Source organism: Lissotriton vulgaris, unplaced genomic scaffold, assembly GCF_964263255.1.
Source record: "Lissotriton vulgaris unplaced genomic scaffold, aLisVul1.2 SCAFFOLD_2262, whole genome shotgun sequence".
NCBI classification, from domain to species: domain Eukaryota; kingdom Metazoa; phylum Chordata; class Amphibia; order Caudata; family Salamandridae; genus Lissotriton; species Lissotriton vulgaris.
This window is the reverse complement of record NW_028252824.1, coordinates 2,605-290,962: the sequence shown is the minus strand read 5'-3', so window position 1 is coordinate 290,962 and position 288,358 is coordinate 2,605. Positions and strand designations below refer to the sequence as shown.

General features: G+C 48.6%; 1 protein-coding gene, 1 long non-coding RNA gene and 1 pseudogene across 2 annotated transcripts; 1 reads left to right on the top strand and 2 right to left on the bottom strand.

Moving 5' to 3' along the window:
- The first annotated feature begins 118,446 nt into the window (after positions 1 to 118,446).
- Positions 118,447 to 261,626, top strand: LOC147662003 (lymphocyte antigen 6E-like). The gene is made up of 3 exons (XM_086951191.1): positions 118,447 to 118,731; positions 210,868 to 210,993; positions 261,441 to 261,626. Exons 1-3 carry the CDS (start codon positions 118,683 to 118,685, stop codon positions 261,617 to 261,619), a joined length of 354 nt encoding a protein of 117 aa, XP_086807317.1. The 5' UTR covers positions 118,447 to 118,682; the 3' UTR covers positions 261,620 to 261,626.
- Positions 187,642 to 188,577, bottom strand: LOC147662005 (uncharacterized). Its single transcript, XR_015305999.1, has 3 exons — positions 188,495 to 188,577; positions 188,326 to 188,408; positions 187,642 to 187,886 (listed from the first exon to the last, which is right to left on the bottom strand). It is a non-coding gene; the product is annotated as an uncharacterized LOC147662005 (long non-coding RNA).
- LOC147662004 (uncharacterized) lies at positions 195,890 to 198,493 on the bottom strand (annotated as a pseudogene).
- Positions 261,627 to 288,358: the final 26,732 nt, after the last annotated feature.

Genomic DNA, 288,358 nt, shown 5'->3' with positions numbered 1-288,358 from the left:
ATGACCACGGTGCCTCTGCCATGAGTGTGGAGACTCCCCTCATGACTGTGGGGCCTCTGCCATGAGTGTGGAGTCTGTCCCATAACTGCGTGGCCTCTGCCATGAGTGTGGAGACTACCATCATGTCGCAACGGAGCACACTACAGCTTAAGCGCACAAAAATAGTCCTGTCGTGGGGGTTGGGCACGTACAAGAAAACTGGCCAGGCCAGGGGGCAGCTGTGGGAGCGGGGCTTTGGCAGTTACTGCTCGGGCACTTTGTTTCAGTTTCTGTAATGACTGCTCCAGCCAGAGCCAAATGCAGGCTTATCAACCCTCACTGGCAGGAAATCCGACTCACTGCAATCTTGAGACTTTAGAGCTCTTTTTTCACTCTGCAAAAACAGGAAAGGACAAACTTGTAATGTTTGTGTTTTTTCCAGTCTCCTTCAGCTGAAAAACATTGAGGGTAAACCATCCGCCCCCTGCTCTTCACATCTCATCGCCCCTTTGAAGGACTGTCAGCCATAGAATCTGCCAGAATGTGTCAAACCTGGCTTTTTTCCATGCCGCTGCTGCCCATAAATCAGTGGGGGTGCCACAAACGTCATGCTGCACACCAGCTAGGCCAACACAAAAGGTGTTTTCACATCCAACACACTTAATTAGCACTATGCAGGTGCAACTGAGATGTTTGTCTCTCCAGGGTACGCTTTCAAGCCATGAGGGCCAGACAGCTTCAGCTATGCATTCCACACTGACAACAATAGCTCAGGCATTGTCGGGACCAATTGGCTTTGCCAATGCTTATCATTAGTCTGTAACCTTAGGCTTCCTTCCTTCCTCTTCTTGCGTTTGCCCCTCTCCTGGATAATGGATCCGTCATTTGTGTCCTTCCACTGCTCTTCTTCTAGGAGCTACATAGTATATCTGGGTTTAAGCATCCTACCAGAGTGTGTCACTTGTATGCATTTAGAGATTTTTTTCTCCTCTTCGTGTTGTTGTTGGCCCCCTCCCGCCCTTCTTATTTTGATGCCCATGTTGTTTCTTATCTCCAGAATATCCCAACCACCCTCCGTTGTCTAGGTCCTTGCTCCAGCCCTTCCACCCCTCCACTGTCCATCCTGCCCTAAACCCCTGCCACCCTCCATTGGCCATTCTGCCCCTGACTCCACATCCCTCCCTCCTTGTTACCTGACAGCCCACCCTCCCTCAGTAATAAACATAATCAAGCATAGATGAAGCCAATAGGTCTCGCCTATGCAAGAGCTCTTGGCTTAGCCAATGTGTTTTAGCCACGCTGTACACAAGAGTGACTGCAGTTCAGCATGGCTAAAGGTTAGTGGTACAGAGAAGAGTGGCCTGGAGTGTCATAGAGTGGAATGGGGCAGAGTGGAGTAGAGTGTTGTAGAGGGGAGTGGAATAGAATATTGTGTATTGGAGTGGCATATAGTGGAGTGGCGCACAGTGCCATACAGTGGAGTAGAGTGGACTGGTGAAGAGTGCATTGGTGTAGAGAGTTGAGGAGTATAGTGGCATAGAGTGCAGTGGCATAGAATTCAGCTCTGTACAATGCAGCATTGTAGAATGCAGTGGCGTAGATTAAGGTGTTGCATAGTAGAGTGCAGAGGCGTATAGTACAGTTGTGTAGAGTACAGTTGTGTCGAGTGGAGTGGTGCAGAGTAGAGTGGCGTAGAGTGGTGCAGAGTAGATTAACGTGCCATAGAGTGCAGTGGCATAGACTGGAGTGCTGCAGAGTGCGGTGTTGCAGAGTAGAGTGGTGTGATGAGAGTAGAGTAGAATGATATTGAGTAGTGGTGTAGAGTGCAGTGGCATTGAGCACATTGGTGGAGAATAGAGTGCAGTGGTATAGAGTAGACTGTTGCCGAGTAGAGTAGAGTAGAGTGCAGTGGCATGGAGTGGCATAGATTGTACTGATGTAGAGTGCATTGGTTTAAAGTGTGTCAGAGTATAGTTATGTAGAGTGCAGCAGCATAGAAATTAAGTGGCATACAATTCATTGTCATAGATTGCAGTGACATAGATTTGAGTGGTGCATAGTGGCGTGCAGTGGTGCAGAGTATAGTGGCATAAAGTGAAGTGGCATAGATTGGTGCAGAGTGGAGTGATATGGAGTGCAGTGGCATAGAGTGGAGTGAGGCAGAGTGCAATGGCCTTGAGTGCAATGATGCAGAGTAGAGTTGCACAGAGTGCTCTCGCATAGAGTGCAGAAGTGCAGAGTAGAATGGTGAAGAGTTTAGTGGCAGAAAGTGCAGTGGCATAGATTGGTGCAGAGTGGAGTGATACAGAGGGCAGTGGCATAGAGTGAGGTGAGGCAGAGTGCAGTGGCCTTGAGTACAGTGATGCAGAGTAGAGTTGCACAGAGTGCACTGGCATAGAGTGCAGAAGTGCAGAGTAGAATGGTGAAGAGTTTAGTGGCAGAAAGTGCAGTTTTTCTAAGTAGGGTGTTGTAGAGTGCATAGGCATCGAGTACAGTGAAGCAGTGTAGAGTGGAGTAGCACAGAGTGCAGTGACTTAGAGTAGATTGTTTCAGACTAGAGTGAAGTGAAGTAGAGTGGAGTGTGGTAGAGTGTAATGGCATAGTGTAACGTGGTTTAGAATGCAGTGGCATATAATGCAGTAGTGTAGAGTAGATTAGAGTGGCATACAGATAATTGACGCAGAGTGCAGGGGTGTAGAGAGCAGTGTTGCAGAGTGGAGTGAAGTGGGGTAGAGTTGAGTTGAATAGAGTTGAGTTGAGCAGAGTAGATTGGGAGTGTCCTAGACTGTAGTGGTGTGGATTTTAGTGGCCAGGGGCGTAGCTTTGTCAGTAAGAGTGGGGGAGGGGAGGGAAGTTCATATTTTCTAACAATCACGTTGGCATATCATTTTTAAATACATTACGTGACGTGAAAAGGGAGAGGAACATGGATTGGTAGGGCTAGTAAGTGAGAGAAAACACAATGTTTTGTAAAATAACCAACAATCTTTAAGACTTTCAAAATATGTATATATAGACCGTGTGTGCATTTTTTCCCTGTGGGTATGTAAATATTCCTGGTGAATTCCGAAAGACCCTTCAACAAAGCAGCTGTATCCAACTATTTACTACAAAATACATTTATCAGAGGGGTGTATTACCCAAAACATCCCCCCCACTGAAACTACGCCCGTGAGAGTAGTGTGGATTGCAATGGCATAGAATTGAGTGGTGCAGAGTAGGGAAGAGAAGCGTAAAGTGCAGTGGTGCAGAGTGTAGTCGTGTAGAATGGTGCAGAGTAGAGTGGAGTGTGCATGGTGTGGTAGCACACAGCCATTACAGCCAACACATTTTCAATGGAAATGACCATTATATGTTCAAAGAAACACAGTTTTACTAATAACTCTATACAGTGTACAAATGATACTGTGTGGAAATGGCAGCACCTAGTGTATTGATATGTTTTGATCATATTAAAGTATTCGTTTCCAATACACTTCAGAATTAGAAAAAAATGTGCCTAATCTGTGTGTTGCTAATTCTAATATATTCTGTAATATTTCCACAGTTCAGTATCCAGCAAGATTGTCGCACAAATCCTCCCACTTTGAAATCAAGGAAAGAAAAGTAAACACCAATCTCCCTCAGAAGACAGAGCCTGACATTTGACCTCTCTCTTTGAATGCACAGCAAAGGAGACAAGATAAGAACAGGATTTACAAGCCTGTTTACAGAAAGGAGCAGTCGTGATGGAATAAAAGGGGTGTTGGTGTGAAAAGGCTTTGCTCCTTTGGAGGGACAAATGTACCCTTGACTGTCTAAAACAAATAAAGCCAGCAAGTAGAAAGCAAGAAAATGTGAGTTACAACACAAACCTAATGGTAAGTTACAGGTGACATGCATTCCAGGGAAGCTTTCTGAATTTCGCCAAGATGTCTTAGGCAAACCAGACAGGTGCACTGTCAGGTAGGCCCGCCCTACAATTAGAAAATAATGAAGTAATACCATCACAAAATGTGATGTGCTATGGTGCATGATTTGCTTTTCTTGCCAGATAATTTTGTCAGCACTGACACACAATATGGACCTTCCAGCCACATAATTCCAGTGGCCCTGCTCATAAGATAAAACTAGCACCAGCAGCAGCAGTGCGAGTACTGCTTACGTATAGACCTGACCCACTTCAAGCAGCAGCAAAGGTTTACTCTGCGCTTAAGTTGTGCTAGTGGTTGGTGATGGAAGGCATTGGCACCCATTTTTGGGGGAATCAGAAATTATATGTCATTAATTATCAGACTTTGAACAGTAGAAGAGAGACACAAGCAGAAAAGGGAGAACGATGAAGGAGAATAGGTATACAGTGACAAAGGGAGAAAATAGTGATGCAAAAAGAGCCTCCAACAAGCATTGGCAAGGCAAAAAGGTTGAGCTGATAAGTCACTCCACAGTCATTGTCCTTATGACCTAATAAATAAAGTACGGAAGGAGCTGTCTATAATTTGGGGCAGGGACTTAAATCAGATGCTCTGTACGCAGAGTACTAATACAGTCTGTGGCATTGTTGATGAAAACGGTGATCAGGTAACCCACTTCCCCCACACTACAGTTGGGTACTGTCTAAACGACACTTTTTGTGGTTTAGACCTTGCCAACGATTTGCTGAATCCCCCCATTCCACTCACACCTACCTTTATTGGTAGAGGCAGGCCAAGTGCAATTGATTTTATCTTTATCTCATTGATAGCGGGAAAGAATCTACTTGATTACAAAACCCATGATATCATGATTAGCGACCATTATCCAATCAGCATTACTCTAAAACTTATCAACAATCGTGTGAGCTTTAACATCAAGACGACTTTAACTCAAAATAATCTCACTTTAGATAGATTGAATGGTTATTCGCTACAGTGGGAAACGGTGGATCCCCTTGCTATTACTGCAACACTGGTCTCAAATTTGCGCCCAGTGTTTGATAAATGCCTCGATCTAGCCACTACTAGTGAGGGCGTCTTGGCCAACTTTTTGATATTGATAGCATCAATAAGAGAAATCCTATTTGTTAAGACAAAAAACGGTAAAACAAGATTCAAGGTATGGTTCGAAAACTCCTGTACGAAAGCTTATCAGAGCCTAAAACTAGCATTAAATGAAAAGGACAGATCTCCTACGGAAATCGCGGCACTTAGGAAAACCTACAAACAAGTACTAAAGATTAGGAAGAACAATCTGAAAAAAGATCTGTGGACTCAAATACACAGATCATCTTCTCTGTGGGATAGTGCCGCTTCCTGCAAGGTCGTGAAGTCCCCTTTTTTAACAAATACAACGGTTAAGCCCAGCATCGATGTTGCGATTGATGAACAGTTGTGGGTTGAGTATTTCAAGCGGATATTCATCCTTCCTCACTCTGCAACTCAATCGATTTTGCCTGACCCAAACCAGTGATCTTTCCCGCTGCTTATTAATATAACACATGAGGAGGTGGACCTGGCCCTGATGGCAAGTAAAAACGGTAAAGCGCCAGGCCCTGGCGGGGTTCCGATCGATTTATTTAAACATAACATGGAACTTTGGTCCCCAATCTTAACCAGGGTCCTTCAGGCTTCATGTGCTGTGGGTCTTATCGAATCATGGTCCCAATCAATCCTTGTGCCTATATTTAAAAAGCAGGATCACCAATTACCATCTTGCTACCGCCCTATATCCCTCCTGGATTCTTTGGGGAAAGTAGCTGGCCGTGTCATCCTAGAGCGCCTCCAGCAGTGGGCTACAGACAAAAAAGTCCTGTCTGACATGCAATTTGCATTCCGAGAGGACCTGGGAACAACAGAACAAGCCCTTAATTTATCACTGCTAATTGGTAAATATGTTAATGCGAAAGGGGAGGCCCTCTATATGGCATACGTTGACCTGTCAGCAGCATTTGACTGTGTCAACCATGGCAAGCTCTGGACCATCTTAGCTGATATGGGAATAGAGATGCCCCTCCTAACATTTCTGCGCAAATTATACACAGGCGCCACAGCGTGAGTTAGATACAGCGTGGGGGGCGAGCTAACAAAGTTGTTCAGCGTAGAGCGTGGGGTAAGGCAGGGTTGTGTCCTGGCCCCGTTTTTATTCAATCTTTATACCAACGGCCTGGAAAAAGCTATGGTCACGGGGAGCCAGGACCTTCCCGCTATAAACAAGCGCCCAATACCGATCCTGCTCCACGCAGACGACAACGTAATTTTAGCCCACACACCCATGGAGATACAGCGTGCCCTCGCAAAATACCACACTTTCATGGCTAACCTTGACCTCCACGTTAATATTAAGAAGACGTTTGTCATGTCTGTAGGGTCGAGGATTAAGAACACTTAGCCCATGTACATTGATAATCAAAAATTGGAGAGCACCATTTCTTATCCCTAACTGGGCATTGTATTCAACCATAAATGCTCCTGGAAGTTTGCCATTGAGTCTAGGAAACTCACTTTTAAGAGGACAATAGCGTCCCTGGTCAATTTTGCTAATAAATTAGGTAGGCGACCAGCCCTCGAACTTCTAGAAATCTATAGGGCAAAATGCATTTCAAGTGCAATATATGGGGCGGGTGTGTGGGGATTCGCCAAGAGAATGGTTTCCTAAGATTTCTTCTGGCTCTCCCTCAGGGTACGTTGACATATGCATGTCACTTGGAATTGGGTTCCCCATACATAACAGACCTGATAAGGATTGAACCCCTACTTCTTTGGCACCGCATATGGTCGTCTAGTGAAACCACTCTGTACCGGGAATTCATAGAAGATTGTATCTCTCCCGATAAGGCTCATAAGATCGCCTGGATTGCCTATATTAGGAAATTCCTTAGCGATCTGGGAATGCTTCAGTATTACTCTTCCCCTATTTTAATTGCTGCAATCCCAAGGAAGCAATTTAAAAAGGCATGCTTGGCTCATCTAGAATCTCTAGTGAGGTCTCTAAAACTACTGTACAACACTCACTACAAATTCAAACATCATTGACGGTCCAGCTTTACTTAACTTTTAGTCTTTCGGGTTATGGAAGATTATTGTTAACTAGGCTCAGACTAAACATTTTTCACCATCTGGTCACTTTTCCTAAAACGAACACCTGGGAGAAATATCCTCAAAATTGCTTTTGTGATGATATTTCTCCCCAAACAACGATCCATACAATAATATTTTGTAAATTCTATCAGGATCTGAGGAAGCAGTGGCGTATTCTCATTTTAAAAGTCAATGGCCTACGTAGGTGTCGCCCAGCATTTCTCACCCTCAAATTTCTAGAAACTGAACCCTTTGCCAAATCTATAGCAAATTTTCTGAAATTGGCGATTAAGCACAGGCAGAACTTGGAGTAAAACTTGTTAGCACCTCTCCCGACTAAAAAATGCCGGTTTAATGTCCCCATTTTGCTGCGTTTTTGCACCAAAGCTGGTTGATCGAATTTTTAAATTTTCTGATTTAATTTATCGGCAGCTTAATTTTATTGTATCGATTAACTGTCTAGGCACACTGCACTCTATGCCCGATCTGTAGTAGCTTTTATGCCAGGAGTCAAAAGTGCTTTTTACTCGAGTAACGGAATATTGTACATATTTTATGATATTTGTTTTTAAAATGTAATTTTTTCTAGTAATATGTAAATGCACTGTGCTTTTATGGATGTTTTTCTCTACAACCGAATAAAGCTCGATTTGATTTGATTTGATTTGTCTCCACAGGCGTTGATGGGGCGAGGTACTCAATGAGTATTCATACAAGCAGTCTGTAACCCGTCCAAATCACGCATTGTGAGGCCCAATGGCACATGGACATGCGTCACGACTTCTGCCACTTAGGAAAATGAGTTTGCTCTGCAACACCAGTAGTTTTGCTTTACCTTTTGCAATCATTGGCCTACATGTTTCAGCATGAAAAGTAAAATGCAGGAATGTGAACAGACACCTCCTATTAAGATACCTACAATCCCTAGTGTTGATGACATTTTGGGATTTTTGTTGATTTCGATACTCACTTCTCCCTTTAACTGCACACATGTCCCAAAGGTGCACGGGTGCACTTGAAGGGAGAGACCTGTGCTGACAGGTCAATGCCAAAGGGATGAAGCTCTCAAACTCAACTAATTTCTCTCTTCTTATGCCAAAAAGAGGAAACTGCTGTTATGAAATAGATTATGCAATAGCAAATGTGTGCGAATGCAATTCAGAGCGGAAGACGGACAAACGAACAGACTTTTCACAGTTGATTAGGGGCCACATGTACGACTGAAGCATTTTGCGAGTTACTAATTGCGACTTTTTGTGACTCGCCATAAGGAACTCACAAAATAGCGATGTACTAATGTGCCTCAGACACATTTAGCGATTCCCATTGGGGTCGCAATTGAGCTACCTCATCAATATTCATGAGGTCGGTCACAATTTGCGACCCATTTGGAATTGCTGGAGACATGACGCTTCACATGGTAAGGAGACCTGCTCGGCTGCTGTTGAGAGCAAGTACAGCCACTCCTGCTGGTGTAGAGGGATGCGCCATTGGAATCATAAAAAACAGAGGGATGGCGGCCTGCTGGAGACAGCAGACCACTGTGTCTATGTTTGCTTTTAGATAAAGCAATGCTTTTTTTCTTCTCAAATTCAGCTTGTTTTCCTTAAAGGAAAACGGGATGCATTTCAAAAAGAAAAATGAAATGTTTTTGTTTTATTTTTAGGTCTCGCCTACGCAACTTGCATGAGCTGCATAGGAGGATCTTCAGCCGTCGCTATGGTCATTTTCAAGCGTACACTCATGCTTGTGGCGGCATCCACCTTTCGGCAGCGAGCAGGGGCGCACCACAAGCATGTGTGCAGTGCTTGAAAATGAGCAGACTGCGTGCCCATTGCACGCAGCACTCCCGGGCTCTCTCTCTCGCTTTCTCTCTCTCTCCTCTCACTTTCTCTCAGTCTCTCCCGCTTTCTCTTTCTCTCTCTCTCCCTCTCTCTCGCTCTCTCTCTCCCCCACTCCCCCACTCCGCCTCTCTTTCTTTCTTACTCTTTCCCTTTCTCTCTCGCTCTCTCTCCCTCCCGCCCCCTGCAGGAAAAACCATGTCCATTTCTTCACTAAATAGTCCTGGAAAGTACGCAGTAATAACCGCACACAAAGGATGCAGAATTACCTTGAACTTTTATGAAGACTTACAAACTTGTGAGTGTCCTGACATTTACAGACTCCGACTTAGCCCTTTCCTACTCTGCACATGGCCAGAGTTTTACTTTGACAATTGGTTGAAGTCACTCCCAGGTTGTATGGGGGAGTGGATGGGCTCCAAAGAGGGGGCAGACGTGAAGGAGAACGGGGTTCTGTACAGGGAAAAATGTCGCAATGTTTCCCATTGGGAAGAAAAATCCAAAATGCGCAATCGCTCACCATGTTGTATGTCTCCAGAGCAGAGATGCGTGTTCCGCATAATAATGAATGAGCGAAAAGGAGATCGGTAGACGCGTCACATGACACTTCTATTAGTGCTCCTTGAAGCATGTGCCTGGTGCTTCTAATCACCCTGTGGGCTTTTCCCTTCTGTGGTTTTATCGCTGGTCCCCACGAGTGTGGAGGGACATGCATGAGCGGGTTTGTCACACATTTCGACCACATACTTTCTAACCTGCTTTGAGTGCGTAAATTGCTCTACGACACACCAGACGGAATCAATGCAGGCAAAAGATACAAGCCGTTGTAAAGTTTGTGGACAAGTTGAAATACCACATTCGGTGAAAACTCCGGCCCCTACTGGGTGATGGAGTCAAGCAGAGGTTTCTGCCCAACATAGCACCGTGGAGTAGTATCTGACAGTAGGACTTGTTTGTCTCAGAGAGGGGCGTGCGCCTTTACTTTGCATGACTGGAATGTGGATCTTAACAGAGAAAGTGTGCGTGTGACTCCATGTTACTGTAAAACTGAGGTCTGTTGGTATTCACTCACGCACAGGCTCTGGCTCAGGACACTTTTATTGCATCACACACTGTACAATAAGGTGTCTCTGCTTTGCATATTTAAGTCCCAAGAATTTTTTACAAGCACAAGAAAAATACAATTTGTTTTTTCTGCATAATTAATACAAGCATTGGCATAGCCAATAGGTCTCGCCTTTGGGACCTTATATGTATTAAGCCATGCAACAGTTGATGTTGTTGCACCAAGGATATTGTGCTGCATAACTAAATACTTATAAGGTCCCAAAGGCGAGACCTATTGGCTATGCTAATGCTTGTTTAAGAATAGGCAGTAGTCTGTAGGACTATGGCCTGCTTTGCCTGCTCTTAAAAGACGTTTTTGCTACCATTCACATAGAGGATGGGGTTCCGTGGGGACCCCTTTCTCTTTGCGACTGGCTTACCACCTACTTGAAGTATGCGGTAAACTGAAATTGTTTTGCAACTGCATTCCTGTCGCAAAACAATCGTACATTCCCCTGTGACCTGGTCTTAGGAAGGGGCGCCCTTGGCGAGCCCCTTCCTAATACTGACTAGCAAACCCTATATTGCGAGTCGATAATAGGTCACCAACTTGCAAAACAGGGTTAGTACATGCCAAAAGGGGTTTTAGCGGTCACAAATGGCCTGATTCTGTATTAGCGACCACTAAAACCGGTCGTACATGTGGCATTAGATTCCTAGTGTGTGACCAGGACCTTGGTGCCAGGGGATGGGTCTGTGCTGCGGCAGAAGGACGTCTGTCTGCCTGCAGGGTTTGGGTCTCCTTTCTTCAATAACATTAATTAAACATGCAAAACTTGGTAGGGCTGGGGGCTCTTTCTATGTCCTTTCTTATGCTCTCCCCACGTGGCTCGCCTGACATATTTTTACATTAAAAGCATAGGGTCCGATTCACAGAACTAACTTAAGACAAACAGCCTGATTCATCAAGCTGATATGCGCTCGCAAAGGGCCAGATTCTAAGAATCTGGCCCTTTGCGAGTGTGATTTTTGCATTTGGGATTCATCATCCCAAATGCAAAAATCGGTAATAGCGAATTCGCTATTTTGCGAGGAATTACATTTAAGGAATCTCTATTTGAGATTCCTTAAATGCAATTTATCATCCATTTAAAAATTGCGAATTTCTCAATTTCGGCCCGCTATTTACCGCGAGGTCAAACCTCGTGGTAAATAGCGAAAATCTCAGAAAAATGCTTTTAAAAGCATTTTTCTAAGTTGCATGTTGCACACACACATGTCCTTTGGACATGTGTGTGCGCAACACCTGTTTCAATTTGCATTTAAGGGGTGCTACAGGGTGTCCTTTGAACACCCCTGGCACCCTTTAAATCGCTATCTTATTTGCGATTAGCTAATTGCTAATCGCAAATAAGGAATACTCCCCATTCATTCCTATGGGCCTTTTGGCCCATAGAAATGAATGGGGAGTTATTCCTTATTTGCGATTAGCAATTTGCTAATCGCAAATAAGGATTGTGTAGGAATCGCAAATCTTTTTGCGATTCCTACATTATTCCCGTTTTGCGAGTCTGTAATAGCGATTCCTTATGAATCGCTAATATAGACTCGCAAAACGGGTCTATGATGAATCAGGCTGAAAATCCTAAACTTACTACCATTTTGGTATTCACAGAAGGCACTTACTCATTTCGGTATTCACAGAAGGCACTTACTCATTTCGGTATTCACAGAAGGCACTTACTCATTTTGGTATTCACAGAAGGCACTGACTCATTTCGGTATTCACAGAAGGCACTTACTCATTTTGGTATTCACAGAAGGCACTTACTCATTTTGGTATTCACAGAAGGCACTTACTCATTTTGGTATTCACAGAAGGCACTTACTCATTTCGGTATTCACAGAAGGCACTTACTCATTTTGGTATTCACAGAAGGCACTGACTCATTTCGGTATTCACAGAAGGCACTGACTCATTTCGGTATTCACAGAAGGCACTTACTCATTTTGGTATTCACAGAAGGCACTGACTCATTTTGGTATTCACAGAAGGCACTTACTCATTTTGGTATTCACAGAAGGCACTGACTCATTTCGGTATTCACAGAAGGCACTTACTCATGTTGGTATTCACAGAAGGCACTTACTCATTGTGGTATTCACAGAAGGCACTTCACAGAAGGCACTTACTCATTTCGGTATTCACAGAAGGCACTTACTCATTTTGGTATTCACAGAAGGCACTGACTCATTTCGGTATTCACAGAAGGCACTGACTCATTTCGGTATTCACAGAAGGCACTTACTCATTTTGGTATTCACAGAAGGCACTGACTCATTTTGGTATTCACAGAAGGCACTGACTCATTTTGGTATTCACAGAAGGCACTGACTCATTTCGGTATTCACAGAAGGCACTTACTCATTTTGGTATTCACAGAAGGCACTGACTCATTTCGGTATTCACAGAAGGCACTTACTCATTTTGGTATTCACAGAAGGCACTTACTCATTTTGGTATTCACAGAAGGCACTTACTCATTTCGGTATTCACAGAAGGCACTGACTCATTTCGGTATTCACAGAAGGCAATTACTCATTTTGGTATTCACAGAAGGCACTGACTCATTTTGGTATTCACAGAAGGCACTGACTCATTTCGGTATACACAGAAGTTAGGCCTCCTAAGTTTAGGACTCCTAAATGCCTTCTGTGAATACCGAAAGTCTTAAAGTTAGGATTTTTCTCAGTTTAGAAGTAGTAAAGTTAGGAGTCCTTAATGCCTTCTATGGATACCAAAATGGTAGTAAGTTTAGGATTTTGTCTTAAGTTAGTTCTGTGAATTGGGCCCATGGTTTTTAATCAAATGTGTCAGTGTCTGTTGGGTGCGTCTGAAAGTGGACATGTGTGCCAGGTTTTGGGTTTTTCTGCCCACCTGCCACCCTCATCCTCCCCCCCTGAGACTCCCAACCAGGCGGGTAGCTTGTTCTGATGTGCTGAAGGCCAGGGGCTGATTGTGCAAGAGCTGAGGCCTGCCAGGTCTCTCGGGAGCCCCTCCAGGTGAGAGCTGCCAGGACAGAAATAGCCTGAGGCCAGATGCTGTTTTTGGAACATGAGGCAGCACACAGCTCATATGACCTAGGGGGTCCTTCTGCCAGAGCAGGAGCCAACGGTTTCTGTGTCTGTCTCTCAATCCTAATACCCTTGTTATGAACCACTGACTGCAGCTGTGACAGCGAGCAGCCCCTCAAGAAGGCCTCTTTTACTGTGCATTCTGGGACATGTAGTCCCAACTTTCAATGCAGAAACATAAGGCAAAACTAAAAGCATCAGAATGCAAAGAGTAAAATCAGGTCATAGAAAGCTACTCATTGCAGACCTGGAGAAACACAGGAGCTCTGAAACCCCAACACCGCCCTTGAAGGACCAGACCCCATAAGGAGTGGGCTTTGTGGTATGTTCTACGACACACATTCAAGCTACACAAAACGGCAAACGGATGTTTTAGTCTATAACACGTCTGGCCTTATTGTCTCATTGAGGTTTGTTTTGCACAGAATTCTGGGGCTTGAAGTTTTATATTCATCATTAAAAACAAAAGGCCCGATTCACAGAACTAATTTAGGACAAAATCCTAAACTTACTACCATTTTGATATTCACAGAAGGCACGTACTCATTCCGGTATTCAGAGAAGTTAGGAGTCCTAACTTTACTACTCCTGAACTGAGAAAAATCCTAACTTTAAGACTTATGGTATTCACAGAAGGCATTTAGGAGTCCTAAAGATAGGAGTCCTAACTTTACATCTCATAAACTGAGAAAAATCCTAAATTTAAGACTTTCGGTATTCACAGAAGGCATTTAGGAGTCCTAAAGTTAGAAATCCTAACTTCTGTGAATACCGAAATGAGTAAGTGCCTTCTGTGAATACCAAAATGGTAGTAAGTTTAGGATTTTGTATTAAGTTAGTTCTGTGAATCGGGCCCAAAGGCACAAGTGCCGCCTCAAGACTATTAAAACACTGACTCACCTGTCCATGCAAGAGCTCTTGGCTTTGCCAATGTGTGTTTCTTTATAAGCAAATGACTGACATTGGCCGGTCAAATGCCAGAAACCCTTTTTGGATGTATGTTTAATTAAGTAAGGCGCAGCCCCTGCTCATGGCTGGTGATGTCATCCAGAGGCTTCTCAATTCTCAGCGCCCATTGGACAATGTCTTTAGCCATCGGCACTTTTCATCCTGTGATTTCTTTTACCCCATGCTGCTTTGGTGCAGGCGGGCCCTGCAGCCAGACCTCAGCATCTGGGCGGCCGCTGGGGGTGTACCGAGGACGAGTGAGATGGCAGGAGAGCAAAGACCCAGAGGGGAGGGTAAGGGGGAGGGGAGATGAAACAAGCAGGGATTGGTGCGTGACTGTGAGAAGAGGCAGGGCCTGACAGACGTAGAAAACTAGGGGGCATATTATCAAGAACAGCGATAAAATTATCGCCGCTTTAGAGCCAACTGCCGCTAAAGCTGCGATAATGAGCTTGATAATATGTCCTGGAGAATTCCAATAGAAGCCCATGTTACCACCAGAACCTGGGCTGCAATGGGAATTCACAAGGACATATTATCAAGCAGATTATCGCCGCTTTGGTGCAGTGGCGGCTGGTGACATTTGAAAGTGGCGGGGCGGAAACTGATAATCATACATCACCGTAGCGAGCGAGCGTAGCGAGCGAGCCCGAACCCCCTAAGGAGGGTTCGGGGGGAATTCCCCCCGAGAAAATTTTGAAAAAATAGTGGAAAAATGGTGCATTTTCAAGCAAATTTGAGAAAGTGGGAAGGTTAATAAAGCAATTGTGAAAGTGCAGGTATTACATTATTGAAGAGCTGTCATATAACATAGGTAGCTGGTTATTCAGTATAACCACAGAGCTTCATAACAGGCTATGCCAATGAAAATACTGGCTGCTACCCGCTGTTATGGCTGACAAATTTGAATAGCGGCTGCCCAAATCTATTTACAAGCCACAGGTAATAGAGCTGGAAAATTCAAATGCTTTCGACGGTGGACCAAAACATGGTTTATAGGATGTGGCCTTGCCCTAACAATGGACCACATAATTACTACTGACATATAAAAATAACTATAACAATTTGCACTGCAGGCGAATTTAAATATTGCAAATCCAAATGTGTTTACACGATACAGTTGATGCGCATTAAAATTCCACAGACCAAAAAGTAACTGTTTACTAGACCTTAAGAAGTCTTGGTCAGAACAAATTTTATTAATCAGAATTTGTAGTGTAGAAAACAGTTCCTTTCTGTGCACCTTAAATTACACAGAAAGCATTGTAAATGATAAAAGCGGAAAAATTTGCGGCTGCTGGCTAGTACTGTGTTTTTCTGATTCGAAAGTGCGTCATGGCTTGAAACACCCATCCCTGGGCAGTGCAGTGGGGCACCTCGAGGCGATTTCAGCCTGTTATCACTCCATATGAGAAAGCCTCCATACCTATCCTCCCCAATCCCCTACACCGAGATAGAGGACAGATACGGCAAAGCCTTCTGAGACACCAACAGGCCACATAAATACTCTACTGTGAGCCTAGCTCTCTGGAACACTCGTTGAATGTGGGAAATGAAATTGGAAGCAACCCAGGAGAAGCAGTGGGAGCTTTTCACGGGCAAGGCCAGGGCAGATATTAAGCATGTATTGGTCCAGTTTCTCCCAGAGGGTGTGCACTGTGTTTTGTTTTAAAACAAGACTAAAATACATACTTTAAACGTGATCACCTCGGCTTTTGCCCAGGCACACAGGCCTTTCATAGGCCATGCTTTAGATCCCCACAGTTCAGTATTTCCCAAATTTATGTTAATTGTTCGTCAACAAACGCAGTAAAATGGGATTTTGAGCCAGGAATTTGCTAACGTTCTAACCTCACATTCATTAACCCACACAGCAACCCTCCATGCATTTTAATATGTCTTACACAGTTATATTTATGTTATAAACCTCACAAGGATGAAATGTGGAGCCAGGCCACATCTAACTATCCAACTCTGCCAAGGGCCCGCACCACTTTCAGAATAAGAGTTACTCTTAGAGATGACAACACCCCCACCATCCCATCCACAGGCTAGCCCACCCCTGTCTTATTTTGCAGAGTTGTGCACACTTTAAAACAATGACGGAGGCACATGTGGGTAGAAATGTGGTGTATAACCAAAAGAGCCTCCAGGAAGCTCCGATAGCTTGGAGTTCAAATTGCTTATTCTCGCTGATGCTGTTCCTAAGGCACTCAACCCCACAACTTAAAAATTAAAAAAAAAATATTAAACAGTATTCAGGACATTTGCTCCCACCTAGATGTGCCCAAAAGCTAATTCAAAAGCATCCTACTGGGAAATTACACGTGTTTTTATAACAATATATCCTTAAAAAGAAGCGAAAATGCAGCAATAATAATAATTTTAAAAAACGCTTTGAAATCCTAATGGTGTTTTCTAGTGTTAGACGTGTCAGAACTTGTGCAAGCAGATGCCGCCTAAAAGTGATTATGGTGTTTTAACAAATTACCAGGGGACCGGTGCTTCCCGCATTGCAGGAATTATCCATTTCCCAGCGTTTCACATCAAAAAGCCTGGCGGATTCACCAGCCCTAATCCCTGCTGGGCTCTCTCCGGTAAATATATATAGAGGCACATCGGTCGAAAGAAGCAATACGGGCCACACCTCCTCATTTAAATCTCATCATACTCTGATATGCATCTGCTCTTCTATGAGCCTGTATGTAAGGTATTCTTGGATGTGTAGTCAATTAAATCCAAAGAAGGATGCTTCTTATGGTAAATGCCCAATGTAAGCTCACCTTGAGCCCCAAGGAAAGGTGCGCTTCTAAATTCGAAAAGCGCGCTCCACATTTAAGTCCATATTGAGACTCCGTGGCCCCCTGCAATCCCGGGGTGGTGTGACTTTTATTAGTTGGAATCATCACTGGTGTTTATTCTCTGAGGGTTCCACATAGGCAACAGTTAAAAAAGATGCCACATAATGCGCTAAGCTATTTGTCCAGGATGTGCCTACAATCTTTCTCTTGGGCATTACCGTAATGTTAGCCCCTCCAACAAAAAGCCTGGTCATTGTTTTTAAGTGCAGCTCGTAGAAGACGCATCTAGTACAGAGGGCAGTTCTCTACATGTGGACAAAATTAAATACATACATGAATACACACATAGACGTCACTTTTCGGATCCCACTATTGAGGTTTACCTGTTTGGGTTAGTGCAGTGGCCCAGATGTCGTGGGTTTATTGCACCAGCTCCTTTAGAGCTGCACATGAATGAATGAGGGCGATGATAATGATGTATCAGGAGCTGCGAGATTTAAAATTGTTCCCTTATAAGCTAAATGTATCATGTGATTGATTGGGGTAAGCAAGGTTCAGAGCTAACAGAGCACTATTTGTAACCTGATTAGCGTAAGGAGCCTGGGATGTCCCAGCACGTTATTGCAGTCTTTGGAGAAGGCTGGAAAGAGATCTGTCCCATGGGGGCAGGAAGAGCACTGTGCAGGACTGAACCGAGCAATCACTGCAATACATTATCAAAACAGCGAGCAGACACAGCGGTGCAAGCATCATGAAAAAAACACACAGCTCTGTCTGACAAATTTCTCTCTATAAAATCTACTTTGCACAAGTCATTTAAATAAAAAAGGGAAAACCAATTTTCTTTTAAAGGAACAAAAAAACATTTGCAATTAATTTTTTTCGGAGCCCAAACTGAACAGTTATGTCCAAGGTGGGGTGATGAGTCCAACTTAATCGTAATTGATCCGTGAAGGTGTGCGTGGCCCGTGCTGGGTTTGGTAAAATTACCTCACCCTGAGGGTTGTAGACTAGAGACAGCAGACACATACTTGTGCTGTGATTTGCCAGTAGGCCTGCTGTTAAGCGGTTCTATGAAAGAGAACAGAATGACAGCCCCGGGCACCATGCCTTTTTTTTACCTGTCAAATGCAGACAATGGCAGGTACAATACTGGGTATGCACCTCATGTGCCCACTCTTCACTAGATGTTCGGAATTACTAGTGGCACGCATTTTCTGTAAAAAATGCAGGCCAACAGGGACACAGAATAGTTTCATTACTAAAATAAAGTCTTTGTTAAAACACAGTAATGGATAGCATTTTGACTTCCAGCCACACTAGTCCAGAGAAGTCCAACTATCAGTGCCATTCACTTTGGGGCTCTGATTGGAAAGAGGATAGTCCCTGCATAGAGAAAGAAATACTCTAGACTCACGACAGAACCCGGAGCCATGAGATGAGCAGCCACTTCTGAGTATATGTTTAGTTATGGAAATAAATCATATTCTATAAAATACGAGCGAAATAAATAGTAAACCAGAACAACAAGCCCCACGTCTGAGTACAGAAAGGAAAGATTTGTGTACTAACACAAGCATACATGCAAACATGAAAAGCAATGCCACCAGCTCTTCAATTAACGTGGTAATCCATGCAAACTGCTATGAAGAACTGGCTGTATGATTTATCACATTAAAGGCAGACCTTTTGGCTTTCGCAAAGCTTTTTTTGCCACTAGCACAATCCGAATTTTAAGAGTGAAGCCAAGCAAAACAGTGCTGGGGAATTAATCAATGGCGTTCTTTGAAGTAACCTAGTATTAAATCACAGTATACCTTTTCCGTTTCACCTACTTACATGTAAATAAGAAAGAAGAAGAGATTCAGATAGGCACAGGGAGATTAAAGCGCCAGACTTTTAGTTCATGCCAAAATGTAACCGGCATGACCACCTTATAGTAAATGCAACAGTCTCTCTCTTTGCAGTATTATCACTGAGCTTGCAGCCAGTCTGTGAACACAGTTATAGAACCCTAAAGCAGCCCAAGCACGGCACAACAAATGATTCCCAGAAGTCTTTTCAGTCTTGAAACAAAGAGGAAGTTGCGGGGAAATATTGTACTGCCCTGCCTCTGAAACTGCATGTTAGATCAATGAGTATGCCTACAAATCAGTTATACACAGCTAAAAGGGCATACTCCCAAATTGGCCATATGGCAATTTTCCCAACGGCTTCTACTGACCAGCCTGTGGGTACATGACTCCACACCCATCTGGAAGAACTAGGGGATACACATCGGCGGCCGCACCATCTCCTGGCCTCCCTGGAGTTCGGCAGGAATACTGAGGGTTGATCAGTTGAGTGAAAGTGAGAGCGCGCGCTGTAACCTGAAGGATCCGTCCTGTTAGGTATTTCAGAAATCACAAAATTAACTCCTTGGTGGGGAAGAAAGCTTTAAAAAACTGTGTACAGAAACAAAAAGAATTAGATGATGTGGCGGGGTCCACAAGCCACCACTCAAACACTAGAATAATGCAAAACCAGTATTTATTTATATATTCATCCCAATAGCTAATCATCATTCAAGAATAGAAACATTAACATACAATTTCATTAGTACTCCCAAGAGTGTTATTGTTCTATCTATCTGGTTGAGAGGCTGCCTGTACTTTGTGTGAATAAGCCAATTATGGCCGCCGCACGCCCTCTAAAGTCTATAGGTATGACATGTTGCAGTAACATGGATGGTTATATGCTACAAAGCAACCTGCTTTAAAATACAATTCCTAACCACCCAACTCTTTCTAAAACATTGATTTTTTTGGCATATCAAAGCCAAGCCTGCAATTCCAAGGTACTTTGCGAACCTCATGGTTAATCATTATTTTCTTCAGGAGGCTTTCCTGCAATGACGTTCCAGTGCTCCCCCAGAGAAGCAAAAGTTTTCCATGCACCTCAGATAAATCCAGGTACGCTGGAACGATATGACTGAAAACACATTTAAATGTGTGAATGTCATTTTTGTATTTACTGTTTAGTGCAGTTTCACTATGCAGTACTCTATGTGCTATGCACTGTGTATGGTTGTAGGTTTAAAGGCACTCTCGTTGGTGTCTGGAAAGTGCTTGTTGAGGGGGGGTCCCCTGTGTCACCAATGATAGGATAAGACGTGTGTCGGTCGGAGATGCTTTCCTCTGACCTTTCTTAAAATCTGCGCTGCACCAGAAGCTCACGCTGAGTGCCGCACAGGTTTTTGGGCATGTTCCTGTACATCAAATTTTTTAGCAATCTCACTATTAAAACGATGCCACGAGCGGAGTCTGTAGGGACCTTGGAGGGCACCCTCACCCTGTAGGAATGCCCATTTGTGGTAGAAAGATAGACACACGCCGCGTATTGCAGGTCTGTGCTGAGCACGTGTTGTTCAGCTACCGGAAAAGGGCAGTTGTGAATTTGGGTCTTAAAATTTCCGGTAGTTCTGGGAAGATGTATCAGCAAAGTGGAAAGAGCATTGGTAATGCAGCCAGCAGAATTTGCTTCATATTGAAGTGTGTGTCGTTCTCTTCCCTGGCATTATTCCGGTCTCCTCACTGCTATTCAGTGTCGTGCTATCCAGCACCTGTGAGAATACTAAGGAAACGCCGTTTACATGCACACAATTTGGACGCACATGCGCTCCACAATGCACTTAGCATACACTCTGCCGTCTGCCACATTGCATAATTACAGTTCCTTACCTTGTAAACTGCCTGCCTAGCTGTGCAGCCGACTCCTTCCCATATGGGGTCTTGCTCACAAGCTGCCAGCGATGCAGTAAACCATTCTTGTGTCCGACTGTCTGAACACTAACGAAATAAACAAAAAACCCAATTAAGTCATCTCTTTCTGCTATCCTGCAAGGCCTCCCAGATGCAGAGCTGTACGAGTCGCCTTGACTTGATAAACTGCAGAATGAATGACTTCTAATTTAGGCCAAATCAAACAAAATGCACAGAACAGTTTTTTCTGTGAAATGCTGGCTGGAGTGAGGAATGGCTCGCTTTCTCCTTGGCACTTTCTTTAACGCAGATTGCACTCCAGCATTTTGCGCTTGTGTTTTGTTCTCGTGTGTGCCCCGTGTTTAATGTGTTATAAAAGAATAACTTTATTTTTACAGAAAGACAGACAGACATCTTGCCATTTGCCCACTGAACTGGGCTGCCCGCGTGCCCACGTAAGAAACAATCTTAAATCCTTCTGTGCAGCCATGAACAAGCTGCACGCCTCTGCCTAATCAATCGTGCCAGGCCCCATTTGAGCAATTCCTTGGGGGGCACTAAGAACTCATGCTGAGGTGAGGTTTATTAATGCAGCCCTCCCTGAAAGCGCAGTATATGGTGGTTGCTGTGACCTTAGTCCCGGCCCCCGGGGCACAATTTTAGACAGGAGGCAGCATTATCATGTAAGTGCCAGAGCGAGCGAGCGGTAGCAAGGAGGGGGGAGTTGTGTGTCTATGAGCACGCACGCGCAATATGCACTTGTAGGTCTTGAGGAAAGTGGCTAATAGCCTTAGACAACATTAGACTAAAAGTAAATTACCGCACAATCCGACTCTTATTCTCTTCCAATGGCGCCAACGCCACAATGAACAAACTTGTGTAGGAAGCGAAGCTGTCGACTCACTCTCAGACACACAACACGTCGTATCTGCGCAGACTCGATTCCTGGTCTGCCTCTTCCCGTCTGCCACACCTTTTCCAATTCGTCACAGGGTATGGTCCCACCCACACCCTGTAACGAATTAGGGAAGGGAGGGGTGACAATGCTCTCACTCCCTGATTGACGTGGAAGCTTGGCAAAACCGGGCTTGTTTTTAAAACGCCCGGGGCCAAGTTTACCTGCACGTCATCAGGGGGTGGAGACTGGGCGGTAATGCTTGGTCTTTGCCGAGCTGATGACCTCACAGGCCTCAGGGCTGAGAGATCGTCAGCCCGGCAAATACCCACCTGCCCAGGGCCAGGGGAGCAAGCAGTTAAAAGGCTGTCACGTGTCTGCATTTTGGAGCACAGCAACAACGCCGATGTCCGTGAATAGGGCAGACAGTGCCCTCATTCTAGAAACTTAAATGGAAAATTGTTTTTTAATGACAAAACATATTTTAACCATTCCTATAATTGCTTCATTTGTCTGTGAAAGTAAAGGGGGCGGAGCCCCGACGCCCGTGCACAGAAACCGCCACTGCTTTGGTGGCAGTGTCCTGGCACTAAAGCATATGCCCCTAGATTCAAAGCTATGGGAGGGCAGAGCAGACAAATCACATTATACTGATCGCTCAATCCACTGCTATAGGAAACAGTTACAGCACGCTGTCTGTGCGAAGGTGCGACGTGTAATGGCTCCTGGAAGCCCAGCCCTGGGGCCCCAGCACTGGCGCCTCCCGCCGCCTCCAGGCGCTCGATAGAGGCCTTCGAGGGCCCTTGGTGGAAACTCCTACAGAGCCGAGAGCTGACCCTACAAAGAGAGGCCTCTGCCCCAGTGCACGCTGCTGCTGTGGGAGCTGAACGGGCCCCTGACCAGGCCTGCAGACCCCCCTCTCGCCCGGAGCTGGTCCATTGACCGGTGCATCGCTCCCTGCTGCCGAGTGCGGTCAGAGCGGCTGCACATGAGGGCTCCTGGGCTCAGCTATTCCAGGGCCTTATGCTCCTGCTCTGTGGACAGCACACTCACAGGAAGAAGGCTGACTCTGTACAGACAGACCGACAGGAAAACAAGCAAACAAGCATTGGCAGAGCCAACAGGTCTAGCCTTTGGGGCCTTGTAAGTGTCTAGATCTGCAGCAAATTTTCAGAAGGCCGACTTTGTACAGACAAACTGACAGGAAGACAAGCAAACAAGCATTGGCAGAGCCAACAGGTCTTGCCTTGGGGGTCTGGTAAGTGTCTAGATCTGCAGCACAGTATCAGAAGGCCGACTCTACAGACAAACTGACAGGAAAACAAGCAAACAAGCATTGGCAGAGCCAACAGGTCTCGCCTTGGGGGTCTTGTAAGTGCATAGATCTGCAGCACATTATCAGAAGGATTACTCTGTACAGACAAACCGGCAGGTAAACAAGCAAACAAGCATTGGCAGAGCCAACAGGTCTAGCCTTTGGGGCCTTGTAAGTGTCTAGATCTGCAGCAAATTTTCAGAAGGCCGACTTTGTACAGACAAACTGACAGGAAGACAAGCAAACAAGCATTGGCAGAGCCAACAGGTCTTGCCTTGGGGGTCTGGTAAGTGTCTAGATCTGCAGCACAGTATCAGAAGGCCGACTCTACAGACAAACTGACAGGAAAACAAGCAAACAAGCATTGGCAGAGCCAACAGGTCTCGCCTTGGGGGTCTTGTAAGTGCATAGATCTGCAGCACATTATCAGAAGGATTACTCTGTACAGACAAACCGGCAGGTAAACAAGCAAACAAGCATTGGCAGAGCCAACAGGTCTCGCCTTTGGGGCATTGTAAGCGCCTAGATCTGCAGCACAGTATCAGAAGGCTTGCTCTGTACAGACAAACTGACAGGTAAACAAGCAAACAAGCATTGGCAGAGCCAACAGGTCTAGCCTTTGGGGCCTTGTAAGTGCCTAGATCTGCAGCACATTATCAGAAGGCTCACTCTGTACAGACAAACCGACAGGAAAACAAACAAACAAGCATTGGCAAAGCCAACATATGTCGCCTTTGGGGTCTTGTAAGTGTGTAGATCTGCAGCACATTATCAGAAGGCTTACTCTGTACAGACAAACCTATAGGAAAACAAACAAACAAGCATTGGCAAAGCCAACATGTGTCACCTTTGGGGTCTTGTAAGTGTGTAGATATGCAACCCATTATCAGAAGGCTCACTCTGTACAGACAGATCGACAGGAAAACAAACAAACAAGCATTGGCAAAGCCAACATGTGTCGCCTTTGGGGCCTTGTAAGAGCCTAGATCTGCAGCACAGCATCAGAAGGCTCACTCTGTACAGACAAACCTATAGGAAAACAAACAAACAAGCATTGGCAAAGCCAACATGTGTCGCCTTTGGGGCCTTGTAAGTGTGTAGATATGCAACCCATTATCAGAAGGCTCACTCTGTACAGACAAACCTATAGGAAAACAAACAAACAAGCATTGGCAAAGCCAACATGTGTCGCCTTTGGGGCCTTGTAAGGGTGTAGATATGCAACCCATTATCAGAAGGCTCACTCTGTACAGACAAACCTATAGGAAAACAAACAAACAAGCATTGGCAAAGCCAACATGTGTCGCCTTTGGGGCCTTGTAAGTGTGTAGATATGCAACCCATTATCAGAAGGCTTACTCTGTACAGACAAACCGACAGGTAAACACGCAAACAAGCATTGACAGAGCCAACAGGTCTAGCCTTTGGGGCCTTGTAAGCGCCTAGATCTGCAGCACAGTATCAGAAGGCTTACTCTGTACAGACAAACCGGCAGGAAAACAAACAAACAAGCATTGGCAAAGCCAACAGGTCTCACCTTGAAGGTCTTGTAAGAGCCTAGATCTGCAGCACATTATCAGAAGGCTTACTCTGTACAGACAAACCGACAGGAAAACAAACAAACAAGCATTGGCAAAGTCAACAGGTCTCACCTTGAAGGTCTTGTAAGAGCCTAGATCTGCAGCACAGCATCAGAAGGCTTACTCTGTACAGACAAACCTACAGGAAAACAAACAAACAAGCATTGGCAAAGCCAACATATGTCGCCTTTGGGGTCTTGTAAGTGCCTAGATCTCCAGCACATTATCAGAAGGCTCACTCTGTACAGACAAACCGACAGGAAAACAAACAAACAAGCATTGGCAAAGCCAACATATGTCGCCTTTGGGGTCTTGTAAGTGTGTAGATATGCAACCCATTATCAGAAGTCTTACTCTGTACAGACAAACCTACAGGAAAACAAACAAACAAGCATTGGCAAAGCCAACATATGTCGCCTTTGGGGTCTTGTAAGTGCCTAGATCTCCAGCACATTATCAGAAGGCTCACTCTGTACAGACAAACCTATAGGAAAACAAACAAACAAGCATTGGCAAAGCCAACATGTGTCGCCTTTGGGGCCTTGTAAGTGTGTAGATATGCAACCCATTATCAGAAGGCTCACTCTGTACAGACAAACCTATAGGAAAACAAACAAACAAGCATTGGCAGAGCCAATAGGTCTAGCCTTTGGGGCCTTGTAAGTGTCTAGATATGCAACCCATTATCAGAAGGCTCACTCTGTACAGACAAACCGACAGGAAAACAAACAAACAAGCATTGGCAGAGCCAATAGGTCTAGCCTTTGGGGCCTTGTAAGTGTCTAGATCTGCAGCACAGCATCAGAAGGCTTACTCTGTACAGACAAACCTACAGGAAAACAAACAAACAAGCATTGGCAAAGCCAACATATGTCGCCTTTGGGGTCTTGTAAGTGTGTAGATATGCAACCCATTATCAGAAGTCTTACTCTGTACAGACAAACCTACAGGAAAACAAACAAACAAGCATTGGCAAAGCCAACATATGTCGCCTTTGGGGTCTTGTAAGTGTGTAGATATGCAACCCATTATCAGAAGTCTTACTCTGTACAGACAAACCTACAGGAAAAAAAACAAACAAGCATTGGCAAAGCCAACATGTGTCGCCTTTGGTGCCTTGTGAGTGTCTAGATCTGCAGCACAGCATCAGAAGGCTTACTCTGTACAGACAAACCGACAGGAAAACAAACAAACAAGCATTGGCAAAGCCAACATATGTCGCCTTTGGGGTCTTGTAAGTGTGTAGATATGCAACCCATTATCAGAAGGCCGACTCTGTACAGACAAACCGACAGGAAAACAAACAAGCAAGCATTGGCAGAGCCAACAGGTCTAGCCTTTGGGGCCTTGTAAGTGCCTAGATCTGCAGCACAGCATCAGAAGGCTCACTCTGTACAGACAAACCGACAGGAAAACAAGCAAACAAGCATTGGCAGAGCCAACAGGTCTAGCCTTTGGGGCCTTGTGAGTGTCTAGATCTGCAGCACAGCATCAGAAGGCTTACTCTGTACAGACAAACCGACAGGAAAACAAACAAACAAGCATTGGCAAAGCCAACATATGTCGCCTTTGGGGTCTTGTAAGTGCCTAGATCTCCAGCACATTATCAGAAGGCTCACTCTGTACAGACAAACCGACAGGAAAACAAACAAACAAGCATTGGCAAAGCCAACAGGTCTAGCCTTTGGGGCCTTGTGAGTGTCTAGATCTGCAGCACAGCATCAGAAGGCTTACTCTGTACAGACAAACCTATAGGAAAACAAACAAACAAGCATTGGCAAAGCCAACATGTGTCACCTTTGGGGTCTTGTAAGTGTGTAGATATGCAACCCATTATCAGAAGTCTTACTCTGTACAGACAAACCGACAGGAAAACAAACAAACAAGCATTGGCAAAGCCAACATGTGTCGCCTTTGGGGCCTTGTAAGTGTGTAGATATGCAACCCATTATCAGAAGGCTCACTCTGTACAGACAAACCTATAGGAAAACAAACAAACAAGCATTGGCAAAGCCAACATGTGTCGCCTTTGGGGCCTTGTAAGCGCCTAGATCTGCAGCACAGTATCAGAAGGCTTACTCTGTACAGACAAACCGACAGGAAAACAAACAAACAAGCATTGGCAAAGCCAACATATGTCGCCTTTGGGTTCTTGTAAGTGTGTAGATATGCAACCCATTATCAGAAGTCTTACTCTGTACAGACAAACCGACAGGAAAACAAACAAACAAGCATTGGCAAAGCCAACCTGTGTCGCTTTTGGGGTCTTGTAAGTGTGTAGATCTGCAGCACAGTATCAGAAGTCTTACTCTGTACAGACAAACCGACAGGTAAACAAGCATTGGCTGAGCCAATAGGCCTAGCCTTGGGGCCTTGTAAGCGTCTAGATCTGCAGCACATTATCAGAAGGCTCACTCTGTACAGACAAACTGACAGGTAAACAAGCAAACAAGCATTGGCAGAGCCAATAGGTCTAGCCTTTCGAGTCTTGTAAGTGTGTAGATCTGCAGCACATTGTCAGAAGGCTTACTTTGTACAGATAAACCGACAGGTAAACACGCAAACAAGCATTGGCAGAGCCAATAGGTCTAGCATTTGGGGCCTTGTAAGTATGTAGATATGCACACATTATCCTGGGGGCTACAACAGCTGCTGTTACTCCTGGGATTGAATAGCTATACAATTGCTACACAGTGGGGCTTGCAGTCTGATACTACTGGGAAGTGTGTGTAAAAAGCAACTTTTACAATGCCCTGGGTCCCTCTTTTGATTGAGACATCGGTCTTTAATAAGTACGTCCTTAAAACCACCACAAATCACGATTCTGGGCTATAAATTGTTTGTTTTCCCACAAGAGTATGTGCCACTGAGAGATGAAAGGAGTGCAGAAATTAAACTTGGTGCGGAAAAGAGAATGTGCTTGATTTGAAATTTGATCTTTGTGGGTAGGGCAAATGTGCGTTTTATTAAGGATGTGCAAGTCCGTGTTTATTTTACGATATTCTATGATGCAGGAGTGAGGCCGGGAATCTTTCTAAACTACTGTACATGGACATCACCACAAGCTAGGAAAATCTTGGTGTTTGGGTAAGTTTTGAAGGGTAGAGTCTCACAATGCGTTTAGTGTTGTCACAGCCTGCTTTGTTAGATGCACAAGCAGGCATGGGCTGTGTAGACCCAAAACAAACGCAATCCAAGACAGATTTGCCGAATGACCCTTTACTAGATTAATTTGGTTCATGTAAATGCAAACACGTGAAGTTACCCCTCTGCTGGGGGCATCTGCCGCCCGCCTACTCATCCAGGTGGACATTAGGCTTTGACATCTTTTGCGTCAATCATTTACCAATAACTGCAATCCTTTTCTCTAATTCCTGCCAATTTAAATACCCAAAGCTTTCAGTGCTGTTGGAAAACTGTTCATGCTTCGACATAAAAATGTTAACGTTTAAAACAAGAAATGTAAACATTTGAAATTACGCTGCTATGCGAGATTCTCTTATAACAGACAACTATATTTTAAAACAATGAACATGGACCATGTAATTTAACATGAACTATTTATTCATTGGTTCGATCAACATTGCACTTGAAGATAAAAAAAATCAATTGCTGAGCACAATTCATTTAATGCTTAACTTTTACCTGATCCTCGGGAAGTACACGATTGCTCGCCCAGGTACGATCTACCTGGACTTCTTGGACCTTTCTTACGCGTTTCACTGCGTCAATCGGGCCAAGCTGCGGCAGTCCATGAGGGTCATGGGGGTGGAGGACAACATCGTCAACTTTCTAGAGGATCTACACAGGGACACCAAGGCGAATGTCAGATATGCTCAGAATCTCCGTGATACCAGGGATTTTAAGGTCGGGAGAGGGGTTCTGCAGGGTTGCATTATGGCCCCTTTTCTGTTCAACCTCTATATAAATTATCTGGATAGGGCCTTGGTCGGTACAGGGGAGATTTCTCGTATGTAGGAGGACGATGCGGTCTTCATAGCCAGACTTCAGGGGACTACAAACTCTGCTTCACGCCTTTCCAAATTTCATGGGTTCCCGAGATTTGGCTATTAATAACACCAAATCCTACATACTGCAGGCAGGGACGCGGCCAAAGGAAAAGTATCCTTTTAGTATAGGTCCTGAGAAGGTTCCCCTGACAACTGTTTTTTCGTACTTGGGAGTTTTACTGGATGACCGTCTGAAGTGGGGGCCCCTTATCCCAAAAAAAAGGGGGAGTTTACTAGGATAATCGCTGCTATTTTTAACCTAGCTGCAAAGATGGGTAAGCGCCCAATTGCAACTATGTTGAAAATCTACTAGGCTAAAGGCGTAGCAACCGTCTGCTATGGCAGTGTAATCTGGGGACATACCACCACAGATGTATTGCAGGTGGTTGAGAATAATTTCTTAAAGCGCTTGCTGGGTGTGCCAAGTGGTATATCAAACCTGGTGGTCCGCGAAGAACTGGGGGTACCTTTTTTATGTGACACCCTGGCCATGCGCCCCTTAGCGTTCTGGCTTAAGTGTTGGCTGAATAAGGATTTAGCTCTCGGTCAGCAGATTATAGCTGATTGTATGAGCTTTGACCACATGCCACGTATTCGATGGCCGAAATATATCAGAGGTTGTTTTGTAGAGCTGGGCCGTCCTGAACTTTTTTTTAAAGCCTGACACATTGATGTAAAAAAGGAAGTTCGACTTTTTAAAGAAAGCCTTTAGCTGTATAAGGAAGCTAGAAGAAGATGAGTTGGAAGTGCGAAAACCTAGCGTACATAAATTCCTGGCACTAAAGACAAACTTGTTGATAGAGCCTTATCTCCTGGGGTCACTGTCCACTTACGAACAGTTTTTATTGTCTAGGTTTTGTCTGGACCTTTTCCACTTGTTACTTGCCGTCCCAAAAGGGTGCTGCCGTGGACAGGTGTTAGCACCCTGCGGCTGCGACGGCGTGTCTCCACAGGATCTGCTACACTTTATGTTACTCTGTAAATTTGCGAGATACCCCGGAGATAATTTTTACTTCCCCTTTTAAAGAGTCTAAATTTTAATCAGGTTCCCCCGCGCTTTTGTATCTGACACTGTGTAAAGCAGATTGTATCTTTTTTATCGTGGGCCAAATACAAATCTAGGGTGAGAACCAGGGCTTGTTGGGAAACTTAGCTATTTTATTGTTAGAAAGCACTTCTTGTTTTAATATGTGGTATATATGTCTTTTTACTAATGGATCCATTTTCTCTTTTAATACTGATATGAACTGTAATTTTTTTAACTTCATGTTTTAAATGATATTTGGATATGTGTTATAAGCATTTTTGTTTGTTACCTTATATATAACCAAAAAGACATTATATACATCTGAATGACTAATAAAAAAAAGAATTAACATAAACAATAATTTCTTCAAATTTTTTTGTCCTTGCAATGCTAACAACTTCTTTCTGCCTGTTCCGATGACTGTTTGTATTAGCTTCCTTTTTTTTTTGTTATGGGGGGTTGGGACATAATCAACGGAAGGGGGGAAATTGGGAAATAGTACCTGAATTACAACACGAGCAGTGGACGTACACTAGGGGAGAATCATCAGGTGCCTGATAGATTGCAAGGGCAGACTCAACTTATGGCACTGGGCCACACTAAAAACTATGTGGGCAGAGTCTGAAATCAGTATAATATATATAGAAGCATTGAGGCCAGAGATAGAACATTTGAAACAGATGTAACAGGGTGTGTGTAGGGGTGACAAATAAACATAAGAGAAACAAAGGCTGTCTAAACATGACGTGGCGTCCGTGAAACGGGTGCCGTGCTAATACACAAGCAGAGAGAAATGAATATAAATGGAGTCCAAGGGAGCAAACATATATTTTTAAAAATATAATACCACACGTAACAGGGACAATCACCTGGGAGTGTCCAAAACGCCAAAAGGCGGGCCAAATTCAGCATATCCACCAAATAAAAGTGGGCATTTAAGAAGGGAAATAACAGCAGCCTATTGAAAAGATGGGAGGTCCTTGCACTCCATATACCAGCTACACCATGCCTCGCAGAGCAGGGCATGCGTGCTGTGCCAGGCTCAACCTAAACAACTATGGGTCCGGCGTTGGCCACCATCCTTTTGGCTTTGTCAAAGTTTGTTTTGTTTTGTCATGGTTATTGCTAAATATTATTGCTGCATAAGCTACCGTGACCTAATCAGACTATGAAAAAACTTTGGCGAAAAGCAAAAATATTTTTGGGTCGCAAAAAATACACATTGCCATAGATTTCCCTGGCATTTCACAGGAACTATTTTGTATGTGGCTGTGCTCCTTGTGAAGGGTGGAATGCCGTCATGCTCAGTGAAGTTAACAAATGACGCAAGTGGACGGACCCACCGTCCTATGTTGTATACTGGAGTGAAAGGAAGAAAAATGTGAATGACACATTAATGGGCCAATGGTTGAAGAGCCTTGGCTGAAAGCCATGATAAGTTTATAAGTAGGCATATTATTGATATAATGTTAGTAAAATAAAAAGGTCTTAACTATCGTCACTCATAAAAATAATTTAATAATAAAAAACAATTTTTTTGCCTCAAAAGCACATGTTGGCATGGTAATCTCTAACTCTGAAGGGAACAATTTTGTCCCTGAATGTGCTCCTAGTGAAAATAAGAACAGCATTGCTCACAGGATGAAGTGGGCTGATCCAATGCCACGTGCTGGAAGCTGTAAGAGTGGAAGAAAACTATGAATGAGGTAACAAAAGACCAATGAATGAAGTGAGCGTGCTTATGCATCCATTTAGGAATCAAAAGGTCTTGGCTAACTCCAGGCCAAATAAAGCAATAATAAATGGGCAAAGTCAAGAAGATTATCACACCACTTTTTTTCTCTAAGCGGCATATTATCAAGCAGGGTGTTAAAAATGATCGCCGTTTTAGCGCCAGAAAACTGCAGCTAAAGCGGCGATAATGCGCTTGATATTATGGCCTTCTGAATTCCCATAGAAGCCTATGTTCTGGTGTGAACCTGGGCTTCTATTGGAATTCTCCACCGCATATTATCAAGCCCATTATCGCCGCTTTAGTGGCAGTTTTCTGCCGCTAAAAACAGCTGTAATTTTAACGACCTGCTTGATAATATGCCCTCAAATTCTTAAAAGTGTAGGAAGAGATGAACTAGCCAGCAGCTCGTGTGCGGGTCTGCCGTGTGTTTCTGTGCATGTCTTTAGAATGGGCTATTCGTTTTAACATGACGCGCAGGCCCGTCATCTCAGCAGGGAACAGGCAGCACCTGCCTGCATAAAGACGAGTTTTCCGATCACTGACATCACAAATGCGGTAGAATGCACACAGCTGCCTTCTCGCTAGTACACTCACGTAGTAGGTCAAATCATAAAAATGGAATGCTTAGTATCTATGAATAATAATAATAATAATAATACTGACAAAATAATTAATAATGTAAATTTATAATATTGACAATAATAATAATAATTTCAATAAATGAATATTTATTGTGATATTATTAGCAATGTGATTCTTATTTTTTTACAGAATTTTATATAGTGCAAACTTGACACAAATCGGGTATCAGAGCGCTTTACATAGAACCAGTTGCGTTACACCAGGACACATTCATTTTTGTTAGGCGCGGGAAGGTTAAGGGGCAGATTATCAAGATAATGCGATAAACATCGCAAATCACGCTTACCATTATCACCGTCTATCGCTGGTTTTCACATCGCTGTTTTAGCGGCGTATCAGCAACGCTTTGCTAAAAGGCGATGTGAAAACCAGCAATAGACGGCGATAATCGGCAATAGCGTGTGAAATCAAGCGATGATTTCACAGCGCTAAGGGAATGTGTAGTGAGCTGGTCGCACGTGTTCAGGAGTCATAAGTAGGCGCTGTAGACGTGGCCAGGTAAAAGTAGATGATATTAATTGAGTTCTTAGGAAGTAGTTATAACAAGCCCCGCCAGGAGCAGCCCATTGGCAGCTCAGCCCATCTCCCAACTGACAACACTCACACCAGGCACCCAAACATTTCACTCACACTAACATTCTAACTGGAACACTCACACTGGCTGAGCAGCTAGGTACAGAGAACATAATGGCATGACCTGAGGATATTACAGAATGCTTGATAATATGGGAGTGTGGATGTAACCTGTAAATTCACCTCCCATATTACAGATAGCTTAGTCAGGATTCTACCAGGCGTTAGATTCTAGCAAAAAATGCGGTTAGCGCGGCTTTTTTCATCGCTTTGCGAATCTGCCCCATGCTTGTAAATATCGCAAAGCCTTGTTAGCGATTATTTACATGGAGTAATGGTCAGGAACGCCTTCTATGCATCTCATTAGTCATGTATATCGCTAAGATGCGCTGCGTTAAAAAACAGCAGCTAACATGCGCTAATTGATTTGATTTGATTTACAGACTTATAAAGCGCAGCGTATGCCCAAGGGCATCTTGGCGCTAGGACTAACGGAAAAGCTAGAATTCTGTGGTGGGATAATACCTGAAAACCTATTAGTTCATGTTTTCAGCAGACTTCTAAATGACAACAGCGACTTGTTATTTTTTATCTCCAAGGGGAGAGAGTTCCACACCTTCGCAGTTCCTACAATGAAACTCCTTCCCCCCCAGCGTAACTGCTTGTACCTTTGGACTGACAATTGTTGTGCCTGTGCCGATGTTAGATTTCTGGATGGCATGTACTTCTTGAGGTGTGATCTCAAATACAATGGCCCTTTCCCTTTAATGCATGTTAGCGCTGCGTTGTTGATAGGGAGATAGTATTATCGCATCTTTTGTGCCCGAAAAAGCATCGAGATGGCCCCTGATAATATGCCTCATAGTGATTTGCCCAGAATCACAGGATGTTCAGCGCCATTGCCGAGACTCGAAACCGGTTACCTACGTTCGAGGTCGACCGCCCTAGCCCTTAGGCCAACTCTTCTCCCCCTATTATTAGTGACAGTAATAATATGACTGTTGTTACTGAACCTGTATTATATTACTAATATTATAATGTAGTAATAACAACTGTCATTAAAATGTTATTATATCATAATTACATTATTAACATAAATGGTAAAAATAACAGTGATATAGTCATGGTGTTATTATTTGTATTACTCTCATTAATAGTAGAAGTAGTGGTATTAATATACTGAGTCATCCAAAGTGCTTCATTAAAAAAGTTTGTGTCTACAGTTACTATTACCCCATAGAGCGTGACACTCGTCTCACTCATTGGGACCTTAAATGTCATTTAGTGCTCGGAACCTGCAAATCTGGAAACCAAAAGTGATTTGAGGCCCCATTTGCTTGCAATGAGAGACATCTTAAAGTAAATCCAGGGCATATATCCCATGTTTCCGAGTAAAAGATGGATGCCGGGCTCCCAAAAGTCGGCCATTTTCAACCAGACACAAAATGATTGCTAGGTCAGAAAGGTATTCAATAAAGTGGGTACCTATCCACCTGAGATCGGTGTACCCTCCTAAAAGAGATGTCTGTAGACAGAGGTCGCAGATGCTGGCAAACCACACGATGAGACAGAAGATAAGGATACAGGATGGGCAAGTGTGGTCTGTTAAATGTCGTTTATATTATAGCGGCCCCTATAGAGGTGGCCTGCTTCACGGCCCTTGCTGGAGGAAGATGACGGATGAATGTAAACCAACCGAATACTGCCCTAGGTGTTAAGCGCATCATGAAGGGGCCATGTAAAGAGGAAGTACTCTTCTTCCAAGAGAACAAGCGCTTCACTTAACTGTGCGAATTGGGTGATTTTGAAATTTGTCGCCTTCGGTGTTACCACAAGTGTTGCTTTAATAATCTGAGACCAGAGAGGGTCTCTGTCAATAAGCAAGACTTCGAAATACCTCTATGCGTTAGCCTGGAGCGCAGGAAAAACACACTCCCCCACCACCCATTCCCGGCTGTTGCCCTACAGTTAACCAGTAGCAGTGAACAGATTATCTTTACTCCGTGTCAGTGTATGCTGCACTGGGAGGAAGGGGTGGACTCCTGTCTCCCTGCCAGCCTTTGCACCGGGAGCAGCACAGGCCCTTTTCTATGCCAGCTGTTGGGCAAGCTGTGCACCGTTACTTGCAGCCTCAATGAAATCCCAGCACCTCTCGCAAATACCTCAATCGGACTTTTGTGTCCACCACAGAATCACTAAATGTAATGAGGTAGTCCCTTCTAGCCTGTGCTCTCGGGAAGCCCCGGGCAGGACAGTAAGTTAGCATCTGGATTCCGGGAGCCACTGAGGGGCGATTGGGGAAGGAAGGATCACGAGGAAGGGAGGACGGTGGCAGAGAAAAGGAGGAAGTCGAGAAAGGGCTGCAAGAATTTCTCAAAATCAGGGAAAGTCCTTCTAGTTACTGCTCTCTGCAGATTCTGTGCTGAAGAAAGTGAAAATGACAGCGACTGCGAGCAGGCAAATGTAAACAAGTACGGCCGCGCAGCCACGCTAATGACAAACAGATGGCCCCTGTGCGCCGCTGCTCGCTCCCGCAAGGTGGATGCCGCCACATGCACGAGTGTGTGTAAAAGAGCTGACCAATTTCTAAAAGTCATCTCCCAGAGCAGCGCATGCGTTCTGTGCTAGGCTCGACCTAAAAAGTAGTACACTAATAGAAAACATAGTGGCACTAGTGAAAAGGAGCCAAGTAGCAAAGGCAATCACCAGGGCAGTAACAAAACAAGCTCAAGGAGGGACAAGTGAACACTGTTCACCAACAAAAGCATTGCACTTTGTAAAGGCAGACCAAGCATCCTACCAAAAAGAGGGTGTGTGTTGAAACTCTACAAGAAGGATTACCGAAAGACTTGCAGAGCAGAACAGGCTTGACTTAAAAACTCAGAGAATGGCATGCCCTGCCCGAGCCTGGCCTGCAGCTTCACATGGCATAGAGAACTGCCCTGCTGCTCTCTGGGAACAAGGACATCCACTCCTGCTGGTGTAAAGGGACGCACATGAGGCTTCACATGGTATGGAGACCTGCTCTGCTGCTGTCCGGGGGGCAAGGACAGCCGCTTGTGCTGGTGTACAGTGGTGCATATGAGGCTTCAAGTCCTGCTCTGCTTCCATTCAGGGGTAAGGACAAGCCGCTCCTCCTGGTGTAGAGAGATGCACATGACACTTCACATGGTATGGAGACCTGCTCTGCTGCTGTCCGGGGACAAGGACGGACTGCGCTCCTGCTGGTGTAGAGGGATGCACATGGCGCTTCACATGGTACAGAGACCTGCTCTGCTGCTGTCCGGGGACAGGAACGGGCCGCTCCTGCTGGTGTAGAGGGATGCACATGGCGCTTCACATGGTACAGAGACCTGCTCTTCTGCTGTCCGGGGGGAAAGACGGCTGCTCCTTCAGGTGTCGAGGGATGCACATTACGCTTCACATGGTACGGAGACCTGCTCTGCTGCTCTCTGGGGACAAGGATGGGCCGCTTCTGCTTTGCACATGATGCTTTTGCTTTCTCGCAGTGCAAGAAGCAGAAACATAAAATGGTAAAACTACCACTTTATGTCTCTGCTTCTCGCACTGCGAGAAAGCAGAAATGCCTGGTTTGGCGGGTCCTGCTCAAGGGCAGGGGGGAGTGGCTTACCCACTGTTGTGGGTACTGACTGTTTGGTCGGCCCCAGGGCTGACTAAAGCAGTCATGCACACTCTACATTTTCTCTAAGTAGGCTTCATGCCACCTAGAAGTGTGGAGTGTGGCTCAATGATTAGAGCGGCAGACCCTGATGCAGAGATCTAGCCCGGGACCAGGGTTCAATTCCCCGCCTTGGCGGGTCTTGGGCTCAAAATTTCCACGGACCTGACAATTCTCGCCTCGGTGCCTATTCCAATCATGGAGTCCCACTCTGCAACTCTGGGCAATAGCTTGCTTAATCTCCACAACGGCCCCCACAACGCTAAGGATGCCTGGCCTCCACCTTGGGGTGCCCAGGAGTGGATGCCTCACAGGGAAATCCAGGATGGGTTCCACAGCGGTATTCGTACAAGCGCCTTGAGACCCTTGCGGGTGAGTAGTGCGCTATACAAGTATAAATTTACATTTACATTTACACTTACATAGAGAAAATGGCCTCACAACAGCTGCCTGCTGCATAGCACCAATCACAACGCTGCCATTACAGTGTTTTGATTGGCTTAGGGGAGGGGAGTGAGGCTGCCTAGGTCAAACACGGCCACAAACTGCAAGAGCAGAGGTGGCGGGGCGTGATCCTGATGAAGGTTAGTTTTTCATTTGAATTACCGTTCCCCACCCCACTCCTTCACTTCCCTGTCACGCCCATCTTGCCAGCCAAGAGGATGGAAAACATTACAAAAGTCCTGATTTTTCACGTGGCCAATCCTCATGTGTGATGCGTAAAGCTCTTAGTAATGGCATGTATTATGCACGCTGTGCAAGCACAAATTTATTCCGCTGAAATCCCAGTGGGACTTTCTTTCAGGATTTGTCGTGAGTGATGGACTGAACATAAACAATAGTAAAATGTTCAAAGGGCCATGACCGTGTGGGGTATCCTGCCTCCCCATTAGTCTTGTGTAGCTGCTCTTTTGGGGGTCCTAATCCGAAGGGGAAAAAGTGCCCTGTGGTGGCAGCCCCCTTTCTCAGAGCTGACATGGTCTCTGAGCAGGACTTGTGAAAGTTGGGGCAAAGTCAAATTTTCTGTGACAGGCAACTGGTGACTTTAGCACTTGATTTACAGAAAGTTGGATTTCTGTGCAATGAATATTAGGCCTCTGCATGGGTGCAGATTTCTGACGCTTAGGGAAATTCAGAATGGTTCGCAAGGATACGCCTGGGCCTGCAGCAGTGCACAGGTTTCCGAAGTTAGCTCTTTTCTGAATTTATATGTACAACCACGCATTTGTATTTCTTAATGTTGTGGGGGGATATTATCTAATAATGGAGATAATGATCGCCAACCCCAAGTATTGGCATTTTTTATATCGCATCCTTTTCCGGATACTGGGACATATTAGCAAGAACCTCGTTAAAATTATCGCCATTTTAGAGGCAGGAAACTGCCGCTAAAACTGCGATAATGGGCTTGCTAATATGCACTATAGAATTCCAATAGAAGCCTAGGTTAGATGTGCAGGTCATATAACCTGTGCTTCTATTGGAATTCTATAACGCATATTAGCAAGCCCATTATCACCGTTTTAGCAGCAGTTTCCTGCTGCTTAAACGGCGATAATTTTAACGAGGTTCTTGCTAATGTGCCCCACTTTTTGCATTGTTATCAAAGTATTTTCAACACATGGGTAACATGCGATAGTGTCCGGGAAAGGACACGAAAACTCCCACTAAGAGGCAATAAGTATTAATCGATGCCTTGCCTTCAGCGGAAATAGATGCCTTAGCGGCATTTATATTGCAGCTAATGCCCATGGAGTGCCTGCAAACCCCCTTCTCCTGGCCCATTGAGCGATATCCGCCTCGCCCTCTGCAAAAGGCACACACCAGTGAATACAGTACAGTATACAGTACAAAGTACAAAGTACAGATTACAGTTCAGTGAATGTTGGACACCAGCATCTTCTGGGACATGAGCAAAAATAATTGCACTTTCCACATGCTAAGAGGCTAAGGGGCAAATGCTAAGGGGCTATTAATGCAGCATGAGGATTAACTCTTTAGTGTCCGTGGCTCTTCAGAATGAGAGCAGGGCTATTCTCCCTTATCTTCCGCCATGTAAGTCAAGTTTTTTACAGGTGTTAAATTCCTGCGTTGATGGGGGCGTAGCGTGAGTTTTTTTTATCACTGGACATCTTTGGTAATAGTGTGAAGCGGGGTTAGCGACTTTTTCCGTGTAATATTCATAAGGAACGCCTACCTTACATGTCATTAGCGATAAATATCGCTGGCATGCAAAGCAATAGAAAAACCAATTGCTATCGCACGAAAACTACCGCAGCATCGGTTTGCACGAGCTTGATAATAGTGTGATTAAAAAAACGCGTTAGCAGCATAAAAGTGTAGCAAGCACGGCGGTAACTGGCTTGATAATATGCCCCTCCATGTTTTACTGCGCATGAAGAATGCCTTCCCAACGGGAAAATGCACTTTTTTTTCTTCACAGGAAAAGCCTTCCTGTGGTGAAACCCCTCCTCATTTCCCCAATTTGGGGGTGTTACTTTCCCATTCACACCATAAAAAGGTGCTACTCCTGCTTCACACCATGAAAATTGATGTACTCCTGCCCTAGAAGGGAAAGAATCTTCAACGGTTTCCAGGGAGGGAATGTGTCAGAAGGAAGTTAAACACTCTTGTGTCTGGGTACGTCTGTTCTCACATGGCGTTCACCCTTAGAGCTTTTAGTCCCCTCACTCTTCTGAAAACAGTCTGCTAGTGAATAGTTTTGAAAATGTCAAGCCAGTGTGAGTATTGTATAACTTGGTGAATTGTTTCCAGTGTTTACTCACCTGCCTCTGTATTTAACAAACGTCATCCTGGCAGAGCCATAAACTTTCAAGGAATTCCCTTTACGGCTTTCTTGGCGGCCTAGGTGGCCCACGCCTTGTGCAGAATCAAACATGCATTTTGTTTTCCATTTTAAATTCAGTTTGCTGAGCTTAAGTGGAGTGGAGTTAGTCTCCTAAGCTGACGACACCCAACTGCTGATTTCCCTGTCCCAAGCCCCCGAAACAGCAGCTTCCAACTTCAAGGCCTGTATGCAGGCTTTAGCAGGATGGGTGAATTTGCACTGTCTAAAACTCAATGGCTCCAAGACGGAGGTCATGGTGATTGGAGGAAGCAACTCTAGCTGGACAGTGGACTGGTGGCCAACATGTCTAGGCCCCACGCCCAATCCCTGTAAGGAGGAAAAGAACCTGGGAATATGGGTTGATCCCAAAGTGTCCTATGAGAGCCACGTCAACCGTCTAGTGGGAAAGAGCTTTGGGATATTGAAAACCCTCAATCACACATTGGACTTACTCCCGCTGGAGGCTCGACGCACCATGGTACAAGCCCTGGTCACGTCCCGTATGGACTACGGTAATGTGCAGCTCTTAGGCACCACGGAAAAAAACCTAGGGCGACTGCAAGTCCTTCAAAATACTGCCGCCCGTCTAGTGTTGAGACTTCCTAAAAGAGCAGCATCTAAACCTGCTCTGGCAGCGCTACACTGGCTACCGGTCAGAAAGAGAGTGCTGTGTAAAGCACTCCTAATATGTCACAGGATTGTATGGCATAAAGCACCATCCAATCTTCATGACCTGATACACATGTACGAGCCAGCTAGAGCACTTCGCTCAGTAGGAGCGGGTCTACTAAAAATCACCCTTGTCAAAAGAGCTAAATTGGGTGGTCGCTCTTTCAGACTGCTGGCAGCCAGCAACTGGAACAGACTCCCGATCAGCCTAAGACTAGAAGGATCTGAAGTTAAGTTCAGAAAACTTCTAAAGACCCATCTGTATAATGTCTAACTTCACAGTCTGAACAGAGGAGCTCCCTGTCTCTGAGTGTCTTTCTTTTATCCATAGCGCGGGACACGCCGAGATGGCGTCACCAGGCGCTTTATAAATTTCTTTATTATTATTATTATTTTATTATTATTCAAGGTCCATTTGTCTGGATTCAGAGTGAAAGAATGTAAAGTGCCAACTGGGCGGCATGGTGACACTGCGTTGTGCTGCAGCTTCTGGTATTGGAATGTACTTTGGTTCCCATGCCCTCGAAGTACCCCTACAGCCCTTATACTTTAGATGATGCAGAGTATTAGCAAGGCTGGAGCCAAGCAGCAAGTGTTTCCCAGCCATGTGCCATCATGAAAGAATCTCAAAGAAATCTAGTAACTTGATAAAGAAAATGCAGAGAAAGGAGAAATGAATTTAAATAATTTCTCTAATATTCACTAACCCCGCGGCTGTTTTTGTACGCCGCCATTGCTGCTTTGCTAATGGGCAATGAGAAATGTTATGTCCTTTTTCCTAAATTTGCTTGAAAATGCAACATTTGCCCTCTCTTTTTTCAAAATTGCCTCAGGGGAGAACTCCCCCGAACCTCTCCGTAGGTGGTTCAGGCTCGTTTGCTAAGCTCGCTCGCCACAGTGCAGTACGACAATTGTTTTGCATTGCACCACCTTCAAATGTCACCAGCCGCCACTGAACGGTGGGTGGAGAATGAAAGGGCAGTAATAACCAGAGGATTGGGTCATTGAGCACAGTTGGAGGCATGGCCAGAAAGAGCAAAACATTCCAATTTTTAGGATTCGTATGGCCTTTCACTGAACAATTTATTACGTAATTTAAACCAATGAATATACATGTTCATTTAAGATTTAATGTGAGTTAGGGGCGCTAGAGGGCGCGCTTGTGGAATGGCTGCCTAACTACGCAGCTCCCGTTCCTTGGTGAATGATCCTCCATTGATCCTGCGCCACGGGGTGCTGTATCGCCCCCAAAGATCGGATCCTGCACCGAGACATCGCCCTTCACACTCGGTCCAAGTCTGGGAACTCTGCGTGCTTCAGAACCGGAGCTGCGAGCTGTTGAAATCTGCCCGACTCTCGCTCTGGAGCTGCTGTGAGCGGATGCCCGGCCGCTGCTATTCACGCGACCCCGGGGACTGCCACGAGGTTCCAGGCCACATCACACAGCGGCCACCACAATCCTGTTGGGCCGTCGTGTGGGGGCTGCCACGCTGGTAGGCGACTACTGGTGACCTCGCCTCGAGACCCCCCCCCTCCTCCAACCACCGCTGGCCCTTTTCACTGGCATTGAGGGGGGGCTGCTCCACACACGGCGGGTAGAGCTGCGGATCCCCCGGACTACTGTATCAGCCATCCGCCTCGCTGCTGATCCTGACCTGGGCAGCGCTGACCGTCGGAACTGCCGGCCAGAAGTCGGGCCGGCCCCCCTGCAACGGACACCACCTTCGCGAGCTACATTTGCCTACTATGGACCCCTGCATCAATCAGGAGTCGGAAACACTGTCGGGCATGCTGTTGCTGCGTGGCTGCCCTGCACAAGGGCCCTGGACTGCTCCCCAGTGCGGCGCTATTCTGTGAGGCGTGTAGCCTCGTTGATCATCTCCATTATCTGCCCTGCTGGTCTGGACCCTGCCGCTTGCTGGAGACACTGATACCCGGGCTTCTCCCCAGCCGGCCCTGAGCGGTGAGTGGCCACCACTAAGACAACGTGCATCTGGCTGAACAACCCCCTACACTTTCTTAGCGCTTGGAGGGCACATAGCGCTATTCCCTGACGGCGCCCCTACTGCACTCTACTGGGCCACGCCACGATCACGTTCTCCTGCCCGCTGCCGGCTGTGCCATCTATGCCCATACGGAGCCGCCCTGCCATTATATATCTTGGTTCAAAACATAAGGTGCTACAAGGGACTTGTTTCAAAGACGTTGACTCTTAGTTAGCGAGTGGTTTAACAATTTCCACCCTATTGTATCCCCAGGATATCAGGTTTGTTTCAGAGCAACATGAATGCAAGGAAGGTAAAGATAAAAAAGAGCTAGAGAAAGTGGGTTTGTTCTGAAATAAATCTTTACTTAGTAAAAATGACAAGGGATGGAAACATAAGTCAATTCAAGCAAAAAGAGTCATGAACTAAGAAAGACAATCAATTTCTCTATAATTCATAACCCTGAGTATCAGCTCCAAATAGTTCAAGCAAACAACCCAGATTAAACAATAAAACGTGGTTGTGAGATGGCGTCAGACGACAGCATTAAAGGAGATGATAACTAGATGTCGACGTTTCGGTCTTGGTTGTGTTCATCAATAAGACCATCATCAGGACGATGTTATGTTTCAATGCTGTAAACAACTCCCTATATAAAAATAAATCAATTATTATTATGAACCTATTAAAAAATAAATCAATTAACAATTTTGTCAACCCTACAAAAGCTCTGTATACATATAACAAGAAAATTGTAAAAAATATAAAGAAGAGTATCAACCCCTTCCCGGTGATACCTCTATACAGTCTAAAAATCAAATAAACAGTCAATATGACTGAGTGCAAGGTAATGCGGATATTTAGGTATAACAACCTGGATAAAACATTCAATCCAACATTGATGAATAATTTCAGTTTTAAAAACAATCTATAATCTTTACTTGGAGAATCATAAGCAAAGAATTTGTGAAAGACTTAACCTTAATGAATCTCATGATGAAAACCCTTTAACATGTATATTCTTCCATTTGTATCAGGACATCATTTTCAGGGCATTTACACAGATGATCAGAAGACATACTTCTTAAAATGCACCTAATATTGGGTACCTCATATAGGCAAAACAACAATGTCTTGAATAGGCAACAATTAGAGGATCGCGCTAAAAAATAATTCAGAACAGATATTATATACTTATGGGCAAAATTACATTTTTATATTTATAAACAGTGGACAGGTTAATGACACTTAACAAAATTTATATTTACACTCGAGTTTGTCATCATAAATCATATTCTTATGTCACAACATTGAGCATTCAACTCACGCTCTAGGCATAAATAATTGTCCATGTCATACCGGAGAGTGTTTAGACAGGGCCGCATTAAAGTGTTCAGGCGGTCTGTGGGGCAATCTACAGGGAAAAAAAGGACCCAATCAGTCTATATGACAGAGACCGATTGTACCCCGAATTCAACTGAATTAAATAAAAAATTACCTTTTAACTAGGCGGAGGTAAGCCCACGTTTTTCAAATGTATTGGTAAGTCCAGGCCAAATAGTGCACTGTATTATCTGGAACCAATGGAATTGATTCATATTAGGACAGTAGAGACGCGTAGGAATGCTAAATATAACTCGTCTACATTTTCGAAAAAATCGCTGTTAGAAAAAGGAGACTTTGCGCAATGGTTAAAGATTCGAGTGCTAAGTGAGTAAAAATAGTAACGGGGCTCAACGAATTTTAAGGACTAAGAGCATAAAAAATCCACGAATTGATTTAAACGAAAAATAATTCGATGTAACTAGCAATACTGATCTAAAGCGCAAAGCCTCGCATCTAGCTTCTGGGTGTACTTACTTTCGCAAAAACTCCAGCAACACGGAGAAATCACCTTCGGTTCGTCGCAATACACAGACTGAACCAATGGCCGGGGTTGTTTATACTGGCCGACCCGGAAGTGATTCAAATGTGAAAAAATACGAGAAAATTGCTCACTGACGCTTAAATGTTAAATTTTAAGAGCAAGCAAGATGATTCAAGGTCTAGTCAAATAACGGACATGTAAAAATAGATAAATAGCGAGAAAATCGGGTGTTATTCGCGTTCAAACAGGCCGCCATTTTGGAACTGGTAACCATGCCAGAAACTAACAGTGGACAATTCGTGAGGTAAAAAGATGGGGGCCATATTGGAATGGGAATGAATCTAAATTAGTCCGAAAAACGAGGAGGGGTGATGTTACAATGGAATTCTGATTTAAGGATGACAAAAACGATCACAAGAGGTACATATTCAGCCCTAGACAAACATTAATTAAACAAACATTCCTAATCTTCATACGGAGGACATATCCAGCAGTTCCAGTTTGCTTACTACTTATATTTTTAGCAAAGACACGCAAGCGCGTGCCATTCTGTGTAGGAATTGAGGCCCCTTTTAACCGAGTCGGCTAGGCAAATCCAGCGTTGCTCTTTAATGGTTAATAGGTGCTCTACATTCGGTTGACGAATGTTGGGTTTAATGACTTCTACAACCCACCAATGAAAATCATTCTCAGTGTGGTTTGCAAGAGAAAAGTGCTCAACCAGTGGAGCATTTTCCGTATGACAGCGAATCCTCGATTGGTGTTGTAGGATTCTTTTCTTAATAGGTTGAGTTGTCTTACCGAAATACCTCATGCCACATGGGCATTCAATGCAGTACACGACATTTGTCGTATTGCAATTCGAAAAATTCCTAAGTTTATAGCATTTGTTGTTAAGCTCAAATTGCTTGATGTTGAAAGTAGTATTGCATGCCAGACAATGATTACATTTGTAATGTCCCTGCAAGGGACTCAGTTGTCGCATATTATCAACAAGGTTAGAGTCTTTTTTGTACTTGTACGCATGGACTAGTCGATCCCTAAGATTTTTGGCTCTCTTGAAGGCAAAAAGTGGCTTCTCAGTCAATTCAGGTAAGTCTGAGAGCAGAGACCAGTTCTTGGAAATCACTTTTTTGATGGAGTTCGTGGAAGTCCCAAAAGTTGTAACACAAACTAGTTTTGGTTCTGTAGCTTTGGCTTTCACTTGTAATAGTGATTCCCGATTATTATACCAGGCCCGTTTTAAAGAATGTTTCAAAAGCCTGTTGGGATAGCCACGGGCAAGTAGTTTCTGTTTCAATATACCTGCTTCCTTGAAATAATCAATTCTTCTTGTGCAGTTTCTGCGAAGACGCAAAAACTGCCCAAAGGGCAAACCATCCCGCAAGGCCTTAGGATGGCAGCTGTCATATTTCAGCAGCGTATTTTTAGCCGTAGGTTTGGTAAACAAGGTCGTATACAGGGTGTTCTCTTCAGTCACTTTAATGGTGATATCTAGGAAATCTATACTCAATTTATCCGAAACTAGAGTGAACTTTAGATTGGGGTTCTGAATGTTGATCCAATCATGAAATTTCTTCAATTCTGGAGGGGTTCCATGCCAAATGAAAAAAATATCATCTATATAACGTAACCAACATCTAAGGTTGGTTACGAATGGGTTGTTAAAGCCATACACGAATGTGTCTTCAAAATTGGAAACATAAATGTTTGCTATATCGGGCGCAAAAACTGCGCCCATGGCTACTCCCTTCTGTTGCTGGTAGAAGGTTTTTTTGTGAATGAAGACATTTTCACAGAGAGGTATTCGCAGGCAGTCAATTATAAAGGCAGAGGGAACCTGATGCGGTCTTTCCCTGTTCTCCAGAAGTGAAAGTAAGATGTTTAACACTTCCTCTTGAGGGATGTTTGTGTACAAACTTTCAATGTCCATACTTACTAGAAGTTCATTGTCACTGTCAAAGGGGATGCCTTCAACTTTATTAATAACCGCCATAGTGTCCCTTATATAGTTCTCTTTCTCTGTAGCAAAAGGGCGGATGAAAAAATCTGCATATTGTGCCAGGGGCTTAAGAATAGAATTGCACCCTGACACAATAGGACGCCCAGGGGGACTGGTTATGCTCTTATGAATTTTAGGCAGTATGTATATTGCCGGGACTGTGGGAGCTTTGTTAATTAAAAAAGCTGCCTCCTTTTCACTTAACCAACCACTGTTGACTCCTGTAGCTGATAGATTTCTGATTTTAACTTCCAGTTGTGATGTTGGATTACCTGGTAGTTTTTTATAATTGGCCGCCACTGAAAGTTGTGTTTCTAGTTCTGAGTCGTATGCTTTCTCATCCCACAGTACAATCCCACCCCCTTTATCAGCAGGTTTAAAGATGGTATCTGGGAGGGATTGTAGATGTAATAGGGCTTGCTGTTGTGCTTTATTAAGATTAAACGGAACCCATTTAGGATGTTTAAAAAGATGTTCAATCTCAGTCAAAACAACATTTTCGAATGTTATGATTTCTTTAGCGATTTGATTGTTGGTCGGGAAGAAGTTGGAAGCCGGGCGTAGCCCAGTCACATCGGCCGTTTGAGTTGAATCCCTGTTCGCAAAGAAATTTTTAAGGCGCACAGTTCTGAAGAACTTGTAAAGTTCTAATTTGGTAATGAACAGTTCATTTTTATACGTGGGGACAAAAGATAATCCTTGTGAAAGAACAAATATTTCATCAGTAGAGAGGGAGTGAGAGGATAGGTTAAATATTGGTACACTTACATTCTCTCCTACCACTCGTAATACTGGTTCCGGGTCCGTCTGTACCCTGGGGTATAGTTGTTGCGACCCCATCCTCTGCGCGATTGTCTCAGTTGGCCTCGGACTGGTTGGCCTTGTCCTCTCTGGCCCTGTCCTAAAAAAGGTTGTCTTGACGTAGATGGTTGTTCTTGCGCCCCTCTTTGTTGGTATTCAGGTCCACCCTCGTTTTCAGACTCCGAATCAGTGCCTGAGAAGGTGACCCTTTTGAGGTGGCCACGAAAGGAACCTTGCTGTTGTCCTTGTGGTTGATAGAAATCTTTGTTGAGATAAGGATAGGTCCTTTCTTTATTATATCTTTTTATGTCTAGTTGTAGTTTAGACGTCTTTTTTTGTTGGTTAAAGATTTCAAAGTCCTTAATGGTCTGTGAGATTTTATCTAACAATGCTTTAGCATTCACAATGCTGGAATCTGAGTTGATTTTTAACTCAAGTGCTTCAATATCTTTGACCAGATTTTTAATGTGTTTGAGAGCTGTCTCTATGCTCAGCACCATCCAGGTGCGTGAGCATTTATTCGAAGCAAAACTGAAGTGTAATTTGAAGTCTTCGTCTTCAGTGAAAATGATTGGGATGTTTCTAATCTGAAGGCCAGTAGGTATAATATTGGCGTTAAGGCAATCAGTTAAAAACTTAGCATGTAGCTCTGTGCGAACTAGTTTTTTGCGTAATCTTTCCAACTGATTCAGATCGGATTCACACGGTAATGGGACTGAGGGTCCTTTGTTACCTAGTAGTGATGGACCCGAAGAGATTTTCTGGATGTATTCATCTGTGTAGGAAAGTGTCTCGGCTTCAGACATGTACGTTGCCGACTAACACAAAATCTAAGGACTATGGAGACAGCAGTCTCACTGTTTGGAAAACCACTTAAAAAAGTGACCCGCAGCAGAAAATGATCTGCGCCAAAACAAGTTTTCTCACAGGGGAGACCCAATAAACCCTTGTAGGCTTGGGCAGTTTATAGTTCAAAACATAAGGTGCTACAAGGGACTTGTTTCAAAGACGTTGACTCTTAGTTAGCGAGTGGTTTAACAATTTCCACCCTATTGTATCCACAGGATATCAGGTTTGTTTCAGAGCAACATGAATGCAAGGAAGGTAAAGATAAAAAAGAGCTAGAGAAAGTGGGTTTGTTCTGAAATAAATCTTTACTTAGTAAAAATGACAAGGGATGGAAACATAAGTCAATTCAAGCAAAAAGAGTCATGAACTAAGAAAGACAATCAATTTCTCTATAATTCATAACCCTGAGTATCAGCTCCAAATGGTTCAAGCAAACAACCCAGATTAAACAATAAAACGTGGTTGTGAGATGGCGTCAGACGACAGCATTAAAGGAGATGATAACTAGATGTCGACGTTTCGGTCTTGGTTGTGTTCATCAATAAGACCATCATCAGGACGATGTTATGTTTCAATGCTGTAAACAACTCCCTATATAAAAATAAATCAATTAATATTATGAACCTATTAAAAAATAAATCAATTAACAATTTTGTCAACCCTACAAAAGCTCTGTATACATATAACAAGAAAATTGTAAAAAATATAAAGAAGAGTATCAACCCCTTCCCGGTGATACCTCTATACAGTCTAAAAATCAAATAAACAGTCAATATGACTGAGTGCAAGGTAATGCGGATATTTAGGTATAACAACCTGGATAAAACATTCAATCCAACATTGATGAATAATTTCAGTTTTAAAAACAATCTATAATCTTTACTTGGAGAATCATAAGCAAAGAATTTGTGAAAGACTTAACCTTAATGAATCTCATGATGAAAACCCTTTAACATGTATATTCTTCCATTTGTATCAGGACATCATTTTCAGGGCATTTACACAGATGATCAGAAGACATACTTCTTAAAATGCACCTAATATTGGGTACCTCATATAGGCAAAACAACAATGTCTTGAATAGGCAACAATTAGAGGATCGCGCTAAAAAATAATTCAGAACAGATATTATATACTTATGGGCAAAATTACATTTTTATATTTATAAACAGTGGACAGGTTAATGACACTTAACAAAATTTATATTTACACTCGAGTTTGTCATCATAAATCATATTCTTATGTCACAACATTGAGCATTCAACTCACGCTCTAGGCATAAATAATTGTCCATGTCATACCGGAGAGTGTTTAGACAGGGCCGCATTAAAGTGTTCAGGCGGTCTGTGGGGCAATCTACAGGGAAAAAAAGGACCCAATCAGTCTATATGACAGAGACCGATTGTACCTCGAATTCAACTGAATTAAATAAAAAATTACCTTTTAACTAGGCGGAGGTAAGCCCACGTTTTTCCAATGTATTGGTAAGTCCAGGCCAAATAGTGCACTTCAAATTACACTTCAGTTTTGCTTCGAATAAATGCTCACGCACCTGGATGGTGCTGAGCATAGAGACAGCTCTCAAACACATTAAAAATCTGGTCAAAGATATTGAAGCACTTGAGTTAAAAATCAACTCAGATTCCAGCATTGTGAATGCTAAAGCATTGTTAGATAAAATCTCACAGACCATTAAGGACTTTGAAATCTTTAACCAACAAAAAAAGACGTCTAAACTACAACTAGACATAAAAAGATATAATAAAGAAAGGACCTATCCTTATCTCAACAAAGATTTCTATCAACCACAAGGACAACAGCAAGGTTCCTTTCGTGGCCACCCCAAAAGGGTCACCTTCTCAGGCACTGATTCGGAGTCTGAAAACGAGGGTGGACCTGAATACCAACAAAGAGGGGCGCAAGAACAACCATCTACGTCAAGACAACCTTTTTTAGGACAGGGCCAGAGAGGACAAGGCCAACCAGTCCGAGGCCAACTGAGACAATCGCGCAGAGGATGGGGTCGCAACAACTATACCCCAGGGTACAGACGGACCCGGAACCAGTATTACGAGTGGTAGGAGAGAATGTAAGTGTACCAATATTTAACCTATCCTCTCACTCCCTCTCTACTGATGAAATATTTGTTCTTTCACAAGGATTATCTTTTGTCCCCACGTATAAAAATGAACTGTTCATTACCAAATTAGAACTTTACAAGTTCTTCAGAACTGTGCGCCTTAAAAATTTCTTTGCGAACAGGGATTCAACTCAAACGGCCGATGTGACTGGGCTACGCCCGGCTTCCAACTTCTTCCCGACCAACAATCAAATCGCTAAAGAAATCATAACATTCGAAAATGTTGTTTTGACTGAGATTGAACATCTTTTTAAACATCCTAAATGGGTTCCGTTTAATCTTAATAAAGCACAACAGCAAGCCCTATTACATCTACAATCCCTCCCAGATACCATCTTTAAACCTGCTGATAAAGGGGGTGGGATTGTACTGTGGGATGAGAAAGCATACGACTCAGAACTAGAAACACAACTTTCAGTGGCGGCCAATTATAAAAAACTACCAGGTAATCCAACATCACAACTGGAAGTTAAAATCAGAAATCTATCAGCTACAGGAGTCAACAGTGGTTGGTTAAGTGAAAAGGAGGCAGCTTTTTTAATTAACAAAGCTCCCACAGTCCCGGCAATATACATACTGCCTAAAATTCATAAGAGCATAACCAGTCCCCCTGGGCGTCCTATTGTGTCAGGGTGCAATTCTATTCTTAAGCCCCTGGCACAATATGCAGATTTTTTCATCCGCCCTTTTGCTACAGAGAAAGAGAACTATATAAGGGACACTATGGCGGTTATTAATAAAGTTGAAGGCATCCCCTTTGACAGTGACAATGAACTTCTAGTAAGTATGGACATTGAAAGTTTGTACACAAACATCCCTCAAGAGGAAGTGTTAAACATCTTACTTTCACTTCTGGAGAACAGGGAAAGACCGCATCAGGTTCCCTCTGCCTTTATAATTGACTGCCTGCGAATACCTCTCTGTGAAAATGTCTTCATTCACAAAAAAACCTTCTACCAGCAACAGAAGGGAGTAGCCATGGGCGCAGTTTTTGCGCCCGATATAGCAAACATTTATGTTTCCAATTTTGAAGACACATTCGTGTATGGCTTTAACAACCCATTCGTAACCAACCTTAGATGTTGGTTACGTTATATAGATGATATTTTTTTCATTTGGCATGGAACCCCTCCAGAATTGAAGAAATTTCATGATTGGATCAACATTCAGAACCCCAATCTAAAGTTCACTCTAGTTTCGGATAAATTGAGTATAGATTTCCTAGATATCACCATTAAAGTGACTGAAGAGAACACCCTGTATACGACCTTGTTTACCAAACCTACGGCTAAAAATACGCTGCTGAAATATGACAGCTGCCATCCTAAGGCCTTGCGGGATGGTTTGCCCTTTGGGCAGTTTTTGCGTCTTCGCAGAAACTGCACAAGAAGAATTGATTATTTCAAGGAAGCAGGTATATTGAAACAGAAACTACTTGCCCGTGGCTATCCCAACAGGCTTTTGAAACATTCTTTAAAACGGGCCTGGTATAATAATCGGGAATCACTATTACAAGTGAAAGCCAAAGCTACAGAACCAAAACTAGTTTGTGTTACAACTTTTGGGACTTCCACGAACTCCATCAAAAAAGTGATTTCCAAGAACTGGTCTCTGCTCTCAGACTTACCTGAATTGACTGAGAAGCCACTTTTTGCCTTCAAGAGAGCCAAAAATCTTAGGGATCGACTAGTCCATGCGTACAAGTACAAAAAAGACTCTAACCTTGTTGATAATATGCGACAACTGAGTCCCTTGCAGGGACATTACAAATGTAATCATTGTCTGGCATGCAATACTACTTTCAACATCAAGCAATTTGAGCTTAACAACAAATGCTATAAACTTAGGAATTTTTCGAATTGCAATACGACAAATGTCGTGTACTGCATTGAATGCCCATGTGGCATGAGGTATTTCGGTAAGACAACTCAACCTATTAAGAAAAGAATCCTACAACACCAATCGAGGATTCGCTGTCATACGGAAAATGCTCCACTGGTTGAGCACTTTTCTCTTGCAAACCACACTGAGAATGATTTTCATTGGTGGGTTGTAGAAGTCATTAAACCCAACATTCGTCAACCGAATGTAGAGCACCTATTAACCATTAAAGAGCAACGCTGGATTTGCCTAGCCGACTCGGTTAAAAGGGGCCTCAATTCCTACACAGAATGGCACGCGCTTGCGTGTCTTTGCTAAAAATATAAGTAGTAAGCAAACTGGAACTGCTGGATATGTCCTCCGTATGAAGATTAGGAATGTTTGTTTAATTAATGTTTGTCTAGGGCTGAATATGTACCTCTTGTGATCGTTTTTGTCATCCTTAAATCAGAATTCCATTGTAACATCACCCCTCCTCGTTTTTCCGACTAATTTAGATTCATTCCCATTCCAATATGGCCCCCATCTTTTTACCTCACGAATTGTCCACTGTTAGTTTCTGGCATGGTTACCAGTTCCAAAATGGCGGCCTGTTTGAACGCGAATAACACCCGATTTTCTCGCTATTTATCTATTTTTACATGTCCGTTATTTGACTAGACCTTGAATCATCTTGCTTGCTCTTAAAATTTAACATTTAAGCGTCAGTGAGCAATTTTCTCGTATTTTTTCACATTTGAATCACTTCCGGGTCGGCCAGTATAAACAACCCCGGCCATTGGTTCAGTCTGTGTATTGCGACGAACCGAAGGTGATTTCTCCGTGTTGCTGGAGTTTTTGCGAAAGTAAGTACACCCAGAAGCTAGATGCGAGGCTTTGCGCTTTAGATCAGTATTGCTAGTTACATCGAATTATTTTTCGTTTAAATCAATTCGTGGATTTTTTATGCTCTTAGTCCTTAAAATTCGTTGAGCCCCGTTACTATTTTTACTCACTTAGCACTCGAATCTTTAACCATTGCGCAAAGTCTCCTTTTTCTAACAGCGATTTTTTCGAAAATGTAGACGAGTTATATTTAGCATTCCTACGCGTCTCTACTGTCCTAATATGAATCAATTCCATTGGTTCCAGATAATACAGTGCACTATTTGGCCTGGACTTACCAATACATTTGAAAAACGTGGGCTTACCTCCGCCTAGTTAAAAGGTAATTTTTTATTTAATTCAGTTGAATTCGAGGTACAATCGGTCTCTGTCATATAGACTGATTGGGTCCTTTTTTTCCCTGTAGATTGCCCCACAGACCGCCTGAACACTTTAATGCGGCCCTGTCTAAACACTCTCCGGTATGACATGGACAATTATTTATGCCTAGAGCGTGAGTTGAATGCTCAATGTTGTGACATAAGAATATGATTTATGATGACAAACTCGAGTGTAAATATAAATTTTGTTAAGTGTCATTAACCTGTCCACTGTTTATAAATATAAAAATGTAATTTTGCCCATAAGTATATAATATCTGTTCTGAATTATTTTTTAGCGCGATCCTCTAATTGTTGCCTATTCAAGACATTGTTGTTTTGCCTATATGAGGTACCCAATATTAGGTGCATTTTAAGAAGTATGTCTTCTGATCATCTGTGTAAATGCCCTGAAAATGATAACCTGATACAAATGGAAGAATATACATGTTAAAGGGTTTTCATCATGAGATTCATTAAGGTTAAGTCTTTCACAAATTCTTTGCTTATGATTCTCCAAGTAAAGATTATAGATTGTTTTTAAAACTGAAATTATTCATCAATGTTGGATTGAATGTTTTATCCAGGTTGTTATACCTAAATATCCGCATTACCTTGCACTCAGTCATATTGACTGTTTATTTGATTTTTAGACTGTATAGAGGTATCACCGGGAAGGGGTTGATACTCTTCTTTATATTTTTTACAATTTTCTTGTTATATGTATACAGAGCTTTTGTAGGGTTGACAAAATTGTTAATTGATTTATTTTTTAATAGGTTCATAATAATAATTGATTTATTTTTATATAGGGAGTTGTTTACAGCATTGAAACATAACATCGTCCTGATGATGGTCTTATTGATGAACACAACCAAGACCGAAACGTCGACATCTAGTTATCATCTCCTTTAATGCTGTTGTCTGACGCCATCTCACAACCACGTTTTATTGTTTAATCTGGGTTGTTTGCTTGAACCATTTGGAGCTGATACTCAGGGTTATGAATTATAGAGAAATTGATTGTCTTTCTTAGTTCATGACTCTTTTTGCTTGAATTGACTTATGTTTCCATCCCTTGTCATTTTTACTAAGTAAAGATTTATTTCAGAACAAACCCACTTTCTCTAGCTCTTTTTTATCTTTACCTTCCTTGCATTCATGTTGCTCTGAAACAAACCTGATATCCTGTGGATACAATAGGGTGGAAATTGTTAAACCACTCGCTAACTAAGAGTCAACGTCTTTGAAACAAGTCCCTTGTAGCACCTTATGTTTTGAACTATAAACTGCTCAAGCCTACAAGGGTTTATTGGGTCTCCCCTGTGAGAAAACTAATTATATATCTTGGCCTGTAGGTCGTCTCCGGACTCTGCCATGGGGCGGACCGAGAATCGCCAGCCCAAGCTGAGTTTCGACAGCGTCCGAAAAAGGCGCCAAATTGACACAGATAAACCCGGGGCCTAGCGTGTCTTCTCCGCCTCCAACCGCTGATGTGGACCTTACCAGCCTGATTCAAGAGATGCGACAGGGCTTCGCCACTGTCGTCGAAAAGGTGGATGGAGTCACGGCCCGACTGGACGCCTTGGTACACAAGGTTGACCGCCATGAGGAGCGCATCACGACCGCGGAGCAGCGAATATCCGATAACACCGATGTCACCACGACCCATACGGCGCAGCTGGCCAGAATGGACAATTTACTCCGTATTATAGCGGCAAAGAACGAGGACTTGGAAGCCCGCAGCCGCCGGAACAACATACGCATAACGAATGTGCCGGAGTCCACAAACACGGGTAGGATGGAACTGTACGTAGAGAAATTGCTCAGAGGCTCAATCGGAGAGGAGGCCTTTTCGCCTCAGTTTATTGTGGAGAGGGCCCACCGCTCCCTAGCGCCTATGCCCCAGCCTGGCCTGCCTCCTAGGCCCATAATTGCTCGGCTCTTGAACTATCGCGATCGTGACACTGCCCTCAGAGCAGCCCGGACTCACAGGTCACTACAGTATAACAGTATTAATTTCTCCATCTACCCTGACTTCACGCCGATGGTTCAGGATGAACGACGCAAGTTTCTGCCAGTGAAGAAAAAGCTGCGGGAGGCCCAAATAGACTATGCTCTCTCATATCCTGCGAAGCTCCGAGTTACCCATCAGGGCAAGCAACGCTTTTTTACCAACCCGCAAAAAGCAGAGGACTTCCTGAAGACGATACGACGGGCGCGCAGGGACGATAATGCTGCTGCAGATGAACAGGAGAATGCTGACCTACCTCCAGCGCCACACGATGACTAACTGTCCCTGTGCGCTTTGGGTAGAATCTTATCCGTGCCGACTGGCTCTCACGCAGCGGCTCGGACTTTGGAAGCTGGGGTGATACGAGAACGATGGACCTGCAGGGACCCTGCACCCCAGTGGTAACGTACACCAAGGACCACTTTCTCGGCCCTAGTCTCCACCGAGGGCGGTACAGTTCTGGAGCTAGGAACCGGGTAGTGGCAGTGCGCGCTCTATGCTATACCCCTACTGGGTGTTCCCCATTGCCTTGTTGCCGTTTTTGCTGTTTGTGCTACTACAGTTGGGGGGAGAGGGTGGAGGGGGGACTGCGTGGGGGGGTTTAGTGGCTTCTGGCATGATTAGGATGCTGGGGTGGGTGGGGGGGGATGGGGTTCAAGAGGCTTACATTGCTTAGACTGTGTGTATATGTGCTGAACTGGTGTATGTCCTGGCGCTGGTGGGGCGGGTGTGGATTCGTTGGGCGACCCCCTTGGGCGCCATCGCGTTTATTGTTGCTATGTCCATAGCTGTTTTGAACGCTACTGCGTGACTGACATGCTTATCTTGGAATGTCCGGGGATTGAATAATGCTAAGAAATGCAGAAGTGTTATTGCCTACCTGGATAGACATCATGTGCAGGTTGCCATGTTGCAGGAGACGCATCTACCCGCACAGGGCAGTGCCTCCTTTGCGAATAAATGGGCTGGTACCAGTGTTTTTTCCTCATATTCGACTTATGCAAGGGGTGTGGCAGTGCTCATTGCCCGCGGGGTGCCTTTTGAACGATTTGGGGAGGCGGTGGACAGGGAGGGCCGTTATGCTTTATTGTGGGGCAGGGTGGGCCACGATGTCTACTTATTTGTATCCATGTATGCACCAAATGTTGATTCACCTGCCTTTTTTTCCACTCTATGGAGCAAGATTGTGGCTGTCGGGGCGCGACACATAGTCTGGGGTGGAGATTTCAACTTAGCGCTGGCTCCCTCCCTAGACAGAGCGGATGGCATTAGCTCCTACAAGCCCAGGGCCAGAGAGGCATTAGAGGGAGTCGTAGCGGAGGGCGGACTATTAGATGCCCGGAGACACCTACATCCCCATGGACGGGAGGGTACACACTTCACCTCTCATACCGGGACATGGGCACGCTTAGACTATTTTTTAGTTAACAGGGGAATTGCTGTAGAGCTCCTGAGAGTGGACCATCTGCCAAGAACCTATTCTGATCACAGCCCTGTGTTTTTGCAATTCCGCACTCCTGGGTGGGACAATCCGCGACCGCAGTGGAGACTGCGCCCTGATGTGCTTCTCGACAACCTGTTTCGCACTGAGCTGGGGGAGGAGATAGCAGATTTTTTTCCCAGAAATAAGGGCTCGGTTGACTCAGTTGAACATATTTGGGAGGCTTTCAAGGTCACTATCAGGGGTTTCTGCATATCTAAGAGCCACGGAGTACTGCGTGATATCCTGCAGTCCATTACCACACTGGAAAGGGACCTGCGGGCTCTGGAACTCCGCATGACATTAGATGCTGACCCAAACTTGCACGCCACCTTTAGGGAGACACTATCAAAATATGAGGAGGAGGCTGCAAGGGAGGCGAAATATCGGGGCAAACACTGGGTAGCCCGAAAGTACTGTGAAGGGGACAGGCCCGGAAAAGTGCTTGCTGCGCTCACACGACCTTCACGGGTGCATAACACTATACTGGAGCTTACAGATACATCCAGTACCACTATCAGAGACTCGGATGCGATACTATCCACCTTCACGACACACTATTCCTCACTTTATACTTCCACGGCAGAGGCGGACGCGCCATATACTGCGTACCTCAATGACGTGGCGTTATGTTGGCTTAGCGATGGGGACAGGGAATTTCTTGCAGCACCTTTTGAGCTCGACGAGGTTCGCGAGGCCATCATGTCCCTTAACAATGGCAAGGCTCCGGGACTCGACGGCATACCGGCCGAGTTTTACAAGGCCTACATCGACATTATGGCGCCCGTGCTCCGTGAGGTCTTTACAGAGTCCCTTGCTGATGGGATTCTTCCCTGCTCTATGCGTGAGGTGGTGATCACTTCCCTTTTGAAACCGGATAAGGATCCCACCTCCTGTGATTGTTACCGTCCACTTTCCCTCCTAAACTGCGATGTCAAAATACTCGCCAAAGTTCTGGCCACTCGACTATCGCTGTTAATGACCAGACTCGTCCTGCCTGATCAATCTGGCTTCGTAGCGGGCAGATCCACGTCCCATAATCTTCGCACCCTCTTCTCCCTGCTTCGCACGGTTCACCCCGACACCCCTGTAGCGGCTGTGTTCCTAGACGCCACCTCTTTTCGGTCCTGGCTAGCATGGGCTTCCCTAAACTGTTCCTATCTTGGGTCCGCCTCCTATACACGGACCCCACGGCGAGGGTGCTAATTAATGGACGATTGTCGCATCCTATCACACTCACGAGAGGCACCCGCCAGGGGTGCCCACTCTCTCCCCTGTTATTTGCCATCGCGGTATAGCCATTCGCCTGTCGCTTACGACAGTTACACCGAGCGGGAGCAGTGCAATGCCTGCAACGGCAAATTGATGTATCCCTCTACGCGGATGACATCACGCTGTACGTCAAATATCCTGAGACGCATCTTAATCCCCTACTTTGGGAATTTATCCTGTTCGGCGGGGTGTCGGGTGTTCACATCAACTGGACCAAGTCACAGTTTTTTCCCCTTACAGATGCGGTACATGATTTCCCTCTCGATTACCCTTTGGAGTGGTGTCGCGATGATCTTCGTTATTTGGGAATCCGCATTTCTCGCGATAAAGACGAGACGCAACGATCCAATTATGGAGTAGCCATAACTAAATTGACTGCCTCTGTCGATAGATAGATCACGCTGCTACTCTCCATGGCTGGGAGGGCCTCAGTCATAAAAATGGTGATACTACCCCGCTTTCTGTATCTTTTTCTCAATATCCCCTACTTCCCTGGTGCTTTTTTCTTCAAGACACTCCGTACGGAGCTGCGCAGGCTGTTTTGGGGTGGCAAGTCCCCCCGATTAAAATGGTCGACGCTGACTCTTCCCTATGACAGAGGAGGCTTCGATGTCCCCGATTTCGAAACATACTACCAGTGCGCGCAGGCGCACTTTGCCTACCACTGGATGGCTCCTACTCCTTTCATGCCGCACATAGCGGTGGAAGACTGGATCGTGCACCTACTCCCGCTTAACGGCCTACTACACTGTCCTGAGGTGTCCATTACCACACTGAATACCTCAGTCTCCTGCACATTGGATGCATGGCGCCGCATCGCTAGGCGGCTGTTGTGCCCACTGCCCTACTCCCCCAGGTTGCCGCTCACCTATCACCCACAACTTACCCTCTTATCGGAACTGGGTCTCCGTCAACTCTGTGATAAACTGCTTGTCACTTGCTGGGGTGATTTGTTCCTTGAGAGTCATTTCAAGTCAGCAGACCTATTCTTTAAAACGCATGAACGTACCCCCCTTGAGCTCTTTTACTACATTCGGTTGCGTGCAGGGATGCGTGACATCCTACCTGACTACCCTGATGAGCCTGAGATCCTGTCACCACTACACTTCCTCTTAGGATCGCAAGACGGGACCCACTTGGTCTCTGGGCTCTACCGTCAAGTCCGCACTGCTGCTCCAGAACCGGCATCCACTGCTCGGCTACGCTGGTCTGCTGAACTTGCCATTGATATCTCAGATGACCAGTGGAAACACTGCTGCACACTCACTTCCCGCATCTCTGCCAGCAGCAGATTGAAAATTATCCATTACAAATTCCTTCAGCGGATGTATTACACGCCGGTACGGAAGCATAGATTCGGGCTGGCGGATCATGACCGCTGTGAGCGTTGTCGTGCTGACCATGCTGATTTTCTTCACCTGGCGTGGGACTGTCCCCAGAATGCTCACTACTGGCGACAGGTGCTGGAGGCTCTTGCGGAGATGGTGGGGGAGACGATCCCTGCGGACCCTTTGATGGCCATCCTCGGGCACACAATGCAAATGCCCAGGGATTGCAGGAAATTCGTTGACACTGCCCTACTCTTGGCCAAGCGACGTGTCGCGTGCCGTTGGGGCAGGGGAAGGGCGCCCAAGTTTAAGGACTGGCTTACTGATTTGCTATATTGCCAAGATCAGCATGCTACTTTTGCTGAACTGTTACCTCCCTCGTGCCGACCCAGGGATATTTGGGATCCTTTGGTGCACTACCTGCTCAAGCGCTCGGTTGGCGATGCACAGTCAGGCGACCAACCTGTCACACCTCAGCATCCTGAGCTCTCTCCTAGATCTTAACTTATAGCTCCTGCTGCGACATTTGGGTCTCCTCGTTTTTTTATGCGCCCTCATACCCCTAAACACTCCTCGACGTTCTAGGCTGCCCTGCCCTGATTGACCTGTCCCTCCCCCCTCTCTGAGCAAGTACACCCTATCTCGCACCCATAGCGCGCTTTCATATCTCCGACGGGCGGCACCCCCCTGGGGCATCCTGCACCTACCTGAGACGGACCACTGCTGACTTTTATGGCACTGAGATGGGAGCTCTGGACACGAGACCTCCTACACACCTCTGCCTGCCCGAATTGTCACACTGCACCACTATTGCTTGCTCCTACTACACAGTCATGCACTGCCTCTTTGTTGCTACCTAGTTGGGGTGTTTTGGTTATGGTTCAACAAAAACGGAGAGAATCTTCTCTCAATAAAAAACTCTGTTCAACTGCTGCTCATCCTTGCTTGTCCTACATCACCGGCTGCGGAACCAGTATCACATATGACTATGATGTGCCGCCGGGCCTCCGGGATGCCGGCTTCAAGGCTGTGTACTGTCCATCCTCTCATGCTGCCGGCCTCCGGGTTGTAGGCGAACCAAGCCGTGTACTATACTCTGTTTACTCCAATAAAGCAGATTTGAACCCCAAAAAAAAAAAAAAAAAAAGATTTAATGTGAGTTATTGACATTAAAATGCATTTGCAATGTTAGATATGTTTCCAATCACGGAATGCCCTAAATATGCTCCAAAATGAAATCCAAGCCGTTTGTATCCAAATCATTCATATTTTGTCAGGAACACTTCTCCTCCCTTTTTCCACAAGAGCAGTTCAAACACAAATGGCAAAATATACTAGATTTGCAAAATATACTAGATTGCAAATGTTTTCCACATAATTATGACTAGGCCATATTTGCAATATATCGAACAAGGAGGGAGTCAGATGACAGACTGGGTTTATCCTCCAAACCTAATTTATGTCACAAAATGGGAACCCAGCTTTGAGAAGAAAGGGAAATAACTCTCCTCTTGAAGAAAAAATTATATATTTTTTCTTTGAAAACCTTCACCCACCACGGTTATACCTTGGTGGCGTGTTTCATCATTGAGTCAATGCTGTTCTGCGGCGTAGCAGGCGTGGTGCGTCGTATGGACTACATGGGAACATTTTTGGTTGAATATACAATAATAAAGGAAGTGGTGTTAAGAACGGAGTGAGAGTTTGTTGTGCTGCAGAGTATCAACATGCCGGGCCCCTACTGCCTTTTTATTACTCCTATAATATTACAATGGATGCATAATCATTGCATGCTTGTGGAAGGGTATATATACAGTTACCACCTGTCTGGAAATCATTGTCTCTGTTTATGTGAGATGTTTTGATTTTGCATCATGGTTCCTCCAGAGGAGAGGGAAAACGGTAAGCACACTCATTTCAACTTCTCTTCTTTGCGGGGTCACCTACTTGGTATGGCCATCGGGGACCGCAATGATTATGCGTCCATTGAAATACTATAGGAGTGGTACCAGGGAGTTTAGTTCCACATTCTACATTATTTGCAGCATAGTCTGATGAGTATAACAATAAAATTGTTTGTAGCTCAAACATATCACAATGTACAAAAAAATGTGACTTGTATTGCTGCGAAGTGGAGGGCTGGCCACCTTTCTCACTGTTGCATTTGTATGTTACACTGGCACTAATGAGAGAATGTCTTTGGAGAGACTGTTAGCATGTGTAAACATGTCAAAATAATAAAGAGTACCGCATTACACTGCAGCCTTTTTTTGGCTGCATAATTTAGTCAACACTGCAGCATAATTGTGTCCTCAATTGCAGTGGAATTCCAATGGCTTCAAAGCAGACAACACATGTTAAAAATGCTTGTGCAAGAAGCAGAGAGACTGTGAAGTTTACAAACTTAGGGCCTTATCTACAGGACAGTGACTCTGCAAGCCATTTGGCTGCACTTCACTGAGTCACTTCCAAAGCACAGGGATGTGACATATTTACAATAATATGTTGCATCTCCATGCTTTCTCCTGCGCTGGCACACAATTGGCTGCCATGCGCCAACGCAAGTACCCTTGCACAATGGTGCAAGGGTGTCTGCGTTTCAGGGGAGATTATTTTGTGCAGGAAGGGACACCTTCCTTCACAGGAACAATCATGAGAGGTGATTTTCTCTTTCTATGTGTGCTGCAGAATGTATTTACAAGGACTCAAAATGTCACACAGGGCGGCGTGTGCTTGTAAAAATGGGACAGCAAAATGCGCCACCAGTCCGTCACAAAAATGACGTACCAGCTGCGCATGGGGCTGTTTGGTGTTTAGTTTGGTGTGCGTGCAAATCCTCCATTGCCAATCCCTGTTGAGATGCACTACTTCTTCTTAAAAAAGGCCAATGGAAGTACCAATGGGTGAGGCGGACTTGCCTCAAGGGTCCTGTTGCCTTAGTGACAGAGTCACTGCTGCTCTAAGGTGTGCTGTTTTGTAGGCCTGCCTGAAAGACTGGAGGTGAACTTCAGTATGGATTGTGGTGGACAGGCCTTCAACGTTAACCCTCACTTGCCACCGCTAGGGTCCACCTGCTGGTGATAAGAATCCAGGGCTTCTAAGGTCTAGCGGGGTCCTCTAGGGTCGAGCATGGGACTGTGCGCTCAGGAGAGTGGTCTGGTGGACTGGTCATGAAGGCTGAACCTGGTTATCCAGTTCCAATTTCAGCAGCTCTGACCATAGTGCCACATCCTCTACCCCACTGAATGCCATACTGCCTCACTGGGAGAAACTCGTCCTGCCTTCAGCTGCAGCCCAATTGTGCCTGCTATAAACACTAGGCAAGAGTAATTTGCTGCCTGAAAAAAGTAACAACATCCTGGATAAAGCAAACACTCTTAATGAATACAAGATTAGGTAAATCATGTGAAATGTAAGCAGAAACCACATGGATACCCTAATGCTTTCACGCTCATAAAATAAAGCTAACAGCTGACAAGGATCACATGAGACATTTTTCACTCCATGCATCAACCAGGTATTGCAGTATCTCCGGGAATGGTGCACTTCCCCACCCGGGGAAAACAATGTTGTTCAAAGAAAGACAAGAAAATGAAAGTAGACTTTCTCTGGCAATTTTTGTAAAGTGGCGCTAATGTATTTGGGTGTGAATAAAACCAGTGTGGCCACTTTGAAACCACTCTGCCTTGCTTCATTCAGTTATTTGGTATTCATATTTTTTACTTTTTTGCCCCTTCATCCTGAGGCTGCACTGCACAGCAAAAGTGTTTCTTTCTTTTTTGGATCCATTTCACAGGGGAACAAATGAAGAAAAGGAGAGGAAAGAGAGGGTAAGAGCCGTTTCTTGAAATCAGGGGTTTCTGCAAGGGAGGGGGGGTGAGACAGAGACAGAAAGAGAGGGAATAAGAAGAAGAAAACGAGAGAGAGAGAGATAGACAGATGGTGTTGGGGGCAGCTCCTAGCAGCAGAGCAGGAGAGGTGGACGCTGTCCTTGTCTTCTCTGGGCAAGAAGGCAAAGACAGAGTCCTTTTCCTTCTCTGCCCCACCCCCGCCCATCCCCCACCCATCCCCTTTAGCCTGGGCACTTTCTATAGGCTTTGGCTATTTCTGCTGCCCTGGACGCATTTTAAAATTTAACAAGCATTTACAATGCAATGGTTTTTCCTTTGTTAAAGTTAGAGCGATTGGCATTGCTCTTGACATTATGTTTATTTATGTTTTTTTTAAACATAAATAAATGGCATTGTCATTTACAATGCCAATAGCTTATTCTCTCGCAAATGACACACACCAACACCCACAGAGAGCCCCCACACACACAGATCCCCCCCCACACACACACCCACACAGAGCCCCCCACACACAGAGCCCCCCACACACACACCCACACAGAGCCCCCCACACACACAGCCACACAGAGCCCCCCACACACACCCACCCAGAGCCACACACACACCCAGAGCCACACACACACACCCAGATCCACACACACGCCCACACACCCAGAGCGACACACACACCCAGAGCCACACACACCCACACACCCAGAGCCACACACCCAGAGCCACACACACCAAGAGCCACACACACCCAGAGCCACACACACCCACACACCCAGAATAACCAAGGTCAGCCTCTTGTGCTAAAGAAATTGCCAGGAAGGACACAATTTCAGATTCTCACATTTGTAACTCATTTACAGAGGTCCCAGCACTTCTAGACATCTGCGTGCTTCGTGCCATGACTTTAAGTGGCCTTCTGGTTTCTGTTTTCTATACCATCTGTGCAGGTTACACACACAGAATGAGCACAATCCTATCAGAAGTAGAGCAAGTTTCCGGTACTGATACTTAACTTCTAAAGCAAATGCAACACCACTACTTCCCACAAATACAGAGAAAAGCCTTTCCGAGCAGGGTACGATGAAGCACTTGTGCGTGCCCTTCAGCCTTCCTAGCTACAATGAACAGTGTCCACCCCTCCCAGAAGTGTGTCCTGAAGCACCTTCACCCTTCCCCAGAAAAGACAATACGTGGCATTCACCCTGTTCCCAGCAGGACACAATGAGGTGCCTTCACTCTTCCCAGCACCATCGAAGGGAGCGGAGGGAGGCAGCTCACAGTATGAGCACGTCCACTGGAGAAGCATCTCAATAGAAAGGCCACAGTGCGGTTCAATCCTCACGGGAGGAGCACTGAGCTCCCACACCAACCAGGACGAACAGCGACTTCTTTCAGCCCCACATCCAAAAGCAGCTTCGAGTTCATTCTTCCTCAATAATCTGCGAGACGGAACTACCCTTTAGCTCCCACTCCCACTCTCTTCTACGGGAAATGTGTGCTGATTTACTTATCCCTTGCTCGCTTCCCCCTCGGATCAGCTTTTCATCACAGTTGAAGTGGTAGCTGCTGAAAATCAATTTGTATTTTTTCAAAACTCACAAAGAATTTCAGTCCATTTCAATGGAAATATCTGGCTTTCCTGTTGCGGATGAAAACCAGATGTCCCACTGCGGGCTGGTTACGTCAGGCCACGGAACTGCAAGTAAAAAAGCTGAGACCGCCACGTCACACCCAGACTGAATATGTAAATACCCGCCTCAACAAACCACACTGCTATTCATACAGTGCAAAGGCTTGGCAGGCGGCCACTCCCAACATGACACTCGAGTAACTAGTATAAAAGCAGCAAGGACACCCGAGATTCGAAACTGACGGCTGCATGTCCGAGTCAGATGAAGATTATTCAGAAGCTATGTCAGTGAGACTCATCACAGGGTTAACTAGTCGTGTGCTGCTGAGATCCGCGTGCAGCTGGCTAGCAATATTCTATCCCTGGCAGGTACTTGAATTGCGGACAAAGCCGGCTCCCAGCTAATTACAGTGTCACGAAGACTGGATAACAAAAATTAAGTTAGCTTGGACAAGAGCACGTCACTTCGATTCTATTCTGGGATTGATGTGAGGGAGGGAGGATTTTCTACAGGAGAGAGGACTGCAAGTCTCTAAATATTTGGTGAGGCAGCTGGGATGGGGATTTTTGAGATCTGATTGCCAGACAAGGGTAAGCTCTACGATGACCAACAATCGAAGTAAAGGCCGTCCTAACATGAAACATAACTCCTAGTGCATGCACCAGCCGATCCTTAAACAAATCACAGATAATGCCCCTGCAGAGGAATGGGAAGTGCCATGAGAACTAAAAGAAGCGGATTTGGACACAGACATTAATGAACTCTGCCCGTCAAGCCCAAAGAGGATAAACAAGCATTTACAATGCAACGGAGGGGGGGCGGAAAGGCACGGAGAGCGGGAGGGGGGCGGGAACGGCCACACACTGACAGCGGAGGGGGAGGGAGGGGGGGCGCGAACAGACACACACGGACATAAGGCAAAAAAAAAAAACACTCACCTGGACTTCTTCCGGCGGCCGTGGTCGGCATGGAAGAGGAGCGGGAGAGGGAGCGGGAAAGGCGACCACGCCCACGCGAGCAGGAAGGCGGGTGCCGGCTCAATGCCGGACCAGATTCTAGGGCGTTCCCGAGGGCTTTTGACTGAAGTAGCGTGATGTCGCCAAAAGCCAAAAATTCTCGGGAACGCCCCCGAATCTGGTCCGAGATTTACGGACAGAGCCCTCTCCCAATGGCTAGCCTCCATTTATGGAGCTAGCCAATGGGAGGAGGGGGCTGTTACGTGTTACCCGACTCCACACACAGATCATAAGATTTTTCCTAGCGCATGCGTACTTCGTACGCATGCATTTGCTAGTCAAAACCTAAAAAGTAGGGGCACACCATGCCCTGCTGATCCTGCCCACTTTGGGCACTGGAAGAGGGATGAAAAGCAGTGGGTGGGCTGTAATCCAATAAAGTCTACTGAATATGTCTCAAAAGACAGCACAAGCGCTGTCCAGGCTCGAACTAAAAAGTGATATGATGTGTATCACAGCGCTTTAAAAAATATATATGCATCAGCCGCGCTGCAGAGAACAGTCTGAATTGTTATCTGCTCGGGCAAGGAGCAGTGAGTTCACAGCCGGAGCTGCATTCCTGTGATTTAACAGGTGTTTATTAATTCCCTTTTTTCAGAAATGTGCACTCTCTGAGTGGTTCAAAAATATTTTTGGCTGCTTATCCATTGCAGAAATATGATTTCAGTCTGTGTTACTAGGAAAGTGCTCCTAACGTGCATACTTTTATCTCAAAGAGTTACCTGGCCACCAGTTTATGCACTGCTAATTTATTCAGCAGATGCCCTGGGGGACACCATGTGGGTAGCTGAGCGCATTATAAGTGTAATTACAAATACAAATACAAAGGATGCAAAATACAAAGCTTTGAGTCATTGCACTGCGCTTTAGCAATTGTATTAGATTCAAATTATTTTAAAGCAACAATTCATCATTTTTGATGCATTAGAGGAATATACATCTCATTCAACATTGTATACCTTTACAAACTCATGACAAATATATATTCATAAATTCATGACATAAAGCAAAAGACATTAAAATCAAATCATTCAATTACACCAGTCAGTAATGTAAGATGCCTGCAAGCGCTAAGACAATTTTCAATATGCAATTTTATAAGGCACTGTAGGAGAGTAGGGTCTGCTATCCTATGGTCACCCCAATTTTTGCTTTTTTGCTTCACTGGTTTTTGACTTACTGAGGCTGTGGGCCTGCTAATCAGACCCCCAGCCTGCTGTTCTCTCTCTAAATTTATAATACATGTGCTATAGGTACATACCACAATTGGAAATGGACTCCTTGTCAGCCCCTGTACCATGCACTATAGGTGCTCAGGGCATAGGTGCCACCAAGGCCTACCAGGGGCTGAAGCATAGCTTTTGCCACCCCTGGCTGGTTCTTAAATTGACACAGCTGGCTGATCACTCAGCTGGGGCAAGTGGGTGTAATCACCCCTTGCTTAGATATAGTATACCTATATCTAAACCTATATCTGGACACATATATATCCTGTAAGCCACTCCTATGGAAGGCCTCATCAATCCTGGAGGCAGAGTGCGTGGTTTTATGTGAGATGGAGCTCTGGCATGAGCTGAGCCTGTCTGCAGCTGTCGGGAACAACTCCCTAAGCTGATCCGGAATAATGCCATACCATATACTCTTAAGCGCCTTATAATCCTCGCGGTTATATAGCAACTTTGGTTTGGCTTTATCAAAACATGTCGTGTAAGGTGTCATACGATTTGGAAAACTACCCCCTCGCCAGTTCTGGCGACGGGGGTAGCATTTCACCCTTCTAGAGGGATAAGACATGTTACTTTACTAAATCGCGGTTGATTTAAAATGAGCCTCAGATCCACAAAATGGATGCCTCTGCCACAGACACGGGTCTGGCCTCCTGCTGCTGACCGAAACTCAGCATATGGTGGCCTGGACAAAGGGTTTCCTGTCGCAGGGCGGTGTCAAACCACCCCAGACAGGAGATAGTGGATTGTAGTAGGGAGGTTTCAAAGAAACCAGACACTGCCTGGGGAGCACAAGGCTGCCCCTTGCATAATCCGGCCAAACCGGTTCTGGGGCCTTCCAGCCCCAGTCCCAGCGCGGCCTGGATCAAAGGAAAGGGGTGTAACCACCCCCTTCCTGGGTCCCACCCATAGGAGGGGACCTAGCAGGATGTCCAGCCCACCAGATTCGAATAAGAGTGGGAGCAGTGCCAATGCAACTCAGATCATCCTGAAGAAACATAAGAAACGAATTCTGGACCCTTCGACATTCTATTCAACATAGAAGACGGAAGAATCTCCCTTGTGGTCAAGGAGTGACCACCCTGTGCAAACAGGTACCAACCAGCCCTCGACCCTTGCTTTGTTGCAGTTCCCGCCGGAACTCGAGCGACAGAGATCGACGAGATCAAGCTTGCCTGCCTTCTTCCAGCCCGATCCACAGTCCCTGCAGAGCTGAGACCAGTGGAGGCGACCGGAAGCGTGGGGCACGCCATCTTGAAAAGGCCACGAGACACTGACCGTGCAGCCCACGAGTGATCCTCAAAGCTGTGCACCAGGGTTTGAGAAGCCCCCACCCCGAGCTACACCTGCACCAAAGCTACCCCCTCCACACTCGACGAGTGCTGCGTGGGGCCCTTCTGCTTGTTTTGGCTCGATGCGTTGGCCCAGTCACTTGCCAGCCGGCTTGTGGCCCCTGTGCCGACGAAAACTTGAATACGACTTGCTTTTCTGGTTGCTCCAGATCTGCACCAGCTCCTGTGAAAAGGAGCCCCCACTCTGACCCTCCTGGTTCGAGTGATAAGCAATCTCCCGGTTCCGCGTGGAGTGCTTTTGCCAAGTGCTGTTTGCTGCAATCTTGAAGCCGACGGTGCTGACGGCGAGAGCCTACGTGGGACAGATCGTGACCTGCTCCTGGACGTCGCAGATGCCCCAGAGCCCACGTGACAACGGAGAGAAGCCTATCAACAACCACCTGATTGCGCCCGACATTGCCTGGTTCCGTCCTGGTTCCAACCTGGTCACTGCGGAGTGACCCAGACTCTGTCCCCTCTGCTTTCAGGTACTTTTCGACTTCGATCCACCCTTGGATCACACTGGACACTTCTGCTTCACATCGCCTGCAGCTTCTACAGCTCCAAGCACCAAGAGCCTGCGTGTCAAAACCCGACGCCACTTCGACCCTGTGCACCCACGGCCTGTGGGTGAGGTAACATTGCAACGCCGGTGTTCCCACACTGGTACACACCTCTAGGGTCTGTGTCTAAAGTTTTGTTCCTCTAGGTTCAGCTGAAGTATCTTTTAACTCACTTTGTGTAACTTTTACGCACCATTGACATTGCATTGGTGCAAGCCGCACTTTCCGTGCTGCACCCGAATTCCGTGGGCTACTCCCGACTTCAGCATTGCTAGTCCTGACTGCTCCCAGCGATTCTCTAGGCCCTAGGCCTAACCACTGTTCAATTGGTATCTCTTATACCACTTTTTTAGTATATGGTTTAAGTGGCCACCGGCCCTTATCCAAAATTGTGCAACTTTGTATGTTATACTGTGCTTTTGATTTAACGCTTGTGCCCCTTTCCTCATAAAGAGTACTGGGGAGTAATTTAGAAATAAATACATATATTTTTACAATATATACTTGTGTGGTGTCCTTTCATTTGATTACAGGATTGTATGTGGTAAAACAGCTCGCTTAACACGACCTCTTAAGTTAAGCCTTTAAGGCTGCTTAGTCCATGCTACCTCTAGGATAGCTTGTCTAACAAGGTTGACTTACAACCTGACATCTTTGGGGTTTGTTTGGACTGATACCAAGTGGTTCCAGAATTGGAAACACTACATATCAGGCCAACTTCTCACAGGAACTAAGACACACAGACTGCAAAATAAAAATCATAAATTGTAAATCACACATCTTACCTCCCTTCCTTTCTCTACTTCTGACTGATAGATTAGGGAATGCTTATTAGGTATCTAATAAGCATTCTCTAATCTATTTTGTTAATTATATAGATTGTATTTTGAATAAATAAACCCCCAACCACATTTGTAATGATCACACTGTTGATACGTACAATGATATGTTATCATCAAATGGAGGCTAAATACACCGCCATCACATATTTGCAGTATACTTTTCTAAAACTGGAAATTCTTTACACCCCCAACCACATTTTTAATGATCACACTGTAGATACGTGTACATGGTGGTAAGGCAGCCTGGGCAGAATAGTATGTTTGGCAATCATGAATTTGAACAACCGTAACAAAACGTAACTGCAATTTCATAATAATTCAAGACATATTTAAATATTGCCATTTTAATAGAATAATTGTGAAAAATTGTGGGTGTGGGGGGCGCGGCATTAAAAAGTTCAAAGCACACTGCTGGAGGAGCTTTTTGCAGCCTGAACAAAGGTGCTGAACTTTACCCCAAGTGAAGGCTCAATCAATCAAGATGAATTTGTACAGCGCTGCTTGTCACCCGTAAGGCTATCCAGGCGCTTGCAGCTGGGCTCAATCAAAAAGCTAGGTCCTGAGCCCGTTCCTGGAGCTGGTGAGAGAGGGTGAAGTGCAGAGGTGGGGGGGACGGGGGTGGGATTCTAGGCTTTTGCGACGAGATGGAATAAGGATCTTCCTTTGGTGCGGCTGCAGCGTATGCGAGGGATCTCTATGAGGGCGGAGGTTCCTAGGTGGTTGGTGGAAAAGCAGACGATGTTTCCGGTAGGCGGGTCCGAGGTCATGGAGGTCTTTGTAGGCGCGGGTCAGGAGCTTGAGGTGGCATCTCCTCTGAACCAGAAGCCAGTTGAGGTCATTCAGGCGCTGGGTGATGTGGGTTCTCTTGGACAGGTTGATGATCACCGTATTCTGGATTGATTGAACTCTTTGCATGAGGTTGGAAGTGGTGCCTGCATGGAGTGTGTTGCTATAGTCTAGTCAGCTGGTGATGAGGGCCTGCTGTACGGTCTTCCTGGTGCTGATGGGTAGGCACTTGAAGACCTTGAGGGTCATTTGGAGCATGAGGAAAGAGATTGAGGTGACAGCTCTAACTTGTCCTCTCATGGATTGTTCACTGTCTAGGATGATGCTGAGGTTGTGGGCATGGTCTTTAGGCGCGGGGTGGGTCTGAGTTTTGCAGGCCATCCGGAGTCGTTCCAGGGGTGAGTGCATTTGCCAAAGGTGAGGACTTCTGTCTTGTCTGTGTCTAACTTGCAGCAGTTTTCTCTCATCCAGGCAGAGACACTTTTCATGCATTTGTGAAAGTTAGTCTTCCTTGTCCTGGGGCGGCTGAGAGCGATAGGATGAGTTGCGTGTTGTTGTTGTAGGGGATGATGTTAATGTTGTGTGATCTGACGATGACTGCAAGTGGTGAAATGTAGATGTTGATGAGTGTTGGGCTGAGGGAAGAGTCTTGGGGAATGTCACCTATGCTGTGCTTGGCTTGCGATGTGAAAGGTGGTAGTCGGACTCTCTGAGTGTGTTCCTCGAGGAAGGATGCAGTCCATATGACTGCCTCATCTGTGAAGCCGACCTGGTGTATTTGTTTGATGAGTGTGTGTCGGTTGACAGTGTCGAAATCGGAGGAGAGGTCATGTAGGATCAGGGCTGCAGATTCTCTTCTGTCGTTTAGGGTATGGATGCCTTTTGTTGCGGTAATCAGAGCTGTGCTCAGTGTTGTGATTGGTTCTGAAGCCTTATTGTGAGGGGTCCAGTAGTTTGTTCTTCTCCAGATGTTTGGTGAGTTATATGTTGATGGCCTTCTCCAGCACATTGGGGGGGAAAGGGAATAGCGATATGGGCCTGTAGTTCTGGAGCTCACTGGGGGTCTGCCCATGGTTTCTTGAGGAGTGGTCTGATCTCTGATTGTTTCCATGCATCGGGGAAGGTGACTGTGATTATCGAGGCATTGAGGATGGAGATGAGATGATGTCTAATTTAGTCTTTTCTGAGGTAGAAGTCGGTGGGGGCAGGGGTCTGTAGGTGCTCCCGGGGGGGGTGGTGTTTATCATTGATATGCAGTGAGTGATTGTTGTTCATCACATAAATATGCATTGTGTTAATACAAAAGTAATGTTTGTGTTTGCACCTCCTAGTCTTAAGCTATAGCACACTTTTCAAGCAAAGCAGAGGGGTGAAATAAAGCAAAAACCCTCACACCATTAAAAATTGAGGTAAAATATTGAACTTGGTACCAAATGGAGCCCAAATACACCGCCATCACATATTTGCAGTATACTTTCCAGAAAACTGGAAATTCTTAAATTATTGTCTTCCATTCATTTTGTTTGTAATTTCTTTGTGTTATATTTGAAGTGCAGGCACATTTGAAAGAGGCACTGCTGACTTTAACCCCTACTGTAGCAAACACTGGAAAAGCCAATAGGTCTCACCTATGTGAGATATATTGGCTTGTCGATGTTGTTTATCCTTGTTGTACAGTGCAGCTTTTATGCAGCATGGCTAAAAGTCAGAAAAAAAGCGCTATGACACGGCCAGCGTTGACCACTTCATAGCGCTTTTAAAAAATTTACTTTGAACCTTGCTGTACTGAAGCCGCTGCACAACATCGCTAAAAGAAGTCTGATAAAGATGAATCATTTGGCTTTGCCAATGTTTTTCAAGCTCTGTTGTACAGCAGCGTGGCTGCTGTGCAGCTTAGTTGAAAGAGTAAAAAAAGAGGTGCTATGATCCTACCTGTGTTGGCCCTGTTTTAGCATTTTTTTAAATGTACTTGTAATCCTGCTCCTGTACAACATAGCTAGAAAATAATAGTCAGAGACAGCATATCCTGCATATATGCGACCTATTGTCTTTGCCAATGTTTGTTTTTTGGGGGGTGAGGTGCATTGTTAATACACATGCAAGAGGCAGGCGGTGTGATTGGACTAACTCTAGTCTCTGCATTTGTCACTGGCCTCTATTTGCACCATTCCACATGCCCTCTTTATTCTTCAGATAGAACTCGTAACTTCCTATTTTTATTGTTCAGTCCCACATGTGAAAACCCGGGCAGTATCACTCTTGTGTTGTGCCATTCTAAATAACTATCTGAGTTTCGGGTGGGCTGTACCTCTTGGGCTTGGCCTGGCTTGAGCCAGTAGGGAAGTGTACGTCTACGCTGGTAGTACCAGTGTGTGTTCAATAGGGGGCGCTGCTGGTCTGACTGGAAGGCTTTGGTTAGCATCTGTCAGTCATTCTTTTCAGCAGCTATGTCAGGGCCTTTAAATGTGGCATAGCAGGCTTCACGTTTGGTGTCTGTCTATCGCTCGATCAGGAATAATGCTGTCTTGTGATTGTGAGGCATTGATTAGGCAAATGAATTTGCCCTGGCAAGAAGTGTGGCGGCCACACATGCTCCGATTACTTACCGGTAATCTTCATTACTCCGACTCTTCCTTACTCGTCCCATTCCTGACTTGGTGGAGTGAGTGTGCCCCGTCACTCCCTCTATACACAACTGCCAAGCTGTTTGTTCCCTGTCTATGAAAGTCTCGAAAAGCAAAAGATCATAAAGACCCGCCCCTTCCCTAGGCACTTCCTGTTTAATACTAAGACCCAAACCAGGGTTGATGAAAGAATAGGGAGGGACGTAAGAAATGGGACGAGTGAGGAAGAATCGGAGTTATGAAGATTACCGGTAAGTAATCTGAGCTTACCTCCTCTTCTTCCATTCTTCGTCCCATTCCTGACTTGGTGGAGGAATGCCCAAGCCAAAACGTCTTTCAGCAGCCCATAAAAAAAACACAAGAGACACACAACTCCTTATTCAGCAATCTTTCAGATCAAGAGAAGAAAAAAAAATAACACCCTCAAAGACATGCTAAGGCTACAAAGGGGAATCAAACAGGTGAAATCTGAGGAATCAACTATGAAAAAGATCTTGCAGCCTCCAATACCCTGTAGCCAAAACACAATTCAGACCCCTGTTTAATATGTTACCTACAATTGGAAATGAAAGTGGTGGGAGAGGACCAAGTGGTAGCTCTGCAGATGTCTTTGAGGGAGACACAAGGCCATCCCCCCAAAGAGGCTGCCATACCTATAGTAGTGTGTGCTTTGTTCCATCCAAGAAATGCTCTACCGTGAGAAAGATAAGCTGATAAATTGACCCTCTTCACCCAACTGGACAAGATAGTGGAGGAAGGCTTCTCACCCGTCTAAAATTAAGATAAATTCTATCAGACAGCCTAAACTCCAATGATCGCTCTAGCTAGATCTCCTGAGAGCTCGAACCAAATTCAACAGAGTCGGAGAAGCGTCAGATGCTTCCTGCTGTAGAACTGGGAGAACAATTTCCTGGTCACAGTGAACAATGGAGTTGACCTTCAGAAAGAACTTCGGATCAAGCGAGAGAATTACCTTGTCATAAAAAGTTCCAAAATATTGATGGTGACCAACTCGATTATTTAGTTCTACCAAAAGCCTTGCTGTGGTGATGGCCACCAAAAGAGACCAGTTCAAAGTAAGGAATGTGAGTGAAACAGACTCCAAAGGTTCAAAAGGGGACTCCTCCAGGTGAGAAAGGACCTTGACAGCCTTAGAGTGGTCTTCCCCCAACATGCTGCCTACCTCCTCCACTTTGATGACCTTGTTTTTCCTGGCTTTAGGACTCTGCACACTCTACCACTGCTAACCAGGGCTAAAGTGCTTGTGCTCATGTACCCTAAATATGGCCATGTTGGTTCATCCCCAATTGGAAAAATGTATGTATTTATTAGCCCCTTGCAAAGTGCACTATATATCCCCAGGGCATGTAAATAATTGCTACAATAGCCCTCTAACCATGGCTCAGACCTGCCATTGCAGATAATGTGTATGCAGTCTACACTACCATTCTCAACCTGGCAAGATGAACCTCTTAATCAAAAGAGAATAGAGCACGTGTCGTAAAGTGTTACCAGGGTCTTAGATACTGACCATCTTAAAAAACTCTCATTCACGTACAGTGGGACGGAGCGTTATTTCTTGATTATCCGCTTAAGTAACTACGTGAAAAGCATCATCATGGGGTCTTATCATATGCTTCCCTCCACCTGGAGGGAAACCAACTGGTGTTTACAGTAGTGATCAGAAATTAAAGTGAAGTGAGTTTAAAATGTCCTCTATCTCTCTGTGGGAGGACAGGTTTGATGAACAGGCGTGGAGGCTTAAGTAAAGGTTTAAATGATGATTTATTAGACAAAGTAAGAGATATGGATTAGTGAGATACAGTTACTGGGTGATTTTCCTCTTCATCCGATGACTCCCGTAAGCTGGAATGGTCTGGTGAGGATAAAGGTGATGTTCTCCTTTCTGGTTGTCCTTAACCGTGGTGGTCACCCCAGAGGCTCATAGGAGGATAAAGAGAGGAAAAGGAGCCGTTGGAATGTTATATGGCACTATTTTAAGGGTATACTCCCATCACCACACCTTGGTGCACTATATTTGCTACGATGCCTCGTGAGTTTCCAACAGCCAAGGATGAAGTAAGGAAAAAGGAAGAACGAAACCGGGGAAAAGAAAACGATGGAGGAGTTGAATTTAAGTGCCTAAGTCGTGGAAAGAAATGTCTAGATGGGCTACTATTCTATAGTACCTACTAAGAGAACGTGACGGGTCGGAGGTCTTTCTTCAGGACCAGATTATAGCATGTAACTATTTAGTGACGTGCTGAGGTAAGCTTTGCACTTACCCTTCTTCACAGTGAGGTAATGGGTCACTGGGTTTTTATTGGTCTATAGTACCTTTAACTTGTTCATCAGTGTAATTGTTTCCTGGGGGTCGAGCGGAGATCAGTGCTCATTGTCTTGAGGAGACAAGATCACCACTTGTGCTCGCTCTATCTTCTGTGCCCCGATGAAAGCTAGTACAACTCTGTTGAAAATCAGTTCTTCTTCATCTTTATTCATTTATCGCTTTTTGCTCTCCAAAGACCTCTGTTTGTCATGAAAAGGTTGGACATGCTTCTGGCTCTTGAATGACTTTTTAAAGGACCTCTCTAATTCCTCCCCAAAAATCATACTTCCACCAAAAAGCATGCATAACAAACTGTTCTTTTAAGTCCACGACACCTTCCAGCAAGTCAAGTGTAGATGGCGCGTTGCAGCAACAGAACCGGCAAATGCCATTGCAGAAGCTCAAAGATGGTTGAAGGCTATGTTAGAAATGGCATCTTTGGCATGTGTTTCCCTGTTTTTTTTTTGTATTACCGCTGATCCGTGCTAAAGTGCAAGCACTCCCTGTGTAAACTGTGATTATGATTGGTTATCCCTGATTGTCATACTTGAGTCTCTAGTAGAGTGCACTGCAGGTGCCCTGGGCCTGTAAATCAAATGCTACTAGTGGGCCTGCAGCACTGTTAGTGCCATTCACATGAGTAGCCCTAAAAACATGTCCAAGACCTACCACTGTATTGGCTGGTACACAAGGCTCTTTACGGAGGCGAGTCTTCTGAGATCCAGAGGCTGTTCTTGTGGTACTCTCCCTCCAGAACCCTCAGATTCTCTAGCTTGGCCCTTGTTAACATCCCGAAAATACGAAGAGCTAAGTGGGGTGGCCGGAGCTTATCTTACTGCGCGGCAAAGCTCTGGAACTGAATTCTGATCAGCTTGCGACTTCAACCCAATCGGATGCTTTTCAGAAAATCACTGAAGACCTGGCTGTTTCCTGGTAAACTAAACCTCTAAGGCTACAGCATAGCTCTTCCCTGCGCACATACTCAGCTCCAAGACACCTCGGCCTTTGAGCGCTTTAGAAGCTACTATCCTATCCGATCCTATCTGGGAGAGCAGTTGTAAACTGCCATGTCAACCCAGTGCTCCCACTTGCCAGGACCAAAAATTCCCTTTTACCACATGTTAGGCACCACTAAACTGGGCCCAAGGTAGCCCCATAGACACAGTGCAGTGTATGTGAAGGGAAGGACTTGTGCTGTTGTGTTGTAGATTTCCTGCTAGTGAAATACAGCTAATTCTGTTTTCACTATTGCAAAGACTATTTCTCCTAAAGGATTTAATTGGAGGTGCTTTGTAACATCCTACAAGTGTAACTTTCAATTAGGAAGAGATAGAGAATTGGTGTTTTGGCTCCCTGAACTAACTTTTAAAAAATATATATTTCTGTGAAGTTGGTTTTTAAATTGTTTGATAGAAAATTGCATTTTTATTTTATAAAGTGGGCATTTTCTTGCTTTTCCATTCTGTGTCTCTGCCTGCCTTTGGAGGCAATGTCTGGTTTAGACTGACCGTGGCTGTTTGTGCATTCACTCTAGACAATCCCAAAAAGGGACCTGAAATTTGCTCTGCGAATCCTGATGGCCCATCGCCAGACTGATGGGTCTTTCTAAGCTAGTGATGGGAGGAGTTGTCACTGACACACCTGAATATGGCTGTGCATGTCCTCAAACAAAGCTGTCTCGATCCCCTGTAGTGTGTTTGGAGCTAGATCAGAGCAAGGTAGGGCCTTGTGCACTGGAAACACTATACTTGAATTTTGACTACTTCAAAGGCAGAAACTGGTATGAGCAATGGTGTAGTGACATCATAACTTCAGAACATTTATGGACTAAGAGGAGATTCTGCCAAGAAGAAGAGCTGGAGAAACTGTAGGAGGGGAACTGTCACTCTGCATGTTGCTTTGCTGTGCTGGCCTACTGCTTGCTGCTTCTGTCTTGGGCAGTAAAAGGACTGGACTTTCGGTTTCTGTATACTGCTTTCCAAGGGTCTCCAAGGGCTTGTGTGTACTTGCCTCCATTTAAGAAGTCTCAGGGCGATCAAAGACTTCATTTGCGGCCCCTGAACTCCTCTGCTGGAAGTTCTGATTTTCCAAGTGCTGGCAATTCCAGTTCTGGGCCCTTGGAGGTGGTTTCTGCTGCAAGAAGAGAAGAAAATCTACGCATCGACCTTCAGTGCCTGTTTTTCCCACCACAGACTTACTGTGCAGTTGAAAAACCAACTTATCGCAGCAGTGCGGTACGAAAGGGGGTGGTAATGGACGGAGCATCTGAACCAATCAAACACTCACACCCAGTCAAAAGATCTGGGTTTAATCCATCACCGTTCTTTAGCCCACTCTGCCACCCCAGTTCAGACATGGCTATATGCAAATCAGTCTGACCCTGTGCCTCATGGGAACAGTCCAGCCCGAACTGCCAAGCCATGTCTTCCCTGGACCGGAAACAAGCTTCCGAGGACCGGTTTCTGGCATTCCAGCCGTCTTAAGGCCGGCTTGCTTGAATCCAGTGGCAAAGTGAGCAAGGGACTCACGTCTGAGCATACCCTGCCACACTTATGGCAGCCAAAAGTGGTACTAAAAGGGGTGGTGATTGTCAGAGCATCTGAATCAATCAAACACTCACACCCAGTCAAAAGATCTGGGTTTAATCCATCACCGTTCTTTAGCCCACTCTGCCACCCCAGTTCAGACATGGCTATATGCAAATCACTCTGACCCTGTGCCTCATGGGAACAGTCCAGCCCGAATTGCCAAGCCATGTCTTCCCTGGACCAGAAACAAGCTGGACCGAGGACTGGTTTCTGGCATTCCAGCCGTCTTCAGCCCGGCTTGCTTGAATCCAGTGGCAAAGTAAGCAAGGGACTCACGTCTGAGCATACCCTGCCACACTTATGGCGGCCAAAAGCGGTACAAAAGGGGGTGGTGATGGACGGAGGTATCTGAACACTCACACCCAGTCAAAAGATCTGGGTTTAATCCAGCACCTGTTTCGCCACCGTCATATTGCCCCAGCGTGACCAGATTTTCCATGCATTACACCAGTGTGCCAAGTCTTCATCGAGGTTGCCCCGCAGTAAGGAATCTAGGCTTCATGTCTGATACTCGATGCATCCCCTTCCCTTGCACAAGGGAATCGATGCATCACCTCCCCTGAGAGCAAGGAATCGACGCATCACCTCCTCTGCACTGTAGCAATGAATTGACGCTTCACATCCTCTGCACCGCAAGAAATCAACGCATCACCTCCTCTGAGAGTAAGACATCGATGCATTGCTTTCTGTTTCGCACCTCATCTCCCCTGCGCCTGATTCTGTCTATTGATTTTGTCGCATCCTAGGTACATTGCATTAAAAAGTGAAGCAGCCATAGTTTTCTATGAACTGAACTATCTGGAAACTTTTAAAGTGATATCTTTACTTATGTATGTTAGATTTTTGTCGTTTTGGTATTATTTTAACCAGATATAGATTGGCTATTTTTCTAAACTAGTGTGGTGTCTACTTGTAGTGTATTCACTGTGTTACTATGTGTATTTTGTACAAATGCTTTACACATTGCCTCCGAGATAAGCCTGACGGCTCGTGCCAAGCTACCACAGAAGTGAGCAGGGGTAATTTTAGCCGTGTAATCCCATTACCCTGACTAGAAAGAAGAGTCCCTACTTAGACAGAATATATCTGAAAGGAATTTAGCCTGTACTTCCATCCGACACAGCTCAGGAAAACCTCACTTTTCAGATTAGCAGAGGAAGGAGCTTGGAAATCCTCGATTAAGGACTGAGAAGCATAAACACCCTCATTTTCAGACTTCCAAGGACCCCTTCAACGTATAAATAAAGAAGGAGATGCAGTGGGGGAGGAGCCACTACTAAGAACTGCAGAGCCCGTGAAGCCGCCGGATAAGCAAGTGGACAAAGTTGGGCCTCACTAAACACCACTAACTAAAATAAATAGTACCCCAGCAACTACAGTAAAACAAAACAAATGCATGCCTGAAATCCTTGAGGGCGCAGTGGCTACCCTCCCCAGCCCCACAGTAGATTGGGCACACAGGGAGAAAACAAGCATTGGCAAAACCAATATGTCGCGCCCATGTGAGAGCTATTGGCTTTACCAATCGGATGAGAGGATTTGGAGGGGATAGTAGGAGGGTGAGTGTGAGTAGGCGAGTGTGTAATAGTGGATGGCACCCAAAAAAGGAAAGTAGAAAAAAGGAAGCTTTGTAGTGTTTTTTGTGCAATCGTGGCTCTAACTTCTCTGAATCAATACAGCCAGCTCATGGATAAAGGGCAAAGTCTGAAACTTCTAAATTTAGTGCAAACTGCTGTGGGCTCTGAGGCCACCAAGCTATTTTACCCAGCAATGGAATTAAAACAGAGGGAAAAATCAGATGCGAGGGGGCAGGGGGGGTGCTATATGAATGAGGTCTTTTGTCCACTGCAGAACACCAGAATGCTCTGTGCTCTGAGTAGGAAGAGAAGGAACAAGAAAGTCTGCTTTGCTGTAATTGCAATGAATCTAAAAAAGCATCATGAACATGCTTTCCTCCACAGGCCATCCTCACACAAAAAAAGATGTCTGCAGCTTCTCACTCGAACAGCACCATGGCCCTGCTAGTGTGAGCTCTGCTATTCTGAGAAAAAAATAAGAAATTTACAAACTTTACATACCACTTAAAGACAGAAAACAAATAAATATTCAAAATAGCTTTAAAAAGCCAAAACATGCTGCAAACAGAAAAACAAGTAATAGCTATAAAACCTTGCAGAAGCAGACAGAAAATAACGATTTACAGACGACAAATGAACACAGAAAGCAAAGAAATAATTGCATACAGAAGTAAATAATGCAGATAGGTGCTGCCGACAGAGAGGAAAGAAATATTAGATAATGTCTTTAAAAGCCAATGTGCATTGCCTTGTAAGAGTGGGCAGAGAAGAGAGTTTGTGGAGTTTTACAACTCCATGCGCCACTTGCAGAGCGAAGTTTCGCAAGTACTTCGCATCCGCAGAGGAGCAAGGTTTCCAGTCGCCTTCCTCAATCAAAATAACGCATTTTGTTTGATCCGATCATGGCATCTCCTCACAACAGGCTCGGTCTTCATCCATTCTGACATGCGCAGTTCTAGCCGTCACCCACACTTGGGACTCCAAGCCTGAGGCTTCTGAGAGGAGGCAGCGCAGTGTGCAGCAGGAGGAAGAGGGCAGAGGAGGAGACGAGGAGGCTAAAGGTCTGGCGGGCTGTGCCGCCATGAATGACCAGTACCACGAGAAGGCAAGGTAACCTGCATAAACCCAGGGGCTGCGCTTGTATCTGGTGTATCTTGTGGAGATTTATTGTGCCTGTGTGGTTTGTGCTCCGCAGCCCGTCCCTTTCTTGCGGTATTTTTGCCAGATGTCAACTGCCAAACCACACACAGTGAACACGGACCAATGTCCATACAACGGACTACCTGCAATGGCCAGAACGATATCCATGCTTCACGCGGGATATCACAGCCATTATGAGGGCCTCAATCTATTGGATTAGGCAGGGAAGTCCAGGATTGACTTGGCCATGCCTATTTAAGTCCTGTAACAAAGAGATGATAACTTTAAAGAAGTAATTGGAACTCTCTTCCACTCTCACTAAGGTCTAACCCCACTCTCCCGCTCAAAGAACTGAAAACATTCTTATTTAGAAATTAACCCCCTCCTCATCCTCCTCTCCCCCCCTCCCCCTCAGAGCTCCTTTTCTACTATCAGCGATTGGACGCCCTCGGGCAGCAGTCGCGCTCTACAAAACCCCTTCACTTCACTTCACAATTGCTCAATTAATTTTTAGCTCAATAGCACCATTTACTGGCAATAGAATACATAGTTCATATTTTATGAGCAAAGGCTGCATCGATTCAAGGAAGGTCTGCAATCATTAAATCACCCCGCCAGGCCATGGAATCTCCCAGATTTTTGTTGGTGCCTCCACTGGCTATGCCCAGCCTTACTGCCTTGCAGTTGCATGCTGAGAGCATAATAATATTAACAAGAGGTTTACCGATGACACATAAACAAAGGCTAGGCTTCCAGAAACACCAGCAGAAAGCAAAGAAAAAATGGTGCCAAAAAACGATCCTCTAAGCCAAAAAGTGTAAGCCTACAAGTAATTAGTCCATGCTCTGTGGGAGGGACCAACACATGAAAGGAGGGACATGTACAAGCGAATGACCACATACAATCACAGATTTTCAAATGACATTCGGAATAATAATTAAAAAGCAATTGACGGGCTGCAAGCCCACAGAGTGTATACAACATGTCTCGAAGACCTTAGGTGAGGCTTGGTTTTTATGACCTTTTCTCTTTTATCCATTTCATAGTAAGGGAAGAACCAGCTTGACAGTAGTAGATAGAATCAGTGTAAAGGCACACTCACTCCACCTAAGTCAGGAAAGGGATGAGGAATTGAAGAAGAGGAGGTAATGTAAATTACAGAGATGTACGGTGCCTGCTGAGTCACATCCATCCACCAACTCCATTCAAGTAGAGTGTTCATTTGTAACCTGCTCCTCGAATACAGCACTAACCATTGGGCAGGTCGTGAGTAAATTATGAACTATAGTCAGGGCCACTGGAATTATGTGATTGTGCAGTGATTTTTTAATAGTTATAGATTTGCACATTTGCTGCATAATCCTGCCATTTGCTGTATAATCTGCAGATTTCAACAACAAAAAGTATGTTCCTAGCTTAAATGGTTCAAAAGCTACTAAAACGTAGTGAAACGTTGTTGTGCAGTGGTAGGCCATTTGCTTAGGTTGACTGGTCACCTTTCTGTTGAATATGACTATATTTGGGTGTTCAACTGCTACTAATAAGGGGCAAACAATGCTCAGATAGTGTTAACAAGTTAAAAAATGACCAAATATTGAAGTAATACCATCACAAAAGATTTTGCATTATTTGCCTATTCTTGGCGCATAATTTGCTCAACCCTGCCATGTAACTTGAGCCTTCGCTGCCACATAATTTCAGTGGCCCTGTCTATAAGTAGTAAGAACAGAATTTCTCACATCTGTGCTTTTAATGTCGTTCCATTATGAATGACACGTTGAGTGTTTCTTTCTCCACCAGGGAAGATAAGATGTCAAGTCAAGTCAAGTCAAGTCAAAGGATTTATATAGCGCACTACATACCCGGAGGGTTTCAAGGCGCTTAGAAAGGGGAGGAGAATTACTTGTCAAATATCCACGTTTTAAGTTGCTTTCTGAATGCTAGGTGGTTCTGGGTAAGGCGGAGGTAAGCGGGGAGAGAGTTCCATGTTTTAGCAGCCAGGTATGAAAAGGATCTGCCTCCCATGGTGATCTTGTTGATGCGAGGTACAGTGGCGAGGGCTTGGCTGGAAGAACGTAGTTGGCGGGAGGGGGTGTAGAAGGACAGTCGAGAGTTGAGGCATTGTGGACCGATGTCGTAGAGTGATTTGTGTGCGTGGGTAAGCAGTCGGAAAGTGATCCTCTTATTGACGGGTAGCCAGTGGAGGTCTTTAAGGTGATCAGAGATGTGATCGTTGCGTGGGATGTCTAATATGAGTCTGGCTGAGGCGTTTTGGATTCGTTGGAGTTTCTTCTGGAGTTTTGCGGTAGTACCTGCGTAGAGGGTGTTTCCGTAGTCCAGTCGGCTCGTGACCAGAGCGTGGGTGACTATTTTCCTTGTTTCGGAGGGGATCCAGCGAAATGTTTTTCTGAGCATGTGAAGAATGTTGAAGCAGGAGGAGGATACGGCGCTGACTTGTCTGTTCATTGAGAGTGAAGAATCCAGGATGACGCCTAGGTTTCGTGCGTGGTCAGTCGGGATGGGTGCTTTTCCGAGGGCTTCCGGCCACCAGGAGTTGTCCCATGCAGAGGGGGATGTACCTAAGATGAGGACTTCTGTTTTGTCTGAGTTCAGTTTCAGACGGCTTTGTTTCATCCATTCGGCAACTTCTTTCATTCCTTCGTGTAGGTTGGTTTTGGCGGTGCTGGGGTCATTGGTGAGGGAAAGGATCAGTTGGGTGTCATCCGCGTACGAGATGATGTTGAGGTTGTGTTGGCGTGCGATGGCCGCGAGGGGGCTCATGTATACATTGAAGAGGGTGGGACTGAGTGAGGATCCTTGTGGTACGCCGCAGATGACTTCAGAGGCCTTGGACTTGAATGGTGGAAGGCGGACTCTCTGGGTTCTTCCGGTGAGGAACGAGGTGATCCATTTAAGTGCTTTTCCTTGGATTCCGATGTTATTGAGGCGTTGTAAAAGGGTGCTGTGGCAGACTGTGTCGAATGCTGCAGAGAGGTCGAGGAGGATGAGGGCGACTGTGTCTCCATTGTCCAGTAGAGTTCGGATGTCGTCTGTTGCTGCGATGAGGGCGGTCTCAGTGCTGTGTTTTGCTCGAAAGCCAGATTGTGAGGGGTCGAGGGATTTGTTGGCTTCGAGGAAGGCGGCGAGCTGGTTGTTGACAGCTTTCTCGATGACTTTGGCCGGGAATGGAAGAAGCGAGATGGGGCGGTAATTTTTGAGTTCGGTGGGGTCCGCTGTGGGTTTTTTCAGAAGGGCGGTGAGTTCAGCGTGTTTCCAGTCTTCCGGGAAGGTGGCGGAGTTGAAGGAGCAGTTGATGACGTCTCGGAGGTGCGGTGCTATGGCGGAGTCAGCTTTGTTGAAGATGTGGTGAGGGCATGGGTCTGTGGGGGATCCTGAGTGGATGGAATTCATCAGGCGGATGGTGTCCTCAGTGGAGATTGGGTTCCAGACGTTAAGGGTGTTCACGGGGGGATGATGATCAGCAGATGGTAGGGTGGGTTGGTTTCCGGGTTGGTTGTCAAAGCTGTTGTGGATGTCTGCAATCTTGTTGTAGAAGAATGAGGCTAGGGAGTCGCAGAGGGTTTGAGAGGGGGTGATGTCGTTGGAGTTGGCCGAGGGATTGGAAAATTCCTTGACGATGTTGAAAAGTTCCTTGCGTTTGTGAGCGTTGTTGTCGAGTCGATCCTTGAATGCTGTTTTCTTGGCTTTTCGGATTAGTTGGTGGTGAGTGCGGGTGGCGTTTTTGAAGGCGTCCTTGGTGCTGGTGGTTGGGTCTTTTTTCCAGGCCTTTTCAAGGGAGCGGCAGAGTTTCTTGGACTTCTTGAGATCATCGTTGAACCATGAGGCCTTCTTGCTGCCAGGTTTGTTTTGACGTTTTTTCAGTGGTGCTAAGGTGTCAGCGGTGTTGGATAACCATAGGGTGAGGTTGGCGGCGGCTTCGTTAGCGTTGGAAGAGGGGGCTGGGGTGTGTTGAAGGAGCGATGCGGAGATTTGGTCCGTGGTGATTTTGTTCCAGTTCCTTTGCAGGGTAGGTTGGAGGTGGATGCTGGGTTTTGGATTGTTGTAGGTGAAGTGAACACAGCTGTGGTCAGTCCAGAGGAGGTCCGTAGTGTGGCTGAAGGAGACATGGTTGCTGGATGTGAAGATGGGGTCGAGTGTGTGACCTGCGATGTGGGTGGGGGAAGTGACTAGTTGTTTAAGTCCGAGGTTGGCGAGGTTGTCCACGAGGGTGGCGGTGTTGCGATCGTTGATCTTTTCGAGGTGAAAGTTGAGGTCTCCCAGAAGGATGTAGTTGAGAGAGCGCAATTTGAATAAAACGTATATCCGAGTCATATTTACAAGCATATCGTATAAACGTCGGAATGAAATGTATATCGAACGTGAAGTTGACGCTTATAGCATAAAGTTAACAGATGTGACCAAAGTAATATAGGAAACATAACTGTATTTACTCTTGAAAATGCATTAGATTTAGAAGGCCCGTATACGTAGTGGGCTAATGTAGAAATGTGTAGAAATGCTCACGAACAGAAGAACGTGCAAAGTAGAATTCATGTACGTGTGTAACTTTAAATGCAGAAACGGCGAGAAATGTAACATGGAGAAATGTGCAGAGAGCATATATATAACGATGTAACAAATGAGAATATAAAGTTATATTCTACGTAATTTGTATTCTATGTAAAATGTATTCGCATATAAGCAAGGGATTTGCTAAATGCGATCATATATAAATGTATGTTAAAGGTTATACTGTGTAGAAGAAGTTTGTAGGAATGTTAGAAGAGTTTTAGGTCATTTGTGATTATAACCTGACTGACCAAGGGTTCGCAGGAGTGTAGTCCGCTGTTGGTAATTTAGTGGGCTCATAGGAGTCGTGAATAGCCTTCACTTGAATGTGCGAGCCAAAGAGTCTAGTTCTTGTTAGATTTAAGGTGACAAATGTCGGACGAAGTTTATTGCCTAAACATGAGAGGAGACGCTTGGAATTTGAGTCTTGTTTTGAAATGACCATTCACAAGACCAAGAAAGGTTACATATATAGTCGTAAAGAGTAAAGTTCTGATAAGGTGATAGATTTTGCTCCGAAAGTGTCAAAGGTAAAGTCAAATGAAGTCACCAGCAAGAAGACGAAGATGGCGTCTAAGGAGAAAGGTCAACTTAACGGACGACGCGAAGAGACGAAGCCATGGAAAGAGCTAGAAAATGACATCATGGGGAAAGTCCGTGGTGGGCGTCGAAGGGGCGTTCCACCCACACTGTGATTGTGTATTTTAGGGACAGCACCCCGGGGAGAAGATAGCGAAGGCGAGGGCAAGAGCTCAGCGAGAACAGCGAGAGCGAAGTTAGGAAGAGCAGATGACTTGAGCAGATGCGCTGAGAGAGATCAGAGCGCAAGAGAGCAGTAGGCCGAGGACCCTTAGAGATCGGATGGGTAGGCAGAGAGGGTACTGCTTCTTAAACTTAAGTTACCTTTAGAGGCTAAGAGAGTTTGAACTTCTTAGGGAGTCAAACTGCTGACACCTTTTTAGGGTACTAGAAACTTGCGAAGTAGGGATGTCACCTAGTATAGAGTAGGGACAGATTTAACTTGTATTTCTTTCTTTTGTAGATGACGCAACAGAACCACATCATATCTATGCTTTTAATTTGTTGATTCTGGAGCTGACTTTAATTGTATTCGTTTATAGTTTAAGGTTCTTTAGGGAATACATGTTCCTTCTAGTTCCTGTATATTTGCTGAATTTTATCCTGAGAAGATTGTATTTGCAACTTTTCTTAATTTTATATTAAACCTTTTAAGCTTTATCAGTCGTAAGTGGTTCTTCAGAGTTGCGTCAGTCTATGGGGTTTATCTAACCTATGCAGGGGTTGTCTTTTACTCAATGACAGATAACAACCGATCCAAAATTGACGAATGAGATAAGTTATCAAATTGATCATAAAAGATATTAAAATCTCATTCCCCGCATAGTCTTTGGAGGGGAGCGCGTGTGGAGTGATGAAGTCCGTGATGTCTTCACTGAATTTTCCGCGGGGTCCTGGTGGTCTGTAGAGGAGGGTGCCTCTGAGTGTGTTCTTGGGGTCGATGTGGATCTGGAAGTGAAGGTGTTCGGAGTTAGCGAGGTTGGCGTCAGAGCTGGTAGAGATGCGGATTGATTTCTTATGGACGATGGCGATTCCTCCTCCTGTGTGGCTGGTGCGGTCCTTGCGAGTGATCTTATAGTCTTCAGGGATGGCAATGGTGATGTCTGGTGCAGAGGAAGCATTCATCCATGTTTCCGTAAGGAAGGCGATGTCCGGAGAAGTGGTGTCTAGTAGGTTCCATAGGTCAATGGCGTGCCTGTGGACTGATCGGGTGTTGAGAAGGATGCATTGTAGGTGGTTGGGGTCGGGGATCTGTGGTGTGGTCGTAGCGGAGATGTTGTCGGTGCCGCAGAATTTGCAGGAGAAGCAGGAGAAAGGTCCATGGGTTTGTCCAGGGGCGGCTTGGACGCAGTTGGGAACGCGACCGGGGTTAAGGGCTAGGAGGGTTGCGGCATCGTAGGAAATGCGGGAGGGCTGGGTAGCGCGAGGGGCAGGGGGTATGGCGCTGGGCGCGGTCCAGGCGCGGACGGGCGTAGACGGGCTTACCTTTGGCGCACCTTCGGCGCGGATTGGGCGCGGTCGCTGCGCGTAAACGCTGCGCGCGGGAACTACTGTCATATATGGATAGTGGAGGGGGAGGGGCGAGGGCGACTCAGCTGGGAGGCGGGGCGGGCTTACCAAGAGAACAACAACCAACAAAATGGAGGAGGGGGGAGCACAACAGAGCGCTTGGGGACAACGCGCTAAGCAGCTGAAAAGTGTAATTCAAAGCCAATGCGCGTTATATTCAAAGCGGCAGCCAGGCAGAGCAATACGAGGCACAGAGGAGGCAAAATACACAGAAGCGCTGCAATAACGATACCAGTCCACGCCAGGGAGCACTGGGAGCGACCACTCCGGCCTGAGCGAAGAGCGAGTCACAGCGCTTCCAGGTAGGAAGGCGCAGATTGTATCCTGTGGGAGGGCGACTCAGCTGGGAGGCGGGGCGGGCTTACCAAGAGAACAACAACCAACAAAATGGAGGAGGGGGGAGCACAACAGAGCGCTTGGGGACAACGCGCTAAGCAGCTGAAAAGTGCAATTCAAAGCCAATGCGCGTTATATTCAAAGCGGCAGCCAGGCAGAGCAATACGAGGCACAGAGGAGGCAAAATACACAGAAGCGCTGCAATAACGATACCAGTCCACGCCAGGGAGCACTGGGAGCGACCACTCCGGCCTGAGCGAAGAGCGAGTCACAGCGCTTCCAGGTAGGAAGGCGCAGATTGTATCCTGTGGGAGGGCGACTCAGCTGGGAGGCGGGGCGGGCTTACCAAGAGAACAACAACCAACAAAATGGAGGAGGGGGGAGCACAACAGAGCGCTTGGGGACAACGCGCTAAGCAGCTGAAAAGTGCAATTCAAAGCCAATGCGCGTTATATTCAAAGCGGCAGCCAGGCAGAGCAATACGAGGCACAGAGGAGGCAAAATACACAGAAGCGCTGCAATAACGATACCAGTCCACGCCAGGGAGCACTGGGAGCGACCACTCCCAAGCACAAGCAGAGGTTTGGTACTTTTCTCCTTGGTGCAGATTTCAAACTTTCTAATCAGTTTCACAAAAGCCTGCAGATATACAATCACAAACAATCCATTTATTCCATTAGCATTACTCCTGAAAGCATGTCAGTGTTCTCATATTTCAGCATAAAGGGCTAGATGTAGGTAGCTAAATACCGGTCGGCAACGGCCGAAAATCGGTAATTATCCCATTACCGACCGGTATTTAGCCTTTTCAAATGTAGTAGGCAGGTTTTAAGGATTCAGTAATTTACTGATTCCTTATGGAATCAGTAAATTACCGAATCCTTAAAAGCTATGTAGTAGGCACTCAAGTGAGTGCATGTTAGTTTTAAGGATTCGTTATTTACCACCAACTACAGGTTGGTGGTAAATACCGAATACCTTACATAAAGCATTTTTTTGCTTTTTTGTCAGTGCCATGTGGCAGACATAAGGGCATGTCTGTGCGCCACATGTGCACACATGCACGATTCAGGGGTGCAACAGCGTGTCAATGTGCCACCCTGCCACCCTTGAATATGCTTCCCCTATTACCGATTCGGAATTTACCGAATCGGTAATAGTGAATGGCTTCCCATTAATTCCTATAGGCCTCCAGGCCCATAGGAATGAATGGGAAGGTGATTCCTTATTACCGAATCGGTATTACCTATTCGGTAATAAGGAATATTACCGAATTGGTAAATTTTACCGAATTATTACCTACATCACATTTACCGATTCTTAAATACTGAATCTGTAAATTTCAGTATTTAAGACTCAGTAAATTGTGATTACCTACATCTAGCCCATAGTGATTAATTCTGTTCACAAACAGGAAGTTCTGCTTGGAATGCCGCTGAAACCACTGGCTCAATCTTCAGAACCTTTTTCGGGTGGCCGTCCTTTAACGTGCATTTTCCAGGGACAGCCTTAGTGAAGTGATGCCCCTTACTGCTGGGCTGCACTGAAAGTGTGTTCAAGATAGACATTAGGCTTGGCCTCACTTAAAGCACCCCTGGGGGTTGCAGCTCCACTCCTCTCACCCATAGAGATCATCTGCACAGAGGCATTGCTTCAGGACGTCCAATCCCTATGCACCCATTTGCTAACAAAGTCTTCATTGAATTTGTAAAAGGAGCCCTTTCACCATCCCCACACTCACACCAGTGGTTGCATCTCCTCCCTTCCGCCACTGGAATGCTGACCATGCACTTCCACTGTCTGGGGAGCAATCCTGCCCTTCCATCTGGTGCGGATGCAAACCAGAGGCGTTGGAATGGATCCCACGCTGCTTTGTAATAATGCTGTCAGCCAAGCCTGAGGATGAACACCAGAAGACATCCCCTGCAGCATCTGCAGAATCTCCTACTTCTTACAATGATCTTGAAGTCACTGCTTCCTCTGAGTGCAGTCTAAAGCTCTTGATATTCCTCGACAGATGTGCCAGCCATCACATTTCAACTCTTGAGCTGATCACCTGGCCCGGCTGGATCGGTGGCCTAGCATTAGCCCAGCAGCGGACAGATGGTTTTCTCAATTCTAGTACCTATCAAAAATACCTAAAATAGCCCAATCTTCACAAGTAAATAATTGTATTTCTCTCTACCTAGTTGCATCCTCAAACTGAAAGGTGTGTCATATGTATTATGTACATTCCCCTACATCCAGCATGAAAAACTCACCTTTAATTGAAACTTCTGATTCTTGGCTATCTTTCAAATGTCCCTCTCGTTCCCTTCCAACCGCTAAACACCTCCTATCTCGGAGCGCAACTGGCTCTGCCTCGTGCCCTATTCTTTTTACTCCCCAATTCTTATTTCTGCCCTAATATTTATGATTGTCCCACAACTCATTTACAAGATTACAATCTCCCCTCCTTCCTCTGAAAGTCAAACCAATGCAACCTACAATCCCTCATCTCCTCTCAATTATCGATTAATCCCACCAAACAGGTGCATGCGCTCGCATAACCCCCACTAATAACCACAACTAACCTCCTATTCACTTATTCCACCATAAACAAAATAGAATGACTGGACAGAAGCGTTTCCTAGAGTGAAAAAGACTACCCCCAATAACTAACAGTAACTGATAACACTGGACAAATCACTAGCCCTGGATACCGGAGAAGCATGCAGACCACGTTAAGCACATCAACGCTTTACAAATACAGTTACAATTACAATAGTTTCTAAAAGTGTGATATTGAAATTCTGTGTATTTTGATACAGCAGATCTGGTTGTATGAAGCTTTACACACTCAAGCAGTTTTGTTAGGGGAGGGACACTATTGCTGGACTGGCTTACTTACAATTGAAAACGTAAGACAAAATCCTAACTGAAGTCTGTCTTAAGTCTGTCTTAAGTCTGTCTTAAGTGTGTCTTAAGCCTTTCTTAAGTTTGTGTTAAGTCTGTCTTAAATCTGTTTTAAGTTTGTCTTAAGTCAAACTTAAGACAAAATCCTAACTTTACCTCTACTAAATGCCTTCTGTGAATACCAAAAGTAGTAAGTTTAGGATTTTGTCTTAAGTTAGTTCTGTGAATCTGCCCCAAAGCCTATATTTCTAAACCAATACACCAGGTTTTCAATTGTAAGTAAGCCATTCCAGCAATAGTATCCCTCCCAAAACAAAATTCATAAGTTAATTAAAAAATGTAGGGCTAGACGTATGATTAGCTATTACATTTTTTTACCAAATTACAATTTCGAAATCGCTAACCCCAATGTATATTAGTGACTGTTATTCTTTTTTTAATTCAGTATGATTTGCATTTGCATTAAACCGATTTCCTAATTGTGATTTCCGAAAATTGCAAATTGGTATTTGGAAATCTCTGAATTGAGAAGGTGGCTTTCAGGAACATTATGATGACCTCACATTAAGGAAGAGCTTTCACACATGTTCCCCGAAGGAAAGAGGGAGTCAGGCTGTGTGCATCTGGTTTCCTGGACACCTTTTGGACCCTATTTGAGTTGCTTTGTCAACCTTATCCCATCAGGAGACAGAAAAGGAAGCTGGAGATGCAAAATAAAGTTGTAATTCAGTCGGAAGGGGCTGGAGATTCTCACGAAGTTACTGAAAGCCCCCCCAAAAATGGAAGGACATGCACTGCCAAATGAGTGCAGTTTTAGTGATGGAGAGTAGCAACGAGGAGATAAGACAGCTGTGGTACGATGACACGGTGCGCCCAGCACCTCCAGAACAAATGGTGGAAAATACCTTTGAGCCCGAAAGTTTAGTTTGTCTTTCAGAAATGAGCACTTCTGCACCTGCTTCCACTTTGAAGGGTAAGTTAGTAAATTTAAAAACATTTTTAACATGTGTTATTTTTTTTTTAAGTCATTGCTTACTATTATCGTTAATATTGCATACAGAAAAGCTCTGACAAAAGTGAGGTGGCCCTTTGGGATACACCACCTGCAGCAGCAATCACACCGCGGCAGCACCCAGAGGCTAAGAGGGTCAGTGAACATTATACAGGCACATGGGTGGGAATTGAATTGTTTCTGAGAGTGTCTCTAGATGAGGCTTAATTAAGATGAGATCTAATATAACTGCAATGCTCAACCTCAGCGGAATGAAGGCTGTTTCCACCTGGATGAAAAACAGCTGCCTCAAGCTCAACTCAGAGAAGACTGAAGTCCTCTTCTTGGGCTCCATCCCCTCCTCCTGGGACAAATCCTGGTGGCCTTCCACACAAGGAACCCCCTAAAGACCAGGCCTAAAACCTCAGCATCATCCTGGATTCCTCACTCTCCTTGAACCGCCAGAGCAAGGTTGTCTCATCCTCCTGCAATGCCAGCTCCGAAAGATCTTCAAATAGATCCCCTCCATATCCAGAAACACAGTAACCCAAACACTTGTCAGCAGCAGAATTGACTACTACAATGCAATCAACGCCGGCATCACCCAGAATCACAGCGAGAAATTGTAGAACATTCAGAAGGCCTCCGCCAGACTCATCCTGAACATCCCCTGCCACTGCCACATCACCATCCACCTGAGAGACCCCCACTGGCTCCCAGTCAACAAAAGAATCACCTTCAAGCTCCTCACACAAGCCGACAAAGCTCTACATAACGCGTGACCCAGGTATCTCAACTAATGCCTCACATTTCACGAACCCACCAGAAACATCCCCTCCACCCATCTGGGCCTGGCCACCATCTCAAACATCCGCAATACCTCATCCCTAGGAAGATCCTTCTTCTACCTCGCAGAAAAGACCTTGTACACCCTGCCTCTCTACCTCAGGCGATCACCGCCAGCGCCTCAATGCAGGAAGGACCTCAAGATCTGGCTCTTTGACTGAACCACAGCTCCTTTGATGGACCAGCAGCCCCCTCCCCCCCCCCCCATTGCCTTGAGACCCTTACGGGTGAGTAATCGCGCTCTACAAGCCAAATGATCAATTGATTGATTGAACATCTATTTGTCAATGATTTCTGTCTCTGTCTGTTGAGAAAGAGTAAGCCTGTCTCCTCCTCTTTATATGCAAACCAACCAGTAACCTTATCCTCGCCATAACGTACAAAGCAACCACCAAAGAAAACAGAGATGCATTCAGGGGTGGTTTATTTAGGATGCATCTGGTTACCATCTGTTTTGAGCTGGAGGTTACTAGCAGTGGCAGCTCCTCCGCAACGGCAGAGTAGTGTCACCCCACTACTTTTAATCAGTGCCAAGTAGAAACATAAAACTATAATAACTTATAGGTATTCTCATTTTATGCTTCATGTCCTGCCTCTTGGCGGGCGGGCTGTTGCTCTGATCTCTGAACAGGGTGGGAGGAGTTTTTTGCCCACTCCTGTGTGCCATGACTGTTTTGGTTGGCCCTCTTGGGTCGCCCAAACCAGTCATCCACACTTTTCCATTTCTCCATTCAGGCTGCATTGCACTTTGCATGGAGAACATGCCCACCGCCCAAGCCCCTTCCTGAGCGCCGTGTCATGACCAATAGCAACACTGCATTGCAGGGTTGTGATTGGCTTAGGGGATGGAGCCTGGCTGCCTGCTTCCTGTTCCTGGAGTCAGAGGCAGGAGAGCAGGAGCAGAGACCCGGGACCTAGCCTCAAGGTAAGTTTATTCTTATTTCCCCCCCACCCCCCCCCCCACCCCCCCTCGTGACATTACCCTGTGGCCCCCTTGTAATCCCTCCCCCCGCAAGCCCCCCTGCAATCGACGTGCACAAGCCATGTCAGTTGCAACAAGCATTTTGCGACCAGTTTCTGTTTGCAAATGCTTTGTAGACTTACATTGCCAGTCACTATCACGAAATTGCAAAATTCAAGTCACAATTTAATATCACTAAAATACCTGTTTGGCATTCATTCACTAAGTGAATGCCTTTAGTACATAAGAAAAGGCTGTGAAATCAGTCTCTTTGTGAACCTAACATTTTTCATACATCTAGCCATTAGCTTTAAATGCAACACAATGGGCGTACTCCCTATGGAACACAGTTGATGGGTTAAAAAAATTACAATTTCTGGAGAAATGACTAAATTTCATAGTGAATATTGCAGTGGAAATTCCTCCACTAAAGGAATACTAAGGTGGTGACAATACTACCAGTAAGTTATCCATTGGATTTACCTCTTCTGCAGACACCAGAGGATTTATCATCACCGCTGAATATCATACCTGACCCAAAAGTTTAGGTTACGTTCTATATTAAGACTGTACCCATATGCACTGCTTGCAGAAAAAAACTGAGAGAACTTGTTAGGTCTGGAATGAGCATGTAGCTTTCGACAAGGCCTATTGTTTGCTATTTAACCCTTTCGATGCTGATGACGAGCTCAGCTCGTCATGATGCACAGTTGAGCTGTGCTGATGACGAGCTGAGCTCGTCATGAATACATACTAAGAGCAATTTCCAGCACAGGGGGGGAAAACACCTAGCAGCCAAGGTGTTAATACTTGTTTTTGGACAGCCCCCTTCAGCTATTGGCTTGTTTGGGTCAGCCCCCTTTCAGCCATTGGCTTATTCGGCTCAACCCACTATCAGCAATTGGCTTATTTGGGTCACCCCCCTTTCAACCATTAGTTTATTTGGGCCAGCCCCCTTCAGCCATTGGCTTCTTTGAGTCAGCCCCCTTTCAACCATTGGCTTCTTTGGGTCAGCCCCCTTCAACCATTGGCTTCTTTGAGTCAGCCCCCTTTCAACCATTGGCTTATTTGAGTCAGCCCCCTTTCAACCATTGGCTTCTTTGGGTCAGCCCCCTTCAACCATTGGCTTCTTTGAGTCAGCCCCCTTTCAACCATTGGCTTATTTGAGTCAGCCCCTTCAGGCGCTGCTCTGAGGTAGCACCGATCACGGCCTGGACAAACCCAGAGGAGTATATATCTCTTACCTCATGCCATCGGCTGTTTGGCGTACGATTCTACTGTGTACAATCTGGATCTATTGTAATGCATAAGGGATCATTTTACATCTATGTCAAATACATTTCTTTCTCTCATACATGCCTTATTCACAAAGAGCAATCCTTTATTGTTTTTATTTTCTTTTACAGCAAGACACATTAATTCAATTTACCACCAAAGATATAAATTGCTTGGGACGATGATGTTCCGTTTCTTTATTCGGTTCCATAAAAGGAGCAATGCTTTGTTGTCTCGACCTACCACATTCAGCCCTGGGCTCCTGATAAGGTTCGGCCACCCAGCTCTTCCTCTGCTGCTCTTGCCTGTGCTGAAATATATAAACTTGGCCAGCCTGGGGCATTGGTAATGTCCATAGACTTGGCTTACAACTGACCTATTAGCTTTGCCAATGATGGTTGTTTGTAATGGTGTGTTTGATTCGAATTTGTGTGGACATCTTTTTCCATCCCTCTTCTTCTAGTTATTTGTGCACTTTAGGAATGAAATATCATTGCTTTCCAGCTGACTTAAGTGATTAGAAACCCCTCCGCTTCCTAAGAACCTCTACCTTGACCCATCCAAACACCAAACCAAGCCCGCGAGGAGACCCTCTGCCTTTACAATGACAGAAGATCCGTGTGTATGGATCACCTGAAGATTGAAAAACAAATGAAGATACCTGTGGCAGGAACTCGCCTCCTGATCAGACTAAGTTCTATAACTCAACAATTTTCAGAATAATTGGTGCTTAGAAGAAATAGTTAGAACTAGGGATTCCTAATATCCCAGAGTGTGATGATTCCTACGGAGACCGACACGTACTCACTATCCCATAGAATCTTCTTCTTACTGAGAAGTGCTGGTACTCACTATCCCATAGAATCTTCTTCTTGCTGAGTAGTGCTGGCACTTACTATTCCAGTGTCCCTGCTTCACCCTGAGAAGTACCAGCACTCACTATCCCAGAGTGTCTGCTTCCCACAGAAAACTACACATGGGGGAACATCCATTACGACGCAGTCTTTACACAGCATTACCATTACAATGCTGCTTTTACAACGCAAGTCGTTACCACGACTTGCGCTGGAGGGCGCTCTAGGCTAAGGAATAGTAGATTTACTATTACAACGCCTTCCCTACTGTACATAGGCTGGAGTTGGAATAGTAAATTATACTATTCCTATGTCCAGCACCCGACAGCGCAAGTTGTGGTAACGACTTGCGTTGTAAAACCAGCGTTGTAATGGAAGTGCGGTGTAAAGACCGCATCTTAACGTCATACATCCCTACACATGTGCACTATGCCAGCGGATCTGTTTCCTACTGAGAAGTGCTGGTACTCACTATCTGTTGGACTTGGCCCTTCTGGCAGGTTCACCCCTGAACTTTTTGCCTTTTAGTGTTACATAATTATAATGATTTCTGGCCTTTGCGCACTTTAGCCCTGTGGCACAGTGTAAAGTGAGTGCACTCTTGAGTGCATGTGTGAGATTGGCCTGCCCTCCCATAGGAATGCATGGGGGAAATGTGTGTCCATGGTAATTCCTGATGCGTGGGGACTGCAAGGTCGAGTTTGGTATGTGCGAACTTGTGAGATTAAATGCTGCGCGATGATATGTGCGGCATAATTGTGTCTAGTGCAGAAGTGCCACTTCTAGAAGTTGGCCTGTCTGTGCAGTGACTGTCTGGCTTGTGATTGGCTGGAGCTACCTGGTGAGCCTGGCTCCAGAAGTCAGGATGGGTCTGCCCCGGTGGTGAATGGGAGATCTGCATGAGTGATGAATGGGGAGGAATGCACCTGGGTGTGGAAGGGGACAGACCAGCTTGCCTTAGGCACGCCTTCAGCCATCATGTAGGTAGGAGGGAGGGACGTGTGGCTGGGAGGCGGGAGCAGGGCGGCAGGGGAGGGGTCACCAAACAGCGGTGGCAGGAAACGGAGGGGGAACAAAGAGAACAGCACAGGCAAGAGGAACAATAGCGGTAGAGTGGTAGTGCCCACCCTGGGGCTCAGCAGAGCCTCAGGCCCTAGTTGGAGCCACTGGGCCTAGTCGTGCCACAAGGGGGCCCAAGGATGGGGGGCTACCAACCGGGACCACTGGTGCCCCACTCAGAGCTTTTGAATCCATTTGTGCAGGGGCAGCAATCCCAAGCCCAATGGACCCTTGTCCCAGGCCGTTGGTTGTGCGGCAGACTGGAGGACTGAGCCAGGGTGGGAGTGGGCCCGCTCAGAGCTCCTAGGCTTGGCCTAGAAAGGGAGGCCTCCCCAGGTCTTTGGGTCCATATCCCAGGCTTTTTACCACACTGCAGGCCTGGTGACAGGGCCCAGGATGGGGACTCCCACCACATGGCCTACTGGGGCTCCGGTCAGAGCTTCTGAATCCGGTCAAGCAGCGGAAGACTGCCTTGGCCCGATAGACACCCATTTTGGGCCCAAACTGGTATGACCAACTGGAGGACAGAGCCCAGAATGGGAGCTCCAACCCCAGGGCCCGGTCAGAGCTTCCGAGCACAGCCAATCAGGGCAAAGCCTACCCGAGCCCAGACAATTGGTATTAATACTATCAATCAATCAATCAAGAGTATTTGTAAAGCGCGCTACTCACCAGCTAGGGTCTCAAGGGCTGGGGGGGGGGGGGGGGTGTGAGGGGAAGCTGCTACTGCTTGAAAAAGCCAGGGCTTGAGTTGCTTCCTGAAGGAGAGATGGTCCTGGGTGAGTCGTAGGTGGGTGGCTGCGATGTCTTTCATTCTTTAATTCCGTCCTGGAAGCTGGTTCTGGCGGAGGTGGGGTTGTTGGTGAGGTAGAGGATCAGTTGGGTATGGTCGGCGTAGGAGATAATGTTGAGGTTGTGCTTGCATGCGATGAAGAGGGTGGGGCTGAGCGAGGAGCCTTGAGGTAAGCCGCAGAAGATCTTGGTGGCTTCTGCGAGGAAGGGCGGGAGACGGACTCTTTGGGTTCTGTCGGAGAGGAAGGAGGTGATCCATTCCAGGGCCTTACCTTGGATTCCGGCGTGGCGGAGGCGGGTTGTTAGGGTGCGGTGCAGACCGTGTCGAACGCAGCCGAAAGGTCAAGCAGGATGAGGGTGGCGGCTTCTCCGCTGTCCAGTAGGGTCCGGATGTCGTCGGTGGCCGCGATGAGGGCGGTTTCGGTGTGTGGTTTGCTCGGAATCTGGACTGCAATGGGTCGAGGGAGCCGTTCGTCTCCAGGAAGGCTGTCACCTTTTTGTTGGCGGTTTTCTCTATGACTTTTGCAGGGGAGGAGCGAGGTGGGGCGGAAGTTCTTGAGGTCTGAGGGGTCTGCGGTGGGTTTCTTCACGAGGGCGCTGATCTCTGCGTGCTTCCAGCTCTCCGGGAAGGTGGCGGATATGAAGGAGTTGTTGATGATGTCCCGAAGTATGGGTACGATGATGGAGTCGGCTTTGTTGAAGATGTGGTGTGGGCAGGGATCGGCTGGGGAGCCCGAGTGGATGGTGTTCATCGTGTGGATGGTATCTTCCGTGCTGACCTGAGTCCAGGCGCACATGGTGGTGGGGGGGGTGTAGGTTCGGTGGTGGGGTACGTGTTCTGAGCGCCGAAGCTGTTGTGTATGTCGACGATCTTACGGTGAAAAAAGGTGGCCAGAGAGTTGCAGAGGTCTTGAGAAGGGGTGATGTCCTTGTCGCTGGCGTTGGGGTTGTAGAGCTCTTTCACGACGTTGAAGAGTTCCTTGCTGTTGTGGGTGTTGTTGTCCAGTCGTTCTCTGAAGGATGACCTTTTGGTGGTGCGGATCAGCTGGTGGTGTTTGCGGGTGGCGTTCTTGAGGGCTGTCATGTTATCTGTTGACTGGTTGTGGCGCCAGGCTTTTTCGAGGTCACGGCAGGATTTCTTGGAGTCTTTGAGATCGTTGGTGAGGTTGCTGGGAGGGTTTTTCAGTGGAGCAAGGGTGTCGGCGCAGTCGGTGATCCACTGTGTGAGGTTGCGGGCTACTTCGTCGGGGTCCGTGGTGTTGGTGGGAGGGTTTAGGCGCAAGGAGGTGGTGAGTTGGTCGGTGGTGATCTTGCTCCAGCATCTCGGGGGGTTTGTTGAGGGCGGTGGTGGGTCGTTGTTTTCCTGAAGTTGAAGTGTACGCAGCTGTGGTCGGTCCAGTGGAGCTCGTTGGTGTGACTGAAGGAGATGTGGTTGCTGGAGAAGAAGACAGGGTGGAGCGTGTGGCCGGCGTAATGGGTGGGGGTATTGACCAGTTGCTTGAATCCGAGGTTGGCGAGGTTGTCTAGTAGGGCGGTGGTGTTGTTGTCCTGGTCGTTGTCCAGGTTGAAGTTGAGGTCTCCTAGGAGGATGTAGTCGGGGGAGGCGAGGGCGAGCGGGCTGATGAAGTCTGCAATGGCCTCGCTGAAGTGTGAGCGTGGTCCTGGGGGTCTGTAGATGAGGGTTCCTCTGAGGGTGGTCTTGCGGTCGGTGTGAATCTGGAAGTGCAGGTGCTCTGCGGTGGCGAGGGTGTCGTCGGTGTTGGTCATGATGCGGATAGTGTTTCTGTGGGCGATGGCGATGCCTCCTCCGGTCTGGTTGACGCGGTCCCTCCGGATGATCATGTAGCCGTCTGGCATGGCAATGGCGATGTCGGGGGCTGTGGAGGCGTTCATCCAGGTTTCCGAGAAGAAGGCGACGTCTGGTGCCGTTTTGTCCAGGAGGTCCCATAGTTTGACGGCGTGCCTGTGGATGGAGCGGGTGTTGAGCAGGATGCACTTGAGGTGGCTATTGTTGGCGGCTGTTTTGGCTGGCGCGGTGCAGGACTGAGTGCAGGTGAAGTAGCAGGCGTGGCAGGTGAAGGCTCCGTCGGTGCGTCCAGGGTGTATGGGAACTCAAACCTTAAATTTATGAAATTTCAAATATTTATTCTGCATCAACATTCTCCACTACTAAGAGTACACACTAAACCCAAATGAACAATCCTTGTGTGTACAGTACCCTTCTATTTGCAGTCACAGGATATTGTGACAATATGTGGTTTTAAGTTTGGAACCCTGTCCAGAGTCTGTGGTGAGCCTTAAAGGAAGAGTTAAACTCCACTGACAGAGCTGAATATGAACCTGTGTGCATCTTTTAATTTTGTTAATATCATAATTCGTTCTACATTGTATGAATTGTTGGTATCACATTTCTCAGATTAGGGGGAAATTAGGGGCATATTATCAAGCAGGGCATTAAAATTATCGCTGTTTTAGCGGCACAAAACTGCTGCTAAAGCGGCGATAATGGGCTTGATAATATGCCCTGGAGAATTCCAATAGAAGCCCAGGTTCACAACAGAACATGGGTTTCTATTGGAATTCACAAGGCCATATTATCAAGCATATTATCGCTGCTTTAGCGGCTATTTTCTGCAGCTAAAACTGTGATAATTTTTAACGCCATGCTTGATAATATGCCCCTTAGTGTCGCCGGTCTTTCGAGTGGACCATAAAGGCACAGAAAGACAGTCGAAGCAGGAGGAGATGGGCTTTCTCCATTACTGCACCTGGAGAGTCACGGGAGGCAGTGGGGTGGTCAATGGAAATGGGGTGCTGTTCTTTAACCGCTATCTCTAACCCTGCCCGGGCATTTACACTGTTTTCCTTTTTGTCTCATTCTTAAGCCACATATTGCCCACATCCTTGTTATAATGGTTCGGTTGTATATTCAAATAGTTCTGTAAAACGCTCCTGCCATGGTGCTAGCAACTTTGCACCAGGTGCATAAACCACTTGAGCATAGTTTATGGTCTCCTGTAGAAGAGTTGATACTGACTTATCACTGAGGGGGGGGGGGGGTGCAATGTGTCCTCAGTCATTGAAGATACAATAGCTGTCCCTACTGTTTTAAAGACAGTTTCACTCATACTAAACAAGGGGTGTGGAAGGATCTCTCTGGGACTAGTTCTCAGCGCTCATATCCATGGGTGACATGACAGTGGTAAAAAAACACATTCACATACTTATCGTGTACATTCAGGCCTGCAATGTCACTAGCAGGAAGCAAAACGAGCAACAAACACACACTCATGCACCTGGAATCGGGGAAAGGAAACCTAGCCTCGTGGTGGTGTAAATCAGCCTAAAAGGTGTCAGACATTAGCCCAGAATGGCATTGTCACAGCATTGCGACAGGAGGATGAACAAACAGTATCTAAAAGTGCTAAAACAACAGCAATATCTAAGCCTCAAATAGCATTAAAAATAGCAAGCGGTACCAGGAAAAAAGTACAGGAACACAAGGCATAGCCAAACTCGATGAGCAGTGAAACACTGAACCGTTAGTCCAAACCTTCTGTACTAGTGCGGCACTCAACCGTTAGTCCAAACCTTCTGTACTAGTGCGGCACTCAAGCGTTAGTCCTAACCCTCTGTACTAGTGCAGCACTCAACCGTTAGTCCAAACCCTCTGTACTAGTGCGGCACTCAACCGTTAGTCCAAACCTTCTGTACTAGTGCGGCACTCAAGCGTTAGTCCTAACCCTCTGTACTAGTGCAGCACTCAAGTGTTAGTCCAAACCCTCTGTACTAGTGCGGCACTCAACCCTTAGTCCAAACCCTCTGTACTAGTGCGGCACTCAAGCGTTAGTCCAAACCCTCTGTACTAGTGCGGCACTCAACCGTTACTCCAAACCCTCTGTACTAGTGCGGCACTCAACCGTTACTGCAAACCCTCTGTACTAGTGTGGCACTCAACCCTTAGTCCAAACCCTCTGTACTAGTGCGGCACTCAAGCATTAGTTCAAACCCCCTGTGCTAGTGCGGCACTCAACCGTTAGTCCAAACCCTCTGTACTAGTGCGGCACTCAACCGTTACTCCAAACCCTCTGTACTCAAGCGTTAGTCCAAACCATCTGTACTAGTGTGGCACTCAACCCTTAGTCCAAACCCTCTGTACTAGTGCGGCACTCAAGCATTAGTTCAAACCCCCTGTGCTAGTGCGGCACTCAACCGTTAGTCCAAACCCTCTGTACTAGTGCAGCACTCAACCGTTAGTCCAAACCCTCTGTACTAGTGCAGCACTCAAGAGTTAGTCTAAACCTCCTGTACTAGTGCGGCACTTAACCGTCAGACTAAACCCTCTGTACTAGTGTGGCACTCAACCATCAGTCCAAACCCTCTGTACTAGTGCGGCACTCAACCGTTAGTCCAAACCCTCTGTACTAGTGCGGCACTCAACCGTTAGTCCAAACCCTTTGTACTAGTGTGACACTCAAGCGTTAGTCCAAACCCCCTGTGCTAGTGCGGCACTCAACCGTTAGTCCAAACCCTCTGTACTAGTGTGCCACTTAACCGTTAGTCCAAACCCTCTGTACTAGTGCGGCACTCAACCCTTAGTCCAAACCCTCTGTACTAGTGCGGCACTCAAGCGTTAGTCCAAACCCTCTGTACTAGTGCGGCACTCAACCCTTAGTCCAAACCCTCTGTACTAGTGCGGCACTCAAGCGTTAGTCCAAACCCTCTGTACTAGTGCGGCACTCAACCGTTACTCCAAACCCTCTGTACTAGTGCGGCACTCAACCGTTACTGGAAACCCTCTGTACTAGTGTGGCACTCAACCCTTAGTCCAAACCCTCTGTACTAGTGCGGCACTCAAGCATTAGTTCAAACCCCCTGTGCTAGTGCGGCACTCAACCGTTAGTCCAAACCCTCTGTACTAGTGCGGCACTCAACCGTTACTCCAAACCCTCTGTACTCAAGCGTTAGTCCAAACCATCTGTACTAGTGTGGCACTCAACCCTTAGTCCAAACCCTCTGTACTAGTGCGGCACTCAAGCATTAGTTCAAACCCCCTGTGCTAGTGCGGCACTCAACCGTTAGTCCAAACCCTCTGTACTAGTGCAGCACTCAACCGTTAGTCCAAACCCTCTGTACTAGTGCAGCACTCAAGAGTTAGTCTAAACCCCCTGTACTAGTGCGGCACTTAACCGTCAGACTAAACCCTCTGTACTAGTGTGGCACTCAACCATCAGTCCAAACCCTCTGTACTAGTGCGGCTCTTAACCGTTAGTCCAAACCCTCTGTACTAGTGTGCCACTTAACCGTTAGTCCAAACCCTTTGTACTAGTGTGACACTCAAGCGTTAGTCCAAACCCCCTGTGCTAGTGCGGCACTCAACCGTTAGTCCAAACCCTCTGTACTAGTGTGCCACTTAACTGTTAGTCCAAATCCTCTGTACTAGTGTGACACTCAAGCGTTAGTCCAAACCCCCTGTGCTAGTGCAGCACTCAACCATTAGTCCAAACCCTCTGTACTAGTGTGCCACTTAACCGTTAGTCCAAACCCTTTGTACTAGTGTGACACTCAAGCATTAGTCCAAACCCCCTGTACTAGTGTGGCACTCAACCATTAGTCCAAACCCTCAGTACTAGTGTGGCACTCAACCATTAGTCCAAACCCTCTGTACTAGTGCGGCACTCAACCATTAGTCCAAACCCTCTGTACTAGTGCGGCACTGAAGCGTTAGTCCAAACCCTCTGTACTAGTGCGGCACTCAACCATTAGTCCAAACCCTCTGTACTAGTGCGGCACTGAAGCGTTAGTCCAAACCCTCTGTACTAGTGCGGCACTCAACCATTAGTCTAAACCCCCTGTACTAGTGCGGCACTCAACCGTTAGTCCAAACCCTCTGTACTAGTGTGCCACTTAACCGTTAGTCCAAACCCTTTGTACTAGTGTGACACTCAAGCATTAGTCCAAACCCCCTGTACTAGTGTGGCACTCAACCATTAGTCCAAACCCTCAGTACTAGTGTGGCACTCAACCATTAGTCCAAACCCTCTGTACTAGTGCGGCACTGAAGCGTTAGTCCAAACCCTCTGTACTAGTGCGGCACTCAACCATTAGTCCAAACCCTCTGTACTAGTGCGACACTGAAGCGTTAGTCCAAACCCTCTGTACTAGTGCGGCACTCAACTGTTAGTCCAAACCCTCTGTACTAGTGCGCCACTTAACCGTTAGTCCAAACCCTCTGTACTAGTGTGACACTCAAGCGTTAGTCCAAACCCCCTGTGCTAGTGCAGCACTCAACCGTTAGTCCAAACCATCTGTACTAGTGTGCCACTTAACCGTTAGTCCAAACCCTTTGTACTAGTGTGACACTCAAGCATTAGTCCAAACCCCCTGTACTAGTGTGGCACTCAACCATTAGTTTAAACCCTCAGTACTAGTGTGGCACTCAACCATTAGTCCAAACCCTCTGTACTAGTGCGGCACTGAAGCGTTAGTCCAAACCCTCTGTACTAGTGCGGCACTCAACCATTAGTCCAAACCCTCTGTACTAGTGCGGCACTCAAGCATTAGTCCAAACCCTCTGTACTAGTGCGGCACTCAAGCGTTAGTCCAAACCCTCTGTACTAATGCGGCACTCAAGCGTTAGTTCAAACCCTCTGTACTAGTGCGGCACTCAAGCGTTAGTCCAAACCATCTGTACTAGTGCGGCACTCAACCGTTACTCCAAACCCTCTGTACTAGTGCGGCACTCAAGCATTAGTCCAAACCCTCTGTACTAGTGCGGCACTCAAGCGTTAGTCCAAACCCTCTGTACTAATGCGGCACTCAAGCGTTAGTTCAAACCCTCTGTACTAGTGCGGCACTCAAGCGTTAGTCCAAACCATCTGTACTAGTGCGGCACTCAACCGTTACTCCAAACCCTCTGTACTAGTGCAGCACTCAACCGTTAGTTCAAACCCTCTGTACTAGTGCGGCACTCAACCGTTAGTCCAAACCATCTGTACTAGTGCAGCACTCGAGCATTAGTCCAACCCCTCTGTACTAGTGTGGCACTCAACCATTAGTCCAAATCATCTGTACTAGTGCGGCACTCAACCGTTACTCCAAACCCTCTGTACTACTGCGGCACTCAACCGTTAGTTCAAACCCTCTGTACTAGTGCGGCACTCAAGCGTTAGTCCAAACCATCTGTACTAGTGCGGCACTCAACCGTTACTCCAAACTCTCTGTACTAGTGCGGCACTCAACTGTTAGTTCAAACCCTCTGTACTAGTGCGGCACTCAACCGTTAGTCCAAACCCTCTGTACTAGTGCGGCACTCAACCGTTACTCCAAACCCTCTGTACTAGTGCGGCACTCAAGCGTTAGTCCAAACCCTCTGTACTAGTGCAGCACTCAAGCGTTAGTCCAAACCCTCTGTACTAGTGCAGCACTCAACCGTTACTCCAAACCCTCTGTACGAGTGCGGCACTCAACCGTTAGTCCAAACCCCAACCGTTAGTCCAAACCCTCTGTACTAGTGCGGCACTCAACCGTTAGTTCAAACCCTCTGTACTAGTGCAGCACTCATCCGCTAGTTCAAACCCTCTGTATGAGTGCGGCACTCAACCGTTAGTCCAAACCCCAACTGTTAGTCCAAACCCTCTGTACTAGTGCGGCACTCAACCGTTACTCCAAACCCTCTGTACTAGTGCGGCACTCAAGCGTTAGTCCAAACCCTCTGTACTAGTGCAGCACTCAAGCGTTAGTCCAAACCCTCTGTACTAGTGCAGCACTCAACCGTTACTCCAAACCCTCTGTACGAGTGCGGCACTCAACCGTTAGTCCAAACCCCAACCGTTAGTCCAAACCCTCTGTACTAGTGCGGCACTCATCCGCTAGTTCAAACCCTCTGTACGAGTGCGGCACTCAACCGTTAGTCCAAACCCCAACCGTTAGTCCAAACCCTCTGTACTAGTGCGGCACTCAACCGTTAGTCCAAACCCTCTGTACTAGTGCAGCACTCAACCGTTAGTCCAAACCCTCTGTACTAGTGCGGCACTCAACCGTTAGTTCAAACCCTCTGTACTAGTGCGGCACTCAAGCGTTAGTCCAAACCCTCTGTACTAGTGCGGCACTCAACCCTTAGTCCAAACCCTCTGTACTAGTGCGGCACTCAAGCGTTAATCCAAACCCTCTGTACTAGTGCGGCACTCAACCGTTACTCCAAACCCTCTGTACTAGTGCGGCACTCAACCGTTACTGCAAACCCTCTGTACTAGTGTGGCACTCAACCCTTAGTCCAAACCCTCTGTACTAGTGCGGCACTCAAGCATTAGTTCAAACCCCCTGTGCTAGTGCGGCACTCAACCGTTAGTCCAAACCCTCTGTACTAGTGCGGCACTCAACCGTTACTCCAAACCCTCTGTCCTCAAGCGTTAGTCCAAACCATCTGTACTAGTGTGGCACTCAACCCTTAGTCCAAACCCTCTGTACTAGTGCGGCACTCAAGCATTAGTTCAAACCCCCTGTGCTAGTGCGGCACTCAACCGTTAGTCCAAACCCTCTGTACTAGTGCAGCACTCAACCGTTAGTCCAAACCCTCTGTACTAGTGCAGCACTCAAGAGTTAGTCTAAACCCCCTGTACTAGTGCAGCACTTAACCGTCAGACTAAACCCTCTGTACTAGTGTGGCACTCAACCATCAGTCCAAACCCTCTGTACTAGTGCGGCACTCAACCGTTAGTCCAAACCCTCTGTACTAGTGTGCCACTTAACCGTTAGTCCAAACCCTTTGTACTAGTGTGACACTCAAGCGTTAGTCCAAACCCCCTGTGCTAGTGCGGCACTCAACCGTTAGTCCAAACCCTCTGTACTAGTGTGCCACTTAACCGTTAGTCCAAACCCTCTGTACTAGTGTGACACTCAAGCGTTAGTCCAAACCCCCTGTGCTAGTGCAGCACTCAAACGTTAGTCCAAACCCTCTGTACTAGTGTGCCACTTAACCGTTAGTCCAAACCCTTTGTACTAGTGTGACACTCAAGCATTAGTCCAAACCCCCTGTACTAGTGTGGCACTCAACCATTAGTCCAAGCCCTCAGTACTAGTGTGGCACTCAACCATTAGTCCAAACCCTCTGTACTAGTGCGGCACTGAAGCGTTAGTCCAAACCCTTTGTACTAGTGCGGCACTCAACCATTAGTCCAAACCCTCTGTACTAGTGCGGCACTGAAGCGTTAGTCCAAACCCTCTGTACTAGTGCGGCACTCAACTGTTAGTCCAAACCCTCTGTACTAGTGTGCCACTTAACCGTTAGTCCAAACCCTCTGTACTATTGTGACACTCAACCGTTAGTCCAAACCTTCTGTACTAGTGCGACACTCAAGCGTTAGTCCTAACCCTCTGTACTAGTGCAGCACTCAACCGTTAGTCCAAACCCTCTGTACTAGTGCGGCACTCAACCCTTAGTCCAAACCCTCTGTACTAGTGCGGCACTCAAGCATTAGTCCAAACCCTCTGTACTAGTGCGGCACTCAACCCTTAGTCCAAACCCTCTGTACTAGTGCGGCACTCAAGCGTTAGTCCAAACCCTCTGTACTAGTGCGGCACTCAACCGTTACTCCAAACCCTCTGTACTAGTGCGGCACTCAACCGTTACTGCAAACCCTCTGTACTAGTGTGGCACTCAACCCTTAGTCCAAACCATCTGTACTAGTGCGGCACTCAAGCATTAGTTCAAACCCCCTGTGCTAGTGCGGCACTCAACCGTTAGTCCAAACCCTCTGTACTAGTGCGGCACTCAACCGTTACTCCAAACCCTCTGTACTCAAGCGTTAGTCCAAACCATCTGTACTAGTGTGGCACTCAACCCTTAGTCCAAACCCTCTGTACTAGTGCGGCACTCAAGCATTAGTTCAAACCCCCTGTGCTAGTGCGGCACTCAACCGTTAGTCCAAACCCTCTGTACTAGTGCGGCACTCAACCGTTACTCCAAACCCTCTGTACTCAAGCGTTAGTCCAAACCTTCTGTACTAGTGCGGCACTCAAGCATTAGTTCAAACCCCCTGTGCTAGTGCGGCACTCAACCGTTAGTCCAAACCCTCTGTACTAGTGCAGCACTCAACCGTTAGTCCAAACCCTCTGTACTAGTGCAGCACTCAAGAGTTAGTCTAAACCCCCTGTACTAGTGCGGCACTTAACCGTCAGACTAAACCCTCTGTACTAGTGTGGCACTCAACCATCAGTCCAAACCCTCTGTACTAGTGCGGCTCTTAACCGTTAGTCCAAACCCTCTGTACTAGTGTGCCACTTAACCGTTAGTCCAAACCCTTTGTACTAGTGTGACACTCAAGCGTTAGTCCAAACCCCCTGTGCTAGTGCGGCACTCAACCGTTAGTCCAAACCCTCTGTACTAGTGTGCCACTTAACCGTTAGTCCAAACCCTCTGTACTAGTGTGACACTCAAGCGTTAGTCCAAACCCCCTGTGCTAGTGCAGCACTCAACCGTTAGTCCAAACCCTCTGTACTAGTGTGCCACTTAACCGTTAGTCCAAACCCTTTGTACTAGTGTTACACTCAAGCATTAGTCCAAACCCCCTGTACTAGTGTGGCACTCAACCATTAGTCCAAACCCTCAGTACTAGTGTGGCACTCAACCATTAGTCCAAACCCTCTGTACTAGTGCGGCACTGAAGCGTTAGTCCAAACCCTCTGTACTAGTGCGACACTCAACCATTAGTCCAAACCCTCTGTACTAGTGCGGCACTGAAGCGTTAGTCCAAACCCTCTGTACTAGTGCGGCACTCAACCATTACTCCAAACCCTCTGTACTAGTGTGGCATTCAACCGTTACTCCAAACCCTCTGTACTAGTGCGGCACTCAACTGTTAGTCCAAACCCTCTGTACTAGTGTGCCACTTAACCGTTAGTCCAAACCCTCTGTACTAGTGTGACACTCAAGCGTTAGTCCAAACCCCCTGTGCTAGTGCAGCACTCAACCGTTAGTCCAAACCATCTGTACTAGTGTGCCACTTAACCGTTAGTCCAAACCCTTTGTACTAGTGTGACACTCAAGCATTAGTCCAAACCCCCTGTACTAGTGTGGCACTCAACCATTAGTCCAAACCCTCTGTATTAGTGCGGCACTGAAGCGTTAGTCCAAACCCTCTGTACTAGTGCGGCACTCAACCATTAGTCCAAACCCTCTGTACTAGTGCGGCACTCAACCGTTACTCCAAACCCTCTGTACTAGTGCGGCACTCAAGCATTAGTCCAAACCCTCTGTACTAGTGCGGCACTCAAGCGTTAGTCCAAACCCTCTGTACTAATGCGGCACTCAAGCGTTAGTTCAAACCCTCTGTACTAGTGCGGCACTCAAGCGTTAGTCCAAACCATCTGTACTAGTGCGGCACTCAACCGTTACTCCAAACCCTCTGTACTAGTGCAGCACTCAACCGTTAGTTCAAACCCTCTGTACTAGTGCGGCACTCAACCGTTAGTCCAAACCATCTGTACTAGTGCAGCACTCGAGCATTAGTCCAACCCCTCTGTACTAGTGTGGCACTCAACCATTAGTCCAAATCATCTGTACTAGTGCGGCACTCAACCGTTACTCCAAACCCTCTGTACTAGTGCGGCACTCAACCGTTAGTTCAAACCCTCTGTACTAGTGCGGCACTCAAGCGTTAGTCCAAACCATCTGTACTAGTGCGGCACTCAACCGTTACTCCAAACTCTCTGTACTAGTGCGGCACTCAACTGTTAGTTCAAACCCTCTGTACTAGTGCGGCACTCAACCGTTAGTCCAAACCCTCTGTACTAGTGCGGCACTCAACCGTTACTCCAAACCCTCTGTACTAGTGCGGCACTCAAGCGTTAGTCCAAACCCTCTGTACTAGTGCAGCACTCAAGCGTTAGTCCAAACCCTCTGTACTAGTGCAGCACTCAACCGTTACTCCAAACCCTCTGTACGAGTGCGGCACTCAACCGTTAGTCCAAACCCCAACCGTTAGTCCAAACCCTCTGTACTAGTGCGGCACTCAACCGTTAGTCCAAACCCTCTGTACTAGTGCAGCACTCATCCGCTAGTTCAAACCCTCTGTACGAGTGCGGCACTCAACCGTTAGTCCAAACCCCAACCGTTAGTCCAAACCCTCTGTACTAGTGCGGCACTCAACCGTTACTCCAAACCCTCTGTACTAGTGCGGCACTCAAGCGTTAGTCCAAACCCTCTGTACTAGTGCAGCACTCAAGCGTTAGTCCAAACCCTCTGTACTAGTGCAGCACTCAACCGTTAGTCCAAACCCCAACCGTTAGTCCAAACCCTCTGTACTAGTGCGGCACTCAACCGTTAGTCCAAACCCTCTGTACTAGTGCGGCACTCAACCGTTAGTTCAAACCCTCTGTACTAGTGCGGCACTCAAGCGTTAGTCCAAACCCTCTGTACTAGTGCGGCACTCAACCGTTAGTCCAAACCCCAACCGTTAGTCCAAACCCTCTGTACTAGTGCGGCACTCAACCGTTACTCCAAACCCTCTGTACTAGTGCGGCACTCAAGCGTTAGTCCAAACCCTCTGTACTAGTGCAGCACTCAAGCGTTAGTCCAAACCCTCTGTACTAGTGCAGCACTCAACCGTTACTCCAAACCCTCTGTACGAGTGCGGCACTCAACCGTTAGTCCAAACCCCAACCGTTAGTCCAAACCCTCTGTACTAGTGCGGCACTCAACCGTTAGTTCAAACCCTCTGTACTAGTGCGGCACTCAAGCGTTAGTCCAAACCCTCTGTACTAGTGCGGCACTCAACCGCTAGGCCAAAATCCCTGTACTATTAACCTTAGTGGATGGGCTTTTTATTAACACTGCAGGATCCTTAACTGCTATAAATAAAGCATTGTTTGCTATGAGAGCTCTGGTTATGCAGGATCACCTTACACTGGATTTGCACCATGCAAAGGAGGGCGGACTTTGCAACGTGATCATGCTTGGCAATGCTGAGCATATATCCAAGGCACGAATAAGCAGCCTGGCAGCTACGACACTAATAATACAAGCGTGACCATGAACTAACTGAGCTGCAAGAGTCAGGTGTATGGGAAGGAATAGGTTCCATTTTTGATTCCATTGGAAGAGGTTTTCCTAAGATAGGGGAGTGTTTATGAGTGTAGGTGGAGGAACTTTAAAACTGCTTCTAACTCCTCTTTTGGTTAGGCTAGTTGGCATTGCCTGTGTCTTTAACTTTCTAATCTTTGCAAAAGAAATTCATCCATCAGTAAAATGGACGATGGGCTTCAGAAACTGTCAGCAACGAGAGGACGAAGACATAAAAGTTGGAGAGATGCAACGTGATCTCAATGACGCACTGAAGGATCTGGGAGAACGCAGGAAGAAAACCCCAGAGTAAATGAATGAAGTACTGTAATAAGCAGTGAGGTGATGATTACAAAATCATCAGGGGTTGCGGGAGCTTTTCTCCTTAATGAAAAACCGCCGCGGTGCGGACGTTCTAAAGGGTGGGAGGGGCTGCGTCGGCCGTTGGCCGAAGGCAGCACTGGGGAGGGAGTGCTCCCATGGGGCCTTGGCCGACAGGAGCACGGAAGGGGTTAAATGCAATAGAAACCTAGCCTACGCTAATACGACTGTGTTTACATGGTCCTCCATCTTGAAGCACTGTCGCAATACACCACGTAACGATCACTACTGTTGTTTCCCTGTTCTAAATAAAGAATTTCAAACTTCATCACTAACATCTGAGTGAGTTCCTAGAGACTTCACCCACAAGGTTCCCAATCAAAGACATCCTAATTGTCCCAGGCGTATGTTGTGCAATGAGCCTAGATACACGCTTGCGTTAACTGTGAGAATGGCTAAATGCAACGTATTCTGTAGTAAAATGTTTCTTCTTGCTTGTTCCTCATTGGTGCAACCTCTTGGAACTGTGCATTTGTGTAGAAATGTTCGAAAGCCATAGTACAAAGTTCTATTGAAGGGCGTGTTTTCCACTGTACCCGGGAACCCGCTCTTCCCCACCTTTAGAAGGCGAATCTCTGCGGGATTTCATATGGATCTTTACAAAGTTCCTAATGTTCATGTATTATGCGCTTTGCTGCTAAACCTAAGGATGCATATTATATGGATCTTGTTATAGGAAGCTGGCTCTCTATATAGAGCACCACAATGAGGTACACGTGCAGAGAGTCCTGGCTCCCTCATTGGTTCCCAGGGGCCTCCTTTAACAATCGCAAAGGGCTCTATTTTGTGATAGTGTGATCAAGCAGCTTTGGGTTTATCAGGGGGGAGTGTAGAGCATTTGTTGTTCCGTATCCCATCCAATACTACTGGCCCTCCTCAGGGAGGCAGGGGAGGTAGGACCGGCTCATGCATGACTGTGTTCGTTCCTCGCAGCCAGAAGATTCCAAGTCCACTGCCCACCTTTTAAATCAGAGGTAAGCTCTTTAAAGCAGGGGGTTCCATAGGGCTCAATTTAAGCCCCACGTTATTCAATCTCTATATGGAACCCCTGGCGAAGTTAGTGGTAGCTTACGGGGTGGAGATTGTGTCCTACGCGGATGATACTCAACTGGTGGTGACACTTTCTCAGCCCCCGGAAGAGGCGGCAGCGAATTTCTCCACTTGTCTAAGGGAGCTGGCAGGCTGGGTAAATAACAACTACCTGCGCCTCAACGCGAATAAGACTGAGCTTCTAGTGATAGGGAAGGCACCATCTATATGGTCTTCAGCGTGGTGGCCGCCGGAACTTGGGCCTATTCCCAACCCAGCGGAGCAGGTGAAAAATTTGGGAGTACGACTGGACGGTAACATGTCCCTTGAACATCACACTAGAGGGGTAGCTGGTAAATGCTATGGCATTCTTAACCCCTTCCATGCTCATGACGGAACCGTTCCGTCATGACCACGCCCGGTTCTATTAGAGCGCAGCACCGGGGGGGAATCGGCGCCGCACAGAAGGGGTTAAAAGCCTGCGAAAAACGCTGGACCTACTTCCTATCACCAGTATGAAAACACTAATTCATACTCTAGTCACTCCCCACTTGGATTACGAGAACTCATTGTACATTGGTCTGAGCAAAAAGGGTCTGCACCGACTTCAGTGTGTGCAGAATGCGGCCGCCAGGCTGGCACTGAACCTCTCCCGGAAGTCCTCCGGAAGTCGTGCCTTGGCCACCCTGCATTGGCTCCCTGTCCGTGAATGAATTGTGTTTAAAACAATCTGCATTGCACATCGTATTGCACAGGGAAATGGACCTATATACCTTCAAAAGTTGCTGACCATGTACCATCCTAAGCGGATGCTGAGATCCCTGGGAAGTATGCTCTTCCAGGTTCCGCGTATTTACAGAGCACGGATGGGCGGTCGCTCTTTTAGATACCGGGCCAGTAAACAGTGGACCGCTCTTCCAATTGAGCTCCACATGGAACCATCTGACACGAGGTTCTGCCAGAAATTGAAGACTTATCTCTTTCCCAAGTTAGTGTAGGTCCGGAGTCTCCCCGGCTTATGAGATCGAAGCTGGACTGCTATTGTAACTTGCATGGTTCTGTTCTTCCCCAGCACGGGGACACTCTGTTTCCTAGTGTAACCAGGCGCTTTATAAGCTTTTTGATTATTATTATTACACACAGGGCCATATTTACAAGTCCCTTCGCACTGCCGGTGCGTCATTTTTATTATGGGGAAAAGTGACGTACTGACAGCACAACAGACTTGTAAAACCCCAGTCAATAAATGAGACACACACTAAATTAAGAAATTCTAGAGAAATTTAGGAATTTTTATAATAATTTAGACACCAAGAATATCAGAACCAGGTAAATACTTTTTAGTTAGCAATTTTTAGAAATATAGTAAAAATACAGCTGACAGAGGTCAGGCATGAGCCTCGAACACTGTAATGTTGTCCTATGGCCAAAGCATACACTGAATAGATATACCTGCAAACGTTTACAGGTTGATCTCTTGGACATAAGGTGGTTAGGGGCCAAGGTCCATGGAGCCACCAGCAGTTTGGTTTTACCAGCCCTGGGTTGCACTGTGCAGAGGTGCTCGGTCTCAATGGTAGCCTCAAACACTGCCATTGAAGTCAATGGAGAAACCTGTTAACAATAAGAAGGCTGCAAGTGAGGACTTGGGGACAAGTCTGGCAGAACCAGAAGGGGGTTCGGCTCTTGATGGTCTCTGGGGCTAGGAGGCACCATCGGTTGACTTAGAATCGGACTATTGTTCGGTGTTTTTTCGGGCGGGTCGCTTGCTTTGGAGGCTCTCACTTCTTGGGGTCGACATGGAAATAGGGACAAAACAGGATAGCAGGGCCACGCTCAATGCTGAACCTGACGTCACTCGTCGGTAGGTCAGTCTTCACGGTGTTAGTGTCCAGATTGAACAAAAACTAATGGTAGCGTTGCTCCAGCAGGGAGCAACGTCCTCACGAAGCACTCGAGAAAAAAAGTTCCTTAGGACTGTGTTAGTGTCTTTTCAATAAAGTTTTATTCAAATAACTTGTATCAGTGATTAAATCATATGTTTTTTCATTGTTGTCATCATTTTTATAAATCAAAGTCAAGCGCCCAATGCATTTCGGGCTTTTAGCCCTTCTTCGGGGGCATGGTATTCTGTTGAGGAAAAACACACTTATAGTGTAATCATGTAAACAAAATAATAACATACAAGCACATAATTTTCAACAAAGTCTCTTTCATAAAAAGTTCCTTATATCCCTTCAAAACATGATGTTTGACAGTCTCTGTGAACCCATCACTTGAGCAAAACATTAGAACTGGTATAACATGAAAAGCGTGCTAAGCAGTAATCCAATTGTGTGACTTAGTCATGCTACATACGCTGTTGTGCGTGATTTTTATCACCAATGTGTGTCTATTTCAATTACCTTCATCGTCACGTGAAAGTGCCTGAATTTCGTTAGGTAGGGTACCGAAAAAGTGTACAAAACCTGTAAAGTACACGTAAGCACACTTTAGAGCCACGTTACTCGAAACGAAAAGAGTCTGAGGAAATCAATTAAACGAACTTACATACCGATGTCGGTATCCAGCGTTTACGCTTGCAGAATGCTATTTAAATGCCTTTTCTTACGGTTCGTACGAAACTTTTCCTAAAACGCAAAGTATGCAGATGGTTACGGGTCGGAAAGTCATGGCAACATAAGCTTGTGGCCATGATATTCTCTTCTCTTAGCGGAGCTTACCGAGAGGGTAACGTGGTTACAGGAAAGCAGGAGTCGTCGGTAGCCGAAAGCGTTCCGGGTGACGGTATCAGTGCACAGCTTTCGTGAGACTGCTGTATTTAACCCGGAAGATCCTGTGAACAGGCCGGGCCTGGTAAAACATCGACATCAACGTAGGACTAAGGTCACGTCAAGGGATTCCCTCATCAAATATGGCGGAACTGAGCGATGTTTTCAAATCGCGTCTATTATGAAAGTTAATAAAGTGATAGGTTGGTTTCAGAGAGAAATATAGGGAATAAATGTAAATGTGCAGTTCTACTACCCAAGAAAACAGTTACAAAAACATTAATAGTCAAACAATTGAATAGTGTGTGACAATCATCCAATTTGCAAAGATGGTGTTATCACAAATATTTAGCATCATACATTAATAGTACTAAACATTATCATTCTTAAATGAAGCAATTTAGGTCCATGCGGTCGTTGAGACCTTTTGGTTGGCAAGTGTTCAAATAGGATATCCAGAATACTTCTCTGCGCAAAAGGTGTTGTGAGTTGTCTCTACCTGGTAGAATAGGAACAGATTCCAGAATCAAAAAGCGTAGTTGGCTCGGGGTGTGATTATTATTGTTAAAGTGGCTTGCCAGAGGCGATTTGAGATTCTTGGTTCTGATACTGCTCTTGTGTTCAATTATGCGCGTTTTAATTTTTCTCTCAGTCTTTCCAACATATGCCAGGCCACACGGGCATTTGATAAGATAGACAACATTTTTGCTGTCACATGTAGCAGTTACTCGTAGAGGAATGGTGGTACCCTTACTTGGGTGTTTCATCTCCTGTGTTCAGATTGAACAAAAAACACGCCTTGGCTTCTGCAAATGCTCCAGTACCCAGGGTATTGATGCTGACGGCTCCTGGAGGGTCTAGCACCTCTAAACTCAGTGGAGGGACGGGCCGACCACTGGGAGCCTGGAACATTTTCTCCTGGGCCACTTCTCCCTCTGGGGACCCTGGTGGTCAATAGATCAGTTTACCAGACAGATGTGGTTGGTGCCTTCAGGGTGAAGGAAAGTGGATCCTACATTTCAAGGGAGATGCTGGTTGGCTGGCGAAGTGCTGGCATCACCAAAAGGCTTTTAGGAGGGTGCACAGCTGCTGGACGGGCCGGGTCTTTGCAATTGTTGGGACAGCAGCAGCCAGGCAGGGTTTGGTGCCAATTCTGGTACTGGTCCACAGTTCTCACATTGTCAGTTCTTCGTGGTCCTTCTTCTGTTGTCAGTAGAAGAATCTGAGTGCCTGGTGTCAGGACGACCCCTAAATGCTGAATTTAGGACATTTAGGGGAGTGTAAGATAGTAGCCGATGGGCTACTTACCTCTGGGGTCACTACACCTCCTATACGACCGCTTCCTGATAGGTGTGGGCATAAACCTGACCCAAAGTTGCTAAGTTCACAAAAATACAAAATGGTGAAACCCTTCTTTCATTGTTCACTTCATGTAGCCCACCTAAGGGGTGTGACTAACCTGAGAGGTGACACCCCTTCTGGCTAGCTAATATTCCTGCCTGTTCTGGTGCCAAATGGGCTTCAGGTCAGGGGGTGACATTCCCAGGTCTGGAAGATGCCAGGGTCGCGTCTCAAAGGTGTCAGGGGGTTTGAAGCCTCTGGCCTTGAAATGCTAAATCAGTAGCCATCCTGCCAGAGGAGGAGAGAACACCTCCCTCCAGAGCTGTCCTTGTTTTGACCTCTGAAGACACGGCCGTCACCTGCAGGGGGTCAGAAACTTGTCCTCAGCCAGCACACTAGATACTGGAAGGTTTTTCAGAGGGCACCCCTCAGGCGCCCTCTGGGTGCATGGCATAATAAATCTAGTACTGGCAACAGTACAGATTTATTAAGATTAGGTGTTTGATGCTAAATTGCATAGGTATCAGAGAAGCCATTGTATAGCTTGGGAACTCGTAATGACGTGTGCCCAGTACGTATACTTAAAATGGCTTCCTGTTCACTTGTAATATCCTGTAATTGAACTAGATATCACAGGGGCATATCTGCTCATGCAGATGTGTCTTCACATGGAATATAATGCAGCCTGCCTTAGGGCTGTAAGGCCTGCTCTAGGGGTCACTTACATGAATGAATGAATGAATGAATGAAGGTAAATTTGTATGGCGCTACTTAACCCGGAGCATCAAGGCGCAGATGGTGGAAACAAGCTGAAAGATCAAAAAAGCAACCCAGAAGAGAACAGCTTACAGGTAGGATTCTGAGAAGAGCCAGGTCTTAAGATTTTTTTGAAAAAGAACAAGAGACGGCTGGGCCTTAAGATTAATGGGAAGCGTGTTCCACAGTTTGGGGGCAAGGGAGAAAAAAGCTCTCCCCCCCCCCACCTTGCCTTGGCAATTCGAGGTGTAATCAGAAGATTCTTATGAGCTGACCGCAGGTCCCTGCCGGGAGTGTAGAAGGATACAAGGGATCCAATGTCCTCAGCACCCAGACCGTGAAGAGCACGGTAAATGAGGACTTACATAGATTGTATGCAGTGTCTGTGGGCATGGCACACAGCGTGTTTGCCATGTCGTGTTTTCACCATGGTCTGCACCCTGTCACGCCGCCTGTGGTGGTAGTCTGCATGGATTTGGTGAGGGTCCTTAGGATGAAACAATACATGATGCAGCCATAGCGACCCACTTTAGTACCCATGTCCTGGGTACCAAGGGTACCATTTACTAGGGACTTACAGGGGTGACAAAGTCCTTGCCAATTGGGGACAGCTCAACATCTTTGCAGTTTGAAGGGAAAAGGCAGTGGCCCTGGGGCGTGGTTAGCAGGGACCCAGTGCACATCAGTCGAAAAACATGTCACAAAGGTGCACTTTCCCACACTTTCCGATTCGTTTCTTATATAAATTTACCAAACGTTACCGTGTGTTTATCATTCTTATTGAGAATATTTTACTATTGAATTGGCTGTGAGTGTTAGAGACGGTCCTATTGGGGAGCAGGCCAGGGCGTTTGGGGACTACACCACTCCCGGTCCAGGCACTTGGCGTGCCAAAATACACACAGGGGGGGCAGATTTAACATGGGAAAAGTGACGCAAAAGTGGCGCAAGGTGCTTGTAAATATGCCACAGGGTTTGGCGCAACAGGGTGGGGGGAGGGGATCAGGGTTTGTGAGCCGGGCTCTTCCAAAACAGAGTTAGCAGACTTCCTTGACCATGGGCTATCACAATGCATTGAAGGGGAGTGCAGGAAATACAGAACACACTTCTGACAGACAAGAAATTATTGTTCTTAAATTTCACGTTAAACGTCTATGTTTCCTCCTCACACGCCTTCATTGGCTGCCTTCCTCTCCCTGGTTTTTGGCACCTTCAGCCCAACTCACATCTGACACTCAGCAGTTAAAACACACAAATATGTTGCAAGCAGCAGCTCTGTTCCTGCTCTGCCTTAAATCACCCGGTGCAGTCAGTTACAGATGACTGCTGCCATGCCAGCAAATGTGAAGCCACGTGATCAAACCTTGGCACACATCCGGGTGCTTCCTTTGGGGGGGGCCGGAGAAATAATGCACGCAAGGCGGGCCTGGTGTCTCGTCGCCAAGTCTGTGTAAAAATATTTATCTTCAGTAGGAAAAGGAGCATTGGAAAGCAAAGCAAGGGCCGGGCAGGCCTGCTGACCCCCCGCACATCTCAGCAGGCCTCTTCCTGAAGCTTTCCCCTTCTCTCCCAGGCCTCTCACCAGCGTCCCCGGCGCTCTGCATTTGTTGGAATATTCAGCAGTTATCGAAGTCTGCACCAGCTCTTTATTTTAATAACAAGTTTGTGTTTTTAACCCACCAAGCAAGGTTCGCATTTCACCTGGGCAATGCAACCCGCCACAGATAAATCACATTGCCAGCCCATAGTATGTTCCCGCTCATATCTTGTCTTGCTTCCACAAACAAGCACTGGCAATGTAAGCAGACTGCTCCAGCTCCGCGCGCCAGTGTCCACTCCTGGCCTCCACTCCGCCAAGGCCGGGCGCTGGAGGACGTCTATCCCCAGCCATGTGCAGAGGGACGTATGGGGAGTTTGACATTACCAACAAGGACAATGCAAATACAAAAGGAAGGAGTGACATTTTATCATATCCCACCCATAGCCCCGCCCCTAGCCCCGCCCACTAGCCACACCCCTTATTCAATTTGATGAGCACCTGCACTTATTTTTTTCCATTTAATAAAGCACTGAATGAAGACTTTGTGGCCAATTCAGCCACAACAGACTTACCGTTACATTCATCTTTTGGCCATTTTTCAGTGCAGTTTAAAAAAAATACATATATGTATATCTGTTAAAACTATTTTCCATGACCCCACCATTTTTGGTTGCCACGCCATGACCCCCAATGTAAAGGGTTCACGGATTAAAGTTGTTCCAAGTCAGGCCTGCGTGTGCCTGAGAGCTAGTGATATATATGTGCTGCTGTGTAGCGCCTCGGTGAGATGCCGCTGGTGCTGGGGGTCGGTGCCAGGGGCACCTCGCAGGGTCCCCTAGTGCCTCGGTGCCAGGCCTAACAATAAGGCGCTTTGCCCAGAATGTCCAGGGACAGTCGCGCGCTGCTGACACACGGCGGGCAGCAGAGAGAAGAGGCTATAGTGAGCCCACCCTCTGACGTCACGCCGACACACCCACCCCACAGCAAAACACCCCCGAGGAGGGGAGGAGGCAGACTGACGGGCGGAGCGCACCTGGGCGCTGTGCAGACAACACACGTGCACACGACACACGTGCACCAAACATCCATCACACGGGCAGCGGACACCCATCACAGCAGACACCCATCACACGGGCAGCGGACACCCATCACACGGGCAGCGGACACCCATCACACGGGCAGCGCACACGCCGGTGCTGCCGTCCCCTCGACCCCCGATAAGATGCAGGCGGTGCTGGGCTGCCTCCTAGCCGCGGCCCTCGTGGGCACAGGTGAGGTCTCCTGTCTTCCTTATCTGCCCTGTACTGCGGGGGGGGGGGGGGGGGGGTCCTTTATAGGGTCTTGTGAGGTGAGGACACTTGAGGTTCATCCATGGGGTGTGTTTCTGTCCTGCCGCAGCTTCGGATCTTTATCTGTTTATTTCTGTGTGCATTGCTCGAAGCGGGTGGGATCCGAGGGACACGACGCCCCCTACAGCTGTCATTTAAGAGGGGCAGCGTCTGCCGTGAGTCCCAGGGCGGGGCCGACGGCTGGACGAGCCCCCCTGCCCGGGTGCTGCTGCTGATGTGTATCTGTACATATATGTGTGCATAGGTGGGATCCGAGGGCCACGACGCCCCCATATAGCTTTAATTCAGGAGGGCTGTGTCTGCTGGAGGGTCAGGCAGGAGGGGGCAGAGGGGGGTCTCCTTGCTGTGAATCCCGGGGCGGGGCCGACGGCTGGACGAGCCCCCCTGCCCGGAAGCAGCTGCCAGCAGATATCCAATCTCTACACGTGTAAAGGGGCCAGACCCCGGCAGGGGCGTTCATCCGGACGCTTCCAGACGCGCACCTTCCCTCTGAGTGAGTTTTAGTGCAGGGAGCCCCGGCCGAGCGGCGAGACGTGTGATCCTGAGCACCGGGCGTTGAACCACGGGGCTGCGCCCGCTCCGGGCGCCCCTGCAGTCCGTGCTCCGGAAGCCCTATGGATCTGATGCCTTTTTGCGTAGTTTGTAGCGGCCGAATTTATATTCTGTGTGTGATGCAAGATTACAAAACAAGACTCCCGTATTCACAGCGCTGTATGCCAGGGGCTGGTCCCTCGCAGCGCTAAACACAGCAATCACTGTCACCAATGCACGCACCAACCCCGATTGTATGTGTGTGTGTGTGTATTTTTAAATTAAGCCGTGCCTTGTCTTACATGTAGTTGCCTGGAGGCTTCAGCCCCCCCCCCCCTGTCGTGTGCGGGGGGAGGGGGGGCTCAAGATCGAGCTCTGGGTAGAGTCTGTTTCTTTCTTTTTCCGGCACGCCGGAATTCTTCACCGCTCTTTCAAGACACTTTGCATATTTACATTCCCTCGTAAACCTTTGCAAACAAGGTCTAGTGTTTTTTCCTGGTTCCAGTCCCCCCCGGGCCCCCACTCTTCCCATTCCTTGCATGTGTACTTTACATTTCCTGCTGTAGTGTGAGATTGCATCTCATGAAGAGGGTTATGAAGCAGGGAATGCCAGTCGTGCTGTTTAAAGAGCCCGCAAAGACCTCTCTCGACACTGAATAGGGTGAGGAATAGAAAAGCCCGTTTCATTTGCAATGTGACTGCGCTGCCTGTTCCCTGGAATCATCAGTCTTGGCTCATCCAGGCAGCCTAGGGACACACAGAGCTTTCTGTGCAGATTTGCTCCTGGAAGTGAGCTCGGATATGTGCTGAGTATAGGGCTTTAGGTGATTGTTTATTTGTACTGTTTGGGACATTAAAAGAATGAGCCGCACCCCCAAACACAAGACTGGAAGTTTGTTGCAGAATCAGCACATTATTTATTTCCTCGATCCCTGATTAATGCCGCAGTAGCAATAGTTTAACTTGTATCTGAAACCCTACAGCACAGCCAATAGCATGCTGAGTTACTGCAAGTGTCTGGGAGTGCTCCCTGCATCAGACAACTCACTCCTCACTCTCGCCCTTCACTTACACGCTCACCCTGCACTCACACCATCCACCTGCTCACCCTGCACTCACACCATTCACCCGCTCACCCTGCACTCACACCATTCACCCGCTCACCCTGCACTCACACCATTCACCCGCTCACCCTGCACTCACACCATTCACCCGCTCACCCTGCACTCACACCATTCACCCGCTCACCCTGCACTCACACCATTCACCCGCTCACCCTGCACTCACACCATTCACCCGCTCACCCTGCACTCACACCATTCACCCGCTCACCCTGCACTCACACCATTCACCCGCTCACCCTGCACTCACACCATTCACCCGCTCACCCTGCACTCACACCATTCACCCGCTCACCCTGCACTCACACCATCCACCCGCTCACCCTGCACTCACACCATCCACCCGCTCACCCTGCACTCACGCCATCCACCCGCTCACCCTGCACTCACGCCATTCACCCGCTCACCCTGCACTCACGCCATTCACCCGCTCACCCTGCACTCACACCATTCACCCGCTCACCCTGCACTCACACCATTCACCCGCTCACCCTGCACTCACACCATCCACCCGCTCACCCTGCACTCACACCATTCACCCGCTCACCCTGCACTCACGCCATTCACCCGCTCACCCTCCACTCACACCATTCACCTGCTCACCATCCACCTGCTCACCCTGCACTCCTGCTCACCCTGCACTCACACCATTCACCCGCTCACCCTCCACTCACACCATCCACCTGCTCACCCTGCACTCCTGCTCTCCCTGCACTCACACCATTCACCTGCTCACCCTGCACTCACACCATTCACTTGCTCACCCTGCACTCACACCATTCACTTGCTCACCCTGCACTCACACCATTCACCTGCTCACCCTGCACTCACAGCGATCACAATGCACTCACAGCGATCACAATGCACTCACAGCGATCACAATGCACTCACAGCGATCACAATGCACTCACAGCGATCACAATTCACTCACAGTGATCACAATTCACTCACAGTGATCACCCGCTCTCCCTACACTCACAGTGATCACCCGCTCTCCCTACACTCACAGTGATCACCCACTCTCCCTACACTCACAGCAATCACCCACTCTCCCTGCACTCACAGCGATCACAATTCACTCACAGCGATCACCCGCTCTCCCTACACTCACAGCAATCACCCACTCTCCCTGCACTCACAGCGATCACAATTCACTCACAGCGATCACCCGCTCTCCCTACACTCACAGCAATCACCCACTCTCCCTGCACTCACAGCTATCACAATTCACTCACAGTGATCACCCGCTCTCCCTACACTCACAGCAATCACCCACTCTCCCTACACTCACAGCAATCACCCACTCTCCCTACACTCACAGCGATCACCCGCTCTCCCTGCTCTCACACTGATCACCCACTCATCCTGCACTGACAGCGATCACAACCATGGACTCACACTGATCACCTGCTCTCCCTGCACTCACAGCGATCACCCTGCACTCACAGCGATCACCCGCTCTCTCTGCATTCACAGCGATCACCCGCTCTCTCTGCATTCACAGCGATCACCCGCTCTCTCTGCACTCACAGCGATCACCCGCTCTCTCTGCACTCACAGTGATCACCCGCTCTCCCTGCTCTCACACTGATCACCCACTCATCCTGCACTGACAGCGATCACAACCATGGACTCACACTGATCACCTGCTCTCCCTGCCCTCACAGCGATCACCCTGCCCTCACAGCGATCACCCTGCCCTCACAGCGATCACCCTGCACTCACAGCGATCACCCTGCACTCACAGCGATCACCCTGCACTCACAGCATTCACCCTGCACTCACAGCGATCACCCTGCACTCACAGCGATCACCCTGCACTCACAGCGATCACCCTGCACTCACAGCATTCACCCTGCACTCACAGCGATCACCCGCTCTCTCTGCACTCACATCGATCACCCGCTCTCTCTGCACTCACAGCGATCACCCGCTCTCTCTGCACTCACAGTGATCACCCGCTCTCCCTGCACTCACAGCGATCACAATGCACTCACACTGAACACCCGCTCACCCTGCACTCACACTGATCACAACCATTGAGTCACACCATTCACCCACTCACCCCACATTCACAATGGTCAACCTACACTCACAATGCACTTGTGCTGTTCACTCTATTCCTCATCCTGTGGTCACCGGAGCCCACTACTCCCCCCTGCACTCATGAGACACTTCACTCACCTGTCCCCGTCACTGCTCACTCTGCAATCTCACTCAAACAAGCCCATCAGTAACCATACATTCATTCGTACCACTCTGCACTTACATCTGCACCCAAATTCATATGGTCACCTCACTCACCCTGCACTCGCTCCTCTCACCCTCCTCTCACACTGTCGCATCGCTCACCGTGCACTCACAGGGGCACTCCTGCCACTTACACAGCGCAGAGGGTTAATGTGCCTGCTACAAAGAATGTGTCCCATGCAGATCATGGAACTGAGTGTGAATAAACCATGAGTAGCGCATAAAAAAAGAGAATGTTTTTCAAAAAGGTGCTATAGAGAGATGAGGTGCTTCGTTGGTGAGTGGCAGTGAGGGAATTCATGGAGGAGGAGGAAATGGGGGTGGGGGCAACAAAAAAGACTGTTGAATTGTGTGCGACCAGTGCTAAAGCAGACCCTAGCTGGGAGCGTTAGACCCTCCCCCCCCCCCCGAAGTTTGGGTCTAGTTGCAACCCTGCCTTAAGGTGAAATACCCAAAAATATTACAAAATGTTTTGTTTATTTTAGCCACACCTTGGCCCTTTTTCCTTTTTCTCACCCTGAAAGCTGAGACTGTCCGGGGAAATCCTGGGCGTCTGGTCACCCTACCTAACACCCCCATGCATTCTCACCCACCCCCACTTGCAGGCAGCACTACAGTTCCCTACTTTCATTTTACACACTTCCACCAGTGCTTGTTGGGGGTGCACACAAACCTAAGTGCAAGGCAGCGGGTCAGAGGGCATGGGGTATGCGAGGTGCCCAGGCAGGGGGGAAACAAGCCTGCCAAAGGTCCCAGTGCAAGCGGACGAGAGGGACCTTACCAGATGAGGTTGTTGGACTTGGCCCTTTTGGCAGGTTCACCCCTGAACTTTTTGCCTTTTAATATCCCATAATTATAGTGATTTCTGGTCGTTGCGCACTTTAGCACTGTGGCCCATTGTAAAGTGCGTGCGCTCTCTGAGTGTGTGTGGTGAGATTGGCCTGCCCTCCCATAGGAATGCATAGGTAGTCTGTGTGTCCATGGTAGTTCCTGATGTGTGGGGAGTGCAGGGTCGAGTTTGGTATGTGCGAACTCATGAGATTAAATGCTGTGTGATGATGTGCGCAGATTTAATGTGTCTAGTGTAGAAGTGCCACTTTCATGTCTGTGCAGTGAATGTGATTTGACTGCCTGGCTTGTGATTGGCTGGAGCTGGCTGGTGTGCCTGGCTTCAGGAGTCAGGATGGGTCTGCCCGGTGGTGAATGGGGAGATCTGCATGTTGATGGCAGGGAGGGGTTGCACCTGGGACCTGAATAGGGCTGGGCCTGCCCTCCACAATGCTGGCTCCACCCCCTGTGGTGTGTCTGATGTCCCTGATCCATCCTGTGAATAGGCAGAGGGGCTGAGCAAAACAAAGGGCTCAGGAACCAGTTGCATCTGGTTCGCCCCTTGCCCGCACCTTTGACAACAAAGGAAATGTGTGTATAAAAAGATGCTGTAACCTCATGTAAAATGTTCTTGTTTCCTGACTTGAATCTGCCAGGGGCGTGCTGCTGCTGGGGCCCAGGGGAAGGCTTGCCTCCCTGGGCCCTACCCAGCCCCTGGATGCTGGAGGAATTTCCTTGTTGGGAGCTGTGTTGCTCCATCTTTGCTGCCCAGGACTTCTGGGACCTATTTGCTCCTATGTGGACTTTACCAAGGCTTGTTACAGCCTACCTGCGCCTTATTTTGGGACTGGGCGCTTTGGTTTAACCTCCCTGGGAAAGGGAGAACCTGGGGGCTGAGCAGCATGGCGCTGCAGCTCCGGGCTGAGGGAGCCCCCCTCGTAGGGATTCCCCCCTCCTTTCATACTTTGCAGGTGCCCACCCTGCATTATGGCCGCTACTCCTATATCTTGATTAGCAGGAGCCCACCCTGCTTTATAGCCCGATACTTAGAGGGAGCCCACCCCTCATTTTGCCCTTATATTTGAATATGCACGGGTGCCCAACCCCGCCACTTTTCCAGAATTTGCATTAGCGGACGCGTCCGCGGCCCGCCTGACTGTGGGTGAGACCGCCGGATGGAAGAGGAAAGGCGTCCGGAAGCTGGTGCTGCGTGGGGAGGATGGGAGCCTACTCCGCCTCCCCGAGTGGCCATGAGGAAGGAGTCCTGGGTCCCAAGAGGAGGTCTGGGTGAACACCGAGCGCTGCACCAAAGAAGGATGTGGGCGCCTGCCGTGCGGGGCTCCCAAATGCTGAGGGAGAGCCCAGTGGGTGCCAGCCAGCAGTGGTAAACAGCGGAGGGGGCACAAGGCACATTGCCGGTGCTTGCCCCCACCGCAAACACAGAAGATGTCCCGCCGCCTGCCCGGAGGAGCCCCGCCAAAGGAGAAGCAGCCCCGTGAGTGAACGGGCTGGGGGGCCCTGCAGGGGCATGTGTTGGTGCCAGTGCGCTACACAGTGGTAGGGGTGCATTTAGGGTGGCCCCGGATGGCAGTGGGCCGCCCCAATGTTTTACTGGTGATTTACAGAGCCAGATGGCTTCAACGAGGCCCCCAGTTTAATTAGCGTCCCCATGAGGGACTTGAGGGCATATGTGAGAAGTTGGCCTGGTATATGATGGCAAAGAAAGTTTTGATGGGCTGACGGTGTCTGCTTGCACAGGATGGCCACTCCTTGACCACAAGGGAGATTCTCCAGTCTTCTACGTTGAGTAGGATGTCGAAGGGTCCATAGTTTCATTTCAAAGTTTCAGTCAGGATGATCTAGTTTGCATTGGCACAGCTCCTACCTTTATTCCAAATCTAGGGGCTGGATCACCTGCTAGGTCCCTCCTATTGGTGGGACCCAGGAAGGGGGTGGTTACACCCATTTCCCTTTGTCCAGTTTCGCGCCAGAGCTGGGGCTGGAGTGCCCCAGCACCGGTTTGAACTGGGCTATGCATGGGACGCCTTGTGCGCCCCAGGCAGTGTCTAGTTTCATTCAGCCCTCCCTGCCCCAATCCACTATCTCCTGTCTGGGGTGGTGTTGTAGTGTAGTTCCTATTTTCCCTATAGGCCCTGCGCATTGGAATAACATAAACAGTAGTATAGACGTAGAAGTGCGGTCTTCCAGGTCTCTACTGACTATGCTAAACTTAATTGGGTTTGTACCAGCTAGCTCAGAGGTCACTGGAAACTTTCTTGACTGAATAGGAAGTGATCAGCTTCCCTGGTACAGACAAGAAGGGATTCAGTTTTCCAACAACCGCATAAACATGACAACTTTGCTCCTTAGAATAAGAGTCAATCTCTAGAGTCGTGTGAAACAATAGACAATTATTTTTCTCAGTCAGTTGTGCAGATTACTTTCACCAAGATGCAGAGAATAGAGAGACGGGCGTTTTCAATAAAAGGTATTATTTATTGAACAGTCTTTCCTCTCATGCAAGAGAAATGAATTGCCACAATTGCAAGACTAGTTATTATAAAAAGTGCGTACAGTAAAATCAGGATTGCGAAATAATACTGTAAAAGCATTGATATGGTTTCTTAGCCATACAGTGGTTAAAATAAATAAAATATATACATTCATATATACATTTGACTAACATATTCAACTGGTGCTTCTAACTACGCCTACCCCAGTGTACCTGACCTAAGCCTAATACTTGGGAGGGAGTAAGTAAGTAGCAGTTTTAGTTAAGTTGGTTTTGCCAAGGTTTGCTTCAAGAATTCTCTCTAAGGGTTTAGTCAACACCATACCTCTGAAATAGAATGTTGGAGGTCTTGTATCTCCTTCCAGGACTCGATATCCCAGTCACTCGCAATAGTAGGCTGGGAACGCCGGAGCTGGATTTTCTCAGCAGGAGAAAAGACAGCGTCTCTCTCAGTACGTCAAGGAGGAGGAGGGGCAGCGTCCGTGGGCTGCTTGCATCTGCTGGGCTCTGCAAGGGACAGCTGTTCTGCTCCTGTATTCACCACACCATTGCTATCATCGATGTCGCTCTTGCTTATTACCAGCTGTACTCTTTCGGAACAATTTGGTTGTCAATTGATTGTCTTTGACTTCCAACAGCACGTCCAAAAATTCCATCACATCCCTGCTGATATGCTATGTTATGTTATTTTATTTTTATACAGCGCAAATTACCACTGGTCTCTAAGCGCTTAAAGAAGGAGCAGGGCCCTGCATGACTGCTGGACGGAGGATTAAACAGATATCAGTTTTTCTCTGAACAGGTGGGTTTTTAAAAACTTTCTAAAGGGGAGCAGGGCTGATTCCCTGCGCAAGGACTCAGGCAGGTCGTTCCAGAACCATGGCAGGAAAACCAAGAACGCTCTGCCTCCTTTGGTCTTGAGATTGTATCTGGAGGAGGCTAGTTTACATGCCTCTGTGGAGCACAGAGCCCGTCCTGGCACGCACTTTTGTACTCTGTCTTTTATATATTTTGGCACATCTCCATAAAGGGCTTTATGGGCTATGCACAAGCTCTTAAAGTGCACCCGCTGTTCGATAGGCAGCCAGTGCAATTTATGCAGTAAGGGGGTGGCTCTCGTACGCATAGGGAGGCTGAAAATTAATCTGGCTGCGTCATTTTGCACCATTTGAAGCCTCCTCAATAGCCTCTGTGAGATGCCTAAGTAGAGGGCATTCCCATAGTCTAGCCGGGAAATAACCGTAGCTGATACAATTGATTGTAGGGCTGAAGTGGAGAGGAATGGAGCAAGTTTCCGCAGTTGCCTAAGTAGGCCCATACAGTTACCCACCACTGCTGATACCTGGCTAGACATTGATAGGTCGGAATCGATCTTCAAGCCCAAGCTCTTTACTGCTGGTGCTGGGATCGGCACCACCCCTAATTCTGAGGGCCAGAACAGTTCACACCAAGGGCTATTTTGGGCTGGAACAATGAGCACCTCGTTTTTTTCTGGGTTAATTTTTAACAAATTGGCTCAATTATGCTCAGTAAACTGTAAATTCAACGTGCTTCGATTGAGTTTGTCAATGAATTTCTTCACTGATGCTATATCCCCACACCAAATAAAAAAGATATCATCAATGTACCACAGTCACAGGGCCACGTTGTTAAATTCTGCCATTTCAGTGACAACCTGCTCCTCCCACCAGCCCATGAATACATTTGCATAGCTGGGGGCAAAGCAGGTTCCCATGGCCGTGCCCTGTGACTGCCTGTACATGATGTCATCAAAGATAAAAAAATTGTTCTTCAGACAGATCTCGATCATTGATATGATCATCTGAGAGTGATGGAGCAAAGAAATTGATCTAGTTTTAAGGAAGTGTTGGACAGCATCTAGACCCTGATTATGTTGGATACTGGTATGTAAACTACTCACATCTAGGGAAACAAGTATGTAATAGCTTTCCCAGTGTATTCCATCAATCGCAGTTAGAAAGTGAGTAGTATCTTTCAGGTAGGAAGGTAGTGCCACCACATAAGGTTTTAAATAGTGGTCAATGTATTTCAATGTGTTCTCCAATAGTGATCCTATGGAGAAAACTATGGGTCGTCCCGGTGGATTACTCTGATCTTTATGTAGTTTCGGGAGTAGATATAAAATGGGAACTCTCCGATGGGCACAATATAGGTAATGATATTTCTCCCACTCCAACAGCACCTTCTCCCTCCATTCTACAAGTTTTTCTCTGAACACAGTGTTGGATTTCAATATTTCATCCATATTAGTCTTGCAGTAACAGGTTGTGTCGTTAAGTTGTCTAAGACCTTCCTCCAGGTAGTTCCCTTTATCTAATGCCACAACATTTCCCCCTTTGTCAGATTGTCGAATGACAATCCTCTTGTCTGCTCTTAGACTATCAATGGAGGTAAACTGATCAACCGTAAGATTCTTCTTGTTACAAGCTATTTTTCTGTAACATATTTTGTGTAAATCCTGCAAGACTCCCTTTTCAAAAATCTCAATGGCTCCACACTGTACATTCGGCAAGAATATAGATTTGGGTTTAAATCTGGATCCAGGATTAACCCCCAATTCTGTACCCCAGGCCTCCCAATCAGGTGTGGACTCTGTGCCCTCAGTATCTTCATTCAAAGCATGTAACAATTCAATATCACACATGTTGAGATTACTCTGAATGACTCTATTACTAATAGTTCCAAGTTCTTTTGGTTTCGTACAGAACCATTTCTTCAATTTCAATTTCCTCGAAAACAGGAATAAGTCAATCCTTGTCAGTGCAAAATTCATATTTAAGGACGGCCAAAATGAAAGACCTAGCGCCAGGGTCTCAATTTCATCAAGTGAAAGAGTACGCTGAGATAGATTCACAACAGTCAGATTTTTTGTTGTTTCCTGCTCCTTGTTTCCATTCCCACTGGAGCTTTGGCTGTGTTTATTCCTCCTCTTTTTGGCTTGTTGATTGCTCCTGTTCTTCCTCTGTTTCCTCGACCCCGTCCTCTCTGAGATTCCCCCTTCCTGTTGGAATTCTGTCCTGTTTTGGCTTATCAGCTGGAATTGTAATAAAGAAATTATTTGTTTTCTTTTGGGGGTCACTCATAATTTCCTGATTCAGGCCAGAGGTTGAGGCATCAGATAAATTGCCATCGGATACATCACCTTCACTGATCTCTCTTGTAGCTCCTCCAACATTGGATATTGTAGCCACAGCACCTGTTTTCTTTTCAAAGAGGTGATCATATTTCCTTTAAAATGTAAGAGTACGTCCCGATTGATAATCCTTATAATCGCGCAGGAACTTCCTCTGCTTCTTGGCTGTGATTTCTTCTTCTAACTTCTCCATTTTAGTCAACAGCTTTTTAATATGTTCCTCCAAAGCCTCTTTTGACATAAGTTGACTGATTTCCAATGTTATTCTATCGATTTCTTGCAATAATTTGGCACTATCTTTTAGGGCATATTTTACAAGTATCCGCATCATAGTCATCGAACGGTACACATCTGCACAAGTTTGTATCATGTGCTGCGTCATTGAGCTCTTTGATTCGCTCAGTCTCGCCATCACATTGTTGTTGGGTGGCCATGTGGCTAAGTAGCGTTATCTATGGACATTTTAAAGCAAAGCCCAAGTGGGCATGGATAACGCTATTTAGTTGCATGGCTGCCTAGCAGCAGTGGGTGACGAGATTGAGCGAATCAACGAGCTCGTAGGATTAGACGCTACTGGTTGAACCAATGACGCAGCACATGATACAAACTTGTGCAGATGTGTACTGTCCCGTTAATGAATATTATAGTGGCATTATTTTGTAGTATGTTACGATCATGATTGATGCAATAGATTGTGGCACAAACATTATATTGTATTAGATGAATACTGTGTTTTAGTTTTTGCATTTATTTTTCGCCAGCCCGCTATTGTGAATGTCAATGAAATTTCATTATGGCATATTTATATGCCGTTTCGATATGCCACAGAGAAGAAAGGATATACTACCATTAGGATGTTGTAGATATATGTCCATACAAATATGTCCACCAGTTTTTCTCATGTTGTGATTCATTGCACAGTGGTGTTTTTTACTATGATATGAGGAGGTGTATTTAAAGATGGCGATTTCAAGTGTGTGACGAGCGTGATCAAGCCATAATGGCGAAACGCTTCGTTTTTCTACTTGCCAAATAAATTCTTTGCAAGAAGCCTGGGTGTCCAAATCTTTCCTTGATTGGAGGTTCGTTTTGGAGTAAAAATATATATGTATATATATATATATATAAATATACATAAATATTGTCATGTAGTTCTTATAAACCTATATAAGATCTGCGCATTTAGATGACATACACTGTAGGATTGGTGTCAGACTAATTCTATACCACCCCACCGGGTATGTTGCCCAGTGTACCAGCTCGCTCACATTGCCACTAGAAACTCCTCTTACCAGGGAGGTAATAGTTCTTGGCAACTATTCAAACATGATAACCCTGATCCCTCAGGACCTTGGAAACAGTGTACTACTTTTCGCTCAGTCACTCGTGCTCACTTAGTCTCAGAGAGATGCACAGAATAAACGGTATGGACATTTGTCAATCAGCATTTATTAAACAGCCGTTATTCTAGTGTAAAATAGGTGTGCTGAAACAACCACTAGACAGAATTAGATATAAATGATTATAAGCACTAAGAAAGTAAAAGGATGGTAGATTTCTACCATTTTGCTATAACCATGAATACAGGCAAGTATATAAAATACATGACAATAAAATGCGTACCCTTATGATGCTACCCTAACTAGATATACCTAAGTGTACCTAGCATGTATGTAGGTTTTAAGCCAAGAATCCCTACAGAATAAAGTCAACCCCATCACCTGAAGTGAGAGACTGTGCAGCCCTGAATTTGCTAACTAAAAATGAAAATACAGTCTTACTTTGTATACTTGCAAAACTCCCTTGAAAAGCCTTGTAAATATGTAAATATTGATATCAAATAGACGTAGGATTCAAGCCCATACAGGGCTAGACAACGAAAATGAAAACAAACTGTAAAGTTTTTGAAGTTTGTGAATACTTTCTAGTATCAGGGGATACAACCCAGTATAACAGCTCTGGGAATCCTAATGAAATCAATCTCAACAGATGTAGATGAAATGATACATCCTATTTGATAATCTATATGGAATAGAGTGTGCACAATAATAATGAAATGTTTGTTGCTGTCAACGGTTTTAATTCTGCACTTGAGCACTTTATTTTCGCTATTTTAAACAATGTGTAATCTATGTAATACCACACTACAAGATGGCCGCCACTTTCAATGCATTTTACCATCATCTATGTTGATGATACTGAAAAGCTGGGTGGGTTTAAAATGGCGATTGTATGTTTGCACAAACTGACACTGACGAAGCTTTTTAGCGAAACGTGTCTGTCGGGGGTGAAGGGGGTTTGAAAATAAATTGACTTTGACATCTGGACACCGGAGTGCTTGCCGTTTTTTCGACCGGATTGGTTGAATTGTGTTGCTATATATATAAATATACATAAATATTGTCATGTAGTTCTTATAAACCTATATAAGATCTGCGCATTTAGATGACATACACTGTAGGATTGGTGTCAGACTAATTCTATACCACCACACCGGGTATGTTGCCCAGTGTACCAGCTCGCTCACATTGCCACTAGAAACTCCTCTTACCAGGGAGGTAATAGTTCTTGGCAACTATTCAAACATTCAAACTATTCAAACATGACAACCCTGATCCCTCAGGACCGTGGAAACAGTGTACTACTTTTCGCTCAGTCACTCGTGCTCACTTAGTCTCAGAGAGATGCACAGAATAAACGGTATGGACATTTTTCAATAAGCATTTATTAAACAGCCGTTATTCTAGTGTAAATAGGTGTGCTGAAACAACCACTAGACATAATTAGATATAAATGATTATAAGCACTAAGAAAGTAAAAGGATGGTAGATTTCTACCATTTTGCTATAACCATGAATACAGGCAAGTATATAAAATACATGACAATAAAATGCGTACCCTTATGATGCTACCCTAACTAGATATACCTAAGTGTACCTAGCATGTATGTAGGTTTTAAGCCAAGAATCCCTATAGAATAAAGTCAACCCCATTACCTGAAGTGAGAGACTGTGGGACCCCATCTTGGTCTCGAGTTGGACACTCCGCAAGGGATGTTAGACCACTGCGAGCTGGAGTATCTGTATGCACGAACCTCAGCGTCTTGCATCAGTGTCTCGGCAAGGAACTCCTGATCTCATCTAACTATCTCAGCAAGATGTGATGTTTATATAACCAAATGTGTCCCCACGGATTATACTTTGCTGTGCCATTGTCGGACTTAGGATGACGTCGGGAATTAACCTTGTACATAGTCACTATGCAGGAGATGGTAGTCATGCTGAGTTTCCAAGAATCCAAGAATTCTAATGCATAATGTATAAGGCTATTGTTCAGGGAAAACCCCACCTTCTATAAACATTACCGTAACTAGGTAAAGGGTCAGTTCTAGCAGTCCGTTATGTATGTAATGAAGGGACGAATGTAGGTGAAAGGTTGAGATGTAGTCGGACCTATATTGGGGTACCTCTGTGGAATATAACACCCACTCCTCATCCAACTGGACAACATTATTAAATTCTAACGTACTACAAGGCTGTCTAGGCACTGGTACATAACAAATAAATACTTTGAGAAAACTGCTGCATGAAAACACTTCAGGCTGGCAGTACGAGCTCTAGTCATACAAAGAGAGAAATACAGGAGTGTCTCTGTCTGCGGCCTGCCCAGAGCTGCAACGGCCCCTCTAAGAGCATCAATCAACGCCGCAGCGAGACTTATCACTGGCTCCAAAAGAAGCTCCCACATATCCCCTGACCTAAAATCCCTTAATTGGCTACCTTTTGAAGCCAGAATTCATCTGAAAATAGCATTTATGACACATAAAGCCATTCATCACAACGCACCCAGCCATCTGGCACAGAAACTGGCGCCCTCATGTGGGGTCAGATCTTCAAGAAGTACTAAAAGCCTTTTACTGAAACCGCAAAGATTCAACAAGAAGAAAACATACAACCAAACCTTTTCAGGGATGGCGCCCAGAATTTGGAATGCTCTGCCCCCAGAAACTACTGCATCTAAAAAAAAAAAGTGAAATCGCTCATGGCTAAATTTACTGGAGCATGGACTACTGTTATTATGCGACCCAACGTTTGTTCTACATGGAACTATATAGTGTTTACTGTCCATACAGGTATCCTAGATATTGTATCTATGTTATGCTTGATGTGCAAGGAACGTTTTGTTCTGCACCATATACCTATGTATCACGATAGGATGTTTACACTTTCATTGACTAGCATTGAACTTTATGTTATTTACCTTGTACCTATGTATCTAAGACACTTACCTTGTAAAGTGCTCTGATACCCGCAAGGGTCTTGTTCGCGCTATATAAAACTTTCAAAATAAATAAATAAATAAATAAATAAATAAGGCAACGCTGGTATTATTTATACCTGAAAGGTGCCTTGTTTGACGTAAGTTTTTGGACATAAGACGTCAATAAAGATGTCACTAGGAAGTGATTGTCCTTTCAGTGCTCATTAGAGTTCTATTACTAATCAAAACATAGCACGCGGGGCTTTCCCAGGTTGCTGAGTTTTATCTTGTTGAAGAACTCGGAGTGTAATCTAGGAATCTAAGATAGTGGCTTCTGCTGTGTCATCTACTGTAATGAGCTGCAGAGGCGAGTTTCAGAAATGTGGCTGAAATATGGCTCTGATCGTGTATGCCATTATAGGGGTATGAATGGATTATAGCCGTATAGGGGCATAAGGTCATAGTATTGATCGGGGTCGTAGATTAGAACACAACACCCACTCCATGAATTTATGTCCATCAAATTACTAAAAACTAGAGCAATAAAATGCCTGTGTAACATTACCCACCCCAAAATACATATTTGCATTTGAAATGGCGTATTTGAAATACATGGAAATATAGGTACTGTACGTCTTTAAGCATAGAAATCATTCAAAATTATAGCATATGTAATCAGTGAGTGATTTTGCGAAAAAAATACACATGAAATATCTCTTTATACAGAAAAGAAGGGGGAGATAATTTCATCACATATAAATGCATTTGCTGTAACATGTGCTAGAGGCTGATGTAAAGTTATTATGTCTCTAGATCTACCTAAAATAGAAGTTATGTTCTTTATGAATAGTTCTACTTTAAGCAAAGAATTTTGTGCCAGAAAAAAGGTAAATATTTTGGAAAATAGTTCAATAAAAAAAAAAAATTCTTGGTGAACTGGGGAATAGAGTTCCAAAGCTTTTCAGTAGTTTTTGTTGATCAAAACTGAAGGCCGAATTCAGAGTTCATGGGAACGCTGTGTGTCGGAAAGCTTTTCAAAATTATTGTTTCTGTTCAGGGGAGAACATCATATCAGACAGGCTCTAAAGGAATTGGGCTACAAAATCAGGTGACAGTTCGACCAAGTTCGATAGTGCTGTAACTTGGCAGGTGTGAGAATGATTGCTATCATCAAAGTCTGGATCAGCAATGCTCACAGAGGGTCGTACCTGGGTGATGTTGCTTTTATTTCTTGCTCCACTGTCACCACCTAGTCGTAGCACAGGACTCTCAACGAATGCCGTCATCAGGATTGGTAGCCGCTGGGGACAACACAATGCGTGAGCCGTTACAGGACTTAGCAAAGTATTGATATCCATTAGTACTGCTGATGGAAGTGCAAGACAGGTGTCCAACACGCATTCATCTCCGCATAGCATACATCGAAGCACAGGTAAGATGCAGGTCTGCCATATAGGTCTGGAATGAAAGAAACCAGGTCATGTTCAGATCTCTCCGCCTGGCCAATCCAAGGACTCTAGTTATGCGGTCCCGCTAGCGTATTGCTAGGATCATTTCTTCCATCCCTGCCGGAGTCATGTCTGTATTTTGGCTTGCCATATCGGAGCAGGAGGGTCAAAAATAAAATGCCTGCTACAAGTCCCAAAATCAGGGGTATGCCGCCAAAGACTGAATGGACAAAATTAGGAATGATTCCTAGAATTGCTTTGAATGGTGTTAACAGTCCCGAAAAAATGGTCTTAAATACGCCTGGGATGCCTATGGCACTTGACATATTTAGAATTTTGCTAAGCATTTCTGTGAAATGCACGGAGCAATTTGTTGATAAAAGGTCATGAATCTCCGATGCTGTCCTTGCAACTTGGAGATCATACGTCTCTTTTTGATGACGTGTTGGGCACTGTTGTCTGCAAAAGCACAGACTTCATTCTGCTTAAAGTATCAATTGGTATAGAAGAGACATTCAAACAAGGCCATATGGGAGTCTCGGAGTCTCCAGGGCCGTTTGGAAACAATGCTTGCATATAGCATTTTACCATGGAAGTTACTTGTACGAGATATGCTTTCCCTGGCAAAAGGCCGCAACAGCTGTGATCCGTTATTAGAATGTAACTCCCGTTAGAGAGTTGCTTAAAGAAAGGCTCTATCTGTGTTGCAGGTGTGACATGTTGGTGGCATGAAAGGTTGTTTGAAGTTCCTTCACAGGCCCCGTGTAAATTAATACCCCGGCACAAAAGTATACCGCTTGTTGAATGTTTGCAGTTTTCACCACTAAGAAATACATTTTTTTTGCTGTCACTACAGCATGTGTGTGTGTATGGTAAATTCCATGCTGACTTAATGTACCCTTTACCCAAACGTTCATACTGGCCAGTCGGTATGTATTCAAGGCAATTTTTAAATCGGAAAGTTGTTATCGGAATTGTGAAATCCCGTGTATTATCCATTCAATGACAGGACTTTCTGACATTGTCAATGGTAATCTCTCAAGTTTTTCGATGCTCAGGATTGTATAGCCTGCTCCTTTCTGTGCCAAGCTGATTTGTTTATCAGTAAGGTTAAAGATTGAAAGCAATGACGTTGTGTTGATTAAACGCCATGGCACATAGCCTGAACGAAGATTTTGCAGCGTCCAGCCTAACTGTACAATAAAACGCAATTGTGACTGACCATGCTGTAACATTAGCAAGTCTTAATCTATTATATCTATGGCAGATGATACAATACTGTCCAGTGAATATATTCTGGAGGACAGAGTCATTAACCCATTGTCCACAACAGAAAGTGATTTTTCCAAATTAATACAATCAATTTCTCGTATTTTTTCAGCTGTTTCAATTTGTGTTACTTTCCAAGCCTTGTTGTAAGCCGCATATATACTGGTCGCTATGAAACGTTTTTGACGCTCTTTGCGTGGTCCCAGAATGAAATCGCGCAAATCAGCACCATCTTTAAGTAAAGATAAGTGTTGCTTAATTTCTGCCAGTGTAGATGTTTCTAGCCATTCGAGGCACAGCTTCCCTACACTGTATGTTGTTACCATCCCTGGATGTTGTCTCTGGGAGTATCTAGGGTCTGGTCTGGTCATTGCTAACCCTTGTGTTTTATTCAGGAATCTATCTTGACAGTTGTTTGTGTTAGTAGGCCAGATTAACCACTTTGTCCAATCAGGATGTGTTCTGTTTAGATGTAAAATTTTAGATACGTTCAATATCTGTAGTTGCATTATCAGGTATTGGTTTCGGAATAGACGGTTTGTTAAGGTCTTTAATCTTAGCTAGGCCAAGACAGGATGTTTGGTGAATTGTGTCACTTAAGAACAATATTTGTTCTGGGATCATGCAGGCTCAAAATAATGCTTCTAGGCCTTGTACCTGCCAATCTTTTGTACCCCAGATTGTTTTTGTTTCAATGTTATTTCTTCAAAAATCAAAACCAAATGTCATCATTTTTTCATAAAATGCTTCTGAATATATCAATTTAGTATTTGTCAGCATTGTTTTCAACCCTGTTTTATCCAACAGTTTATAATAAAACGTTTCTGCATCACTGGTGTTAAACCCTGAGAAGTACTGGAATTAATCATAGAATGTTTTAGAACTGCTTTTAGGTGGAGTAGCACAATGTTCCCATTGGTTATATTTAAAAACATTTCTAGGTTGTGCAGATTTATGTAAGTAATGATCTCCGTAATGTGAGAAGCAGTACATTTGTTCATAACTAGACGAACCTTGTAAATAATCATGTTCTGTAAATCTCGCTGACAACACTAAATCAGACATCATATTATTACTTTCAAAATCCCAATCATCAGAAAATGTACTTGGTTTTACAAAGTCACTTAAGGAAACCTTGAACTGGTGAGGATATTTCAGGATTTCGACCGGGCCATATACTTCATAGTCAGTTTTGTCCCAAACTACCCCGCCGGGTATATGAATCGCTGTGACATTTACTGTTGATAGTTCTATTTTCTTCACGTGGGATGATCTGTGTGGTTTCAGGACTAAGTTGATGTTCTGACTTGCTGTGTCCATTGATCTGTAATAAACTTTCCTAAAATTAAAACTAAAATTAGGCATAGTAGGAGTATAAGTACCCCTGAGATTATCCAATGCTCAATCAATGGTGCATCCAGATATACTTCTTTGATATGATGAAAGAGTTCTGTTGCTTTTTCTTTAAAAGTCTTTGTTTCTGGCATCACTTCAGGGTTGCTTTGATCTTCAGAAAAGTTATCAAAATTGATGAAGTAGCCAGAGGCAGTTCTGTCAATTGTTGGAATTGTTTTCTCAATTTGTCTTTCGGTAGCACAATATGATGCCATATCATTGTAGACTGGTGTTTCTTGACAAACTGATTCAATCTGTGTTCCAAGTGGCACGAGTTCCATGGCATTATTGCATAGTCTCTCTCTGTGCACTGCAGGTTTATCAAATGTGATTAATCTTTCAGTTTGAACCTCTTGGATTGTTGCAAGTTTGGGTATTCTGTTGTTTCTCGGGAGTCCACTGGGCCTACTGTTGATTATAGGCCACATGCTTGTGGTTTTACCAGGTCGATTGATACAACTCTGTTCTCCTTTTTACCAGCAAGGGGCGGTAGTACTACTGATCTTGTTCCGTTGATTGCTAAGACAGGTACTGCGTTTCTGTAAGAAGGCCCAAATTCCTTCATCACCGCTATTTTTTCTCTGACTAGATCCCCAATCTTTGGATTCCAGACAGGTCTTGCTGGGGCTGGTGGTGCCTCGTCAGTGGTAGTCGGCTGTTGCTTTAACTTTATGTTGCTTATGGATTTTCTTGTTTCATTCAAGTCCTGTAAAACAGCCAAACGATCTTTGATGTCAAAGTCTTTATTCTTATCTTCTACCACTGATACCTGACTATCTAAGTCCTGAATGTACATTCTAGTTCCGAACAATAGTTCGTATGGGCTGAAACCTTTTAGAGAATTTCTTGGCAAATTGTTTAGACTAAGTTGGACACTTATTAAATGTTTGACCCACCCATCACCCGAACCTAATACCTTCGCTGTTATAGATTGCTTTATGTCCCGGTTTTTTCTTTCCACTACACTGTTCCCTTCGGGGTGTGATGGACAAGAGTATCGCAACCCAACGCCCATGCTGGCCATGGCCTCCTTATAAGCTCGAGAGCTGAAAGCAGGACCCTGGTCAGAATGGAACATGGCAATTGCGTATGTGCCGATAAAGACTCGCAGATCTTTTATAACCGTTTTGGCGTCAGCCGGGCCCTGGGGCCACATTTTTTAAGTGAATTTTAGTCTTAAATGATATACAATGGGACGCATTTCTCTTGTTTGATTATGCGTATAGATCGCCTTATGCTTTCTATTAGGGTTCCTGACACTACGCTGACCGGTACTCCACTGCGATCTCTCTTGCAGTCTTCATAACTTTTTGCAAAATAATGAATATCTACGCTCATTCCCGGCCACCAGTACTCTGATTGTAATTCTTTCAGAGAGTCCCTGATTGTGTGGTGTCTCAGACCCAACCCCATATGTGCTTCCTGTAGTAGGAAGACTCTCCTGTTCATGTTTGGAATTACCCTATCCCCCACTCCAGGGATTCGAGCAAAAGGAACGGAGTTTGCATCAATTACGTATGCATATTTGAGTGGATAGTTCACGGGTAGTGCTGCACAGTCGCCTTTTACGGACGTTTTTACTGCCAGCTTGGTTTCCCCGTCTATGTATTTTTCTGAACGCTTTTTTGTGGCTACGGAAGCCGGTTTAGTTGCTTCCGCTGTGGCTGTATTAGCCAATGAATTCCCTGCAACGTGAACGCCATCACGTTGATGACTCAGTGTGTATCACGTGAGTCTTTTGTAGTTCTTTCTGTAAAAGAACTACCTGTTTCCAAAGCATTTTATGCTTGATTGTGGCACCTGTGTCATCTTTGTAATCATTTTGAACCCAGCTCTGTTACTTGTTATTGTAAGAGTTGATGCAAAAATGCGAATCGCACACGATTAGTGTCGGGAATTCACGTTCTGCATTTTCAAGCGCCATCTTTAAAGATCTGATTTCAGCTCTCTGAGCCGAACAGTTTCTAACTGATTCAGTTTTTGTTATTTTCGGTCTGAATTTACCGCACAGCCAGCGACCTTTAACAATCGCACAGGCTGCATCGTAGGATTTGTTTTCTACGTTGTAGTGCTGTACAAATCTGTCTGTGTAGATTATACAGGAGTATTGTTGGAGAGGCAGAATTTTGATTGGCAGCGGATATTCTTGTTCATAAGTCAAATCATTCAGTTTTTCGAATTGCGGAGCAAAATAGTATTTCACGTCGTCCGCAGCAAGAGAATTTTCCCAAGGTATCCATTTCGGATCCAGTGACACTGTAGGCAGGTTTACTGGGCTGAATAGCGCCTCGAAGGCGGATTCCGCTGTGAGGACATTGATCCTTTTGCCATGTGCTTGTTCTCGTTCATTAGCTATTGCAGTTAGTACTGCTTTCATAGTATTTTCTGTGAGACTGAATGTTTTTTCTGCTTGTGTGTGCAAGTGAGATTTGTAAGCTATTGGTACCTTTTCTCCCTCATTAGAGGTCAGGTACGTGAATCCGCATCTTCCTGGGATGACTTGGATTACAAGGTTGCGTGTGTTATCGCGTGTTTCTAATTTAGTTTTAGCTAACATGTCTGTTTGCAATGATCTCAAAATTCCTGTGTGTTTTTGAGTCCAGTTGATTGGTTCAAAATCAGGTTTAATTAATTCGTAGAGAGGTTTAACCCTCTCCGCATAATTTAGAATGCAAGTTCTTCCGAAATTCAGGAACCCTAGAATCGATTGTAAGTTCTTCAGCGTTTTCGGTGCTTGTCCGCTAGGCTTTTTCCTTCACTTGATAATTCGTATCCTAAAAATAATACTTTCAGATGGGCAATTCTTGACTTTTTAAAGTAGAATTTGTAACCCTCTGCTGCGAAACCAAGTATTATGGTGTTCACTCTTTTCAAGTGAGTCTCCAAGTCATCGTCTGTTAGATAGATATCATCTACATAAGATAATGCCTCATCATCATATATTTGTAGTAACTCTGTTACTCTGGCTGAGAATAGTCCTGGGCTGTTCTTGAATCCCTGTGGGAGCCTACAGAAATTTTTCTGCGACCCCATTACTGAGAAAGTGGTCAAGTATCTGCTTTCTGGTGCAATATTTTGACAAAAGAAACCATTAGATATATCTAATGTTGTTTTATATTTTTTCCGAACTATGTTATTCATTAGTGCAGCACTATGCGAATTCTGTACTGCAAATGTTTTGCAACATTAGTTAAGGTGTCTGTAGTCCAAAACTAGACGATATGAATTGTCTGGTTTGGAGACAGGAAACAAAGGATTGTTCATTTGAGAGGTGCATGTTTCAATCACCCCCTGGTATTCAAGTTGATCTAAAATCTCCCTGACCTGTTTTTTAGCTTCTTGCTTAATTGGATACTGCCTTTGTGCAGTTGGTTGACTTTTTAACTGGATTTTGTGAGGAGGAGAGTCCTCATCCCATCCTACATGATTTTTATATAAAGCTGGTGCCTGGGCTACTGCCCATTGCCTTGCATATATATATTTAGTGTGAATCGGAATGTGATTCGAGAAGGCAGGCATAATCATTTCTTCGCCACGAGGGCACTCCCTGAAAAACTCTGGGGGCCAATCTTTTTCAGCTAACAGGATGTCATAGCCTTTTGAGAGTTTATCCCAAAATAGACCCCTTATTTTCCTAGTCTTGTCACCCTCTATACGCAGTGTTATTTCGTATATCTTATGAGGTTCGCTAACTCTGGTGTCGGCAGTTTCTACTTGAATGTATTCATTCTTGTCTACTGTCTCCAGATGCCTCATCAGGATCTTGCGAGCTATGCTGATTTCTGCTGCACTGTCTAGCATTGTCTGTGCTCACTCCCCGTTTTTCAACTGTGTCCTCAGTATGTTCGATTACTCTAATACTGGCTACCTTCTTTCTTGGAAATTGAGATTTTTTTACTTTGAGCAGGTTCCTTGTCTTTGGACTTGGTGTGGTCTCCTGGGTCTGACCGTCCTCTTCTTTCCGATTTCTGCGAAAAAGATCGAGAAGGACGTGTATCAACACTTTGATATCTATCAGGTTTCTTCAAATTATCCCTATTTCTAAGGTTATATCTTTTCTCAGAGGGCTCCCTCTGGGGAGACTGGTGTTCTCGAGCCGGAGTTCTTTCCCTCCGTCGAGGAGACCTTCCTCTGGACTGGAAAACTTTTTTCTTGGGAGTGGATTGTTTATTTCCATCCCAGCTCTTTTTAGGAGTGTTTGAATTATTTTTAATAAATAATTTTTCAGGATTTTCGAGCAGTTGGGGCTTTACTGGTTTTCCACCCAAGCTGTCTCTACCTAGTTCTTCATAACATTTTTCTATAATTCTGGCAAGCTCAATTGGTTGATCTGGTATATTGGTTTCTTTCAATTTCTGGCGGATCGCTTTATCCTCCATTGCCAATTGAACCAACTTTCTATATGCCTTTGTTAATTCTCTTATTTTAACTAAGAGTTCTTCACTTGACATTTTATCAATGTCTGGATGTGGTGTGTAGCTGGCTAGAAGCGGCCACGTTGCTCCTGGTCTACCTAGTGGACCGAGCCTGGTAATATGATCATTATGTCTTAGGGCGCCTTTAAACCAGAGCAGGTGCTCTTGGTATTTTAATGGGATTTCAATCTCCTCGAAAGGAGCGTACTCTTCCGGTGGATCCCCTATTTTGTAATAGTGGAACTCGTGTGTTGCGGTGTTTGCCGCTGGAAATTTTATCCAAGAATAGAATACCTCTGTCTGCCGATATTAGTGTGCCTCTATCACGAAGATGACTGTGCCACCTTGTGTGGTCAGTCCATTTTCTATAAGTTTTGACATTAAAGTTTTTCTTATGTTGAGTGGGATGATTATTGCACCCGGTTCAGTAGTCCCTGTACCATCGGGACCCTGCTGAGTCGCATTTACTGCGACATCAATGATTCCGTTTTCAGTGTCTGACATTTTATTGTCAGAAAGGTTATGCAGAGCAGGTCTCCTGGCATTTTACTGTCAGGAAGGTCTTTTGTTGCAGATCAGGTTTTTGCAGTGCAGGTCTCCAAGGAGACAAAGATTAGGTGCACAATATTTTGGAACACTGTATCCTTCAACGTTGAATAAACCAGAGCTTTACATAGGAATCTCTTCCTACTAAGTTCGGGCGGATTTTAACCTTTCACCCACTCCAGACGTCTATTGGAGTATTTACGGGAGAAAGGGTCTGTGTGAAAAATGCACGACTGAGTTACTCTAACGTCCTGCGTTAGTTTTATCGCCTTACCGAATGTTGGGCGCCATGTAGTGTAGTTCCTATTTTCCCTATAGGCCCTGCGCATTGGAATAACATAAACAGTAGTATAGACGTAGAAGTGCGGTCTTCCAGGTCTCTACTGACTATGCTAAACTTAATTGGGTTTGTACCAACTAGCTCAGAGGTCACTGGAAACGTTCTTGACTGAATAAGAAGTGATCAGCTTCCCTGGTACAGACAAGAAGGGATTCAGTTTTCCAACAACCGCATAAACATGACAACTTTGCTCCTTAGAATAAGAGTCAATCTCTAGAGTCGTGTGAAACAATAGACAATTATTTTACTCAGTCAGTTGTGCAGATTACTTTCACCAAGATGCAGAGAATAGAGAGACGGGCGTTTTCAATAAATGGTATTATTTATTGAACAGTCTTTCTTCTCATGCAAGAGAATTGAAGTGCCACAATTGCAAGACTAGTTATTATAAAAAGTGCGTACAGTAAAATGAGGATTGCGAAATAATACTGTAAAAGCATTGATATGGTTTCTTAGCCATACAATGGTTAAAATGAATAAAATATATACATTCATATATACATTTGACTAACGTACTCAACTGGTGCTTCTAACTACGCCTACCCCAGTGTACCTGACCTAAGCCTAATACTTGGGAGGGAGTAAGTAAGTAGCAGTTTTAGTTAAGTTGGTTTTGCCAAGGTTTGCTTCAAGAATTCTCTCTATGGGTTTAGTCAACACCATACCTCTGAAATAGAATGTTGGAGATCTTGTATCTCCTTCCAGGACTCGATATCCCAGTCACTCGCAAGAGTAGGCTGGGAACGTCGGAGCTGGATTTTCTCGGCAGGAGAAAAGACAAAGTCTCTCTCAGCACGTCAAGGAGGAGGAGGGGCAGCGTCCGTGGGCTGCTTGCATCTGCTGGGTTCTGCAAGGGACAGCTGTTCTGCTCCTGTATTCACCACACCATCGCTATTATTGATGTCGCTCTTGCTTAAGGCAACGCTGGTAATATTTATACCTGAAAGGTGCCTTGTTTTTGGACATAAGACGTCAATAAAGATGTCACTAGGAAGTGATCGTCCTTTCAGTGCTCATTAGAGTTCTATTACTAATCAAAACATAGCAAGCGGGGCTTTCCCAGGTTGCTGAGTTTTATCTTGTTGAAGAACTCGGCGTGTAATCTAGGAATCTAAGATACTGGCCTCTGCTGTGTCATCTACTGTAATGAGCTGCAGAGGCGAGTTTCAGAAATGTGGCTGAAATATGGCTCTGATCGTGTATGCCATTATAGGGGTATGAATGGATTATAGCCGTATAGGGGCATAAGGTCACAGTATTGATCGGGGTCCTAGAATAGAACACGACACCTCCCTGTGACAGGATACCATTTGTCCAGGCCTCCCCTGCCGGAGTTTCGGTCAGCTGCAGGAGGCCTGAATTGTGTCTGTGGCAGCAGCATCCATTTTGTGATGCTGAGGCTCTGGTTAGATTTAACCGCGTTTAAGCAAATTAACATGTCTTCTCCCTCTAGAAGGGTGAAATGCTACCCCCCGTCACCACAACTGTAGAGGGGGTAGTATTCCAAAGCGTATGACACCTTGCACGACATGTTTTGATAAAGCCAAACCAAAGTTAGCAAGTAACCGCGAGGACTATAATGCACTTAAGAGTATATGGTATGGCAATATCCTAGAACTTGGCTCCGAAAGCGGCATACAGGCTCAGCTCATGCTAGAGCACCATCTCACATAAAACCAAGCACTCTGCCTCCAGGATTGTTAAGGCCTGCCATAGGAGTGACTTATAGGTGTATACGTGTCCTGATATAGGTTTAGATATAGGTATACTATATCTAAGCAAGGGGTGATTACACCACCTTGCCCCAGCTGAGTGATCAGCCAGTTGTGTCAATTTTAGATAGCTAGCCAGGGGTGGCAAAAGATATGCTGCAGCCCCTGGTAGGCCTTGGATGCACCTATGCCCTGGGTACCTATAGTACACTGTACAGGGGCTGATAAGGTGACCCAATACCCAATTGGTTATGTACCTAAAGTACATGGTTGTGAATTTAGAGAGAGAACAGCAGGCTGTGGGTCTGATTAGCAGGCCCACAGCCACATTAAGTCGAAAACCAGTGAAGCAAAAAATGGGGTGACCATTCGACAGCAGACCCTACTCTCCTACAGCATATGTTGTTTAAAGCCCCAGTTCTAGGGGGCATGTGCATTTTAAGAGCCTTGTGTGGCTCCAACCCTTGGCACATTTGTTTTAAGAGCCTAGAGGGCTCCAATGTGCGCAGTATTTATTTCCAGAGCCAGAGGGCTCCAGCATTTTGCACAGTTTGTCCCAAGGGCCAATGAGGGCCCATGCCACAGTTTTGCATTCACAGCTGCCCAGCAAGTAGTGGGCAGCTGCACCGTTTAAGCATTTATTTTTGGGGACATATACTTTTGGATTCAGGAGTGGGACGCACTCCTTCACCCCTACCTTGGCCTTCCACAGCTGCGCAACACTTAGTGCCAGCTGCAATGTTTAGGCCCCAGTTCATTGTTTCCAGCTGCCCAGCAAGTAGTGGGCAGCTGCAACGTTTAGGTGTTGGCGCAGTGGCGCAACCTGGACCTTCGCTGCTTTGGGAGCAGCCCTGACTCTCTGGACGCAGGGCGTTTGAGCCCCCTTATTTGAGATGGCCAGTTGGCCAGGGGGGATTGTTACATTTATAGGGCGCAGGCCCTAATGTGATTCATGTGCTATTGTGATTTATGCGCTAATACATTTGGGAGCTAGGAAATGTATGGTGTATAGTATGTTTTGCACACCCTGTTTTGATACCTCTAGATATGGTTTATGCATAGAAGGTTGTTTTACCTGTTTAGGTTTATGTTAGGGTGATGATACTTCCCTGTGTTATTTACACCCCTAGTGTAAAGTTTACTTAGGTGGTGAGGGTCTGATGTAGTTAGACTTGTTTGATACTGTGCATGATGGATTTCATGTCACAGACTGCTGCAAAGTGCAGTGATTATCAGTGTTCACTAGCTGTACGTTCTATGACCTATTTTTGCTTGTATGTTTATGATTTAGTTCACCTTTACCAAGTTCACTTAGTGATGATCCTGACAGTGGTCCATGTGGCCCTGTCAGGTGTAAATAAACCCTTGTAAATATTGCCCGTGCCAGTTCGCCCAATGTATATTGTGTTATTACTATCTGATGTGTTGTGAGAAAACAAAGGCTATTTTTATATAACCTTGTGTGGAGTTCATTTTGTGGGGGCCTTGGATGTTGATGCTTTACACATTGCCTCTGGGATAAGCCTTAGTGCTCGTGGCACGTTGCCAAGGGGGTGAGCAGGGGTTATCTTGGCGTGTAACTCCCTTGCCCTGACTTGAGTGGTGGTTCCTGCCTGGCTTTGGCGCAAGCCTTAGCCAATCAGAGATCCCGTTTCAAACAGGGGTCCATGGTGTGTTGTTTGGAGAGAGGGTCCCCCAGAAGATGGGGAGTGAGGGTCATGCTGGACCTGGGGGTGAGAGCTCAGGGTTTGAGGGGTAAGAGCTCAGGGTCCGAGGGGTAAGAGCTCAGGGTCCTGGGGGGGGAGCTCAGGGTCCTGGGGGGGGGGGGAAGCTCAGGATCCTGGGGGGGGAGAGCTCAGGGTCCTGGGGGGGGAGCTCAGGGTTTGAGGGGTAAGAGCTCAGGGTCCGAGGGGTGAGAGCTCAGGGTCCTGGGGGGGGGAGCTCAGGGTCCTGGGGGGGGGGAGCTCAGGGTCCTGGGGGGGGGGGAGCTCAGGGTCCTGGGGGGGGAGCTCAGGGTCCTGGGGGGCGGGGAGAGCTCAGGGTCCTGGGGGGGGGGGGAAGAGCTCAGGGTCCTGGGGGGGAGAGAGCTCAGGGTCCTGGGGGGGAGAGAGCTCAGGGTCCTGGGGGGAAGAGAGCTCAGGGTCCTGGGGGGAAGAGAGCTCAGGGTCCTGGGGGGAAGAGAGCTCAGGGTCCATGGAGGAGAGAGAGCTCAGGGTCCATGGAGGAGAGAGGGCTCAGGGTCCATGGAGGAGAGAGGGCTCAGGGTCCATGGAGGAGAGAGGGCTCAGGGTCCATGGAGGAGAGAGGGCTCAGGGTCCATGGAGGAGAGAGAGCTCAGGGTCCATGGAGGAGAGAGAGCTCAGGGTCCATGGAGGAGAGAGAGCTCAGGGTCCAGGGGGAGGGGAGAGCTCAGGGTCCTGGGAGGAGAGAGGTTTCTTTGAAGTATTTGGGATCAGGCGTGTTTGGGATCAGGCGTGTTTGGGATCGGGCGTGTTTGGGGTCGGGCGTGTTTGGGGTCGGGCGTGTTTGGGGTCGGGCGTGTTTGGGGTCGGGCGTGTTTGGGGTCGGGCGTGTTTGGGGTCAGGCGTGTTTGGGGTCAGGCGTGTTTGGAATCAGGCGTATTTGACCGGACCTCTGACACCATGAATTCAGAACACTTCTGGAACTCAGAACATTCTACCAGGAAGGATTGCTGTGCTGCCAGGAGGGACTCCCACTTTAATGAAACTGTTTTGCAGTGTTGGTATGCTGTCTGCTGCGTCTTGCCTGGGAGAGAGGACTGACCCTGACTCTCTAAATCTCCAGAACCTGTGGAACTACAAGGGCTGGTTGGCTTGCCCCCTGCTCTTAATTCGCAGGACCATGAAAGACTTCCTGCAACTCTACAACATCACTGTACTCTGCAGTCTGTGAGTCCTGCATTTCCAAGTGGTGCCAATCTGTCCTGGGCCCTTGGGAATGACTTTCCTGTGCTGGTGTTACCATTTAACAAGCATTTTCAATGCAATGGTTTCGCCTTTGGAAAAGTTTGAGCTATTTGCATTGTTAATGACCACATTTTTATTTATGTCTTGGTTTTGAAAACAGTTAAATAAATGGCATTGTCACTTACATTGTTATTAGCGTAATCTTTGCGGTCTCTAGAACTCTATAGCACTCCCTAGTTACTCTACACTCCCTAGCACTGTGCACTCCCTAGCACTCCCTAGCTTCCCTAGTCACTCCGCACCTCTTAGCATTGTGCACTCCCTAGCACTCTCTAGTCACTCCCTAGTACTCTGCACTCCCTAGTCACTCTGCACTCCCTAGTCACTCTGCACTCCCTAGCACTCTCTAGTCACTCCCTAGTACTCTGCACTCTCTAGTCACTTTGCACTCCCTAGTCACTTTGCACTCCCTAGTCACTCTGCACTCCCTAGTCACTCTGCACTCCCTAGCACTCTCTAGTCACTCCCTAGTCACTCTGCACTCCCTAGTCACTCTGCACTCCCTAGTCACTCTGCACTCCCTAGTCACTCATTTTCAGAGCGCTAAGATGTGACAACCATATGTTCGTCTAAATTGGCTTTTTTTACGATATCTCATATGGATGGTGTTCAGCTATGGTAACATGGCAAGATGCAAACATCAGAAACCAGCTAAACCCTGCCACCTCCGTGCAGAGCCCAGACTATTCCGGATTCCACCACAGCATATTCTGAACAGACTGTGGGCAGTCCTTTGCCTAACAAAATAATAAAGCGATCTATCTACATAACCTCAATCACAGACCACAGCCCAAGCAAACTCCCAGAAAGACACAGAGCAAGATGTTGAACGACGCCCACAGGCACAAGGTGTGCACAATAACCTGGATTACAAGCAGGGTGGGTTTGTACCTCCAGCTACTAAGCTCACACTAGTGCACTAACCACGCAGAGAGATTTCACAAAAACTTTCCTCACGTCTTCCAAAGTAATGATTTTGCCAGAACACCACAGTCGCCCCAGAAGCTGAAGGAAACGCACAGCTCACCACAGCAACGGGCACACAGACAGCGGGGGGGGACGGCACACGGACAGCGGGAGGGGGGAAGGCACACGGACAGCGGGAAGGGGGGGAAGGCACACGGACATCGGGAAGGGGGGAAGGCACACGGACAGCGGGAAGGGGGGGAAGGCACATGGACAGCGGGAAGGGGGAAGGCACACAGACAGTGGGAAGGGGGGAAGGCACACGGACAGCGGGAAGGGGGGAAGGCACACGGACAGCGGGAAGGGGGAAGGCACACAGACAGCGGGAAGGGGGGAAGGCACACAGACAGCGGGAAGGGGGGAAGGCACACGGACAGCGGGAAGGGGGAAGGCACACAGACAGCGGGAAGGGGGGAAGGCACACGGACAGCGGGAAGGGGGGAAGGCACACGGACAGCGGGAAGGGGGGAAGGCACACGGACAGCGGGAAGGGTGGACGGGCACACGGACAGCGGGAGGGGGACGGCACACGGACAGCGGGAGGGGGGACGGCACACGGACAGCGGGAAGGGGGGAAGGCACACGGACAGCGGGAAGGGGGGAAGGCACATGGACAGCGGGAAGGGGGGAAGGCACACGGACAGCGGGAAGGGTGGACGGGCACACGGACAGCGGGAGGGGGACGGCACACGGACAGCGGGAGGGGGGACGGCACACGGACAGCGGGAAGGGGGGAAGGCACATGGACAGCGGGAAGGGGGGAAGGCACACGGACAGCGGGAAGGGGGAAGGCACACAGACAGCGGGAAGGGGGGAAGGCACACGGACAGCGGGAGGGGGGACGGCACACGGACAGCGGGAGGGGGGACGGCACACGGACAGCGGGAGGGGGACGGCACACGGACAGCGGGAAGGGGGGAAGGCACACGGACAGCGGGAAGGGTGGACGGGCACACGGACAGCGGGAGGGGGACGGCACACGGACAGCGGGAGGGGGGACGGCACACGGACAGCGGGAGGGGGGACGGCACACGGACAGCGGGAGGGGGACGGCACACGGACAGCGGGAAGGGGGGAAGGCACACGGACAGCGGGAAGGGGGGACGGGCACACGGACAGCGGGAGGGGGATGGCACACGGACAGCGGGAGGGGGGACGGCACACGGACAGCGGGAGGGGGGACGGCACACGGACAGCGGGAGGGGGACGGCACACGGACAGCGGGAAGGGGGGAAGGCACACGGACAGCGGGAAGGGGGGACGGGCACACGGACAGCGGGAAGGGGGGACGGGCACACGGACAGCGGGAGGGGGACGGCACACGGACAGCGGGAGGGGGGACGGCACACGGACAGCGGGAAGGGGGGACGGGCACACGGACAGCGGGAAGGGGGGACGGGCACACGGACAGCGGGAGGGGGACGGCACACGGACAGCGGGAGGGGGGACGGCACACGGACAGCGGGAGGGGGGACGGCACACGGACAGCGGGAGGGGGACGGCACACGGACAGCGGGAAGGGGGGAAGGCACACGGACAGCGGGAAGGGGGGACGGGCACACGGACAGCGGGAAGGGGGGACGGGCACACGGACAGCGGGAGGGGGGACGGCACACGGACAGCGGGAGGGGGACGGCACACGGACAGCGGGAGGGGGGACGGCACACGGACAGCGGGAGGGGGACGGCACACGGACAGCGGGAAGGGGGGAAGGCACACGGACAGCGGGAAGGGGGGACGGGCACACGGACAGCGGGAGGGGGGACGGCACACGGACAGCGGGAGGGGGACGGCACACGGACAGCGGGAGGGGGGACGGCACACGGACAGCGGGAGGGGGACGGCACACGGACAGCGGGAAGGGGGGACGGGCACACGGACAGCGGGAAGGGGGGACGGCACACGGACAGCGGGAGGGGGGACGGCACACGGACAGCGGGAGGGGGACGGCACACGGACAGCGGGAGGGGGGACGGCACACGGACAGCGGGAGGGGGACGGCACACGGACAGCGGGAGGGGGGACGGCACACGGACAGCGGGAGGGGGACGGCACACGGACAGCGGGAGGGGGGACGGCACACGGACAGCGGGAGGGGGACGGCACACGGACAGCGGGAAGGGGGGAAGGCACACGGACAGCGGGAAGGGGGGACGGGCACACGGACAGCGGGAAGGGGGGACGGGCACACGGACAGCGGGAGGGGGGACGGCACACGGACAGCGGGAGGGGGACGGCACACGGACAGCGGGAGGGGGGACGGCACACGGACAGCGGGAGGGGGACGGCACACGGACAGCGGGAAGGGGGGACGGGCACACGGACAGCGGGAGGGGGGACGGCACACGGACAGCGGGAGGGGGGACGGCACACGGACAGCGGGAGGGGGACGGGCACACGGACAGCGGGAGGGGGGACGGCACACGGACAGCGGGAGGGGGGACGGCACACGGACAGCGGGAGGGGGGACGGCACACGGACAGCGGGAGGGGGACGGCACACGGACAGCGGGAGGGGGGACGGCACACGGACAGCGGGAAGGGGGGGAAGGCACACGGACAGCGGGAAGGGGGGGGAAGGCACACGGACAGCAGGAAGGGGGGGGAAGGCACACGGACAGCGGGAAGGGGGGGGGAAGGCACACGGACAGCAGGAAGGGGGGGGAAGGCACACGGACAGCGGGAAGGGGGGGGGAAGGCACACGGACAGCAGGAAGGGGGGGGACGGCACACGGACAGCGGGAGGGGGGACGGCACACGGACAGCGGGAGGGGGGACGGCACACGGACAGCGGGAGGGGGGACGGGCACACGGACAGCGGGAAGGGGGGAAGGCACACGGACAGCGGGAGGGGGACGGCACACGGACAGCGGGAGGGGGGACGGCACACGGACAGCGGGAGGGGGGACGGCACACGGACAGCGGGAGGGGGGACGGGCACACGGACAGCGGGAAGGGGGGAAGGCACACGGACAGCGGGAGGGGGGACGGCACACGGACAGCGGGAAGGGGGGGGAAGGCACACGGACAGCGGGAAGGGGGGGGGAAGGCACACGGACAGCAGGAAGGGGGGGGACGGCACACGGACAGCGGGAGGGGGGACGGCACACGGACAGCGGGAGGGGGGACGGGCACACGGACAGCGGGAGGGGGGACGGCACACGGACAGCGGGAGGGGGGACGGCACACGGACAGCGGGAGGGGGACGGGCACACGGACAGCGGGAGGGGGGACGGCACACGGACAGCGGGAGGGGGGACGGCACACGGACAGCGGGAGGGGGGACGGCACACGGACAGCGGGAGGGGGACGGCACACGGACAGCGGGAGGGGGGACGGCACACGGACAGCGGGAAGGGGGGGAAGGCACACGGACAGCGGGAAGGGGGGGGGAAGGCACACGGACAGCAGGAAGGGGGGGGAAGGCACACGGACAGCGGGAAGGGGGGGGGAAGGCACACGGACAGCAGGAAGGGGGGGGAAGGCACACGGACAGCGGGAAGGGGGGGGAAGGCACACGGACAGCAGGAAGGGGGGGGACGGCACACGGACAGCGGGAGGGGGGACGGCACACGGACAGCGGGAGGGGGGACGGCACACGGACAGCGGGAGGGGGGACGGGCACACGGACAGCGGGAAGGGGGGAAGGCACACGGACAGCGGGAGGGGGACGGCACACGGACAGCGGGAGGGGGGACGGCACACGGACAGCGGGAGGGGGGACGGGCACACGGACAGCGGGAAGGGGGGAAGGCACACGGACAGCGGGAAGGGGGGAAGGCACACGGACAGCGGGAAGGGGGGAAGGCACACGGACAGCGGGAAGGGGACGGCACACGGACAGCGGGAAGGGGGGACGGGCACACGGACAGCGGGAAGGGTGGACGGGCACACGGACAGCGGGAGGGGGACGGCACACGGACAGCGGGAGGGGGGGACGGTACACGGACAGCGGGAGGGGGGGACGGTACACGGACAGCGGGAGGGGGGACGGTACACGGACAGCGGGAGGGGGGACGGTACACGGACAGCGGGAGGGGGGACGGTACACGGACAGCGGGAGGGGGGACGGTACACGGACAGCGGGAGGGGGGACGGTACACGGACAGCGGGAGGGGGGACGGCACACGGACAGCGGGAGGGGGACGGCACACGGACAGCGGGAGGGGGACGGCACACGGACAGCGGGAGGGGGGACGGCACACGGACTGACACCTTCGAGTAACTTCCGCGCATTATAAGAATGCATTAAAGAAACAAATAAATAAAGTAGAAGAGCAACGCACAAAAAGCACAACTGACCGCACCAGGATACAGAAAGACTAGCAGGCCTGCGCCAGACCTGAAATATGCAGAAAGCCAAAACCCTAAAAATAAGGAGAGGAGTAGACCAAAAGCTCAGGAAGTAGAGCGGCGAAGCCGAGACACGAACCGGCAACCCCAGCCACAGGAACGAGTACACTAGCCACTAGGCTATCTTCCAGCTCACTCACAGGCATGCATAGTGCACAGAAGTATGCAGGAACAAAGGGGAAACCAATACCCGCAGAGCGGGAAAAATAACCCCAGGACAGGAGAAAGGCGTACACAGACTCATGGCCGGAACCTGAGTCCGAAACCCCCAAAAGGAGAGTACGTGGAATACGACGCACAGCAATGGGACACCAGTGCCCAGCTTAGAGAAAATGTCATATGTAACAAAACAAACGGGAAGCATTCATCAGAAACGAGAGCCCCTTTCAACAGCACTACATTTTGTTTATTAGTTGCATGTGGTCGTTTTAATAATTTTTAATACATATTACGAATATTTAATTATTTTACTTTGGGAATATGTGTTCTATTAGTTTATATTTATTAATTATGTTTTAATTTAATATATTGAAATTAATAATTCAATTTTTTAATTGCAAGTGAAGTTACTATTGCTGTCACATTTTTTATATTGGTCTACATTGAAACTAAATATAAAAAATGATTTGCCATTAAAATTTTACTTTGATTTTATTTTTCAATTTTGAAAGCATATATCACACTTTAAGTTGTCCCTATAGTTTCCTAAAGGAAGATCTCTGCCACAAGTTACTAGTAGTTACTTTACACTTGTAATCACTTGTAAATTAGGCTCCACCCCCTGAATTCAGGGCGTGCATACGTGTAAGTCTATAGTCTGGAATAGTTTTACACTCTTAAATCGTGACTACTCAAATGTAGATTTATTCACAGTGAAGTTTACCTTCGTGAGTACCCCCTACATGCACAGAAAGCGAATTTCCTTGTATTAATCCCAGTTTGAAATCGGATTAAATGAAGGACATTTTCTGCATATTGCACACTCAGATGTATTCAGTTTTATTATGTGTTAGACTGTAACTTTCACTTCCTAAAAGTAAGCAATTGTATGAAGAAGTAGGGAATAAAAAAAAAAGTATTACATGTGAAAATCACACGGACAGCCGCTTTAAAAACAAACTGCTGAGGTGGCGAAGTACACATTGTATTTTTCATGATTTGCAACATGCTGCACAATGGTACACTCGGGTGCAATAGGTCATGGTGCCTCGTGGCCAGTACTGAGACGCCCCGAAGTTCAGAGACAACCTCAGATTGCTAAATGGCAAGAGAATCACCGTGGATGGGAAGGGAGTGAGCAGGGGAGTTTTGGAGAGAGAACGAATAAGATAAGGAGGGTGGGAAAACAAAGTGTAAGGAGTTTGGGAGAATTAAAAACGAAATAGATAAAAAATGAGATAAGTCAGTTACGTGAAGTGAGTAATTGAGAAATAGCAAGAGAGCCAGCGTGGGGAGGGATGTGTTAGTGGAAGAAATAAAGTGGAAAGACAAAATTAGATGAAGCGATCTAACGTGCTGGCAGAAATGAGTAGGAGAAACACATATCAGGTGATATGAGCGTGGTGGGAGTTAGGCAGAGGTGCAACTAGAGCCAAGGGGGGGCTGAACCTTTAATCAGTAGGCAGAGTTGAGCTGCAGGGGCTCTTGGGGTGAAACAACTGCAAGGTCTAATTAACATTCAATTCAAATGGTCTTTTAATGACCTGTGAAACGTTCGGGTCCGGCTGTGTGTGTGCCCGGGATCTGTCTCATCCCGGGCTGCCACACACGAGGGGGGGGGGGGGGGGGGGGGGGGTGGGGGGGGTGACTGAAGCCCGGTGAGTCCAATGGGTGTTGCGCGCCTGGGGTTAGGAAAGAGGGATTGAAAGAGGGCGCGAGCGGGTGGTGGAGAGACTGGAGACTTGTGCTGAAGGGAAGAGCTAAGCAGAGGGTGAATGGAAAGACTGTCAAATTTGTCAGCAAATATATTCTATTTGGAGAAGGGACTGTTAAAATGTTACTGCCCAGTACTGTAGCCACCCGGGCACTTATAAAACAGACCCCACCCTCAGAACCCCCGCCCGGAGCTTAAGGTGAAACTGAGGCGCCTCGAAGACAGGCGTGATCTTGCTGGGAGGGGTTGCACCAGTGTGTGCACAAAAACTGGACTCCATGTGGTGTGGCTCAATAGCACGCTTCTTGTTCTCCCAGGAACCTGTAAGTGATCATTGTAAAACCGTGGGCTGATGCCAAAACGTGTGGCAGCTCTGGGAGCCGGGCCTGAAGGGACTGCGGGATACCCCCGCACCGACCCATGCACATTTTCTGTATAGAGCCGGGGCCTGAGGCGCACCCGAGCACCGACCCAAGCACTCTTTCTGTGTGTTATGTGTCGCGTGTTGTGACATGAGTTCTTCTAAAGACTGTTTAGCGACCTCCAGACAGACATAAAAAGCACAAGACGAGTCTCTGGATCGCTGTAGAGAAACGGATCACCCTCTCTGCAGCTCAGCGACCGCACCTCTGCAGTGGGGGGCGTCCCAGAGCCACAAGAGAGGGCGCCTAGAGAGAGAATGCAAACGCAAGGGCGGTCGGCGCTGTACAAAGTAAACACACAGCATACCTGTGTGCGAGGACAGAAAGCAGGGCCCGCACGGACAGGACAGTGACTGGAGGCAGCGTTAGCAGTTGGAAGGGAAACGTGAGCGCTATCCGCTCAGGCCGCCTCTCAGCGCTACTCACCTGCTGCAGTGGAGTTGGTGTCCTAGTGCCTGGAAGCCCTGAGTGCAGCGCTGGGTTAGCAATTTATTTCTCGTTCCATAGTGTCTCCAACTCGCTGACTTGTGCTCAGGCACATTTGGGCGCACTCCCAGTAGATGCTACATACAAAGCAGAAATCCGGGTTCCAGCTCGGGGATGTCCGCGTCTAGCCTACAGAGAAAGCATCGCCCTACGGCGGCAGCACCGTTGTTGCGGTCTGATGAATCTCACCTGGTGGAGCTCATTGGAGGGGGTCGTGCAGTCACGGCGGAGCCTGGGAGAGAGAGGCGGCAGCAGGGGCCTGAGGGGCAGAAAATAGCAGCGATAAGTATACGAGCTCCCCCTGCAGACCGGCTTCCATCCCCAGGGAACTGACGCAACAATAACTTTCGCACCTCAAACCCCGCGCTTACCAATAATGCCCACTTATTCGCCCAAAGGAATCCGGGCCACTTAAGTGTACCCCTAAACTTCCTCTTAAAGACTAAGGCTGATTATTCCTGTATTTTTTGTTAACTGCCACTTTCACAGCGCACAGTCTGCAATTAGAATTGCATCGTAGCGCCTTAATAACCATCTGTGTATCCCGGTCGCGCTAGCCAGTGATCCTGAATGGGGTGCTCAGTGGAAATAATTCACGTGCTCTATGTTTAAACTGATTCTATTCCTAGACTGTCTGCTCTGGTAGAATATTACAAGAACCAGCAGCGGCCATTTCGGCAACCCTGCCCACGGCCGCGGTAATCATGAAGCACACGGACAGGGGGGGGAGGGAGAGGGCAGGAACGAACAGCAGAAGGGGGGTCGGGAAGGCTTCCTCCGTTGACGGGGCGGGGGGGGGGTTCGGAAAGGCTTCTCTGCAACAGTATTTTTATCGGGAAAGACACGGAAGCGGGAGGGGGGCGGGAAAGACACGGAAGCGGGAGAGGGCGGCGGGAAAGACACGGAAGAGGGGCGGGGGGGGGGGCATCCCAGCGAAGACTCCTCTCTGACTCACGGAGAGGCTGAGCCTGGCCGCCATACTTCTTGTGGGCCGCCGTCTTCCTTCTTCCCCCGGGCGGCGGGGGGGCGGGCACTTCCGGCCGGCCGGCCGCGCTAGGATTGGCCGGCCGGCTGAAGAAACCCCCGGGCGGGGATCGAGCAGAAAGGGAGGGAGGGAGGGGGAGAAAGGGAGGGAGGGAGGGGGAGAAAGGGAGGGAAGGTCACTCACCTGCAGACCTGGGCATAATAAGGAGACCCGTCCCGAGCAGCAAGGGAGGTGCCGGCAATGCCGGAACAGACTCGGGGGCGTTCCCGGCGTCGCGTGACGTCGGCAAAAGCCAAAGAATGTCGGGAACGCCCCCGTGTCTGGTCCGGCATTGATGGACAGGCCCCTCGTCCAATGGCTAGGCTCCATTTATGGAGCTAGCCAATTGGACGTGGGGGCGTGTTCCAGAGTGCTTACTGTACTCAATAGATTTCTCTGGAGGAGGAGCCTAACGGCTCCGCCCCCCAGCGAAACCTAAAAAGGTTAGAATTTGTAGAAGACCTTCCGCACCTTGGTACTCTGAGCCTTTGCAACAGGCCAAATTATCTTGTAAGCAACATTCACAGTACGCTGTGTGCGTAAAGTTAAAGAGGACTATTATGCAAAGACTGTTCTTGAGGCTTCAAATAATTAAAGTGTCTCTGAAATTGCATTTGAGTTATGCGACTCAGACTGCGTAAAGCAGGCTATCACGCACCCCCCATGACACTTTGTCAGACTTCAGTGATAATAAGGTCCCGGTCATTATCTCCACTATTAATCTCCCCCGACATCCTCCTTGAATTCATCGAAGGTGGAAGAGGGCACCTTAGACGCGACTCTAGCGGCATGTACCGGCACTCTAGAATCCTTCGAAACGATGTCCAAGGATGGTTTCTGGCCACTAGAAGGGTTCATTTCATCAGGGGCTTCACTTGATTAGCTGCCACACAAATCCTGGAAAATGCAAGCAGATCATCTGTTCTTCCTCTTTTAAATATCTGCAGTCTCTTTGGAAATTGGCCAGTTCCCATGTTCCTGGAAAGGGGCACAACAGTAATGCCTCGTGTAAAGAAATCCACAGTGGATCCCTTTGTGTCCTTCAGCTACAGGGACATATCTCCGTTGCCTTTTCCAGTTAAAATCCTTAAAAGATTTGTAAGTATTAAGTTGTCAGATTATTTGGAATCTCATTTTCTTTTAGATGAGGTGCAATCTGGTTTTAGGCGTGCTCCTGGTGCAAAATATGCATTAGTGGTTGCCCTGGATGATCTGCGGATGGTGGTGGACCGTGGTCAAATGGCGGCTCTGGTTTTACTTGATCTATTGGCCGCCTCTGACACAGTTAATCATGAGTTCCTGATCTCTAGCCTCCGAGAGACGAGTTGGACAATTCAACTTTGATAGATCAAAAGCAACATCTTCGCCCCTTTTTTGTTCCACATGGAAAGCAGTTGAACATGGGTCCCTTCGGGGTCTTCGTTTAGCCCATCTCTTTTTAACATTCTTAGCTACAGTTCAATTTTATTGTTTGATTAGTAAAAATCATTACAATCTTTGTTTAAAAAAAGAATAGATCACACACTACAAAGACATGCTCTCATTAATAAACTTCATAAAAAGTAATTTTAAAACCGTTTCTTAGTTTCCCCCATGGGCAGATCTTTTAATTTCTTGGACGAGCGTATATGGGGGTTGAGGTCACGTTAGTAAATGTCCAGCCACAATCAAACTTTTATTCTCACCGATACTGCCATTTTTTCTTCAATGATTGTCCTGGAGCTGTTTTCTTACTTCAATCATGAATTTAAGACCCCGACAGGCCAGGATTGGAGAAGAACCTCCCAGCCAGCTTATTGCCGCTTGCCGGCATTTTTTTATGTTCAGTTGGATCAAGATATCCCGTAGGTACTGTCTTCGTAGTGCCATGAGTGCTGGACACACACAAAACAAATGAGTTAGGGTTTAGTTGTAGTATCCGCACAGTCTGCATTGGGGGCTTTCTTCTTGGTATTTCCAGGACTGTTTCAGGTCCTTGAAATAATGAAGACCCATTCGATAGTCTATGTAGATCTTTTTTAAATATAGACTAAAATGGGTGGCTAAATAAACCTGCGGTTTTTGATGGTTATAGGAGGAAATTACAGTCCAGGTATGGCGTTGGTTAGTCAGTATTTTTTTGTCCTCTAATAGTGATTTTCCTTTTGCTGAAATGTTGGCTGTCTTACTAAAGTATGCTTGATCTATTTTATTGTTCCATACTTCTAGTAATTCTAGTTCAGACAGGCAGGTTCTCAAGTAGGTTGCCCACGAGTTTCTCGAAGGCTCGCTGTCCTCTGTATTTATTTCTTGCCAACCGGTGTGGTTCATTGACTCAGGTTTGGCTGAGCAAAGTTTGTGGCATAGCTTTACAAACCTTGTCATGAACCGATATTTTTGATTTTGTAGTCCGAATTCAAGACGGACTTGAGCCGCGGATGCTGATTTAGGTAGTTTGAACACTGCTTTATATATTTTGTTTTGTAGATCGTTTAGTAATTTAGCCTCCCCTCCAAGCCATGTTACTTGTCCATATGATAGTGTTGGTAGAATCTGTGCGGCCATTACTTTTAGGAGGTGAGTGTGGTTTGGACCATCCATTTTTAGTTGAAGTTGCCTGTAAGCGTAAATTAGCGTTTGTGACTTTGCTTTTTATTGCCAAAGTGTGTTCTTTTTTTTAATTACCTTGCCAGAGAGTCACACCTAGATACCGGTAGAATTTCTGTTCTTCTAACGCTGACTTGTCAATTGTCCATTTGAATTTGATGTTCTCATGCTCCATTAGTCGCAACACTTTTGTTTTTTCCCTGTTCAATTCCAGGTTTTCTTGATCTAAATAGGATTGTAAAATATGTATTAAACGTTGTAGGCCTATTGGCATTTTACTTAATAGGACAATGTCGCCGGCGAACTGCAGAATTGGAATTAGGAGGTTGCCGAGTTTAGGTGCATGACTTTCGATTAGTCCTAGGTTTTTGCCTAAGTCTGCCAGGTACAGGTTAAATAGACATGGGGCCAATACACAGCCCTGTTTTAGGCCGTCCTGGGTTTCAATTTTGGGTGTTGAACTTGATCCTGGGCCTTGTTTTACCCTTGCCCATGTGTCTGTGTATAGATGCATAACTGCTTTTAGTAGAATATTAGGCAGCCCCCACTCTTTGAGCTTTCCCCAAAGTCTCGACCTGCTCACTCGATCGAAGGTAGCTCTTATATCTACAAAGCACCCGTATAGCGTTGTTTCTTTGTTTTGGCTCTCTCCATTAACAGTGCAAGGTTGGTCAGGTTTGTCGTTGTCCCCATCCCCTGTCTGAAACCGATTTGAAAACTGGGGATTAGCTTATTGTTTTCCACCCATTCTTGGATCTGCTCCAAAAGATATGAGGCGTAAAGTTTTGCTTCCACGTCTATTAGAGAGATCAACTTGTAGTTCCCCGGGTGTCTTCTATCACCCTTTTTATAGATCGGGTGGATGATGTTTCCTTTCCATGATGTTGGCATATGGTTTCGGGTGAAGACTTGGTTGAACAGAGCTGTTAGATGTTTAGCCCAAAAGTCCTCGTTGAATTTAAATATGGCGGTAGGAAGACCGTTTGGTCCTGGTGCAACCTCGGGTTTGAGCTTTTGTATGAACTTTTTTACACTTTTACAGGAGATTGTTATTGGCAGGTCGTTCGCCCTTTTTCTACTGTCCGGGTCGTTATGGATTGTTGCCCTATCCAAGGATCCTACTAGGTTGTAGGGTTCCGTTTCTGTTTTTGAACCTTGGATCGTGTCGATTGGGTGGGGTTCCCTTCTTAAGTAAAGGTTCCTTACATGGTCTTCCCATCCACCGTCGCCAATTCCGGGGTCCTGTGACATTGCTTCACTGTTGTTTAAATTATTGACGATGACCCAGAAGTCCTGAGAAGTTTGCTTTTTGCTTGCGAATAACAATTTTGCCCACACAGCTTCTTTTTATTTGGCCTTTGCGGTCCACACCATCTTGCAATATTTTTTTCTCAAGCTCCTGGTGAGGGTGTGATTCGAACTAATTCCCTGTTTTTTGTTCCTAATTTCTTTCAGTTGCTCCTGGGCAATTTTACTCTTTTCTTGTCTCAAGTCATGGGTAAACCAAGGTTCTCTCAGCACTTTTTTGTGGAGCAGGAGGGGCGGAATGCTTATGGATCAAGGCCACAATCAGATTTTCCCAATTTTTTACGTAATGTCCATCTTCTTGGTTTCCATTTTTTATCCTAAAGTTACTTGCTGTTTCTTGGATTGCTTTTGTTTCTACGCCTCTCCATCTTATTTTTCGCAAGTTCAATTTCCCAGGTTGTTGAGACAAGGAAGTTAACTTTTCGGACCAGGTAACCGCGATGTTTATTCGTGTGTTTTGGGGAAAGTGGTCGCTTTCTGTACCTTGGAATATATTATAGTCTTCTATGGCATCGAATAAGTTGTTACTGATTATTGTAAAGTCTATTGTTGACATGACTTTGCTGCTCAAATATGTTGGTACTGACGTTGGAGTTCCCCTTTTTGTCATTTTTAAAATTGATAGACCCAATGTTTGTAATTTGTTCAATGAGAACGGGTTGTTCTCGTCTCGTGGTTTTGTCTTCTGATTATGAGTAGATATCCCATTGCTCGTTTATTATTAGAAGTTGCTACTGTGGTTTTCTGATGATTTTGTTACTTGGACCAAACTCAACCCCACGTCCTGATTCTCAGTTTGCCAATTAAATTTCCGTTACACAAACGTCGATAGCCCTCCACATGGGTGTCCATAATTGGACGATCTCTCTGCAAGTGTGTGGTGTTCAGAAAAACCCCGGATTGCGGGGTGTGTCAGGTTCCAAGTCTCTTGTAAAAGAATGATGTCGTGTTTTTGAAAAAAGGATTGAGACTCGTGGTCCTGATCCATGCTGCTAAATCCGTGAGTGTTCCATGTGCACATGTTGATTTTTGCCAGGTGATTTGTGTCCGTGTATTGGTCTTGGGTGTTTTCATCTGGTGATAATACTGCATCTGTTTTAGGTACTCTTTTGGCTTAGTATCGTCGGGATCCATGACCAATCCTGGTTGATGCTAGGTGGCCCTCCTTTGAGTGCCTGGATTGGATGGTTATTCGTTGTTCTAAGGATTTTCTCCTGTGAGGTCGCTCGGGCTCCATGGAAACATGATGATTGCTTACAACTTGTTAGTTTGTCCCCTTTTAAGTGGGATATACTTTTCAAAAGTGGGTATGGATATCTAGGCTGTGTTGTTTCAGGGTTATTCCCCAGCTCTCGAACGATCCTTTATTAGCAAAGATCTTGGCGGCTAACTCCTTGGAGGCCCAGGTGGTCACGGAGTCTTCAATGTCTAAGATGTCTTTGTTTTGACCGAACTCCACTGCTACCATATCTTGAGAGAATATACCCCTTAGCTCTGGAATTGCCTTAATTAGTTTTATTAAGTTCCCTCTATTTAGAATATCCTGCCTGCCCATTGTTACGTATTCGGGTATAAATGACAGAATTGGTTCAATATCGTCCAGGAAAATCTTTTGTTTTCCTCGGGAGGCCGGTTCAGTAGGTTCGTTTCCACTTGCTGGGCTAGGTTTAGTTTTAACTGCCACCTGTCCTATGTGGCCCTCTTCCCTCGTGTCCCCGGTGAGTACCTGTCCTCCTTTTGAATTTTGATTGTTTTTGACTTGATCTTGGTTTTTACTTAGTGCTATGCATTGCCGGCCATGTCCAATTTTTATGATCTTGATAGGGGTCGTGTCCCTAGTCCATGTCCTCCTTTTGTTTTTTGGTTGATTCCCACCTGTTCACAAATTTTACTTTGTGTTCTACATTGCCGGTCATTTCCGTTTTTTATGATCTTAATTGGGGTCAAGTCTGTTTCTAACTGAACGGGCTTTGTTTCCTGGTTTTGATGAGATTGGAGTTGTTGCCCAGTGATCTGCGGGCGCTTTCTAGTGCTGTCTCTGTAATTCGATTCTTCGGAGGCGGGCTGACCTCTATGGCTATATTTGTATCTCTTGGCGATGGTGAGTGTTTTGCTGAATGCTTCTTTCGGGGGTCTTCCGCCAATGTTGTTGGTGTTGTTGCTTGTTTATTTAACATCTTTAGGTTGGTTCTGGATGTGGGTGGTTGCGAAGCCTGATTCGGTCCTTCGAGAGTTATTACGTCTGGTTCATGGAACTGATCCGGCGTTGTCGATTTATCGACGGCTCTTACTAGATCCTACGGCATCAATCTCATCACCAATACATATGATACGCAGCTGATCCTTACTTTGGACAACTCTTGGCCAGAGCTATTGGACACATTTCACAACTGCCTAAAGAGAGGCTTCTAGCTGGCTGAGCTGTAACTCCTTAAATCTGAAATCTTCTGCTGCTCTTCGTGTAAGCCAGCGGCCGGGGTTCCCTCTAACTCATGGCCTTGGAAGAATAGTACAAGCCTGGAAGCATCGCCCGTGGTACGTATATTAGGGGTTCACTTGGACAACAAACTAACACTTGCGGTTCATGTCAATAAGACTGTGGCAATGTGTTTTGCCCGGCTCCGTGCACACTGGAAAAGTTGCCCTTTTCTACTATCCTCTGCAAGAGCTCTAGTGTTGCAATGTACTATCTTGAGCAGACCTGATTGCTGGGCTCTCCTGATTTTTTGCTTAAAAGTCTGCATCCAGCGGGTGCTAAGAATGCGCAGAATGTTCCCAGACATTTCTCTTCTCGAGCCGTGGCTGAGCTTCACGGGCCCCCAGTTCAGGTGCTTTCCAATCATTTTGCATGGTCTCAAGAGTAATATCCGACAGAGGTCCTTATTTTTATAAGAAATTAAAGTGCTATACACTCTCGAAAGATCTGTGCTCTTCAAAGCCCAATATTTTCTGTGTTCCCAAATCTCCTAAAGTCTGTATGGGCGGCCGGGCATTCTCAGTCAGAGCCGCTCAACTCTGGAACAAGCTTGCACCTTAATGGACTTTGCCCTTCTGGCAGGTTCACTCTTGAACTTTTTGCCTGGTATTATTAAATAATTATAGTGATTTTTTTGGTTTCTGCGCACTTTCACTGTCTTCCAGTGGAAAGTGCGTGCACACTCTGAGTGCGTGTGGTGAGATTGGCCTGCCCTCCCATAGGAATGCATGGGGAATGTATGTGTCCCTGGTAGTTCCTGATGTGTGGGGTGTGCAGGCTCGAGTTTGGTATGTGCGGACTCGTGTGATTGAATGCTGCGCAATGATGCGTGCAGCGTGTTTGTGTCTAATATGGAAGTGCCACTTCTGGAAGTGTGCCTGTCTGTGCAGTGAATGCGCTGGCTTGTGATTGGCTGGAGCTGGCTGGTGTGCCAGGCTCCATGAGTCATGATGGGTCTGCCCCGGAGGTGAGTGTTGAGATTAGCATGTGTGATGTGAGGGAGTGGTGCACCTGGGACCTGAATAGGGCTGGGCTTTACCCACACAATGCTGGCCCTGTGGTGCGTCTAATGTCCCTAGCTTGGCCAGTGAAAGGAAAGGGTGGTTGAGCACATCACAGTGCTCCAAAACCAGCTGTGACTGGTTTTTCCCCCACCCTGCACCCTGAGACAAAGGAATATACTGTCTGTGTCCCCTTACAAAATGTTCTTGTTTCTGACTGGAATCTACCAGGTGCATGCTGCTGCTGGGGCCCAGGGGAAGGCTTGGCTCCCTGGGCCCTGCCCAGCCCCTGGACTGCTGATGTCCTGGACTCCTGAAGGACTTTGTTGCTGACTTTTGGTCCACTAGCGCTTGGGAGCGCTTTATTCTGGGACTGCTGGGGGCCTGCAGCGCAGAGAGGCTGCGTGGGGATCCCCCTTCTAGTGGTAATTCGTGGCGCGGGTGCCCACCCTACTGAGCCTGCCGCTTATTGCCCTTTTTGAATTGTATTTATCGAGGGAGCCCACCCCTCCTTTGCCAGGTTGAAATCACCGCCGCAGGCCAAGAGATCTATTAGGAGGCGCTGTGCCCGCCTCCCTACCGAGGGCCGCGCTGCCATTGGCGGCCCTAAGCACAGGAAGCCAGGCACTCCTGCCCGTGACGTCGGTGGGGCCTGAAATCCGTCCGGAAGAGAAGGAAACAGGAAGTGTGAATGGCCAAAGCTTCTCCGGTGCAGAGAGGAGAAGCTCCTGGGTACTGCCACAAGGTGGGAGGTGTGCTGGCGGGTCTCCGGTACAGAGAGGGAAGCCCCGCCGCCCAGAAGGAGAGAGCCCTGCTGGCAAACCCGGATCCCCACAAGCGCCCCTGAGCAGCCGGCGAGTGGGGCCGGGGGTCCATTCCTAAAGAGGTGGGCGTCGGGGCACATTGCCGGTCCCCGCCCCTCCCCTCCAGTATGAGGGCCTAGGTGTTTCGAGCCAAGAGGCTCCTGGGCATATTGGTTCTCGAGTCCCCTGAGCGGGACTCCAACAACGGGGCCACGGTAGAGGGTAGAGCGGCCCTGGCAGGCAGTCAGTGGGCCGCTCCCCCAGCGAGGCCCCCTTGTCTTTAGAGCTCTGATAGGCTCCGAGGCATTGCTGCGAGCCCTGAGGCTTCCCAAAAGGCAGCATTTATTGTTCCGAGCCTGAAAGTCTCAGAGGGCATTTGTTTGTTTAGAGCCCACAAGGCTCTGGGGGACATTCATTGATTTCGAGTCCCCAGAGGGGGGACTCCAACATTTGGGACAAATGTTGTTCAAAGGCCCCCAGGTGTTCCTGGCGCCATTATCATTTCGAGTCCCCCGAGCGAGACTCCAGCATCACGGGGGCAGTTGTGTTTCCTTACTTATCCCACGAGGGCTCTGGGGCCATCATTGTACGAGGGGGGGCGTCGGGGCACATTGCCGGTGCCCGCCCCCCTCCTGCTAAAGTGGTAGCAGCATTTGTTTATTTTAGAGCCTGCGAGTCCCCAACTCTGCCCCGGGGCATTGCTTTCTTTGTGAGCCCACGAGAGGCTCTTGGCGGCATTGTAATTTTGAGTCCCCATAGAGGGGGACACAACCGAAGGGGAAACATTTTACTGCACAGCCCACGAGGCTCTAGAGGGAGCCACGTCTGTTTGCTGAGCTCAGGAGGCTGCCAAGTTGGCCCCCTAATTATCTACACAGCTACCCAGCACTTAGTGGGCAGCTGCTCCGTTTAGGCCCCTGACATTGGGATACAGGGCGTCCTAGCCTCTGCGAGGCCAGTTGGTTTAGGTACAGTCACAGATGGTGACTAATGTGATTTTTGCGCAATTATTTTCCCTGCACCTCTGAATGTGTTTTGTTGCATCATGTGCCTTATTCTGACACCGCTCAGTGTATGTTATGCATCATGTGTTTTCCTTTCCTACACCTCTGAATGTTGTGATGCATCATGTGTAATGTGTTCTTGCTTATACCCCTAAATGTATGGTGATTCTTAGGTGGTTGTTCTTGCTAGTACAGGTGTTGCTAGTGAGGTCCTGGTTCCCTGCGTAATATTCTCCTAAGGTGGTTAGGGTTGCGTAGGTGGTACTTACCTGTAACCAGTGATTACTGGTTGTGTGCTTTATTTTCTAATTTGTGCTACAGTGATTTTATATACTATGTTCTAAGTGCTAGTTCTACAAGTGCATATTCCTGACAGTGGTCCAGGTGGCCCAGTCCTGTTCATATCCCCTGTAAATTCTGCCCGTGCCTGGTGGCACATTGTAAATTGTGTTTTTATCTAATGTGTTTTGGTATAATAGAAAGGCTATTTTTACATATAACCTTGTGTGGAGTTTCTTTTGTGGTGGGCCTTTGGGTGTTGTTGCTGGGTGCGCGCGCAAACACTTAACCTACATAGCCTCCAAGTTTAGCCTTGCTGCTCGCGTCACGTTACCTAGAGGGTGAGCAGGGGTTATCTTGGCGTGTAACTCCGTTGCCCTGACGTAGGAATGGTGGTTTCTGCCTGACTTTGGCGCAAGCCTTAGCCAACCATAAATCCCATTTCTAACATTGGTGGCTAGCGGTGGGAAATGGACTTGTGTTTGCGCAGTACCGTAGCAACAACGGGCCCCACTACAAAACTCTGCATTTTTAGATAGTCACATGAAAGGGGATTATTGTTTTTAAGTTTGCTAAAAATGTCATTTCTGTGGAAATGTGTTTCTTGTGCACTGCGAGTTAGTGGATGGTTTACCCTCCCGAGCTAGGGACACCTAAGTGCAGTGTGTTTTCTGGATTCACCAGAAGAGTGGGATCCAGTGGTGGCAGCGAAAATGTGTCATGTGTCCCCCGTCCCTTTTCTGTAGTAATGGTATCTGTGTCACGTGTGGTCAGGTTGAGAAATCAGGGGTGGTAGAAACAGCCTTACCAGTCTGGGGGTGGGGGGGTGGATGAATGGTGTGAGTTCTCTGGATGGGGAGCTTGTTGAGTACTTGTGTGCTCTTGTTTTGCTCAGATACCTAAGTCCCGTGTGTTGAACTTTTCCCAAGAAGGTCTGCAGAAGTGGAGCCTGCTTTTGATTTCTGTGGTCTGTTTAGAGACAGAATTTTGGAGTTGGTAAGGTTCTGGGAGGAGAGAGACATATGGGATGGAGTGATTCCAAAAGGAGTGGCTGAGGTGTCTTCCAGCCCAGTGTGGTGGAAGAGGTTCATTGTAGCCCAGCTAGGTCTCGGTGTAGGGGCTCACTTCCTGTCTCAAAGGAGAAGGATTGGGTGGGACTGCGTGTCTCCAGGTGCCCAAAACCCAGTCTCAGGCCCTGGAATGTTTCTGAAGGGAACGCCAGGTTGGGGGCCTAGGCTGCACCAATAGGTCATTTGAGAAGGATCTCCCAGAGTGTTTGAAGAACGTGGAACATCGGTGAACAGGGTTTCAGTAGTTCTGGTGTCTGGCAGTACCGCTCCAGGTGGGAGAGTTGTGTTCTGGAGGGTGCTTCAGAAGTAGAGGTAGGGTGGAGTATTCTTGCCCGTGACCTCTGGTCAGCCTGAGGGTGCGGACCCTAGGTTGAAGGATCAGTGGTAGTTTGGAACTACACTGAGAAGAAGGGTAGAGAATGGCTATTTATGCCAGGAGTTACCACCCCCCACTCTGTGGATTGGCAGGGACCAGTGGTATATGGGTGGCCTAGGGCCTGGTCCTAGCCATGGACAAATAAGGAGTACCAAAGGGGTAGCCTAGTTGGGCCTGAGTTTTTTTTAAGTATGTGCTTGTCTTATGGATCAATGTGGCGTAGAACCGGAGGGTGTCCCTACAGTGCGGGCCCGCGTCCGTGTTCTATCGCCCAAAGCAGGGAAGTCCATCAAAGTGGTGATAGGTCTGCCCTGCATTTTGGCTGGAAGGAGGTTGTATTGGACTTGGCCCTTCTGGCAGGTTCAACCCTGAACTTTTTGCCTGGTATTATTAAATAATTATAGTGATTTCGTGGTTTCTGCGCACTTTCACTGTGTCCCAGTGGAAAGTGCGTGCACACTCTGAGTGCGTGTGGTGAGATTGGCCTGCCCTCCCACAGAAATGCATGGGGAATGTATGTGTCCCTGGTAGTTCCTGATGCGTGGGGTGTGCAGGCTCGAGTCTGGTATGTGCGGACTTGTGTGATTCAATGCTGCGCAATGATGCGTGCAGTGTGTTTGTGTCTAATATGGGAGTGCCACTTCTAGAAGTGTGCCTGTCTGTGCAGTGAATGTGCTGGCTTGTGAGTGGCTGGAGCTCGCTGGTGTGCTAGGCTCCATAAGTCATGATGGGTCTGCCCCGGTGGTGAGTGTTGAGATTAGCATGTGTGATGTGATGGAGTGGTGCACCTGGGACCTGAATAGGGCTGGGCTTTCCCCAGACTATGCTGGCTCCGCCCCCTGTTGTGCATCTAATGTCCCTAGCTTGGCCAGTGAAAGGAAAGGGTGGTTGAGCACATCACAGTGCTCCAAAACCAGCTGTGACTGGTTTTTCCCCCACCCTGCACCCTGAGACAAAGGAATATACTGTCTGTGTCCCCTTACAAAATGTTCTTGTTTCTGACTGGAATCTACCAGGGGCATGCTGCTGCTGGGGCCCAGGGGAAGGCTTGGCTCCCTGGGCCCTGCCCAGCCCCTGGACTGCTGATGTCCTGGACTCCTGAAGGACTTTGTTGCTGACTTTTGGTCCACTAGCGCTTGGGAGCGCTTTATTCTGGGACTGCTGGGGGCCTGCAGCGCAGAGAGGCTGCGTGGGGATCCCCCTTCTAGTGGTAATTCGTGGCGCGGGTGCCCACCCTACTGAGCCTGCCGCTTATTGCCCTTTTTGAATTGTATTTATCGAGGGAGCCCACCCCTCCTTTGCCGGGTTGAAATCACTGCCGCAGGCCAAGAGATCTATTAGGAGGCGCTGTGCCCGCCTCCCTACCGAGGGCCGCGCTGCCATTGGCGGCCCTAAGCACAGGAAGCCAGGCACTCCTGCCCGTGACGTGGGTGGGGCCTGAAATCCGGCCGGAAGAGGAGGAAGCAGGAAGTGTGAACGGCCAAAGCTTCTCCGGTGCAGAGAGGAGAAGCTCCCGGGTACCGCCACAAGGTGGGAGGTGTGCTGGCGGGTCTCCGGTACAGAGAGGGAAGCCCCGCCGCCCAGAAGGAGAGAGCCCTGCTGGAAAACCCGGATCCCCGCAAGCGCCCTGGAGCAGCCGGTGAGTGGGGCCGGGGGTCCATTCCTAAAGAGGTGGGCGTCGGGGCACATTGCCGGTGCCCGCCCCTCCCCTCCAGTATGAGGGCCTAGGTGTTTCGAGCCAAGAGGCTCCTGGGCATATTGGTTCTTGAGTCCCCCAGAGGGGGTACTCCAACGACGGGGCCATTTCTTGAAGAGCCCACGAGAGGCCCCGGGGCAGTTGGCTACTCAGTCCCCCGAGCAGGACTCCAACGACGGGGCCACGGTAGAGGGTAGGGCGGCCCTGGCAGGCAGTGGGACGCTCCCCCAGCGATGCCCCCTTGTCTTTAGAGCTCTGAGAGGCTCCAAGGCATTGCTGCGAGCCCCGAGGCTTTCCTAAAGGCGGCATTTATTGTTTTGAGCCAGAAAGGCTCAAAGGGCATTTGTTTGTTTAGAGCCCACGAGGCTCTGGGGACATTCATTGATTTCGAGTCCCCAGAGGGGGGGGCTCCAACGTTTGGGGCATATTTGTTCAAAGCCCACCAGGGGCTCCTGGGGCCATTATCATTTCGAGTCCCCCAAGCGGGACTCCAGCTTCACGAGGGCAGTTGTATTTCCTTACTTAGCCCTCGAGGGCTCCATGCGCCATCATTGTATGAGGGGGGCGTCGGGGCACATTGCCGGTGCCCGCCCCCCTCCTGCTAAAGTGGTAGCGGCATTTATTTATTTTAGAGCCTGTGAGGCTTCAACTCTGCCCGGGGGCATTGCTTTCTTTGTGAGCCCACGAGAGGCTCTTGGCGGCATTGTAATTTTGAGTCCCCAGAGAGGGGGACTCCAACGAAGGGGAAACATTTTACTGCACAGCTCACGAGGCTCTAGAGGGGGGCCACGTCTGTTTGCCGAGCTCAGGAGGCTCCCACGTTGCCCCCCTCATTATCTACCCAGCTGCCCAGCACTTAGTGGGCAGTTGCTCTGTTTATGCCCCTGACATTGGGACACAGGGCGTCCTAGCCCCTCCCAGGCCAGTTGGCCTAGGTACAGTCACAGGTGGTGACTAATGTGATTTTTGCGCAATTGATTTCCCTGCACTCTGAATGTGTTTTGATGAGTCATGTGCCTTATTCTGACACCGCTGAATGTATGTTATGCATCATGTGTTTTCCTTCCCTACACCTCTGAATGTTGTGATGCATCATGTGTAATGTGTTCTTGCTTATACCCCTAAATGTATGGTGATTCTTAGGTGGTTGTTCTTGCTAGTACAGGTGTTGCTAGTGAGGTCCTAGTTCGCTGCGTAATATTCTCCTAAGGTGGTTAGGGTTGCGTCGGTGGTACTTACCGGTTACCAATGATTACTGGTTGTGTGCTCTATTTTCTAATTTGTGCTACAGGGATTTTATATTCTATGTTCTAAGTGCTAGTTCTACAAGTGCATATTCCTGACAGTGGTCCTGGAGGCCCTGTCCTGTACATATCCCCTGTAAATTCTGCCCATGCCTGGTAGCACATTGTAAAGTGTGTGTTTTTATCTAATGTGTTTTGGTATATTACAAAGGCTATTTTTACATATAACCTTGTGTGGAGTTTCCTTTGTGGTGGGCCTTGGGTGTTGTTGATGGGTGCGCGCACAAACACTTAACCTACATAGCCTCCAAGTTTAGCCTTGCTGCTCGCGTCACGTTACTTAGAGGGTGAGCAGGGGTTATCTTGGCGTGTAATTCTCTTGCCCTGACTTAGAATGGTGGTCTCTGACTGACTTTGGCGCAAGCCCTGGCCAGCCAGGGATCCCATTTCTAACACACCTTCTCTGAGAGCACTTCAAGATTGGCTCCAGTTTAGGATGCTTTAAAAACCTGGGGCCTCATTTATGAAAAGTGATGCATCACTGCGTGAAAACAGCGATGCATCACTTTTCTCTGCACTCTCCTTGCGACACTAACGATGCGTCATATTTACAGTATGACGCATCATGTCACAAGGAGTTACAGATACGTCAGTATTTCTGATGTATCTGTAGACGCAAAAAAGACGCATTGCTGGAGTGTGTCACAAAAGTGACGCAACTCCAGCAATGTGTACTTTCACTTAGGCAAGCCCCATGTTTTTAGTGCCTGCGTCAGTCTTACGCCTGCTGTGAGGCAGGCATAAGATTTTGACGCACTTGAGTCCTAGAAGTGGCGCAGTGAAATCTCATAGATTTCACAGCGTCACTTCCATGACCTTTTCTTGCGTCAATACGCACCCCTTGCATACATTATACCTGGCGCAGGTATAATGTGGCACAGGGGTTTACAAAGTGACGCATCTCCCTAGATGCGTCACTTTGTAAATATGGCGCAACAAAGCGAATTTTTTACGCCACTGGTGCGTCACAAAAAGTGACGCTCCGGCGGCGTAAAAGTGGCGCACAGCCTCATAAATGAGGCCCCTGGCTTTTCCCTGCATAATGGTTCAGATGTTCTGGGACGCTAGTGCTAGGATACCTTTGATGTTGCAATTGTGCCCTATAAATATGCATTCATTCATTCACATGAGCTGGGATGAGCCTGGTAACCTTAGGGATGATTGAAGGTCATCAACTCTCCCTGCACCCTGCTTCAGACCCTGTGAGTGTAGTGTTATATTCCATGTGCAGTAATCCCCTACAAAATTCTTACAAAGCAAAGGCGATCCTCCAATCCCGTGGAACAGATGGAAGGAGGAGTTTATGACTTACCTAAAAGCTATTGATGGGGAAAGGATGGGGAATGAAAGGAAGAAAAATATTTTCTTACATTGCCTGGGATCTGAAGGGCAGGCCATTTTCAGAAATTTACCACCCATTCCTGGTGATAATGGGGTTTTTGATGAGGCCATGCTTCGTGTTGAAACACGTTTTAAACCCACCACTAGCCTAGCTTTAAATCGATATAAGTTTTATACCAGAACGCAAAAAGAAAACTAATCTTTTGATGATTTTCTGACAGGTTTGAGAGCTTTAGTCATGCCATGTAATTTTGGTAATATGACAGATGAAATGCTTAGAGATAATATAATTGTGAATGTTAAATGCAAGAAAACACAAGAACAGTTGTGGATTGTAGGAAATCCAACGCTGTTGGAGTGTATTTCTACTGCTAAAGCCTTTGAGCAGTCTAACAAATGGATGAAAACGATAGAAGAAACAAGCAGTAAGAGTGGTAAGAGTGACAAGCTAACTGAAGAAGTATGTGCTATGAACAATTTTGGAAGAAGTCCCCAAAATCATAAGTTTGGACCACGTAACCGCATTGTTTGTTTTAGATGTGGGAGTTACAATCATGTTGCTACGTTCAAATTTTGTCCTGCTTTAGGCAAGGAGTGCAACAAGTGTGGAAAAATAGGTCACTTTTCCAACTCTTGTAGAGAAGACAAAAAGAAGGGTGGGGATAAAGGAAATTATTTCAAGAAAAAGGAAGTTTCTTGTGTGAGAGATGAAACAGACTATGATTCAAGTCTGGTTAGATATGAACATGCTGTGTCTGATGAATCAAACAGAGTAAGTGGGATGATTGTGTCCATTATTAGCATAAGTTTACTTGAGGAGGATTATTTGGAGTCCCCAAAATGTGTTGTTAGGTTTAAAGGAGTAGAGTTAGAGTTGATGGCTGATTCTGGGTCTCCTTGGACTATCATAACTGAAAAGTATTTTGATGAGAAGTACAGGAACATAATTTCTAAAAGCGAATTGTGTCCTCCTGACATTATGGCAAAAGGTTTCAATGAATCAAGTATTGATTTTATAGGATATATTGCCTCCATGATTTATTTTAAAGATCAATCTGCATATATTAAACTGTATGTGGCTGTGAAGGGAGTGAATGTGTTGGGGTGGCGGTATCAATTCAGACTTCACATTACGTTGAATCCACGCAACAAAGATCCTGTCATGGTGTCATATGATGGTGATATGTCAGAGGATAAAGTCAGATCTGTTGAAGAGAGTAATGTTTGGAAGACTCTTTCTGATGAGTTTCCTAGTGTGTTTTCGGACAAATTGGGTAGATTAAGTGGGTTCACCCATGTTATCAAGCTTAAACAACGAGCCATACCGGTGGTACAAAAACTTAGGCCTGTACCACTTAATGTCAGAGAGGAATTAAGTGATGCACTGAATGACATGTTAAAAAATGATGTCATAGAAGAAATAGAGTCATCCGAATGGGTTTCGCCAATGGTTTTGGCACGCAAACCTGATAAATCTTTGAGGTTGTGCATAGATTTGAGGGCACTCAATGCCAACATAGTGGTAGACTGTCATCCTTTGCCAAATATCAACGAGGTCGTGAGTATGCTGGGAGGTGGTATGATATTTTCCACGTTAGATTTGAGATCGGCGTATCATCAGGTGGTGTTAGCTGAGGAGTCACGCCATCTCACAGTTTTTTTCACACCTCAGGGTTTGTTCCAGTTCAAACGGATGCCGTTCGGTTTGGCATCGGCAGCCTCCGTTTTTCAGAGGTCTATGTACCATATATTTAAGGACATGAGTGAGTACGTGAAGTGTTTCCAAGACGATATCTTGGTTTTCTCCAAAGATGACGAAATACACATGGAGCATTTGAGGAATGTGTGCAAGATGCTAGATAAGTTTGGACTTACCATTAAGAGTAAGAAGTGTAAGTTGTTTCAAAAAACTATAGAATATTTGGGACACACTATTTCTGGTAATGGTGTTGCTCCTAAAAGATCCTTAGTGGATGCTATCTTAAAGGCTCCTGCACCAGATTGTAAGGATAAGTTGTTGTCGTTCCTAGGACTGTGCGAATATTACTTAAGTTTATTGCAAATTTTGCTACAAAGATGGAACCGTTAAGGGAGTTGACAAGGAAGGAGGTGGAATTTGTGTGGGGATCAAAACAGCAGGATGCTTTCGAAAGTGTCAAACTCGATATGGTGTCAGCACCAACTTTAAGGCCATTTTGTTTGAATAAAATTTGCATTTTGACAGTGGATGCCAGTCTTTATGGTTTAGGTTGTGTACTTTCTCAACGTTCTGGAAAGGAAGATTGGAATGTTGCGTTTGCGTCCAGATCATTGAATCAAACTGAAAGACGGTATGCGGTCATAGAGAAAGAATTGTTGGGATGTGTATGGGGTGTTGAGCATTTCCGTAATTACATCTGGGGTGCAAGGTTCCTCATACGCACTGATCACAAGCCATTGGTGAGCATTTTATCACCTGGTGGAGGTTTAAATGCAACAGCTCGCATTGCAAGATTGATGTCACGTTTGCAAGAATATAGTTTCGACATTGAATATGTGCCGGGAAAGTTAAATGTTACTGCAGACTGTTTGTCTAGGTTGCCCTGCACTAGTTCTGAGATTGATGAAGATACAGAAGTAGTAACCAGCATTTCTGAAATGTTTCCAGAAAAATACAAAGTCATATCGGAGGATATGTGGAAGAGAAGTATGGATGAGGATGATTTGCTGTGTAAGGTCAGAGACTATGTGAGGTTGGGATGGCCTTCCAAAGAACGTGTTCCTTCTGAGATCACGCCTTTCTACAACGTTGCTGATGAGTTGGCCATTGAGGGAGATCTTTTGTTCAGAGCTGGTAAATGTATTCCACCGGTGGCTATAAGAAGTGTGATTTTACAAATGAGTCATGAGTGCCATATGGGAATGTCTTCTATGAAAAGACTTATTAGGTCCAATTTCTGGTGGCCAGGGGTTGATAGAGTAGTGGATAAATTTGTCAGGGAATGTCCCGAGTGCATTGAAAGTGATAAATCGTGTAAGTGTGATCCAGCACCTTTAGTTCCTGTAAAGTGGCCAGATCATCCGTGGCAAAAGTTAGGAATTGATATAGCTGGCCCTTTCAATTTTTTACCACAAGAATGTAGATTTGCCATTGTTGCTGTAGATTATCACTCAAAGTGGCCAGAGGTCAAACTAGTGCCTCATCCAAATACTGAAAGTGTTATTCTGTTTCTAAAGGAGATCTTTTCCAGAGAAGGTTCTCCGGAGTGTATTGTATCCGATAATGGGGTACAGTTCAAGTCCTCTCTCATGTTGGAGTTCTTGAGCACGTATGGCATCAAGCACTGTACTACAGCCCTCTATGAACCACAAGGTAATGGTCTAGTGGAGAGGTATAATAGAGTCCTCAAGGAAGATCTGGTTTGGGCTCGCAAATCAGGAGGTCTGTGGAAAGATAAGTTGAGAGAAAAATTATGGTTATACCGTATTACGCCTCATGCCACTACTGAAGTCTCTCCTTTCCGTTTACTAAAAGGTAGAGACCCTGTTTCAGGATTATGTCCTTGGTGGTTTAAGAAAAGTAGTAGTCAACAAATGACTGATGTGAACATTAAGGATGTGGCTAAAAAAGTGGAGCTCAAACAAGACAAGTACAAATGTAATTATGATTCTAGGATGAAAGTTAGACAACCAGCATTCATGGTTGGTGATGTTGTCAGGATTCGAAAACCAGGGTTTGTTGCCAAAGGAGAGAACAAATTTGGTAAGCCAATGAAAGTTATGCGTGTCTATCATAATAGTGTTGTTACTCAGGATGGAAAAAGATGGAATGTCAGAAGAGTTTCGAAATGTGTACCATAGTTTATATTGGTTGATTCTTTACATATGCTTCTTTATGTTTGAATGCATTTCTTTTTCTTTAAGGGGGGAAATGTGTTATATTCTCACTTCTTGGAATTTCCCTTTTAATTCTTCCCTGTATATATTTCCCTTTTAATAGAACCTTTGTCCCATGTTGCACATGCACACCATTCAGGTAGTTCCATTTAGAATTGTTATGATCTAAAAAATGTTATACTGAATCTGGGAGTTTGGAAGATTGGAAGTACTGTGCTGCAGCTGAATAAATCCTGGACTTTCAATATACCATTGGATTCTGCTTAATTTATTACAAATAGCCAGAAAGGACATACCCAGATCCAGCGTAATTCGGAGTGTGGCTTCCCGCAGGCTCCTTTCTGAAGGGCCTCCTGTAACTGCAGGTCTATTATTAGCTTATTACTACACACTTAGACAGGACCAGGCCAGAGTGAATGGCACAACTTTCTTGGCTCGCAGCAGAAAGTGCCTTGCCAAAGAAAAACTATTTATGTAAGTTATCTATTTCTGCAGGTTGCCGTGAAGCATGTACGTTTTTGCTCTCGGATTTCAGTTGCGGGTTCAAAACCTCCATTTTCAAAGTTATAAATCCAATTGTATAAGTTAGTAAGTTGCTTTTCTTGATGTTGTATTTTTCTTGTCATAATTAGAAATCAGTGTCTGGCACATTTCATGGAGTTATTACCATTCTTTGGGCCATATGTATCAAGCACAAATGCGTTGGCATACGCCGAAATTCTGAGAATTTTGGCGTTTGCGAACACATTTTTGCTAAAAGGTATGTATGTAGCAAATGTGCGTGCAAAATAAGGAATCTCAACATTTGCGATAACTTATTTTGCGATTGCATTAAGGAATCGCAAATTTTGTGATTCCTTAAATGCAATGTAAGAAGCACCAGAAAAGTGTAATTTTGCCTTAAGGAATCACAAATTACCACCAACTTCAAGGTGGTGGTAATTTGCGATTTCTTTGAAAAATTCACTTTTTTGCATTTTTCCAAGTGCTATTTGAAGCACATACATGCCCTTGGGGCGTGTATGTGCGCCACATGTGCACCCATGCTTATTTCAGGGGTGCAACAGGGTGTCCTTTGGACACCCCTGCACCCTTGAAATCGCATTCTCAATTTGCGATTCACAAATTGCTGATCGCAAATTGAGAATATCTTCCTATTCATTCTTATGGGTCTTTAGGCCCATAGGAATGAATGTGGAGGTATTCCTTAATTGCAAATCACAATTTGCGACTCGCAATTAAGGAATATGTAGGATTCGCAGAATTTATTGCAAATCCTACATACATAGCATTTTGCGATCCTCAAATAGCGATTCCCAAAAAATCGCTATTTGAGAATCGCAAAATGACTATTTGAGGCCCTTGGACTCCTAATTTTTAATTTTGCCGATGCTAGCAAAGCATCTTGCACTAATAACTAAGTACTTAATTACAAGTCTAGAGGTCTTTGCCTGCCAGACTCATGGTGGCGGCCCTGCAACCGCTGTATTGTGATGCGGCCATTCGGACCGCCACCACTGCGCCGGCTGTGCCAGGAAACCAGCATTGCCTGATGGTGGCGTAGTGGACAGGGGTGTCCAATATGCAAGGGAGGACCGCTGCGGAACGCTGAGCGTATTTCGAGTTACCCCACTGCCAGCATTTTCATGGCAGTGAGCCTGCCATGAAAAGGCTAGCGGTGGTGAAACAAAGGGCCCCTACGACCCCATCCCCCCATCACCATGGAGATGCATTCAGGGGGGCACAACATGTGCCCCCCTGCTTACATGTACCCTAAGTTCCAGCATGTCATGGAGTGAACAGTCCATTCTGTGCTGGAACTGCTTTTGCGTTTCTTTTGCAGTGCTAATTTTCAGGGCACCAATCAGGCACCGCCATGGGAACTGCAAAAGAAAAGCCCGCCAGATACGAGTTAAACGTGTAATCTGGCAGGTGGGCCAATCACAGCTTTGACGGTGCTGTGCTGATGCAAAGCCAGTGCAGCACAGCCAAAGATGTAATCAGGCCCTTAGAGAAACTGACTGTCAAATAAGACATAAGCCGCTCGAAATTGCACAGCCATTACTTCAGTGACGTTCCACTTTGCTCAATAATATGTTGTGTGTGGCTTAGGCCGGGTCTGCAGTTACTTGAGCTGTATGCTTTTGGTGAGGGCACTGACATTTCTGCTGCCTCTGCTGTCATGCTTTTTGCAAAAGGTTACACAGGCTTCCTGTACCCAGTATGTGATGACGGCATGCATTGCTGCTCCTCATCCTGTATCTGTTTTGTGATGATGGAATGCATTGCTGCTCCTCATCCTGTATCTGTTTTGTGATGAAGGCATGCATGGCTGCTTCTCATCCTGTATCTGTTTTGTGATGACAGCATGCATGGCTGCTTCTCGTCCTGTATCTGTTTTGTGATGAAGGCATGCATGACTGCTTCTCATCCTGTATCTGTTTTGTGATGACAGCATGCATGGCTGCTTCTCGTCCTGTATCTGTTTTGTGATGAAGGCATGCATGACTGCTTCTCATCCTGTATCTGTTTTGTGATGACAGCATGCATGGCTGCTTCTCGTCCTGTATCTGTTTTGTGATGAAGGCATGCATGGCTGCTTTTTATCCTATATCTGTTTTGTGATGACGGCATGCATGGCTGCTTCTTATCCTGTATCTGTTTTGTGATGACAGCATGCATGGCTGCTTCTCATCCTGTATCTGTTTTGTGATGACAGCATGCATGGCTGCTTCTCGTCCTGTATCTGTTTTGTGATGAAGGCATGCATGGCTGCTTTTTATCCTGTATCTGTTTTGTGATGACGGCATGCATGGCTGCTTCTTATCCTGTATCTGTTTTGTGATGACAGCATGCATGGCTGCTTCTCATCCTGTATCTGTTTTGTGATGACAGCATGCATGGCTGCTTCTCGTCCTGTATCTGTTTTGTGATGAAGGCATGCATGGCTGCTTTTTATCCTGTATCTGTTTTGTGATGACGGCATGCATGGCTGCTTCTTATCCTGTATCTGTTTTGTGATCAAGGCATGCATTGCTGCTTCTTATCCTGTATCTGTTTTGTGATGAAGGCATGCATGACTGCTTCTCATCCTGTATCTGTTTTGTGATGAATGAATGAACAGCTGCTTCTCATCCTGTATCTGTTTTGTGATGACGGCATGCATTGCTGTTTCTCATCCTGTATCTGTTTTGTGATCAAGGCATGCATTGCTGCTTCTTATCCTGTATCTGTTTTGTGATGAAGGCATGCATGACTGCTTCTCATCCTGTATCTGTTTTGTGATGAATGAATGAACAGCTGCTTCTCATCCTGTATCTGTTTTGTGATGACGGCATGCATTGCTGTTTCTTATCCTATATCTGTTTTGTGATGACGGCATGCATTGCTGCTTCTCGTCCTGTATCTGTTTTGTGATGAAGGCATGCATGGCTGCTTCTCATCCTGTATCTGTTTTGTGATGACAGCATGCATGGCTGCTTCTCGTCCTGTATCTGTTTTGTGATGAAGGCATGCATGACTGCTTCTCATCCTGTATCTGTTTTGTGATGACAGCATGCATGGCTGCTTCTCGTCCTGTATCTGTTTTGTGATGAAGGCATGCATGACTGCTTCTCATCCTGTATCTGTTTTGTGATGACAGCATGCATGGCTGCTTCTCGTCCTGTATCTGTTTTGTGATGAAGGCATGCATGGCTGCTTTTTATCCTATATCTGTTTTGTGATGACGGCATGCATGGCTGCTTCTTATCCTGTATCTGTTTTGTGATGACAGCATGCATGGCTGCTTCTCATCCTGTATCTGTTTTGTGATGACAGCATGCATGGCTGCTTCTCGTCCTGTATCTGTTTTGTGATGAAGGCATGCATGGCTGCTTTTTATCCTGTATCTGTTTTGTGATGACGGCATGCATGGCTGCTTCTTATCCTGTATCTGTTTTGTGATGACCGCATGCATGGCTGCTTCTCATCCTGTATCTGTTTTGTGATGACAGCATGCATGGCTGCTTCTCGTCCTGTATCTGTTTTGTGATGAAGGCATGCATGGCTGCTTTTTATCCTGTATCTGTTTTGTGATGACGGCATGCATGGCTGCTTCTTATCCTGTATCTGTTTTGTGATCAAGGCATGCATTGCTGCTTCTTATCCTGTATCTGTTTTGTGATGAAGGCATGCATGACTGCTTCTCATCCTGTATCTGTTTTGTGATGAATGAATGAACAGCTGCTTCTCATCCTGTATCTGTTTTGTAATGACGGCATGCATTGCTGCTTCTTATCCTGTATCAGTTGTGTGATGAAGGAATACACAGCTGCTCCTCATCCTGTATCTGTTTTGTGATGACCGCATGCATTGCTGCTTCTCATCCTGTATCTGTTTTGTGATGACTGCATGCATTGCTGCTTCTCATCCTATATCTGTTTTGTGATGACGGCATGCATTGCTGCTTCTCATCCTGTATCTGTTTTGCGATGACTGCATGCATGGCTGCTCCTCATCCTGTATCTGTTTTGTGATGACGGCATGCATTGCTGCTTCTCATCCTGTATCTGTTTTGTGATGACGGCATGCATTGCTGCTTCTCATCCTGTATCTGTTTTGTGATGACGGCATGCATTGCTGCTTCTCATCCTGTATCTGTTTTGTGATGACGGCATGCATTGCTGCTTCTTATCCTGTTTCTGTTTTGTGATGACGGCATGCATTGCTGCTTCTCATCCTGTATCTGTTTTGTGATGACTGCATGCATTGCTGCTTCTCATCCTGTATCTGTCTTGTGAAGAAGACATGCACAGCTGCTTCTCATCCTGTATCTGTTTTGTGGTGACGGCATGCATTGCTGCTTCTCATCCTGTATTTGTTTTGTGATGACTGCATGCATTGCTGCTTCTCATCTGTTTTGTGGTGACGGCATGCATTGCTGCTTCTCATCCTGTATCTGTTTTGTGATGACGACATGCATTGCTGCTTCTCATCCTGTATCTGTCTTGTGAAGAAGACATGCACAGCTGCTTCTCATCCTGTATCTGTTTTGTGATGACGGCATGCACAGCTGCTCCTCGTCCTGTATCTGTTTTGTGATGAAGGCACGCACAGCTGCTCCTCGTCCTGTATCTGTTTTGTGATGCTGGCATGCATGGCTGCTTCTCATCCTGTATCAGATTTGGGAAGATTTAAATTTGTGGTAATATTTTCCATAGGATGGGGGCGGAACTTGCCGGCAATCGCGATGGCCGCTTGGTCCCTCAACTCCGTTGCGCCTCGTAATAAATCCTGCATGTACGCGAGATTTCCGGTACTTCTGCCCTTCCCCGGGACCCGCTTTCTGTCCGGGAGCCAGCGGTACCCGCACCGCCGGGAAGCTGTGCGCAAAGACTCGCTAAAGGAGCGGTGCCCGTGGACATGCGAGTAGGCCCAGAATCCGCGGGCTTCATTAGCTGTCCTCCCCGGGCAGCGTAACGTGACGTGCGGCCAGAGGCGGTGGTGTCCCGACAAACTGACCCTGGGAGAAGAAAAGGGACTCAGAAGACTTGTGGAGCCCGCATAGCGTCCGGCTAGAGAGGACACTAGAGCGGCAACATCGGAGCCCGAGTGGCCGCTCTTTGACCCTGATCTTCGGCAGCAGTGCCCCCTCCGCGGTAGACGCGGCGCCACGGGGGAGGATCACGCAGCGGCGCCCGGCGTTGGGCAGGAAAGCCCAGGGTGCCGCTGCCTGGCGTGCGGACTGGGGTAGTAGACAATCGGCGGCTCGGCCCCTGGTGAAGAGAACGGGCCCCTGGTGGCCTGCGGAGTGCCTGCGGCGGCGGATCTGAGCGGACGCAAGTGAGGAGGCATCTGGAGCCCAGTCTGCGTCCCTTCGCCCTGGTCTTCGGCGGTGGAGCCTGCGGGAGCCCTGGAGGGGTCCTGCTGAGGGGTGGTGACTTGGAGCTGACCCGGACCCCAAACCGTGAGTGTGGGCAGAGGTGAAATTCAGGCCCTTAATCCCAATTGACACGCGCCATCTTGGCACTGCCGGATCCAGCGGAGGAAACCTGACATACCCCAGACGGCTGGCCCGGGATGGTGGCTCAACCCAGTGGGTGTGCTTCTGTCCGTAACCAGGGAGGGGGCAGACGACTTGGGACCCGGCAACTGCCACGAGATCTCGGTCCCTGAGCTGGGTACCCACCCCAACAGCAATTGGATAAAGGCAGGCCTGGCGTTGTGAGACCGTGAGGCAGTAGGACCCCACCTGTGCGAACCACTGGTGAAGAGAAGCAAGGGAGTAGACCCCGGAGGTTGGTGTGCTCAAGCCAAAAAGGGGTAGCCCACCAAGTGGAGCGGACACGACTGAGTTACCTACTCGGTGGCGGTGGATGCTGGCGTGGTGGCGTATGTGTGGGATCTAGGATAGAGATCTGTTCAGCAATAAGGCGCGTCGGAGAGTAACGGAGGTGCTGATACTCCGGGCGACTTGATCCAATTAACAAGCGGAAGTTACTCTTCGTAGCTACCCCAGTACGGCCGCAGAAGCAGCCCGGAATAATGGTGAAGGGAGACAAGACCCAAAGTAAACTACATTTTTCGCAAAGGCGCTCGAAGTTGCAGGGAGCGCCGGCCGTGGAACATGCTTGATTGATGATTTGCATATAGCCAGGTTCTGAGCTGGGATGGGGCAGTGAGATAAATAACGGTGATGGATCAAGCCCTGATCTTTGGACTGGGTAAGAGTGGTCTGTTTAACTCAGACACTCTGTTCATCACCACCCCCTTTTTGTAAATCGGCCGTGGAACATGCGGCGGCACCTCCGGAAGACGAGCCGGCGACTGTATCGGACATTAAGTCTCTCCCAATTTCGATGGAGAAAGGTATACAGACTAGTATATCTTCATTGAGGTCTAGGATAGACGCCCTTACTTATATGATGGACCGCATGGCAGAACGTATAGACAAGCATGCAGAAAGGCTGGACCTGTCGGAGCGAAGAGTCACTGAAGTAGAAGAAGCTCAGGTGGAGCTCGATACGAGTCACAAAAAACTAAACAAACTCATGCAAATCCTCCAGGATAAGACGGAGGATTTGGAGGCCCGCTCCAGACGCTGTAACCTTAGAATATACGGGACTGCCTGAAACGACCTCGACGGGCCCCATGGAAACGTTTGTGGAAAGACTCCTCACAACTCTCCCGGGAGAGGGGGCATTCTCGACAATGTTCGTGGTGGAAAGGGCGCACCGCACATTGGGTCCGAGACCACAACCGGGGGCTCCCCCCCGTCCTATCATTGCGAAGTTACTTAATTACCGCGACAAAGACACCGCTCTCCGACTGGCGAGGTCGAAACCTTCTTTGCAATATGAAGGATCGTCCATTTCCTTATACCCGGACTTTACCGCAAGGGTTCAGGAGGCACGCAAGCACTTCATACCGTACAAGAAGCAACTCAGAGAACTTGGCCTGGACTATGCGATGCTGTATCCGGCGAAACTCAGGGTGAACCGGCAGGGGCACTCGCACTTATTCACGGACACTGCAGCATTAAAGCGAGCGATGAAGAGTTGGGCAAGAGACCAGTCTAACGGCGCTAGAGGCTCGAATGAAGAGGGTGTTGACAGCAGCCGACTGGATGAGCAGGAGTGACAGTGCTGCTGACAAAGGCGATAGGACTTGCATTTGCCGCTGTGTCTTCCACATAGAGGTTGTTTTCCCTCTTTTTTCCCTTGTTTCCTCCCTTGCCCCCCCCCCTACTATCCTTCCACTGTCTTTATTCTGCCTCAGACGGGGGTGGCATCTCCCCTGCCTTAATTCATGCTCTGGCCTCGAGCAAAGGACATGAGGGACACTAATGTAAATGTAAATGTACAGGAATTTATATAGCGCAAATCACCGAGCGGTTTCTAAGAGCTTGCTTAGGGAACCCGTCCTGGTATTCCCCTGTGAGATAACCCCGGCAGGGTATCCGCAAGGTGAAAGCCAGGCATCCCGCCGCGAGGGGCCGTTGTGGAGATTAAGCAAGCTATTGCCCAGAGTTGCAGAGTGTGAACCCGTGAATCGAGAAGGCACCGGAGCGAGAATTGTCGAGTTCATGGACATTATTAGGACTCAAGACCCCGCCGAGCCAGGAATTGAACCCTGGTCCCGGGCTGACCTCTGCTTCCAGGTCTGCCTCCTCTAACCAGTGAGCCACACTTCTCCACCACCCACACTAACAAGCAGATGTGTGGGTGGTGGGGGGGGGGCGGGGGCGACTGGGACTTGCGTGGCCCGGGGGGGGGGGGGGGCGTGGCGTGAAGTTGAGGGATGTATACTTTGATGTTCGGGGGCCCGGGCGCTGGGCTGTGGCGGGGTTGGGGGGGAGGGCGGGTTGGCACACAAGGTCATTTGAATGCTTAATCGCTCATCAGGTGATAGTTGTATGGCGCAGCGGTAGCAGGGACGAGGCCCTAGATGCGCAATGTGTAAGGAACAATTGCAAAGACTGCTGGGTGGCCTTGGCCCCAGTGCGCAATGCACCACGGGGTTTATCTTGCTTCAGTTGGGTGTTGGTGAGGAGGGGGTGGGGGAGGGCAGGGGATCGGCTAGGCCAAGTTTAGGGAGGTCTGCTGTGGGAGGGGGGAGGGGATGTTCTTTGGATTTTTTTCGCGTACAGTTTGGGACGGGAGGGATTTGGGTTTTCCACCGCACACAGGGCCTTTATCTGCACCACAGGCTGGGAAGCCTCGGACGCCCTATGCATCTGGGAGGGATGGCTGTCAATAGTAACTTGAGTTCGCAAGATCCGGCACCCATGATCCGTGCTCTCACATGGAACGTTAGGGGGCTTAATGACCACTGCAAACTAAGGAAGGTGCTGAGCTATCTACAGCGACACAGGGTGGATTTAGCACTCCTCCAGGAGACAAAGTTGCTGATAGCTAGTAAGATGCTCCTCTGTAGGGGGTTGGCGGGTAGCTCCATATAAGCCGGTTTCACGACGCATGCCCGGGGAGGCCTGACCTGGGTTAACCCGAAGACCACGCTAACTCAGACCCTCCTCAACGCAGATCCGGAGGGGCGGTATGTTATTTCAAGGTGCAAAGGGAAAAGGCTGGAATTTGTTGTAGTCAATGTTTACGGCCCTAATTTTGACTCCCCGGACTTTTACAGCACATTAGCATCAACAGTTCGCTGTCACACTTCTCCACAGATGCTCTGGGGGGTGACTTCAACTTAGTATTGGATCCGGTACTGGATAGATCGGCGGGTCCCCCGCGCTGGCTATCAGCCGCTGTGCAAAAGTTATGTTATGTTATAGTGATTTGTATAGCGCGCGGCTGCCCCAGCCAAGGGGCGTCCCGGCGCTGCACATGGAGCTCCTTACGCTTGACCTTGAGGATGTATGGCGCTATAGGCATGCTGAGAGGGGTGGATACACACACTACTCCGCATACCATGATATACACACTAGAATCGACTATTGGATGGCGACACCAGCCATACTGAGTGGAGTCAGGTCTTGCACAGTGCTGCCACGCACCCTCTTGGACCATTCCCCAGTACTGCTTGAGATGCACGCGCCGGCCAAAAGCATACCTCCGTTCATGTGGCGGTTTCCACCCTATTCGCTGTTGGATGAATAGTTTCGGTGGGAGCTAGCGGAAGACATAGACGTCTTTGATAAGAACGTCGGATCGGTCAATAGCTACCAAATATTGTGGGAAGCATTCAAAGTGTATATATAAGGGGCATGGCCATGTCTAAACACTTTAGTGTCTCCTCAAATCAATTCGAGGTCGGCTGGCGATGCTAGAGTTACAGTTGTCCACTCTTAAGAAAAGGCAGTGGGAGAGCCCTAACGCGGAGATCCTGGAGGAGATCAAATTGCAGATCACTGAATATAAAGAGGAAGCGGATAGGGAAGTCCAACACATGGGGAAATACGCGACGGCCAGGACGTATGGTGAGGGGGTGCGCCCTAGCTCTCTTCTGGCCAGACTATTGAAAGGAAATAGAGGGAAGACACTGGTTACAGAGCTAAAGACAGCTGACGGTGGTGTGCTCACGGAGGAGGCTGAGATAGCTGGGCGGTTTAGGGATTTTTACTTGGACTTGTATTCGTCAAAATGCGGTAACATGGAAGACGGCATTTCAGATTATCTGGTGCATATTGCATTGCCCATGCTCACGAATGCGCAGCGGGAATTCCTCATGTCATCTATCTGTAGGGATGAGATCGTGGAGGCACTGGCGGGCATGCACTCGGGCAGTGCTCCGGGTGCTGATGGACTCACGGTGAGCTTCTATAAAGCATTCCAGGACAAGCTGATCCCACATCTCTCTGCATTATTTGACAATATTTGTGTAGAAGGCAGTATGCTGCAGTCGATGAGGGAAGCATTGTTAGTGACTATACTTAAACCCAATAAGCCCCACGACGAATGCGGCTCGTATAGACCTCTCTCACTCATGAACATGGATGCCAAATTGTACGCCAAGGTACTGGCGACGCGCCTTGCCCTTCTAGCACCTAAGCTGGTTGCGCCAGAACAAGCTGGATTCATTCCTAGTCGGAACCTCACATATAACATTAGGACGGTTCTTGGTGTGATGCAGCATGTGAAGCAAGACGCGAAGTCTATAGCCGTGTTTCTGGACATGGAAAAGGCATTTGACTCGGTGGAGTGGCCTTTCTCGATCAGAGTACTACGTCGAATGGGCCTGGGCGAACCTTTTCTTCAAATGATCGTAGCCTTTTACCAGGATCCGTCGGCGAGGTTATGCATAGGGGACCTGGTCACGGATCCTTTTCCCATCGGTAGAGGGACTAGACAGGGCTGCCCGCTGTCGCCGCTGCTGTACGCGCTGGTGGCGGAGCCTCTGGCTTGCGCGTTGCGTGAGTATCACTGGCACGAAGGTGTCAGCTTCCCGGCACACAAGATCGTAGTGTCAACATATGCGGATGACACCCTGCTTTATGTCCGTGACCCAGAGAACAATTTGACATCAGTATTGCGAGATGTGGTGTGCTTTGGCGCTCTCTCCGGCCTGAAGGTAAACTGGACGAAGTCAGTGGCCTTCCCTCTAACCCCAGCTACCAGACGCTTTGACTCTGAATACCCGCTGCAATGGTCTCAAGAATCGGTACGATACCTGGGGGTGCAGCTGCACACTGATTCAGACATACTAATGAGAGAGAACTACGGGGTAGCGTACAGCAGACTTGAAGATGATGTAGATAGATGGTGCGGGCTACCGCTATCTCTGATGGGCCGCATAGCCATCATGAAAATGGTGGTGCTACCCATGTTTCTATTTCTGTTCAGCACGTTACCAATGGTTTTGTCAAAGAGCTTCTTTAAGGCAGGCACGCAACTCATGATTAAATTGGCCTGGGGGGCCAAGCAACCCAGAGTGAAGTGGACTACTTTAACACTACCGTAAGAGTTGGGTGGCTTGAGTGCTCCTGACTTAGAAATATATTCCAGAGTTGCGCAAGCTTCGCATCTGCATACATGGATACACGGCGAGGCTAATATCCCTCATGTGCGACTGGAGCGCCTGTTTGCGGCTCCTCTTCCCCTCCTGGCCACGGTGTTCACGCCGATAGACCGTAGAATGGGCGTACTGGACTCTCTGGCTGCCACGAACCATGCTTCAAGGGACTTTTTTTAGGAAACAATAAATCTTAGTTGTGAGTCGTACACACGTAACACACTCCATTGTATCCACAGGATATCACACTTTGTAATTAGCTGGAATAAATCAAAGGAAGGAAAAGAGAACACACGGATAAAGTGAGTTATATTCAGAAAAAATTTGTATTTAGTGATGAAGCATCAAATGTAAATCTGGGGAGACGAATACAAAGAAATGAATTCAAGCAACAGCCATGAACAGAGGTATATATGACATCTACTCATCAGTTCACAACTAAATCATCAACTCCTGGTAATTATGACAGACAACCAAATTAATCAATAGACAGTGGTCGTGTGTTGGTGACAACGCAACGTTTCTGGAGATGATGGAAGTGTCGACGTTTCGGTCTAATATGCAGTCGTCATGAAGACCATCATCAGGACAAAATATTTCATTGCTGAGAACTCCCTATATTAAAACAATAAATCCAAGTTACTAACAATACATATTAAAAATCACTAAACTTATACATAATCAATGTTTTATCAATTTTTTTTTAAAAAACTCCATGTATCAGGCAGAAACCTGGTGTCTAATTTATTCCAGGCATATTGCCCCTTCCTAGTAATGCTTAGAAGAAACATTCATTAGACAGTTAATCATAAACTTGACGTAATTATTTTTCTTGGGCGTCACAAGATATAGATAAAGATTCTCACATCATAATGAATGGCAAGAGAAAGATTATACATTAATTTTTCTTAAACGTTGTTCCAATGCAATAAAATATTTACATTTGTACAGCAGTAAAAACAAAACACAGAAAAGAGAAGACTTATCATCCTACTGGATGTGGATGCAATCGTATAACCACTACAAAGAACTGGTAAAACAACACGTTTGTCACCTGAAATTTCCAAGAAGGTTTGTTTCTAATTTCGATGAACAGCAAGAGATGTGGGGCAAAGGATCCAACAGATGAGTTAACATCTAAAGGGATAAATAACTCCTATTAATATGGTATTAAGGGTCTTAGAAGAGGCAGCCTAATGAAAAAGACGTAGTTCAGAGCCTACCTTCAAACTGGTATATAGAAGCCCCCTTTGATGAGCGGTTCTTGGACAGCTGGTAGCTGAACATTCAGCGTAACTTTGAAATTCTATAAAAGTAGACATAACGTCTTTAGGTGCTTATGTTGATGTAGCCTTTATCCATTGTGCGGCATAACATTACAGATGATCTGTTTATGTTAGCGAGAGTCATGGCAAAAATGTGACAGCATAAATGGCAGAATGGAGGCACAATCCTATTACAACTAGTAATAACCTACCACTAGTGGCTACGAGATGACAAATGTGCGCATTGTAAATCAAGACAGTTATGAAAAATAGAAATCATAACTGTCTACGTCTTTTTCATTAGTTTAGTCCATATGTGAGGTCGACATGTTTCATCCCCATTCCGCCCGGGTCTAGGGGCTTTCTTCAGGACCTATAGAAGTGAGCTGTCGCTATTTGTGCAAAAGTGTGAAGTGGGTCGCTGACTTATCACTTAATGATCAGGTCAATAGTACCTGAAGGATCCCTATTGAGGTCCTCCATGGGGGACCGGCGAGACTCTCCCAGCCTACTGCAACTTCAGGTGTGCTTGCTTGCTATGACTCTCCATTTGCTCAGACCAGAGTCAGACTGGGACAGAAAATCAGCCCAGACACCAAAACAAGAGTGCCCCCATTAATGAATAAGTTAGTTAAGAAAAAAAGTGACCCATATTTGCAAATTGTAGCAAGTATCAACTTGTAAATACAAACTGTACAAGTGTTTTGCTAGGAATGGAAGAAAATGAATGTGAGCTCATTACATGCAATATTCGTTTTAATATCAATGAAATCAGCAGTAAAATCCAGCCCAGAAACAGTAGAAAAAAGAGTCCACACACTGACCTGTTAGACCAGGCCTTCGGGCACTTCCTGTTTGCTCTATAGGCCAGACTGACCTTGACTCAGACACATCTTTCAGCTGCTGCCTGCTGTTGCAGGCCTTGCCCCTCCTGCCCAGTCTGGCCAAAGAACACACAGCTCAAGAGGGGAAGCCCTGACCTGGGAAACTAAACAAAACTGATGGGGAATGCATTCATTAATGTAATGAAACCTTCAATTGGTTAAAGCAATCACTGAAAGATGTACTAGTTGCTGCAGTGGTGGATAGTGACTTCTGCATGATAGTGCTACTGTAGTGTAGTTCCTATTTTCCCAATAGGCCCTGCGCATTGGAATAACATAAACAGTAGTATCGACGTAGAAGTGCGGATCTTCCAGGTCTCCACTGACTATGCTAAGCTTAATTTGGGTTGTTACCAACTAGCTCAGAGGTCACTGGAAACTTTCTTGACTGAATAGGAAGTGATCAGCTTCCTTGGCACAGCCAAGAAGGGATTCAGTTTTCCAACAACCGCAAACATGACAACTTTGCTCCTTAGACTTTCACTAAGATGCAGAGAACAGAGAGACGGGCGTTTTCAATAAAAGGTATTATTTATTGAACAGTCTTTCTTCTCATACAAGAGAAATGAATTGCCACAATTGCAATACTTGTTATTATATAAAGTGCGTACAGTAGGATGAGTATTGCGAAATAATACTGTAAAAGCATTGATATGGTTTCTTAGCCATACAATGGTTAAAATGCATACAATATATACAGTCATATATACATTAGGCTAACGTACTCAACTGGTGTTTCTAACTAAGCCTACCCCAGTGTGCCTGACCTAAGCCTAACACGTGGAAGGGAGTAAGTAGCTTAAGTTAAGTTGGTTTTGCCAAGGTTTGCTTCAAGAATTCTCTCTAAGGGTTTAGTCAACACCATACCTCTGGAATAGAATGTTGGAGGTCTTGTATCTCCTCTCAGGACTCAATATCCCAGTCACCCGCAAGGGTAGTCTGGAAACGCCGGAGCTGGATTTCTCAGCAGGAGAAAAGACAGCGTCTTTCTCAGCGCGTCAAGGAGGAGGAGGAGGGGCAGCGTCCGTGGGCTGGTTGCATCTGCTGGGCTCAGCAGGGGACAGCTGTTCGGCTCCTCTCTTCAGCACACCATCGCTCGCTAGTTATCAGTAGCGACTGCAGCGATAGCATCAGCACATCAGCGTTTGCTTAAGGCAACGTTGGTAATATTTATACCTGAAAGGTGCCTTGTTTGACGTAAGTTTTTGGACATAAGATGTCAATAAAGATGTCACTAGGAAGTGATCGTCCTTTCAGTGCTCATTAGAGTTCTATTACAAATCAAAACATAGCAAGCGGGGCTTTCCCAGGTTGCTGAGTTTTATCTTGTTGAAGAACTCGGAGTGTAATCTAGGAATCTTAGATGGTGGCTTCTGCTGTGTCATTTGCTCTAATGAGCTGCAGAGGAAGTGATTCTGAAATGTGGCTCTGATCTTGTGAGGCCAGAGACGAGTTTCTGAAATACCACATTTGAACGTTTATGCCATTATAGGGGTATGAATGGATTATAGCCGAATAGGGGCATAAGGTCACAATATTGATCGGGGTCCTAGATTAGAACGCGACACCCACTCCACGTATCTATGTCCATCAAATTACTAAAACTAAAGCAATAAGATGTATGTGTAACATTGCCCACCCCAAAATACATATTTGCATTTGAAATGGTGTATTTGCAATACATGGAAATATAGGTACCGTACGTCTTTAAGCATAGGAATCATTCAAAAATTATAGCATATGTAATCAGTGAACGATTTTGCGAAAAAATTACACATGAAATATCTCTTTGTACAGAAAAGAAGGGCGAGATAATTTCATCACATATAAATGCATTACTGTAAAATTTGCTAGAGGTTGGTGTAAAGATATTTTGTCTCTAGATTTACCTAAAAATAGAAGTTCTGTTCTTTATGAATAGGTCTACTTTAAGCAAAGAATTCGTGCCAGAAAAAAGGTAAATTTTTTTCAAAAATAGTTCAATTAAAAAAAATAAACCTTGATGAACGAGGGAATAGAGATCCAACGCATTTTTAGCAGTTTTTGTTGATCAAAACTGAAGGCCGAATTCAGAGTTCATGGGAACGCTGTGTGTCGGAATGCTTTCCAAAACTTATTGTTTCTGTTCAGGGGAGAACATCATATCAGACAAGCTCTCAAAAAATTGGTCTACAAAATCAGGTGACAGTTCGACCAAGTTCGATAGTGCAGTTACTTGGCAAGTGTGAGAGTGATTGCTATCATCAGTGTCTGGATCAGCAATGCTCACAGAAGGTCGTACCTGGGTGATGTTGCTTTTGTTTCTCGCTCTACTGTCACCACCTAGTCGTAGCACAGGAGTCTCAACGAATGCCGTCATCAGGATTGGTAGCCGCTGGGGACAACACAATGCGTGAGCCGTTACAGGACTTAGCAAAGTATCGATATCCATTGGTACTGCTGATGGAAGTGCAAGACAGGTGTCTAACACGCATTCCTCTCCGCATAGCATACATCGAAGCACAGGTAAGATGCAGGACTGCCATATAGGTCTGAATGAAAGAAACCAGGTCATGTTCAGATCTCTCAGCCTGGCCAATCCAAGGACTCTAGTTATTCGGTCCCGGTAGCGTAGTGCTAGGATCGTTTCTTCCATCCCTGCTGGAATCATGTCTGCGTTTTGGCTTGCCATATCGGAGCAGGAGGGTCAAAAATAAAATTGCTGCTACAAGTCCCAAAATTAGGGGGATGCCGCCAAAAACGGAATGGACAAAATTTGGAATTAAACCCAAGACTGCTTTGAATGGTGTTAACAGTCCCGTAAAAATGGTCTTAAATATGCCTGGGATACCTACGGCACTAGACATGTTAAGAATTTGGCTAAGCATTTCTGTGAAATGCACGGGGCAATTTGTTGATAAAAGGTCATGAATCTCTGATGTTGTCCTTGCAACTAGGAGATCATACGTCTCTTTTGATGACGTGATGGGCACTGTTGTCTGCAAAAGCACAGACTTCATTCTGCTTAAAGTATCAATTCGTATAGAAGAGACATTCAAACGAGGCCATATGGGAGTCTCTGAGTCTCCAGGGCCGTTTGGAAACAATGCTTGCATACAGCATTTGACCATGGATGTCACGTGTACGAGATAGGCTTTTCCTGGCAAAAGGCCACAACAGCTGTGATCCGTTATTAGAATGTAACTCCCATTCGAGAGGGGCTTGAAAAAAGGCTCTATCTGCGTTGCAGGTGTGACATATTGGTGGCATGAAAGGTTGTTCGAATTTCCTTCACAAGCTCCATGTAAATTAATACCCTGGCACAAAAGTATACTGCTTAGTGAATGTTTGCAATTTTCACCACTAAGAAATACATTTTTGTTGCTGTCACTGATGCAAGTGTGTGTATATGGTAGTTTCCATACTGTTTTAAGGTAACCTTTACCCAAACGTTCATACTGGCCAGTCGGTATGTATTCAAGGCAATTTTTAAATCGGAAAGTTGTTATCGGAATTGTGATAATCCCGTGTATTATCCATTCAATGACAGGACTCTCTGACATTGTCAATGGTAATCTCTCAAGTTTTTCGATGCTTAGGATTGTATAGTCTGCTCCTTTCTGTGCCAAGCTGATTTGTTTATCAGTAAGGTTAAAGATGGAAAACAATGACGTTGTGTTGATTAAACGCCAAGGCACATAGCCTGAATGAGGATTTTGCAGCGTCCAGCCTAACTGTACAATAGAACGCAATTGCGACTGGCCATGCTGTAACATTAGCAAGTCTTTGTCTATTATATCAATGGCAGATGATACAATGCTGTCCAGTGAATATATTCTGGAGGACAGAGTCATTAACCCATTGTCCACTACAGAAAGTGATTTTTCCAAATTAATACGATCAATTTCTCGTATTTTCTCTGCTGTTTCAATTTGCATAATTTTCCATGCCTCATTGTATGCCGCATATATACTGGTCGCTATGAAACGTTTTTGACGCTGGTTGCGTGGTCCCATAATGAAATCGCACAAGTCAGCACCATCTTTAAGTAAATATAAGTGTTGCTTAATTTCTGCCAGTGTGGATGATCCTAGCCATTGAAGGCAGAGTTTCCCTACACTGTATGTTGTTACTATCCCTGGATGTTGTCTCTGGGAGTATCTAGGGTCTGGTCTGGTCATTTATATCCCCTGTGTTTTGTTCAGGAATCTATCTTGACAGTTATTCGTGTCAGTAGGCCAGATTAACCACTTTTTCCAATCAGGATGTGTTCTGTTTAAATGTAAAATTTGTGTTACGCCTATTTCAATATCTCTGGTTGTATTATCAGGTATTGGCTTTGGAATAGACGGTTTGTTAAGGTCTTTGATCTTAGCTAGGCCAAGACAGGATGTTTGGTGAATTGTGTCATTTAAAAACATCATTTGTTCTGGGATCATGCAGGCTTGAAATAATGCTTCTAGGCCTTGTACCTGCCACTCTTTTGTACCCCAGATGGTTTTTGTTTCAATGTTATTTTTCCGAAAATCAAAACCAAATGTCATCATTTTTTCATAAAATGCTTCTGAATATATCAATTTAGTATTTGTCAACATGTTTTTCATCCCTGTTTTATCTAACAGTTTATAATAAAACGTTTCTGCATCACTGGTGTTAAACCCTGAGAAGTATCTGAATTTCTCATAGAATGTTTTAGAACTACTTTTTGGTGGAGTAGCACAATGTTCCCATTGGTTATACTTTAAAACATTTCTAGGTTGTGCAGATTTATGCAAATAGTAGTCACCGTAGTGTGAGTAACAAAACATCTGCTCATAATTAGATGAACCTTGTAAATAATCATGTTCTGTGAATCTAGAAGACATTACTAAATCTGACATCATATTATTAATACTTTCAAAATCCCAATCATCAGAAAATGTACTTGGTTTTACAAAGTCACTTAAAGAAACCTTGAACTGGTGAGGATATTTCAAGATTTCAACCGGGCCACACACTTTATAGTCAGTTTTGTCCCATACTACCCCGCCGGGTATTGGAATGGCTGTGACATTCACTGATGATAGTTCTCTTTTCTCCACGTGAGATGATCTGTGTGGTTTCAGGACTAAGTTGATGTTCTGACTTGCTGTGTCCATTGAACTATATTTTCCCTCAATGAATTTTCCCAAACAAAGTAACATGATGAGCCAAAGAAGGAGGAAAAATATGCCTAGTCCAAACCAGAACTCTTACCATGGAGAAACAAGATAAATTTCCTTTAGTTGATGAAAGAGTTCTGTTGCTTTTTCTTTAAAAGTCTTTGTTTCTGTCGTTACTTCAGGGTTACTTTGATCTTCAGAAAAGTTGTCGAAATTAATGAAGTAGCGAGAGGCAGTTCTGTCAATTGTTGGAATTGTTTTCTCAATTTGTCTTTTGGTAGCACATTCTGATGCCACATCATTGTAGACTGGTGTTTCTTGACGAACTGTTTCCATCTGTGTTTCAAGGGGCACGAGTTCCATGGCATTATTGCATAGTCCTTCTCTGTGCACTGCAGGTTTATCGAATGTGATTAGTCTTTCAGTTTGAACCTCTTGAATTGTTGCAAATTTGGGTATTCTGTTGTTTCTTGGGAGTCCACTTGGCCTACTGTTGATTATAGGCCACATAATTGTGGTTTTACCAGGTCGATTGATACAACTCTGTTCTCCTTTTTACCAGCAAGGGGCGGTAGTGCTACTGATCTTGTTCCGTTGATTGCTAAGACAGGTACTGCTTTTCTGTAAGAAGGCCCAAATTCCTTCTTCACCGCTATTTTCTCTCTGACTAGATCCCCAATCTTTGGAATCCAGACAGGCCTTGCTGGAGCTGATGGTGCCTCTTCAGTGGTAGTTGGCTGTTGCTTTAACTTTATGTTGCTTAAGGATTTTCTTGTTTCATTCAAGTCCTGTAAAACAGCCAAACGATCTTTGATGTCAAAGTCTTTATTTTTATTTTCTACCACTGGTACTTGACTATCGAGGTCCTGAACGTGCATTCTAGTTCCAAACAATAGTTTGTATGGGCTGAAACCTTTTAGAGAATTTCTTGGCAAGTTGTTTAGACTTAACTGGACACTTATTAAATGTTTGACCCACCCATCACCCAAACCTAATACCTTCGCAGTTATAGATTGCTTTATGTCCCGTTTTTTTCTTTCTACCACACTGTTCCCTTCGGGGAGTGACGGACAAGAATACCGCAATCCAACTCCCATGCTGGCCATGGCCTCCTTATAAGCTCGTGAGCTTAAAGCAGGACTCTGGTCAGAATGGAACATGGCAATTGCGTATTTGCCGATAAAGACTCGCAGATCTTTTATAACCGTTCTGGCGCCAGCCGAGCGCTGGGGCCACATTTTTTAAGTGTGTTTTTAGTCTAAAAAACAAATTAATAGGACGCAGGGTTGCTTATAGACAGTATTACTCTGTCCACAAACGGTAACTGGGCAACGGACTGGACCAATTCATTACTGCGATCTGTCGCAATCCGGGCAGTTCTTTACATATTTATAGTGGTGCAGGCTCATTCCTGGCCACCACTACTCTGATTGTAATTCAGTCAGAGATTCCTTCATCTGTATGTGCCTTGGACCTTCACCCATGTGTGCGTCTGCTATTAATAACTTTCTCCGGTTCGTGTTTAGAATTACCCTATCCCTCACTCCAGGGATTCGAGCAAAAGGAACGGAGTTTGCATCGATTACGTATGCATAATTAAGTGGATAGTTCACGGGTAGTGCTGCACAGTTGCCTTTTACGGACGTTTTGACTGCCAGCATGGTTTCCCCGTCTATGTATTTTTCTGAACGCTTTTTTGTGGCTACGGAAGCTGGTTTAGTTGCTTCCGCTATGGCTGTATTAGCCAATGAATTCCCTGCAATGTGAACGCCATCACGTTGATGACTCAGAGTGTGTATCACATGAGTCTTTTGTAGTTCTTTCTGTAAAAGAGCTACCTGTTTCCAAAGCATTTTATGCTTTATTGTGGCACCTGTGTCATCTTTGTAATCGTTTTCAATCCAGCTCTGCAACTTATTATTGTAAGAGTTGACGCAAAAATGAGAATCGCACACGATTAGTGTCGGGAATTCACATTCTGCATTTTCAAGCGCCATCTTAAAAGATCTAATTTCCGCTCGCTGAGCCGAACATTTTCTCAGTGATTCAGTTTTTGTTACTTTCGGTCTGAATTTACCGCACAGCCAGCGACCTTTAACAATCGCGCAGGCTGCATCATAGGATTTGTTTTCTACATTGTAGTGCTGGACAAATCTGTCTGTATAGATTATACAAGAGTATTGTTGTAGAGGTAGAATTTCGATTGGCAGAGGATATTCTTTTTCATATGGTAAATCATTCAGTTCTTTCATGTTCGGACCATAGTAGTATTTCACTTTTTCAGTTTCAAGGGTGTTTCCCCACTGTATCCATTTCGGATCTAGTGACACTGTAGGCAGGTTTACTGGGCTGAATAGTGTCTCGAAGGCTGATTCTGCTGTAATGACGGTTATACTTTTACCTTGGGCAAAAGCTCTTTCTTTTGCCACTGCCGCTCGAACTGCATTCACAGAATTCTCTGTAAGACTGAATGTTTTTTCTGCTTGTGTGTACAAGTGAGATTTGTAAGCTATTGGTACCGTTTCTCCCTCATTAGAGGTCAGGTACGTGAATCTGCATCGTCCTGGGATGACTCAGATTACAAAGTTGCGTTTATTCAAACGTGTTTCTAATTTTGTTTTTGCTAACATGTCTGTTTGCAGTGATCTCAAAATTTCTGTGTGTTTTTGAGTCCAGTTGATTGGTTTAAAATCAGGTTTAATTAATTCGTAGAGAGGTTTAACCCTCTCCGCATAATTTAGAATGTAAGTTCTTCCGAAATTCAGGAAACCTAGAATCGATTGTAAATTCCTCAGCGTTTTAGGTGCTTGGAGTACAGCGCACTTCTCTAAGAAGTTGTCCGCTAGGCTCTTGCCTTCACTTGATAATTCGTATCCTAAAAATAATACTGTCAGATGGGCAATTCGAGACTTTTTAAAGTTGAATTTGTAACCCTCTGCCGCGAACCCAAGTATTATGGTGTTCACCCTTTTCAAGTGAGTGTCCAAGTCGTCATCTGTTAGATAGATGTCATCGACATAAGATAATGCTTCATCATCATATATTTGTAGTAACTCTGTTACTCTAGCTGAGAATAGTCCTGGGCTGTTCTTGAATCCCTGTGGGAGCCTACAGAAATTTTTCTGAGACCCCATTACTGAGAAAGCGGTCAAATACCTGCTTTCTGGTGCAATGTTTTGACAAAAGAAACCATTAGATATGTCTAATGTCGTTTTATATTTTTTCCTAACTATGTTATTCATTAGTGCAGCACTATGCGGATTTTGTACTGCAAATGTTTTGCAACATGAGTTAAGGTGTCTGTAGTCCAAAACTAGACGATATGAATTGTCTGGTTTGGAGACAGGAAACAAAGGATTGTTCATTTGAGAGGTGCATGTTTCAATCACCCCCTGGTATTCAAGTTGATCTAAAATCTCCCTGACCTGTTTTTTAGCTTCTTGCTTAATTGGATACTGCCTTTGTGCAGTCGGTTGACTTTTTAACTGGATTTTGTGAGGAGGAGAGTCCTCATCCCATCCTACATGATTTTTATATAATGCCGGTGCCTGGGCTACTGCCCATTTCCTCGCATATGTATATTTTTTGTGAATCGGAATGTGATTCGAGAAGGCAGGCATAATCACTACTTCACCATGAGGGCACTCCCTGACAAACTCTGGGGGCCAATCTTTTTCAGCTAACAGGATGTCATAGCCTTTTGAGAGGTTATCCCAAAATAGACCCCTAATTTTCCTAGTCTTATCACCCTCTATACGCAGTGTTATTTCGTATATCTTATGAGGTTTGCTAACCCTGGTATCTGCAGTTTCCACCAGAATGTATTCATTCGTGTCCACTGTCTCCAAATGACTCATCAGGATCTTGCGAGCTATGCTGATTTCTGCTGCACTGTCTAGCATTGTCTGTGCCCACTCCCCGTTTTTCAACTGTGTCCTCAGTATTCTCGGCATGTTTGATTACTCTAATACTGGCTACCTTCTTTCTTGGAAATTGTGATTTTTTACTTTGAGCAGGTTCCTTGTCTTTGGACTTGGTGTGCTCTCCTGGGTCTGACCGTCCTCTTCTTTCCGATTTCTGCAAAAAAGATCGAGAGGGACGTGTATCAATACTTTGATATCTATCAGGCTTCTTCAAATTATCCCTATTTCTAAGGTTATATCTTTTCTCAGAGGGCTCCCTCTGGGGAGACTGGTGTTCTCGAGTCGCAGTTCTTTCCCTCCGTCGAGGAGACCTTCCTCTGGACTGGAAAACTTTTTCCTTGGGAGTGGATTGTTTATTTCCATCCCAGCTCTTTTTAGGAGTGTTTGAATTATTTTTAATAAATCATTTTACTAACTCTCTATATGCCTGTGTTAATTCTCTTATTTTACTAAGAGTTCTTCACTGTGGTGTGTAGCTGGCTAGAACCGGCCACGTTGCTCCTGGTCTATCTAGTGGACCGAGCCTGGTAATATGATCATTGTGTTTTAGGGCGCCTTTAAACCAGAGAAAATGCTCTTGGTGTTTTAATGGGATTTCAATCTCCTCGAAAGGAGCGTACTCTTCCGGTGGATCCTCTATTGTGTAATAGTGGAACTTGTGTGTCGCAGCGTTTGCCGCTGGAAATTTTATCCATGAATAGAATACCTCTGTCTGCCGATATTCGTGAGCCTCGATCACGAAGACGACTGTGCCACCTTGTGTGGTCAGTCCATTCTCTATAAGTTTTGACGTTATAGTTTTTCTTATGTTGACGGGGATGATTTTCACACCCGGTTCAGTATTTTCTTCGGGACCCTGCGGAGTCGCATTTACTGTGGCTCCAGCGGTGCCGTTGTCAGTGTTTGACATTTTATTGTCAGAAAGGTTTTGCAGAGCAGGTCTCCAGGGAGACAAAGATTAGGTGCACAATATTTTGGAACACTGTATCCTTCAACGTTGAATAAACCAGAAACTCTACATAGGAATCTCTTCCTACTAAGTTCGGGCGGGTTTTAACCTTTCACCCACTCCAGACGTCTATTGGAGTATATACGGGAGAAAGTGCTTGTGTGAAAGGTGCACAACTGAGTTACTCTAACGTCTTGCGTTAGTTTATCGCCTTACCAAACGTTGGGCGCCATGTAGTGTAGTTCCTATTTTCCCAATAGGCCCTGCGCATTGGAATAACAAACAGTAGTATCGACGTAGAAGTGCGGATCTTCCAGGTCTCCACTGACTATGCTAAACTTAATTGGGGTTGTTACCAACTAGCTCAGAGGTCACTGGAAACTTTCTTGACTGAATAGGAAGTGATCAGCTTCCTTGGCACAGCCAAGAAGGGATTCAGTTTTCCAACAACCGCAAACATGACAACTTTGCTCCTTAGAATAAGAGTCAATCTCTAGAGTCGTGTGAAACAATAGACAGTTATTTTACTTAGTCAGTTTGTGCAGCTTACTTTCACTAAGATGCAGAGAACAGAGAGACGGGCGTTTTCAATAAAAGGTATTATTTATTGAACAGTCTTTCTTCTCATACAAGAGAAATGAAGTGCCACAATTGCAATACTTGTTATTATATAAAGTGCGTACAGTAGGATGAGTATTGCGAAATAATACTGTAAAAGCATTGATATGGTTTCTTAGCCATACAATGGTTAAAATGCATAAAATATATACAGTCATATATGCATTAGGCTAACGTACTCAACTGGTGTTTCTAACTAAGCCTACCCCAGTGTGCCTGACCTAAGCCTAACACGTGGAAGGGAGTAAGTAGCTTAAGTTAAGTTGGTTTTGCCAAGGTTTGCTTCAAGAATTCTCTCTAAGGGTTTAGTCCACACCATACCTCTGGAATAGAATGTTGGAGGTCTTGTATCTCCTCTCAGGACTCGATATCCCAGTCACCCGCAAGGGTAGGCTGGAAACGCCGGAGCTGGATTTTCTCTGCAGGAGAAAAGACAGCGTCTTTCTCAGCGCGTCAAGGAGGAGGAGGATGGGCAGCGTCCGTGGGCTGGTTGCATCTGCTGGGCTCTGCAGGGGACAGCTGTTCGGCTCCTCTCTTCAGCACACCATCGCTCGCTAGTTATCAGTAGCGACTGCAGCGATAGCATCAGCGCATCAGCGTTTGCTTAAGGCAACGTTGGTAATATTTATACCTGAAAGGTGCCTTGTTTGACGTAAGTTTTTGGACATAAGACGTCAATAAAGATGTCACTAGGAAGTGATCGTCCTTTCAGTTCTCATTAGAGTTCTATTACAAATCAAAACATAGCAAGCGGGGCTTTCCCAGGTTGCTGAGTTTTATCTTGTTGAAGAACTCGGAGTGTAATCTAGGAATCTTAGATAGTGGCTTCTGCTGTGTCATTTGCTCTAATGAGCTGCAGAGGAAATGATTCTGAAATGTGGCTCTGATCGTGTGAGGCCAGAGACGAGTTTCTGAAATATCACATTTGAACGTTTATGCCATTATAGTGGTATGAATGGATTATAGCCGAATAGGGGCATAAGGTCACAATATTGATCGGGGTTCTAGATTAGAATGCGACACTACAATGTCCAAGCATGCGACTAAAAGCACTTTGAATATGCATATTTTTTTCATGATATTACGCACAGTATTGCACACACTGCAGAAAAATGTGGAAAGATTAAGGGGGAAAAAAGAAAATGTTTTTGTGGCACTCTAGTGTCGCACAGTGAACCCAGTTGATCTCATTTAATCTTGGGTAGGTAGGCTGCTGGTGGATATCACCCTCTGATCTTGGGCGTGCCCAGTGCTTGAAATGGAAAAATAGAAGTGCAGGTACTTTGTACCTGAGTACCTGCTTGTTCCTGAGAAGTGCCGATACTCTCCAATTAAAAGTATTGCATTTCTCTTGATTAGTGCCGGTACTCTCCAATTAAAAGTATTGCATTTCTCTTGAGAAGTGCCGGTACTCTCCAAATTAAAAGTATTGCATTTCTCTTGAAGTGCCGGTACTCTCCAATTAAAAGTATTGCATTTCTCTTGAGGTGCCGGTACTCTCCCTCAAAATAAAAAAGTGCTGGTACTCCGTAGCGGACAGTAATGGCCCATTTAAAGCACTGGGCATGCCTTTACAAGAAAATAGTAGCGCTGTTTACTCAAACACAACGTCCCCACGATGCACTGCAAAGGGTGAAAACTCTTAGAGGTTGTGACGTACTCAGGTTTCAAATAAATTGTACTGAATTAGGTCCTTGTTTTATGTTTTCTGTTCTTTATTCAGTTGAAGACATAGGGGCATGTTATCAAGGGAAACATCGCCGCTTTTTCGGCACATAGTGCCGAAAAGGCGGCAATTTTTTTCATCCCCCTATTCACAAGGACAGGTTAACAAGCGTTAGCGCGTGTTTTCTTGCGACTTTGCATGTCAGCGATCAATATCGCTAATGACTGGCAAAGTAGGCATTCCTGAGCACAACAACATGGGAATCCTCTGTAACACGGGTTTGTGATATTTATATGCCATGCAGCAGACCTGCGAAGCAATAAAAATAACCGCGGTTATCGCAGGAATGTAACGCCTGCTTTTAAATTGATTTAGGCATACTAATAATGGGAGGTGGATTGCCAGGTTAGATCCACACTCCCTTATCAGCAAGATTCTCCTTAGCGCTGTGAAATCATCTCTGCATTTCATGCTCTATTCCTGATAATCGGCCTCTAGAGCTGGAATTACATCACCTGTTATCAAAACGTTGATAATACTTTGCTAACACGGTAATGTAATCCAGGGATAAAGTAAATTGCGCTAAGCGCGATAATTATCGCATCTCCTTGATAATATGCCCCATAGTTTTGCGTCACACTTATGCGTTTGTCATCAATAATCAATGAAAAAACTTCTCAATGCAGATATATTAGTCGGTTCATTTCTGTAAATTCCCGATGCATTTCGGGACTAAGCTCTTCATCAGGGGAAATATTCTGAAACATAATCCGAGAATAGCAATGTTCAACAGTTCAAGAGGCAGAGGCGCCATAACTGTGCATAACAAGCTAGTGATCGACAAGGACGAGCACGCACTCCTTGCGTCCATGGCATCCCCGATAACTGATGTGAAAGAGGGTAGCGCAAAATGAAGGTTAAAGACAGGTGACTCCGTTTTGCAGATGGGTCTGGTGATAAACATCTTGCGATTTTAAAAAAATAAGTGAAAGTATGAAACGGTAAAGGGATGTGATTTTATGATGAAAATGGATGAAAACCAATCATGTATCCGTGATATTGAGATATGCTTACACTGAAGGGATGTTAATCCCATGCCCGATTTAAAAAAAAATAAATAATGGATTGTGTGCCAAGGTGTATACAACGTATATAAAGTCATCATCATCATCAAATAACTTTTTATAAGGTTATTTGTTCCAAACCATCAAAGTATACAAAGAGTAAAAACATTTGTCTATTTACAATCTAAAATATTTGATGTATAGTCTGGTTTTATGAAGGAACCTCAGTTTAAGCCTTTCACATCATCACCGGCAGTGGCTATGACATAGAGGTGGGTACAGGGATAAACCCATCATCACGGCAGGTTGTAGTGGCACTCTCTGGCAAGACGTTATTGGAATTAGTAAACTTGAAGGTCTGCTTTGAGATGTCCCCCGATAATGCTTGTGGTTTTCAGACACAATGGGGCAGATTCACAGAACTAATCTGAGACAAAATCCTAAAATTACTACTTTTGGTATTCACATAAGGCATTTAGTAGTAGTAAAGTTAGTATTTTGTCTTATTAGTATTTTGACTTAAGTTAATATTTTGGCCTACGTTAGGATTTTATCTTAAATTAGGATTTTGTTTTAAATTAGTATTTTGTCTTAAATTAGTATTTTGACTTAAATTAAGATTTTGTCTTAAATTTTGGTTTTAAGACAAAATCCTAACTTAAGACAAAATCCTAACTTAAGACAAAATCCTAACTTAAGACAAAATCCTAACTTAAGACAAAATCCTAATTTAAGACAAAATCCTAATTTAAGACAAAATCCTAATTTAAGACAAAATATTAATTTAAGACAAAATATTAACTTAAGACAAAATACTAATAAGACAAAATTCTAATTTAAAACAAAATCCTGATTTAAGACAAAACACTAATTTAAGACAACATCCTAACTTAAGACAAAGGGTCATGTGTAGGTAATTGACATTTACCGATTCTAAAATACCAAATTTTACCTATTCGGTATTTCAGAATCGGTAAATGTTATGTAGCAAAAAAATCACTAAATATTACCGAATCGGTAATATTTGGTATTACCGAATCGGTATTTACCGATTCGGTAATTCCCATTCATTCTTATGGGCTTATATTATGGGGAACACATTCAAGGGTGGCAGGGTGTCACATTGACACCGTTGTACCCCTGAATCGTGCATGTGTGGACATGTGGCACACATACATGCCCTAAGGGCATGTATGTCTGCCACATGGCTCAGTTAAAGAAGCACAAATTTGCTTTTTTAAAGGTTTTCGAAATTTACCACAAACTTGTAGTTGGTGGTAAATAACGAATCTTAAATGCACATAAGCGCTCTAATATGTGCTTCCTGCGGTACAAAAGGGGGTGGTGATGGACGGAGCATCTCAATCAATCAAACACTCACACCCAGTCAAAAGATCTGGGTTTAATCCATCACCATTCTTTAGCCCACTCTGCCACCCCAGTTCAGACATGGCTATATGCACATCAGTCTGACCCTGTGCCTCATGGGAACAGTCCAGCCCGAACTGCCAAGCCATGTCTTCCCTGGACCGGAAACAAGCTTCCGAGGACCGGTTTCTGGCATTCCAGCCGTCTTCAGCCCGGCTTGCTTGAATCCAGTGGCAAAGTGAGCAAGGGACTCACGTCTGAGCATACCCTGCCACACTTATGGCGGCCAAAAGCGGTACAAAAGGGGGTGGTTCCTACATAGCATTTACCGATTCAGTAAATGAAGATTCAGTAAATACAGAATCGGTAAATACTGATTCTGTGTTTACAGAATCATCATCTACATAGGAAATGGTTCAATACCGGTCGGTAAGCCTAAAATTTTATGAATTTCGGGTTTACCGACCGGTAATGAGCCACCTACATCGGACCCAAAATCCTAACTTAAGACAAAATACTAATTTAAGATAAAATACTAATTTAAGATAAAATACTAACTTTACTACTACTAAATGCCTTCTGTGAATACCAAAAGTAGTAAGTTTAGGATTTTGTCTCCGATTAGTTCTGTGAATTGGCCCCATTGTCTGCTCCTTAGACTATCATTGTATGTGCTCAGAGGTTGAAGATTGATTTGAAAGTGAAGTATCGGTTTGAAACAAAGGAAAATACTTATAAAGCGCTGTACAGTACTATCTACGGCAAGTAGTTTCTGAGCACTGGCCTGACCCTGGGAATGGCCTGGTCAGGTCAGAGAGCTTCCATGCCTGACTTTGGAGTGCCCAGCACAACCGAGATCACTAGCCCTTGCTCCTGCCTGTGGTTGCCTGGATACTGCTCTTTTGTTTTGGGGAGGGGGACTGATACCCACCTTGACTATATCAGTCAATTATTATTTGTAACGCGCTGCTAATCACTGTAATCCAGGCACAGGGCACAATCTAAAACCAGGTCTTGAGTCTCTTCCTGAAATACACCATTGATTGTGATGTCCGGAGGGGGGAGGAATTCCAGGACTTAGCAGCAAAGTTGAAGAAGGAACAGCCACTGCGGTGGCTTCAGCCTATGTGTGAGGTCGGTGGAGGGTGAAGGAGGTGGAGCGAAGATCTCTGGATGGTTAGTGGAAGTTCAGGTGGTGGGTCATGTATACTGGTCCTTGGCCACTGTGGTGGCTTCAGCGTATGTGTGGTGTCTGTGTGAGGGTGAGGGAGGTGGAGTGAAGGTCTCTGGGTGGTTGGTGGAAGTTCAGGCAGTGCTCATGTATGCTGGTCCTTGGCCACTGCAGTCACTTCATCGTATGTGTGGTGTCTGTGTGAGGGAGGAGGATGTAGAGTGAAGGTCTCTGGATGGTTGGTGGAAGTGCAGGTGGTGAGTCATGTATACTGGTCCTTGGCCACCACGGTGGCTTCAGCGTTTGTGTGGTGTCTGTGTGAGGGTGATGGAGGTGGAGCGAAGGTCTCTGGGTGGTTGGTGGAAGTTCAGGCAGTGCTCATGTATGCTGGTCCTTGGCCACTGCAGTCACTTCATCGTATGTGTGGTGTCTGTGTGAGGGAGGAGGATGTAGAGTGAAGGTCTCTGGATGGTTGGTGGAAGTGCAGGTGGTGAGTCATGTATACTGGTCCTTGGCCACCACAGTGGCTTCAGCGTTTGTGTGGTGTCTGTGTGAGGGTAATGGAGGTGGAGCGAAGGTCTCTGGGTGGTTGGTGGAAGTTCAGTTGGTGGGTCATGTTTGCTGGTCCTTGGCCACCGTGGTGGCTTCAGCGTATGTGTGAGTGAGTGAGTATAAGACTGGTAAAGTGCAGACTTTACCCAGGGGCATAAAGGCGCTGAGTGGGGTGTGTGAGGGCAAGGGAGGTGGAGTTGGAGTGAAGGTCTCTGGATGGTTGGTGGAAGTGCAGGCAGTGGCTCATGTATGCTGGTCCTTGGCCACCAGGGTGGCTTCAGCGTATGTGTGGTGTATGTGTGAGGGTGAGGGAGGTGGAGCAAAGGTTTCTGGGTGGTTTGTGGAAGTGCAGGCGGTGGGTCATATATGCTGGTCCTTGGCCACCGCTGTGGCTTCAGCGTATGTGTGGTGTCTGTGTGAGGGTGAGGGAGGTGGAGCGAAGGTTTCTGGATGGTTGGTGGAAATTCAGGCGGTGGGTCATGTATGTTGGTCCTTGGCCACCACAGTGGCTTCAAAGTATGTGTGGTGTCTGCGTGAGGGTGAGAGGTGGAGGTGGAGGTGGAGTTAATGTCTTTCAATGGTTGGTGGAAGTGCAGGTGGTGGGTCATGTATGCCGGTCCTTACCCACTGCGGTGGCTTCAGCGTATGTGTGGTGTCTGTGTGAGGGTGAGGAGGTGGAGCGAAGGTCTCTGGATGGTTGGTGGAAGTTCAGGTGGGGGGTTATGTATGCTGGTCCTTGGCCACTGTGGTGGCTTCAGCATATTTGTGTGGTGTCTGTGTGAGGGAGAGGGAGGTGGAGCGAAGATCTCTGGATGGTTGATGGAAGTTCAGTTTGGTGGGTCATGTATGCTGGTCCATGGCCACCGCGGTGCCTTCGGCGTATATGTGGTGTCTCTGTGAGGGCGAGGGAGGTGGAGTGAAGATCTCTAGATGGTTGGTGGAAGTTCAGGTGGTGGGTCATTTATGTATGCTGGTCCTTGGCCACCGCGGTGGCTTCAGCTTATTTGTGTGGTATCTGTGTTAGGGAGGTGGAGCAAAATTCTCTGGGTGGTTGGTGGAAGTTCAGGCGGTGGGCCATGTATGCTGGTCCTTGCCCACCGCAGTGGCTTCAGTGTATGTGTGGTGTCTGTGTGAGGGCAAAGGGAGGTGTAGGTGCAGTGAAGGTCTCTGGGTAGTTGGTGGAAGTGCAGGCGGTGAGTCATGTATACTGGTCCTTGGCCACCACAGTGGCTTCAGCGTTTGTGTGGGGACTCTGTGTGAGGGTGATGGAGGTGGAGCGAAGGTCTCTGGGTGGTTCGTGGAAGTTCAGGCGCTCGGTCATGTATGCTGGTCCTTGGCCATCGTGGTGGCTTCAGCATATGTGTGATGTCTGTGTGAGGGTGAGGGAGGTGGAGCAAAGGTTTCTGGATGGTTGGTGGAAGTGCAGGCGCAGGGTAATATATGCTGGTCCTTGGCCACTGTGGTGGCTTCAGTGTATGTGTGGGTTCTGTGTGAGGGTGATGGAGGTGGAGCGAAGGTCTCTGGGTGGTTGGTGGAAGTTCAGGTGGTGGGTCATGTATGCTGGTCTGTCGCCACCGTGGTGGCTTCAGCATATGAGTGGGGTCTGTGTGAGGGCGAGGGAGGTTGAGCGAAGATCTCTGGATGGTTGGTGGAAGCTCAGATGGTGGGTCATGTATGCTGGTCCTTGCTCACTGCGGTGGCTTCAGCGTATGTGTGGTATCTGTTGGAGGGTGAGGGTGAGGGATGTGGAGCGAAGATCTCTGGATGGTTGGTTGAAGTGCAGGTGCTGGCTCATGTATGCTGGTCCTTGGCCACCTCGGTGGCTTCAGTGTATGTTTGTTGTCTGTGTGAGGGTGAGGGAGATGGAGCAAAGGTTTCTGGGTGGTTTGTGGAAGTGCAGGCGGTGGGTCATATATGCTGGTCCTTGGCCACCGCTGTGGCTTCAGCGTATGTGTGGTGTCTGTGTGAGGGTGAGGGTGAGGGAGGTGGAGCGAAGGTCTCTGGATGGTTGGTGGAAATTCAGGCGGTGGGTCATGTATGTTGGTCCTTGGCCACCACAGTGGCTTCAGAGTATGTGTGGTGTCTGTGTGAGGGTGAGAGGTGGAGGTGGAGGTGGAGTTAATGTCTTTCAATGGTTGGTGGAAGTGCAGGTGGTGGGTCAGGTATGCCGGTCCTTACCCACTGCGGTGGCTTCAGCGTATGTGTGGTGTCTGTGTGAGGGTGAGGAGGTGGAGCGAAGGTCTCTTGATGGTTGGTGGAAGTTCAGGTGGGGGGGTTATATATGCCGGTCCTTACCCACTGCGGTGGCTTCAGCGTATGTGTGGTGTCTGTGTGAGGGTGAGGAGGTGGAGCGAAGGTCTCTGGATGGTTGGTGGAAGTTCAGGTGGGGGGGCCATGTATGCTGGTCCTTGCCCACCGCAGTGGCTTCAGCGTATGTGTGGTGTCTGTGTGAGGGCAAAGGGAGGTGTAGGTGCAGTGAAGGTCTCTGGATAGTTGGTGGAAGTGCAGGCGGTGAGTCATGTATACTGGTCCTTGGCCACCACCGTGGCTTCAGCGTTTGTGTGGGGACTCTGTGTGAGGGTGATGGAGGTGGAGCGAAGGTCTCTGGGTGGTTCGTGGAAGTTCAGGCACTCGGTCATGTATGCTGGTCCTTGGCCATCGTGGTGGCTTCAGCATATGTGTGATGTCTGTGTGAGGGTGAGGGAGGTGGAGCAAAGGTCTCTGGATGGTTGGTGGAAGTGCAGGCGCAGGGTAATATATGCTGGTCCTTGGCCACTGTGGTGGCTTCAGTGTATGTGTGGGTTCTGTGTGAGTGTGAGGGAGGTGGAGGGAAGATCTCTGGATGTTTGGTGGAAGTTCAGGTGGTGGGTCATGTATGCCGGTCCTTACCCACTGCGGTGGCTTCAGTGTATGTGTGGTGTCTGTGAGGGTGAGGGTTAGGTAGGTGGAGCAACACTCTCCGGGTGGTTGGTGGAAGTTCAGGCGGTGGATCATGTATGCTGGTCCTTGCCCACTGCGGTGGCTTCAGCGTATGTGTGGTGTCTGTGTGAGGGAAAGGGAGGTGTAGGTGGAGTGAAGGTCTCTGGATGGTGGGTGAAAGTTCAGGTGGTGAGTCATGTATGCTGGTCTGTCGCCACCGTGGTGGCTTCAGCATATGAGTGGGGTCTGTGTGAAGGCGAGGGAGGTTGAGCGAAGATCTCTGGATGGTTGGTAGAAGGCCAGATGGTGGGTCATGTATGCTGGTCCTTTCTCACCGCGGTGGCTTCAGCGTATGTGTGGTGTCTGTGGGAGGGGAGGGTGAGGGATGTGGAGCGAAGCTCTCTGGGTGGTTCGTGGAAGTTCAGGCGGTGGGTCATGTATGCTGGTCCTTGGCCACTGCATTGGCTTCAGCATATGTGTGATGTCTGTGTGAAGGTGAGGGAGGTGGAGCAAAGGTCTCTGGATGGTTGGTGGAAGTGTAGGCGGTGGGTCATGTATGCTGGTCCTTGGCCACGGTGGTGGCTTCAGTGTATGTGTGGGTTCTGTGTGTGAGGGCGAGGGAGGTGGAGTGAATATCTCTGGATGGTTGGTGGAAGTGTAGGCGGTGAGTCATGTATGCTGGTCCTTGGCCACCATGGTGGCTTCAGCATATGTGTGGTGTCTGTGTGAGGGCGATGGATGTGGAGGTGGAGTGAAAGTTTCTGGATGGTTGGTGGAAGTTAGGCTGGTGGGTCATGTATGCTGGTCCTCGGCCACCACGGTGGCTTCAGCTTATGTGTGGTGTCCGTCTGAGGGTGAGGGAGGTGGGGCGAAGGTCTCTGGATGGTTGGAGGTAGTTCACGCGGTGGGTCATGTATGCTGGTCCTTGGCCACCACGATGGCTTCAGCATATACGTAGTTTCTTTGTGAGGGAGAGGGAGGTGGAGGTGGAGTGAAGCTCTCTGGAAGTGCAGGCGGTGGGTCATGTATGCTAGTCCTTGGCCACCGCAGTTGCTTAAGCGTATATGTGGGTCTGTGTGCGAGCGAGGGAGGGGGAGCGAAGATCTCTGGATGGTTGGTGGAAGTTCAGGTGGTGGTTTATGTATGCTGGTCCTTGCTCACTGCGATGGCTTCAGCGTATGTGTGGTATCTGTGGGAGGATGAGGGTGAGGGATGTGGAGCGAAGCACTCTGGGTCGTTCGTGGAAGTTCAGGCGCTCGGTCATGTATGCTGGTCCTTGGCCATTGTGGTGGCTTCAGCATATGTGTGGGGTCTGTGTGAGGGCAAGGGAGGTGGATCAAAGGTCTCTGGATGGTTGGTGGAAGTTCAGGTGGTGGGTCATGTATGCTGGTCCTAGGCCTGTGCGGTGGATTCAGTGTATAAATGGTGTCTGTGTGAGGGTGAGGGAGGTGGAGTGAAGGTCTCTAGATGGTTGGTGGAAGTGCAGGCGGTGGCTCATGTATGCGGTCATTGGCCACCGCGGTGGCTTCAGCGTATGTGTGGTGTTTGTGGTAGGGTGAGGGAGGTGGAGGTGGATTGAAGGTCTCTGGATGGTTGGTGGAAGTGCAGGTGGTGGGTCATGTATGCTGGTCCTTGGCCACCGCAGTGACTTCAGCGTATGTGTGGGGTCTTTGTGAGGGTAGGGGAGGTGAAGCAAAGGTCTCTGGATGGTGGTGGAAGTTCAGGTGGTGGGTCATGTATGCTGGTCCTTGCCCACCGCAGTGGCTTCAGAGTATATGTGATGTCTGTGTGAGGGTGAGGGAGGTGGAGCGAAGCTCTCTGGGTGGTTGGTGGTAGATCAGGCTTTGGGTCATGTATGATGTTCCTTGGCCACCACAGTGGCTTCAGCGTATGTGTGGTGTCTGTGTGAGAGCGAGGGAGATGGAGTGAAGTTCTCTGGATGGTTGGTGGAAGATCAGGCGGTGGGTCATGTATGCCGGTCCTTGGTCGTGGTGGATCTTGTAGGCAAGCATCAATATCTTGAATTGACATATTTTCTGGACAGGGAGCCAGTGGAGGTTCTTCATCACTAACACGCTGTCTGATTTCATTTCACAGTACATTCGGTGAAGTGCTACACGTGCGTGCAGAAGCCCAGCAATGACGAATGTTTGAGTTCTGCTGATTGCCCTACAGGATACAACGCCTGTGAAACCTACATCCAACTGAACAATCCAGGACCAGGTAAGGGTTGGGAAGGAGCCCACAAGGCTTTTCAGGTCTGAGTAATACATCTTTAACAGCTTGAGATGGTGCCATGCCAGAAATGTCTCATAGTTCTCTAAGAATAAGGATGTGTCTTGTCCTGAGGAGGCCACTGGGACCCTGCACTGTAGAATTCTCCCAGGTCACCCTCAGAAATAGAACATATGTGCGAGTGAGTGTGCCAGAAATGGGGGATGCACATCTTCCTCTTGTTGAATGCCTATTGGCAGTAGGAGAAGGCTAGTGAAATACCCGGGCAATCACTGAAAGCACACCCGTTGCTTTTATATTGATGAATACATGATGGGTACTGGCAGCCAAGAACGTCTTCCAAGCAGGTGTCTGGAAGAACCATTCCTCCTTTGCTTCGTTGGACAAAGAACTTTAAACACAAAGGACCTACAGCTGATGTAATGTGAAACACTAGCTATAAAAAACACAGGAACTATTTACAAGGACACAAAATACAATGCATCCTCTCCCATCACAATCACTGAAAGATGACTAGTCACATCTACCTTGTTAGTTTCTTCACCCTCTTCAAATCATATCCAACATTAATCAGAACTGTCCACTACCTCTTGGCTAGCACGCACATGATCTTTCCACTACCTCTTGTCTGGCACATGCATGATCTTTCAACAACCTCTTGTCTGGCACATGCATGATCTTTCCACTACCTCTTGTCTGGCAGGCTCATCATCTTTCCATTACCTCTTGTCTGGCACATGCATAATCTTTCAACTACCTCTTGTCTGGCACATGCATGATCTTTCCACTACCTCTTGTCTGGCACACACATGATCTTTCCACTACCTCTTGTCTGGCACACGCATGATCTTTCTACTACCTCTTGTCTGGCACACGCATGATGTTTCCTCTACCCCATGTCTGGAAGACTCATGACCTTTCCAATACCTCTTGTCTGGAACACACATGATCTTTCCACTAACTCTTGTCTGGCAGGCTCATGATCTTTCCACTACCTCTTGTCTGGCAGGCTCATGATCTTTCTGCTACCTCTTGTCTGGCACACGTATGATCTTTCCACTACCTCTTGCCTGTCACACTCATGATCTTTCCACTTACTCTTGTCTGGCACGCTCATGATCTTTCCACTTCCTTTTGTCTGGCAGGCTCATGATCTTTCCTCTACCTCTTGTCTGGCACGCTCATGATCTTTCCACTACCTCTTGTCTGGCACGCTCATGATCTTTCCACTACCTCTTGTCTGGCACACACATGATCTTTCCACTTCCTCTTGTCTGGCACGCTCATGATATTTCCACTACCTCTTGTCTGGCACTCGCATGATCTTTCCATTTCCTTTTGTCTGGCCAACGCATGATCTTTCCACTTCCTCTTGTCTGGCACGCTCATGATCTTTCCACTTCCTTTTGTCTGGCACACGCCTGATCTTTCCACTTCCTCTTGTCTGGCACGCTCATGATCTTTCCTCTACCTCTTGTCTGTCATACACATGATCTTTCCACTTCTTCTTGTCTGGAATGCTCATGATCTTTCCTCTACCTCTTCTCTGGCAGGCTTATGCTCTTTCCACTACCTCTTGTCTGGCACACACATGATCTTTCCACTTCCTTTTGTCTGGCATGTGCATGATCTTTCCACTACCTCTTTTCTGGCATGCTCATGATCTTTAAACTTCCTCTTATCTGGCAGGGTGATGAACTTTCCACTACCTCGTGTCTGGCATGAACATGATCTTTATACTACCTCTAGTCTGGCACACGCATTACCTTTCCACTACCTCTTCTCTGGCAGGCTTATGATCTTTCCACTACCTCTTGTCTGGCACACGCATGATCTTTCCACTTCCTTTAATCTGGCTGGCTCATGATCTTTCCACTTCCTCTGGTCTGGCATGCTCATTATCTTAACACTACCTTTTCTCTGTCAGGCTCATGATCTTTCCACTACCTCTTGTCTGGCATGCTCATGATCTTTAAACTTCCTCTTCTCTGGCAGGCTGATGATATTTCCACTACCTCGTGTCTGGCATGAACATGATCTTTCCACTACCTCTTCTCTGGCAGGCTTATAATCTTTCCACTACCTCTTGTCTAACACACGCAGATCTTTCCACTTCCTTTAATCTGGCAGGCTCATGATATTTCCACTTCCTCTGGTCTGGCATGCTCATTATCTTTCCACTACCTCTTCTCTATCAGGCTCATGATCTTTCCACTACCTCTTGTCTGGCACACACCTCATCTTTCCACTACATGCATGATCTTCCTGTTACCTCTGGTCTGGCAGGCTCATGATCTTTTCACTTCCAATTGTCTGGCACACTCATTATCATTCCAATTCCTTTTGTCTGGCACATGCATGATCTTTCCACTACCTCTGGTCTGGCAGGCTCATGATCTTTTCACTACCTCTTGTCTGGCAGGCTCGTGATCCTTCCAATACCTCTTGGCTGGCACACGCATGATCTTTCCACTACCTCTTGTCTGGTACACACCTGATCTTTCCACTACCTCATGTATGGCATGGTTATGATCTTTCCGCTACCTCTTGTCTGGCATGCTCATGATCTCTCCATTTCCTTTAGTCTGGCACACGCATGATCTTTCCCCTAACTCTAGTCTGGCAGGCTCATGATCTTTCCGCTACCTCTTGTCTGGCAAGCTCCTGATCTTTCCATTACCTCTTGACTGACACGTGCATAATCTTTCCAATTCCTCTTGTCTGGCAGGCTCATAATCTTTCCACTACCTCTTGTCTGGCACACACATGATATTGTTGCAACAAGAGGGGTACTGGACTGTTCCTGAGCGTGACTGGAGGGAAGATTAGTTGGCGTGACCAAAGGTGTGGATGTGACACCCAAGGGCATCCATTTTGTTGGATGGATTGGCCTCACACACCCCGAAGGATGTCATGCTTCATCATCGGCGGTTGCTCCTCGTCATGTGGCAGTTAGTTCTTAACTATTAGGCATAGGACAACCAACACAGAGGTAATACAAACACAAACCCACACATGACACCAGCATGTGGTTTAATCACCTTTTTTAGGTCCTGATGAATCGCGGGTTACTACAGCCCACTGCGAGAAACTTGTCGACCGTTTTACACTACTAGCCCCATCTAGGTTCACCTGAATTTACTCGTTGACTCCTAGTGAGCTAGCCCCCTGTTTTTAACTGCAGCGAGGGACCCCCTGAATAAAGTTCGTTCCAGGTACCCTTAGCTACATTTTAATATCCCTTTTTCACTACCACACACCACCCTGCCCACACACCCGCACCTCACCATAAGGCAGTTGGAAAAAGATCTCCGCCAAAGAGCCCCTCTTTGAGGTGAGCCCGTCGGGGATTGCACCGCCTCCCCGACGAGGAGCAACCGCCGATGATGAAGCATGACATCCTTCGGGGTGTGTGAGGCCAATCCATCCAACAAAATGGATGCCCTTGGGTGTCACATCCACACCTTTGGTCACGCCAACTAATCTTCCCTCCAGTCACGCTCAGGAACAGTCCAGTACCCCTCTTGTTGCAACCATTGCCACGGGCACACACTGAGACTGGACCTTCCACTCCCTTGAGTGGTAATTGGTGCCCTTTTGATCTAGCGATCTACCTTCTCCCCTCTATTTCAAACACACACATGATATTTCCACTACCTCTTGTCTGGCATGCTCATGATCTTTCCACTTGCTTTTTTCTGCTACACACATGATCTTTCCACTACCTCTTGTCTGGCAGGCTCATGATCTTTTCACTACCTCTTGTCTAGCAGGCTCATGATCTGTCCAGTAAATCTGGTCTGGCACACGCATGATTTTTCCACTTTCTCTTGTCTGGCAGGCTCATGATCTTTCCACTACCTCTTGTCTGGCAGGCTCATGATCTTTCCACTACCTCTTGTCTGGCACATGCATGATCTTCCTACTACCTCTTGTCTGGTAGGCTCATGATCTTTCCACTACCTCTTGTCTGGCAGGCTCCTGATCCTTCCACTATCTCTTGTCTGGCACACGCCTGATCTCTCAAATGCCTCTTGTCGGACACGTGCATAATCTTTCCGATTCCGCTTGTCTGGCACACACATGATATTTCCACTACCTCTTGTCTGGCACATGCATGATCTTCCACTACCTCTTGTCTGGCACACGCATGATCTTTCCACTTACTCTTGTCTGGCATGCTCATGATCTTTCCACTTCCTTTTGTCTGCCACATGCATGATCCTTTCACTACCTCTTGTCTAGCAGGCTCATGATCTGTCCAGTAACTCTTGTCTGGCACACGCATGATCTTTCCACTTCCTCTTGTCTGGCATGTGCATGATCTTTCCACTACCTCTTTTCTGGCACAAACATGATCTTTCCACTACCTCTTCACTGGGAGGCTTATGATCTTTCCACTACCTCTTGTCTGGCATGCTTATGATCTTTCAACTTCCTATTCTCTGGCATGCTTATGATCTTTCCGCTTCATTTTGTCTGGCAGGCTCATGATCTTTTCACTACCTCTTGTCTGGAATGCTCATGATCTTTTCACTACCTCTTGTCTGGCACACTCATGATCTTTCCACTACCTTTTGTCTGGAAGGCTCATGATCCTTCCACTACCTCTTGGGGTGGCACACGCATGATCTTTCCACTACCTCTTGTCTGGCACACGCCTGATCTTTCCACTACATCTTGTATGGCAGGATCATGATCTTTCCACTTCCTCTTGTCTGGCATGCTCATGATTTCTCCATTTCCTTTAGTCTGGGCCACTCATGATCTTTCCACTACATCTTGTATGGCAGGCTCATGATCTTTTCGCTACCTCTTGTCTGGCACGCTCCTAATCTTTCCACTACCTCTTGTCTGGCACACGCCTGATCTTCCTGTTACCTCTTGTCTGACACACGCCTGATCTTCCCGTTAGCTCTTGTCTGAAACATGCATACTCTTTCCAATTCCTCTTGTATGGCAGGCTTGTAATCTTTCCACTACCTTTTGTCTGGCACTCACATGAACTTTCCACTTCCTCTTATCTGGCACATGCACAATTTTTCTACTACCTCTTCTCTGTAAAGATCATGATCTTTCCAATACCTCTTGTCTGGCAAACACATGATCTTTCCACTTCCTCTTGTCTGGCATGCTCATGATCTTGCCACTACCTCTTGTCTGGCACACGCATGATCTTTCCACTACCTCTTGTCTGGCAGGCTCATGATCTTTTCACAACCTCTTGTCTGGCACGCTCATGATCTTTCGAGTAGCTCTTATCTAGCAGGCTCATGATCTGTCCAGTACCTCTTCTCTGGCATGTGCATGATCTTTCCACTACCTCTTTTCTGGCACGAATGTAACCTTTCCACTATCTCTTGTCCGGCAGGCTCATGATCTTTCCACTACTTCTTGTCTGGCATGCTCATGATCTTTAAACCTCCTCTTATCTGGCAGGCTGATGATCTTGCCACTACCTTGTGTCTGGCATGAACATGATCTTTCCACTACCTCTTCTCTGGCAGGCTTATGATCTTTCCACTTCCTCTTGTCTGGCACACGCATGATCTTTTCACTACCTCTTCTCTTTCAGGCTCATGATCTTTCCACTACCTCTTGTCTGGTACACGCCTGATCTTTCCATTACCTCTTGTCTGACGCATGCATGATCTTTCCAATACCTCTTGTCTGGCAGGCAAATTATCTTTCCACTTCCTCTTGTCTGGCAGGCAAATTATCTTTCCACTTCCTCTTGTCTGGCAGGCTTTTAATCTTTCCACTACCTCTTGTCTGGCACTCACATGATCTTTCTACTTCCTATTGTTTGGCACGCTCATTATCTTTCCACTTCCTTTTGTCTGACACATGCATGATTGTAGGAAGGTGGATACCTGACTATGGTTACCCCAGATTTTTTGCCTTGTGTTTAGCTGGTTTTCGACTTAGCCTGGGGCCCTGATTAGCAGGGAACCGGGCCAACTATCTGCTTTCTCTGTAAAATGGATTCCATGTACCCTAGGTGCATAACTAAATTGGCTTGGGTCACCTTATCAGCCCCTGTACAGAGCACTATAGGTGCCCAGGGCATAGGTGCATCCAAGGCCTACGAGGGGCTGCAGCATATCTTTTGCCACCCCTGGCTGGCTATCCAAAATTGACACAACTGGCTGATCACTCAGCTGGGGCAAGGTGGTGTAATCACCCCTTGCTTAGATATAGTATATCTATATCTAAACCTATCTGGACACATATACACCTATAAGTCACTCCTATGGCAGGCCTTAACAATCCTGGAGGCAGAGTGCTTGGTTTTATGTGAGATGGTGCTCTAGCATGAGCTGAGCCTGTCTGCAGCTGTCGGGACCAATTCCCTTAGCTGTTCCGGGATATTGCCATACCATATACTATAAAGTGCATTATAATCCATTGCGGTTATATGTTAACTTTGGTTTGGCTTTATCAAAACATGTCGTGTAAGGTGTCATGCGAATTGGAATACTATTCCCTCGACAGTCCTGTCGACGGGGATAGCATTCCACCCCTCTAGAGGGAGACGACATGCTACATTGCTAAAACGCGGTTGATTTTAAAAGGAGCCTCAGCACCACAAAATGGATGCTTCTGCCACAGACACGAGTCTGACCTCCTGCAGCTGACTGAAACTCAGCCAAGGAGGCCTGGACAAAGGGTTTCCTGTCACAGGGAGGTGTCACACCACCCCAGACAGGAGATAGTGGATTGTAGCAGGGAGGTTTGAAAGAAACCAGACAGTGCCTGGGGAGCACAAAGCTTCCCCTTGCATAATCTGGTCAAACCGGTTCTGGGGCACACCAGCCCCAGCTCCAGTGCGACCTGGACAAAGGGAAAGGGGTGTAACCCACCCATAGGAGGGGACCTAGCAGGATATCCAGCCCCCAAGATTGGTATAAGAATGGGAGCAGTGCCAACGCACTCAGATTATCCTGATGAAACATTTGAAACGAAACTCTGGACCCTTCGACATCCTACTCGATGTAGAAGACTGAAGAATCTCCCTTGTGGTCAAGGAGTGACCACCCTGTGCAAACAGGCACCATCCAGCACCTCGACGTCTGCTTTGTTGCAGTTCCTGCCGGAACTCGAGCGACAGAGATCCACGAGATCAAGCTTGCCTGCCTTCGTACAGCCCGATCCACAGTCCCTGCAGAGCTGAGACCCGTGGATGTGACCGGAAGCGTGGGGCACGCCATCTTGAAAAGACCACGAGACGCTGACCGTGCAGCCCACGAGTGACCCTCGAAGCCCAACCCTGAGCCACTCTTGCACCGAAGCTCACCCCTCTACACTCGACGAGTGCTGCGTGGGGCCCTTCTGCTTTCTTTGGCTCGACGCATTGGCCCGGTCACTTGCCAGCTGGCTTGTGGCCCCTGTGCCGGCGAAAACCTAAATACGACTTGTGATTCTGGTTGCTCCAGACTTGCGCCCGCTCCTCTGAAAAGGAGCACCCGCTCTGACCCTCTTGGTCCGAGTGAGAAGCAATCTTCCAGTCCTGCGTGGATTGCTCTTGCCAAGTGTTGTTTGCTCCGATCTTGAAGCCGACAGCGCCGACGGTGAGAGCCTGCGTGGGACAGCTCGTGACTCGCTCCTGGACGTCGCAGATGCCCCAGCGCCCACGTGGCAGCGGAGAGTAGCTCCTTGACAACCACCTGATTGCGCCTGAAATTGCCTGGTTCCGTCCTGGTTCCACCCCGGTCACTGCTGAGTGACCCAGACTCTGTCCCCTCTGCTTTCAGGTACTTTACGACTCTGATCCACCCTTGGATCACACCGGACACTTCTCCTTCACATCGCCTGCAGCATCTTCAGCTTCAAGCACCAAGAACCTGCGTGGCGAAACCCGACGCCACTTCGACCCTATGCACCCGCTTCCTGTGGGTGAGGTAACACAGCAACGCCGGTGTTCACACACTGGTACACACCTCTAGGGTCTGTGTCTAAAGTTTTGTCCTTCTAGGTTCAGCGGAAGTATCCTTAAACTCTATTTGTGTAACTTTTACGCACCATTGACTTAACATTGGTGCATGCGTGTGCTTTAAGCGCTGCACCCGAATCCCGCGGGCTTTTCCCGACTTCAGCATTGCTAGTCCCGACGGCTCCCAGCGATTCCCTAGGCCCTAGGCCTAACCACTGTTCGATTGGTATCTCTTATACCACTTTCTTAATATATGGTTTGAGTGGCCACCCGCCCTCATCCATAATTGTGCAACTTTCATATGTTATACTGTGCTTTTGATTTAACGCTTGTGCCCCTTTGCTCATGAAGAGTACTGGGGATTATTTTAGAAATAAACACATATATTTTTATAATATATACTTGTGTGGTGTCCTTTCATTTGATATTACAGGACTGTGATTGGTAAAATAGCTCGCTTAACACGACCTCTTGAGTTTAGCCTTTAAGGCTGCTTAGTCTATGCTACCATTATGATAGCTTGTCTATAAGGTTGACTTACAACCAGACAGCATAAGGGATTGTTTGGACTGATACAAGGAGGTTCCAGAATTGGAAACATCATATATCAGGCCAACTTCTCACATTGGTGTGCAGCGGTGCGGATTTGAGCTTGCTGTTGTTTTACCATTGCAATCTTTTTATCAAATTGAAAGATCACATCAAGTACCTTAGGTACATATAAATCAAAAGCTTAGCATATTTAAGTTCTACTGAACTTAGTAGTTGTAGATTAAAGGGATTAGCACACCCTGACTACAACTCACTAGCAAGGTACAGTAGGAAAACACTTAGTGTAGGTAAGTGCACCACTTGCACCTCACTAGCAGTCATGTCTGACACAGGAAGAGCTTCAGGCTCTGCCCCTGTGACAGTTGACCCTACCAAGGCAACTTCCAGCTATGACAAATTTAGCCACAAAGACTTGGGTGCCTTGTGCATTGCAAGAGGGCTAAAAAGGGGCAGAAACCCCACCATTCCTTCCCTGATAGCCATCCTGGAAAAGAATGACTTAGATAAGGCGAGTGCAGCTCCCTTAGATTTAGGAGATGGAGTGAACACCCCTGAGAATGAGAACTCCAGAAGAGGAAGAAGAAGAAGAGGAGGAAGAGGAGGAAGAGGGCTCAGAAGTAGATGAGCCTGAGGATCAGGATCAGAGGGGTAACCAGGTACCTGTGGGGAGGCTTAGCCAAACCAACTTGGACCTACTTGGAAATGGAGAGGGCCAGCACCCCCCCCAGAGTACAAATAGAACTGTTCCAGGCAATAGGAGGGTGAGATCTCCCTCAGTGGATTCTCACATTTCTAGTGTCTCAAGAACCTCTCAAAGGGGAATGACTTCCCCCCAGAGAAGAGAGCATAAGGCCAGGATGAGGGCTGTAGAACTCCAGATAGAGAGGGAAGAGTTAGCCCTGGCCGAAGCTAAACTTGCTTTAGCAAGGGAACAGAAAATGTGTGGCTTAGATGCCACTGGTGGCAGCAACAATATTCCTAGAGAGAAAGACAGGTCCTATAATACTAGAAACCTGACAAAGATTGTGCCCCCCTACACAGAAGGGGATGACATCCACAATTGGATAACTGCTCTTGAGAGAGCCTGCATGGTACAGCAGGTTCCTGAGGAACAGTGGGCAGCAATCTTATGGTACTCCTTTTCAGAGAAAGGGAGGGATACGCTCCTCGCTGTCAGACATGAGGATGCTAAAAACTACAAAGTCCTGAAGAGTGCTCTAATAGATGGGTTTGGCTTAACCACTGAACAGTACAGGTTGAAGTTCAGAGACACCCAGAAGACACAGACTCAGGACTGGACTGATTTTGTAGATTGTGCTGCTAAGGCTCTGGGAGGTTGGCTACATGGCAGCAAAGTACATGACTTCACAGGATTGTATAATTTGATTATGAGGGAGCAGATCCTAAGTAATTGTCAGAACCCGCTCTTACACCAGCACCTGGTGGACTCAGATGTCACCTCTCCCCAAGAATTGGGAAAGAGGGCAGATAAATGAGTCAGAACCAGGATTAGGCCTAAGAATCAGGATCATAACCAGAGGAAGGAGTCTACCAAGCCTCAAGATAAAGGTGGGGATAAATCAAAAGAGAAGACTTCCCCAGGGCCCCAAAACTCCAAGGATGGGGGTGGGTCCCAAGACACTTCATCTACCCAGAAAAAGCCATACTGCCATGCCTGTAAACAGGTTGGCCATTGGAAATCAGACAGCTGTTGTCCAAAGAATGGCAATAAAGAAAATATACCTCCAAAGCCAGCTCCAACACCTCCTGTTACTGTCAGCAGTAATCCCCCAGGAAGTGGGAGCACACCCAGGAATCTGGATGGGTTTACTTTTGGAGCACAGGTGGACCCTGGCCTATCCAGGTCGCCATCCCCAAATGATCTTGTTTATGAGACTGGCATGGGGTTTACCAATTTCTCTGATTGCCCAAATACCTTGAGCAAATATAGACAAGAACCCATAATCAATGGTTTGAAAGTTGAGGCCTTTAGAGACACAGGGGCTAGCATCACCATGGTGGCTGACTGTATAGTCCCCTCTAAGCAACTTTTACCTGGTGCCACATACCAGGTAACAAACATTGATGGAATCCAAAAAAATCATCCCATGGTAGTAGTAAGTCTCAGCTGGGGAGGTGTCACTGGCCCAAAGAGAGTGGCAGTGTCATCAAACTTGCCTGTAGACTGCCTACTAGGAAATTATTTGGAAATCTCAGCCTGGGTTGAGGTTGAACACCAAATCCATTCTAGAATGGTAAACTCCAATGGAAAGGTTAGTGGGGCTGTGATGGCTACAGCCCCAATCCAAGATGTCCTTCCTGAAAAGGTTGGTAAGACTGAGCAACTCTCAGCCCCATCTTTAGCTAACTCCCTTCCTGAACAGAATAGCAGAACTGTTAAGATAACAGATCACACCCAAACTGAGTCTCCTCCTGAAAAGGTTGGTGGGGCTGTGATGGCCACAGCCCAAACTCAAACTGACATATGTGTTGTGAAGCCTGAAATGATGGATCACTCCACCCAAACTGAGAGCATGGAGGAGGAAGAGAAATCTCCCCCTCACCAGACATTAGGACAGGATCAGCCTCCTCAGGGAACTGGCCTTACCCCTGATGAAGGAACTGTCCCAGAGGTTGTTAGGCCTGGCCTGACAGAGCCTCTGATGGCTGTGGACCCTTCTCAGGTGGGACCCAGTCTGGAGCAGGTAACCTGCCCCTCTCAACCTTGCCTTAGTCAGCCCAGGGCTGCAGAGGACAAGAAGGACAGTGCGACCCAGAGGGCCCCCTGTCAAATAAAGCACCCCCCATCAACAGATTAGGGGCACCAAAGCTAGCAGTCCTAGCCAGGTGAAAACTTTAAAAACTCCCGAGGGAGCCCCCTTAAAAGTAGTTAGGGACCTCCCACAGATGGATTCTGTTGGGCACAGCCAAACCTGGGACCCAAAGGGCCCAAACCTGACCTGTCCCTCCAGTAAGCCCAAACAAGGGGCCCAGCCTCCAGCTTTAGGCAGCCAGAGGTTGACCCTGAGAGCACAGTGCAACTCAGTTGAAGAGAGAAAGGCACACATGGTGGAAGATAATTGGAGGAAGCTGAGCCCTAAATTAGTGGAGCCTCACTTCAAAACTCCATATCCAAACCAGCCTTCTAACTTGCAAAGACACACCCAAGGTAGTGATTCCCTATGGTGGAGACCCTCTGATACCCCAAGGGTGAGGGATTGCTTAGTGGACCATGAGACAGGGGGTACCCATGCTAGTGCAGGTACTTCCTTATATGGCCACTCAGGCAATATAGGCTTACCTGGCCAAGGATAGCCTTATCTCCTTTCGTTTGGGGGGGGGGGGGGTTGTGTAGGAAGGTGGATACCTGACTATGGTTACCCCAGATTTTTTGCCTCGTGTTTAGCTGGTTTTCGACTTAGTTGGCCTGGTTCCCTGCTAATCAGGGCCCCAGGCTATCTGCTCTCTCTGTAAAATGGATTCCATGTACCCTAGGTGCATAACTAAACTGGCTTGGGTCACCTTATCAGCCCCTGTACAGAGCACTATAGGTGCCCAGGGCATAGGTGCATCCAAGGCCTACCAGGGGCTGCAGCATATCTTTTGCCACCCCTGGCTGGCTATCCAAAATTGACACAACTGGCTGATCACTCAGCTGGGGCAAGGTGGTGTAATCAGCCCTTGCTTAGATATAGTATATCTATATAGTATATCTATATCTAAACCTATCTGGACACATATACACCTATAAGTCACTCCTATGGCAGGCCTTAACAATCCTGGAGGCAGAGTGCTTGGTTTTATGTGAGATGGTGCTCTAGCATGAGCTGAGCCTGTCTGCAGCTGTCGGGACCAATTCCCTTAGCTGTTCCGGGATATTGCCATACCATATACTATTAAGTGCATTATAATCCATTGCGGTTATATGTTAACTTTGGTTTGGCTTTATCAAAACATGTTGTGTAAGGTGTCATACAAACTGGAATACTATCCACTCGACAGTCCTGTCGACGGGGATAGCATTCCACCCCTCTAGAGGGAACCAGACAGTGCCTGGGGAGCACAAGGCTTCCCCTTGCATAATCCGGTCAAACCGGTTCTGGGGCACACATCCAGCACCTCGACGTCTGCTTTGTTGCAGTTCCCGCCGGAACTTGAGCGACAGAGATCGACGAGATCAAGCTTGCCTACCTTCGTACAGCCCGATCCACAGTCCCTGCAGAGCTGAGACTCCGTGGAGGCGACCGGAAGCGTAGGGCACCCCATCTTGAAAAGACCAAGAGACGCTGACCGTGCAGCCCACGAGTGACCCTCGAAGCTGTACACCGGGGTTTGAGAAGCCCCAACCCTGAGCCACTCTTGCACCGAAGCTCACCCCTCTACACTCGACGAGTGCTGCGTGGGGCCCTTCTGCTTTCTTTGGTTTGACGCGTTGGCCCGGTCACTTGCCAGCTGGCTTGTGGCCCCTGTGCTGGCGAAAACCTAAATACGACTTGTGATTTTGGTTGCTCCAGACTTGCACCCGCTCCTCTGAAAAGGAGCACCCGCTCTGACCCTCTTGGTCCGAGTGAGAAGCAATCTTCCAGTCCTGCGTGGATTGCTCTTGCCAAGTGTTGTTTGCTCCGATCTTGAAGCCGATAGCGCCGACGGTGAGAGCCTGCGTGGGACAGCTCGTGACCTGCTCCTGGACGTCGCAGATGCCCCAGAGCCCACGTGGCAGCGGAGAGAAGCTCCTCAACAACCACCTGCTCCCAACATTGCCTGGTTCCGTCCTGGTTCCACCCTGGTCACTGCTGAGTGACCCAGACTCTGTCCCCTCTGCTTTCAGGTACTTTACGACTCTGATCCACCCTTGGATCACACCGGACACTTCTCCTTCACATCGCCTGCAGCATCTTCAGCTTCAAGCACCAAGAACCTGCGTGACGAAACCCGACGCCACTTCGACCCTATGCACCCGCTTCCTGTGGGTGAGGTAACACAGTAACGCCGGTGTTCCCACACTGGTACACACCTCTAGGGTCTGTGTCTAAAGTTTTGTCTTTCTAGGTTCAGCGGAAGTATCCTTAAACTCCATTTGTGTAACTTTTACGCACCATTGACTTAACATTGGTGCATGCGTGTGCTTTAATCCCACACCGAATCCCACAGGCTTTTCCCGACTTCAGCATTGCTAGTCCCGACTGCTCCCAGCGATTCCCTAGGCCCTAGGCCTAACCACTGTTCGATTGGTATCTCTTATACCATTTTCTTAACATATGGTTTGAGTGGCCACCCGCCCTCATCCATAATTGTGCAACTTTTATATGTTATAATGTGCTTTTGATTTAACGCTTCTGCCCCTTTGCTCATAAAGAGTACTGGGGATTATTTTAGAAATAAACACATATATTTTTATAATATATACTTGTGTGGTGTCCTTTCATTTGATATTACAAGACTGTGATTGGTAAAACAGCTCGCTTAACACAACCTCTTGAGTTTAGCCTTTAAGGCTGCTTAGTCTATGCTACCATTAAGATAACTTGTCTATAATGTTGACTTACAACCAGACACCATAAGGGATTGTTTGGACTGATACAAGGTGGTTCCAGAATTGGAAACATCATATATCAGGCCAACTTCTCACAATGATCTTTTCACTACCTCTTGTCTGGCAGGCTCATGATCTTTTCACTACCTCTTGTCTGGCATACTCATGATCTTTCCACTACCTTTTGTCTGGCACAAATATGATCTTTCCACTATCTCTTGTCTGGCAGGCTCATGATCTTTCCTCTACCTCTTCTCTAGCATGCTCATGATCTTTCCACTACCTCTTGTCTGGCAGGAACATGATCTTTCCACTACCTCTTGTCTGGCACACGCATGATCTTTCCACGGCAGGCTCATGTTCTTTCCACTTCCTTTTGTCTGGCACGCTCATGATCTCTCCACTACCTCTTGTCTAGCAGGCTTATGATCTGTTCAGTACCTCTTGTCTGGCATGTGCAAGATCTTTCCACTACCTCTTTTCTGGCACGAATATGATCTTTCCAGTACCTCTAGTCTGGCATGCCCATGATCTTTCCACTTCCTCCTATCTGGCATGGTCATGATCTTGATCATGGTCATGACCACCCTGTCCTGCACAAGAGCGGTCGCTCCCTTCGCCTCCTCCTCACCTGATATTATTGGTATCGTAGCGCTTGACTCTGCATCTGTGATTTGTACCGCTAGCGAACACTTCTGGGAATTATTTTTGGCTGTGCATTATTATCACCATTGTATTGCTTGCTAAATATCATAGCGTTTGACTGTACCTCGGCGCCTCCAAACGCTAGCATCAGCCTTTCACTCGCGCACTTCTGGGCATCATTCTGTTTGTGAAACACTGTATGTGCTTTATGTAATATATACTTGCTGTTTGCGCATCGACTGCTTGCTTGTCGAACTGCATTACAAAGTGCATCTGGGAGTGTTTTCCGACCTCGATTGCTGCCTATTATCATAGCGCTTTGACTCTGCGCTTCATCCGCTAACCACTGCTGCAGTATCTTTAACTTTATTTCTCCCCCATTACGCCCCATTGCTACCACTGCCTGTGTCCCAATCTCGCCCTGCCTTGCAGCATTTGTTATTGTTGCTGCCATTTTGTTTGTTGTCCCAGACCCTCCCTCCACCTCGCTCCCGCCTCCCAGCTGACCCTCCCACGCTCTGCCCCCTCCACTATCCATTTAAGACAGATGTCCCAACGCGCAGCGTCCACGCGCTGCGGCCGCGCCGAAGGTGCGCCAAAGGTAAGCCCGTCTAAGCCCGTCCGCGCCTGGACCACACCCAGCGCCAGACCCCCTGGTCCCCGCATCACCCACCCCTCCCGCATTACATACGACGCCTCCACCCTCTTAGCACTTAACCCCGTCCGACTCCCTAAGTGCGCCCAAGCAGCACCAGGACACACCCATGGACCCTTCACCTGCCACTCCTGCAAATTCACCTGCATCAAGACCCACACCAAACCCACAAACACCAAACCGTGATCCAACACCAACCACCTTAAATTCATCCTTCTCAACACCCGCTCGGTTCACAAACACGCCATCGACCTTTGGAATCTACTCGACACCATTTCTCCGGACATCGCCTTCCTAACAGAAACCTGGGTGAATGCCTCCTCAGCTCCAGACATCACCTTAGCCATCCCGGACGGCTACAAGATCATCCGTAAGGACCGCACCATCCAAACAGGAGGAGGTATCGCCGTCGTCCACAAGAACACCATCCGCGTCTCAACCAGCTCAGAAGATAACCTCGCTATCGCCGAACACCTTCACTTCCAGATCCACACCGACCCCAAGACCACACTCCGAGGCACCCTCCTCTACAGGCCACCAGGACCCCGTACAAAATTCAGCGAAGACATCACTGACTTCATCACCCCACACGCCCTCCCCTCGGAAGAATACATTCTACTGGGAGACCTCAATTTCCATCTGGAAAAGAGCAACGACAGTAACACTACAACCCTTCTGGACAATCTCGCCTATCTCGGACTCAAACAACTTGTTAACACCCCCACACACTATGCAGGACACACACTCGACCCTATCTTCATTTCCAGCAAGCATATCTCCTTCACTCACACCACACCCCTCCACTGGACGGACCACAGTTGCATCCACTTCATTTACAATAAGACCACGATCCACAACCACCCTCAACCAACTCTGCGAAGAAATTGGAACAAAATCACCATCAACCAGATCTCCACATCGCTTCTTCAAAAACCCCCTGCCTATTCAACGAACCCTAACCAAGCCGCCATCAACCTCACACAATGGTTAACCCAAACCGCCGACAAACTAGCACCCTTGAAAAAACATCAAATCAAGCAAGGAAGCAAGAACGCCCCCTGGTTCAACGATGACCTTAAGAAATCCAAGAAGCTCTGTCGTTCCCTTGAGAAAACTTGGAAAAAAGACCCAAACACTATCACCCAAGCCGCCTTCAAAAACGCCACCCGCAAACACCACCAACTAATCCGGACAGCCAAGAAATCAGCACTCAAAGACCGACTAGACAACAACGCCCACAACAGCAAGGAACTTTTCAACATCATCAAAGAATTCACCAACCCCACCGCCAGCTCAAACGACTTCACCCCCTCTCAAGTCCTCTACGACTCCCTCGCCTCATTCTTCCACGACAAAATCGCCGACATTCATAACAGCTTTGACAACCAACCCGTAAACCAGTCCACCCCACTCACCTCCGAACCTGTACCTCCTCCGAATAAACTTTTCGACTGGAACCCAATCACCACAGAAGACACCATTCGCCTGATGAACTCCATCCACTCAGGATCCCCTACAGACCCATGCCCCCATCACATCTTCAACAAAGCAGACTCCATTATCGCACCCCATCTCCGAGACGTCATCAACTGCTCCCTCAACTCTGCCACATTCCCAGAAAGCTGGAAACACGCCGAACTCAGCGCCCTTCTGAAGAAACCCACAGCTGACCCCACGGAACTCAAAAACTACCGCCCCATCTCGCTCCTCCCATTCCCTGCCAAAGTCATTGAGAAAGCCATCAACAATCAGCTCGCCGCCTTCCTCCAAACCAACAAATCACTCGACTCCTCACAGTCTGGCTTCCGAGCCAAACACAGCACCGAGACCGCCCTCATCGCAGCAACAGACGACATTCGAACACTACTGGACAACGGAGACACAGTCGCCCTCATCCTCCTTGACCTCTCTGCAGCCTTCGACACAGTCTGCCATAGCACCCTGATACAACGCCTCAGAAACGTCGGAATTCAAGGAAAAGCATTGGACTGGATCATCTTGTTCCTCGCTGGAAGAACTCAGAGAGTCCGCCTCCCCCCTTTTAAGTCAGAGGCCACCGAAGTCATCTGCGGCGTCCCGCAAGGATCATCACTCAGCCCCACCCTCTTCAACGTCTACATGAGCCCCCTCGCAACCATCGCACGTCAACACAACCTCAACATCATCTCCTACGCTGATGACACTCAGCTGATCCTCTCACTCACCAAAGACCCAACCACCGCCAAAACCAACCTTCATGAAGGGATGGAAGAAGTAGCCAAGTGGATGAAGCACAGCCGTCTGAAACTGAACTCGGACAAAACGGAAGTCCTCATCTTAGGTGCATCCCCTTCCACCTGGGACGACTCTTGGTGGCCAACGGCCCTAGGAAAAGCCCCCATACCGACGGACCATGCACGGAACCTGGGCATCATCCTGGACTCCTCACTCTCGATGACCAGACAAGTCAACGCCGTCTCATCATCATGCTTCAACATCCTACGCATGCTCAAAAAAACATTTAGCTGGATCCCCACCGAAACAAGAAGAACGGTCACCCACGCACTGGTTACAAGCCGTCTGGACTACGGAAACACCCTTTACGCCGGTACCACCGCAAAACTGCAGAAAAAACTCCAACGCATCCAAAATGCTTCAGCCAGACTGATACTAGACATCCCCCGCACAGACCACATTTCCGTTCACCTGAAAGACCTTCACTGGCTCCCCGTCAACAAGAGGATAACGTTCCGTCTCCTCACCCACGCACACAAAGCCCTATACGAACTTGGACCTGATTGTCTCAACACGCGCCTTTCCTTTTATACCCACACCCACCAGCTGCGTTCGTCCAACCAAGCCCTCGCCGCTGTCCCGCGCATCCACAAAGCCACCATGGGGGGGAAGATCCTTCTCCTACTTAGCGGACAAAACCTGGAATTCTCTTCCCATCCACCTCCGCCTTACTCAAAACCACCAAGCCTTCAGAAAACAGCTTAAAACCTGGATATTCGATAAGTAAACCCCCCCCCCCCCCTTCCTCAAGCACCTTGAGATCCTCTGGGTATGTAGTGCGCTATATAAATTCTGACTTGACTTGACTCTTTTCACTACCTCTTTTCTGGCACGAATATGATCTTTCCACTACCTCTTGTCTGGCATGCTCATGATCTTTCCACTTCCTCCTATCTGGCATGGTCATGATCTTTTCACTACCTCTTATCTGGCACGAACATGATCTGTCCACTGCCTCTAGTCTGGCACACGCATGATCTTTCCACAGCAGGCTCATGATCTTTCCTCTACCTCTTCTCTAGCATGCTCATGAACCTTCCACTTCCTCTTGTCTGGCAAGCCCATGATCTTTCTACTTCCTTTTGTCTGGCAGGCTCATGATCTTTCCTCTACCTCTTGTCTGGCACGCTCATGATCTTTCCACTACCTCTTGTTTGGCACACACATGATCTTTCCACTACCTCTTGTCTGGCACACACATGATCTTTCCACTACCTCCAGTCTGGCACACGCATGATCTTTCCACTACCTCTTCTCTGGCAGGCTCATGATCTTTCCACTACCTCTTGTCTGGCACATGCATGATCTTTCTACTACCTCTTGTCTGGTAGGTTCATGATCTTTCCAATTCCTCTTGTCTGGCACACTCATGATCTTTCTACTGCCTCTCGTCTGGCACTCGCATGATCTTTTCACTTCCTCTCATCTGGCACACGCATGAACTTTCCTCTACCTCTTGTCTGGCATGCTCATGATCTTCCCACTTCCTCTTGTCTAGCACACTCATGATCTTCCCACTTCCTCTTGTCTGGCACACGCATGAACTTTCCTCTACCTCTTGTCTGGCATGCTCATGATCTTTCCACTTCCTCTTGTCTGGCACACTCATGATCTTTCCACTTACTCTTTTCTAGCAGGCTCATGGTCTGTCCACTACCTCTTGTCTGGCCCATGCATGATTTTTCCACTACCTCTTCTGTCACTCACATGATCTTTCTACTTCCTTTTGTCTGGCACACTCATGATCTTTCCACTTCCTCTTGTCTGGCACACGCATGAACTTTCCACTTCCTCTTGTCTGTCAGGCTCATGATCTTTCCACTACCTCTTGTCTGGCACGCTCATGATCTTTCCATTACCTCTTGTCTGTCAGGCTCATGATCTTTCCACTACCTCTTGTCTGTCAGGATCATGATCTTTCCTCTACCTCTTGTCTGTCAGGCTCATGATCTTTCCTCTACCTCTTGTCTGTCAGGCTCATGATCTTTCCACTACCTCTTGTCTGGCAGGCTCATGATCTTTCCTCTACCTCTTGTCTGGCAGGCTCATGATCTTTCCACTACCTCTTGTCTCGCACACGCATGATCTTTCCACTTTGTCTTGTCTGCCACATGCATGATCTTTCCACCAACTCTTGTCTGGCAGGCTCATGATCTTTTGCACTTCCTCTTGTCTGTCAGGCTCATGATCTTTCCACTACCTTTTGTCTGGCACGCTCATGATCTCTCCACTACCTCATGTCTAGCAGGCTTATGATCTGTTCAGTACCTTTTGTCTGGCATGTGCATGATCTTTCCACTACCTCTTGTCTGGCATGCTCATGATCTTTCCACTTCCTCTTATCTGGCATGGTCATGATATTTCTACTACCTCTTATCTGGCACGAACATGATCTTTCCACTACCTCTAGTCTGGCACACGCATGATCTTTCCACTTCCTCTTGTCTGGCATGTGCATGATCTTTCCACTACCTCTTTTCTGGCACGAATATGATCTTTCCAGTACCTCTTGTCTGGCATGCTCATGATCTTTCCACTTCCTCCTATCTGGCATGGTCATGATCTTTTCACTACCTCTTATCTGGCACGAACATGATCTGTCCACTGCCTCTAGTCTGGCACACGCATGATCTTTCCACAGCAGGCTCATGATCTTTACTCTACCTCTTCTCTAGCATGCTCATGAACCTTCCACTTCCTCTTGTCTGGCAAGCCCATGATCTTTCTACTTCCTTTTGTCTGGCAGGCTCATGATCTTTCCTCTACCTCTTGTCTGGCACGCTCATGATCTTTCCACTACCTCTTGTTTGGCACACACATGATCTTTCCACTACCTCTTGTCTGGCACACACATGATCTTTCCACTACCTCCAGTCTGGCACACGCATGATCTTTCCACTACCTCTTCTCTGGCAGGCTCATGATCTTTCCACTACCTCTTGTCTGGCACACTCATGATCTTTCCACTTCCTCTTGTCTGGCATGCTCATGATCTTTCCACTACCTCTTGTCTGGCACATGCATGATCTTTCTACTACCTCTTGTCTGGTAGGTTCATGATCTTTCCAATTCCTCTTGTCTGGCACACTCATGATCTTTCTACTGCCTCTCGTCTGGCACTCGCATGATCTTTTCACTTCGTCTCATCTGGCACATGCACAATCTTTCTACTACCTCTTCTCTGGCAGGCTCATGATCTTTCCAATACCTCTTGTCTGGCACACTCATGATCTTTCCACTTCCTCTTGTCTGGCAGGCTCATGATCTTTCCTCTACCTCTTGTCTGTCAGGCTCATGAACTTTCCACTCACTCTTGTCTGGCATGCTCATGATCTTCCCACTTCCTCTTGTCTGGCACACTCATGATCTTCCCACTTCCTCTTGTCTGGCACATGCATGAACTTTCCTCTACCTCTTGTCTGGCATGCTCATGATCTTCCCACTTCCTCTTGTCTGGCAGGCTCATGATCTTTCCTCTACCTCTTGTCTGGCACACGCATGAACTTTCCACTTCCTCTTGTCTGGCACATGCATGATCTTCCCACTTCCTCTTGTCTGGCACACTCATGATCTTCCCACTTCCTCTTGTCTGGCACACGCATGAACTTTCCTCTACCTCTTGTCTGGCATGCTCATGATCTTCCCACTTCCTCTTGTCTGGCACACTCATGATCTTCCCACTTCCTCTTGTCTGGCACATGCATGAACTTTCCTCTACCTCTTGTCTGGCATGCTCATGATCTTCCCACTTCCTCTTGTCTGGCAGGCTCATGATCTTTCCTCTACCTCTTGTCTGGCACACGCATGAACTTTCCACTTCCTCTTGTCTGTCAGGCTCATGATCTTTCCACTACCTCTTGTCTGGCACGCTCATGATCTTTCCACTACCTCTTGTCTGTCAGGCTCATGATCTTTCCACTACCTCTTGTCTGTCAGGCTCATGATCTTTCCTCTACCTCTTGTCTGTCAGGCTCATGATCTTTCCACTACCTCTTGTCTGGCAGGCTCATGATCTTTCCTCTACCTCTTGTCTGGCAGGCTCATGATCTTTCCACTACCTCTTGTCTGGCAGGCTCATGATCTTTCCACTACCTCTTGTCTGGCAGGCTCATGATCTTTCCACTACCTACAGTCTGGCACATGTTGCCGGTACCACTATCCTGTTATTCAGGCTCAGTCCACAGGAGCGACGAGAATTCCCCACACTCCGAAAATCAAATTCTGGATGCAAGAAGTTAAACACTGACACCCCCAAATGAACTCTCGGAGATGTGGGGATAAGAAATCATAAAAGGCAGAGACTTTAAATCCCCCAGCTTGGTTCTCTCGAGAAGATTAAAGACGAAAGATACCTACAGGGAAAAGATAATGAGGACAAGATTAATACAGAACCCACCCTCCAATCAGATCTATAAAGTCCCTAATAACTAAGAGACATGATTTTATGGAAAATACACACCTCTTACCACCTGGACATCTCCAGGTGCTAAACGTAATTAAAAGAGCAGCAAAGCAACAGCGATATTCCAGTCTTCAAGCACATGAGAAACTACAGTCTCTTTTCCCAGAGGAAAGGAAGGAGGAAGGTGACTGACGATACTCGTGTAGGACTTCAGAGTATACCTCAACTAGAATTGAAATATTCCACCAACAAACGTAAAAAAACACTCGAGTCCGAAAATACATGCACACCACATGGATGCTATAAACAATTATAAATGCTGCTCAAAAAAACAAAAGGAAACAGGAAACGCGCACCGCGCGTGTAACTCAAAATAAACTGGAGACTACAATTCCCACAATGCAACTCAATGTTCTCTGATAGGGCCTTTGCTATTGAACAAACTCTGTGGGCCACCAAGGAGAATGCTCGCAGTCGCAGAGCCCCCTCAAACAGCAACGCTGCGGAACAGGAGAAGCAAAGGCGACAACAGCCACAGAAATGACTCGCGGGAACGGAGCCAACTTTATCAAAGCAGCGGTAAGCAATAAACGCTGGGTGATTCAGAAAGGAGTGCGGCCGTGGTAACACACTCACCACAATGAGCAACACAAAGCAGAGTCTGAAAGACTAGGAGCCGGACTACGGCTAACTAGAAGGGAACACCAAAAGGGGAGCACGGGAGCCAGGGAGGATACTAGGAAAGGGGAGGGGACTGAAAAGAAGAGAGGAGGCAGGCACTGGAGAGGAGGACAGGCACTGGAGAGGAGGGCAGGCACTGGAGAGGAGGGCAGGCACTGGAGAGGAGGACAGGCACTGGAGAGGAGGACAGGCACTGGAGAGGAGGGCAGGCACTGGAGAGGAGGACAGGCACTGGAGAGGAGGACAGGCACTGGAGAGGAGGGCAGGCACTGGAGAGGAGGGCAGGCACTGGAGAGGAGGGCAGGCAGGCACTGGAGAGGAGGACAGGCACTGGAGAGGAGGAGGACAGGCACTGGAGAGGAGGACAGGCACTGGGAGGGCAGGCAGGCACTGGGAGAGGAGGACAGGCACTGGAGAGGAGGGCAGGCACTGGAGAGGAGGGCAGGCACTGGAGAGGAGGGCAGGCACTGGAGAGGAGGGCAGGCACTGGAGAGGAGGGCAGGCACTGGTGAGGAGGGCAGGCACTGGTGAGGAGGGCAGGCACTGGAGAGGAGGGCAGGCACTGGAGAGGAGGACAGGAGAAGCAAAGGCGATAACAGCCACAGAAATGACTCGCGGGAGCGGAGCCAACTTTATCAAAGCAGCGGTAAGCAATAAACGCTGGGTGATTCAGAAAGGAGTGCGGCCGCGGTAACACACTCACCACAATGAGCAACACAAAGCAGAGTCTGAAAGACTAGGAGCCGGACTACGGCTAACTAGAAGGGAACACCAAAAGGGGAGCACGGGAGGCAGGGAGGATACTAGGAAAGGGGAGGGGACTGAAAAGAAGGGAGGAGGCAGGCACTGGAGAGGAGGACAGGCACTGGAGAGGAGGGCAGGCACTGGAGAGGAGGGCAGGCACTGGAGAGGAGGACAGGCGCTGGACAGGCACTGGAGAGGAGGGCAGGCACTGGAGAGGAGGGCAGGCACTGGAGAGGAGGACAGGCACTGGAGAGGAGGACAGGCAGGCACCGGAGAAAAGGACAGGCACTGGAGAGGAGGACAGGCACTGGAGAGGAGGGCAGGCACTGGAGAGGAGGGCAGGCACTGGAGAGGAGGACAGGCACTGGAGAGGAGGAGAGGCAGGCACCGGAGAAAAGGACAGGCACTGGAGAGGAGGACAGGCACTGGAGAGGAGGGCAGGCACTGGAGAGGAGGGCAGGCACTGGAGAGGACAGGCACTGGAGAGGAGGACAGGCACTGGAGAGGAGGACAGGCACTGGAGAGGAGGGCAGGCAGGCACTGGAGAAAAGGACAGGCACTGGAGAGGAGGACAGGCACTGGAGAGGAGGGCAGGCACTGGAGAGGAGGGCAGGCAGGCACTGGAGAGGAGGACAGGCACTGGAGAGGAGGGCAGGCACTGGAGAGGAGGGCAGGCACTGGAGAGGAGGACAGGCACTGGAGAGGAGGAGAGGCAGGCACCGGAGAAAAGGACAGGCACTGGAGAGGAGGACAGGCACTGGAGAGGAGGGCAGGCACTGGAGAGGAGGGCAGGCACTGGAGAGGACAGGCACTGGAGAGGAGGACAGGCACTGGAGAGGAGGACAGGCACTGGAGAGGAGGACAGGCACTGGAGAGGAGGGCAGGCAGGCACTGGAGAAAAGGACAGGCACTGGAGAGGAGGACAGGCACTGGAGAGGAGGACAGGCACTGGAGAGGAGGGCAGGCAGGCACTGGAGGGGAGGACAGGCACTGGAGAGGAGGGCAGGCACTGGAGAGGAGGGCAGGCACTGGAGAGGAGGACAGGCACTGGAGAGGAGGGCAGGCTGGCACTGGGGAGGAGGACGGGCACTGGAGAGAAGGGCAGGCAGGCACTGGAGAGGAGGACAGGTACTGGAGAGGAGGGCAGGCACTGGAGAGGACAGGCACTGGAGAGGACAGGCACTGGAGAGGAGGACAGGCACTGGAGAGGAGGACAGGCACTGGAGAGGAGGGCAGGCAGGCACTGGAGAAAAGGACAGGCACTGGAGAAGAGGACAGGCACTGGAGAGGAGGGCAGGCACTGGAGAGGAGGGCAGGCACTGGAGAGGACAGGCACTGGTGAGGAGGACAGGCACTGGAGAGGAGGGCAGGCACTGGAGAGGAGGGCAGGCACTGGAGAGAAGGACAGGCACTGGAGAGGAGGACAGGAGAAGCAAAGGCGATAACAGCCACAGAAATGACTCGCGGGAGCGGAGCCAACTTTATCAAAGCAGCGGTAAGCAATAAACGCTGGGTGATTCAGAAAGGAGTGCGGCCGCGGTAACACACTCACCACAATGAGCAACACAAAGCAGAGTCTGAAAGACTAGGAGCCGGACTACGGCTAACTAGAAGGGAACACCAAAAGGGGAGCACGGGAGGCAGGGAGGATACTAGGAAAGGGGAGGGGACTGAAAAGAAGGGAGGAGGCAGGCACTGGAGAGGAGGACAGGCACTGGAGAGGAGGGCAGGCACTGGAGAGGAGGGCAGGCACTGGAGAGGAGGGCAGGCAGGCACTGGAGAGGAGGAGGACAGGCACTGGAGAGGAGGACAGGCACTGGAGAGGAGGACAGGCACTGGGAGGGCAGGCAGGCACTGGAGAGGAGGACAGGCACTGGAGAGGAGGGCAGGCACTGGAGAGGAGGGCAGGCACTGGAGAGGAGGGCAGGCACTGGAGAGGAGGGCAGGCACTGGAGAGGAGGGCAGGCACTGGAGAGGAGGGCAGGCACTGGAGAGGAGGGCAGGCACTGGAGAGGAGGACAGGCACTGGAGAGGAGGGCAGGCAGGCACTGGAGAGGAGGACAGGCACTGGAGAGGAGGACAGGCACTGGAGAGGAGGGCAGGAGGGCAGGCACTGGAGAGGACAGGCACTGGAGAGGAGGACAGGCACTGGAGAGGAGGGCAGGCACTGGAGAGGAGGACAGGCAGGCACTGGAGAGGAGGACAGGCACTGGAGAGGAGGGCAGGCAGGCACTGGAGAGGAGGACAGGCACTGGAGAGGAGGACAGGCACTGGAGAGGAGGACAGGCACTGGAGAGGAGGACAGGCACTGGAGAGAAGGGCAGGCACTGGAGAGAAGGGCAGGCACTGGAGAGAAGGGCAGGCACTGGAGAGGAGGACAGGCACTGGAGAGGAGGGCAGGCAGGCACTGGAGAGGAGGACAGGCACTGGAGAGAAGGGCAGGCACTGGAGAGGAGGACAGGCACTGGAGAAGAGGGCAGGCAGGCACTGGAGAAGAGGGCAGGCAGGCACTGGAGAGGAGGACAGGCACTGGAGAGGAGGGCAGGCACTGGAGAGGAGGACAGGCACTGGAGAGGAGGGCAGGCACTGGAGAGGAGGGCAGGCACTGGAGAGGAGGGCAGGCAGGCACTGGAGAGGAGGACAGGCACTGGAGAGGAGGGCAGGCAGGCACTGGAGAGGAGGGCAGGCACTGGAGAGGAGGGCAGGCACTGGAGAGGAGGGCAGGCACTGGAGAGGAGGGCAGGCAGGCACTGGAGAGGAGGACAGGCACTGGAGAGGCGGGCAGGCACTGGAGAGGACAGGCACTGGTGAGGAGGACAGGCACTGGAGAGAAGGACAGGCACTGGAGAGGAGGGCAGGCAGGCACTGGAGAAAGGGACAGGCACTGGAGAGGAGGACAGGCACTGGAGAGGAGGACAGGCACTGGAGAGGAGGACAGGCACTGGTGAGGAGGGCAGGCACTGGAGAGGAGGACAGGCACTGGAGAGGAGGACAGGCACTGGAGAGGAGGACAGGCACTGGAGAGGAGGACAGGCACTGGAGAGGAGGGCAGGCACTGGAGAGGAGGGCAGGCACTGGAGAGGACAGGCACTGGAGGAGGACAGGCACTGGAGAGGAGGACAGGCACTGGAGAGAAGGGCAGGCACTGGAGAGGAGGGCAGGCACTGGAGAAAAGGACAGGCACTGGAGAGGAGGACAGGCACTGGAGAGGAGGACAGGCACTGGAGAGGAGGACAGGCACTGGAGAGGAGGACAGGCACTGGAGAGGAGGACAGGCACTGGAGAGGAGGACAGGCACTGGAGAGGAGGGCAGGCACTGGAGAGGAGGGCAGGCAGGCACTGGAGAGGAGGACGGACAGGCACTGGAGAGGAGGACAGGCACTGGAGAGGACAGGCACTGGTGAGGAGGACAGGCACTGGAGAGGAGGGCAGGCACTGGAGAGGAGGGCAGGCACTGGAGAGGAGGGCAGGCACTGGAGAGAAGGACAGGCACTGGAGAGGAGGACAGGAGAAGCAAAGGCGATAACAGCCACAGAAATGACTCGCGGGAGCGGAGCCAACTTTATCAAAGCAGCGGTAAGCAATAAACGCTGGGTGATTCAGAAAGGAGTGCGGCCGCGGTAACACACTCACCACAATGAGCAACACAAAGCAGAGTCTGAAAGACTTGGAGCCGGACTACGGCTAACTAGAAGGGAACACCAAAAGGGGAGCACGGGAGCCAGGGAGGATACTAGGAAAGGGGAGGGGACTGAAAAGAAGGGAGGAGGCAGGCACTGGAGAGGAGGACAGGCACTGGAGAGGAGGGCAGGCACTGGAGAGGAGGGCAGGCACTGGAGAGGAGGGCAGGCGCTGGAGAGGAGGGCAGGCGCTGGAGAGGAGGGCAGGCGCTGGAGAGGAGGGCAGGTAGGCACTGGAGAAAAGGACAGGCACTGGAGAGGAGGGCAGGCAGGCACTGGAGAAAAGGACAGGTACTGGAGAGGAGGACAGGCACTGGAGAGGAGGGCAGGCACTGGAGAGGACAGGCACTGGAGAGGAGGACAGGCACTGGAGAGGAGGACAGGCACTGGAGAGGAGGACAGGCACTGGAGAGGAGGACAGGCACTGGAGAGGAGGGCAGGCAGGCACTGGAGAGGAGGGCAGGCAGGCACTGGAGAGGAGGGCAGGCACTGGAGAGGAGGGCAGGCACTGGAGAGGAGGGCAGGCACTGGAGAGGAGGGCAGGCACTGGAGAGAAGGACAGGCACTGGAGAGGAGGACAGGAGAAGCAAAGGCGATAACAGCCACAGAAATGACTCGCGGGAGCGGAGCCAACTTTATCAAAGCAGCGGTAAGCAATAAACGCTGGGTGATTCAGAAAGGAGTGCGGCCGCGGTAACACACTCACCACAATGAGCAACACAAAGCAGAGTCTGAAAGACTAGGAGCCGGACTACGGCTAACTAGAAGGGAACACCAAAAGGGGAGCACGGGAGGCAGGGAGGATACTAGGAAAGGGGAGGGGACTGAAAAGAAGGGAGGAGGCAGGCACTGGAGAGGAGGACAGGCACTGGAGAGGAGGGCAGGCACTGGAGAGGAGGGCAGGCAGGCACTGGAGAGGAGGACAGGCACTGGAGAGGAGGAGGACAGGCACTGGAGAGGAGGACAGGCACTGGGAGGGCAGGCAGGCACTGGAGAGGAGGACAGGCACTGGAGAGGAGGGCAGGCACTGGAGAGGAGGACAGGCACTGGAGAGGAGGGCAGGCACTGGAGAGGAGGGCAGGCACTGGAGAGGAGGGCAGGCACTGGAGAGGAGGGCAGGCACTGGAGAGGAGGACAGGCACTGGAGAGGAGGACAGGCACTGGAGAGGAGGGCAGGCAGGCACTGGAGAGGAGGACAGGCACTGGAGAGGAGGACAGGCACTGGAGAGGAGGGCAGGAGGGCAGGCACTGGAGAGGAGGACAGGCACTGGAGAGGAGGACAGGCACTGGAGAGGAGGACAGGCACTGGAGAGGAGGGCAGGCACTGGAGAGGAGGGCAGGCAGGCACTGGAGAGGAGGACAGGCACTGGAGAGGAGGACAGGCACTGGAGAGGAGGACAGGCACTGGAGAGAAGGGCAGGCACTGGAGAGGAGGACAGGCACTGGAGAGGAGGGCAGGCAGGCACTGGAGAGGAGGACAGGCACTGGAGAGAAGGGCAGGCACTGGAGAGGAGGGCAGGCACTGGAGAGGAGGGCAGGCAGGCACTGGAGAGGAGTGCAGGCACTGGAGAGGAGGGCAGGCACTGGAGAGGAGGACAGGCACTGGAGAGGAGGACAGGCACTGGAGAGGAGGGCAGGCACTGGAGAGGAGGGCAGGCACTGGAGAGGAGGACAGGCACTGGAGAGGAGGGCAGGCAGGCACTGGAGAGGAGGGCAGGCACTGGAGAGGAGGGCAGGCACTGGAGAGGAGGGCAGGCACTGGAGAGGAGGGCAGGCACTGGAGAGGCGGGCAGGCACTGGTGAGGAGGACAGGCACTGGAGAGAAGGACAGGCAGGCACTGGAGAAAAGGACAGGCACTGGAGAGGAGGACAGGCACTGGAGAGGAGGACAGTCACTGGAGAGGAGGGCAGTCACTGGAGAGGAGGGCAGGCACTGGTGAGGAGGACAGGCACTGGTGAGGAGGACAGGCACTGGAGAGGAGGACAGGCACTGGAGAGGAGGGCAGGCACTGGAGAGGAGGGCAGGCACTGGAGAGGAGGACAGGCACTGGAGAGCAGGACAGGCACTGGAGAGGAGGGCAGGCACTGGAGAGGAGGGCAGGCACTGGAGAGGACAGGCACTGGAGAGAAGGGCAGGCACTGGAGAGAAGGGCAGGCACTGGAGAGGAGGGCAGGCACTGGAGAGGAGGGCAGGCACTGGAGAGGAGGGCAGGCAGGCACTGGAGAAAAGGACAGGCACTGGAGAGGAGGACAGGCACTGGAGAGGAGGACAGGCACTGGAGAGGAGGGCAGGCACTGGAGAGGAGGGCAGGCACTGGAGAGGAGGGCAGGCACTGGAGAGGAGGGCAGGCACTGGAGAGGAGGACAGGCACTGGAGAGGAGGGCAGGCACTGGAGGAGGACAGGCACTGGAGAGGAGGGCAGGTACTGGAGAGGAGGGCAGGCACTGGAGAAAAGGACAGGCACTGGAGAGGAGGGCAGGCAGGCACTGGAGAGGAGGACAGGCACTGGAGAGGAGGACAGGCACTGGAGAGGAGGACAGGCACTGGAGAGGAGGACAGGCACTGGAGAGGAGGACCGGCACTGGTGAGGAGGACCGGCACTGGAGAGGAGGGCAGGCACTGGAGAGGAGGGCAGGCACTGGAGAGGAGGACAGGAGAAGCAAAGGCGATAACAGCCACAGAAATGACTCGCGGGAGCGGAGCCAACTTTATCAAAGCAGCGGTAAGCAATAAACGCTGGGTGATTCAGAAAGGAGTGCGGCCGCGGTAACACACTCACCACAATGAGCAACACAAAGCAGAGTCTGAAAGACTAGGAGCCGGACTACGGCTAACTAGAAGGGAACACCAAAAGGGGAGCACGGGAGCCAGGGAGGATACTAGGAAAGGGGAGGGGACTGAAAAGAAGGGAGGAGGCAGGCACTGGAGAGGAGGACAGGCACTGGAGAGGAGGGCAGGCACTGGAGAGGAGGGCAGGCACTGGAGAGGAGGACAGGCACTGGAGAGGAGGGCAGGCGCTGGACAGGCACTGGAGAGGAGGGCAGGCACTGGAGAGGAGGACAGGCACTGGAGAGGAGGACAGGCAGGCACCGGAGAAAAGGACAGGCACTGGAGAGGAGGACAGGCACTGGAGAGGAGGACAGGCACTGGAGAGGAGGGCAGGCACTGGAGAGGAGGGCAGGCACTGGAGAGGAGGGCAGGCGCTGGAGAGGAGGGCAGGCGCTGGAGAGGAGGGCAGGTAGGCACTGGAGAAAAGGACAGGCACTGGAGAGGAGGGCAGGCAGGCACTGGAGAAAAGGACAGGTACTGGAGAGGAGGACAGGCACTGGAGAGGAGGGCAGGCACTGGAGAGGACAGGCACTGGAGAGGACAGGCACTGGAGAGGACAGGCACTGGAGAGGAGGACAGGCACTGGAGAGGAGGACAGGCACTGGAGAGGAGGACAGGCACTGGAGAGGAGGACAGGCACTGGAGAGGAGGACAGGCACTGGAGAGGAGGGCAGGCACTGGAGAGGAGGACAGGCACTGGAGAGGAGGGAAGGTAGGCACTGGAGAGTAGGACAGGCACTGGAGAGGAGGGCAGGCACTGGAGAGGACAGGCACTGGAGAGGACAGGCACTGGAGAGGACAGGCACTGGAGAGGAGGACAGGCACTGGAGAGGAGGACAGGCACTGGAGAGGAGGACAGGCACTGGAGAGGAGGACAGGCACTGGAGAGGAGGACAGGCACTGGAGAGGAGGACAGGCACTGGAGAGGAGGACAGGCACTGGAGAGGAGGGAAGGCAGGCACTGGAGAGTAGGGCAGGCACTGGAGAGGAGGGCAGGCACTGGAGAGGAGGGCAGGCAGGCACTGGAGAGGAGGACAGGCACTGGAGAGGAGGGCAGGCAGGCACTGGAGAGGAGGACAGGCACTGGAGAGAAGGGCAGGCACTGGAGAGGAGGGCAGGCACTGGAGAGGAGGGCAGGCACTGGAGAGGAGGACAGGCACTGGAGAGGAGGACAGGCAGGCACCGGAGAAAAGGACAGGCAGGCACCGGAGAAAAGGACAGGCACTGGAGAGGAGGACAAGCACTGGAGAGGAGGACAGGCACTGGAGAGGAGGACAGGCACTGGAGAGGACAGGCACTGGAGAGGAGGGCAGGCACTGGAGAGGAGGGCAGGCACTGGAGAGGAGGGCAGGCACTGGAGAGGAGGACAGGCACTGGAGAGGAGGGCAGGCAGGCACTGGAGAGGAGGACAGGCACTGGAGAGGAGGACAGGCACTGGAGAGGAGGACAGGCACTGGAGAGGAGGGCAGGCAGGCACTGGAGAAAAGGACAGGCACTGGAGAGGAGGACAGGCACTGGAGAGGAGGACAGGCACTGGAGAGGAGGACAGGCACTGGAGAGGAGGACAGGCACTGGAGAGGAGGGCAGGCATTGGAGAGGAGGGCAGGCACTGGAGAGGAGGGCAGGCACTGGAGAGGAGGACAGGCACTGGAGAGGAGGGCAGGCTGGCACTGGAGAGGAGGACAGGCACTGGAGAGAAGGGCAGGCAGGCTCTGGAGAGGAGGACAGGCACTGGAGAGGAGGGCAGGCTGGCACTGGAGAGGAGGACAGGCACTGGAGAGGAGGACAGGCACTGGAGAGGAGGACAGGCACTGGAGAGGAGGACAGGCACTGGAGAGGAGGGCAGGCACTGGAGAGGAGGGCAGGCACTGGAGAGAAGGACAGGCACTGGAGAGGAGGACAGGAGAAGCAAAGGCGATAACAGCCACAGAAATGACTCGCGGGAGCGGAGCCAACTTTATCAAAGCAGCGGTAAGCAATAAACGCTGGGTGATTCAGAAAGGAGTGCGGCCGCGGTAACACACTCACCACAATGAGCAACACAAAGCAGAGTCTGAAAGACTAGGAGCCGGACTACGGCTAACTAGAAGGGAACACCAAAAGGGGAGCACGGGAGCCAGGGAGGATACTAGGAAAGGGGAGGGGACTGAAAAGGAGCGAGGAGGCAGGCACTGGGGAGGAGGACAGGCACTGGAGAGGAGGACAGGCACTGGAGAGGAGGACAGGCACTGGAGAGGAGGACAGGCACTGGAGAGGAGGACGGGCACTGGAGAGGAGGGGCACTGGAGAGGACAGGCACTGGAGAGGACAGGCACTGGAGAGGAGGACAGGCACTGGAGAGGAGGACAGGCACTGGAGAGGAGGGCAGGCACTGGAGAGGAGGGCAGGCACTGGAGAGGAGGGCAGGCACTGGAGAGGAGGGCAGGCACTGGAGAGGAGGGCAGGCAGGCACTGGAGAGGAGGGCAGGCAGGCACTGGAGAGGAGGACAGGCACTGGAGAGAAGGGCAGGCACTGGAGAGGAGGGCAGGCACTGGAGAGGACAGGCACTGGAGAGGAGGGCAGGCAGGCACTGGAGCGGAGGGCAGGCAGGCACTAGAGCGGAGGGCAGGCAGGCACTGGAGAGGAGTGCAGGCACTGGAGAGGAGTGCAGGCACTGGAGAGGAGTGCAGGCACTGGAGAGGAGTGCAGGCACTGGAGAGGAGGACAGGCACTGGAGAGGAGGACAGGCACTGGAGAGGAGGACAGGCACTGGAGAGGAGGACAGGCACTGGAGAGGAGGACAGGAGAAGCAAAGGCGATAACAGCCACAGAAAAGCCAACTTTATCAAAGCAGCGGTAAGCAATAAACGCTGGGTGATTCAGAAAGGAGTGCGGCCGCGGTAACACACTCACCACAATGAGCAACACAAAGCAGAGTCTGAAAGACTAGGAGCCGGACTACGGCTAACTAGAAGGGAACACCAAAAGGGGAGCACGGGAGCCAGGGAGGATACTAGGAAAGGGGAGGGGACTGAAAAGAAGGGAGGAGGCAGGCACTGGAGAGGAGGACAGGCACTGGAGAGGAGGACAGGCCCTGGAGAGGAGGACAGTCACTGGAGAGGAGGGCAGGCACTGGTGAGGAGGACAGGCACTGGTGAGGAGGACAGGCACTGGTGAGGAGGACAGGCACTGGAGAGGAGGGCAGGCACTGGAGAGGAGGACAGGCACTGGAGAGGAGGGCAGGCACTGGAGAGGAGGGCAGGCACTGGAGAGGAGGGCAGGCACTGGAGAGGAGGGCAGGCACTGGAGAGGAGGGCAGGCACTGGAGAGGAGGACAGGCACTGGAGAGAAGGGCAGGCACTGGAGAGGAGGGCAGGCACTGGAGAGGAGGGCAGGCACTGGAGAGGAGGGCAGGCAGGCACTGGAGAAAAGGACAGTCACTGGAGAGGAGGACAGGCACTGGAGAGGAGGACAGGCACTGGAGAGGAGGACAGGCACTGGAGAGGAGGACAGGCACTGGAGAGGAGGGCAGGCACTGGAGAGGAGGGCAGGCACTGGAGAGGAGGGCAGGCACTGGAGAGGAGGGCAGGCACTGGAGAGGAGGACAGGCACTGGAGAGGAGGGCAGGCACTGGAGAGGAGGACAGGCACTGGAGAGGAGGGCAGGCACTGGAGAGGAGGGCAGGCACTGGAGAGGAGGACAGGCACTGGAGAGGAGGACAGGCACTGGAGAGGAGGGCAGGCACTGGAGAGGAGGGCAGGCACTGGAGAGGAGGGCAGGCACTGGAGAGGAGGGCAGGCACTGGAGAGGAGGACAGGCACTGGAGAGGAGGACAGGCACTGGAGAGGAGGGCAGGCACTGGAGAGGAGGGCAGGCAGGCACTGGAGAGGAGGGCAGGCACTGGAGAGGAGGAGGACAGGCACTGGAGAGGAGGACAGGCACTGGGAGGGCAGGCAGGCACTGGAGAGGAGGACAGGCACTGGAGAGGAGGGCAGGCACTGGAGAGGAGGGCAGGCACTGGAGAGGAGGGCAGGCACTGGAGAGGAGGGCAGGCACTGGAGAGGAGGGCAGGCACTGGAGAGGAGGGCAGGCACTGGAGAGGAGGACAGGCACTGGAGAGGAGGGCAGGCAGGCACTGGAGAGGAGGACAGGCACTGGAGAGGAGGACAGGCACTGGAGAGGAGGGCAGGAGGGCAGGCACTGGAGAGGAGGGCAGTAGGGCAGGCACTGGAGAGGAGGACAGGCACTGGAGAGGAGGACAGGCACTGGAGAGGAGGGCAGGCACTGGAGAGGAGGACAGGCAGGCACTGGAGAGGAGGGCAGGCAGGCACTGGAGAGGAGGGCAGGCAGGCACTGGAGAGGAGGACAGGCACTGGAGAGGAGGACAGGCACTGGAGAGGAGGGCAGGCACTGGAGAGAAGGGCAGGCACTGGAGAGAAGGGCAGGCAGGCACTGGAGAGGAGGGCAGGCAGGCACTGGAGAGGAGGACAGGCACTGGAGAGGAGGACAGGCACTGGAGAGAAGGGCAGGCACTGGAGAGAAGGGCAGGCACTGGAGAGGAGGGCAGGCACTGGAGAGGACAGCAGGCAGGCACTAGAGCGGAGGGCAGGCAGGCACTGGAGAGGAGTGCAGGCACTGGAGAGGAGTGCAGGCACTGGAGAGGAGGACAGGCACTGGAGAGGAGGACAGGCACTGGAGAGGAGGACAGGCACTGGAGAGGAGGACAGGCACTGGAGAGGAGGGCAGGCACTGGAGAGGAGGGCAGGCACTGGAGAGGAGGGCAGGCACTGGAGAGGAGGGCAGGCACTGGAGAGGAGGACAGGCACTGGAGAGGAGGGCAGGCAGGCACTGGAGAGGAGGGCAGGCAGGCACTGGAGAGGAGGGCAGGCACTGGAGAGGAGGGCAGGCACTGGAGAGGAGGGCAGGCGCTGGAGAGGAGGGCAGGCGCTGGAGAGGAGGGCAGGCGCTGGAGAGGAGGGCAGGTAGGCACTGGAGAAAAGGACAGGCACTGGAGAGGAGGGCAGGCAGGCACTGGAGAAAAGGACAGGTACTGGAGAGGAGGACAGGCACTGGAGAGGAGGGCAGGCACTGGAGAGGAGGGCAGGCACTGGAGAGGAGGACAGGCACTGGATAGGAGGACAGTCACTGGAGAGGAGGGCAGGCACTGGAGAGGAGGGCAGGCACTGGTGAGGAGGACAGGCACTGGTGAGGAGGACAGGCACTGGAGAGGAGGACAGGCACTGGAGAGGAGGGCAGGCACTGGAGAGGAGGAGAGGCACTGGAGAGAAGGGCCGGCACTGGAGAGGAGGGCAGGCACTGGAGAGGAGGGCAGGCACTGGAGAGGAGGGCAGGCACTGGAGAGGAGGGCAGGCACTGGAGAGGACAGGCACTGGAGAGGAGGACAGGCACTGGTGAGGAGGACAGGCACTGGAGAGGAGGGCAGGCACTGGAGAGGAGGACAGGCACTGGTGAGGAGGACAGACACTGGAGAGGAGGGCAGGCACTGGAGAGGACAGCAGGCACTGGAGAGGAGGGCAGGCACTGGAGAGGACAGGCACTGGTGAGGAGGACAGGCACTGGTGAGGAGGACAGGCACTGGTGAGGAGGACAGGCACTGGAGAGGAGGGCAGGCACTGGAGAGGAGGGCAGGCACTGGAGAGGAGGACAGGCACTGGAGAGGAGGACAGGCACTGGAGAGGAGGACAGGCACTGGTGAGGAGGACAGGCACTGGTGAGGAGGACAGGCACTGGTGAGGAGGGCAGGCACTGGTGAGGAGGGCAGGCACTGGAGAGGAGGACAGGCACTGGTGAGGAGGACAGGCACTGGTGAGGAGGACAGGCACTGGTGAGGAGGGCAGGCACTGGAGAGGACAGGCACTGGTGAGGAGGACAGGCACTGGAGAGGAGGGCAGGCACTGGAGAGGAGGGCAGGCACTGGAGAGGAGGGCAGGCACTGGAGAGGAGGACAGGCACTGGTGAGGAGGACAGGCACTGGAGAGGAGGGCAGGCACTGGAGAGGACAGGCACTGGTGAGGAGGACAGGCACTGGTGAGGAGGACAGGCACTGGAGAGGAGGGCAGGCACCGGAGAGGACAGGCACTGGAGAGGAGGGCAGGCAGGCACTGGAGAAAAGGACAGGCACTGGAGAGGAGGACAGGCACCGGAGAGGACAGGCACTGGAGAGGAGGGCAGGCAGGCACTGGAGAGGAGGACAGGCACTGGAGAGGAGGACAGGCACTGGAGAGGACAGGCACTGGTGAGGAGGACAGGCACTGGAGAGGAGGACAGGCACTGGAGAGGAGGACAGGCACTGGAGAGGAGGGCAGGCACTGGAGAGGACAGCAGGCAGGCACTGGAGAGGAGGACAGGCACTGGAGAGGAGGACAGGCACTGGAGAGGAGGACAGGCACTGGAGAGGACAGGCACTGGTGAGGAGGACAGGCACTGGTGAGGAGGACAGGCACTGGAGAGGAGGGCAGGCACTGGAGAGGAGGGCAGGCACTGGAGAGGAGGGCAGGCACTGGAGAGGAGGGCAGGCACTGGAGAGGAGGGCAGGCACTGGTGAGGAGGACAGGCACTGGAGAGGAGGGCAGGCACTGGAGAGGACGACAGGCACTGGTGAGGAGGACAGGCACTGGTGAGGAGGACAGGCACTGGTGAGGAGGACAGGCACTGGAGAGGAGGGCAGGCACTGGAGAGGAGGGCAGGCACTGGAGAGGAGGGCAGGCACTGGAGAGGAGGGCAGGCACTGGAGAGGAGGACAGGCACTGGTGAGGACAGGCACTGGTGAGGAGGACAGGCACTGGAGAGGAGGGCAGGCACTGGAGAGGAGGACAGGCACTGGTGAGGAGGACAGGCACTGGTGAGGAGGACAGGCACTGGTGAGGAGGACAGGCACTGGTGAGGAGGACAGGCACTGGTGAGGAGGACAGGCACTGGTGAGGAGGACAGGCACTGGAGAGGAGGGCAGGCACTGGAGAGGAGGGCAGGCAGGCACTGGAGAAAAGGACAGGCACTGGAGAGGAGGACAGGCACTGGAGAGGACAGGCACTGGAGAGGAGGACAGGCAGGCACTGGAGAAAAGGACAGGCACTGGAGAGGAGGACAGGCACTGGAGAGGAGGGCAGGCACTGGAGAGGAGGGCAGGCACTGGAGAGGAGGGCAGGCACTGGAGAGGAGGGCAGGCACTGGAGAGGAGGGCAGGCACTGGAGAGGAGGACAGGCACTGGAGAGGAGGACAGGCACTGGAGAGGAGGGCAGGTACTGGAGAGGAGGACAGGCACTGGAGAGGAGGGCAGGCAGGCACTGGAGAAAAGGACAGGCACTGGAGAGGAGGACAGGCACTGGAGAGGAGGGCAGGCAGGCACTGGAGAAAAGGACAGGCCCTGGAGAGGAGGACAGGCCCTGGAGAGGAGGACAGGCCCTGGAGAGGAGGACAGGCCCTGGAGAGGAGGACAGGCCCTGGAGAGGAGGACAGGCCCTGGAGAGGAGGACAGGCCCTGGAGAGGAGGACAGGCCCTGGAGAGGAGGACAGGCCCTGGAGAGGAGGACAGGAACTGGAGAGGAGGACAGGAACTGGAGAGGAGGGCAGGCACTGGAGAGGAGGGTAGGCACTGGAGAGGAGGGTAGGCACTGGAGAGGAGGACAGGGACTGGAGAGGAGGACAGGCACTGGAGAGGAGGGCAGGCAGGCACTGGAGAAAAGGACAGGCACTGAAGAGGAGGACAGGCACTGGAGAGGAGGGCAGGCACTGGAGAGGAGGACAGGCACTGGAGAGGAGGGCAGGTACTGGAGAGGAGGGCAGGCACTGGAGAAAAGGACAGGCATTGGAGAGGAGGGCAGGCAGGCACTGGAGAGGAGGACAGGCACTGGAGAGGAGGACAGGCACTGGAGAGGAGGACAGGCACTGGAGAGGAGGACAGGCACTGGAGAGGAGGACAGGCACTGGAGAGGAGGACAGGCACTGGAGAGGAGGGCAGGCACTGGAGAGGAGGGCAGGCACTGGAGAGGAGGACAGGCACTGGTGAGGAGGGCAGGCACTGGAGAGGAGGGCAGGCACTGGAGAGGAGGGCAGGCACTGGAGAGGAGGGCAGGCACTGGAGAGGAGGGCTGGCACTGGAGAGGAGGGCTGGCACTGGAGAGGAGGGCAGGCACTGGAGAGGAGGGCAGGCACTGGAGAGGAGGGCAGGCACTGGAGAGGAGGGCATTCACTGGAGAGGAGGACAGGCACTGGAGAGGAGGGCAGGCACTGGAGAAAAGGACAGGCATTGGAGAGGAGGGCAGGCAGGCACTGGAGAGGAGGACAGGCACTGGAGAGGAGGACAGGCACTGGAGAGGAGGACAGGCACTGGAGAGGAGGACAGGCACTGGAGAGGAGGACAGGCACTGGAGAGGAGGACAGGCACTGGAGAGGAGGACAGGCACTGGAGAGGAGGGCAGGCACTGGAGAGGAGGGCAGGCACTGGAGAGGAGGACAGGCACTGGTGAGGAGGGCAGGCACTGGAGAGGAGGGCAGGCACTGGAGAGGAGGGCAGGCACTGGAGAGGACAGGCACTGGTGAGGAGGACAGGCACTGGTGAGGAGGACAGGCACTGGTGAGGAGGATAGGCACTGGAGAGGAGGGCAGGCACTGGAGAGGAGGGCAGGCAGGCACTGGAGAAAAGGACAGGCACTGGAGAGGAGGACAGGCACTGGAGAGGACAGGCACTGGAGAGGAGGACAGGCAGGCACTGGAGAAAAGGACAGGCACTGGAGAGGAGGACAGGCACTGGAGAGGAGGGCAGGCACTGGAGAGGAGGGCAGGCACTGGAGAGGAGGACAGGCACTGGAGAGGAGGACAGGCAGGCACTGGAGAGGAGGACAGGCACTGGAGAGGAGGACAGGCACTGGAGAGGAGGACAGGCACTGGAGAGGAGGGCAGGCACTGGAGAGGAGGGCAGGCACTGGAGAGGAGGGCAGGTACTGGAGAGGAGGACAGGCACTGGAGAGGAGGGCAGGCAGGCACTGGAGAAAAGGACAGGCACTGGAGAGGAGGACAGGCACTGGAGAGGAGGACAGGCACTGGAGAGGAGGACAGGCACTGGAGAGGAGGACAGGCACTGGAGAGGAGGACAGGCACTGGAGAGGAGGACAGGCACTGGAGAGGACAGGCACTGGTGAGGAGGACAGGCACTGGTGAGGAGGACAGGCACTGGTGAGGAGGGCAGGCACTGGAGAGGAGGACAGGCACTGGAGAGGAGGACAGGCACTGGAGAGGAGGGCAGGTACTGGAGAGGAGGACAGGCACTGGAGAGGAGGGCAGGCAGGCACTGGAGAAAAGGACAGGCACTGGAGAGGAGGACAGGCACTGGAGAGGAGGACAGGCACTGGAGAGGAGGACAGGCACTGGAGAGGAGGACAGGCACTGGAGAGGAGGACAGGCACTGGAGAGGAGGGCAGGCACTGGTGAGGAGGACAGGCACTGGAGAGGAGGACAGGCACTGGAGAGGAGGACAGGCACTGGAGAGGAGGGCAGGCACTGGAGAGGAGGACAGGCACTGGAGAGGAGGGCAGGCACTGGTGAGGAGGACAGGCACTGGTGAGGAGGACAGGCACTGGTGAGGAGGACAGGCACTGGTGAGGAGGACAGGCACTGGAGAGGAGGGCAGGCACTGGAGAGGAGGGCAGGCACTGGTGAGGAGGACAGGCACTGGAGAGGAGGGCAGGCACTGGAGAGGACAGGCACTGGAGAGGACAGGCACTGGAGAGGACAGGCACTGGAGAGGAGGACAGGCACTGGAGAGGAGGACAGGCACTGGAGAGGAGGACAAGCACTGGAGAGGAGGACAGGCACTGGAGAGGAGGGCAGGCACTGGAGAGGAGGGCAGGCACTGGAGAGGACAGGCACTGGTGAGGAGGACAGGCACTGGTGAGGAGGACACTGGAGAGGAGGACAGGCACTGGAGAGGAGGACAGGCACTGGAGAGGAGGGCAGGCACTGGAGAGGAGGGCAGGCACTGGAGAGGAGGGCAGGCACTTGAGAGGAGGGCAGGCACTGGAGATGACAGGCACTGGTGAGGAGGACAGGCACTGGTGAGGAGGACAAGCACTGGTGAGGAGGACAGGCACTGGTGAGGAGGACAGGCACTGGTGAGGAGGACAGGCACTGGTGAGGAGGGCAGGCACTGGAGAGGAGGGCAGGCACTGGAGAGAAGGACAGGCACTTGAGAGGAGGGCAGGCAATGGAGAGGAGGACAGGCACTGGAGAGGAGGACAGGCACTGGAGAGGAGGACAGGCACTGGAGAGGAGGGCAGGCACTGGAGAGAAGGGCAGGCACTGGAGAGGAGGGCAGGCACTGGAGAGGACAGGCACTGGTGAGGAGGACACTGGAGAGGAGGACAGGCACTGGAGAGGAGGACAGGCACTGGAGAGGAGGGCAGGCACTGGAGAGGAGGGCAGGCACTGGAGAGGAGGGCAGGCACTGGAGAGGAGGGCAGGCAGGCACTGGAGAGGAGAGCAGGCAGGCACTGGAGAGGAGGACAGGCACTGGAGAGGAGGACAGGCACTGGAGAGGAGGACAGGCACTGGAGAGGAGGGCAGGAGGGCAGGCACTGGAGAGGAGGACAGGCACTGGAGAGGAGGACAGGCACTGGAGAGGAGGACAGGCACTGGAGAGGAGGGCAGGCAGGCACTGGAGAGGAGAGCAGGCAGGCACTGGAGAGGAGAGCAGGCAGGCACTGGAGAGGAGGACAGGCACTGGAGAGGAGGACAGGCACTGGAGAGGAGGCAGGCAGGCACTGGAGAAAAGGACAGGCACTGGAGAACAGGACAGGCACTGGAGAGGAGGACAGGCAGGCACTGGAGAGGAGGACAGGCACTGGAGAGGAGGGCAGGCAGGCACTGGAGAGGAGGACAGGCACTGGAGAGGAGGACAGGCACTGGAGAGGAGGACAGGCACTGGAGAGGAGGACAGGCACTGGAGAGGAGGACAGGCACTGGAGAGGAGGGCAGGCACTGGAGAGGAGGGCAGGCACTGGAGAGGAGGGCAGGCACTGGAGAGGAGGGCAGGCAGGCACTGGAGAGGAGAGCAGGCAGGCACTGGAGAGGAGAGCAGGCAGGCACTGGAGAGGAGAGCAGGCAGGCACTGGAGAGGAGGACAGGCACTGGAGAGGAGGACAGGCACTGGAGAGGAGGCAGGCAGGCACTGGAGAAAAGGACAGGCACTGGAGAGGAGGACAGGCACTGGAGAGGAGGACAGGCACTGGAGAGGAGGGCAGGCACTGGAGAGGAGGGCAGGCACTGGAGAGGAGGGCAGGCACTGGAGAGGAGGGCAGGCACTGGAGAGGAGGGCAGGCACTGGAGAGGACAGGCACTGGAGAGGAGGACAGGCACTGGAGAGAAGGGCAGGCACTGGAGAGAAGGGCAGGCACTGGAGAGGAGGGCAGGCACTGGAGAGGAGGACAGGCACTGGAGAGGAGGACAGGCACTGGAGAGGAGGACAGGCACTGGAGAGGAGGACAGGCACTGGAGAGAAGGGCAGGCACTGGAGAGGAGGGCAAGCACTGGAGAGAAGGACAGGCACTGGAGAGGAGGACAGGCACTGGAGAGGAGGACAGGCACTGGAGAGGAGGACAGGCACTGGAGAGGAGGACAGGCACTGGAGAGGAGGACAGGCACTGGAGAGGAGGGCAGGCACTGGAGAGGAGGACAGGCACTGGAGAGGAGGGCAGGCACTGGAGAGGAGGGCAGGCACTGGAGAGGAGGGCAGGCACTGGAGAGGAGGGCAGGCAGGCACTGGAGAGGAGGACAGGCACTGGAGAGGAGGGCAGGCAGGCACTGGAGAGGAGGACAGGCACTGGAGAGAAGGACAGGCACTGGAGAGAAGGGCAGGCACTGGAGAGGAGGACAGGCACTGGAGAGGAGGGCAGGCACTGGAGAGGAGGACAGGCACTGGAGAGGAGGACAGGCACTGGTGAGGAGGACAGGCACTGGTGAGGAGGACAGGCACTGGAGAGAAGGGCAGGCACTGGAGAGAAGGGCAGGCACTGGAGAGGAGGGCAGGCACTGGAGAGGAGGACAGGCACTGGAGAGGAGGACAGGCACTGGAGAGGAGGGCAGGCACTGGAGAGGAGGGCAGGCACTGGAGAGGAGGACAGGCACTGGAGAGGAGGGCAGGCACTGGTGAGGAGGACAGGCACTGGTGAGGAGGACAGGCACTGGTGAGGAGGACAGGCACTGGTGAGGAGGACAGGCACTGGAGAGGAGGACAGGCACTGGAGAGGAGGACAGGCACTGGAGAGGAGGACAGGCACTGGAGAGGAGGACAGGCACTGGAGAGGAGGACAGGCACTGGAGAGGAGGACAGGCACTGGAGAGGAGGACAGGCACTGGAGAGAAGGGCAGGCACTGGAGAGGAGGGCAGGCACTGGAGAGGACAGGCACTGGAGAGGAGGGCAGGCAGGCACTGGAGCGGAGGGCAGGCAGGCACTAGAGCGGAGGGCAGGCAGGCACTGGAGAGGAGTGCAGGCACTGGAGAGGAGGACAGGCACTGGAGAGGAGGACAGGCACTGGAGAGGAGGACAGGCACTGGAGAGGAGGACAGGCACTGGAGAGGAGGGCAGGCACTGGAGAGGAGGACAGGCACTGGAGAGGAGGACAGGCACTGGAGAGGAGGGCAGGCACTGGAGAGGAGGACAGGCACTGGAGAGGAGGACAGGCACTGGAGAGGAGGACAGGCACTGGAGAGGAGGGCAGGCACTGGAGAGGAGGACAGGCACTGGAGAGGAGGGCAGGCACTGGAGAGGACAGGCACTGGAGAGGAGGACAGGCACTGGAGAGGAGGACAGGCACTGGAGAGGAGGGCAGGCACTGGAGAGGAGGACAGGCACTGGAGAGGAGGGCAGGCACTGGAGAGGAGGGCAGGCACTGGAGAGGAGGGCAGGCACTGGAGAAAAGGACAGGCACTGGAGAGGAGGACAGGCACTGGAGAGGAGGACAGGCAGGCACCGGAGAAAAGGACAGGCACTGGGGAGGAGGACAGGCACTGGGGAGGAGGACAGGCACTGGGGAGGAGGACAGGCACTGGAGAGGAGGACAGGCACTGGAGAGGAGGACAGGCACTGGAGAGGAGGACAGGCACTGGAGAGGAGGACAGGCACTGGAGAGGAGGACAGGCACTGGAGAGGAGGGCAGGCACTGGAGAGGAGGGCAGGCACTGGAGAGGAGGGCAGGCACTGGAGAGGAGGGCAGGCACTGGAGAGGAGGACAGGCACTGGAGAGAAGGGCAGGCACTGGAGAGGAGGGCAGGCACTGGAGAGGAGGGCAGGCACTGGAGAGGAGGGCAGGCACTGGAGAGGAGGGCAGGCACTGGAGAGGAGGGCAGGCACTGGAGAGGAGGGCAGGCACTGGAGAGGAGGACAGGCACTGGAGAGGAGGGCAGGCAGGCACTGGAGAGGAGGACAGGCACTGGAGAGAAGGGCAGGCACTGGAGAGGAGGGCAGGCACTGGAGAGGAGGGCAGGCAGGCACTGGAGAAAAGGACAGGCACTGGAGAGGAGGACAGGCACTGGAGAGGAGGACAGGCACTGGAGAGGAGGACAGGCACTGGAGAGGAGGGCAGGCACTGGAGAGGAGGGCAGGCACTGGAGAGGAGGGCAGGCACTGGAGAGGAGGGCAGGCACTGGAGAGGAGGGCAGGCACTGGAGAGGAGGGCAGGCACTGGAGAGGACAGGCACTGGAGAGGAGGACAGGCACTGGAGAGAAGGGCAGGCACTGGAGAAGAGGACAGGCACTGGAGAGGAGGACAGGCACTGGAGAGGAGGACAGGCACTGGAGAGAAGGGCAGGCACTGGAGAGAAGGGCAGGCACTGGAGAGGAGGGCAGGCACTGGAGAGGGCAGGCACTGGAGAGGAGGGCAGGCAAGCACCGGAGAAAAGGACTGGCACTGGAGAGGAGGACAGGCACTGGAGAGGAGGGCAGGCACTGGAGAGGAGGGCAGGCACTGGAGAGGAGGGCAGGCACTGGAGAGGAGGGCAGGCACTGGAGAGGAGGGCAGGCACTGGAGAGGAGGGCAGGCACTGGAGAGGAGGGCAGGCACTGGTGAGGAGGACAGGCACTGGAGAGGAGGGCAGGCACTGGTGAGGAGGACAGGCACTGGTGAGGAGGACAGGCACTGGTGAGGAGGACAGGCACTGGTGAGGAGGACAGGCACTGGTGAGGAGGACAGGCACTGGAGAGGAGGGCAGGCACTGGTGAGGAGGACATGCACTGGAGAGGAGGACAGGCACTGGAGAGGAGGACAGGCACTGGAGAGAAGGGCAGGCACTGGAGAGAAGGGCAGGCACTGGAGAGAAGGGCAGGCACTGGAGAGGAGGACAGGCACTGGAGAGAAGGGCAGGCACTGGAGAGGAGGGCAGGCACTGGAGAGGAGGGCAGGCACTGGAGAGGACAGGCACTGGAGAGGAGGGCAGGCAGGCACTGGAGCGGAGGGCAGGCAGGCACTAGAGCGGAGGGCAGGCAGGCACTGGAGAGGAGTGCAGGCACTGGAGAGGAGGACAGGCACTGGAGAGGAGGGCAGGCAGGCACTGGAGAGGAGGGCAGGCACTGGAGAGGAGGGCAGGCACTGGAGAGGAGGACAGGCACTGGAGAGGAGGGCAGGCAGGCACTGGAGAGGAGGACAGGCACTGGAGAGAAGGGCAGGCACTGGAGAGGAGGGCAGGCACTGGAGAGGAGGGCAGGCAGGCACTGGAGAAAAGGACAGGCACTGGAGAGGAGGACAGGCACTGGAGAGGAGGACAGGCACTGGAGAGGAGGGCAGGCACTGGAGAGGAGGGCAGGCACTGGAGAGGAGGGCAGGCACTGGAGAGGAGGGCAGGCACTGGAGAGGAGGGCAGGCACTGGAGAGGACAGGCACTGGAGAGGAGGACAGGCACTGGAGAGAAGGGCAGGCACTGGAGAGGAGGGCAGGCACTGGAGAGGAGGACAGGCACTGGAGAGGAGGACAGGCACTGGAGAGAAGGGCAGGCACTGGAGAGAAGGGCAGGCACTGGAGAGGAGGGCAGGCACTGGAGAGGAGGGCAGGCACTGGAGAGGAGGGCAGGCAAGCACCGGAGAAAAGGACTGGCACTGGAGAGGAGGACAGGCACTGGAGAGGAGGGCAGGCACTGGAGAGGAGGGCAGGCACTGGAGAGGAGGGCAGGCACTGGAGAGGAGGGCAGGCACTGGAGAGGAGGGCAGGCACTGGAGAGGAGGGCAGGCACTGGAGAGGAGGGCAGGCACTGGAGAGGAGGGCAGGCACTGGAGAGGACAGGCACTGGAGAGAAGGGCAGGCACTGGAGAGGAGGGCAGGCACTGGAGAGGAGGGCAGGCACTGGAGAGGAGGGCAGGCACTGGAGAGGAGGGCAGGCAGGCACTGGAGAGGAGGACAGGCACTGGAGAGGAGGACAGGCACTGGAGAGGAGGACAGGCAAGCACCGGAGGACAGGCACTGGAGAGGAGGGCAGGCACTGGAGAGGAGGACAGGCACTGGAGAGGAGGGCAGGCACTGGAGAGGAGGGCAGGCACTGGAGAGGAGGGCAGCCACTGGAGAGGAGGGCAGGCACTGGAGAGGAGGGCAGGCACTGGAGAGGAGGGCAGGCACTGGAGAGGAGGGCAGGCACTGGAGAGGAGGACAGGCACTGGAGAGGAGGACAGGCACTGGAGAGGAGGACAGGCACTGGAGAGGAGGGCAGGCACTGGAGAGGAGGGCAGGCAGGCACTGGAGAAAAGGACAGGCACTGGAGAGGAGGACAGGCACTGGAGAGGAGGACAGGCACTGGAGAGGAGGACAGGCACTGGAGAGGAGGACAGGCACTGGAGAGGAGGACAGGCACTGGAGAGGAGGACAGGCACTGGAGAGGAGGACAGGCTGGCACTGGAGAGGAGGACAGGCACTGGAGAGGAGGGCAGGCAGGCACTGGAGAGGAGGACAGGCACTGGAGAGAAGGGCAGGCAGGCACTGGAGAGGAGGACAGGCACTGGAGAGGAGGACAGGCACTGGAGAGGACAGGCACTGGAGAGGAGGGCAGGCACTGGAGAGGAGGGCAGGCACTGGAGAGGAGGGCAGGCACTGGTGAGGAGGACAGGCACTGGTGAGGAGGGCAGGCACTGGAGAGGAGGGCAGGCACTGGAGAGGAGGGCAGGCACTGGAGAGAAGGACAGGCACTGGAGAGGAGGACAGGAGAAGCAAAGGCGATAACAGCCACAGAAATGACTCGCGGGAGCGGAGCCAACTTTATCAAAGCAGCGGTAAGCAATAAACGCTGGGTGATTCAGAAAGGAGTGCGGCCGCGGTAACACACTCACCACAATGAGCAACACAATGCAGAGTCTGAAAGACTAGGAGCCGGACTACGGCTAACTAGAAGGGAACACCAAAAGGGGAGCACGGGAGCCAGGGAGGATACTAGGAAAGGGGAGGGGACTGAAAAGAAGGGAGGAGGCAGGCACTGGAGAGGAGGACAGGCACTGGAGAGGAGGACAGGCACTGGAGAGGAGGGCAGGCACTGGAGAGGAGGGCAGGCACTGGAGAGGAGGGCAGGCGCTGGAGAGGAGGGCAGGCGCTGGAGAGGAGGGCAGGCGCTGGAGAGGAGGGCAGGCGCTGGAGAGGAGGGCAGGCGCTGGAGAGGAGGGCAGGTAGGCACTGGAGAAAAGGACAGGCACTGGAGAGGACAGGCACTGGAGAGGAGGGCAGGCAGGCACTGGAGAAAAGGACAGGTACTGGAGAGGAGGACAGGCACTGGAGAGGAGGGCAGGCACTGGAGAGGAGGGCAGGCACTGGAGAGGAGGGCAGGCACTGGAGAGGACAGGCACTGGAGAGGAGGACAGGCACTGGAGAGGAGGGCAGGCACTGGAGAGGAGGGCAGGCACTGGAGAGGAGGGCAGGCACTGGAGAGGAGGGCAGGCACTGGAGAGGAGGACAGGCACTGGAGAGGAGGGCAGGCACTGGAGAGGAGGGCAGGCAGGCACTGGAGAAAAGGACAGGCACTGGAGATGAGGGCAGGCACTGGAGAAGAGGGCAGGCACTGGAGAGGAGGGCAGGCACTGGAGAGGAGGGCAGGCACTGGAGAGGAGGGCAGGCACTGGAGAGGAGGACAGGCACTGGTGAGGAGGACAGGCACTGGAGAGGAGGGCAGGCACTGGAGAGGTGGGCAGGCACTGGAGAGGAGGACAGGCACTGGAGAGGAGGGCAGGCACTGGAGAGGAGGGCAGGCACTGGAGAGGAGGGCAGGCACTGGAGAGGAGGACAGGCACTGGAGAGGAGGACAGGCACTGGAGAGGAGGACAGGCACTGGAGAGGAGGACAGGCACTGGAGAGGAGGACAGGCACTGGAGAGGAGGACAGGCACTGGAGAGGAGGACAGGGACTGGAGAGGAGGGCAGGCACTGGAGAGGAGGGCAGGCACTGGAGAGGAGGGCAGGCACTGGAGAGGAGGACAGGCACTGGAGAGGAGGGCAGGCAGGCACTGGAGAGGAGGACAGGCACTGGAGAGGAGGACAGGCACTGGATAGGAGGGCAGGCACTGGAGAGGGCAGGCACTGGAGAGGGCAGGCACTGGAGGGGAGGGCAGGCACTGGAGAGGAGGGCAGGCACTGGAGAGGAGGACAGGCACTGGAGAGGAGGGCAGGCACTGGAGAGGAGGGCAGGCACTGGAGAGGAGGACAGGCACTGGAGAGGTGGGCAGGCACTGGAGAGGTGGACAGGCACTGGAGAGGAGGACAGGCACTGGAGAGGAGGGCAGGCACTGGAGAGGAGGGCAGGCACTGGAGAGGAGGGCAGGCACTGGAGAGGAGGGCAGGCACTGGAGAGGTGGACAGGCACTGGAGAGGAGGGCAGGCACTGGAGAGGAGGGCAGGCACTGGAGAGGAGGGCAGGCACTGGAGAGGAGGGCAGGCACTGGAGAGGAGGGCAGGCACTGGAGAGGAGGACAGGCACTGGAGAGGAGGACAGGCACTGGAGAGGAGGACAGGCACTGGAGAGGAGGACAGGCACTGGAGAGGAGGGCAGGCACTGGAGAGGAGGGCAGGCACTGGAGAGGAGGACAGGCACTGGAGAGGAGGACAGGCACTGGAGAGGAGGACAGGCACTGGAGAGGAGGGCAGGCAGGCACTGGAGAAAAGGACAGGCACTGGAGAGGAGGACAGGCACTGGAGAGGAGGACAGGCACTGGATAGGAGGGCAGGCACTGGAGAGGGCAGGCACTGGAGGGGAGGGCAGGCACTGGAGGGGAGGGCAGGCACTGGAGAGGAGGGCAGGCACTGGAGAGGAGGGCAGGCACTGGAGAGGAGGGCAGGCACTGGAGAGGAGGGCAGGCACTGGAGAGGAGGGCAGGCACTGGAGAGGAGGGCAGGCACTGGAGAGGAGGACAGGCACTGGAGAGGAGGGCAAGCACTGGAGAGGAGTGCAGGCACTGGAGAGGAGGACAGGCTTTTGTCTGTAATTCGTGGTTGCCCCCGTGGCCAAGTTATTAAAGACTCGAGGTCGGAGTCTATTACTTACATCACCAGTACAAGAACAATGTCTTAATCCTACCCCCGTGCTGCTCTCTCTCTTTTTCCCGTTTTCCTTTACAGAGACCGCAATAGGTCAATATTTTTGGTATTTATTGATATTTACCATGCTTCACTTGGGCCAGCTCATGCCCTGAAGCCCAAACAGTCAGCCTATTTTTGCTGTTTGTTTGTAGGACGGTAGGCTTATTACTTTAGAACTGAGCAAACTGTAGTAGGGATCACTATATGGTCCTGATGAGTAAGCAGTAGGGGACTGCTTACGAAACATGTCGACTCGGTAGCAAGCTATTGCTCTACCTCAAAATCCCCTTCTTAACGTTCCCAGCTAGAAAAGTGAATAAAATGTTTTTTCTACTAGCCAGGGAATTTTTAATTTTTTGAAACTCTGCACTCACTTGTTAGGTCCCTACACTCCACTGACACCCCATACACTAACACATAGCCTTCTGTCACGAAATAAGTGCTCCCGCGTAGTTCGTTGGTCGCAGCACGGCCCGGCCTGCTAGAGGGACGGGAAGACCCCTATGATGAAGCATGACACTAAAGGACTTTTTAGTGTGTGAGGGGTATTTTAAAAAGCACATAGTGCTCTCGTCTTTCTAGACCTAAGAGAGAGCCTAGTATTTCACTAGACACAAAAAATAAAATCTGAAAAATAATCACCACAGCACATTGATAGAATCTCATTGTTTATATAGGAACATGATCTTGCCACTACCTCTTCTCTGGCAGGCTTATGATCTGTCCACTACCTCTTGTCTGTCACACGCAGGATCTTTCCACTTCCTTTTATCTGGCAGGCTTATGATCTTTCCACATTCCTCTTGTCTGGCAGACTCATGATCTTGCCACTACCTCTAGTCTGGCACACGCACAATCTTTGCACTACCTCTTCTCTGGCAGGCTCATGATCTTTCCACTACCTCTAGTCTGGCACACGCATGATCTTTCCACTACCTCTTGTCTGGCATGTGCATGATCTTTCCACTACCTCTAGTCTGGCACACGCACAATCTTTGCACTACCTCTTCTCTGGCAGGCTTATGATCTTATTCACAAACATTCACTACCTATTTAAAATGTAACGTTTTCATGTTGGTGGTCTCCACTCTCTTCTATTGACTCACAAGTTGCATCATTCGCAAGCAAGATATTTTGGCTGCAGTTTGTAGCAGAATATCTAATTCTAGGAATTTGCTCTGGATTGAGGAGTTCTATCCAATGAGGTGGAATCTTGCCACAGTAATGAATTACTGTGTGGGTGCATTGTGCACCGGGCGGCTGAGTATGGGAGCCGGGAGTCTGTGCAGGTGGGCTCCGGAGAACTCACTCTCTTAGACTCTCCGATCCAGTAGAGATTTTTACCTTCTGGGAGGAGCTTTGGAGATATTTCTGTTGGCCAACTACATTTGATTTATAATTTCATGCGTAGGCAGCATAGCTGGCTATTGAGTTGGTCCATTTTTATGAGCGGGCTAAACAATGACAATAAAAAAATGACCATCCGCAAACTATTTGCCTATTAATTGCAACTGTTCTAAATTTCAGCAGCACCCCTGCCTGGGTAACAAATATATTTTCAGCTTCTGTTCCAGCATTCTGGAATCTTGGATTTACACCTGATTGAAATACATAAAATACTGCCAGTTTGCTCACATATATGTTGGAAGAACCTGTGATTGTTCCTCCCTCACCAATGGCAGCTTACATCCTGATGGTGTTTTATTTTGGGTTATTGACTGGTGCAGGAGCAGTGATGAGCATGAGAACTACTGGAGCGGCCATCGATGAGAGTGGGATCTGATTGGGTGATGATTATCAATGTCATGAATCAAATTGCCTGCTTCAACTTAGGCTGCCCACTGATGTGGAGAAAACAGACCTCACCGCATGATAACTTGTGGTTCATAGGGCAGTAAATCAGGAATATGATTCTGAATATGTGATACAACCTTGGGTCTGAGTATGCTGAACAGTCTTTCTGCTGTGTCTTTTCAGGGATGATTAAGATCTCAAAAACCTGCCAGTCACTTTGCACTAAAGGCTCCGACGCTGTATCTACTACTGACTGCTGCTATGAAGACCTGTGCAACCGCAGCGGCGCAACTAGTGTGAAAATCAGCTACACAGTGATCTCCCTGGCCATAGCTGTTGGTGCACTCCTGCTCAGAGCCTGACTGTAAGGTAAGGGAGGGTAAGGCAGGACCACTGCGGATCGCGCAGGGTAGTAGGGAAGAAGGAACGTAGGGGACACCTCCATGGAACGTCTACATTTCAGTGGGGAGTATTGATTCAAAACTGGGGCAGAGGACCTTATGTAGTGTTCAAAGTTGTGTTTTAACTCATAGGATGTTATGAATTAAAGCAACAGCTGGACGCCTACATATATTGTAAAACACAGACAGAAGAACAGGAAGTCAGTCAGGTGAGTGAACGTATAAACAGGGAAGATATGCCCTGACTCCCTGATGCAAGGAAATGTATGAGCTGGGACAGGATTGGTACAAAAGGCATTGGGGAGACCTTCAGAAGCCTGAGTGGAAGAGAGGGGTGAATGTTCTTCATTCTGGACCAGAAAATTATCCTAAATAGGACAGCAGATCCTAGACCCACTACATGCACATAGATACCCACATAATAATTGTGTACACCTGTATATAAACATACATATATATACATGCACACATCCATACATTCGTATATGCATACATATACATATACATCCATAAATTTGCTCTCACTCACAGACATCCATACTAAGCGAATACACTCATGAGCACAAAGATACGCACACACTCACTGACATCCATACTAAGCACATGCACTCATAAACACAAAGATACACACATGCACAGACATCCATACTAAGCGCAGGCACTCATAAACACAAAGATACACACGCATAGACATCCATCCTAAGTGCACACACTCATAAACATAGATAAACACACAGACATCCATACTAAGCACATGCACTCATAAACACAAAGATACGCAGACACACACAGACATCCATACTAAGCACATGCATTCATAAACACAAAGATACACACAAACAGACATCCATACTAAGCGCATGTACTCATAAACACAAAGTTACACACACACACAGACATCCATACTAAGCACATACTCTCATAAACATAGATACACACAGACATCCATACTAAGATCATACACTCATGAACATAGATACACACAAACAGACATCCATACTAAATACATGCACTTATAAACACAAAGATACACACACACACAGACATCCATACTAAGAACATACTCTCATAAACATAGATACACACAGACATCCATACTAAGCGCATACACTCATAAACATAGATACACACACAGACATCCATACTAAGCGCATGTACTCGTAAACCCAAAGATACACACACACACACACACACAGACATCCATACTAAGCGCATACACTCATAAACATAGATACACAAACAGACATCCATACTAAGCGGTTACACTCATAAACACAAAAATATGCACACACAGACATCCATACTAAGCGCATACACTCATAAATATAGATATACACACAGACACCCATACTAAGGGAATACACTCATAAACATAGATACACACACAGACATCCATACTAAGCGCATGTACTCATAAACCCAAAGATACACACACAGACATCCATACTAAGCGCATACACTCATAAATATAGATACACACACAGACATCCATACTAAGCGCTTGCACTCATAAACACAAAAATATGCACACACAGACATCCATACTAAGCACATACACTCATAAATATAGATATACGCACAAACATCCATACTAAGCGCATGTACTCATAAACCCAAAGATACACACAGACATCCATACTAAGCGCATACACTCATAAACATAGATACACACACAGACATCCATACTAAGCGCATGTACTCATAAACCCAAAGATACACACACACAGACATCCATACTAAGCGCATACACTCATAAACATAGATACACACACAGACATCCATACTAAGCGCATACACTCATAAATATAGATACACACACAGACATCCATACTAAGTGCATGTACTCATAAACACAAAGATACACACACACAGACATCCATACTAAGCGCATACACTCATAAACATAGATACACACACAGACATCCATACTAAGCGCATACACTCATAAATATAGATACACACACAGACATCCATACTAAGCGCATGTACTCATAAACCCAAAGATACACACACACAGACATCCATACTAAGCGCATACACTCATAAATATAGATACACACACAGACATCCATACTAAGTGCATGTACTCATAAACCCAAAGATACACACACACTTGCAGATCTTGAGGGAGTGTTAAGCATTTAACTTACAGAAGGAAAGAGATACGGAATGCATCCCTGGGGATGAAAGTAATGCTGGCTTCTCTCCGGGCCCTCTTTTATTATTTGTTATCCTTAATGTTTAATGAAATAAGTATTTACTGCTTTATGGATGCTTCAAGCGGGAAGCACCATGCTCCCCAGCATTCTCTTGCTCAAACCAAGCTCATGTCCCCTTCAGCCACTTCTGCTAGTCCCAGTTTTAACACACACTGGCAAAGGCAATCAGTCTGGCTTGATTGTGGGAACGTATACAAACAAAGGGATGCACAGATACAAACAGGCTATTAGCATCAGGCCCTGTTCAACTGCTTCTCTGTGGTTCCCATGCCTCAGCCACAATTCACTCCCATGCAGAGTGCAGCTAATAGTGGACGCTGGAGAGAGATAAGGGCAAGTAACACCGCATTGCATCTCATATCTCTACCAACTTTTTACTCCCACAAGCTTGCAGAGCTGCTGTGTTTTACTCCCACAGTTACAGTGCTGCTGTGTTTTACTCCCACAGTTACAGTGCTGCTGTTTTTAAACCTACATGTTGCAATGCTGCTGGGATTTACTCCCACATGCTTGCTGTGCCACTGTGGTTTACTCCACCATGCTTGCAGGGCTGCTGTGTTTAATTCTCACTTGCTTGCCATGCTGCTGTGTTTAATTCCCACACGCTTGCCATGCTGCTGTGTTTAATTCTCACATGCTAGCCATGCTGCTGTGTTTAATTCTCACATGCTTGCCTTTCTGCTGTGTTTTATTCCCACACACTTTCCATGCTGCTGTGTTTTATTCCCACATGCTTGCCATGCTGCTGTGTTTTTTCCCAAACGCTTGCCATGCTGCTGTGCTTTATTCCCACATGCTTGCCATGCTGCTGTGTTTTATTCTCACATGCTTGCCATGCTGCTATGTTTTATTCCCACATGCTTGCCATGCTGCTGTGTTTTATTCTCACATGCTTGCCATGCTGCTGTGTTTAATTCCCACATGCTTGCCATGCTGCTGTGTTTAATTCCCACACGCTTGCCATGCTGCTGTGTTTAATTCTCACATGCTTGACATGCTGCTCTGTTTAATTCTCACATGCTTGCTTTTCTGCTGTGTTTTATTCCCACATGCTTGCCATGCTGCTGTGTTTTATTCTCACATGCTTGCCATGCTGCTGTGTTTTATTCCCACATGCTTCCCATGCTTCTGTGTTTTATTCCCACATGCTTGCCATGCTTCTGTGTTTTATTCCCACACGCTTGCCATGCTGCTGTGTTTTATTCCCACATGCTTGCCGTGCTGCCGTTTTACACCCACGTGTTGCAGTGCTGCTTAGATGTAATCCCACATGCTTGGTGTGCCGCTGTGGTTTACTCCAACATGCTTGCAGTGCCACTGTGGTTTACTCCAACATGCTTGCAGTGCCACTGTGGTTTACTCCAACATGTTTGCAGTGCCACTGTGGTTTACTCCCATATGCGTGCAATGCTGCTGTGTTTTATTCCCACAAGATTGCAATGCTGCTGTGTTTTACTCCCACAATCTTGTGGTGCGGCTGTGTTTTACACCCACATGCTTACAGTGCTAAAGCCATGCAGCTCCACAATCCTGCAATAAAATAGGGCGCACACAAAGGAAGCACAGAGACACATGACAAGTAGTCTGGGTGCTTTTGTGCAAGTTGCCTTTGCATTCAATAACACATTAAGACCCTGTAGAAGCAGCACAGACAGAACCCCACAGTGCAGCAGTGTCAGCCCCAACTCTGCTGGGAGGTTTATAAGCCAAAGTTGAAGAGACTAGTTATACGCAGTGGCCAGGCAAGTGGGTGCCCTCCTTAATGTTCTGGGATAGTTTAGTCATTTATGCATTGAACTGGTGCTCAAAGGCCAGGGTTGGCTACCTGTCAACCACAAAATGATGTACAAGAGGTACAACAATGTACAACAGCAATCCTAAGTACTCAAAATACCAAAATATATAAATGTCCAAATTGATTTCTTGTTTGTTCCGGTTTCCTTTTTATTTGGTACACAAGTCCGTCCTTCAGTTTTTACTTCTTACATCAGCTCCACGAAAAGTAGCCGCAGAAGGCTCAGTTTTTCTAAACAGCCGACACGTGTTTCGCCATTGTGGCTCCTTAGCCTCCGACTTCCTCAGGGCTTTAAGCAAAGATCTTACATATCAGAAGCTAGTAAAGTCTCATGGTTTCAGTCCCATCACCCACCTTTAGGTGTGGGTAAAACATATTGTACCATGCAGTACCCAGATTCCAGTGAAACATAAAACCATGCAACAAGCGTGTACCCACTGACATAGTGCTACTGCGTCAAGCTATACAATAGGTGAAGTTGAAAATATGCCAATGGTAATGCGAAGTGTCAATCCTCCAAGCGGTGTGGTCATGCTGGAAAAACCTCAACCATACTGCGAAGCACTGGGTGTCACACAAACCATATAATCAAATTATGAACCTTAAGCATTAATCCAAGTGGGCACCATCTCCCCTTTAGCGGTTCAAAGGTAAGTATTTCTCTGGTATGAGGTGGGGTAAGGCCAACCAGTCCTGTGTAGAATGGTAAGTAAAATAATAAGTACATCCATCACTCACAATACATAGATACATACACGTACTAAACGTGCAAAAAAATATAAACCCAACCCTCATCTCTCATTCTAAATCGAAGCATAGTCCAAATGGGAGCAAAAGGCCACAAAGCTCGTATATGCCTTAAAACGTCACAGAAGATGTAAAACAGCCCTTGAGAGAATGCATCAACTAAAGTTAAAAGCAAACGATAAGGGGGCTTAAGTAGTTTACTCAAATGTTAAGAAAACAACTGGAGCCGACGGGGCGGGGCTCACTCTACTCGAATAGATGGGGTGGAGTGACCTCTCCTGGAGCAGAGGGGGTGGGCTCCCTCTACTCGAATAGATGGGGTGGAGTGACCTCTCCTGGAGCCGACGGGGTGGGGCTCCCTCTCCTGGAGCCTACGGGGCGGGGCTCCCTCGCCTGGAGCAGACTGGGTGGGGCTCGCTCTACTCGAATAGATGGGGTGGAGTGACCTCTCCTGGAGCAGACGGGGTGGGCTCCCTCTACTCGAATAGATGGGGTGGAGTGACCTCTCCTGGAGCAGACGGGGTGGGGCTCCCTCTACTCGAATAGATGGGGTGGAGTGACCTCTCCTGGAGCAGACGGGGTGGGGCTCCCTCTCCTGGAGCAGACGGGGTGGGGCTCCCTCTACTCGAATATATGGGGTGGGGCTCCCTCTACTCGAATAGATGGGGTAGAGTGACCTCTCCTGGAGCAGACGGGGTGGGGCTCCCTCTCCTGGAGCAGACGGGGTGGGGCTACCTCTACTCGAATATATGGGGTGGAGTGACCTCTCCTGGAGTAGACGGGGTGGGCTCCCTCTACTCGAATAGATGGGGTGGAGTGACCTCTCCAGGAGTAGACTGGGTGGGCTCCCTTTACTCGAATAGATGGGGTGGAGTGACCTCTCCTGGAGTAGACGGGGTGGGCTCCCTCTACTCGAATAGATGGGGTGGAGTGACCTCTCCTTGAGTAGACTGGGTGGGCTCCCTTTACTCGAATAGATGGGGTGGAGTGACCTCTCCTGGAGCAGACAGGGTGGGGCTTCCTCTCCTGGAGCAGACGGGGTGGGGCTCCCTCTCCTGGAGCAGACGGGGTGGGGCTCCCTCTCCTGGAGCAGACTGGGTGGGCTCCCTCTACTCGAATAGATGGGGTGGAGTGACCTCTCCTGGAGTAGACTGGGTGGGCTCCCTCTTCTCGAATAGATGGGGTGGAGTGACCTCTCCTGGAGTAGACGGGGTGGGCTCCCTCTACTTGAATAGATGGGGTGGAGTGACCTCTCCTGGAGTAGACTGGGTGGGCTCCCTTTACTCTAATAGATGGGGTGGAGTGACCTCTCCTGGAGCAGACGGGGTGGGCTCCCTCTACTCGAATAGATGGGGTGGAGTGACCTCTCCTGGAGTAGACTGGGTGGGCTCCCTTTACTCGAATAGATGGGGTGGAGTGACCTCTCCTGGAGTAGACGGGGTGGGCTCCCTCTACTCGAATTGTTGCGTGTTTATCTAGGTTCCTGATCGATACTGTGACCTTATGCCCCTATTCGGCTATAAATCCATTTATTCCCTATATTGGCATAACCGTTCAAGTGCGATTTTCAGAAAGTCATCTCTGGCCTCACACGAACAGAGCCACATTCCAGCATAGCTCTCTGCCACTTCCTTTGCGACCAATTAGTGCAATGACAGAGCAGGAGTCACTATCTGAGATTCCTAGATTAACACTCCGAGTTCTTCAACAAGATAAAAACTCAGCAAACCTGGAAATCCCTGCTTGCTGTGTTTTGATTAGTAATGGAACTCTAATGAGCAACTGATAGCTATCACTTCCTAGTGACATCTTTAATTGACGTCTTATGTCCAGCAAACTTGCGTCAAACCCGGCACCTGTCACGTATAAATATTACCAACGTTGCCTTAAGCAATAGCTCATAGCTCGTTGCCTGTTGTTAGCTGTCTGCAAGACCCCGTGTTGGTGAAGCTAGCACCCTGTCGCTGCAGCCTGCTGTCCCCTTGGTGGTGAAGCTACTGATACCATTATCGCTGCTAAAGCGCAAACGATGGTGCAGTACGCTTAGGAGCTGAACAGCCGTCCCTCTGCGAAGACACCCAGCAGATTCCAGCTGCCCGCGGACGCTGTCCCCCCTCCTTCCTCGACGCGCTGAAGAGAGCCGCTGCCTTTCTCCTGCAGAGAAATCCAGCTCCAGCGTTTCCGGTCTGCCCTCGCGGGTGACTGGGATATCGAGTGCCCCCTGAAGGAAATACCAGACTTCCATCATTCTATTCAGAGGTATGGTGTTGACTAAACCCTTAGACGAGAATTCTTGAAGCAAACCTTGGCAAAACCAACTTAACTTAAAGCTACTTACTTACTCCCCTTCCACGTGTTAGGCTTAGGTCAGGCACACTGGGGTAGGCTTAGTTAGAAGCACCAGTTGAGTATTTTAGCCTAATGTATATATGACTGTATATATGTTTTATTACTTTTAAACCATTGTATGGCTAAGAAACCATATCAATGCTTTTACAGTATTATTTCGCAATTCTTATCTTACTGTGCGTACTTTTTATAATAACAAGTCTTGCAATTGTGGCAATACATTTCTCTTGTACGAGAAGAAAGACTGTTCAATAAATGTTAACCCTTTATTGACAAACGCCCGTCTCTCTATTCTCTACATCTCGTGAAAGTAAACTGCACTAATCTGACTGAGTGAAATACATGTCTATTGTTTCACACGACCCTAGAGATTGACTCTTGATCTGAGGAGCAAAGTTGTCATGTTGCACGGTTGTTGGAAAGCTGAATCCCTTCTTGTCTGTGCCAGAGAAGCTGATCACTTCCCATGCAGAGAAGAAAGTTTCTAGTGACCTCTGAGCTAGTTGGTAACACACCCAATTAAGTTTAGCATAGTCAGTGGAGGCCTGGAATATACGCAGTTCCACGTCGATACTACTGTTTATGTTATTCCAATGCGCAGGGCCTAGTGGGAAACTAGGAACTACACTACATGGCGCCCAAACGTTTGGTAAGGCGATAAACTAACGCAAGACGTTAGAGTAACTCAGTCGTGCATATTTCACAGACCCCTTTCTCCCGTAAATACTCCAAGAGACGTCTGGAGTGGGTGAAAGGTTAAAATCCGCCCGACCTTAGTAGGAAGAGATTCCTATGTAAAGCTCTGGTTTATTCAACGTTGAAGGATACAGTGTTCCAAAATATTGTGCACCTAATCTTTGTCTCCTTGGAGACCTACTCTGCAAACCTTGCATTTTAACAATGCCAGGAGAAAATAACGGAACCACTGGGGCCGCAGTAAATGCGACTCAGCAGGATTCCGACGATATGGTACCGGGTGCAGTAATAATCCCGGCACATTTAAGAAAATCTATAACTTTAAAACTTATAGAAAACGGACTGACACCACAAGGTGGTACAGTAATTTTCGTGATAGAGGCTCACGAATATCGACAGACAGAGGTATTCTATTCATGGATAAACTTTCCAGCGGTAAACGCTATAACAAAAGAGTTTCACTATTACAAAATAGAGAAACCTCCGGAAGAGTACGCTCCTTTCGAGGAGATTAAAATTCCACTTAAATTTCAAGAGCACCTGCTCTGGTTTAATGGCGCCCTAAAACATACTGATCACATTAACAGGCTCGGTCCACTAGGTAGACCAGGAGCAACGTGGCCGGTTCTAGCCAGCTACACACCACATCCTGACATTGTAAAAATGTCAAAAGAAGAACTCTTAGTTAACATAGGAGAATTAACAAAAGCTTATAGAGAGTTAGTAAAATTATGTATTAAAAATAATTCAAACACTCCTAAAAAGAGCTGGGATGGAAATAAACAGTCCAGTCCCAAGGAAAAAGTTTTCCAGTCCAGAGGAAGGTCTCCTCGACGGAGGGAAAGAACTCCGACTCGAGAACGCCAGTCTCCCCAGCGGGAGCCCTCTGAGAAAAGATATAACCTTAGAAATAGGGATAATCTGAAAAAACCTGATAGATATCAAAGTATTGATACACGTCCCTCTCGATCTTTTCCACAGAATTCGGAAAGAAGAGGACGGTCAGACCCAGGAGAGCACACCAAGTCCAAAGACAAGGAACCTGCTCAGAGTAAAAAATCTCAATTTCAGAAAAAGAAGGTAGCCAGTATTAGAGTAATCAACCATGCCGAGAATACTGAGGACACAGTTGAAAAACGGGGAGTGGGCATTGACAATGTTGGACAGTGCAGCAGAAATCAGTATAGCGCGCAAGATCTTGATGAGTCATCTGGAGACAGTGGACACGAATGAATACATTCAGGTTGAAACTGCCGACACCAGACTTAGCGAGCCCCATAAAATATACGAAATAACATTGCGTATAGAGGGTGATAAGACTAGGAAAATTAAGGGTCTATTTTGGGATAAGCTCTCAAAAGGCTACGATATTCTGTTAGCTGAAAAAGATTGGCCCCCGGAGTTTGTCAGGGAGTGCCCTCGTGGCGAAGAAGTGATTATGCCTGCCTTCTCGAATCACATTCCGATTCACAAAAAATATACATATGCAAGGAAATGGGCAGTAGCCCAGGCACCTGCATTGTATAAAAATCATGTAGGATGGGATGAGGATTCACCTCCTCACAAAATCCAGTTAAAAAGTGAACCAACTGCCCAACGGCAGTATCCCATAAAGCAAGAAGCTAAAAAACAGGTCAGGGAGATCTTAGATCAACTTGAGTACCAGGGGGTGATTGAAACATGCACCTGCAAATGAACAATCCTTTGTTTCCTGTCTCCAAGCCAGACAATTCATATTGTCTAGTTTTGGACTACAGACATCTTAATACATGTTGTAAAACTTTTGCAGTACAAAACTCGCATAGTGCAGCCCTAATGAATAACATAGTTAGGAAAAAATATAAAACAACATTAGACATATCTAATGGTTTCTTTTGTCAAAACATTGCACCGGAAAGCAGATATTTGACCGCTTTCTGTGCATTTGGGTCGCAGAAAAATTCTGTCGACTCCCACAGGGGTTCAAGAACAGCCCAGGACTATTCTCAGCTAGGGTAACAGAGTTACTACAAATCTATGATGATGAAGCATTATCTTACGTAGATGATATTTATCTCACAGACGACGACTTGGATACTCACTTGAAAAGAGTGAACACCATCATACTTGGGTTCGCAGCAGAGGGTTACAAATTCAACTTTAAAAAGTCTCGAATTGCCCATCTGACAGTACTATTTTTAGGGTACGAATTATCAAGTGAAGGAAAAAGCCTAGCGGACAACTTCTTAGAGAAGTGCGCTGTACTCCAAGCTCCAAAAACGCTGAAGAATTTACAATCCATTCTAGGTTTTCTGAATTTCGGAAGAACTTACATCCTAAATTACGCAGAGAGGGTTAAACCTCTCTACAAACTAATTAAACCTGATTTTAAACAAATCAATTGGACTCAAAAACACACAGAAATTTTGAGATCACTGCAAACAGACATGTTAGCAAAAACAAAGTTAGATACACGTGACAACACACGTGATCTTGTAATCCGAGTCATCCCAGGAAGATGCGGATTTACATACCTAACCTCTAATGAGGGAGAAAAGGTTCCAATAGCTTACAAATCACATTTGTACACAAAGGCTGAAATAAAATTCAGTTCAACAGAGAAAATTCTAACTGCGTTTCAGACTGCTGTAGCGAAAGAAAGGCCCCTAGCACAAGGTAAACGAATAATAATCGTAACACCTATACCGGCTTTAGAAGCGGTAACTAAAGCAAGCATTCCTAATGCTAAGGCTTTGCATCCGAGATGGATCCAGTGGGTTAATTCTCTTGCTGCAACAGACGTAGTTTACGAATTTGATCCTAACTTAAAAACACAGGAATTTTTACAATATGAATATGAATGTCCTCTGCCAATTGAAATCCTGCCTCTCGAAGAATACGTAAGTATTATATATACTGACGGATCAGCACAACCCGCAGTTGGGGGTAAGCAAGCTTACAGTGCTGCGTGCGCGATTGTTAAAGGTCGCTGGCACAAAGGTAAATTTAGACCAATGGTCACCAAAACACAATCTCTAGGAGATTGCTCGGCCCAACGAGCTGTTTAGTAGCATTTAAGATGGCGCTAGAAAATACCGATCGCGAATTCCCCACACTAATAGTGTGCGATTCTTTTTATTGCGTACAATCTTATAATGAATACTTGCAGAATTGGGTGGAAAATGGTTTCAAAGATGCAAAAGGTGGCACAATAAAGCATAAAATGCTTTGGGAACAGGTAGTTCTTTTGAAAAAAGAACTACAAAAGACTCACGTGATACACACTCTGAGTCATCAACGTGATGGCGTTCACGTTGCAGGGAATTCATTGGCTGATGAAGCCGCGAAGGCAGCTGTGCAAACGGCTTCCGTAGCTGCGATAACTCGGTCACAAACAAAAATAGACAGCGATATTCTACAAGCTGTCAGTGCGTCAGTAAAAAATGATAAGAAAACACTCCCAAAAGGTTTTCCAGAAAAGTACTTATACTCGACGGATACGAATAATGTTCCTTTTGCTCGAATCCCTGGAGTGGGGGATAGAGTAATTCCAAACAGGGAACACAGATTAGGACTAATCAAAGCGGCACACGAAGGGCTGGCATCTGCACACGCTGGCGTTTCCGCAACAATATCACTATTAAAACAGAGATATTGGTGGCCTCGCTTGGGAATACAAACTAAAACGTATGTATTAGAATGCGACATATGCCAAAGGATAAAAGTATCAACAGTAAAACGACCAGCGCAGACACCCCTTCTTATCTCGGATAAACCATTTGCATGTGTTTACCTGGACCACTGTGGTCCCCTACAAAGGGACGGCAACTATAGATATATCATGGTAGCAGTGGATTCCTGTACGAGGTTCATATGGATGTGGCCCCAGAGCTCGGCTGACGCTAGAACGGTTATAAAAGATTTGCGAGTCTTTATCGGCACATACGCAATTACCACGTTCCATTCTGACCAGGGTCCTGCTTTTAGCTCTCGGGCTTATAAGGAGGCCATGGCTAGCATGGGAATTGGGTTGCGGTATTCTTGTCCGTCGCACAAGTGTGGTAGAAAGAAAAAACCGTGACATAAAGCAATCTATAACAGCGAAGGTATTAGGTTCAGGCGCTGGGTGGGTCAAACATTTAATAAATGTCCAGACTAGTCTTAACAACATGCCAAGAAATTCTCTAAAAGGTTTCAGCCCATACGAACTATTTTTCGGAATTAGAATGCGTATTCAGGACCTCGATAGTCAGATGTCAGTGGTACAAGAAGAAACAACGCACTTTGATGTAAAGGATCGTTTGGCTGTTTTACAGGAACTGAATGAAACAAGAAAATCCTTAAGCAACATAAAGTTAAAGCGACAGCCAAGTACCACTGACGAGGCACCACCAGCAACAGCCCCAGCAAGGCCTGTCTGGATTCCAAAGATTGGGGATCTAGTCAGAGAAAAGATCGCGGTGAAGAAGGAATTTGGGCCTTCTTACAGAAAAGCAGTACCTGTCTTGGCAGTCACCGGAACAAGATCAGTAGTATTACCGCCCCTTGCTGGTAAAAAGGAGAACAGAGTCGTGTCCATCGATCTGGTAAAACCACAAGCATGTGGCCTATAATCAACAGTAGGCCCAGTGGACTCCCAAGAAACAACAGAATACCCAAACTTGCAACAATCCAAGAGGTTCAAACTGAAAGACTAATCACATTCGATCAGCCTGCAGTGCACAATGAAGGACTATGCAATAATGCCATGGAACTCGTGCCTCTTGAAACACAGATTGAAACAGTTCGTCAAGAAACAACACCAGTCTACACTAATGTGGCATCAGAAAATGCTACCGAAAGACAGATTGAAAGAACAATCCCATCAATTGACAGAACTGCCTCTGGTTATTTCATCAACTTCGACAACTTCTCTGAAAATCAAAACGACCCCGAAGTGATGCCAGAAACAAAAAAGACTTTTAAAGAAAAAGCAACAGAACTCTTTCATCAACTGAAGGAAATCTACCTTATTTCCCCTTGGCTAGAGTTCTGGTTCGGTCTAGGTGTATTTTTCCTCCTGCTTTGGCTCATCATGGTACTGTGTTTGGGAAAATTCATTGAGGGAAAATATATTACAATGGACACAGCAAGTCAGAACATCAACCTAGTCCTGAAACCACACAGATCATCACACGTGAAGAAAAGAGAACTGTCAACAGTAAATGTCACAGCAATTTCAATACCTGGTGGGGTAGTATGGGAGAGAACGGACTATAAGATATATGGTCCGGTCGAAATCCTGAAGTATCCTCATCAACTGAAGGTTTCCTTAAGTGACTTTGTAACACCTAGTACATTCTCTGATGATTGGGACTTTAACAGTATTAATGACATGATGTCTGATTTAGTAATGTCAGCTAGATTCACAGATCATGATTATTTACAAGGTTCATCTAGTTATGAGCAGTTATTCTGTTACACACACTATTGTGATCATTACATGCATAAATCTGCACAGCCTAGAAATGTTTTTATGTATAATCAATGGGAACATTGTTCTACACCACCTAAAAGCAGTTCTAAAGCATTTCTTGAGAAATTCAAATACTTCTCAGGGTTTAACACCAGTAATGCAGAAACGTTTTATTACAAACTGTTAGATAAAACAGGAATGAAAACAATGCTGACAAATTCTAAATTGATATATTCAGAAGCATTTTATGACAAAATGATGACATTTGGTTTTGATTATTGGAAAAATAATATTGAAACAAAAACAATTTGGGGTACAAAAGATTGGCAGGTGCAAGGCATTGAAGCACTATTTAGAACCTGCATGATACCAGAACAAATGTTGTTTTTAAATGACACAATACACCAAACATCTTGTCTTGGCCTAGCTAAGATCAAAGAACTTAAAACACCGTCTATACCAAAGCCAATACCTGAGAATACAACTGCAGATATTGAATTCGACGTAACACAAATTTTACATTTCAACTGAACACATCCTGATTGGAAAAAGTGGTTAATCTGGCCTACTGACACAAACAGCTGTCAAGATAGATTCCTGAATAAAACACAGGGGTTAAAAATGACCAGATTAGACTCGAGATATTCCCAGAGACAACATCCAGGGATAATAACAACATACAGTGTAGGGAAACTCTGCCTTGAATGGCTAACATCATCCACACTGGCTGAAATTAAGCAACACTTGTCTTTACTAAAAGATGGTGCTGATTTGCGCGATTTCATTCTTGGACCACGCAAACAGCGTCAAAAGCGTTTCATAGCGACCAGTATCTATGCTGCTTACAACGAGGCTTGGAAAGTCAAACAAATTGAAACTGCTGAAAAAATACGAGAAATTGATCGTATTAATTTGGAGAAATCACTTTCTGTGGTAGACAATGGGTTAATGACTCTGTCTTCCAGAATATATTCGTTGGACAATATTGTATCATCTGCCTTTGATGTGATAGACAGAGACTTGCTAATGTTACAACATGGCCAATCTCAATTACGTTCTATTATAGAATTAGGCTGGACGCTGCAAAATCTTCGTTCAGGCTATGTGCCTTGGCGTTTAATCAACACAACGTCATTATTTTCCATTTTTAACCTTACTGATAAACAGATCAGTTTGGCACAGAAAGGAGCAGACTATACAATCCTGAGCATCGAAAAACTTGAGAGATTACCATTGACAATGTCAGAGAGTCCTGTCATTGAATGGATAATACACGGAATTATCACAATTCCGATAACAACTTTCCGATTTAAAAAGTGCCTTGAGTACATACCTGCTGGCCAGTATGAACAATTGGGTAAAGGATATGTAAAATCTGAATGAAAATTACCATACACTCATTCTTGCTATAGTGACAGCGACAAAAATGTATTTCTTAGTGGTGAGAACTGTAAACATTCACTAAGCGGTATACTTTTGTGTCAGGGTATTAATTTACACGGAGCATGTGATGGAAATTCTAACAACCTTTCATGCCACCAGCTAGTCACACCTGCAGCTCAGATAGAGCCCTTCTTTATGCAACTTTCAAACGGGAGTTACATTCTTAGAACGGATCACAGATGTTGTGGCCTTGTGCCAGGGAAAAGTTATCTAGTAAGAGTAACATCCATGGTCAAATGCTGTATGCAAGCATTGTTTCCGAGTGGGCCTGCAGACACAGTGACTCCCATCTGGCCTCGTCTGAATCTCTATTCTATACGAATTGATACATTAAGCAAAATGAAATCTGTACTTTTACAGACAACAGTGCCTATAACGTCATCAAAAGAGACGCATGATCTTCTAGTTGCAAGGACAGCTACTGAAGTTCATGACCTTTTATCAACAAATTGCCCCGTGCATTTTGTAGAAATGTTGAGCCAACTCCTTAACATGTCTAGTGCCACAAGCATCCCAGGCATATTTAAGACAGTCTTTACGGGACTTCTAACACCCTTCCAGGCAATTTTGGGAATCGTTCCTAATTTTGTACACTCTGTTTTTGGCGGCATACCATTATTTTTGGGACTCGTCGCAGGGATTTTATTTTTGACCCTCCTGCTTCGTTATGGCAAGCCGAAACTCAGACATAGCTCCCATGGGAATGGAAGAGACAATCCTAGCAATGCGCTACCAGGACAGGATAACTAACGTCCTTGGATTGGCCAGGCTGAGAGATCTAAACATGACCTGGTTCCTTTCATTCAGACCTATATGGCAGAACTGTATCTTACCGGTACTAAGATGTATGCTATGCGGAGATGAATGCGTGTTGGACATCTGTCTTTCACTTCCATCAGCAGTACCAATGGACGTCGATACTTTGCTCAGTCCAATAACGGCTCACGCATTGTGTTGTCCCCAGCGGCTACCAATCCTGATGACAGCATTCGTTGAGACTCCTGTGCTACGACTAGGTGGTAACAGTGGAGCGAGTGACAAAAGCAGCATCACCCAGGTACGGCCTTCTGTGAGCATTGCTGCTCCTGACTACGATGACAGCAATCATTCTCACACCTGCCAAGTTACAGCGCTATCTAATTTGGTTGAACTGTCACCTGATTTTGTAGACCAATTCTTTGAGAGCCTGTCTGATACGATGTTCTCACCCGTACAGAAACAATAACTTTGGAGAAGCTTTCCGACACACAGCGTTCCCATGAACTCTGAATTGGGCCTTCAGTTTTGATCAACAAAAACTGCAAAAAGCTTTGGAACTCTATTTTTCCCCGTTCAAGCATTAATTCTTTTGAATTGAACATTTTTTAATATTCACCCTTTTCTGGCACGAACAATTCTTTGCTTAACGTAAAAACTATTCTTAAAGAACAGAAGCTTCACACTTCTATTTTTAAACACATCTAGAGACATAACAACATTACATCAGCCTCTAGCACATGTTATTGCAATGCATTTATATGTGATGATTTATCTCGCCCTTCTTCTGTCAGAGATACTTCATGTGTAATTCTTTTTGCATAATCGTTCATTGATTCCATATGCAATAATTTTTGAATGATTTCTATGCTTCTAAAAACCTACAGTACCTAAATTTCACGTATTACAATATACGCCTATTTCGAATGCATTTATGTATTTTGGGGTGGGCAATGTTACACATGCATCCTATTGCTCTAGTTTTAGTAATTTGATGGACATGAAAACGTGGAGTGGGTGTTGCGTGTTTATCTAGGTTCCTGATCGATACTGTGATCTTATGCCCCTATTCGGCTATAAATCCATTTATTCCCTATATTGGCATAACCGTTCAAGTGCGATTTTCAGAAAGTCATCTCTGGCCTCACACGAACAGAGCCACATTCCAGCATAGCTCTCTGCCACTTCCTTTGCGACCAATTAGTGCAATGACAGAGCAGGAGTCACTATCTGAGATTCCTAGATTAACACTCCGAGTTCTTCAACAAGTCACTCCATTGGCTGCCGGTGAGGAGCAGAGTTGAATTTAAGTCCCTCTGCACCTGCCACCGTATCCTCGCTAAGAAGGCGCCAGCACCACTCCAGAACCTTATTACAAGGTATGCACCAACTCGTGCATTGCGCTCCTCGCAAGGAGGCTTGCTTAAGGTCCCTAGGGGGAAAAAGGCCCATATGGGAGGTAGATCCTTCCGATACCTGGCGGCAAAAAGCTGGAATAATTTACCTCTCCACCTCCGACTGGACCCCTCCGAATCTAGTTTCCGGAGGAAATTAAAAACTTACCTCTTCTCAAAATAGTGGGCTCCTCCCCTACTTCTCTTTCAGAGTGCTTCAGTTCAGCGCGGGGACACGCATTCTGCGTAACCAGGCGCTCTATAAATGCCCCTTAATAATAATAATAAAAACTCAGCAAACCTGGAAATCCCCGCTTGCTGTGTTTTGATTAGTAATGGAACTCTAATGAGCAACTGATAGCTATCACTTCCTAGTGACATCTTTAATTGACGTCTTATGTCCAGCAAACTTGCGTTAAACCCGGCACCTGTCAGGTATAAATATTACCAACGTTGCCTTAAGCAATAGCTCGTAGCTCGTTGCCTGTTGTTAGCTGTCTGCAAGACCCCGTGTTGGTGAAGCTAGCACCCTGTCGCTGCAGCCTGCTGTCCCCTTGGTGGTGAAGCTACTGATACCATTATCGCTGCTAAAGCGCGAACGATGGTGCAGTACGCTTAGGAGCTGAACAGCCGTCCCTCTGCGAAGACACCCAGCAGATTCCAGCTGCCCCCGGACGGTGTCCCCCCTCCTTCCTCGACGCGCTGAAGAGAGCCGCTGCCTTTCTCCTGCAGAGAAATCCAGCTCCAGCGTTTCCGGTCTGCCCTCGCGGGTGACTGGGATATCGAGTGCCCCCTGAAGGAAATACCAGACTTCCATCATTCTATTCAGAGGTATGGTGTTGACTAAACCCTTAGACGAGAATTCTTGAAGCAAACCTTGGCAAAACCAACTTAACTTAAAGCTACTTACTTACTCCCCTTCCACGTGTTAGGCTTAGGTCAGGCACACTGGGGTAGGCTTAGTTAGAAGCACCAGTTGAGTATTTTAGCCTAATGTATATATGACTGTATATATGTTTTATTACTTTTAAACCATTGTATGGCTAAGAAACCATATCAATGCTTTTACAGTTCTATTTCGCAATACTTATCTTACTGTCCCTCTTTAAACGGGTGGCTTAATCAGACTTGGCTCTCATGGGCTTCTATTTTCATTCCATATTCTTCAAGTTATAATAGTTGTTTTTCACCTACAGTTTGAGCACATGGTGCAATAAGAGGTCCTTGGGGAAAGCGCATGTGGAACAAATAAAGAGCTGGCAAATAGAGGTAGCTAAGGTGGACAGTGTTGAGTGGCTTTTTCCATTCACTAGAAGCAGTACCGCTTCTAGGGCTGCCCCAGTCACCGCACCTCAGAACAGTCCATCGTACCGGTTATGTCTGACAGAGAGCTGAAGCTGTCTCCAGACCACACCTAACTAGCAGGAGATGATCTACTCACATCTGTCAAGGTAAGCCTTGAGGACAGTGTGCCCAGCCTGCTTAGAATTAACCCACTGCGTTAAAATGGCATCATGCCACACACAGGCACAGTGACTGTGAGAGCACTTGAGCCCACCATTGATATCTGTACACTTATCAAAACATGCCCGTGGTTCATAGCTGCCACCATGAGATGTTCCCACAAGGTCTGCCTTTTGGCAAACAGATGAAGGGGCTGCATTTAATATTAACTCGATCTCTGAAACTCGTCTCTGCTGCTCCCAGGACTGGAATGGGAGAGAAGGATGGGTAAAAAAGAGAACGCGAGGCCCGTTTGCCTCTGTGCACCCAGGATCTGGGACAGCACCCCTGTATCCATGAGGGCGGCCCCAACTTAGGAAAGAGTGACTCTTTTTTAAAGAACACTCAATCTTGTTCTCCCAGGACACGCCCACCTGTCCTGTCACTCACTGGTGCAATGCTTGCCTTTGACCCTGAGCAGCACCCCCCTTCACTTTGGCCAGGTGTGTGCTGTATAAATACCACATATATGTATATTGGAGAATTTAAAGACCGAACATTTAGTGCAGCAAACTAGACTCATGCCATTCGTGACACCTTCTATCAGCTGTTGCTCTGAATCTTTGTGGAGTGTGCCTCCCACCACAAGATCGCCTCACAGCGCTAAGGAAATGTGCCTTGCTGATCTTCAGACCTCACACCTGCCTCGTACTCCAGGGTGGGTCTTCTGGCCTGGCTGGACCTATATGTACCACCAAGCAACCTGTTGTTGTTTACACAACCAGGCAGAACTGGGTGTAGGTATCCCGTCTCTCCATTTATAGATTGCATGTAGGGCCGGACTCCATGTTCTACTGGTATCTAAGGTGCAGACTTTCTTTCCATAAATCTCTGTTCCTGTTTTGTGTTGGTAGGACCACCTCACTTCCATGAAAGATTACAAGTAAGATGTAGTGGCCTGTCAGTGGAAAGCCCAAGGCTGTGTATGTGGTTTCTGGTCCCACGGAGAGAGCTAATGACCCCTAGATGGTCCTGGTGCCGAGGTGCATAGAAGGTTGTGCACTAAACACAGTCACATTCCATCCAACATTTCTAATAACCAGCACAAGCTGCAAGTGCCAGGCATGAAACAGGCAGGATGCAAATAAAACTTTCCAGGGCTGCAGCAACTGCATTAAAAGGGAGTTTTCATTCCTACCCCTGGTAAGAATTCACCTTCATTTGCAGCTCAGACAGAGGATCATTCAGGAAGGGACTCCCTCGGCCATGAGGCGCTGGGCTGTATGTTTGAGTGAGGGCCCTGGAGCACGGAGGAACATTCAGGGAGGGACTCCCTCGGACACGAGGCGCTAGCTGTGTGTTTGAATGAGAGCCCTGGAGCAGGGAGGATCATTCAGGGAGGGACTCCCTCAGCCATGAGGCGCTGAGCTGTGTGTTTGAATGAGGGCCCTGGAGCACGGAGGATCATTAATGGAGGGACTCCCTCAGCCACGAGGCGCTAGGCTGTGTGTTTGAATGAGGGCCCTGGAACACGGAGGATCATTCAGGGTGGGACTCCCTCAGCCATGAGGCGCTGGGCTGTGTGTTTGAATGAGGGTCCTGGAGCACGGAGGATCATTAATGGAGGGACTCCCTCGGCCAGGAGGCGCTGGGCTGTGTGTTTGAATGAGGGCCCTGGAGCACGGAGGATCATTCAGGGAGGGACTCCCTCAGCCATGAGGCACTGGGCTGTGTGTTTGAATGAGTGTCCTGGAGCACGGAGGATCATTAATGGAGGGACTCTCTCGGCCAGGAGACGCTGGGCTTTGTGTTTGAATGAGGGCCCTGGAGCACGGAGGATCATTCATGGAGGGACTCCCTCAGCCATGAGGCGCTGGGCTGTGTGTTTGAATGAGGGTCCTGGAGCACGGAGGATCATTAATGGAGGGACTCCCTCGGCCAGGAGGCGCTGGGCTGTGTGTTTGAATGAGGGCCCTGGAACACGGAGGATCATTCAGGGTGGGACTCCCTCGGCCAGGAGGCGCTGGGCTGTGTATTTGAACGAGGGCCCTGGAGCACGGAGGATCATTCAGGGAGGGACTCCCTCAGCCATGAGGCACTGGGCTGTGTGTTTGAATGAGGGCCCTGGAGCACGGAGGATCATTAATGGAGGGACTCCCTCAGCCACGAGGCGCTGGGCTGTGTGTTTGAATGAGGGCCCTGGAGCACGGTTGGGCTCAGAAATTGGGCTAAAAAATTCCACGGACTCGATAATTCTCGTTCCGGAGCCTACTCGACTCACGGGTTCACACTCTGCGACTCTGGGCAATAGCTTGCTTAATCTCCACTACGGCCCTTCGCGGCGGGATGCCTGGCTTTCACCTTGTGGATTCCCTGCTGGGGTTATCTCACAGGGGAATACCAGGACGGGTTCCCAAGGCAAGCGCCTTGATGCCTTCGGGTGATACGTGCGCTATATAAATCGCAATACATACAGGGTGGGACTCCCTCAGCCATGAGGCGCTGGGCTGTATGTTTGAGTGAGGGCCCTGGAGCAAGGAGGATCATTAATGGAGGGACTTCCTCGGCCAGGAGGCGCTGGGCTGTGTGTTTGAATGAGGGCCCTGGAGCACGGAGGATCATTCATGGTGGGACTCCCTCAGCCATGAGGCGCTGGGCTGTGTTTTTGAATGAGGGTCCTGGAGCACGGAGGATCATTAATGGAGGGACTCCCTCGGCCAGGAGGCGCTGGGCTGTGTGTTTGAATGAGGGCCCTGGAGCACGGAGGATCATTAATGGAGGGACTCCCTCGGCCATGAGGCGCTGGGCTGTGTGTTTGAATGAGGGCCCTGGAGCACGGAGGATCATTCAGGGAGGGACTCCCTCAGCTATGAGGCGCTGGGCTGTGTGTTTGAATGAGGGTCCTGGAGCACGGAGGATCATTAATGGAGGTACTCCCTCGGCCAGGAGGCGCTGGGCTGTGTGTTTGAATGAGGGCCCTGGAGCACGCAGGATCATTAATGGAGGGACTCCCTCAGCCATGAGGCGCTGGGCTGTGTGTTTGAATGAGGGCCCTGGAGCACGGAGGATCATTCAGGGTGGGACTCCCTCAGCCATGAGGCGCTGGGCTGTGTGTTTGAATGAGGGCCCTGGAGCACGGAGGATCATTAATAGAGGGACTCCCTCAGCCATGAGGTGCTGGGCTGTATGTTTGAGTGAGGGCCCTGGAGCACCGAGGATCATTAATGGAGGGACTCCATAAAGGCGTTGGGCTGTGTTTGAATGAGGGTCCTGGAGCAAGGAGGATCATTAATGGCGGGACTCCCTCGGCCAGGAGGCGCTGGGCTGTGTGTTTGAATGAGGGCCCTGGAACACGGAGGATCATTCAGGGTGGGACTCCCTCAGCCATGAGGCGCTGGGCTGTGTGTTTGAATGAGGGCCCTGGAGCACGGAGGATCATTCAGGGAGGGACTCCCTCGGCCAGGAGGCGCTAGGCTGTGTGTTTGAATGAGAGCCCTGGAGCACGGAGGATCATTCAGGGAGGGACTCCCTCAGCCATGAGGCACTGGGCTGTGTGTTTGAATGAGGGCCCTGGAGCACGGAGGATCATTAATGGAGGGACTCCCTCAGCCACGAGGCGCTGGGCTGTGTGTTTGAATGAGGGCCCTGGAGCACGGAGGATCATTCATGGAGGGACTCCCTCAGCCATGAGGCGCTGGGCTGTGTGTTTGAATGAGGGTCCTGGAGCACGGAGGATCATTAATGGAGGGACTCCCTCGGCCAGGAGGCGCTGGGCTGTGTGTTTGAATGAGGGCCCTGGAACACGGAGGATCATTCAGGGTGGGACTCCCTCGGCCAGGAGGCGCTGGGCTGTGTATTTGAACGAGGGCCCTGGAGCACGGAGGATCATTCAGGGAGGGACTCCCTCAGCCATGAGGCACTGGGCTGTGTGTTTGAATGAGGGTCCTGGAGCACGGAGGATCATTAATGGAGGGACTCCCTCAGCCACGAGGCGCTGGGCTGTGTGTTTGAATGAGGGCCCTGGAGCACGGTTGGGCTCAGAAATTGGGCTCAAAAATTCCACGGACTCGATAATTCTCGTTCCGGAGCCTACTCGACTCACGGGTTCACACTCTGCGACTCTGGGCAATAGCTTGCTTAATCTCCACTACGGCCCTTCGCGGCGGGATGCCTGGCTTTCACCTTGTGGATTCCCTGCTGGGGTTATCTCACAGGGGAATACCAGGACGGGTTCCCAAGGCAAGCGCCTTGATGCCTTCGGGTGATACGTGCGCTATATAAATCGCAATACATACAGGGTGGGACTCCCTCAGCCATGAGGCGCTGGGCTGTATGTTTGAGTGAGGGCCCTGGAGCAAGGAGGATCATTAATGGAGGGACTTCCTCGGCCAGGAGGCGCTGGGCTGTGTGTTTGAATGAGGGCCCTGGAGCACGGAGGATCATTCATGGTGGGACTCCCTCAGCCATGAGGCGCTGGGCTGTGTTTTTGAATGAGGGTCCTGGAGCACGGAGGATCATTAATGGAGGGACTCCCTCGGCCAGGAGGCGCTGGGCTGTGTGTTTGAATGAGGGCCCTGGAGCACGGAGGATCATTAATGGAGGGACTCCCTCGGCCATGAGGCGCTGGGCTGTGTGTTTGAATGAGGGCCCTGGAGCACGGAGGATCATTCAGGGAGGGACTCCCTCAGCTATGAGGCGCTGGGCTGTGTGTTTGAATGAGGGTCCTGGAGCACGGAGGATCATTAATGGAGGTACTCCCTCGGCCAGGAGGCGCTGGGCTGTGTGTTTGAATGAGGGCCCTGGAGCACGCAGGATCATTAATGGAGGGACTCCCTCAGCCATGAGGCGCTGGGCTGTGTGTTTGAATGAGGGCCCTGGAGCACGGAGGATCACTCAGGGTGGGACTCCCTCGGCCACGAGGCGCTGGGCTGTGTGTTTGAATGAGGGCCCTGGAGCACAGAGGATCATTCACTTGTGGGACACCCCCGCGCCGCACGGCCACCAGCTGCTGCGTGTGTTCCCCCTCTGCCTGCCTTCTGCCTCGCCGCCGGCCTCGCTGACGCCGTGGTCGCTCCCCTCTGGTTTCCCAGTTGTTTTGCCCTAAATTTGTGCTTGTCTGTTTCTGCCGTCTGCTCGCGTATTTTGCTGTTTTTCCTTGTTTTGCCCTAAATTTGTGCTTGTCTGTTTCTGCCGTCTGCTCGCGTATTTTGCTGTTTTTCCTCGTTTTGCCCGTAATTTGTGCTTGTCTGTTTCTGCCGTCTGCTCGCGTATTTTGCCGTTTTTATTTGTTTTGCCCTAAATTTGTGCCTGTTAATTTCTTTGTATCCCCTGTGCCGTGTCCAGTTTCCTTCCTGATTGGCCGCCTACCTCGCCGCCCTCCGCTCTCGCTTCCCGCCACCGCCATTGGCCCCGCCCCTTTTTCTCTTCTGTTCCCTCCCCGCTCCCGCCTCCCAGCTGCTCCGCCCACCCGCGCACTTCGCCTTAAATGGCGACCGTGCGGACGCGCAGCGGTCACGCGCAGCGGGCGCGCCGATTGTGCGCCGAAGGCGCGCCAAAGGTAAGCCCGTCTACGCCCGTCCGCGACCGGATCGCGACCAGCGCCAGGACCCCTGGCCCACGAAGACCCCGACCGACCCGCCTGACGTACTCCGCCGCCACCCTCACCGCTCTCAACACCGGCCGACTCCCAGAATGCCATCAAGCCTCTCCACGACGTACCCACGGACCCTTCAGCTGCCACGCCTGCAAGTTCACCTGCATCCGGACCTGCCTCGCACCAGCACCCACCAAGCCGAACACCAGCAGTACCCACCTCAAGTGCATCCTGCTCAACACCCGCTCCATCCACAGACATGCCATCGAACTCTGGAACCTCCTCGACACCACAGCTCCAGACGTTGCCTTCCTCACGGAGACCTGGATGAACGCCTCTTCAGCTCCCGACATCGCCATCGCCATCCCAGAGGGCTACAAGATCGTCCGGAGGGACCGAAACGCCAACCAGATGGGAGGAGGCATCGCCATCATCCACAGGAGCACCATCCGTCTCACGACCAGCACCGACAACTCCCTGACCACCGCCGAACACCTGCATTTCCAGATCCACACCAACCCGAACACCACCCTCAGAGGCACCCTGATCTACCGACCCCCTGGACCACGCACACAATTCAGCGAGGACATCGCCGACTTCGTCAGCCCACATGCCCTCCCCTCCGCTGACTACATCCTCCTGGGAGACCTCAACTTCCATCTGGAGAACAACAACGACCGCAACACCAGCACCCTGCTCGACAACCTCACCAACCTGGGACTCAAGCAACTAGTGTCCACCCCCACCCACCTCGCCGGACACACACTCGACGCTGTCTTCTCATCCAGCAAGGACATCAACTTCAGCCACACCACAGAGCTTCAATGGACGGACCACAGCTGCGTCCACTTCACCTTCAAGAAAACAACGACCCACCACCACCAGCAACAGACCGCCCGCAGAAGCTGGAACAAGATCACAGCAGACCAGCTCGCCACCTCCCTGAGCCAGCACCCTCCGGCCAGCTCAGCGAACCCCAGCCAGGCCGCCGACAACCTCACGAAGTGGATCAGCAACTGCGCGGACGAACTCGCCCCACTGAGGACCCCGCCCAGCAGACCCGGCAGCAAGAAAGCCCCATGGTTCACCGACGAACTCAAGAGCTCCAAGAAGAACTGCCGAGCCCTCGAGAAAGTCTGGAGAAGGGAACCGACACCGGACAACAGGACCTCCTTCAAACTTGCCACCCGGAAACACCACCAGCTGATCCGCGCCGCCAAGAAAACAGCATTCAAGGACCGGTTGGACAACAACGCACACAACTGCAAGGAACTCTTCAACATCGTCAAAGAGCTTTCCAACCCCAGCGCAGGAAACAACGACATCACCCCATCGCAAGACCTCTGCAACTCCCTGGCTTCATACTTCCACAACAAGATCGCGGACATACACAACAGCTTCAACAACCAACCAACGCACACCATGACCGAACAACCACCCCCCACCACCACCCTCCACGCCTGGACCCCGATCAGCACCGAAGACACCATCCGCACGATGAACTCCATCCACTCCGGATCACCGACCGACCCCTGCCCTCACCACGTCTTCAACAAAGCTGACGCTGTCATCGCACCCCACCTGCGAGACATCATCAACACATCCCTCGACACCACCATCTTCCCCGAGAGCTGGAAACACGCCGAACTCAGCGCCCTACTCAAGAAACCAACAGCGGACCCCACCGACCTCAAGAATTACCGCCCCATCTCGCTCCTCCCGTTTCCAGCCAAAGTCATCGAGAAGACCGTCAACAAGCAGATGGCCGCTTTCCTCGAGACGAACGGATCCCTCGACCCCTCACAGTCCGGCTTCCGAGCCAACCACAGCACCGAGACCGCCCTCATCGCCGCCACCGACGACATCCGAGCCCTGATGGACAATGGAGAAACAGCGGCCCTCATCCTCCTAGACCTCTCCGCGGCATTCGACACGGTCTGCCACCGCACCCTAGTACGGCGCCTCAGCAACGTCGGAATCCAGGACAAGGCGCTGGAGTGGATCACCTCCTTCCTCGACGGGAGAACACAGAGAGTCCGCCTACCACCGTACAAGTCAGAGGCCACCGAAGTCATCTGCGGCGTCCCCCAAGGATCATCTCTGAGCCCCACCCTCTTCAACGTCTACATGAGCCCCCTCGCGGCCATCGTACGCAAACACAACCTCAGCATAATCTCCTACGCCGACGACACCCAGCTGATCCTCTCCCTGACCAACAACCCCGCCGCCGCCAGAGCCAACCTGCACGAAGGGATGAAAGAGGTAGCCGAGTGGATGACGACCAGCCGCCTGAAACTGAACTCGGACAAGACGGAGGTCCTCATCCTGGGCTCCTCTCCCTCCGCCTGGGACGACTCCTGGTGGCCTCCCGCCCTGGGCACCGCACCCAAACCGACAGACCATGCACGCAACCTGGGCTTCATCCTGGACTCCTCCCTCTCCATGACCAGGCAAGTCAACAACGTCTCCTCGGCATGCTTCAACATCCTACGCATGCTACGGAAGATCTTCTGGTGGATCCCCACCGAGACCAGGAAGACCGTCACCCAGGCCCTCGTCACCAGCCGACTGGACTACGGCAACGCCCTCTACGCCGGGACCACCGCCAAGCTCCAGAAGAGACTCCAGCGGATCCAGAACGCCTCAGCCAGACTCATCCTCGACATCCCACGAACCAGCCACATCTCCGGACATCTGCGAGACCTTCACTGGCTCCCCGTCAACAAAAGAATCACCTTCCGCCTCCTCACCCACGCACACAAAGCCCTACACGACCAAGGCCCGAGCTACCTCAACAGCCGAGTCAACTTCTACGCTCCCAAACGCCACCT

Bases quoted from the DNA above. Each gene is read 5' to 3' on its own strand.
- LOC147662003 (XM_086951191.1), top strand. From the start codon at position 118,683: ATGCAGGCGGTGCTGGGCTGCCTCCTAGCCGCGGCCCTCGTGGGCACA. The intron at 118,732-210,867 runs GTGAGGTCTCCT...TTCATTTCACAG, and splicing joins CGCGGCCCTCGTGGGCACAG to TACATTCGGTGAAGTGCTAC. The intron at 210,994-261,440 runs GTAAGGGTTGGG...GTGTCTTTTCAG, and splicing joins ACTGAACAATCCAGGACCAG to GGATGATTAAGATCTCAAAA.